This window comes from Oncorhynchus clarkii, chromosome 10 (genome assembly GCF_045791955.1).
Source record: "Oncorhynchus clarkii lewisi isolate Uvic-CL-2024 chromosome 10, UVic_Ocla_1.0, whole genome shotgun sequence".
Taxonomy (NCBI): Eukaryota; Metazoa; Chordata; class Actinopteri; order Salmoniformes; family Salmonidae; genus Oncorhynchus; species Oncorhynchus clarkii.
Genome location: NC_092156.1, coordinates 22,901,435 through 23,189,792, shown reverse-complemented (window position 1 = coordinate 23,189,792; position 288,358 = coordinate 22,901,435). Strand labels below are relative to the sequence as shown.

The 288,358-nt window shown below is 42.0% G+C and overlaps 1 protein-coding gene across 1 annotated transcript; it reads right to left on the bottom strand.

Annotated features, from left to right (window-relative positions):
• Positions 1 to 86,352: 86,352 nt before the first annotated feature.
• Positions 86,353 to 261,739, bottom strand: LOC139418156 (protein turtle homolog B-like). Its single transcript, XM_071167387.1, has 21 exons — positions 261,446 to 261,739; positions 221,572 to 221,763; positions 209,111 to 209,257; positions 178,149 to 178,300; positions 160,875 to 160,992; positions 154,635 to 154,776; positions 139,771 to 139,916; positions 135,563 to 135,705; positions 134,307 to 134,447; positions 134,038 to 134,157; positions 132,987 to 133,137; positions 127,748 to 127,871; positions 123,148 to 123,323; positions 122,525 to 122,751; positions 119,699 to 119,783; positions 116,431 to 116,595; positions 116,246 to 116,291; positions 104,574 to 104,660; positions 93,969 to 95,648; positions 88,347 to 88,477; positions 86,353 to 87,272 (listed from the first exon to the last, which is right to left on the bottom strand). Exons 1-21 carry the CDS (start codon positions 261,507 to 261,509, stop codon positions 87,058 to 87,060), a joined length of 4,452 nt encoding a protein of 1,483 aa, XP_071023488.1. The 5' UTR covers positions 261,510 to 261,739; the 3' UTR covers positions 86,353 to 87,057.
• Between the last annotated feature and the right edge of the window lie 26,619 nt (positions 261,740 to 288,358).

Sequence of the window (288,358 nt, the reverse complement as noted above, 5' to 3'; positions counted from 1 at the left end):
CAATCTCGACAAACCATTTCTATACGGACCTTGCTTTGTGCATGGGGGCATGCTGAAACAGGAAAGAGCCTTCCCCAAACTGTTGCCACAAAGTTGGAATGCACAGAATAATCTAGAACGTCATTGTGTGCTGTAGTGTTGGAACCAAGGGGCCCAGTCCCAGACCATTATTCCTCCTTCACCAAACTTTATAGTTGGCACTATGCATTCGGGCAGGTAGCGTTCTCCTGGCAATCCGCCACACCTAGATTCAGCCGTTTGACTGCCGGATGGTGAAGCGTGATTCATCACTCCATAGAACCTGTTTACACTGCTCCAAAGTCCAATAGCGGAGAGCTTTACACCACTCCAGCCAACGCTTAGCATTGCACATGGTGATCTTTGGCTTGTGTGCGGCTGCTTGGCCATGGAAAGCCATTTCATGAATCTCCAGACTAACAGTTTTTGTGCTTAAGTTGCTTCCAGAGGCAGTTTAGAACTCGGTAGTGAGTGTTGCAACCGAGGACAGATAAGTTATACAAGCTACGTACATCAGCACATCAGGTCCCCTTCTGTGAGCTTGTGTGGCCTACAACTTTGTGGCTAAGCCGTTGTTGCGCCTAGATGTTTTCACTTCACAATAACAGCACTTACAGTTGACTGGGGAAGCTCTAGCGGGGCAGAAATTTGTTGAACTGACTTGTTGGAAAGATGGCATCCTATGACGGTGCCACAATGAAAGTCACTGAGCTCTTCATTAAGGCCCTTCTACTGCCAGTGTTTGTCTTTGGAGATTGCTTGGCTGTGTGCTCGATTTTACACACCTGTCAGCAACGGGTGTGGCTGAAATTTTAGAATCCACTAATAATTTGATGGGGTGTACACATACTTTTGTATACATAGTGTAAGTGTGCTTGTAGTAGTGTAGGCTAAATGGTAAGCATTCTCAATTATGCTTTTCTTTTATTGACAAGATAATAAAATAACAAGAATTAACTTTAAGTATTCTGCAACTGACAATACATGATGCATTTAGGTTGGACATGGTTTTTCAATGGCCCTTTGATTGGTCTATAACCTCCCCACAGATGTAACATGGGACCTAATTGAACACAGCCATCTCTGACAACAAATCCTCAATTAAATCCTTCCATCTCCGCTCATATTGTCATGCAGCAGGTAGCTAGCATTATCACTGGGTTCACTCTGGGGAGTGACCAGGGTTGCATATTTTGGGGAATATTCAGAGATGGAAACTTTCTGTGGGAATTAACAGAAACATATGGGAATTAAAGGAAATATATGCAAATTAATATTAACACCATTTAAATGTAATGTTATTTTGCATTGGATATATTTACCATAGCATATGGAGACCGAAACATAAACATTTTACCTTATCATAAGTAGACATAGTTGCAAATGATTAAATCCTTCCAATAGAAGTTTTTAAAAACTATTTAGCTACGAATCTGACTTTAAATGTTGACTTCACATGGGATGATTTCACTGAACAAAAGGGAATATTGAATGATTCCCAATGATCTAATCGCATCTCCCAAAAACATTTAACATATATCTGTGAAATGGTAGTCTAGAAACTAAAGCTTTGGTTGTCTTCCTCTCAGGCTTCCAGTTCCTCTCCCTGGACCACCTCTTGAACATCAGACTCTGGGGCCTCATCGTCACGGTCACTTTCCAACCTTGTTGAGGATGGCTCATTTTCAGGCTCAAAAAGCCACAAATTCACCCGGATGGCCACCAATTTTTCAACCTTTGTATTGGTCAGCCTGTTGCATGCTTTGGTGTGTGTGTTCCCAAACAAGGTCCAGTTGGGCTGAGGCAGCTGATGTTGGTGAGATATGGAGGATGGAGGAGGCAACAGGGGAAAGAGCCTCAGATCCACAAAGTCCCTTCCACCAGGTGGCTGTGAGATATGTTGGCATGACTGCCATATTGCATCTCCATCCCAAAGCCCTCTGCAAACAGAGTCTGAACATCAGACAGGATGGCATTGTCTCCCTCAATCTGTGCAATGGCTACTGCTATAGGTTTCAGCAGTTTCAGGCTGCTTACCACACTCTCCCAAAATACATCATCCAGGAGGATCCTCTTGATGGGGCTATCTATATCGGCAGACTGTGATATGGCCATTTCTTGGAGACTCCTTCCCCTCCAGGAGACTGTCAAACATGACGACAACACCACCCCAACGGGTGTTGCTAGGAAGCTTCAATGTGGTGCTCTAATTCTTCTCACTTTGCATGGTGAGGTAGATTGCTGCTATATGACCCTTCACATATATAATCATTTCCTTGGCTCTCTTGTAGAGTGTATCCATTGTTTTCAGTGCCATGATGTCCTTGAGGAGCAGATTCAATGCATGAGCAGCACAGCCAATAGGTGTGATGTGAGGGTAGGACTCCTCCACTTCAGACCAAGCAGTCTTCATGTTTGCAGCATTGTCTGTCACCAGTGCAAATATCTTCTGTGGTCCAAGGGCATTGATGACTGCCTTCAGCTCATCTGCAATGTAGAGACCGGCGTGTCTGTTATCCATTGTGTCTGTCCTCTTATAGAATACTGGTTGAGGGGTGGAGATGTAGTTAATTATTCCTTGCCCACGAACATTGGACCACCCATCAGGGATGATTACAATACAGCCGGCTTTCTCTATGATTTGCTTGACCTTCACATCCAGCATATTAGTAGATAAAGCATGTCTGGTTGGAGGGGTGTATGCTGGGCAAAGAACATTCAGAAATCTCTTCCAATACACATTGCCTGTGAGCATCAGAGGTGATCCAGTTGCATACACAGCTCAAGCAAGACATTCATCAGCATTTCTCTGACTACGTTCATCCATTGAGTCAAAGACACTTCTCATTCCAGGAGGACTATGAGCTGTTGCTATCGATAAGATGTCTGATTCAACATTTTCACCTCGAATAGAAGTAGAGGGACTTTTGTCAGAGGTTGCTTGTGAGCACTGAGGGAACTTTATGTACTTGGCCAGATGATTCTGCATCTTTGTTGCATTCTTCACATATGATTTGGCACAGTATTTGCAAATGTACACAGCTTTTCCTTTTACAATAGCTGCAGTGAAAAATGTGTAAAAAAAACAAAAACAATTCCTTGTACAGATAAATACCTAGATTAAACTCTTTTGTAAGATAAATGTTTTAAAATGAAATATGTACGGAAACAGGTGAATTAACACTCAGTTAGCAGGCTCAAGCAACCGAAAACCCACATGGTAGCAAAAGCTAACTAGCAGAAATTGTTAACAAGTTAGAAATGATTTAAACACACTTTGCTGTTGCCTACTATTTACTAGTTAACAAAACATGTGTCGTATAAAATATATTCACCCCACCCAGTATTGTAATCAAACCTTACCAGAAAGCACGTAGGCCTTGGCTCAGACAGTGTAGTAGTGTGGGCTCAATAGCATCTCATTAGCGTGCAAGATCTTGAGAATCAGCTGCACATGTGATGGAAGAATGCACTGTGCATGCAGAAGGTTGCAATTCCAATGAATTTGGGATGGTTTAACAAAAATATGCCACAAGACCTAGAATTGCCTTGTGTATGCCACAAAAAAGGTTTGCTGTTAGATAACTTTTTTTGTGAATTTAAGCAAAAATCCCCAAATTCCAGCGCTTTACGTCCCATGGAAAAATTCCGTAAATTTACAGTTAAGTTTCCAACCCTAGGAGTGACTGCAATTTTATCAGGAAAGGTGTGTAGGCCAGGTTCACCTGTGTCCAATCACTGCCAACCTTCTCTTTTGTGTGCTAATGCAACCTTGTGAGATCGGCGGAAAAGTGACAATTCACTTGTTGGATTTTGGTCCCTTCTCGACTATAGCACAGTCAATGCAAGTTTCACATCAATATTACAAGGTTAGGACGTAGGAAAGTGACCCAAAGCCTGTCAGAGACCCTAGATGTGTTGTCATGAGAAGCAAAACTGGGTAATAGGCCTACTGTATACCCAACCTGTTTATGGAGAATACCACTGTAGCTATAAATCATGGTTGTGTTACTTTGCTTGCATTTCAAACTGCTTTTCTGGGGTGTTTGATCAACCGATTATGGTTGGGATATGGAAGTTGATTGATGAGAAGCTGGACATCCCCATATTTTCCGTATAGGTCTGCTGTCTCTCCCACAGGTACGGCCATTAAAATACGGATTATAGTTTATCAGCCAGCAAAACAAAGCTTCAATATGCAATGATTGATAACGTTGATTATCCACCTACTCCCTTTATGAATTCAGAGCTCTCCAGACAGGTTCAGACTTGCCTGGATATGTGTTGCTGCAGACACTCCAGCACCAAAACATTGGAAATAAATTGTCTGGTTTATACAGTCTGATGTGAGGAGGGGTAGGACCTACGCTGACAAATAGATCTGGGACTACTGGCTGACGGGAAGCCGGCTGCCCCAGAAATAACTCAATAAATAAATGAATGAATGGATGACAGAGGGAGCGAGTGGAGAGTCTCCCAGGCTTGCACAAAGACCTGCAAGCTTAGTGGATTAACAAAGAGGACCTTCCACTCAAAAAAAAAAGTTTGGCTCCTGGGGCTCCAGTGGTGATTGGGCACTAAAAGGAAGTGTCGTAGAGGTCACACCGTGTGAGCAGCACGGAATCTACCGACCCCCCCATGGCACCTACTATAGTACAGGAGGAGTGTGTTTCAGTTTTAGTCACAGAATGTCAGCCAACATGTAATTGCAGCGAAAGCTTGCCCACACCTTGCAATTATCTCCAGTACACTCCTCTGGGAGCTTCGACTCGGTCACAGAACGGATACACAGGGAGGGGATGAGGTGATGACTAAACGAAAACCGAGTTTACAACATTTTCATTTTATGAATGCTAAACCCATGCAAGCAATTCATTTGGTTAATAGACAATTAAAATGTGATTGAGTTGATGAAGCCCATCGGGTGGAAACAGACACATCACAGTCTAGTACAGATTTTAATTATTCAGATTACCTTATTGTCCCAAGTTCTCCCTGTTTCGTCATTGGATAAATTGTGAACTATTATTTCAATTGGAACGTCAGCCACCTTACAACCACTCAAGGGTCAAAAAACACAATAAAAAAAACAACAAAGGTTCGTAAATACCTTCGGTTGAGGCCAGTGAGTGAAATTCATCTTCTTTATGTCCTCTGCAGTGCATCTGTGCAATGGCTCAGCGACTTTGCCTAGAATGACTCATTGCCCCGAGGAGTGTTGTGCAGGGGCCTGTTGCCACTGTGCAGTGGGAATGAGAGGATTTTAGCTGAACTCCGAGTCAGGTCACCACTGTAGGTGACCTGCAAACAGACAAGTACAAATCAATAAGCGATTACTCAATGAGGCCTCGCATAAGTTTCCTGGTGCGCCTTGCTGATGTTGTTTGCCAGATAAGCTACATTTGATGCTTGCCTACCACTGTGATATCTCTCACCTGTTTTGATAAAGTATATAACTGGAGATGGGCTACCACCCTCCCCTATGGTCACTGATTGGATATTCCCCTGCATGTTTCATCCTCATTACCTTCACTATCATTTTGATTAATGAGGCAGAGCTAGCATGCCAATGCTGATCCTGTTAGTTGCGGGCTAACACTACGCTAGCTCAACAAGCTGGATAAGGATACCTATTTGTAGACAAGCCAGAGACGGCGAGGAGATGCCTGTAGGCATGCCTCCTCTATGAGACTTGGGCGCTGCCATCTTCTTTAAATGAGTCACAGCATACAAGATAGGGAGGGGGAAAAGCAGGACAGCTGCCGTGAAACTACATGTAAAGAAAAGGCATCATTATTCATGAGTGTTTTTGAAGTGTGTATTTTGATACTCGACATCCCTGGGTTATACATTGTGCATCATGCTTAGGTGTGGGGTCTTTGGTGTGAGTTAATAGCGAGTGCACAGTCAAGGTCTGATTCATCCAAAACAAGAGTTGTGTGGGGATGTTCTGGCACCAGTCACTCGCAGAGGCAACAGCTGAGACAGCACAGCATTCCATTGCCCCCATGCTATCTGAGGGAGCGCCTTGAAGCTAAATCACTAGGTCACCCAAATTCTTGATCACATTAGTCTGGGTGTATATTAGAGGTCGACCGATTATGATTTTTCAACGCCGATACCGATTATTGGAGGACCAAAAAAGCCGATACCGATTAATCGAACGATTTAAATAAATAAAAATTGTAATAATGACAATTACAACAATACTGAAATAACACTTATTTTAACTTAATATAATACATCAATAAAATCAATTTAGCCTCAAGTAAATAATGAAACATGTTCAATTTGGTTTAAATAATGCAAAAACAAAGTGTTGGAGAAGAAAGTAAAAGCGCAATATGTGCTATGTAAGAAAGCTAACGTTTCAGTTCCTTGCTCAGAATGAAAGATGGTGGTTCCTTTTAACATGAGTATTAAGTATTCCCTAGTTAAGAAGTTTTAGGTTGTAGTTATTATAGGAATTATAGGACTATTTCCCTCTATACCATTTGTATTTCATTAACCTTTGACTATTGGATGTTCTTATAGGCACTTCAGTATTGCCAGTGTAACAGCATAGCTTCTGTCCCTCTCCTCGCTCCTCCCTGGGCTCGAACCAGCAACACAACAACAACAGCCACCATCGAAGCAGCGTTACCAATGCAGAGCAAGGGAAACAACCACCCCGAGGCTCAGAGCGAGTGACGGTTGAAACGCTACTAGCGCGCGCTAACTAGCTAGCCATTTCACTTCGGTTACACCAGCCTCATCTCGGGAGTTGATAGGCTTGAAGTCATAAACAGCGCAATGCTTGACGCAAAAAGAGCTGCTGGCAAAACGCACGAAAGTGCTGTTTGAATGCATGTTCACATGCCTGCTTCTGCCTACCACCACCCAGTCAGATACTTAGATACTTGTACGCTTGTATGCTCAGATTATATGCAACACAGGACACGCTAGATAATATCTAGTAATATCATCAACCATGTGTAGTGGTTATGATTGATAGTTTTTTATAAGACAAGTTTAATGCTAGCTAGCAACTTATCTTGGCTTACTGCAGTCGCGTAACAGGCAGTCTCCTTGTGGAGTGCAACGAGAGAGGCAGGACGTTATTGCGTTGAACTAGTTAACTGTACGGTTGCAAGATTGGATCCCCCGAGCTGACAAGGTGAAAATTTGTCGTTCTGCCCCTGAACAAGGCAGTTAACCCACCATTCCTAGGCCGTAATTGAAAATAAGAATGTGTTCTTAACTGACTTGCCTAGTTAAAGAAAGGGATAAAAAATATATATTTTAAAAAACTCTGCAAATCGGCGCCCAAAAATACCGATTTCCGATTGTTATGAAAACTTGAAATCGGCCCTGATTAATCGGCCATTTCGATTAATTGGTCGACCTCTAGTTTATATCATGCCAACATAGCGACTCATTATGGCTCATTCCTAGTGTACATCATAAGGACACCCCAGAAGTGTGACCAACAGTGTAGCATTGTGTAAATCTGGTTGGGATTTGGGAACCAGGGATATGCAGATGATATCTGTGGCGTAGATAGTTTGAGCTGTGACTGCAAACATTCTAAAATATGGGAGATGAAATGGGAGGATGAGACATACAAGGACTGTGCAAATCTCCAGGGCCCTGCCGTTCGGCTCCCACACTGACAACCACAAATCCTTGTGGGCTTCCAGTGCTGTTCAAAAGGTACTGGAAGCTTATATCCCCAACAGCCCTAATATGACAGGACAGATGGAGAAAATACACTATCTGGGTCCTTATCAACCAACTGTTGGCAGTAGCTAGCAAGGCAAAAGAACAGAGAGCAGTTTTAATTTTGATAACATTTCAGTTGGTTATGCCGGTTCCCTGAATTCAAATTAGGGGACATATATTCAACATTAGGGATGGGCATTTGGATTTATTTCAGCATTTGATTACTAAGATATTCTTTGGGTTATCGGGATGGTCGAAATACATGTTTTAAAGAAAATATATTTTTAAACTTCAATGGAGACTTGCTCGTGCGACTTGAGAGCACCAGTCCGCTGCGCTCTGACAATCTGTGTGTGGCACAGAGGAAGAAAGTAGCCAAACAGACTCGGGCTAGTTAGAGAAACGTGTTGCTGCCATAGGTTACAAATCATACCATCTGGTAGTACCTTTCTTGACTGCGTCAAATCGTAAAGAAGCTAGCTAGCTACTAGCCAGCTAACGAAAGTAGCAAGGCTAATTGGGGGCTATTTTGCTGCGCTCCCTGTCCAATGTCTACAACAACTCCATTAATTTGAAACAGCCTACCTGTTGGATGATCATTGTAGCCTTCTAATTTAGCCAATTTAATTACGTAATTTGAATTATATTTTGCATTGATTAGAAATCTCCCACTTCACCTGCTACACATGGAGTGTCTGACTGTAGCCCTGCTTTGATTGACCACAATAACAACAAGCTACACATGTGAAACATGTCTAGGCCACTGGTGCGTCTTTTTTAATATATTTTTTTTAAATGGGGCGGACACATAAAAACTTTTGTTTTCTTAATGTCAAATGTAATGGTTTATCCTTGTATGCTATGAAGCAATGTAACATAGATCATTTTATAACATTTTAGATAAATATAAAAGGCCTGTTTTTTTTTTTTAAATGAATACTCTCCCAAGTAATGAATACCAACATCCATTCAGATATTTGTATAACCGTGCCCATCCTGAATTCAAATGACACTGTTGGCACTCATGGATAAGTCCCACTTACCTAACTTCTTACGGGAGGTTAGCCTGTAGCCTATAGGCCTGGGTGGCCACACATCCGTATCATCCCTTGTTTACAAAATTAACCTCTAACGACAAACAAGAGGGAGGAAGTGAGCCTGTAAGCAGTGCGTTCAGCAATATTCAAAGAAAGGAGAGCCTAACCAGGTTAGCATTAGCCGTAATAATGCAAATGAGAATGATAACTGTTCATTTTCAATGAGCGGCGCAGTGCATTCTGGTTCAAGGACCACATTCCTACCAGGAGTGAATGGGATTCAATTGGGCGCTAGCTCAACAACCCATCATTAGCATGAATTACGTGAACAAGATGCACAAAATTACAGATCTTTTCAGGGATGTGAGATTAACTTGTTCTTCGTAATATCATATAGCTTTGAAATCGTGACAATGTACTTTACAGGAGAATAAGTTGTTTCGACTCATTCCTTAACTTTTTAGGAAATACCTGACGAATGGTTTAGAACCATGTGATGCAGCATGACAACATGAACATGATTGGTCAACAATCTCCATGCTCCGAGCATTAAGCATTTCTACATTAATCTTTACTGTTGTTTAGGGTCTAAGAGGGTCTCCATTGTGAATAGTCAGTGAAACACTGTTGGTGCACTAGGGATTAAATACGTAATGGATGCAAGTCACCTACAAGTACAGAATAATGTAGTCTGGTATTTAGAGTCTGGCCCGTAAATGTACCGGATTACGGTCCACCCACAGTTTACCCCTTTGAAATTAATTAATAAAGACAGAAAAATAACATTTCTGAAGAAACTCTTCCCATGCGTATAAGCATGTGAATAAGCAAGGAAATCAAGAGATGGGTTGAAGAATAAAAGGAGGGGGTTGTGCGCTACCGCCGGCCTACTCTAGATTTAATTCAAAAGAAAAGCACACAGAGGCTCGGGGTGAAACTACAGGAACAGCTCCTTAATTAAGGCCCATGTGAAACAGGATGGCACACAGAGAGCGAGGCTGCAAAATTTGCTCCAGTACCAGTAGAAATCTTGAGAGAGGATCTGATAAAGGCAATGCTGCTCTAGTGTGTTGATAAGGCCAGAATGGTTTCTCTTTTTCCATTGCTGGATCACCAAATCTGATCATTAAAATGATTGAAAGCAAACACGTAAAACATAGGCGTAGTTGGAAAAGACCGACAGTGTTTTAATGCACAAACACACACGTCAATGCCTCCAGATCATTGAATGATATATGTTTGCAAGGGGTTAGGGGGTGAATGGTCCTTTAGGCTAAAATATGTCAACATCAAAGGCTATGCCGATATGTTGGAGCAGTCAAATGAAAAACAGGAGACACATGAGGGAACAACCCCTCTGCACCATTGTATTTCCCCCTATCTCAATAGTGATCTCTCTCCAATTAAACATGGCAACTCAGCCAATCCCCCCCAAAAAGAAAAGAGAAACTGAAAATTGAAGGCACGCAAAGGTAAGGCTAAATCAATCCGAGAGTTTACAGTCCTGGATTCAATCCCAGTTTACGGGCCTGGATTTTGCGCCATGTGGGGAGAGAAAGATGGCAGATCCAGCTTGGATTTTGTCCCTTCATAAAGAGAAAATCAAAAGCGCTTTCTCTAGCCATCCTGAGGGATTACAGATCCGGATTGCTCTTGTACAATGCAGGGATTTTCTGCGCCTGTCTCGCACGGTCATCAGCCAGACCTGTTTGATCTCTCCCTGACTGAAAGGTACGGACCCTAATCCAGCGGGTAGTGCTTATTCAAGGGGTAATTTGGAACCAAGCGGGAAATAGGTCGCCACCCCAAGGACTGCAGCGTTTCTGTGAGAGGATAGGTAAGAGTAGAGAAGACAGCTGACAATGTGGGATAGACAATTGAGAGGAGTACAGAAGGAAAGAGGCAAGCGCAGCAGAAGGAGAAAGGGGGTAAAGAAAAGAGAGAAAGGAAGATGGGCAGAAGAGCCTTTTAAGAGATATTTACTTGTTGCAAAGGGCTAGACCTGAGTATGGATCCCACTCAGGACACAATGAATCCCTCTGGCTTAGTCAAGCAGCGAAATGCAGGTGGTGATCACTCAGGAATTGCATTATTACCAGCAGTAGTTATTTTGATCCAACATTATTGCAGTTACTTTTCATTCAATAAACAATACTTCCCTCACAGTAGCCGCTTATGAAAATCTAGAGTAGCTAGCATTGGTGAACAGTGACTAAGACCTAGTACTTCAGAGGGATCAAAAATCATCCAATACGTTGTATCAAACTAAATAATCAAGAACAGAAAATATAGTATCACTTAATGCACCTGACATACCTTCCGCAGTTGGAACATTCTAGTGAAGGAGGAACTAACAATGCTTTTTGATGACATTCTAAATGAATCAAACAATTTATGGTGCTGAAAGGACAGCGACAATAATACCTGTGCACTCAATTGCGCTGAAGTTGAGCAAGTTCTGGTTAAACAAAGACATGGCAGACAGACAGGCGATAGCAGTCACATAGAGCATAAAATAATGTTAAAGAATAAGCATCCCATTCACTCCAGTAGGCTCCATGAAATCATAACAATACAAAGCACAACCATTTCATTTCCAAAATGAAATTAACAAACCAGCAATTACATCCCATTGCAAATATATTTTATTGCGCATCACACTAACCGGGGATTTAAAGTTTAAATGCAACAATGTTTCAGTCATTATATTTAAATAGATAGTTAACAGCAAGCGAGATGCAAAAAAAAGTGCCCCTCACCATATGATGATCATTTGTAAACGAAGTCTGAACACATTTTGAAAGTTAATCTTGAAAAGGGTGATGCTAACAAGTTTGCAACAACATCAACCTTGAAGTTGATAACCGCTTTGTTCGCTATTGTCACACTACTAGAACACAAGCTAGCTAACATTGTCACACTACTAGAACACAAGCTACTAACGTTAGCAGGGGAAAACTACTGGTTGCACCACTGATTATTTCATGCTCTCAGCAGTGGTGTCTCTTCTTTTTTTTTTACATTGCAAGTTAACTTCTTGGTGACATAGGGGCAGTATTGAGTAGCTTGGATGAATAAGGTGCCAAAAGTAAACTGCCTGCTATTCTGTCCCAGATGCTAATATATGCATATTATTAGTAGCATTGGTTAGAAAACACTGACGTTTCTTAAACTGTTTGAATGATGTCTGATGTCTAACAGAACTCATATGGCAGGCGAAAACCTGAGAAAAATCCAACCAGGAAGTGGGAAATCTGAGGCTTGTATTATTATTATTTTTTACTCTGCCCTGTTAATGATTAGTTATTGGAGAAACAAGACCAAGATGAGACTCTGGACAAGGCGGATACGGTATATTAGAGGCCGTTTATTCAAGCATAATAATATCTGGCAAACGTGGATTAATAATCCTATCGAATAGGCTCCTATTCGTCCAACCCTTAGGGAGCTTTCGGAAAAAGAGGGCTACAACATATTTGGGCAGTTCATTTATACATTGAAATGACGTAGGTAGATTCTGGTAGTCCTGGCTCCTGGTTGGTTGTTCGTAGGTGATAGACAGTCCTCTCCAGCCTGGTGTCAGTATCCCATTGGTTCTCGACAGAATTCTTTGTCTTTGGAGCCCATCCCAAAGGGTTTTGAGCAGTGTATATTTATGGGTTGTCAGTGTGTTTTATCTTATTCCGCCACCCTGGTGGGGGTTTCCCGTGCAGTTATTATATTGAGAAACAGAGAGAGAGGGAGGGTATAACACAGAGTACAAGCCAAAATTGTATGGTTAAGCCCAGGCAGACAAGTCAGTGAATGCGTCATTACATGTTTTAATATGTTATTACAACAGCCCCTATTGTAGATACAGTGGGATATTGGTTATGTTGCACTTCCTAAGGCTTCCACTAGATGTCAACCGTCTTTAGGAACTGGTTTGAGGATTCTACTATAAAGGACCCCTCATGAGAGCTGTTTGAGTAAGTGGTCTGGCAGAGTGCCTTGGGCTTTGACGTGTGGTCACGAGAGTTAGCTCTCGCTCCATTGCTTTCTACAGACATAGGAATTCTCCGGTTGGAACATTATTGAACATTTATGTTAAAAACATCCTAAAGATTGATTCTATACTTATTTTGACAAGTTTCTACGGGCTGTAACGAAACTTTTTGAACTTTTCGTCCGATGTTTGGCGCGACCTGAACGCACTTTTGAAATTTGTTTACCAAATGCCCTAACAAAAGAAGATATTTGGGCATAACTGATGGACATTATCGAACAAATCAAACATTTATGGCTGAACTGGGATTTCTGGGAGTGCATTCTGATGTAGATCATCAAAGGTAAGTGAATATTTATAACTCTATTTCTGACTAATGTTCACTACCCAATATGGCAGATATCTTTGTTGTCTGAACGCTGTACTCAGATTATTGCATGGTTTGCTTTTTCCGTAAAGTTTTTTTTTTAAAAATCTGACACAGCGGTTGCATTAAGGAGAAGTATATCTCTAATTCCATGTGTAATACTTGTATTCTCATCAACATTTATGAGTATTTCTGTAACTTTGTGGCTCTCTGCAAAATCAATACATGTTTTAGAACTACTGAACGTAACACGCCAATGTAAAATGAGATTTTTTGATATAAATATGCACTTTAGCGAACAAAACATACATGTATTGTGCAACATGAAGTCCTATGAGTGTCATCTGATGAAGATCAAAGGTTAGTGATTCATTTTATCTCTTTGTGCTTTTTGTGACTCCTCTCTTTGGCTAGAAAAATTGCTGGATTTTTCTGAGACTTGGTGGTGACCTAACAATCGTTTGTGGTGCTTTCGCTGTAAAGCATTTTTGAAATCAGACACTGTGGCTGGATTAACGAGAATTGTATCTTTAACCTGTCTAGGACTGGGGTGGGGTTCCACTAGCGCAGGGCGCCAAATTCAAAACAACAATCTCATAATTACAATTCCTCAAGCATACAAGTATTTTACACCATTTTAAAGATACAATTCTCGTTAATCCAGTCACAGTGTCTGATGTCAAAAAGGATTTACAGCGAATGCACCACAAACGATTATGTTAGGTCACCACCAAGTCACAAAAAAACCCAGCCATTTTTTCCAGCCAAAGAGCGGAGTCACAAAAAGCAGAAAGAGATAAAATTAATCACTAACCTTTGTCATCTGATGAAGATCATCACTCATAGGACTTCATGTTACACAATACATGTTTTGTTTTGATAAAGTTCATATTTATATTTAAAAAAATCTGAGTTTACATTGGCGCGTTACGTTCAGTAGTTCTAAAACATGCAGTGATATTCCAGAGAGCTACATCAATTTACAGAAATACTCATAAACATTGATAAAGATACGACTATTATACATGGAACTTTCGATAAACTTCTCCTTAATGCAACCGCTGTGTCAGATTTCAAAAGAACTTTAAGGAGAAAGCAAACCATGCAATAATCTGAGGCCCATTATCAGCAACCACCACTCATGTGCTCCAATGCCACGTTGTCTTAGTTAATCCAAGTTGATTGTTTTAAAAGGCCAATTGATGGTTAAAAAAACCCTTTTGCAATTATGTTAGCACAGCTGAAAACGGTTGTCCTGAATAAAGAAGCAATACAACTGGCCTTCTTTAGACTAGATGAGTATCTGGGGCATCAAAATGTGTGGGTTCGATTACAGGCTCAAAATGTCCATAAACAAAGGACTTTCTTCTGAAACTCGTCAGTCTATTCTTGTTCTGAGAAATGAAGGCTATTCCATGCAAGAAACTGACAAGAAACTTAAGATCTCGTACAACGCTGTGTACTACTCCCTTCACAGAACAGCACAAACTGTCTCTAACCACAACAGAAATAGGAGTGGGAGGCCCCGGTGCACAAATGAGCAACAGGACAAGTACATTAGTGTCTCTAGTTTGAGAAACCGACACCTCACAAGTCCTCAACTGGCAGCTTCATTAAATAGTACCCGTAAAACACCAGTCTCAACGTCAACAGTGAAGCGGCGACTCTGGGATGCTGGCCTTCCTAGGCAGAGTTACAAAGAAAAATACATATCTGAGACTGGCCAATAAAAATATTAAAACGGGCAAAAGAACACAGACACTGGACAGAGGAAGATTCGAAAAAAAAGTGTTATGGACAGACAAACCTAAGTTTGACGTGTTCAGATCACAAAGAAGAACATTCGTGAGACGTAGAAAAAATGCTGGAGGAGTGCTTGACGCCATCGGTCAAGCATGGTGGAAGCAATATGATGGTCTGGGGGTGCTTTGGTGGTGGTAAAGTGGGAGATTTGTACAATGTAAAAGGGATCTTGAAGGCTATCACTCCATTTTGCAATGCCATGCCCTGTCGATGGCACTTAATTGGAGCCAATTTCCTCCTACAACAGGACAATGACCCAAAGCACAGCTCCAAACTATGCAAGAACTATCTAGGGAAGAAGCAGTCAGCTGGTATTCTGTCTATAATGGAGTGGCCAGCACAGTCACCGGACCTCAACCCTATTGAGCTGTTGTGGGAGCAGCTTGACCGTAAAAAGTGCCCATCAAGCCAATCCAAATTGTGGGAGGTGCTTCAGGAAGCATGGGGTCAAATCTCTTCAGATTGGAATTCTAGTTGTCAATTTGTTGAGGCAAAGGTCTGCAAGGCTGTAATTGCTGCAAATGGAGAATACTTTGACCAAAGCAAAGTTTGAAGGACACAATTAGTATTTAAATTAAAAACAATTATTTATAACCTTGTCAATGTCTTGACTATATTTCTTATTCATTTTGCAACTCATTTCATGTATATTTTAATGGAAAACAAGGACATTTGTAAGTGACCCAAAACTTTTGAAAGGTAGTGTATATTCTGAACGCCTGTGTGCAACAGACATGATTCATGGTGCATGACAGACACCGGGACGGAAAGAAAGATAAGTTGCATTTAGATGGGAACACATTTTAATGCAATCTGTCACAATGCTCTTAAACAGTGTATCTCTGACTGATGTAAACTTGTCTCTCTCTATTGTTAACATGAAATCAATACTGGAGTGTGCTGTAGTGTGACAGCCAAATATAATATTTTATCATTTCACACAGCCCTCCACAAGCTGTCGGCCTGATATCAAGTGCAATTTCAGTGTGAAGTTTATTGACTCCTAACCTGATATAGGGCTGTGAAGAAGCCATACATTTGTACATACCTTTTTTCAATATTAATTTGCTGTAGAAGGTGAGTCAAGAGTAGAAGATGGGCGAGAGTGCAGGAGGCGTGCTGACTGTGGTGAAGATGGCTCTCCTGGGAGTGCTACACCGACACATCGTGCTGCTCAGCCAATGTGTTTTGAGAATGACAAGTATGAGATACATACAAAGCCGATTTCACTTACATTTTAATTTTAATTGTTAAGTACACTCTTACTTTGGCTGTCAGTTAAGTTTTTCAAAATATTGCCTGAACATTGCAAGGGATGTAGGAACTGCAAGAGGGAGAGAGAAATGCATATTGAGAGTGAGCAAGAGAGACAAATAGAAAGAACTAAAGGGAAGAAATAAAGATGTAAAGCACTAGAGTGAAAAAAAAAGCTTGAGACCAAGAAAGAGAATGAGTGAGATAGCGGGAGGATTCGCCCAGCCGGGCAGCACATCAATGGACTTTAGTGGAGCAAATGTGGAGAACCGTGCAGTATACCAGGGGGCACTCAGATGGTTTTCACTCGACCAGCCGGTCGGCATGGGCCCGGGGCACAGCGTGCCAGTTAAGTGTTACAGCCTCTGATCAGAGGAACACAGGGAGCCACGCCAAACACTCAAGAATGAGAAGAGTAAAGAGAGGCACAGCGACGCTCTTAGCGCACGCTGTAAAGAGGGGGTTGCTCTAGGCATGAAGACTTGGTGTGAAGTTTCTCTGTAAATGGCTTTCAAGCAAAGAGGAGCAGACGTGAGGACTGTGTATTTTACGATGGACTTCCTACTAAATGAAGTCACAGATCCAAAAGATGATGCAATCTCAATTGCATGTCACACTGCCCTCTCCCACCTGGACAAGAGGGGAAATAACTATGTGAGAATGCTGTTCATAAACTATAGCTCAGTGTTTAACACCATCGCCCCCTCCAAGCTCATCACCAAGCTGGGGACCCACCACTCTCTGTAACTGGATCCTGGACTTTCTGACGGGGAGGCCCCAGATGGTGAGGGTAAGCAACAAGACCTCCGCTACGCTGACCCTCAACACGGGGCCTCTCAAAGGAGTGTGCTTCATTCCATCCTGTACTCCCTGTTCACCCACGACTGCGTGGCCACACGACTCCAACGCTATCAAGTTTCGTGGACTACAGGAGAAAGAGAGGAGAGCATGCGCCCATCCAAATCAAGGGGGCTGTGAAGCACTTCAATTTCCTTGGTATCCACATCACTAAGGACTTAACACGCGCAGTCATGAAGAGGGCACGAAAGCACCTCTTCCCCCTCAGGAGGCTGAAGAGATATGGCATGGGCCCTCAGATCCTCAAAGCGTTCTACAGCTGCACCATCGAGAGCATCTAGACTGGCAGCATCACCACTTATGGCAAATGCACCACCCTCGAACGCAAAGGGCAACAGGGGGTGGCACAGACAGCCCAGTACATTGCTGGGGCTCCCTGCCATCTAGGACCTCTATATCAGGCGGTGTCAAAAAAGGCCTGAAAAATTGCCAAAGACTCCAGCCACCCAAGCCATAGACTATATACTCTGTTACAGTCCGGCAAACGGTACCGGAGAGTCGGCTCTCAGATCAAAAGGCTCCGAGACAGCAGCCTATGGCTTGGGGTAGAAGCTAAATAGTCAACTGCACTAACTCTATGCACACTCACAATACTACACACCGAGTGCACAAAACATTAGGAACACTTTCCTAATATTGAATTGCACCCCGTTTTGCACTCAGAACAGCATAAATTTGTCAGGACATGGACTACAAGGTGTCAAAAACAATCCCCAGGGATAATGGCCCATGTTGAACCCAATGCTTCCCACAGTTGTATCAAGTTGGCTGGATGTCATTTGGGTGGTGGACCATTCATGACACACATGCGAAACTGTTGAGCGTGCAAAACCCAGCTGTATTGCAGTTCTTGACACCAACTGCTGCACCTGGCACCTACTTACATACCCCGTTCAAAGGCATTTTAATATTTTGTCTTGCCCATTCACACTCTGAATGGCACACATACACAATCATTGACTCAAGGCTTAAAAACCTTCTTTAACCCATCTCCTCCCCTTAAATCCACTTTAATCAGTGTAGATTAACAGTTGACATCAATACAGGTTTGAAGCTTTCACCTGGTCAGTCTGTCATGGAAAGAGCATGCCATGTTTTGTACACTCAGTGTACACACTATAAACACACATACACACACACATTCACTGCATACCCACTCATACCGACACACACACACACACACACTTTTAGACTCACCATATGCTGCTGCTACGCCATGCTTTATTTTGTTATTATTATCACCACCATCATCTATTAGAGGTCGACCGACTATGATTTTTCATCACCGATATCGATTATTGGATGACCAAAAAAAGCCGATACTGATCAAATCGGACGATTTTTATACAGTGGGGCAAAAACAGTATTTAGTCAGCCACCAATTGTGCAAGTTCTCCCACTTAAAAATATGAGGCCTGTAATTTATCATAAGTACACTTCAACTATGACATACAAAATCAGAAAAAAAATCCAGAAAATCACATTGTAGGATTTTTAATGAATTTATTTTCAAATTATGGTGGAAAATAAGTATTTGGTCACCTACAAACAAGCTAGATTTATGGCTCTCACAGACCTGTAACTTCTTCTTTAAGAGGCTCCTCTGTCCTCCACTCGTTACCTGTATTAATGGCACCTGTTTGAACTTGTTATCAGTATAAAAGACACCTGTCCACAACCTCAAACAGTCACACTTCAAACTCCACTATGGCCAAGACCAAAGAGCTGTCAAGGGACACCAGAAACATAATTGTAGACCTGCACCAGGCTGGGAAGACTGAATCTGCAATAGGTAAGCAGCTTGGTTTGAAAAAAATCAACTGTGGGAGCAATTATTAGGAAATGGAAGACATACAAGACCACTGATAATCTCTCTCGATCTGGGGCTCCACGCAAGATCTCAACCCGTGGGATCAAAATGATCACAAGAACGGTGAGCAAAAATCCCAGAACCACACGGGGGGACCTAGTGAATGACCTGCAGAGAGCTGGGACCAAAGTAACAAAGCCTACCATCAGTAACACACTACGCCGCCAGGGACTCAAATCCTGCAGTGTTTAAGCCCGTACATGTCCAGGCCCATCTGAAGTTTGCTAAAGAGCATTTGGATGATCCAGAAGAAGATTGGGAGAATGTCATATGGTCAGATGAAACCAAAATATAACTTTTTGGTAAAAACTCAACTCCTTGTGTTTGGAGGACAAAGAATGCTGAGTTGCGTCCAAAGAACACCATACCTACTGTGAAGCATGGTGGTGGAAACATCATGCTTTGGGGCTGTTTTTCTGCAAAGGGACCAGGACGACTGATCCGTGTAAAGGAAAGAATGAATGGGGCCATGTATCGTGGGATTTTGAGTGAAAACCTCCTTCCATCAGCAAGGGCATTGAAGATGAAACGTGGCTTGGTCTTTCAGTGTGACAATGATCCCAAACACACCGCCCGGGCAACGAAGGAGTGGCCTTGTAAGAAGCATTTCAAGGTCCTGGAGTGGCCTAACCAGTCTCCAGATCTCAACCCCATAGAAAATCTTTGGAGGGAGTTGAAAGTCCGTGTTGCCCAGCAACAGCCCCAAAACATCACTGCTCTAGAGGAGATCTTGCATGGAGGAATGGGACAAAATACCAGCAACAGTGTGTGAAAACCTTGTGAAGACTTACAGAAAACGTTTGACCTCTGTCATTGCCAACAAAGGGTATAACAAAGTATTGAGATAAACTTTTGTTATTGACCAAATACTTATTTTCCACCATAATTTGCAAATAAATTCATTAAAAAATCCTACAATGTGATTTTCTGAATTTTTTTTCTGATTTTGTCTGTCATAGTTGAAGTGTACCAAAAATGAAAATTACAGGCCTCTCATCTTTTTAAGTGGGAGAACTTGCACAATTGGTGGCTGACTAAATACTTTTTTGCCCCACTGTATATATTTGTGATAATGACAATTACAACACTGAATGAACAATTAACCCTTTTATTTAACTTAATATAATACATAAATCAAATCTATTTAGTCTCAAATAAATAATGGAAACATGTTTAAATAATGCAAAAACAGTGTTGGAGAAAAAAGCAAAAGTGCAATATGTGCCATGTAAAAAGCGAACGTTAGAGTTCCTTGCTCAGAACATGAGAACATATGAAGGCTGGTGGATCAATATTCCCCAGTTCTTCAATATTCCCAGTTCTTCAATATTCCCAGTTATGTTTTTAGGTTGTAGTTATTATAGGAATTTTGACGCGTCGACTATGCCTCTATACCATTTGTATTTCATATACCTTTGACTATTGGATGTTCTTATAGGCACTATAGTATTGCCAGCCTAATGTCGGGAGTTGATAGGCTTGAAGTTAAACAGTGCTGTGCTTCAAGCATTGCTAAGAGCTGCTTGCAAAACGCAGGAAAGTGCTGTTTGAAAGAATTCTTACGAGCCTGATGCTGCCTACCACCGCTCAGTCAGACTGCACTATCAAATCATAGACTTAATAAAATAAAACAAAGAAATACGAGCCTTAGGTCATTAATATGGTCAAATCCAGAAAATATCATTTTGAAAACAAAACGTATTTTCTTTCTGTGAAATACTGAACCGTTCTGTATTTTATTAACAGGTGGCAACCCTAAGTCGAAATATTGCTGTTATATTGTACAACCTTCAATGTTACGTCATAATAATGTAAAAATTCTGGCAAAGTAGTTCACAGATCGCAACGAGCCAGGCGGCTCGTGGTTGCACTGAACGAAAGCGAAGAAGTGATAATTCCCCTCGTTAATATTGCCTGCTAACATGAATCTTTTAACTAAATATGCAGGTTTAAAAAAGATATACCTCTGTGTATTGATTTTAAGAAAGACATTGATGTTAATAGTTAGGTACATTTGTGCAAAGATTGTGCTTTTTTTCCCCAGCAATGCGCTTTTGTGAAATCACCCATTTGGCAAAATTGAAGTAGGCTGTGATTCAATGATATTTAATTTGGTGCCTGTTAATTTATATGCAACGCAGGACAAGCTAGCTTACCTACTAATATCAACCATGTGCAGTTAACTAGTGATTAAGTGAAGATTGATTGTTTTTTATAAGATAAGTTTAATGCTAGCTAGCAACTTACCTTGGCTCCTTGCAGCCACAAGGTCCTTTTGACGCTGCACTCAACAGGTGGTCAAGCCTGCCACACAGTTTCCTCGTGGATTGCAATGTAAATCGTCCATAATCAGCATCCAAAAAGGCCAATTACCGATTTGTTATGAAAACTTGATATCGGTCAACCTCTACCATCTATCCTGATGCCTAGTCACTTCACCCTGCAGTGCCATGTACACTACCATTTAAACGTTTGGGGTCACTTAAGAAATGTCCTTGTTTTTGAAAGAAAAGCGCATATTGGCCATTAAAATATCGAATTGATCAGAATTACAGTGTAGACATTCTTAATGTTGTAAATTAATATTGTAGCTAGAAACAGCTGATTTTTTATGGAATATCTACATAGGCGTACAGAGGCCCATTATCAGCAACCATTACTAATGTGTTCCAATGGCATGTTGTGTTCGCTAATCCAAGTTTATCATTTTAAAAGGCTAATTGATCATTAGAAAACCCTTTGGCAATGTTAGCACAGCTGAAAACGGTTGTGCTGATTAAAGCAGCAATAAAACTGTCCTTTAAACTAGTTGAGTATCTGGAGCATCAGCATTTGTGGGTTCGATTACAGGCTCAAAATGGCCAGAAACAAAGGACTTTCTTCTGAAACTCAGTCTATTCTTGTTCTGAGAAATGAAGGATATTCCATGCGAGAAATTGCCAAGAAACTGAAGAGCTCATACAACGCTGTGTACTACTCCTTTCACAGAACAGCGCAAACTGTTTCTAAAATGGGAAGAGGTATGTCAATGATAGGGTGTTGCTCTGCCTTCTTGACATCTCAGTTGACCAGACAGGTCCTACAGGCCATAGTTGTCGCACCTGGACTACTGCCCAGCTGTGTAGTCATGTGAGGCAAAGGGGACATAGGTAAATTGCAGTTGGTCCAGAACAAAGCAGCATGTATCGCACTTAGATTTACACGGAGGGAAAGTGACAGTAACACGCATGTCAGTCTCTCTTGGTTCAAAAATGAGTAGAGATTAGGTTTCCCGACAAAACTCTAACACGTTCTAAAGCGAAACCTGGAAAGAATATTCCTAACAAAAATAGTTTTCTATAGCTCACCACTAACCAATGTCATATTGGTTTTTATTTAGTAATGTCATTTAAAGTGTTATAAAGGAAACACTAACTTGAAAAGTATATACACCACATGTACGAAATCTCCATCCTTAATGTTGTATATGAAACAGGAACAATTATTCATGTATTTCTGTTAAGATATGAATGTGATTTTAGGAGTCATAAGAGAATTTATCTCCAATAAACTTTGCACAGTATGTAGCCACGCCCAGTGTGAGGTCAGAGAGCATTTCAGCCTGTTCCTTTCGAAGAGAGTGCATAAAAGGATTGGTAAAGAAATTTACATTTAGACCAGAACGTCGCCAGGCTGCAGCTGCGTGTGTAAAGTGGCTTGAACTCCCCTCTCAGACAATCACTGGTACAGCTGAATAAAATAAAGGATATTTTCTCCAAACGATTTGAGGGAGTGCGCACATGCGGCTATTCTGTGTTGAGCGGTTAACAAAGAAACAGGTACTCCTATATGCTTAATTTAGAGTTATTTATGTAACTTAAGTTGTGATACAAACGTTGGGCTATACAGTGCATACAAAAAGTATTCAGACCCCTTGACTTACAGCCTTATTCTAAAATGTTTATTTTTTTATTTTTTTACATTTCTCAATCTACACACAATACCCCATAATGACAAAGTGTAAACTGGTTAAGACATTTTTGCAAATGTATTATAAATAAAAAATAGAAATAACTGATTTACATAAGTACACAGACCCTTAGCTATGAGACTCGAAATAGAGCTCAGGTGCATCCTGTTTCTACAACTTGGGAGTCCACCTGTGGTAAATTTAATTGATTGGACATTATTTGGAAAGGTACACAACTGTCTATATGTGACTCACCACCTGGATTTGGTCTTATGCAGCAACATTTGAAATTGTGTTTTGTACATGGGATAAAAGTAGAGACTCAGAGCTACAAAATGGTATATCATACACTGCATTTTTGAGGAACAATGGGAAAGTAATTTTGATTTGAAAGTTGATAAACTCAATTTTGAGAAAATGGCCTTTGCATGTTTTGGTATTTAGTAAAGAGCTCTTCTTTGTCTACACCCATTCAGCATCATTCACACACTCTTAAGCTTTAGCCTCAACCATTTCGTGTTTCTCTCTCGGAGCGTTCAGAGCTCACACTTGACTCTCTGGCCGGTTATTTGTTTAACTCTGGATAACATGAACACAGGCTAACCTGCTCTGCTGGCAACAATTTCATTACGTTTTTTCCTCCCAATGTTTATTTACACTGGCCATATTCAACGTGTGTTGTACACTTTAGCTTAAGACATATAGCTAGCTAGGTAAACAATGAACCTAGCTAGATAAACAACGTGTAAGATCACACAGGTTGCGTAATGTTAGCTAGTTAAACAACAATGAACGTAGTGCCAAATCATGTCGTTACTGCCCTGCATGAATCTGCTGGGAACTAACCAACCAGGGCTCTAACTAGCAAAGCAAACGGTTCTGGGATACGACTAATAACGTCATACACGTAACATTAGCTAGGGAGCCAGGCAGCTAACGTTAGCTAGCTAGGTAAAAGTAGACTTTAGCTTGAAATGAAACCACTGTCAAAATTAGAAACGTGTAATATCTGAAAATGTAACTAGCTAGACTATCTTACCCGTATAAATCATCATGCATGATGGGCACGTCTCCCTGTCACAGATGCCATGCCACGGTTGCCCTTAGCTTGAAGATGTAATCCGGAGACAGGTTTCTCCATCTCTTTAGCTATCATACTCTAATTCCACTGATTTCAAAACTCAACCCTCCAGAACAGTAGAGAGAAACACTTATGCAGCTCTAATAAACAATACATTAAAAAAGCCGCGTTCGACAGGATTACCAACACATACTGACCAGCTCAAATAGACAGCCTTCTATATGGCAAACCAATCCTAACTACTATCTCGGCATGTCGAGCCCACTCATTATCTCAGCCAATCATGGCTAGTGGGAACGTTGCTGGCTTTTTCTGTGGCTTAAGCAACAAGGCTCGTAATTTAACAATTTTATTCATATTTACAGATTGCGTACAAGTTTGTTATTAAAACATCTTAGGGATCAGGCCCCTTTTTCTCTATTTCCGCCTGAATGACGTGCCCAAAGCAAACTGCCTGTAGCTCAGGCCCTGAAGCCAGGATATGCATATCATTTGTACCATTGGAAAGAAAACACTTTGAAGTTTGTAGAAATGTTAAAACAATGTAGGAGAATATAGCAATCGATATTTTTATTTTTATTTTTATTTTTTTATTTCACCTTTATTTAACCAGGTAGGCTAGTTGAGAACAAGTTCTCATTTGCAACTGCGACCTGGCCAAGATAAGGCATAGCAGTGTGAACAGACAACACAGAGTTACACATGGAGTAAACAATTAACAAGTCAATAACACAGTAGAAAAAAGGGGAGTCTATATATACATTGTGTGCAAAAGGCATGAGAAGGTAGGCAAATAATTACAATTATGCAGATTAACACTGGAGTGATAAATGATCAGATGGTTATGTAAAGGTAGAGATATTGGCGTGCAAAAGAGCAGAAAAATAAATAAATAAAAACAGTATGGGGATGAGGTAGGTGAAAATGGGTGGGCTATTTACCAATAGACTATGTACAGCTGCAGCGATCGGTTAGCTGCTCAGATAGCAGATGTTTGAAGTTGGTGAGGGAGATAAAAGTCTCCAACTTCAGTGATTTTTGCAATTCGTTCCAATCACAGGCAGCAGAGAACTGGAACGAAAGGCGGCCAAATGAGGTGTTGGCTTTAGGGATGATCAGTGAGATACACCTGCTGGAGCGCGTGCTACGGATGGGTGTTGCCATCGTAACCAGTGAACTGAGATAAGGCGGAGCTTTACCTAGCATGGACTTGTAGATGAGCTGGAGCCAGTGGGTCTGGCGACGAATATGTAGCGAGGGCCAGCCGATTAGAGCATACAAGTCGCAGTGGTGGGTGGTATAAGGTGCTTTAGTGACAAAACGGATGGCACTGTGATAAACTGCGTCCAGTTTGCTGAGTAGAGTGTTGGAAGCAATTTTGTAGATGACATCGCCGAAGTCGAGGATCGGTAGGATAGTCAGTTTTACTAGGGTAAGTTTGGCGGCGTGAGTGAAGGAGGCTTTGTTGCGGAATAGAAAGCCGACTCTTGATTTGATTTTCGATTGGAGATGTTTGATATGGGTCTGGAAGGAGAGTTTAGAGTCTAGCCAGACACCTAGGTACTTATAGATGTCCACATATTCAAGGTCGGAACCATCCAGGGTGGTGATGCTGGTCAGGCGTGCGGGTGCAGGCAGCGAACGGTTGAAAAGCATGCATTTGGTTTTACTAGCGTTTAAGAGCAGTTGGAGGCCACGGAAGGAGTGCTGTATGGCATTGAAGCTCGTTTGGAGGTTAGATAGCACAGTGTCCAAGGACGGGCCGGAAGTATATAGAATGGTGTCGTCTGCGTAGAGGTGGATCAGGGAATCGCCCGCAGCATGAGAAACATCATTGATATATACAGAGAAAAGAGTCGGCCCGAGAATTGAACCCTGTGGCACCCCCATAGAGACTGCCAGAGGACCGGACAGCATGCCCTCCGATTTGACACACTGAACTCTGTCTGCAAAGTAATTGGTGAACCAGGCAAGGCAGTCATCCGAAAAACCGAGGCTACTGAGTCTGCCAATAAGAATACGGTGATTGACAGAGTCGAAAGCCTTGGCAAGGTCTATGAAGACGGCTGCACAGTACTGTCTTTTATCGATGGCGGTTATGATATCGTTTAGCACCTTGAGCGTGGCTGAGGTACACCCGTGACCAGCTCGGAAACCAGATTGCACAGCGGAGAAGGTACGGTGGGATTCAAGATGGTCAGTGATCTGTTTGTTGACTTGGCTTTCGAAGACCTTAGATAGGCAGGACAGGATGGATATTGGTCTGTAACAGTTTGGGTCCAGGGTGTCGCCCCCTTTGAAGAGGGGGATGACTGCGGCAGCTTTCCAATCCTTGGGGATCTCAGACGATATGAAAGAGAGGTTGAACAGGCTGGTAATAGGGGTTGCGACAATGGCGGCGGATAGTTTCAGGAATAGAGGGTCCAGATTGTCAAGCCCAGCTGATTTGTACGGGTCCAGGTTTTGCAGCTCTTTCAGAACATCTGCTATCTGGATTTGGGTAAAGGAGAACCTGGAGAGGCTTGGGCGAGTAGCTGCGGGGGGGGGGGAGCTGTTGGACGAGGTTGGAGTAGCCAGGCGGAAGGCATGGCCAGCCGTTGAGAAATGCTTGTTGAAGTTTTCGATAATCATGGATTTATCGGTGGTGACCGTGTTACCTAGCCTCAGTGCAGTGGGCAGCTGGGAGGAGGTGCTCTTGTTCTCCATGGACTTCACAGTGTCCCAGAACTTTTTGGAGTTGGAGCTACAGGATGCAAACTTCTGCCTGAAGAAGTTGGCTTTAGCTTTCCTGACTGACTGTGTGTATTGGTTCCTGACTTCCCTGAACAGTTGCATATCGCGGGGACTGTTCGATGTTAGTGCAGTCCGCCACAGGATGTTTTTGTGCTGGTCGAGGGCAGTCAGGTCTGGAGTGAACCAGGGGCTATATCTGTTCTTAGTTCTGCATTTTTTGAACGGAGCATGCTTATCTAAAATGGTGAGGAAGTTACTTTTAAAGAAAGACCAGGCATCCTCAACTGACGGGATGAGGTCAATGTCCTTCCAGGATACCCGGGCCAGGTCGATTAGAAAGGCCTGCTCACAGAAGTGTTTTAGGGAGCGTTTGACAGTGATGAGGGGTGGTCGTTTGACTGCGGCTCCGTAGCGGATACAGGCAATGAGGCAGTGATCGCTGAGATCCTGGTTGAAGACAGCGGAGGTGTATTTGGAGGGCCAGTTGGTCAGGATGACGTCAATGAGGGTGCCCTTGTTTACAGAGTTAGGGTTGTACCTGGTGGGTTCCTTGATGATTTGAGTGAGATTGAGGGCATCTAGCTTAGATTGTAGGACTGCCGGGGTGTTAAGCATATCCCAGTTTAGGTCACCAAACAGAACAAACTCTGAAGCTAGATGGGGGGCGATCAATTCACAAATGGTGTCCAGGGCACAGCTGGGAGCTGAGGGGGGTCGGTAGCAGGCGGCAACAGTGAGAGACTTATTTCTGGAGAGAGTAATTTTCAAAATTAGTAGTTCGAACTGTTTGGGTATGGACCTGGAAAGTATGACATTACTTTGCAGGCTCTCTCTGCAGTAGACTGCAACTCCTCCTCCTTTGGCAGTTCTATCTTGACGGAAGATGTTATAGTTGGGTATGGAAATCTCAGAATTTTTGGTGGCCTTCCTGAGCCAGGATTCAGACACGGCAAGGACATCAGGGTTAGCAGAGTGTGCTAGAGCAGTGAGTAAGACAAACTTAGGGAGGAGGCTTCTGATGTTGACATGCATGAAACCAAGGCTTTTTCGATCACAGAAGTCAACAAATGAGGGTGCCTGGGGACATGCAGGGCCTGGGTTTACCTCCACATCACCCGCGGAACAGAGAAGGAGTAGTATGAGGGTGCGGCTGAAGGCTATCAAAACTGGTCGCCTAGGGCGTTGGGGACAGAGAATAAGAGGAGCAGGTTTCTGGGCATGGTAGAATATATTCAGGGCATAATGCGCAAACAGGGGTATGGTGGGGTGCGGGTACAGCGGAGGTAAGCCCAGGCACTGGGTGATGATGAGAGAGGTTGTATCTCTGGACATGCTGGTTGTAATGGGTGAGGTCACCGCATGTGTGGGGGGTGGGACAAAGGAGGTAACAGGGGTATAAAGAGTGGAACTAGGGGCTCCATTGTAAACTAAAACAATGATAACTAACCTGCACAACAGTATACAAGGCATATTGACATATGAGAGAGACATACAGCGAGGCATACAGTAATCACAGGTGTTGAATTGGGAGAGCTAGCTAAAACAGTAGGTGAGACAACAGCTAATCAGCTAGCACAACAACAGCAGGTAGAATGGCGATTGATTAGGCAGAGAGGGTCGGATTAACTACACACAGAGCCTAAGTGCGGCTGGGGCCGACAGATAAAACATAAACAAGCAGAATGGATTACCGTGATTAATGGACAGTCCAGCATGCATCAGCTATGTAGCCAAGTGATCAGTTTCCAAGGGGCACCTGTGGATGGGGCAGGGAAGCTGGACTGGCGAGTGTTATCCAGGTTAGAAAACTAACAATGACCAAATAGCTTGTAGCCAGTTAGCTGGTTAGCTTCTGGAGGTTCTTGAGTGTGTTCTAAAAATGTAAAGATAATAGCGGTTCCGTATCACATTGGGTGAGGCAGGTTACCGGAAGGTATAAACAAATTAAAAATCGAAAAGGGATAGAAAGTAAATATGGGTTCAGTGAGTGTTTGGGACGCGGCGATTCAGACGGTTAGCAGGCCTGTGCTAACAAGCTAACAGTTAGTAGACGGTGCTAAACACGGTAGCAGTTAGCGGACCGGGCTAAACAAGCTAGCAGTTAGCAGGCCGAATTTGCAAGCAAGGAGATAGCAAGGGCTAGAGAGTTAGCCTTTGGGGACGTCGCGATGGGGGTATCTGTTTATTCCTCTTCATGCAGTGACATCGATGGACCGGTCGTGGGTCTGGATATTGTAGCCCAGGAGCTCAAAATGTTCCGTTTGCGATGGGAATCCGGGGATGAAAAATAAAATAAAATAATAAATAGGTCCGTTATGCTCTGGTTAGAGTCGCGTTGTTCGAACTGGCGAGAGCTTTCCGAGCTAAAGGTTAGCTGATGACCGGTTAGCTGAAGACCGCTAGCAATGTTTTGCTGAAGCTGGTAGTTCGTTGGCTAGCTTCAGTTGAGGGGTTCCAGGTCCGAAGTAAATATAAATACTTTAGGAAAAAATAGCTACGTTGGGTGAGGCGGGTTGCAGGAGAGTATTTAGAAGAAGTTGAGGTTCAGCAAAAAGTTTTAAAGATATGTGAAGATATGTGAAGAAAAAAACGAAAACAAACGATATATACAAGGGACACTACACGACAATACGTCCTACTGCTACGCCATCTTGGATCTATCTAGCTATGGTAGGAGAAAATCCAAAGAAAAAACAACCTGATTTATTTTTTTGAGAGACCATCTTCTTAGAAATGCAAGAAAGCTCCGATTGTAAAATAGCTCCCTGGATGCAATGGCTTCCACAGGGTGTCAGCAGTCTATGTTCAAAGTTTCAGGCTTGTAACTTCAAAAACAAATAAGAAAAAATTGTTTTTGTATGAGGACACAGTCTTGAAAATCCATAAGCATCTTCTAAAATCGATTTCCTATTGAACATACTTCTTTCAGAAATAAATATTATAGTTTGATTACATTTTAGGGTGTCTGAGGAGTAAATACAAACACATTTTGACTTGTTGAAACAAAGTCACTCTTTTCAATGGGTTTTCATTGGGAATCCATGTTTCTAAGGGACCTTCTTGCAGTTCCTTCCGCTTCCACTGGATGTCACCAGTCTTTAGAAATAGGTTGAGGTTTTTCCTTTGTGTAATGAAGAAGTACGGCCATCTTGAACGAGGGTAACTTAAAGTGTACTGTTAGATAGAGGCGCATGACCAGAAAGCATGCTACAGTTTGTATTCCTCCTGTATTGGACACAGATCATCCAGTCTTCAATTTTAATCGATTATTTACGTTAAAAAAATACCTAAAGTTGTATTACAAAAGTAGTTTGAAATGTTTTGGTAAAGTTTACAGGTAACTTGGAACCGTTGTTTTTCTGGATCAAACGCGCCAAATAAAATTGACATTTTGGATATATATCAACGGAATTAATCGAACAAAAAAGACCATTTGTGATGTTTATGGGACATATTGGAGTGCCAACAAAAGAAGCTTGTCAAAGGTAAGGCATGAATTATATTTTTATTTCTGTGTTTTGTGTCGCGCCTGCAGTGTTGAAATATGCTTTTCTCTCTTTGTTTACCATGGTGCTATCCTCAGATAATAGCATTGTTTGCTTTCGCCGAAAAGCCTTCTTTAAATCTGACATGGCTGGATTCACAACAAGTGTAGCTTTAATTTGCTATCTTGCATGTGTGATTTAATGAAAGTTTGATTTTTATAGTAATGTATTTGAATTTGGAGCTCTGCATTTTAATTAGTTAATCATACAATGTGATTTTCTGGATTTTTGTTTTAGATTCCGTCTCTCACAGTTGAAGTGTACCTATGATAAAAATTACAGACCTCTACATGCTTTGTAAGTAGGAAAACCTGCAAAATCGGCAGTGTGTCATACTTGTTCTCCCCACTCTATATGGAATACAAATGGTAGAGCGAGAAATAGTCCTATCAATATTAACTACAACCTAAAACCTCTTACACTACCAGCTTTCATATGTTCTCATGTTCTGAGCAAGGAACTTAACCTGTTGGATCTCTAGGGGCGCTATTTCATTTTTGGATAAAAAACGTTCCCATTTTAAGCGCAATATTTTGTCACAAAAAGATGCTCGACTATGCATATTATTGACCGTTTTGGAAAGAAAACACTCTGAAGTTTCAGAATCTGCAAAGATATTGTCTGTAAGTGCCCCAGAACTCATTCTACAGGCGAAACCAAGATGATGCGTCAACCAGGAAATGAGCAGAATCTCTGAAGCTCTGTTTTCCATTGTCTCCTTATATGGCTGTGATTGCGCAAGGAATGAGCCTACACTTTCTCTCGTTTCCCCAAGGTTTTTTATAGCATTGTGACATATTTGTAGGCATATCATTGGAAGATTGACCATAAGAGACTACATTTTCCAAGTGTCCGCCTGGTGTCCTGCGTGGAAATCGGTGCGCAAAGCCAGGTGCTGGTATTTTTCCATTTGATTGAGGGGAGAAACCATGCTTCCACGAACGATATATCATTGAAGAGAAATGTGAAAAACACCTTGAGGATTGATTCTAAACAACGTTTGCCATGTTTTCAGCCGATATTATGGAGTTAATTGGGAAAAAAGTTCGCGTTTTGAGGACTGAATTTGCGTTTTTTTTTTTGGTAGCCAAATGGAATGTACAAAACGGAGCTATTTCTAATACACATGAATCTTTTTTGGAAAAACTGAGCATCTGCTATCTAACTGAGAGTCTCCTCATTGAAAACATCCGAAGTTCTTCAAAGGTAAATGATTTTATTTGAAGGCTTTTATGTTTTTGTTGAAATCTTGCGTGCTGGATGCTAACGCTAATGCTAACGCTAAATGCTACGCTAGCTAGCTACTTTTACACAAATAATTGTTTTCCTATGGTTGAGAAGCATATTTTGAAAATCTGAGATGACAGTGTTGTTTACAAAAGGCTAAGCTTGAGAGATGGCATATTTATTTCATTTCATTTGCGATTTTCATGAATAGTTAACGTTGCGTTATGGTAATGAGCTTGAGTCTGTATTCCTGATACCGGATCCGGGATGGGGAGATCAGAGAGGTTAAAGGTTAGCTTTTATACATGGCACATATTGCACTTTTACTTTCTTCTCCAACACTGTTTTTGCATTATTTAAACCAAATTGAACATGTTTCATTATTTATTTGAGGCTAAATTGATTTTTATTGATGTATTATATTAAGTTAAAATAAGTGTTCATTCAGTATTGTTGTAATTGTCATTATTACAAATAAAAATATTATTATTATAATTTTTTTTTATCGTCCAATTTAAATCGGTATTGGCTTTTTTGGTCCTCCAATAAATCGGTATCGGTATCGAAAAATCATAATCGGTCGACCTCTACTTGTGACATACGCCTAGTTGCCTGAAACGGGTCACATATAAGGTCCCACAGTTGACCGTCCATGTCAGAGCAAAAACCAAGCCATGAGCTCCGAGACAGGATTGTGTTGTGGCACAGATCTGGGGAAGGGTACCAAAACATTTCTGCAGCATTAAAAAGGTCCCCAAGAACACACTCGATCATTCATAAATGGAAGAAGTTAGCCACTTGGCCAAAATTGAGCAATCGGGGGAGAAGAGCCTTGGTCAGGGAGGTGACCAAGGGCCTTGGTCAGGGAGGTGACCAAGAACACAAAGGTCACTCTGACAGAGCTCCAGAGTTCCTCTGTGGAGATGGTTGTCCTTCTGGAAGGTTCTCCCATCTCTGCAGCACTCCACCAATCAGGCCTTTACAGCAAAGTGGCCAGACGGAAGCCACTCCTCAGTAAAAGGCACATGACAGCCCACTTGGAATTTGCAAAAAGGCACCTAAGGACTCTCAGAGTATGAGAAACAAGATTCTCTGGTCTGATGAAACCAAGACTGAATTATTTGGCCTGAATGCCAAGTGTCACATATGGAGGAAACCTGACCCCATCCCTATGGTGAAGCATGGTGGCAGCATCATGCAGTGGGGATGTTTACAGCCGCAGGGACTGGGAGACTAGTCAGTATCGAGGGAAAGATGAACGTAGCAACGTACAGAGAGATCCTCGATGAAAACCTGCTCCAGAGCGCTCAGGACCTCATACTGGGGTGACGGTTCAGGTTCCAACAGGACAACGACCCTAAGCACACAGCCAAGACAACGCAGGACTGGCTTCAGGACAAGTCTCTGAATGTCCTTCAGTGGGCCAGCCAGAGCCCGAACTTGAACACGATCAAACATCTCTGGAGAGACCTGAAAATAGCTGTGCAGCAACGCTTCATCCAACCTGACAGAAGAACGGGAGAAGTTCCCCAAATACATGTGTGCCAAGCTTGTAGCGTCATACCCAAGAAGACTCGAGGCTGTAATTGTTCCCAAAAGGTGCTTCAACAAAGTACTGAGTAAAGGGTCCGAAAACGTATGTAAACGCAATAGCAGTTTTTTATTTTTTAATACATTTGCAAAATAATTCTAAAAACCTGTTTTTGCTTCGTCTTTATGGGGTATTGTGCGTAGATTGAGGGGGAAAAAACAATTTAATCAATTTTAGAATAAGGCTGTAACCTAATATTTGGAAAAAGTCCAGTGGTCTGAATACTTCCTGAATGCACTGTTTGTTTAGATTTTTAAGGCTGCATGATGTGATTAATAATGATTTTTAAAAAGTTGCATTAAAAAGGCATGAGCTCTGCATTGTGTTTTTGTGCAGGCTATACACACTTCATCAGTCCCTCATAAATTGACAAGAATTTCCCGGCGGAATGCCCTTCCTGTGGCTGTAATACCCCTGAAAAAAATCCATGTCTTTTGCGGACAGTGGCCGTTTTGCCCTTGGGCTGAATATAATAATTGTATTTCCCTTCTCCCTGCGTGCTGCGAAACATGGCTCTCTGTCACGTGATCGAGTCTTTATCACAGGCTACTAGTTAAGACAGACACATTGGGGACGCAACTGTGCGCATCCTTATCCAATTCCGAGGTGCATGTTGAAGATATTGGATGAACTGTCCACATTTACTTTTCGTCAGCCAACAAGATGAGTATGCCTAACAAACAGCAAAAGCATTATTCTATGTCAATCTACTATCCCCATAGTACAAAAGTTGACCCATTTTATTCTGTGCAATAAATAAATATTCCAAACATAGTATGGAACAGTTGTTGGATGCGATAGATCCCAAATTAATACAACCCCTAGCATTTAAAAAAAAAACATTACGTATTGAGGCTGATCCAACAGATAAGAACGATTGGCTTAAAAATGTTGATAAACTGTTAGGCTATTTCTTCACATGATAAGCGCAGCAATGCACACACCGCAGTATAAGCGTGAATGTTCCATTAGCGGGAAACCACCGTTATCGGAAGTGACCGCAAATGTAATTATGCATGTAATGGCCATTTTAGTTGTGAAACAAACCTTATCAAAAACATATGCCTATGATTTGAAAAAGTCTGAAAAAAAGGTGTGCATTGTTTCTGGCCTTACGCTGGTCACCATTCACAAGTGATAATATATCATTCACAAGTAATATGCTAATATTGTCACCCATCAGACTATTCTGGATCTAATCATGTCTTTACTAAATAATATATGTGTGAAATTTGTTTTGATTTATAATGGCATTATCATGCACCGGTCTCAAAACAAGGGCAGGGGGGGGAAAATACATGTAATCTACTCACTTAAATAGTGAATGGAGGACGCTTTTCCCGTGGTTAATTTTCATGCCAGCCAGGTAGGTAGGCTATACTCCTGTTGTAAAGACAAGCAATGTGCATAATATTAGGAAAGTTGAGAAATAAATATAGTAGGCCTAGCCTATAGAAAGCTGATGGGATCCTCCTCGTTTTAATAGAGACCATCACTCTCTCCATCTCCTCATGCAATTGCATAGCCTATAGAAATGTTGTGTAACGTGAGCTCATGGGCTCTAATGAAGTGTTTGATTGGATTTTCAATTAGATTGCATTGATGTCAGAGTGATTAGAGGGACAATAGAGTGCTGAGTACCAGACAGCAAGTTTGGTAGGCTACTAATGACCATCAGCAGCATCAGAGCTTGGAGAAGCCTAGTTACCATGACTAAACGGTCACGTGGAATTTTATTAACTTCATGACTCGTGACCGCTGGTGTGGCGGTAATACAGTCACCATAACAGCCCTATGCGTGACATTTTATGTAGTTCAGTCCTTGACTAGTAATGTTCTGTTCTATGTATTATGTCATGTTTCATGTGGACCCCAGGAAGAGTATCTGATGCCTTTTGCAGCAGCTAATGAAGATCCTAATAAATACCAATACCATAAACCCCATACCCCTGCACAATGATCTGGTACTCCCTGTATACATCTCCATTCTTGTGTATTTTATTCCTTGTGTTACTATTTAAAATGTTTTACACCGCATCGTTGGAAAGGGCTCGTAGGCTGCAAGCATTTCACGGTTTAGTCTACACCTGTTGTATTCCGCGCATGTGACAAATATAATTTGATTTTCAATTAACCAAGCAGACTAAACCCAGCATCTCTTTGAGTCATTGTGTTCAAGTGATGATATTCTATTTGTTGGAAATGTTGGTGCTTTAGATCTTACAAAAGAGTCAGGGGAACAGGACAGGAGTTCTTTCAGAATAATGGAATTTCCTCAAATTTGTCTCAATATGGCCATCTGACAAATTAAGACCAAAAGACCAAAGCCAGAAACGCAAACAGAGTGAGTAAAATGAGCGGTCGCTTTGACTGCCTCAGTCAATGATGAATAATTAAATAACTATATCCTAATTACTTTGAGCCACAAATCCATATTAGATAAAGGTGAAATTAGCACTGGTCTCTTCCCTCAGGCAAGGCATTGTAGGCGTACAAATGACAATTGCTCCAGGAATCCAATCACTTCACATTATGATAAACCAAAGTCAACAACAGCCATGTAAAAATCACTTCAAAATTGATCAGGTGCCATACAGTAAGTATAATGGATTAAATTGTTAAATGCAAAGCAAAAGACCATGAAAATCAACCAGTACATTTGAGAATCAAATGCTGGCTGGGTTGCAGGCCTATTCACGTCGGCTTGAACTCTGTTTCTTTAGCACAGCTTGTGCAGTGAACAAACACACCCAAACCAGGCCAACTACAGCAAAAAAATATGTATGGAGTGAATATGGAATTCATTAACACCTAAAAAATAAAATGGGCTAAAAGCAGTCAATAGTGCTGAGCAATTAACCAAAATGTTGGTTATATTTTGTTTTTCAAACAACTAATGTCTTCAATGAGTGTGTACATACACACTAATAATTCAATATTAAACTGATTATAGCAGAAGGCAGAGCATGGCATTCGTCATGTAAACACCTAACTCTGCTTTTCTTAAATCGGCGTAAGGTCATAATCAAAGCATATGCCGATTAAAACATCTGGTTTTCTGAGCAATCTTTTCTAAATATAGGGACATGTAAACAACTTAAATAGGAGTTCCCTCTTATGCGAGTGAAGTTTGGAAAAACAAGTCTATGCAAAAATAACCTGGTCACTGTGGTAGAAGTTTATTTTGATTCCCGATTTTCAGCATTTATCAAAAGTCCCATCAGTAGCCTGATTTAAGATGTGTCCGTGTATACAGGATTATTAGGGAAATCGTTCTTGCAAAGCATGTAAACTTTTTAAAATTATATTAAGCTGAATATCCACAATAATAGCAATTATTTGAATCCATTTAGGGTTTTTTTCTCTTTGAACTCAATGCTCAGTTTCTCTAGAGATAAATCAGATCAAGCCCGAACTGTGCGATGGAGTAGGGAGTTGTAGTTTCCAACAGGCCAATATTCTACATAGTTTAGCACAGATAGTGGTAATTAACTACAATGACCATAATCTATTGCGTGACTACGGTCTGTGTGTTTCTTTTACGCCTGCTACGTTAGGTTAGTGTGGTGCAGACACGGAAAGAAAAGAGAAGAATACAATATCGAGAGGGATAGAGAACCATCTCTAGCTGAAAATAGATGATCTGATTGATAGTTGGTATTCAGTTGTCATAAAAGTATACCGTATTAACTTTGAACTACTAAAATAGTGATTTTTGTCAGCAGCATCTCTATAGAGAACAGATGACTTGTAACAAATGTAATATACACAATGGAAATATTTCATTAAAGTACAGTAATGTGAATAAATTATTGTTAAAGTCAAGGGACTTTTATGAATAGTTGTATTCTGTATTGTTATCGAAACCGAAAAGTGATTATTTTTTAATAATTGAATCAAAATTACCTCAAAAAGCACTAATTACTCAGCACTAATGCAGCTTTGCACAGTCAGACATTTCCTTTCCCATGATGGCGATGAGATAAGACTGGGCCCATCAGTTTTGCGATCTCTCAATCGAAAGAAACTTTTGGAGCATTGACTGGAAAAGAGTGATTGATCACTCTCAAAAAGGTTAGCAAAGGCCCTTTGGCATCAAAGGAAAAAAACTTGACGTTAATGTGAAAAATATTACAGATGACTCAAAGAATGTGATATCCATGCTGGGAGGGGCTTGGGTTGAAGATTTTACACTACACTGCTATCCATCTCTGCTTCCCTCTCGTACCCTGCTAGTGATGTCCCGATTCTGTCAGGCGTGGTTTCTCTCAGAATTTAGTACGTGCTTAAATTCTCCCTGTATCATAGGAAGCCGGCTCCAGCATGTTTCTCCAGATGAGAGTATGATGGTTAAGTGGTGGGTTGGCACAGGTCACAGACTGCAAATGACTGTTAGCGCAGCACAAAAATCAGCTTAATGTCTGATAGGTGTACACACATTGGTACATTTTGACCCACATTAACCGGTTAAATTCATTCAAGATAGTACATTTTTTGTACTTTTTTTAATTTAACCTTTATTTAACTAGGCTAGTCAGTTAATTAAGAAGATATTCTTATTTACAATGACGGCCTACCCCGGCCAAACCCGGACGACGCTGTCCCAATTGTGAGCCGCCCTATGGGACCCCCAATCACGGCCGGATGTGATGCAGCCTGGATTCGAATCAGGGACTGCAGTGACACCTCTTGCACTGAGATGCAGTGCATTAGACCTCTGCACCACTCAGGAGCCTAATGACATGACCAAAAGACAATACAAATGTATGCATACAAGGAACGGATATTTTTCATTAAGACCTTAATTGAAACAGGCAACATTAAGAAGCCTATCGGATTATACAGCCAAGAGGATTATTAAAGATGCAACTACTATAAAACAGCCAATGTAGAATATAATTTTCAATAACAGTAGTAGCCTAGGTTTTCCCATCTAACCTATTGGTAAATTGTACAAAATAGGCTTGTCCAACAATTGGAAAAGTATTGTAGCATAAAACAAAGCTGTTTGAATACACGTGAAAATGTAATTCTACAACATTATGCAAATTAACATATAACCCGTTTAATTTCTTCCGACTATCGGTTAACATACCTAGAGCCTGCACAGTCACAAGTGCATTGAGTTACCGAGTGGCACAAGTTGCGTGACATATTGCTCATCACTTTGCCAAGTTGTTTTGTGCTTACCTGCACGTCTCCTCTTTAATTTCCACTGAACATAACTGGCACAAATAAAGTGAAAGGCATATTACAAGAGAGGCCTTGGGAGGACTACAACACTTGCTATAATGCATGAGAGAGCTGTCCTGGGTAGAATTCATACCACATTAAAGTAGAAGAGTCATGAGTGGACACAAAAATAAAAACTGATGAATTACTGTATATTCTCAGCTGCCACTCGGTGCCATACACCAGGGAAATCGCTGTTACAAGCAAGCACTGTAGCCTATATTATGCTACAAATAAAAAGGTTTGCCAACAATATGTTGCAGTAACTACACAGTAAGACCTCAGGCCTACACATAGTCATGGCTTTAGAGAAATACAGTGCAGTGAAAAAGTATTTGCCCCTTTCTGATTCTCTATTTTTGCATATTTATTTATACTGAATGTTAGCAGATCTTCAACAAAACCTAATATTAGATAAAGGGAAACAGAGTTTACGGGAAAAAAAAGGATAATTATTTTATTTAACAAAGGCATGCAACACCCAATTACCCTGTGTGAAAAAGTATTTGCTCCCTTACACTCACTAACTGGTTGTGCCACCTTTAGTGACTGAAAACAAACGCTTCCTGTAGTTGATCAGTCTCTCACATCACTGTGAAGGAATTATGGCCCACTCTTCCATGCAGAACTGTTTTAATTCAGCAACATGTGGGTTTTCAAGCATGAACTACTCATTTCAAGTCCTGCCACAACATCTCAATTGGGATTAGGTCTGGACTTTGAATAGGCAATTACAAAACTTCAAATTTGTTTATTTTTAGCCCTGTTCATGTAGACCTGATTGTGTGTTAAGGATCATTGTCTTGCTGCATGACGCAGCTGCGCTTCAGCTCACAGACGGGTGGCCTGACATTCTCCTGTAGAATTCTCTGACAAAGAGCATAATTCCAGGTTCTGAGGCAGCAAAGCATCCCTAAACCGTCACACTACCACCACCACAATGCTTGACCATTGGTATGAAGTTCTTACTGTGTGCAGTGTTTGGTTTTGCATTGCGTGGTTTTTGCCAGACATAATGGGACCAATCTCATTCAAAAGGTTTGACACAGGTTTGCCAAAAAGCACCTGGATGATCATCAAGACTCTTGAAAGAATGTTCTATGGACAGTTGTATTTTATTTATTTCACATTTATTTAAACAGGTAGGCTAGTTGAGAACAAGTTCTCATTTGCAACTGCGACCTGGCCAAGATAAAGCATAGCAATTCGACACATACAATAGTTACACATGGAATAAACAAAACATAATCAATAATACAGTAGTAAAGAAAACAAAAAGTATATATATATATACACACAGTGAGTGCAAATGAGGTAAGTTAAGGCAATAAATAGGCCATGGTGGCGAAGTAATTACAATATAGGAATTAAACACTGGAATGGTAGATGTGCAGAAGATGAATGTGCAAGTAGATACTGGGGTGCAAAGGAGCAAGATAAATAAATAAATAAATAAATACAGTATGGGGATGAGGTAGGTAGATAGATGGGCTGTTTACAGATGGGTTATGTACAGGTGCAGTGATTTGTGAGATGCTCTGACAGCTGGTGCTTAAAGCTAGTGAGGGAGATATGAGTCTCCAGCTTCAGAGATTTTTGCAGTTCGTTCCTGTCATTGGCAGCAGAGAACTGGAAGGAAAGACAACCAAAGGAGGAATTGGCTTTGGGGGTGACCAGTGAGATGTACCTGCTGGAGAGGGTGTGCTACGAGTGGGTGCTGCTATGGGTGATCAGTGAGCTGAGATAAGGCGGAGACTTGTAGATGACCTGGAGCCAGTGGGTTTGGCGACGAATATGAACCGCGGGCCAGCCAACGAGAGCATACAGGTCACAGTGGTGGGTAGTACATGGGGCTTTGGTGACAAAACGGATGGCACTGTGATAGACTGCATCCAGTTTGTTGAGTAGAGTGTTGGAGGCTATTTTATTGATGACATCACCGAAGTCGAGGATCGGTAGGATGGTCAGTTTTACGAGGGTATGTTTGACAGCATGAGTGAAGGGTGCTTTGTTGCAATATAGGAAGCCAATTCTAGATTTAATTTTGGATTGGAGATGCTTAATGTGAGTCTGGAAGGAGAGTTCACAGTCTAACCAGACACCTAGGTATTTGTAGTTGTCCACATATTCTAAGTCAGAGCTGTCCAGAGTAGTGATGCTGGACAGGCGAGCAGGTGCGGGCAGTGATCGGTTGAATAGCATGCATTTAGTTTAGCAGTTGGAGGCCACGGAAGGAGAGTTGTGCTTGTCTGGAGGTTAGTTAACACAGTGTCCAAAGAGGGGCCAGAAGTATACAGAATGGTGTCATCTGCGTAGAGGTGTACCAGAGAATCAACAGCAGCAAGAGCAACATCATTGATGTATACAGAGAAGAGAGTCGGCCCGAGAATTGAACCCTGTGGCACCCCCATAGAGACTGCCAGAGGTCCGGACAACAGGCCCTCCGATTTGACACACTGAACTCTGTCTGAGAAGTAGTTGGTAAACCAGACGAGGCAATCATTTGAGAAACCAAGGCTGTCGAGTCTGCCAATAAGAATGTGGTGATTGACAGAGTCGAAAGCCTTGGCCAGGTTGATGAATACGGCTGCAGAGTAATGTCTCTTATCGATGGCGGTTATGATGTTGGTTAGGACCTTGAGCGTGGCTGAGGTGCACCCATGACCAGCTTTGAAACCAGATTGCATAGCGGAGAAGGCATGGTGTGATTCAAAATGGTCGGTAATCTGTTTAACAACTTGGCTTTCGAAGACCTTAGAAAGACAGAGTAGGAAAGATATAGGTCTGTAGCAGTTTGGGTCTAGAGTGTCCCCCCCCTTTGAAGAGAGGGATGACTGCGGCAGTTTTCCAATCTTTGGGAATCTCAGACGAGATGAGTCAAAAGTTAAAATTTTTGGACGACATGGGTCCCATTATGCCTGTCAAAAACCAAACACTCTCCTTCGCTCGTTCTGCCGTGACTGTGCATCTTGCCATTTACACACACCCGCCTACCAAGCTCCTCCTCCTGCTTCACAATAAAGATGAGCTCATCTCTCTGACAAGCGGTTTCAACTTGGTCATATGGACACCGAAAGGCATTGAGACATTTTACTGTAATAAATAAGATACCCTTTTCATCTCCATTCCTCAAAATGCATGCAGAGCAGACACTACTAAAACAGTAGAATAAATTAACTCACGGGGTGGTCGCGAGAGTGCTCAGGTAGGTGTTTAGGGTTTTCCGTTGGTGCTACTACGGTGGAAAGTCCAGACCAGGTCTCCACCGTGCGCATTCCCCCCGAATATGCCGATTTGGCACTCGCCTTCCGTAAAAAGAAGGCAACAATTACCACCCCATCGACGGGGGGGGGGGGGGGGGGTTGTGCAATAGATCTCCTGGTAGACGCTGCATATCCCAGGAGTCACGTGTATCCCCTGTCGCATGCTTAGTTTGTCACGCCACGTACAGCTAGCTGTACTGCTAGCAGCATTTTAACCAGACTGTTATACTAGCTTTCTAGGCTGAGTTTAATAAATGTGCAATAACCATAAAAACACAATTGTAAACTCGGTCTTATTCTGAGAAACAAGGAAGGCCACTTGGTTTCAACATCTAAACAATGTGGACAGGCTAGCATGCTGTTCAAACAGTTGGAGACGAACCGAAGGGGTGTGTTCATAACAATTCAACTGTTCTACCTTGTTAGCTAGCAAATAGATCCAAGTTGGATAAATTGGAAATATAAATATTATCTGGCTACTCACTAGCAAGTGAGCTTGTGCTTGAGAGATGGTTTGTGTTAATTTTCTATAATGCCTGCTAAAAGTTAGTCATTATGGTTAAATTTGTAACAAGCCAGCCATTTTCATAGACTTGAAAGCCAGATCATTCATTATTGAAAAAAGTAGGTTCAACTATTTAAATTAAATAAATAAATTAGTGGTTCTTATGGTTGTGGAAGGCTTATATTTAGTTTAGGTATAATTTCACGAGCCCTGAATTCATTAGATTATTGCTAACTGTTTGAAATGCAGTGTATTTGAACTCAAATTGTACAACAAAGGCTATTTAGAGAAAAACATCAAATCGAGACATCGTGAATCGCCCATAAAATTAAAACAAATAAAAATTCAAAATAATATTGAGATATGATTTTTAGGCCATATCATCCGGCTCTAAAATCGGTCAGATTACGTCATTTGTGGAATGCACCTCTCCTATCCTTTCAGAAAATTCCCTGTGTAACACAGTGCTAATTGTGCATTTTCCCAGGAATGGGAAATGCAGAAATCAATAGACATATCCTTAGTTTCGTATGAATGTCTCTCTCAGTTCTGATCATTCAACTTCACGTCAAGCCAGAGAGACTGAAGAGATCAGGGCTAGCCTCTAAAGAGCATTCTCATGTGGCTCCATGCTTGAGTGAACATCTTGGTCAGACAAAGTGTTCATCTATCAGCACCACTGTAAATAAATCTGATCCCTTTGCCAGACTAAGCCCTAAACCAGTGGTCTGCCCCTGGGGTATGACCTGTGACCCCATTTTTAACATTTCAGCACTAGCTTTCATACGTACTCAGAAGATTAAAAAAATTATATGATAAGCATAGCCTGACGGCAATGGATTTTTTTTTTTTTAAGTATGAGAACTATGGCTTATTTTCCCTCAACTAAGAATAGCCTAATTATGAATTCAAGTTTGATAGGGTACTTCAGGTGCACAAAAATACTTAGTCATTCATCAAATAAGCAATGGATTAAACTTTTCATTTTGTTCAGCATTTCCCGTGTCGTCATTTATTTTGGTATAATCAAGAGTAGCTATGGCTGATTTGCATAGCTAAATTGGTCAGTCAATGGTTAGGTTAGTTGTTCTCAAAGTGAATAGAGATCTAATTACTAATCCTGCTATTCAACGCACTCTAGGTTGTGTTATACAAATGGCATGCAACTAGACTCCACATCAGTAAATGCAGGATGAGGGCTGGTGGACCACTTGGATTTTTGTTCAAACACTAAAATCAAAACTGTAAGATATATCTTGAAACCAGTGTTGTAATGACACATATTTAGAGTCACTATTGAGTTTTAATACACAAAAGTCCAAGCCGAAGTCCGAGGCGTCAGCCCTTAAGTACACATGAAGTAGATAGTGATAGTCGGGTGTCAATATGGATCATTTCCAATAGTTAGTTACAGTATGTAGGCTATGTATGATACAAATAGCCTAATGCATTTTTCAATCACTTCTTTGTTTTCATACTGCTCATGAGTTTGAGTCCAGCAATCTAGCATCCCTGACCTTATCCGACCCATCAGTCTACAGAATCCAAACCAATTCGCTACATGTGTCTGGGATTAGCGGGCTCACTGAAATCCAGCCACATCCAGACAGCTGCCTCATCTAAACAGCACCCGCAGTGGCAGATAACAGGATGGCGACTGACTGAGTGAATGAGAGTGAGAGAGAGGGTGTTTGGCAACTGCAAGGGGCTATGATGACAAACATATTGAATTGCAGTAAAAGCAGGTAGTTTGATATTTTCCATTACAGGGCCATTTGGTTGATCATTTCCAACAGACATAATGTCTAAATTGCAGACAGATTACGGAGGTTGTTTTTAGCCTACAGACACCGAGTACAGAATATCAGATAGCTTGAAACTACCATCCAGCAACCCTGTTTGAGATTGAGGAAGCTTCTAGTTATTACCAGTTCTTCCAAGAACGATGCACACTCCATCCATACCAAATTTAGGTTTTCCAATGGGCTATATATGTTAAAAAGTGAGTGCCATAACTCTGAATTTCTTCCAGGGGTAGAGGGGGAAATATCCTCATACAATCCAATAAGACTGCCACTGGCTTGATGGCTTCTGGCCCTGGAGATGCATTTTAAAACAGCCTATGGGGACGTAGCGCCTCTGTAAATTGCACCAAGGCCAACATCCACCTCGCAGCTTCCTTAAGCCTCTTAGTCACGGCACATCCGTTCCCGCGCACAACAAAACACGGCACCATTTGCATTTCAGTCAAATTAGGAGCAGTAGGAAGAATAATAAGCCCTGGTTGTCAGGCTTGGGACTCTTCTCCACTGATGACTCATCGCTCAAATTGCCTCTTCTCCCCACAGCTGAAGGATCAGGCACGGTGTAGCTTGCTTTGAATAGCGGTGCCGTTGGAAACCCACTCTGGAAATTACAAAGGAACAGATCCGCTCAGATAAAGCCTTCTATTTGAGTGGAGGGAGGGACTGGGGGAGGAGTTGAAAGAGACCATCACAGGCTCATTCTCAACTTGAGAAGCGCTTCAGGTGGGAGCAGAGCTGAGACACTTGTCTTTCACTTCAGGAGGGGGGGGGGGCAGCCAGTTCCTCTTCATTATTATGAGTACCTTATTTCAACGGTGCTACCATAAGGAAATTATGATTAACCTACTTCTGTAGGCAGTGTTGAGTGCAATCCTATCAAAAGCTACAGTTAGAAACCAGGTAATGGCATCGCCACTCAAAAGAAAGACCACCGTCCTATGACATACTGACAAGTATCTCTGCTGGAGTCTCTGCTGAAAGCTGAGAATACAAAACACACGGAATACTCGTTCTGTATACGTGTTTTGAATACACACCAAAAAGTGATAGACGGTAAGGTAGGCTAATAGATGGAGAGTACACTGGGTCAAGCTGGTATGATAGTTCTAAAAGGAGACATAGCAAGTGAGTGAGGAAAGAGAGATGATTGTCTTATGGAAATGGAGTGGATGAAACTATTTTCCAATGAAGTTCACAAGAGACTTGACTTTCTAAACTCATGACAGAATTTAGGACTAATTTCTCAGCATCATCCTATCCACATTCAAATCTAAGTGTGTGAGTGAGGATGCCATTGCCCAGAGGTGTTGCTGTCCCACAGTTGACCTTTTAGAAGGGAGTGGAATGGATTCCAAACCAGAGAAGGAAAGCCTTCAGACAGAGGGATTACTAATATCCTGGCCGATATTAACAAAGCAAAAGATAAATAAATATTTATGACTAATTCCATCATTAACTAACCCAAGTACGCAAATGATTCAGGATACGGGCAGCCTACGAAAGAAGTCCCCGAATTTATTAGCAGAAATCTCAAAAACAAAAGGAGACTTAAGCCGACTGACTGGGACATTTGATAATCCATTCCTTAAAAAATATCCTCCCATGTTAGGAAACATGAACTTCTTGTTTTCAAACGGTCACCTAATTCAAATCCTCTAGGGCAGCCCTATTTTCATTGTTTTCACCGACAGCAACATCAGTACTAGGCCTATGTGACAGTCATAACTGGACCGACGAGGAGAGTTGCCAAAGCATGTAAGCTTATGACAGTCACTTCAGTAGACCTGCCAAAGACAAAATGAAAGTAGCATGTGTTTGCCTAAAATACATTGGAGAGTGATTAATATGGCTGCAATGTGCAGTTGCAGCACGTGACAACCCCCCCCCCCCCCCCCCCCCCCCAATTGTAACCTACTTCCTGAATCTGACCCCCACTGCACCCAGGGTATGCGAAACCCATCAAAATGAATCACTCGCTACCGGTTCCCAGGGTATGCAGTAAGACAGTCTGCATACTATAGCTTATATATATAGTTAAAAATGTAACTATTACATAGGCCTCAGTCAGGGTTCTATGACAACACAAAAATAATTAACAAGGGGTCTGTGTCAGACAAGATGGAGCAAAAAAAAAAGGGGGGGAAAGCATGTAGGCCTGAGGAGTGAAGCAAAAAATAAAACAAGCGCAATAGCAGGTAGGCTAAACTTTGGATGTGAGACGAGTAATGGCAAGTAGGTATTTACTTTAGTAAAGGAAAGGAACCATGCAAATAGTCATTCTTTCATCTAACTCTGGTTTACAAGATTGATGGCAAATACAGTTCGCTGAGGCAGCAGGTGAAGCCTACATAGCGAAACAAAGATGCCTGCATGCAATAAAAAAACATAACTAAGCCTACTTTATTTTAACAGAAACATTCAATATTGCCGTTGTATATCTTTAATGACCTGTTCTATGCTGATAACCTGATATAGGACTGGCTGTTTGTTTGATGAAAAAAAAGCTTTATATAAATCTGATGTTCTTGCTCCATTTATCCTTAAGCTAAAACAGATAGAGATTAGAGAAACAATGTGTGTGTGGGTGTGTGGTAGGGTTGTAACTTGGTCTGACACCATGCCCAAACCGGATGCATCGCGTCCGCGAGCGTTGCAAAATAAATTTACACATACATTTTATTCAATCATTGCACCCACACTGCTTGCGAGCGCCAATGAGCATCTGCGTTGCCAGGCGCTAAAATAGAAGTTGATTCTATTGGTGACACAGAATGCGCTGCAAGTCCCACCTCTCCCTTCGGTTTTTAGAAGAATATAACCACGTGCCATCATCAGGAACATTTACCCAAGTGGGTGATTGAAAGATGAACTGAGGTTGGTTGTGGTAATGCACCTTATTATGAAAGTTAGTTGTCAATCGCCATATAAAGTCCAAAGAAGAAAAATAAGCCTTGAAGGAGGAGAGAACTAGACACGAGTCGGTTGACCGTTTGTGTGTGGATTAATTGTCGGAGTAGAGGACCTTGTGCATTTCAGGTCAAATAAACAACTCAATGTTTATATCCAAGGACAAATTAGCTAGCTAGCTAAATAGGACATATTAGCTAGCAACTGCAAGCTAGCTAGCTAAATTTCTGTTAATGTTTAATGCTATTCGACCTGTCCCCAACTTAAAATAATTGGTTCAGAGTTTGTTTTGATATTTCAACCTGTGTGTCGTGATCGCGTTTGGTGTGGGGGGACAAAATCTATTTGCGCATGGTGTGAGGGAACAATGTAGGGTTGGGCATTTCAATGTATGTCTCTCCCTCGTTGCTGGAGATTCTTAATGAGTATTTTCCAACTGCTCTTCTCTCCCAGTTCCAATTTGTTTTTGGGGTGGGGGATTCAGAATGATGCGCCACTGTCACAATCATCGCAGGAGAAATGCTCACAACTACTTATGACTAGAGGTTGACCAATTAATCGGAATGGATGATTAATTAGGGCAGATTTCAAGTTTTCATAACAATTGGTAAATCGGCATTGTTGGACACCGATTATGGCCGATTACATTGCACTCCACATGGAGACTGCGTGGCAGGCTGACTACTTGTTACGCGAGTGCAGCAAGGAGCCAAGGTAAGTTGCTAGCTAGCTAGCATTAAACTTATCTTATAAAAAACAATCAATCTTCCAATAATCACTAATTAACTACACATGGTTGATGATATTAGCAGTTTATCTAGCTTGTCCTGCGGTGCATATAATCGATGCGGTGCCTGTTAATTTATCATCGAATCACAGCTTACTTCGCCAAACGGGTGATTTAACAAGCGCATTCACAAAAAAAGTTGCACCAATGTGTTCCTAACCATAAACATCAATGCCTTTCTTAAAATCAATACACAGAAGTATATATTTTAAACCTGCATATTTAGTTAATATTGGAACGGTTCCGTATTTCACTGAATTAATAAACGTTTTGTTTGACCATATTAATGACTTAAGGCTCATATTTCTGTGTGTTATTATATTATAATTAAGTCTATGATTCGATATAGCAGTCTGACTGAGGGGGTAGTAGGCATCAGCAGGCCCGTAAGCATTCATTCAAACAGCACTTTCCTGCATTTGCCAGCAGCTCTTCGCTGTGCTTCAAGCATTGCACTGTTTATGACTTCAAGCCTATCAACAACTCCCGAGATTAGGCTGGCAATACTATAGTGCCTATAAGAACATCCAATAGTCAAAGGTATATTAAATACAAATGGTATAGAGAGAAATAGTCCTATAATTCCTATAATAACTACAACCTAAAACTTCTTACCTAGGAATATTGAAGACTCATGTTAAAAGGAACCAGCAGCTTTCATATGTTCTCATGTTCTGAGCAAGAAACTTAAACGTTAGCTTTTTTACATGGCAAATATTGCACTTTTACTTTCTTCTCCGACACTTTGTTTTTGCATTATTTAAACCAAATATGTTTCATTATTTACTTGAGACTAAATTGATTTTATTGATGTATTATATTAAGTTAAAATAAGTGTTCATTCAGTATTGTTGTAATTGTCATTAATACAAATAGATATAAAAAAAATATTTCGGGTGATTAATCGGTATCGGCTTTTTTTGGTCCTCCAATAAATCGGTATTGAAAAATCATAATCGGTCGACCTCTACATTCAGACCACACACTTCAGTTTCACTCAGAGAACCTATTTACAGTACCTTCAGAAAGTATTCACACCCCTTGACATGTCCCACATTTTGTTGTGTTACAGCATGACACACAATACCCCATAATGTCAGTGGAATTATGTTCCTAGAACTTTTTACAAATTAAAAACAAAAAGCTGAAATGTCTTCAGTCAGTAAGTACACAACACATTTGTTAAGGCAAGACTAAATAAGTTCACATAATAAGTTGCATTGACTCACTCTGTGCAATAATAGTGTTTAACATGATCTTTTTAATGACGACCTCATCTCTGTACCCCACACATACAGGTAATTGTAAAGTCCCTCAGTCAAGCAGTGAATTTCAAACACAGATTAAACCAAAGAACAGAGGTTTTCCAATGCTTCACATAGAAGGGCACCTATTGATAGATGGGTAAAATAAAAATAAAAAAGTAGAGCCACCTGAGTGGCACAGCGTTCTAATACACTGCATCGCAGTGCTAGAGGCGTTACTAAAGACCCAGGTTTATTCCCGGGCTGTGCCACAACCGGCCGTGGCCGGGAGTCCCATAGGACGGCACATAATTGTCCCAGCGTCATCCGAGTTAGGGGAAGGTTTGGCCGGTGGGGCTTTACTTCGCTCAAATAAAATACAAAAAGCTGACATTGAATATCGCTGAGCCTGGTGAAGTTATTAATTACACTTTGGATGGTGTATCCATATTCCCAGTCACTACAAAGATAGTCGTCCTTCCTAACTCAGTTGCCGGAAAGGAGGGAAACCGCTCAGGGATTCCACCATGGGGCTAATGGTGGCTTTAAAACAGTTCCATAGTTAAATAGAGGATTCATCAACAACATTGTAGTTACTCCACAATACTAAGCTAAATGACAGAGTATTCCAAAAGACACATCCTGTTTGAATAATGCAATTAAAGTAAAACTGAAATAAATATGGAAAATAAAGTTAATTTATGTCCTGAACACAAAGCATTATTTTTGGAACAAATCCAACAACACATCACTGAATACCACTCTACATATTTTCAAGCATGGTGGTGTCTGCATCATGTTAGGAGTATGCTTGTCATCGGTAAAGACTTAAGTGCCCTCTAAGCTGCGCGTGTGCCGAAGAAAAATCAGCCTGTGCAGTGAAGCACGACATTGAAATTCACTTAACTAAGTTGGAAAACTCTAGTAACTTAACACTACCAACATTCCCCTTTAGTGAGGGAATTGTGATCAAAAAACACAATATTAGCCACTGTCAATGCATCATACCAAAACAAAACAAACTAGTATTCAAAACTATGCAAGAGATTTTGAACTGGACTGTTTACACAGCATGAGACTCTTCCTAGAGCTGGCTGCCCAACCAAACTGACCAATCGGGGGAGAAGGAACTTTGTCAGGGAGGTGACCAAGAACTCGATGGTCACTGACAGAGTTCCTCTGAGGAGATGGGATAACCTTCCAGAAGGACATCTCTGCAGCACTCCACCAATCAGGCCTTCATAGTTGAGTGGCCAGACAAAAGCCACTCCTCAGTAAAAGGCATGACAGCCTTTTTTTTTTTAAATGTAAATGTTCCAAAGGCACGCATCAGAGGCTTGTATGCTGCTTGTATGACTGGAGCCTGGAGATGCTCAACATGTTTATAACAACTAATGGTCAATTACAGTGAGACCGCCATCTTTTGCATGACAATAAATCAGCTGACAAAATTAAATTACTACCACAGCAATAATCTCACCCAATTTCACTGATCTCCTCACTTAGTAACTAAACAACTCTCCCAAACGTAGAGCCGGTGTACTTTTTCCCACTCGTGTTAAGTACTTTGACTTTTCAGTGTATTTATTCTATAACTGAGTAAAACCTGCAACCCTAAACACATAGCTAAACACGTAGCTAGGGGGGCACAAATGCATGCCGATGGGACTCCTCACTGAAAACATTAGCATGATAACCTAAGGAAAAACATATAGTGAAGACATGGAACATAGACGACCAATCCTCAATTACTCTAGCTTCTAGATCTTTATATTTAAAAAAAAGAGCAAAAGCATAACTATGAGGGGAGTGTGAATGTTTCTCAAGCCTTGCTAAAAAAAGCAAGCTGAAATTCCTGCCAACAGCATGACTAGATGCCTCCCCTGCACAGGGAGCACAATGTCTGGGATTGTGAGTGTTGGTGGAAGATCCTGCTCAGGTATCGGCTCTGTGGCTCTCTAAGCACTGCCACACAGTTTCACACCATGTTGCTAATCCAGGCCCTGAATGAGAATTCCCTTAGTCAACGCTGCCGCCTCATTATCCCCGCCTCTCCATTGTAGGAATACCCTGGCAGCTTTCCAACCTCCCCTCTCAATGCAGGAATTGTTTACGGGGGAATGGAATCCCGTTAGGGAAATCCATGGCATCTTCAAAAGTCGGTGTATGTACGGCCAGGGAGGCTGCAGGGAGAGCGAGTTAGCAGTTCCGTTAATGTGTGGGGTCGGGGCCAGGGACACTGGGCTATGCCAGTTATGTAATTAATGAACATGCAGAGGGGAGCCACAATGGGCGCTGCAGCCCACACAATGCTCCTCCAGCATCCGGGGCATCCAGCATTGAGAGGCCGAAGACAAACAAGGAGCCCTTTGAGACTGTATGCACAGTCACAGACATAACAAGTGTACAAAGGAGTGTGGTTGGTTGTGTAATATGAATGCAGGGCTGTTTAGAGCCACTCCATTTTGAATATCTAGAACATCTGATTAAACTCAAGCTTATGTCCACTAGTTTATGCTTGTTTGTTAACACCTTCATTCCTTAATTTGCCTTGGTGGTTGCCAAGCTACCTAGCCAGGTGATGGAAACATTGAGATTATTATTTTTTAAATACAAGTTAGCTATTAGAGGGATAAAAAGGCCGTTATTTACAGAATTGTCTGCTGGCGTCAGCTAGCAAAAAGCAAGTCAATTGAAAAGGGTTGTGTTTAAGTCAGACAGGGTGTTGTTAGCTAATAGCACCTCTTTTCAGGGCCAGGAAAACATATCAAACGGAAGCCTTTGGACAGAGAGCAGCACCAGAATAGAACAGAAGTGCCCCACAATTCCGAGTGGAGAGCTGACGTAGTCTTTGAAAAAGTGCCATGTCAGGTCTGTTTAGAATGCTGTGCGTGCCAAAGAGTTTCCAAAAGCATAGCACTTCGGTCATTACCACACCAGACAAAACCTAGCGTAATTGCGGACGCCACAAAACGCTGAAACTAAGCAGAGGAAGTCCCTCAAGTGATTTGGCTGCCACACAGTTAGGTGAGCTCCTATTGTTGAGGCGCATGTATATCGCCTTGTTGTTCTTTCGCGATCTCTCACTCTCGTTCCCATAAGACTCCTCTCACTCTCCCTGCTCATCTGCCAAGTATCTCAGGTCAGGCTGCAATGCGACAGGCCAAGGTCAAGAATCCGTCGATAAATCCTTGTGTCTCGGTGGCTACGCACAATATACCCCCATCCCTCCTATGGCCTACAGGAACCCTGGAGTGCCAGCTAACGAGGCTCTGGTGGCTCCTCTGCACACCTTACTCTCAGCTAACTGATGAGTAACATTCAGTCACCTGTCTATCTAACCACGACACAGACACCACTATGAATGTCCTATAAAAGATTATGCGAGCATCCTGATATTTACCTAAACCTGAAATCACATTTGTTTCACATTTATTAGGGACTGTTACTTAGAGTTCAGTTAACGGGAAGGCTAGATGAGCTGAATGGCCTGTTCTCATAACACAAATGCTTTTAGCTTATGTTTTTACGACAGCAGCCCTTTTAAAATGAGGAACAATCATCTGCTACACAAACATGGCATCTATAATAAATGTAATGGCAAATGTGTTGTTGAGAGGATTAGTACCGCTTCTTTCAGTCTACAGGACTGCAGCAGTCAAAACATGATGCTACGAAAAGTAGAGCAATGAGGCTGTTGTGTAAAATCACCCACTTGTCTGTCTTTTCTCACAAACGTGACAAGCTTAGACGAGACTGTGCAATGCTCCAAATTGCAACATCCATTTCACAGAAATAATAATTATAATTTTGACAAAGAGTAGTTTGAGTAATGCTTGTTTGAGAGAAACCTGAACTCACACTGAAGGGGTGGGAAGGAGTTGAAAGTAAGATTTGTCACCATCTAGCCTAATCCTTAACCTAGCTCATTCCCTGTACATTTTCATTATGTTCTACATAATCTTGAATAATTTATTATGTTTACATTTGTATTTCTATGGACTAGGCATAGATAAGATAAGATTTGTTAGATAATCACACCATGATTCTTGAACCAAATATATTGAGATCCGCTAGCGGGATGCAAGACCGATATTAAAAGGAAGCTTGACATTTAGTAGCCTATTAAAATTTTTAAAAAGGAAAGAAGGAAAGAAAGAAAGACAAGTGTAGTATATAGGCCAAGTGTTCGCTGTTTCTACATAACGCTACAATTAGGGGGCTTTTCCCAGATAAATAAGAAAATGCAAACAAATGCCAAAATGCTTCAAGCTTACTGAAAAAGTCAGACATCTGCTACAATGGCAATGTCTAACCACAAAATACTGATACCTGGAAACAAGTAACCATGCATGGTCATAACACAAATATTAAGAATAAAAACCTTCTTTAAACCCTTGTTTACTTACAGAACCTACAGAATAAACTGGCTTTACAATACCAGCTAAAATCTAGTGACGAGAAGAAAAAAATAGATAGTTACACAGTTGAAGTCGGAAGTTTACATACAGCTTAAACTCAGTTTCACAATTCCTGACATTTAATCCTAAAAAAAAAAAAAATCACTGTCTTAGGTCAGTTAGGATCACCACTATTTTAAGAATGTGAAATGTCAGAATAATAGTAGAGAGAATTATTCATTTCAGCTTTTATTTCTTTCATCACATTAAAAGTGGGTCAGAAGTTTACATACACTCAATTAGTATTTGGTAGCATTGCCTTTAAATTGTTTAACTTGGGTCAAATGTTTTGGGTAGCCTTCCACAAGCTTCCCACAATAAGTTAGGTGAATTTTGGCCCATTCCTCCTGCCAGAGCAGGTGTAACCGAGTCAGGTTTGTAGGCCTCCTTGCTCGCACATGCTTTTTCAGTTCTGCCCACAAATTTTATATGAGATTTGGGATGGCCACTCCAATACCTTGACTTTGTTTTCCTTAAGCCATTTTGCCACAAGTTTGGAAGTATGCTTGGGGTCATTGTCCATTTGGAAGACCCATTTGTGACCAAGCATGAACTGATGTCTTGAGATGTTGCTTCAATATATCCACATAATTTTCATGATGCCATCTATTTTGTGAAGCGCACCAGTCCCTCCTGCAGCAAAGCATCCCCACAACATGATGCTGCCACCACCGTGCTTCACAGTTGGGATGGTGTTCTTCGGATTGCAAGCCTCCCCCTTTTCCTCTAAACATAACCATGGTCATTATGGCCAAACAGTTCTATTTTTGTTTCATCAGACCAGAGGACATTCTCCATAAAGTATGTCTCTGCCTGGCCGGTTCCCCTCTCTCCACTGGGATTCTCTGCCTTTTACCCTATTACAGGGGCTGAGTCACTGGCTCACTGGTGCTCTTTCATGCCGTCCCTAGGAGGGGTGCGTCACTTGAGTCACTGACGTGATCTTCCTGTCTGGGGTGGAACCCCCCATTGGGTTGTGCCGTGGCGGAGATCTTTGTGGGCTGTACTCGGCCTTGTCTCAGGATGGTAAGTTGGTGGTTGAAGATACAGTGCCTTGCGAAAGTATTCGGCCCCCTTGAACTTTGCGACCTTTTGCCACATTTCAGGTTTCAAACATAAAGATATAAAACTGTATTTTTTTGTGAAGAATCAACAACAAGTGGGACACAATCATGAAGTGGAACGACATTTATTGGATATTTCAAACTTTTTTAACAAATCAAAAACTGAAAAATTGGGCGTGCAAAATTATTCAGCCCCTTTACTTTCAGTGCAGCAAACTATCTCCAGAAGTTCAGTGAGGATCTCTGAATGATCCAATGTTGACCTAAATGACTAATGATGATAAATACAATCCACCTGTGTGTAATCAAGTCTCTGTATAAATGCACCTGCACTGTGATAATCTCAGAGGTCCGTTAAAAGCGCAGAGAGCATCATGAAGAACAAGGAACACACCAGGCAGGTCCGAGATACTGTTGTGAAGAAGTTTAAATACGGATTTGGATACAAAAAGATTTCCCAAGCTTTAAACATCCCAAGGAGCACTGTGCAAGCGATAATATTGAAATGGAAGGAGTATCAGACCACTGCAAATCACTGTCAAACATGGTGGAAGAGTGGCAAGAAGAAAGCATCATAAAAAGTGTCGTTTAAAGTTTGCCACAAGCCACCTGGGAGACACACCAAACATGTGGAAGAAGGTGCTCTGGTCAGATGAAACCAAAATTGAACTTTTTGGCAACAATGCAAGACGTTATGTTTGGCGTAAAAGCAACACAGCTCATGGAACACACCATCCCCACTGTCAAACATGGTGGTGGCAGCATCATGGTTTGGGCATGTTCAGCAGGGACAGGGAAGATGGTTAAAATTGATGGGAAGATGGATGGAGCCAAATACAGGACCATTCTGGAAGAAGACCTGATGGAGTCTGCAAAAGACCTGAGACTGGGACGGAGATTTGTCTTCCAACAAGACAACGATCCAAAACATAAAGCAAAATCTACAATGGAATGGTTCAATAATAAACATATCCAGGTGTTAGAATGGCCAAGTCAAAGTCCAGACCTGAATCCAATCGAGAATCTGTGGAAAGAACTGAAAACTGCTGTTCACAAATGCTCTCCATCCAACCTCACTGAGCTCGAGCTGTTTTGCAAGGAGGAATGGGAAAAAATGTCAGTCTCTCGATGTGCAAAACTGATAGAGACATACCCCAAGCGACTTACAGCTGTAATCGCAGCAAAAGGTGGCGCTACAAAGTATTAACTTAAGGGGGCTGAATAATTTTGCACGCCCAATTTTTCAGTTTTTGATTTGTTAAAAAAGTTTGAAATATCCAATAAATGTCGTTCCACTTCATGATTGTGTCCCACTTGTTGTTGATTCTTCACAAAAAAATACAGTTTTATATCTTTATGTTTGAAGCCTGAAATGTGGCAAAAGGTCGCAAAGTTCAAGGGGGCCGAATACTTTCGCAAGGCACTGTATCCCTCTAGTGGTGTGGGGGCTGTGCTTTGGCAAAGTGGTGGGGTTATATCCTTCCTGTTTGGCCCTGTCCGGGGGCATCATCGGATGGGGCCACAGTGTCTCCTGACCCCTCCTGTCTCAGCCTCCAGTATTTATGTTGCAGTAGTTTGTGTCGGGGGGGGGGGGGGGGGGGGCTAGGGTCAGTTTGTTATATCTGGAGTACTTCTCCTGTCTTATCCGGTGTCCTGTGTGAATTTAAGTATGCTCTCTCTAATTCTCTCTACCTGGCATGATGACTCCTTGCTGTCCCCAGTCCACCTGGCCGTGCTGCTGCTCCAGCTTCAACTGTTCTGCCTGCGGCTATGGAATCCTGACCTGTTCACCGGACGTGCTACCTGTCCCAGACCTGCTGTTTCCAACTCTCTAGAGACAGCAGGAGTGGTAGAGCTACTCTTAATGATCGGCTATGAAAGGCCAACTGACAATTACTCCTGAGGTGCTGACTTGCTGCACCCTCGACAACTACTGTGATCATTATTATTTGAACATGCTGGTCATTTATGAACATTTGAACATCTTGGCCATGTTCTGTTATAATCTCCACCCGGCACAGCCAGAAGGGGACTGGCCACCCCTCATAGCCTGGTTCCTCTCTAGGTTTCTTCCTAGGTTTTGGCATTTCTAGGGAGTTTGTCCTAGCCACCGTGCTTCTACACCTGCATTGCTTGCTGTTTGGGGTTTTAGGCTGGGTTTCTATAGAGCACTTTGAGATATCAGCTGATGTACGAAGAAGGGCTATATAAATAAATGTGATTTGTAAACTTCTGACCCACTGGGAATGTGATGAAAGAAATCAACTGAAATAAATCACTCTACTATTATTCTGACATTTCACATTCTTAAAATAAAGTGGTGAACCTAACTGACCTAAGACAGGGAATTGTTTACTAGGATTAAATGTCAGGAATTGTGAAAAACTGAGTTTAAATGTATTTGGCTAAGCTGTATGTAAACTTCCGACTTCAATTGTACTTCAGCTATCCATCTATGGGGGAGGTCAAATTGAGCACTTTGCATAATGGAAATGAGGCCACGATAACACAGGCCTTGGAGACATATTCTGGTAATGGGAATTGTAGGGCCTTAATAAAATCTGCAATACGGAGAAATCGGATGGAATCAATGAATCCAGAAAAAACAGAATTCAACAACATTCACAAATGTATTGAACTTATTAGTAAGCAATTAACTAAATGTATTGAACAATTATTACGTTTATATCAAGAGAAATGAATAAAATGCATCAGTGCATGCCCTGCAACTTTCTGAAGAGGCAATGTGAATTCCCCATCTGTGTATGTGCGGTGTGCACAGCTTTCACTTTGTGTAGCCGTTAGCGATGAAGCTAACGAAAATAAATATTCTGGTAGATGGGAAGGCTTTCCCAAAAACCTTCAATTAAAATGTTAACTATAAAGTAGCCTATGCTTACCTGGCAGAATGATATCATGATTATTTGCATCAATCCAGTGGGTATTTGTTTTGCAAACAACCATCACACTACAAAAACACAGCACACTGCAAAAAAAAAAAAAAGTCAGACCTCAAATGTGGTCCCCTCATGTGGTTTAAGCATTGGTTTTAGACTTAAAGCTAATCAATTTAGTTGTTTTAACAAATAAAAAAACCTGAGAAAAAAACAAGGGGCAATGTAAACCTGGAAAAACAAAAACGGAATTTATAGGGCTTTAGAATAAGACAGGTTCGGTGTGCCTCTCCTGATACAAAAGGGGAGGTGATACCTCCACTCAGTATCCAATGCTACTTTAAGAAGACAGGTGGTTAACCATTGAGATCCCTAGTTGTTGGCCAATAATAATGATAAGTGTGTGCTGCACTTGCCACTGGTTCCATTGACCAGTTAATGCAGGCAATTAACTTTTATTTTCTCAATTTTACAAGCCTACGTTGTTAAATGGAAGCACTGAAAATCTTGAAGACACGACTTGAAAAAAGTTGAGGAAAGATGCCCCTGATCAAAAAAGGTGATATAGGGGAGAGCTCAACATCTTCCACAGAAAGTCTTGTTCCAAACAACTGACAAATAAGAACAGGCCACTGAGTCCATTACATTGGATTTAGAAGGGGTAAACTCGTGATTGGTGTAACCACATATCTCAAATGTTGCAAATTTGAGCTGACATGACAAGATTATTTTAGATTCTTCAATGTCATAGAATAATTGAATGTTAAGAGGGACATGTAGTAGAACAGGCAGTGTGTCCTTTTATTTTAATAAAGCTGAAGTTACTGACAGGGAGAATTTGACAGTCATGTTCCGTGGATTAAACATATTTTTCAAGCTTAGGAAAACTTCATAAAAATCTAAATTCAAGCCAACTAAGTCTAAAATCTTTTCATTCAATTTACACCACTTCATCTGAGCAGTAGTCTACTCCCAGTGCTTGGACAGTTGGGCTAACAGCTCACTGAGGCGATGACGTTGCATCTTATTTTTCTTAGTATTAAATCAACCATGGCAGAAGGCATACTGAATAGAGAGGGGAATTGAGTGGCTGGTACCCTACAGGCCTGACGTTCTTTAGCTCATTGAATAGGGGGGCTGCATTAGCCTGGCCTGTTTTAAATAACCTGCCGGGATAGCACACTTATAAATGAAGAGCAAAGGCAGATAGATGCAGAGCCATTTATATCCACACTAGTGAGCTCTGCCTGCCATCATGAAGACGTGGTTCGAATCCAGGCTGCATCACATCCGGCCGTGATTGGGTCCCATTTGGCGGCGCACAGTTGGCCCAGTGTCGTCCGGGTTTGGACGTCATTGTAAATAAGAATTTGTTCTTAACTGACTTGCCTAGTTAAATAAAAGTTCAATTAAAAAATATGAAAAATTAAACAAAACACCCCGATGACCTAAAATACACTGCTCAAAAAAAAATAAAGGGAACACTAAAATAACACATCCTAGATCTGAATGAATGAAATATTCTTATTAAATACTATTTTCTTTACATAGTTGAATGTGCTGACAACAGAAATCATCAATGGAAATCAAATTTATCAACCCATGGAGGTCTGGATTTGGAGTCACACTCAAAATTAACCTGTTAAGGTATAGGGGGCAGCATTTTAACTTTTGGATAAATAGCGTGCCCAATTTCAACTTCCTGCTACTCATGCCAGGAATATGATATGCATATGATTAGTAGGTGTGGATAGAAAACACTCTGAAGTTTCTAAAACTGTTTCAATCATGTCTGTGACTATAACAGAATTTATGTAGCAGGCAAAACCCTGAGGACTAATTGTTCAGATCTTTTTTTCTTTTTTGCCTCTGACCGTTCCCTATGTTGTCTTTGCCAAGGGATATTTGATAGGGACAGTTCCTACGACTTTCACTGGATGTCACCAGTCTTTGGAATTTGGTTGAGGTTAATCATCTGTGCAACGAAGAAGAAGCACATCCTGGAACAAGGTTACACTGTTGAGAGTTGCGCAAGACAGATTGCCCCGTCTACAATTTGATCGATTAAAAACGTTTAAAAATACCTAAAGTTGTATTACAAAAGTAGTTTGAAATATTTTGGCAACTTTTGAAATGTTTTGTAGTGACGTTGTGTTTTGGTAAGCTGCTTTTTTCTGAATCAAACATGCTTTATAAATGGACATTTTGGGTATACATGGACGGAATTAATCGAAAAAAAAGGACCAATTGTGATGTTTATGGGACATAATGGAGTGCCAACAAAAGAAGCTTGTCAAAGGTAATGCATATTTTATATTTTATTTCAGCGTTTTGTGTAGCGCCTGCTACGCTAGTTATTTTGTTTACTACTGGTTCAGATGGGTGCATGCTATCAGATAATAGCTTCTTATGCTTTCGCCGAAAAGCATTTTTTAAATCTGACATGTTGGCTGGATTCACAACGAGTGTAGCTTTAATTGAGTATCTTACATGTGTGATTTAATGAAAGTTTGAATTTTATAGCAATTTATTTGAATCTGGCGCTAGCGTCTCCCTATCCTCAAGAGGTTTTAAAGTGGAAAACCACACTACAGGCTGATCCAACTTTGATGTAATGTCCTTAAAACAAGTCAAAATGAGGCTCAGTAGTGTGTGTGGCCTCCACGTGCCTGTATGACCTCCCTACAACGCCTGGGCATGCTCCTGATGAGGTGAGATAAGTAACTAATTACTCCTGGACATGTCCCAGATGTGCTCAATTGGATTCAGGTCTGGGGAACGGGCGGGCCAGTCCATAGCATCAATGCCTTCCTCTTGCAGGAACTGCTGACACACTCCAGCCACATGAGGTCTAGAATTGTCTTGCATTAGGAGGAACCATAGGGCCAACCGCACCAGCATATGGTCTCACAAGGGGTCTGAGGATCTCATCTCGGTACCTAATGGCAGTCAGGCTGCCTCTGGCGAGCACATGGAGGGCTGTGCGGCCCCCCAAAGAAATGCCACCCCACACCATGACTGACCCACCGCCAAACCGGTCATGCTGGAGGATGTTGCAGGCAGCAGAACGTTCTCCATGGCGTCTCCAGACTCTGTCACATGTGCTCCGTGTGTACCTGCTTTCATCCATTGAAGAGCACAGGGCGCCAGTGGCGAATTTGCCAATCTTGGTGTTCTCTGGCAAATGCCAAACGTCCTGCACGGTGTTGGGCTGTAAGCACAACCCCCACCTGTGGACGTCGGGCCCTCATACCACCCTCATGGAGTCTGTTTCTGACCGTTTGAGCAGACACATGCACATTTGTGGCCTGCTGGAGGTCATTTTGAAGGGCTCTGGCAGTGCTCCTCCTGCTCCTCCTTGCCTACCCACACACTACTACACTGACATTCCAACACACACAAACGCATGTTGACGCCACACACATACGCTGCTGCTACTCTGTTTACTATAAACTCAGTAAAAAAAAAATAATTAAGGGCAATTAAGGTCCCAGCTATGAAAACTGAGGACACTAAGGAAGCCTTTCTACTGACTCTGAAAAACACCAAAAGAAAGATGCCCAGGTTCCCTGCTCATCTGCGTGAATGTGCCTTAGGCATGCTGCAAGGAGGCATGAGGACTGCAGATCCAGGGCAATAAATTGCAATGTCCGTTGCTGTGAGCGCTACAGGAAGACAGGATGGACAGCTGATAGTCCTCGCAGTGGAAGACCACGTGTAACACCTACACAGGATTGGTACATCTAAACACACCTTCGGGACAGGTACAGGATGGCAACGACAACTGCCCGAGTTACACCAGGAACGCACAATCCCCCCATCAGTGCTCAGACTGTCCGCAATAGGCTGGACTGGGGGCTTGTAGGCCTGTTGTAAGGCAGGTCCTCACCAGACATCACCGGCAATGTCACATATGGGCACAAACCCAATGTCGCTGGACCAGACAGGATTGGCAAAAAGTGCTCTTTACTGACGAGTTACGATTTTGTCTCACATGGGGTGATGGTCGGATTCACTTTTATCATTGAAGGAACACAGAAACCTGTACTCTGGAGCGGGATCGATTTGGAGGTGGAGGGTCCGTCATGGTCGGGGGCGGTGTGTCACAGCATCATCGGACTAAGCTTGTTGTCATTGCAGGCAATCTCAACGCTGTGCGTTACAGGGAAGACATTCTCCTTCCTCATGCGGTACCCTTCCTGCAGGCTCATCCTGACATGACGCTCCAGCATGACATTGCCACCAGCCATACTGCTCGTTCTGTGCGTGATTTCCTGCAAGACAGGAATGTCAGTGTTCTGCCACGGCCAGCAAAGAGCCCAGATCTCAATCCCATTGAGCATGTCTGGGACCTGCTGGATAGGAGGGTGAGGGCTAAGGCCATTCCCCCCAGAAATGTCTGGGAACATGCAGGTGCCTTGGTGGAAGAGTGGGGTAACATCTCACAGCAAGAACTGGCAAATCTAGTGCAGTCCATGAGGAGACACACTGCAGTACTTAATGCAGATACTGACTGTTACTTTTGATTTTGCACTGTCCCACAGTTGACAGTACATGTCAGAGCTCCGAGGATTGTGTCGTGGCACAGATATGGGGAAGGGTACCAAAACATTTCTGCAGCATTGAAGGTTTGTTCAGGGACACATTTCATTTCTGTTAGTCACATGTCTGTGGAACTTGTTCAGTTGTGTCTCAGTTGTTGAATCTTGTTATGTTCATACAAATATTTACACATGTTAAGTTTGCTGAAAATAAACGCAGTTGATAGTGAGAGGACGTTTCTTTTTAGTTTATATCCTGATTGCCAAGTCACTTTCACCCCTACCCACATGTACAGTGCATTTGGAAAGTACTCAGACCCTTTGACTTTACCCCCAAAAAATGTATGTTACATCCTTATTCTAAAATGGATCCAATTGTTTTTTCCCCTCAATCTACACACAATAACGGCAAATCGGAAATAGGTTTAGACATTTTTGCTAATTTATCAAATTTAAAACATACATAGCTTATTTACATAAGTATTCAGAAGTCTCTGAATATCATTGAGTGGCCTAGCCAGAGTCCGGACTTGAACCCGATCTAATATCTCTGGAGAGACCTGAAAATAGCTTTGCAGCGATGCTCCCCATCCAACCTGACAGAGCTTGAGAGGATCTGAAGAAAAGAATGGGAAAAACTCAAGCTTGTAGCTTCATACCCAAGAAGACTAGAGGCTGTAATAGCTGCCAAAGGTTCTTCAAAGTACTGAGTAAAGGGTCTGAAAACTTTGTAAATGTGATAAGGCTACTACATATTCATTAACTTGCTTAAGCAGAGATGTGTTTTGGATGATTAAAGGAGAAGTTAGCTTTTTTTACAACCAAATGGCAAGTGTTTGCTAGCACATGTGTAGGCTTGTTTTCTTCTTATTAGCTTTGATGCATGCTTATGGTATTGATCAGACTTCCCTTACCGAACCAACACGGTTATATTTACACAATAATATGATAATTGTGGATAGTCAGATTATTATGTTTAAAACATTTACATGCTTTGCAAGATGAACAATTTCCCCAATAATCCTGTTTACATGGACACATCTGAAATGAAGCTACTGATGGGACTTTCGTTGTCTAAACATCGGACCATTCGCACGGTTACTCCATGGATATCAGTCAATGTCATCGCTAAAAAAATACAATAGTCTTTACAAAGCAGAATGTTTAATAAAATTATATTTACACTTACTTTACCGGTTGTACATGCTGTTTGTCCTTTTTGGAGTAGGAGGCGGCGATAGGGTATAAAGAGGAAAGTGTGATTTACCCAACTTTTTGCAGCACAGGGAGGTTCTGTATCTTGTATTTTCAATCTATTGACGCATAGAGTACCACAGTATTAGTCATAATACCCATAAAACCTAGCGGTAAAACAAGGAAATTATTCCAATCGTTTTTTCACCATGCATTTACCCATAGAGGATTTTAGAAACGCTTAAAATAAGAGCTGTGTATGGTGTAGGCTTCCCCTGGCGTGACATGTTGATAACTGTGTAAATCACTTTAGGACAAAGTGACTCATCAATATATTTGCCTGCACTTACCCCCCAAAAATGAAATGACATTTAGCTGCTAAGGTGGCTATCACAAAGAACTACAAATGCTATGATGTGGACGAGACTTACGAATCAAGAAAAAAAGGTTATCTCTGGATTAACTATATAATGTTGGCTAAATGTAGTAATGAATAAATTGGGAAAATTTCATTAAAATTGAAAATTCTGTGAACTGTCTTGTGCAAGTTTTAAATTGACACAATACCTGTTAGCATTCAGGAGCTTGCAGGGATTTGTAGTCTTGCATGGTCTACTTTTATGCTAATTAACATTTGAGCATAAATCTGAGAGTAAATATTTAATTTCACCTTTATTTAACCAGGTAGACCAGTCGAGAACAAGTTCTCATTTACAACTGCGACCTGGCCAAGATAAAGCAAAGCTGTGTGACAAAAACAACAGAGTTACACATGGGATAAACAAATGTACAGTCAATAACACAATAGAAAAAGTCTGTACAGTGTGTGCAAATGTAGTAAGATTATGGAGGTAAGGCAATAAATAGGCCATAGAGGCTAAATAATTACAATTTAGCATTAACACTGGAGTGATAGATGTGCAGATGATTATGTGCAAGTAAAGATATTTGGGTGCAAAAGAGCAACAACAAAATCAATAACAATATGGGGATGAGGTATTTACAGATGGTCTGTGTACAGGTACAGTGATCAGTAAGCTGCTCTCACAGCTGATGCTTAAGTTAAAGAGGGAGATAAGACTCCAGCTTCAGTGATTTTTGCAATTCGTTCCAGTCATTGGAATGAAAGGCGGCCAAATGAGGTGTTGGCTTTGGGGATGACCAGTGAAATATACCTACTGGAGCGTGTGCTACGGGTGAGTGTTGCTATGGTGACCAGTTAGCTGAGATAAGACGGAGCTAAGCAAAGACTTATAGATGACCTGGAGCCAGTGGGTTTGGCGACGAATATGTAGCAAGTGCCAGTCGACGAGAGCATACAGGTCGCAGTGGTGGGTAGTATATGGGGCTTTGGTGATAAAACAGATGGCACGGTGATAGACTACATCCAATTTGCTGAGTAGAGTGTTGGAGGCTATTATGTAAATGACGTCGCCGAAGTCAAGGATCGGTAGGATAGTCAGGTTTACGAGTGTATGTTGGCAGCATGAGTGAAAGAGGCTTTGTTGCGAAATAGGAAGCCGATTCTAGATTTAATTTTGGATCGGAGATGCTTAATGTGAGTCTGGAAGGAGAGTTTACAGTCTAACCAGACACCTAGCTATTTGTCCACAAGTCAGAACCGGCCAGAGTACTGACGCTAGTCGGGCGGGTGCGAGCAGCAATCGGTTGAATAACATGCATTTAGTTTTGCTAGCATTTAAGAGCAGTTGGAGGCCACGGAAGGAGAGTTGTATGACATTGAAACTCGTTTGGAGGTTTGATAACAGTGTCCAAAGAAGGGTCTGATGTATACAGAATGGTGTCGTCTGCGTAGAGGTGGATCAGAGAATCACCAGCAGCAAGAGCGACATCATTGATATATACAGAGAAAAGAGTCGGCCCGAGAATTGAACCCTGTGGCACCCCCATAGAGACTGCCAGAGGTCCGGACAACAGGAACTCCGATTTGACACACTGAACTTTATCTGAGAAGTAGTTGGTGAACCAGGCGAGGCAGTCATTTGAGCAACCGAGGCTGTTGAGTCTGCCGATAAGAATGTGGTGATTGACAGAGTCGAAAGCCTTGGGCAGGTTGATGAAGACGGCTGCACAGTACCGTCTTTTATCGATGGCGGATATGATATCGTTAAGGACCTTGAGCTTGGCTGAGGTGCACCCATGACCAGCTCGGAAACCAGATATCATAGTGGAGAAGGTACGGTGGGATTCGAAATGGTTGGTGATCTGTTTGTTAACTTCGCTTTCGAAGATTTTAGAAAGGCAGGGCAGGATGGATATAGGTCTATAACAGTTTGGGTCTAGAGTGTCTCACCCTTTGACGAGGGGGATGACCGTGGCAGCTTTCAAATCTTTGGTGATCTCAGACGATGCGAAAGAGGTTGGAACAGGCTAGTAATAGGGGTTGCAACAATTTCTGTGGGTAATTTTAGAAAGAGAGGGTCCAGATTGTCTAGCCCAACTGATTTGTAGGGATCCAGATTTTGCAGCTCTTTCAGAACATCAGCTGTCTGGATTTGGGTGAAAGAGAAGCGGGGGGGGCTTGGCAAGTTTCTGCGGGGGGTGTAGAGCTGTTGGTAGGGGTAGCCAGGTGGAAAGCATGGCCAGTCGTAGAAAAATGCGTATTGAAATTCAATTATCGTAGATTTATCGATTGTGACAGTGTTTCCAAGCGTCAGTCCAGTGGGCAGCTGGGAGGTGCTCTTATTCTCCATGGACTTTATAGTGTCCCAAAACTTTTTGGAATTCGTGCTGCAGGATGCAAATTTCTGTTTGAAAAAGCTAGCCATAGCTTTCCTTAACTGCCTGTGTATATTGGTTCCTAACTTCCCTGAAAAGTTGCATATCGTAGGGGCTATTCGGTGCCAATGCAGTACGCCACAGGATGTTTTTGTGCTGGTCAAGGGCAGTCAGGTCTGGAGTGAACCAAGCGCTATATCTGTTCTTAGTTCTACATTTTTTGAATGGGGCATGCTTATTTAAGATGGTGAGGAAAGCACTTTTAAAGAGCAACCAGGCATCCTCTACAGACGGGATGAGGCCAATATCCTTCCAGGATACTCGGGCCAGGTCGATTAGAAAGGCCTGCTTGCTGAGGGGTTTAAGGGAGCGTTTAAAAGCAATGAGGGGTGGTCATTTGACCCATTACGGACAAAGGCAATGAGGCAGTGATCGCTGAGATCCTGGTTGAAGACAGCAGAGGTGTATTTAGAGGGCAAGTTGGTCGGGGTGATATCTATTTGGGTGCCCATGGTTATGGATTTAGGGTTGTACCAGGTAGGTTCCTTGATAATTTGTGAGATTGAGGGCCTCTAGTTTAGGTCACCTAACAGTACGAACTCTTAAGATAGATGGGTGGGCAATCAATTCACATATGGTGTTCAGGGCACAGCTGGGGGCTGAGGGGGGTCTATAACAAATAGAGCCACATATATTGATTAAAGGCACCTTGTCCAGGAGAGATTTACATGGTTATCAAAACATCACACCAAAACAACATTAACAGCCCTTATTTTAAGTGTTTATAAAATTCCCTATTGATAAAAATAATGGTGTAAAAACAATTGGAACCATTTACCATTTGACCTCTAGGTTTTTGGGTATTATTACACCTCCACTGTGGGGCTCTATTACACAATATGTAAACCATATGGGAATGTAGTCGACCTAAGCATGTTACCTCACCTGGCAGTTTGATTGGTCACAGTGCGAATTGCATCAGTATTGAAAATAAAAACGATATTGACCAACATACTCTAGGTCAGGTTGCTACACTACTCTGTGGATATTTTGTCTCACATTCCTACCTGTAAAACGACCAACCACACGGACAACCGGTGAAGTAATATTTTATTCACTCTTTTGCCTTGTATTGGTCGTGAGAGTTAACTTTCCTGTTCCAAACGGTAATTTATGCCTACATAGAATTCTTTGCAATTCAACATTGGGTTTTCAGGCTAGCACTTTAGATAAATGCAGAAAATCGCCAATCCAAATAAACGTTATACCACAGTAACCATGGTATTTTTGCTAAACGTTTTTTATTCAGATTTCGGACATAACGTTAAAGTTGTATGTGAAAACAATTTCTAAAGATCCATACTTTGTTTTTCCAAAACTCACCTCACTCGTGCATGAAAGAGAAGCTTGCGCTACTGGTTTTGGAACACGCACAGATCAAATACACCGTTGGAACGCCGATTACACTGTTTACATGTCCTAATAATTAAAAAGATTATTCCGAAAACCAGGTTTTTTAATTGGCGTATGTTTGCGTTGATTTTGACATTAATCCGTTTAAGATAGTCATGTAAACACATTACTCTATTTCCATACTCGGACTACTGCCTTAATCAGTTTAATATGGAATTATTGGTATTCATGTAAACGTTTGATAACGTTAACTGAAGTGACAGAAATGTCTGTTTACCGGTGTGTTTGATGAGATGTTTTTCGGGTTATCACTCTCGCTTTCACCACAGTTTCCTCCTCCTGGTGTCTTCCACGCCAGCTGCAGAAACACAGCTTGATCCCTCGGAACCAAAACACCGCATTATAAAACAAACCAAAGACGCTAGATATTTTATATAGCTAACGTTAAGCTAGTTAGGTAAATGTTTCCTGAACAACAACGTTACGTCCCATTAAAAAAATATCGCCTCAATCTCGCTGTCCGTGTGTTCAAAAACTCCCGCTGGAGATGGCTCGTTGGCAATGTTCAAACAGCTGTTATCGTGTTTAAGTAAAGCTAAACTGCCTCAAAAAATGTGATGGTACTTCACAATGAGAAAACATTGACTGAAATTCCTTTTGCAGCCAGTTGAAGGACTGTTTTATAGGTAAACTTTACTATCAAACTGGAGGCTCGCACTAAAACATTCGAACCACCACTTCCAGGAGAGAATCCGAGGACATCGTGAACGCGCAGAGGCGTACCGTTCGTGACTGTGCGCACTTTCGTGGAATGAGCACACGTGGATTAGATTTAACATGCTCGGTCTCTCAGGACATTGCTCATCAATCAGATTGCAATTTTGGAAAACACTAAGTATGTTTGAAACCCAGCTCTGAAACTCTAATCTTTGTAGTGTATTTTTACTCTACTACTCTGCCATCCTCTGGTGCTTGTCTGTAATGGTATCCTCTAAAGGTTACCATAATTTACACTGTTGTGACAGTACACCACACCAGTGACTGGCCACTACACCAAATTGCCTCAGGAAAAGCTTAGTCTGGGGATCCAAAAGCAGGTGTCCGGGGGCAAATAAGAGGCATGCTACATACAGTACAAATGATAGGGAAAAAACAAATTGATTTGTTATGTTTTATTATATCAAAATACAAAACATATCTGAAGCAGAGTAAAGGTTACATGAGACTTTAGCATCTGACAATGTCAACTCAATAAGTTCTGCAGAGTCAGCATGGAATGGGTGAGAGGGAAAGGGGCCTTTAATTGCTACTATTATCCAATACAACACTACCTTGGGAAGCATGGTACACATCTCAGTAGACATGAATTACTACTTCCCATGAGCCTCTGGCTAATCAATAGCTAAGAAACGCTCAACTTAATTCTCTTATATCCAGGCGGAGTTGAGTTTTGATAACTGGTCACAGGATTTGATAGCAACAATATTGAGTCACCATCAGTCGATTCTTGTAAAAATGTAAATTCTGAAAACGCTTACCTGGACCTATGTTTGTCCTGTACAACTGCGGTCCTTCCGCAGGGTGCTAAAATTCATACGTTTAATAAAAACGTGTATCGAATACAACCACTGACATGTTCCTCATTTGCATTTCTCATACTACTTACTATGTCAATTGAGATTCAATTGGCACATGCACATAGAGTACCACAGTATGAGTCATAATACCTAGCTGTCAAACAGGGAAATGGTTCCAATCGTTTTTCGACCATTCATTTTCCCATAGGGGATTTTAGAAAAACTTAAAATAAGGGCTGTGTTTCATGTAGGCTTACCCTGGCATGACGTTTTGATAACTGTGTAAAACTTTTATCAATATATTTGGCTCTATTTATTCTCAGAAACGAAAATGCCAATTAGCATTAAAGTAGACATCATGCAAGAATACAAATCCCTGTAAGCTCTTGCACATCCTCTCTTTGACGCCTTTGCTAAAAGGTAATGTGTCAATTTAAAACCCAATACCTGTTAGCAAAGGCGTCAAAGAGAGGATGTCCATTCTGGAGAAATTAGGGTTAATTGTCTTGCTGAAGGGCAGATCGACAGTCGGCGTGACTCGAACTAGCAACCTTTCGCTAACTGGCCCCAACGATCTGACCGCTAGGCTCCCTGCCACAATGTACAGCTGTGTCTGTCGCTATATCGCCTTGAGGGGCCCCCTGGCCTGGGACTGGTGGCTATGCTTCTGGTTGACTGCTGGTGGTGTTGGTTGAGGGACCAGGGTCTTCAAAATGATTATATATTTATTTATTTTTAGTAAGTTATTTAATACGTTTAATAGTTTAAATTTAGTTAACACACTGCCAGAACTTGAGGTAGGCCTATACAAGAAACAGCCAATGACGCCTTTTGTCTACATTTTAAACAGTCTAATAAATCAATTTAATATATACCATCACATAAATAATATATTGTTTGTAGGAAATTAACAGTAGGAAATTAAACACTTAGTTTTGAAAGGCCTCTGAAAGCAAAAGTTGGATATTTTATATCAGATGACAAGGTTGAACTATAGCCTAACAGGCACATGGGAATCAGTTCCTTGTGCTTGACTACAAGCATATAGAATGGTGCTGGATTAGATAGCTGCCGTATTACGGGCTCCTGATCAATTCTGCCATTTTGTGTGTGTTTTTTGAGCTGATCTTAACTTATTTTGTACATAATGTTTGCACCGTCACTAACCTCGATTTGGATGAAGATTTTTACTTCAATGAGTTGTCATCGCAGGACATACTGCTTACCCCGTACCAGACCCTAATCCCTGAGATGCATAGAAGAAAGAAGTGACGTAAGCGAGGCCGACGTGCGGGCACTTAGACGAAACTATGTCGCCTCTACCCTCCATTTTATTGGCAAACATACAATCACTGGAGAAGAAACAGGACGAGCTTGGTTCTAGATGATCCCATCAACAGGACCTGAAAAACTGTAATATCCTTTGTTTCTCTGATTCGTAGCTGAACAAAGACATGGATAATATACATCTATCTGTTTTTTCTATGTATTGGCAGGACAGAACTTCAGCTTCGGGTAAGGTAAAGGGGAGGTGTGTGTCTCTTTGTTAACAACAGCTGGTGCACAATCTCTAATATTAAGGAAGTCTCAAGGTTCTGCTCGCCTAGAATACCTCATGATAAGCTGTAGACCATACTATTTATCTATATTTTTCGTAGATGTTTATTTACCACCACAAACCAATGCTGGCACTAAGACTGCACTCAACAAGCTGTATAGGGACATAAACAAACAAGAAAATGTTCATCCAGAAGCGAAGCACCTAGTGGCCGGTGATTTTAATGCAGGGGAACTGAAATCAGTCTAACTGCATTTCCACCAACATGTCACCTGTGCACCTTTACTCCACACACAGAAATGCATACAAAGCTCATCCTCGCCCTCCATTTGGCAAATCTGACCATAACTGAATCCTTCTGATTCCTGCTTACAAGCAAAAACTCAAACAGGAAGCACCAGTGATGCACCTAATACAGAAGTGGTCCGATGTAGCGGATGCTAAACTACAGGACTGTTTTGCTAGCATAGACTGGAATATGTTCCAGGATTCATCCGATGGCATTTTAGAGTTTACCACATAAGTCACCATCTTCATAAGTGCATTGCATCCCAACAGTGACATACATATCCCAACCAGAAGCCATGGATTACAGGAAGCATCTGCACTGAGCTATAGGCTAGAGCTGTCACTTTCAAGGAGTGGGATACTAATCCGGACGCTTATAAGAAATCCTGTTACGACCTCCGACGAGCCATCAAACAGGCAAAGCGTCAATACAAGATTGAATCCTACTAAGCCAAATGCCTTCTATGCAGGCTTCGAGGCAAGCAACACTGAGCCATGCACGAGAGAACCACTTGTTCCGGACGACTGTAGTGAATGTGAGTAAGACCTTTAAACAGATTAACATTCACAAAGTTTTAGGGCCAGATGGATTACCAGGATGTGTATTCAGAGCATGCGCTGATCAGCTGGTAAGTGTCTTCACTGACATGTTTATGGCTAACATGACTCACATTAACACCATCATCCCAGACACTCTGGAACCATTCAATTCGTATACCGCCGCAACAGATCCACAGATGACGCAATCTCTATTGCGTGCCACACTGTCTTCTCCGACCTGGACAAAAGGACACCTATGTGCGAATGCTGTTCATTGACTACAGCTCAGCTTTCAACATCATAGTGCCCTCCAAGCTCATCACTAAGCTAAGGACCCTGGGACTGAACACCTCCCTCTGCAACTGGATCCTGGACTTCCTGATGGGTCGCACTCAGGTGGTGAGGGTAGGCAACAACACATCCGCCATGCTGACTCTCAACACGGGGGCCCCTCAGGGGTGCCTGCTTATTCCCCTCCCGTATTCACTGTTCACCCACGACTGCGTGGCTGCACACAATTTCAACACCATCAGTAAGTTAGCTGATGACACGACGGTGGTAGACCTGATCACCGGCGATGTTGAGACAACCTTAAGGGAAGAGGTCAGAGACATGGGAGTGTGGTGCCAGGACAACAACCTCTCCCTCAACGTCGCCAAAGACAAAGGAGGATTGTGCACTAAAGGAAATTGAGGGCCGAGCACGTCCCCATTCACATTGATGAGGCTGTAGAGGAGCGGGTTCAGAGCTTCAAGTTCCTTGTGTCCACATCACTAAGGATCTATCATGGTCCTTACTCAACAACACAGTCGTGAAGAGGGCACAACAATGCCTCTTTTCTAATCCAGGAGCCTGAAAATATGTGGCTTGGGCCCTCAGATCCTCAAGTTCTACAGCTGCACCATTGAGAGCATTTTGACTGGCTACATCACCGCTTGGTATGGTAATTGCTTGGCATTCGATTGCAAGGCACTACTGCAGTTAGTGCGTAAATCCCAATACATCACTGAGGCTGAGCTCCCTGCCATCCATGACCTCTATACCAGGCGGTGTCAGAGGAAGGCCCTAAACATTGTCAAAGACTCCAGCCACCCATGTCATAGACTGTTCTGTCTGCTACCTCACGGCAAGTCTAGAACCAACAGGACCCTGAACAGCTTCTACCCCCAGGCCATAAGACTGCTAAATAGTTAGTCCAGGTAGCTATTTGGTTAACTATTTAACTAACTGCACTGACCCTTTTAGCACTAACTTTTTTGACTCATCACTTACGCTGCTGCTACTGTTTATTATCTATCCTGTTGCCTAGTCACTTTATTCCTAGTTATATGTACATATCTAACTCAATTACCTCGTACTCCTGCACATCGTTTCTGTACTGGTACCCCATGTACAGTGGGGCAAAAAAATATTTAGTCAGCCACCAATTGTGCAAGTTCTCCCACTTAAAAAGATGAGAGAGGCCTGTAATTTTCATCATAGGTACACTTCAACTATGACAAACAAAATTAGAAAAAAAATCCAGAAAATCACATTGTATGATTTTTTATGAATTTATTTGCAAATTATGGTGGAAAATAAGTATTTGGTCACCTACAAACAAGCAAGATTTCTGGCTCTCACAGACCTGTAACTTCTTCTTTAAGAGGCTCCTCTGTCCTCCACTCGTTACCTGTATTAATGGCACCTGTTTGAACTTGTTATCAGTATAAAAGACACCTGTCCACAACCTCAAACTGTCACACTCCAAACTCCACAATGGCCAAGACCAAAGAGCTGTCAAAGGACAGCAGAAACAAAATTGTAGACCTGCACCAGGTTGGGAAGACTGAATCTGCAATAGGTAAGCAGCTTGGTTTGAAGAAATCAACCGTGGGAGCAATTATTAGGAAATGGAAGACATACAAGACCACTGATAATCTCCCTCGATCTGGGGCTCCATGCAAGATCTCACCCCGTGGGGTCAAAATGATGACAAGAACGGTGAGCAAAAATCCCAGAACCACACGGGGGGACCTAGTGAATGACCTGCAGAGAGCTGGGACCAAAGTAACAAAGCCTACCATCAGTAACACACTACGCCGCCAGGGACTCAAATCCTGCAGTGCCAGACGTGTCCCCCTGCTTAAGCCAGTACATGTCCAGGCCCGTCTGAAGTTTGCTAGAGAGCATTTGGATGATCCAGAAGAAGATTGGGAGAATGTCATATGGTCAGATGAAACCAAAATATAACTTTTTTGGTAAAAACTCAACTCATCGTGTTTGGAGGACAAAGAATGCTGAGTTGCATCCAAAGAACACCATACCTACTGTGAAGCATGGGGGTGGAAACATCATGCTTTGGGGCTGTTTTTCTGCAAAGGGACCAGGACGACTGATTCCAGGCATCTCTCATCTTTTTAAGTGGGAGAACTTGCACAATTGGTGGCTGACTAAATACTTTTTTGCCCCACTGTATATAGCCATGTTTTCATTACTCATTGTGTACTTATTATCACTTTTGTTAAGTGTTAATACTTTTCTATTATTTCTATATTTTCTTTCTCTCTGCATTGTTGTGAAGGGCCCGTAAATAAACATTTCACTGTTAGTCTCTACACCTGTTGTTTACGAAGCATGTGACACATAAACTGTGATTTGATAAAGCAATATCGAATTGATGTGGATGGTTCTGCTGCTTATGTTGTGAAGACAGCTGTCTACCTGATCTTACATGATTGATGTGATTTTGTTGCTGTCCGACTATTCTAAAGAACAAGGTATAGCCTAGCTTGGCCTAATTATTTCTTCATAATTTTGACTTTAGCTGCTCGTTGCACATTGCCTTTTATCAATCTACGCACTCCATAATCTGGGTACAGGTATAGTGTACTAAATGATGACTGACGACCATTCAAACATTAATGCATTGATGATACTAGCTACTTTTGAAGTTATTAGCCCTAATTGTAAAAAATAAAAAATAAATAGGGGGCCCCTCAAATGTTTTCATCCCCCCTGTGGCGAAACCCAAGCTCTGCGCCTGGTTGAACCTATCCAATCCTTTGATATCCAAGTGCCTGTTGGGGCCATCCTGCTCCACTATCAATCACAGTCAACAAGAAACATGTTTGTACATAACAAGTATCCCCCGTAAAGTTGCATGGGCTGTCACACATTCTTGATGTCTTTGTCTCGTTCCTCCGTGACTGAATCATAATTTCAAAAACCCAAAACATACATACAGTGGCAGCTAAGAATGACTTCTGTCACTCTGTGCATTTCTGAACACAATTATCCAACTGATTGATTAATTACAATTCATGTTACAGTCAGTGAAGCAGGATGACAAGTTTTCGTTTGTGATGGCATGTGTAAGTAGTATGCACTTTCTAAAGCTTTCCATACATTCCTGGGGGAAGCATTGGTCTGCCCAGAGAGGACAGGAGAAAGGGTGGTAAAAACAGAAAAACAGTATGACGCAAGGCTTTTGTTCAGCACAGTACATGTTTGTTTTTCTCTTTCACATAAAAGGAAATGTATCAGGGACATTCATATAACAATAATACCAGAAGATGAGGTGCAATTAACCCTCTGGGTGCCTCTTGTATTTGTGAATTATTTATGTAGATATGCTAATAAATAAGTTGTGTCAGTAAACAAAAATATGAAATATATGGAATTGAAATGGTTTGCTTTCAAAGTCACTTTGAAGGGAAATATAAAAAATGGTCTATAAAATATGTTTTGAATGGACAGGTACATGAAATGCCATTGATCCATTTGCTTAGAAGTCACTCAAAAATGATTTTATATAACACAAAGCAATACTCTAACTAAAAAGTGATGTAATATACATCAGTAAACCTACTGCAAATTTCAACACCAAACATACCAGTACACTAGAAATAAAATGTGTCTGTTTATGGAACGTTTTAGAATGTCTGGGGTGACCAGAAGTGAGGAAGTAGATGGCAATACATTCTAGTTATTGTGTCTGTGCTGGCAAATTTAAATGCTAGTATACCCTGCTCTCAAGTGTCCTGATGGCCGGATGATAGTAACATCTCTATGCGAAGATATCTACAATGAGGCATTCTGAGGTACTGAGTTGTCTCCGGCTTCAACCCTACTGTGCTGTAGACTTAATTGAGTATTGTTTTGTGTTACCCAAAAATTCAGAGCGGGAGGCCAAATAAGGATGGGACAATATTTAGCAAAATACATCTGAACAGTCCTTTGTACACTTGTATTGCATTTAGTGAGGCATAATGATGTGAAAAGATGGATGGCATGGAATTAAATCATACACAGAGGCTACATCAAAAGGGTTAACACTACTGCAGTTGAGTGCTTGTAAACTGAATTGTCAAGCAGTGTTGTGCAAACCTGTAAAAAACGTGTGAAACTGTATAATGACCACCAATACTTGGACATACAGGACGGAGCAATCAATGTCTCAATTTATCCAGCATCAACACCCATGTACTCTGTACCAAGAACGACATGGGAGTCATAATAATGAAATGTCTTTCCAATCTATGGCAACTTGGATTCTCATAAAATGGACACTGAGGATGTAAGTCCATCTCATCTGATTATTCCCTGAAGCTGCAACACAACTCTGACACAGCAATATCCATTACATACAGTGCCTTGCGAAAGTATTCGGCCCCCTTGAACTTTGCGACCTTTTGCCACATTTCAGGCTTCAAACATAAAGATATAAAACTGTATTTTTCAGTTTTTGATTTGTTAAAAAAGTTTGAAATATCCAATAAATGTCGTTCCACTTCATGATTGTGTCCCACTTGTTGTTGATTCTTCACAAAAAAATACAGTTTTATATCTTTATGTTTGAAGCCTGAAATGTGGCAAAAGGTCGCAAAGTTCAAGGGGGCCGAATACTTTCGCAAGGCACTGCACAGTAAACCCACACACAAAAAACAATGAATCTATGCCAAATAATAAGTACTTTTTCTTGTTTTCTTATATCAGCAACGTATCTCTACTCTGTACTGTACCTATACTAACTAACAATGGGCCTACGTCTAAAGGTTTACCTCATTTCATATCCTACTAAACTGTCAATGAATTTGCTATCTTTGTATGTCAAATGCCATAACAAATACAAAATCAGTACAACACCAAGAAGGGTTTGTTCATTGCCAAAATGTCTAACCACAATGTACAGTTTCAGGACGGTTCTACAGTAGACTACAACATTGTTTGTTGGTAAAAAAAAACATGGTATTCACAAGGTGTGTGAAGCAAGGAGTTAAAAACCTCTTAAGGATCTGCCCCTTTTTATCAATTTTCGCCTAAAATGACATACCCAAATCTAACTGCCTGTAGCTCAGGACCTGAAGCAAGGATATGCATATTCTTGATACCATTTGAAAGCAAACACTTTGAAGTTTGTGGAAATGTGAAATGAATGTAGGAGAATATAACACATTAGATCTGTTAAAAGATAATACAAAGAAAAAAACATGCGTTTTTTTGTATATTTTTTTTTACCATCATCTTTGAAATGCAAGAGAAAGGCCATAATGAATTTTTCAGCCCAGGCACAATCTATATTTTGGCCACTAGATGGGGGCAGTGTACGTGCAAAGTTTTAGACTGATCCAATGAACCATTGTATTGCTGTTAAACATTTTGTAACAAGACTTCCCAAATGTGCCTAATTGGTTTATTTATACATTTTCAAGTTCATAACTGTACACTTTCCTCAAACAATAGCATGGTATTGGACAGTGCAGTTAGATTATCAAGAATTTAAGCTTTCTGCCATTATCAGATATGTCTATGTCCTGGGAAATGTTCTTGTTACTTACAATCTCATGCTAATCGCATTTATCTATGTTAGCTCAACCATCCCACGGGGGATCCACCGATCCTGTAGAGGTGGTAACTCACCACCTAAAGCACCACAAAATGGATTGATAATAGCACCAGTTGTTGTCAGAATGTGTGCAATGGAATTACAAAGTCAATATGCCCCACTTATGGGTCTCTAGAAAATGTTACTGTCATCTTTATAGTATGCTGCAACTCTACTAATCAAATCTTTGCACCTATTGAGAGCTAGAGGCAGAACATATACATTACACCATAAACAATGTGGCTAAATTGGAAACACACTTACTTTGCTGTCATAAAAACATTAGGAACCCCTAAAATTGTTTTTCAAAGCAGCATTGAATATCTGTTACGTACACATACACTGTAAAATATCTCTGATTACACAATCTGTTGACGATAGGAATATAGATTACACATACAGTATATTGTAATCTGCTGCTATACAGAAAGCAAATGAACACCTGCATGAAAACGTTCCCTCTTTCCTAAAGCCAATTGAGTCTAAGACAAGATACATGGTTCTTGAGCGGGCCAGCAGTAACATTTGGAGTTGAGGATCTGTGGCAGTCTTGGGAACAGACTGGAATAATGATGGACCTATTGTAGTGCCACATAGTTATTCATTATTCCCATTGGCCAAGCTAGCCATGTTAGCATATCCCAAGATCAACTTGTCAGGAATGATTCATTGCAGGTAAAATTAAGTAAAGAATTAATTCCAGTGCTTTCCAGTTATGCTTAACAATTTGTAAAACCCTGTATCTTTATCTTAGTATGTAATAAACCAATGACACTTGCACCCTTTTTCTGTTATTTATTTTGTTTTGTACAGAACTGAAATGGTTTGCCTCAAAGGCATTTCTGTGTCAGTGGAATATAAATATTCTTTATTTGTATGATTCTGTTTATCTAAAAATGCAACAAGTGGATATAAAAATAAAAACAACATTAAATAATACACCATGAAAACCATTGACACCAAATGTATTCTATATCTGTTTGATTTATAATACTGAATAATTCAAACTAATTTGTAGTATTTAGAATAATTCAGTCACTCACATAGAAATCTAGTGGTCTGCTACTTGTCACAATGTACCACTGAAACAGACTGTACACTACTCAGTTCCCAGTCACTCTGCAATGTACTCTGTGTATCATATTCTCATGTACAAAAAATATATATGACAAGGTATGCTTTTTTTTAAACATTATTTACACTGCATTTGCTGTAGTCTTTGAGTCTAGCACATTTTTATTTATTTAACTAGGCAAGTCAATTAAGAACAAATTCTTATTTACAATGACAGCCTAGGAACAGTGGGTTAACTGCCTTGTTCAGGGGCAGAGAAACAGATTTTTACCCAGTCAGCTCAGGGATTTGATCTAGCAACCTTGCAGGTCTTGGCTCAATGCGCTAACCACCACGCTACCTGCCACCCCAAGTAACTAGTAAACCCACAAGGTTGATTGTATTTCATACTGTACATAATGCTTGGCCTCGACTTGACTGTGTACAGTACAGTACTGTGCAGTGTTTTCAAATGTCATTTTCTTGGGGTGGCATGATGCTTTGGTATTTTGTTATACAGCTATGTTTTGGTTTTTACATAATTTTGTGTGAAACTCAGATTAACGTATGGGAGATTACCAGTGTTCTATTCAAAATAACAACATATAATAAGTGTGCTCTACCAGAGGAAGTACAATTCTGAAAATAATTATTCAAATAAAACACTGTCCTTGAAAATGTGTGTTTTAGCACCAGAGGTTCTTACTCTACAGACCATTTAATGAATTAGGCATAGAACAACCATCAAAGACCAAAATACATAGGGGCTTTAAAATGCCCTGTAATGCTCTATGCTCTGCTATGAAGTAGTATCATTACTCATTGGGGAAAGCAAACCACAACCGCACTCATATCTTAGTTAAAACCAAATAAGAAATAAGGACCAAACATCTCCTCTTCCATAGAGCAGACAACTATGATGACAGTTCCTCTTACAAGGTGTTACTTTGCCAACCCCTAAGTTGCAAACAAATGATCGATATTAGATGACCTCTGAGTATGGTCCAGATACACCAGAAAAAAAGCTATTGCTATACTTCACAGACAGTATCATGTCATTGTTAACTGTAAAATGTACAGCTGTACAGTTTAGATGTGGGCCACTACATCATGTAACTGCTTGTATATCTCCTGAAGTCATTTACACAAATGCCCCAAATATCTGTGAAAACATAAAGGGAAATCCCAGTTACACATGATTGAGTAGGTGAAGTAATGCACTGTATAATCAGTTTAGCTATGGTCTTTTGTAGCTCAGTTGGTAGAGCATGGTGATTGCAAATGCCAGGACAGCGGGTTCAATTCCTGGGACCACCAAAATGTAAAATAAAATGATGCACACATGACTGTAAGTTGCTTTGGATAAAAGCGTTTGCTAAATGGCAGATATTATGTAATTATTATGATACAGTCAAATCAGAATGTATTCACACAGAACACACAAACGCTTGCTTATTACATGTCATACTAATATTCAGAGTCATGAAATGTCAAAAAAATATATCTATACATATTATTATTATTAAAACATTTAGACTTGACTTGAACTTAAAGAACGCATTTCAGCATTATAAATGGTACATTGATTAGTCCGTGGCATGATTAGGCAGCAACTTTTTTTGTCTTATTCGCTGAACTTAGGCTAGCATCATATTTTCGCCAAAGTTAACCAATCGTTGGTCCACAACCCCTTGAATGGGATGTGATTCTATCCAGGCGATGCCATTTAAATCATTCCAATTCTCTCCAGAGCCACAGATTTTCAACTTCTGCCCATTGTGATATAGAATAATAGTACTCTCTGCTTCAAATCCCAACCATGGGAGAGGTGGATCAATGTATGTGCTTTGATCGCATCTTAATGTTGGCAAAACGCTATTATTGTATTCAAAGGTTCAGGTTAGTCGGTTTTGTGATTTCTAAATCCTTCTCATGTGACACCACTCTGCACTCAATATCAACACTCCACTGACTCAGTATACTGGCAATATATGTATAATATTCCCAAAAATATTGATGATTATAATGACCTCTAAATTAGTGTTCTTGTTTTTTACTTATCCTCTCTTCTCATATATATTAAATATTGTATATGCATTCCCTCTTTTCACAGCAACATTCAGAAACTTTAACATGCAATGATCCCTCTGCTATACACTATGTACATTTTATCCATATCCATTGCACATTAAATGGTAAATATATTTATATTTTTAAGAGGGACATTCTACTGCTCCCCTTCCCTCATGCTTTACAGTATTTTCTTCATGTTTAACTCTTTAAATTTTTTTACCTGTATGCACATCTCAAAAAGTATATTTTTTCAGATGTCTCATGTCTTAGGCCTTGGGAAAGCCATTCATTTTTAAATAACTGTACATTCTGAAAAATAGCAAAGGGCTTATTCCCTCTATCTGGAGATTTATGGTCAATATTTAAACTTTTTGAATGCTGGTGATTATTATTGTGGTTGCTGAAAGCAAGAGCACTACTGTTATTCTACATACTTATTTAGTTATGAGCTACTTATCAACTTTGGAGAGGTGTTTATCATCCTCTCTACATTCAGCTTACATAACAGACACATGTACAGAAACAACAGAATATGACGCACAGAGCCCTTGCCAGCCTTGGGGATATTCTACAAATATCTACAAAGGGTCCGTCTGAGTGGAGAAGGCAAAAGGCCAGTTTGCAATATTCAAATTTCTGCATTATTCTGCTGATACTTTAATGGCCACAATATATCGTAAATGTAAATGTGTAAATATAAATACATTTGAAGTCGGAAGTTTACATACACCTTAACCAAATACATTTAAACTCAGTTTTTCACAATTCCTGACATTTAATCCAGGTAAAAATTCTGTGTCTTAGGTCACTTCTTTATTTTAAGAATGTGAAATGTCAGAATAATAGTAGAGAGAATTATTTATTTCAGCTTTTATTTATTTCATCACATTCCCAGTGGGTCAGAAGTTTACATACACTCAATTAGTATTTGGTAGCATTGCCTTTACATTTTTTAACTTGGGTCAAATGTTTTGGGTAGCCTTGCACAAGCTTCCCACAATAAGTTGGGTGAATTTTGGCCCACAGAGCTGGTGTAACCGAGTCAGGTTTGTAGGCCTCCTTGCTATCACACACTTTTTCTATAGGATTGAGGTCAGGGCTTTGTGATGGCCACTCCAATACCTTGACTTTGTTGTCCTTAAGCCATTTTGCCACAACTTTGAAAGTATGCTTGGGGTCATTGTCCATTTGGAAGACCCATTTGCGACCAAGCTTTATCTTCCTGACTGATGTCTTGAGATTTTGCTTCAATATATCCACATAATTGTCCTCCCTTGTTATGCCATTGATTTTTTGAAATGCATTAGTCCCTCCTGCAGCAAAGCACCCCGCAACATGATGCTGCCACCCCCGTGTTTCACGGTTGGGATGGTGTTCTTCGGCTTGCAAGCCTCCCCCTTTTTCCTCTAAACATAATGGTGGTCATTATGGCCAAACAGTTCTATTTTTGTTTCCTCAGACCAGTGGACATTTCTCCAAAAAGTACCATCTTTGTCCCCATGTGCAGTTGCAAACCCTATTCTGGCTTTAATATGGCGGTTTTGGAGCAGTGGCTTCTTCCTTGCTGAGCGGCCTTTCAGGTTATGCCGATATAGGACTTATTTTACTGTGGATATCGATACTTTTGTACCTGTTTCCTACAGCATCTTCACAAGGTCCTTTGCTGTTGTTCTGGGACTGATTTGCACTTTTCGCACCAAAGTACCTTCATCTCAAGGAGACAGAACGCGTCTCCTTCCTGAGCGGTATGACAGCTGCATGGTCCCATGGTGTCTACAATTGTTTTTCTGAGGTCTTGGCTGATTTCTTTTGATTTTCCCATGATGTCAAGCAAAAACGCACTGAGTTTGAAAGTAGGACTTGAAATACATCCACAGTTACACCTCCAATTGACTCAAATGATGTCAATTAGCCTATCAGAAGCTTCTCAAGCCATGACATAATTTTCTGGAATTTTCCAAGCTGTTTAAAGGCACAGTCAACTTAGTGTATGTAAACTTCTGACCCACTGGAATTGTGATACAGTGGATTATAAGTGAAATGAACTGTCTGTAAACTATTGTTGGAAAAATGACTTGTGTCATGCACAAAGTAGATGTCCTAACCGACTTGCCAAAACTATAGTTTGTTCACAAGACATTTGTGGAGTGGTTGAAAAACTAGTTTTAATGACTCCAACCTATGTAAACTTCCGACTTCAACTGTATGTACTGTGTACTGACCATGATCATTCAATCGGTTTCTTTTTGTTGACTGGGATTTTTGACTGGGATGATGGTTCAATTCAGTGAAAGAATTGTGCCATTGTAAATCAGAACTGATTTCTCTCATAAACAAACAAAGCTAAGTGTCAATAATATATTACTTGAAGAAGTTCCTATAACTTATGTTTACTTAAAAAGTAAAATGGGGATCTGAAAGAGCCTCAGGTTTTCAAAGATGAACTTACCCTATGATGCTTTTGGTAAACCAGGCCCAGGATAATAGTTGAGATTTGATACTCTTTGAGTTACCTCGACAATGATATTAATGCCCTATGGCAGTATTGTTCCTTACCTGAGCCACTACCAATTGCTTTTGTGCAAGTAGTCACCCGTGTGGAAAAAGTACTCTACATAAATATAATTTTCATATATGAAATCCAAAATATCAGAAAATATATATACACATATATGTAATTGCATGCATATATTGTCCAATTTATTTAAAATATATACTTTTTCATAATACATTGTGCAATATATGCTATAATTGAATGTAGAATATATTTTTATATATTTAATATATGTTCTATAATAGAATATGTTCCTTGAATTTTGGATTGTCATATTTATATAATTCTTCCGAGGGAGGGTTTGAAAATAAATGCCAACAATTTGCATTCCTAAATAATCAGCAGATACATATTTTTTGTAAAAAATAGAGAAACCATAACATATTTCTGAATGTTATTGCCTTGATTTTGATTTAACGTGTACATTTTTTAAATTGAAGCTTACAGTGTCGATAAATCCCGTTGGATCAGCACAAATGAAGGAATATTTCTAAATCATCAGTCTAGGAAGGGAATAGTATGCTAATTATTTAAAGTATCAGCCTATACTGTATGTTAACATGCACAGTAATAATTTGATATTAAACTGATTATGGCAGTAGGAAGATTATTCCATAGTCATGTAAACACCTTATTCTGTTTATCTTAATCGGCATACGGTCAAAATCGAAGTAAGCATACGTCGATTAAAACAATTGTTTTCTGGGAATCTTTCAAATTATTAGGACACCTTAATCAGTGTTCCAGCAGTGTATTTGATCTGCGCATGCGCTAGCACCATCCGAGTGAGCCTCCCTCTTTAGAGCGAGTGAAGTGAGTTCAGAATAAATGTTTTTTGTTAAGAACAAATTCTTATTTCCAATGATGGCCTAGGAACAGTGGGTTATTTGTATCTTGTCAGCTTGGGGATTTGAACTTGCAACCTTCTGGTTGCTAGTCCACTGCTCTAACCACTGGGCTACCCTGCCATCCGAAATGTATGTATGCGTCTTAGAAGTAGTTTTCACATAGAAACTTTATATGTCCGAACTCAGAATCAAATATGCTTCCCAAAAATAACATGGTCGCGTTTATTTTGATTGCCGATTTTCTGCATTTATTATCAGAGTGCCATCAGGGAGCCTGATTTCAGATGTGTCCATGTAAACAGAATTATTAGGGAAATCGTTCCTCTTGAAAATATGTAATTTTTTAAATCAAACTATTATATTAATCTGACTATCCACAATAATCATATTATTGTGTGCATGTAACTGTACTCAATGTCATGTGTTTACAAGTGCAACGTGGGGGATTTACTGATAAATATAACATCTTGATCCTGCCGACTACGCAATATGTAACACTCAGGTTCAGTTTAGCCACAAATTTATAATAAACCATCCAAAAAGTCCTGTACTGTCAAACAAAAGTCAAGAAATTGTGGCCATTTGACACACTTGTTCCTCAGTTGAGGTTTCTCACTGGAAGTCCAACTGAACAGACTGTAACCTGGCTCCATAAAACGTATAATAAATCGTAGAATAACTTTGAGAGTTTCTTCTTTAGACATTTTGCTCGTCTTTCTTTCGACTCTTTAAGGTAAAATGACTAGACACGCCAAAAGGTAAACATAATATGAGCATTGGTTTCCATGATTCAGACTCTCTTGGACTCAATGTACACATCCAGCTTAAGAAGCACCAAGATGGATGTTGAAAGGCGTATGGTTGTATTGCACCAACCTTAAAACATCAAGTATGATCAATTACAGTATAATTTCATATATGTGGTAGCTGTCGTTCCTCTGAAATTACTAATCTCTCTGCAAGTAGAAATACCACTTTCAGATTGGTGAGTTTGTTAGCACCTGAAGTTGCAACTCTTAAAGGAAAACCCCAAACAAAAACTATATTTTGATATTTGTTTCATTAGTCCATTGTTGACAAAGTCCCAAAATGAAGTAATGAAACAGATACCAAAACATCGGTTTTTGTTTTTGGGGGGAGGGGGGAGGTTTGCCTTTAAGTGCCTTTATTGTACAGTATCAATAATATACCCAATGAGGGAAATGTGTTAATATACCCAAATCAAAGTGCCTGCTTTACATAATTCAGAGAAATGTCAAACCAACAGTGAACCAAACAGTTGAACCAAAACATATGAGCAATTGGTCTCCAGTGCACAGCAGCACCTGTGTTCCTACATGTATGGGTGAAACCATTCCAAACACCCCTCTCATTTTCTGACTATCACCAGATCACCCCCCATTGCCATGACACACACAGTTCAGCCTTGACGAGCCTAGATATGTCTATATCGACATGATAATACATGCCAATTTATAAAAAAGCACCCTTCAATGACAGGAAAACACATTTTTAAAAATAAAAACTTTAGCAGCTCTGCGTAGCCGTTATTCCATAAGAAGCTCCTCCATTGATCTTTCCGAAGGAGAATCAACAAGTGTCGAGACATTCTTCTCATCACAGCCATGTGGAATTCCAAGCACACGAAGACAAAAAGATGCCAAGGCTACAAATAAAGCAAATGGCCATCAAAGACAGTTACTTTCATATACAACTGAGAACAAAATTACAAAAAAAGACCCCCAAAAAATAAACAAAACTGAAGGGGGCAACCAGAAGAAGCCCTATAAAGGCCATCATAAGCCCCTTGTTCATCGACTCAGGCCCATATGAATGAAAAAATACTATAGTATACTATGGCACAAAATCCTATCCTCCTCTCATTACAGTACATGTGATGTTTTTATTGATTAAGGAAGTTGTAGTATTTTTGGCATTACTATAGTACTTTTTAAATAGGATATGGAGCCCTCGGAACTATTCACAACGCTACAGTAAGTATAATAGTACAAGTGAAGATGGCATCAAATAAAGAGAAAAACAAACATTATTTAGCAAAATGGCAAAAGACAAACTTTTGCTCCAGTGCAAACTCCTTTCCCAGACGATGACACAACCAAAGTCCAACCTGAATAGTAACTGTGTTGTGTAGAGTGTGTGAGGTTGTATGCCTTGAGAGATGTACAGTAGCCTGGAGTGTAGTACCTGTTCTGTTCAAATGGAGCATAATCCCAATGTAATCCCTTCCCCTCGCCCTATTCAAAATAGATCTGTGAGCTTTTGTGCTTACTTTATGACAGATCTTCCCCATAAGGGGATATACTCACCATTCCTTTATGGGGTTAAGGGAGAATACAATTGAATGAATGTTTATAAAGAATAACTAAACTGTACAATTACCTTCTAAATGATTCATACTTGATGATGGATACTGTACGTCCACAACATATCAAATATGTGAAGCATAACATGCTCCATTTCCCTAATAGCCATTATGAACACTTCAGTTATGGTGTGTCAAAAAACCAGAGCCCAGGGATAGATTTTTGATCTGCATGATATCATTATACAACTTATAGTAGACCTACATCGACCTAATAAAATGTTGGTATATATTGTTACTGTCACGTTCTGACCTTTATTTCCTTTGTTTTGTCATTATTTAGTATGGTCAGGGCGTGAGTTGGGGTGGGCAGTCTATGTTTGTTTTTCTATGATTTGGGGATTTCTATGTTTCAGCCTAGTATGGTTCTCAATCAGAGGCAGGTGTCATTAGTTGTCTCTGATTGAGAATCATACTTAGGTAGCCTGGGTTTCACTGTTTGTTTGTGGGTGATTGTCTATGTTAGTGGCTTGTGTCAGCACAGTTCTCGTTATAGCGTCACGGTCGTTTATTGTTTTGTATTCAGTGTTCAGTGCTTTCTTTAATTAAAAAATCATCATGAACACATACCACGCTGCATTTTGGTCCGCTCCTTACGATGATCGTGACAGTTACCAATTGGATTTTCACACTTGGAGTTATTAAAATTGTGTCAAATTTCAACCAAACCCTGCTTAAATAAGTTATAAGATCATAAAAAACATACACGCCAATACAGTTGTGTTCAGCTAGCTGAGCCTCGTTGTGGTGCCATGTCCTGTGTTCTGAGGTATATTTTGTAGGATCTGAGTGAGAACCCTGTGTGGATGGGAGAGTCTCTGGGAGGTGATAGAGGGCTAGCAGAGTGAGGCAGGTGAGGATACTCGGGTGAGCAAGGTGCTGTAAACTGAGACCTAACTAGGCTTCATGGGCCGTTTTTACAATGGGCTACGCCTGTACTGAAGTATAAAGATGAGATAGAAAGTGAAAACCTCAAACGGGTCCTTTTCCAAATGGTTAGAACATTTGTTTCAAAGTAATCTATGTTGTAGCACACAGTATTGCTACCCTCAAATTAAATGTTTTGCACTGGAGTAAAACTTTGGAAACATTGGATAGCCACTGTTTTACTTTCAACTTATTTTAAAAAAGGAACTTAAATCCATTGATTGATGCTGGGGAATGAGCAACGCTTTAGACTGAGAGGTCATTTTCCAGGTGGGGTTTTGTGGCATTTTGGGGGAAGAGTGTAACCTGACTCCCCCACAGTGTCAGAGGAGAGTGGCATGGTCTGGGTCCATGTTATCCATGCTGGCCAAAATGGCCTTCCGGTCCTCCCGGGGCGGGCGGCGGTACAGGAGAGCGGAGAAGCGGGCATAAGGGTCCTGTCTGACTGGCCGTTTCTTCTTCTTGCGGAGGTAGAGAGCTTCTTCGGGCTGGAGTACCTGAGAGGTGTAGTCCTGCTGGGTCTGAAAGGTGGAGACACCTGGAGGAGGGGGATAGCGACATACAGGTCAGAGGTGAGCGAGCCCTAGGTCAGGATAAGAGGGCAGAGGTGGAGAGTAAGGGTCCTGGGTGCTATCAGACAGACATTGGGTCGGAAGGTGAGGCATGCAAAACACACAGGAAACCATGGGTCAGAAAAAAGGGTGGTTGAATTAGAGAATGAGCTCAGTTCCAATCCAAGGTAAATAATTTACACTGTACCACTCACCACACCATACCACCACAATATGGTTATTTGCGCACAATACTCTAGGAGAGTAGATACTTCCCAATCAGCAAAATGTAAACGTTACTCGGGTTACATGATCATAACGTCCCCATCCTCAATAATAATTAATTAACACATTTGGATAGCTACAGTAGGCTTTAGGTTTAGCAAATGCTAGCTAGCCAACAGTCCATAAAATGCATTTCAATGCCAGATGAATGACACTATTGGTTTGAATGTTTCAAATCCATTAAAGGGCTTCTACAATGTGGCACCTACATGTTTGGGACCAAAATAAGGTAGTTATGATCTTACAACGGTTCAAATAAGTTAATGAGTTAGAAATGCAACATGAATAAGTGAGACGTTGAATTGTATGATTCAAAAGATAAATTGTATTAACTGATCATCTACAGTCATTTGATACCTGTGTAAGTATTATTAGAAATTATGTCATGACTATGGAGAAAGTTGGCGTCGAAGTTAGGTTTCTGGAGAACTGCAGAACTCATTGAGGGAACTACCTTGGTGTTACCACCACTACGGCTGGGTATCAGAGATGGGGAAAATATCACACCATGGTACCTTAATCACACCATAGTGGCGTGCCGCTGAGTAGATAGCATCGTATGATGCATATATGTAATTTGATTGGCGCCTGTAAAAGAGAAAGTCCTTGTTAATCCTGCTGTGGTGCAGTCTCGAAAAATATATATGGCTACTGAAAACAAATCTGAGTCTGCCAGACACAATTTCTGTCATAAGAGCGGTATGCCACAAAATGTGCATGTTATTCAATCATTGTCTTACGTCAGGACCATACAACCACAACGCCAGAGGACTCACCTGTTTTTCTTCTGGACTTGGAGTTGTTGTTGTTGACCACCATCATCTTCTTGGCCTTTTTAATACGTTGGTACCTCAATGCATCACACCTCTCAGACCCCGCAGGGGCACTCGGCTCACCTCGACAATTTCTGAACAAAAAAGGAGGGAGAAGACACGTAACCCTGAGGAACATCTGTCTACTGGACCTCTCTGTCTGCATGAGAGGCCCTCAAAGTCCAAGGATCAAACCTTATGAGTTCTGCTTCACATTACCTAACGTTTGGAGCAATGTGACACACCTGAGGTTTCTGACTGAACAAAGCCAATAGTTCGGCCAAACGAAATCAAGAGGTATGTTTGTGTGACTTGAATCTAGGGTGTTCCTGTATTTTACACTATCTGTTCTATGATTTGTTAAAAAATATAATCATCCTTGTAACAAAGTTGTGATGCGTCAATTTATCCCAAGGTGAGGTATACAAGATTATTACAGTGCTTAAACATTTAGAAAAAAGATTTGCACATGTTATTTTCAGAGGGGAGTGAAAATATATATATAATAAAAAATAAACCATACAAATGGAATTTGATTTCAAGCTTAAGTGTAAAGAGCAACACTTTCTTATGGTTTATTTTACCATTTTTATTCTGAAAAGAACAGTTGCAAATCTGAAACAATATTGTCATTTGTAGAACATGAACGAGTATCCCTATCCAGATACCGAGGCACCTTAAAACGGCAGCCCACAAATTCTGTCACCAACACACCAGTTCCTCAAAAGACACGAAAACAAATAGCATTACAAAGGGTCTGTCCTCCAGCTGTGGCTGCAGAGAGAAATTGAAGGCTTTTAGAAGAGGGGGAAATCACAGCTGAGCGACAAAGCATCATCAATATGTATTCATAGACATGGATACTGTCTACAATGGGCTTCACCATGCTGACAGGGAGAGATGGCGGGAGGGGAAAATGGCTACTTGGGAACAGTCACATTACGAAAAATAAGCCAAAGCCAAAACCAAAACGAAGCACTCGGACAACAAATGTAACAAGAGTTTATTCAGATATTTGTTTTTTGGGGGGGAACTGAATATAAATATTTAGCGATGGCATGCATGGCAGTTTGCACATGGAACAGGACTTTAAAGGGGAATACTCTGAAAAGTGGTCATATATGGCTCAGTTGGTAGAGCATGGCGCTTGCAACGCCAGGATTGCGGGGCTGATTCCTGGGGCCACCCATACTTAAAATGTATGCACATATGACTGCAATTCGCTTTGGATAAAAGCGTCTGCTAAACGGTATATATTATATTATTATATAAAAGCACTTCATAGGACTGTGGACCTAAAACCAGGGGTGCTTGGTCCCCCTCACACCCTGGGCTAATGCTACTTTCCCCACAATATCAAGAAAGTGTGTCAACAGTTGTGGAAGGACACTTGCTTCACATGGTAGTGAGAACTGTTCTGCAGTCCAAACTTACGAGTGTAATTAGGTTATTTGCGTGTTTTGTTTCATACTGACTGAAGTTAAGGGAGTTTCGACTGCCAATCATATAAAATATTTCCCAAGAGCATGGGTCCAAAATATTTAATTGGTGTATTTACAAAAGCACCTTAAGTAAGAAAGGATAGTATGTCTACTGCTTGAGAGGAATGCTAAGAATGTAAGAAGTCAAAGAGGACATAACAAAGTGCCCATTGCCACAACCCACAAGACTAGACGAGAGAGACAAGCTACTACAGTCTGGACAATCTATAATATAACATTGGGTAGGCTTAGAAAAAGGCTATTACAATTGTAATTGTCTTTGTCAGATACATATATATTTCCTCTGATATCTACTGCTTATTCTTAATTAAGACACAAAAGAAAGCACAAAAAAGTAAGGATAAGTGCAGCTAAGCTGCCAAAGTAACACCATTATACATAATAATGCTTCTGTGGTCAACAGAACAGATAACATTTTTGTCAGGGCCTTGCTTGTGCAAGGACTTTCTTTCAGCTTTTTATATGTACCTGTCAGCTGTCATGGTAATTAACCAAAACATTCTTCATCGAAAAAGAATGTTGTAATAGTGTTGTTAGCATTCATCTCAAGCATGCAGTTGTGTCAGTGATACAGTGCCTTCAGAAAGTATTCACACCCCTTGACTTTTTCCACAGTTTTTTGTGTTACAGCCTGAATTTTAAATGGATTAAATTTAGATTTTTTTTGTCACTGGTCTACCTACACACAATAGTCCATAATGTGAAAGTGGAATATTTTTTCTGAATTTTTACAAATCATTTAAAAATGAAAAGCTGAAATGTCTTGAGTCAATAAGTATTCAATCCCTTTGTTAAGGGAAAGGGGGATACCTAGTGAGTTGTACAACTGAATGCTCTCAACTGAAATGTGTCTTCCGCATTTAACCCAACCCCTCTGAATCAGAGAGGTGTGGGGGGCTATCTTAATCAACATCCACAGTGCACAGGGAACAGTGGGATAACTGCCTTGTTCAGGGGCAGAATTACAGATTTTTACCTTGGGGATTTGATCCAGCACCCTTTTGGTTACTGGCCCAACGCTCTTACCAACAGGCTACCTATGGCAAGCCTACATAAGTTTAGGAGTAAAAATGTGCTTGACAAGTCAAATAATGAGTTGCATGGACTCACTCTGTGTGCAATAAAAGTGTTTACGTTACTTTTGAATGACTACCTCATCTTTGTACCCCACACATGGAATTATCGGTAAGGTCCCTCAGTCAAGCAGTGAATTTCAAACACAGAGTCAACCACAAAAACCAGGGAGGTTTTCCAATGGCTCACAAAGAAGGGCACCTGTTGGTAGATGGGTAAAAAAAAATAAAAGCAGACATTGAATATCCGTTTGAGCATGGTGAAGATATTAATTACACCTTGGATGGTGTGTCAATACACCCAGTCACTACAAAGATACAGGTGTCCTTACTAACTTATTTTCCGGGAAGAAAGGAAACCGCTCAGGGATTTCACCATATTTTCAAGCATAGTGGTGGCTGCATTATGTTGTGGGTATGCTTGTAATCGTTAAGGACTGTGGAGTTTTTCTTCTGGATGAAAAAAAGGAATGGAGCTAAGCAAACAGGCAAAATGCAAGAGGAAAACATGGTTCAGTCTGCTTTCCACCAGACACAGGGAGATGAATTATCCTTTCAGCACAAGGCCAAATCTATACTGGAGTTGCTTACCAAGAAGACAGTGAATGTTCCTGAGGGGAAAGTTACAGATTTGACTTAAATCTACTTGAAAATATATGGCAAGACCTGAAAATGGTTGTCAAGCAATGAGAGCTTGAAGAATTTTGAAAATAATAATGGGCAAATGTTGCACAATCAGGTGTGAAAAGCTCTTAGAGACCTACCCAGAAAGACTCACAGCTGTAATCGCTGCCAAAGGTGTTTGTACAAAGTATTGACTCAGGAGTGTGAATACTTACGTAAATAAGATATTTCTGTATTTTATTTTCAATAAATTTGCAAACATACAGTACTAGTCAAAAGTTTGGACACACCTACTCACTTCAAGGTCTTTCTTTATTTTGTACTATTTTCTACATTGTAGAATAATAGTGAAGACATCAAAACTATGAAATAACACATATGGAATCATGTAGTAACCACAAAAGTGTTAAACAAATCTAAATATATTTTATATTTGAGGTTCTTCAATGTAGCCATCCTTTGCCTTGATGACAGCTTTGCACACTCTTGGCATTTTCTCAAAAACTGCACATCAAAAAGCCTGTGTGTGTGTGTTCTGTTATACATCCTGTGTGATGTGATCAATCCGTGAATTCCAGTTAAGATTGAAATTATTTATTGTACTTTAACAGTTCCAACCTAGACAGGTATGTAGGAGTATGTAGTAGTGTTTTTAATGGGGAAAAATAATCATGAAAATATATTTATGGGTATTTCATTGTTATTTGTTTTTGTCTATATTGCATTTTTTTGGGGCAGAAGGGCTAAGAAATGTACCGATATTTACGTATAGTTGCATATTTTACTAAGCTTGGGTCCCAGGAAAACACAGAATTTTTCATTTGGTTTCCAGGCGGAAAAAGTTTAAGAACCCCTGGTGTAGATGGTTGAGGAAAAACATCCATTTTGTTTTCAGGCTGTAACACAATCAAATGTGGAATAAGTCAAGGGGTATGAATACTTTCTGAAGGCTTTGTATGAGTCTAACCTCCAAATCAATTATCATAAAGGGTGACATATGCATGTTTATGTCAGAATGCATACATTATTGCAGACTGTAGGACTCAAAATGCATAGTACTTTGAAAAAAGGAAAAAAAGGAAATGCAAGTTGATTGGAGTAACAAACTAAACAAAGCAAGACCGAAAGACTCGTATTCCCCTTTAAAGGACGAGGTGATTCAAAGCCCCACCTGCTGCCCCCCCCCCCCCTTTCAGACATGGATCCAACCCTTACCTATTGTGGTGTAGAGGACCTGGTCACAACAACGCTGCCCAGATAGCTGAGATCAATCAAAAACAAAGCAGGTAAGACTCCAGGAGCCATCAAGAACCACCAACTGCCCCTAATCAATAATGATGGAGACATTGCAACACATGAAAGCGGACAGATCCCTGCAACACGCTTCGCCCAACAAGCCTCCCTGGCAGTCAGACCAGGGATGTCCTGGGAGCAATGGAGGGGTGGGTGAGGGATGGGGTTGGGGTGGAAGGTTCAGGGAAGAGGCAGTTCATGCAGTCAGGTTACTAAGGACGAGGATGGACCCCCCTGTGCCTGCTGAGATGGACTCTCATAAAAGTACCCTCTGCATGATAAATACCGAGTCCTAAAAGGCCTAAGAGTTAGACACAGCAATGGTGTTTGTTTTGTCTGAAAGTCAATTCGGATGCACATATGGGATTCCTCCTGTTGGGTGAAAGCAGGGTAAAGCATGACACACATGGAAAACCAGGGATCCTGTGGTGATGTCCCTCTGATTCCAGGCTTTTAGGGGCTTGTATCAAACAAACTGCACAATGCATTTGAAATGGTTTAGATAATAATGGCAATTTCTCCAAAGACTTACTGTAGCCCCGAAAGGTCTGTAAGGTAATCTGTGAAGCAAATCATTTCTCTTGTTAGGTCACAAAGGAGTTGATCCACCAAGTCCGAATTTAGAGGAAAATTAACAATCGGGGTTTGTCAAAAGACAAGTTTGGTACAGTGCTTCACAGATTCAATGGATGGATGTTTGAAAGTTGATGTCTTACATGAAAAGCAGCATTGATCGAGTTGAAAACGTCAGAACTCCCAAGCCCATAAAATAAATCTATACAGCAAAATTACATTGCAATGACTAATGTAAGAGTCCCTAGTCAATTTATCATCATAAATTCTATTCTTTGATTAAGTCATTTGTCAATAAAAAAATTTAAAAAAAATATATTGATATTTCACTCTAAAAACTGACATTTGTATGTAGTCCAACCCAAATTTTCCTGACAAGTGTATTTAGCTTTTAAAAGTAGAACCAAAATTGTCTTCAATGTAACTGCGTTCAGAACTCAAGGTGCAACCTAACAAGTTAAAGCAATTGGTAATGGGGCAGATAACAAGTAAATCCCTCTCTGAAGGCCTAGTGCACCTACCCTGAAGCTGAAAACTGGGGTGGAGAGGGCTCGGACGGAAGGACTTCCTCCTCAGTTCTCTTCTGGGATGGTATCTGCCCAATGGGATCACTTGGGATCTGCCCAAACATGTTGCTGCTTTCCATGGGGGGTGACGGGGACTGGGACGGGTAGCTTGTGGCGGAGGTGGCAAAGGCCATGTGGGAGCGGAAGCTGGGACTTGCCCTCTTGCTAACCTGACCATGGGCGGGAGAGGAAGAGGGAGACGACCTCCGAGAGAAGCTGGCTGAAGAGGGGGGAAGCAGGGTGATCTCAGACATCTCTGGAGGTATGGAGGGCTGGACGAAGCTAGGACGGGGACGCGGTCGCACTAGAATCTCTGGGGAGCCCTCGTGGGAACTAAGTGGACTCTGGGTGAGGGGCGAGAGGCGGGAAGGTTGGAGGACCATCATGCTAGGCTCCATTCTACGAGCCTGCCTGGGGCTGAGCCGGGGGGTAGGCTCAAACCACCGGGTGTCCAGGCTACTGAATGTGCTAGAGCTGCCCATGAGGGCTGTTGGGTCGGGGTAAGGCAAAACCGGCACACCCATACCGTAGCTTATGTGTCTTAGCTTCCCTAGACTCTGAGCCTCTTGCATAGCTAAACGCTTGACTGGAAGACCCTGAGGCTTGACCTTGCTGGGAGACTTGCCTGGACAGCTCTTTGGGACCTCCAGCTGCAGAACACCGGGATAGGAGGGCACCTGGAGAGAGGATGGCTGGAGAGCACCAGGGGGAAGAACATGGGGAGGAGGAAAGAAAGGTTCCCGGTGGAGATGCAAAGGTTGGTGGGGTGGGAAAATGAAGTGGGGCCTTTCCAGATTTGCAAAGGGGAAATCGGGTCTGTGCCAGATCTCCGGGGAGTGAGAGGAAGAGGTAAGCGTCAGGGGAAGGGGGAAGCTTGAGACGGCATAGTGATGAATATCTCCTTCCCCCATCTCCTCAGGGATGCGGTGGTGACCAAAGGGCCCTTCGGGGTGGTAAGGTGGCGATGACATGACAGAGCTCAGAGGGCTGGTGTCTACCATGTAGAAAGGGGGTGGAGGGTCGGGTTCCCCAGGGCTGCCAAGGTACCCGTAGAAGTGATCGTGGCTCTGGGGGAAGGCTCTGTGGTGCAGGGAGCCTTGGATCTGCCCCGTGGCCCCAAGCCGACTGCTCTCCATGATGGTCATACCTTCCATGGGTCTCTGAAAGCGGGGGCTGTAGGCTGGTGGCTGCAGGTAAGACTCCTGGCTGGAGATGGGGGAGATTTGGTGAGGTCGAAGGGTTGCCATGACGGGGGGCATGGGCCCGGGATCATCGTTCTCCTCATCCGACTGGCGGAATTCGGGATAGCGGTCTGACTCTTCGACGAAGGGGAAGCCCTCAATTCGCCGGGGCTTGATGGAAATCATCTCCATGTCGCTGGGGTCCATGACGAAGCGTCCGTCAGGGCCTCGGCTGATCAACTCAATGGGCGTGGTTGCCTCCATTTCATACTTGGAGACGCTGTACTTTTTGCTCGTTATTGCTCGCTTGGTTTTCTTGTACAGAGAGAGTTCTTCCTTCTTCGCAGAACTTGGGGGGATCTTCTTCATGCTCATGCTATGCCCGTCCTCAGAACACTCTGATGGTTGTCCCATGGAACGTATACTCTCCGGACTCACCTTACCAGAGGAGGACCTGAGAAACAATGGAAAGACAGAAGGCCAGTCAATGCCTGCTCACCTACCTCCTTTAACATGACTCAGCAAACAACCAAACTAAGCACCTCTGTCAATGCCTTTACTGCCAGGCAACATTTTAACTGGAAATTACGATGGAATAAATAAAATAAAGTCTCCAATCAGAGATGACACATGTATCCATAAAAAATGATTTTTTTAAAGAGCCAAGCTCTGACTATAAGTGTTTCTTATTTTAGGTAACAAAATAAATATTGTCATAATTGTTTATCTGAATAAGTTTAGTTTGAGCCTGAAGTTTAAATGGGGATTTCAGACACTGCTACGATGCGCAAATGATTTGATCTGACAAGGCAGTGATTGAATGTTGATTATGTTGATTATGAATAGAGGATGGAGATGGAGGGACCATGTGCAGCAGTAACTTTAGAGTTTTGGACTGCTCTCCTACGCAACATTCTAAATAAATTGTTGAGTCATAGGTGCATGATCTTGGTATGGAGTCAGATGACCCACTGAGTAAAGTATATTTTATGTGCAGGGTTAACAGTCTATGTTTTCTATTAACTTTCCATTTGCTCAACCGCATCACTTGAACAGCTCAACAGGAGACTGTGCCGATTATAAATCATGTCTGCCTGTTAGTTTCTGATTGAGTAATATTTTCATTGTTCAGTCATGGTAGTGTAATTGATGTGAAGTCAGTCACATGAATTAAGTGTCTCGCAGTGGAATAACAATGCTTAATGTGTGTGTTGTATCACCTGACCTTTCCATTTACTTAGATTTGAATAAACCTCTGATAGTCATTGCCTCTGGTTGGTTCTTACATGCTCCCCCATCACACCCACACATTCCCATTGCCCAGACATGGCCATCTTGATGACTCAGGTGACCATCTTTAGCAGAGTGGGCATCTCTCCCTTTTCCCCTCCTTTTTTCTCGATAAGTCTTGTCATTACTCAAACTTCCCTGGACCACATACTCTCGAGCCTTGTTCTCACTATATTTATATGTGGTGTTGACATGCATGTTATTTGTATTTCAAATTGTGATTTGAATTTAAGAATATCCACTTAGAATACAGTACATTCTAAGGTTCTCATTGTAGAAATTGGACTACGTGTTTGTTATTAGTTGTATGGGTTTTATTCATTAGGAAGAAATTTGAAAGCCCATTTAGTCAAAGAGAGTATTTATGTTATACCAAGAAATGAGGAACAACAAGCATTTTCCAGAAAAGAAAAGAGAAAAATCTAGACGATATGATAATACTTTATTCAGAGTACCAAAATACAATGTAAGGCTAAGGCTTTTCAGTCTCTCTATTTTGCTGAATCACTAAGGCCTAGCTGTGCTTGTGATGTCTGCGGTGGCAATGGAGGGGCTGAGTTTCGAGGACCCGCATTGAAAAGCAATGACGTTCTCATTCTCTGCTACGTATGAGGCACGTACGTTCTCTCTCCGCAGAAGGCACTGTCTGTCGTGGTGCAGGGTCTTCAAGTAGAGTGCGTGACACAGGCAAACACATCTGACTCCACTGGACGCAGAGCACAACCCACATTCAAGATTCTTCCAGCAAGCTATTCAATATCTACTACTCATGTGGTTCATAATATCTAAAACTATATCAACAAGTTGAATACATAGAAATAGCTATTACAAGCAATGCTATACACATACTTCAGTCTAGATAGAACTGTAATATGTAATATGCTGGCTTGTTTGTTTCTATAAAAATCACTTTTAAATATAGTATGACATTTACTGAATGTGCCATTTTTCATGTTAAGATTGTCATCGCTCATATTATTATGAGACAAAGATGTATTAACACTGGTTATAGAATGACTTTTAGCAGTACAGCAGATGAGGACAATACACGTATGTAAAAGTGAGAACCTCATAAGGGTTCTCCTGGTCATATAGATTCACTGGTTTGATTACAACGCTGTAAAATTACAGGTGGTCACATATACAACATTATACTTCTAGTATGTTACTGTATGTACTGTATATAATGTGCCATGTGCTTTTATACAGTAACATGAGCACCATTTGGCACCAACACTGTATGCTTACCATTACACATACTCACTCTACTAAACTTAACACTAAATACTGTTGACTTTTCAAGGAATCCAACAGAATAGCTGAGAGGAAAACAGCAAAGCATAGAACAGAGTAACTGCCGGAGAAAATAACATTGTGTTGAATTAACTACGTATCACATGAAATCAATTCACAAAGAAAATAAGAAAGGGTTTCATGGTTGGGCAGGGTTAAGTCAAGCTCGGGTGTGCAGGGGCAGGTTCATCACAAAGAGATTCAGGGGCTGCTCAGCTGCAAACAATCTGGAAGGACACAAGGTATATTCAGCTAAGACTTTTTGTGACATACCAACATGAGGGAGATTTCTACAGTATGCTGTTCATTCTAGCAAAAAAAAAGGTGCTATTGTTATTGACAACAAAGTAACAGTGAAAAAACTTGCTTGTCTAAAGATAGGACAAACTCATGAGAAACCACAGTGAAATTTGATGAGATTAAATATTTATGTTGAAACTGACATAGAACAACTATGTATTGTGTGAGTACGTCCTGCAGACAGCCACATTAACATTTCCAAAAGTCTAAAATTAATTCTGTAAAAATTAATTTGACTTTGGAAAGCCTTTGATGAAAGCCTGCATGCTTGATATAATTGTATTTATTTTTTATTTCACCTTTATTTAACCAGGTAGGCAAGTTGAGAACAAGTTCTCATTTACAATTGCGACCTGGCCAAGATAAAGCAAAGAAGTTCGACACATACAATTACACAGAGATACACATGGAGTAAAACAAACATACAGCCAATAATACAGTAGAAAAATAAGTCTATATACAAAGTGAGCAAATGAGGTGAGATAAGGGAGGTAAAGGCAAAAAAAAAGGCCATGGTGGCGAAGTAAATACAATATAGCAAGTAAAACACTGGAATGGTCGATTTGCAGTGGAAGAATGTGCAAGGTAGAGATATAAATAATGGGGTGCAAAGAAACGAAATAAATACAGTAGGGGGAGAGGTAGTTGTTTGGGCTAAATTATAGATGGGCTATGTACAGGTGCAGCAATCTGGGAACTGCTCTGACAGCTGGTGCTTAAAGCTTGTGAGGGAGATAAGTGTTTCCAGTTTCAGAGATTTTTGTAGTTCGTTCCAGTCATTGGCAGCAGAGAACTGGAAGGAGAGGCGGAAGAAGAAGGAAGAATTGGTTTTGGTTTTGAGGGTGACCAGAGAGATATACCTGCTGGAGCGCGTGCTACAGGTGGGTGCTGCTATGGTGACCAGCGAGCTGAGATAAGGGGGGACTTTACCTAGCAGGGTCTTGTAGATGACCTGGAGCCAGTGGGTTTGGCGACGAGTATGAAGCGAGGGCCAGCCAACGAGAGCGTACAGGTCACAGTGGTGGGTAGTATATGGGGCTTTGGTTGACAAAACGGATGGCACTGTGATAGACTGCATCCAATTCATTGAGTAGGGTATTGGAGGCTATTTTGTAAATGACATCGCCGAAGTTGAGGATCGGTAGGATGGTCAGTTTTACAAGGGTATGTTTGGCAGCATGAGTGAAGGATGCTTTGTTGCGAAATAGGAAGCCAATTCTAGATTTAACTTTGGATTGGAGATGTTTGATGTGAGTCTGGAAGGAGAGTTTACAGTCTAACCAGACACCTAGTTATTTGTAGTTGTCCACATATTCTAAGACAGAACCATCAGAGTAGTGATGTTGGACGGGCGGGCAGGTGCAGGCAGCGATCGGTTGAAGAGCATGCATTTAGTTTAACTTGTATTTAAGAGCAATTGGAGGCCACGGAAGGAGAGATGTATGGCATTGAAGCTCAGCTGGAGGGTTGTTAACACAGTGTCCAAAGAAGGGCCAAAAGTATACAGAATGGTGTCGTCTGCGTAGAGGTGGATCAGAGACTCACCAGCAGCAAGAGCGACATCATTGATGTATACAGAGAAGAGAGTCGGTCCATACAGAGAAGAGAGTCGGCACCCCCATAGAGACTGCCAGAGGCCCGGACAACAGGCGTTCCGATTTGACACACTGAACTCTATCAGAGAAGTAGTTGGGGAACCAGGCGAGGCAATCGTTTGAGAAACCAAGGCTATCGAGTCTGCTGATGAGGATGTGGTGATTGACAGAGTCGAAAGCCTTGCCCAGGTCAATGAGCACGGCTGCACAGTATTGTTTCTTATCGATGGCGGTTAAGATATCGTTTAGGACCTTGAGTGCGTGGCTGAGGTGCACCCATGACCAGCTCTGAAACCAGATTGCATAGCGAGAAGGTATGGTGGGATTTGAAATGATTGGTAATCTGTTTGTTGACTTGGCTTTCGAAGACCTTAGAAAGGCAGTGTAGGATAGATATAGGTCTGTAGCAGTTTGGGTCAAGAGTGTCCCACCCCTTTGAAGAGGGGGATGACCGCAGCTGCTTTCCAATCTTTGGGAATCTCAGACGACACGAAAGAGAGGTTGAACAGGCTAGTAATAGGGGTTGCAACAATTTCGGCAGATCATTTTAGAAAGATAAGTTCCAGATTGTCTAGCCCGGCAGATTTGTAGGGGTCCATATTTTGCAGCTCTTTCAGAACATCAGCTGACTGGATTTGGGAGAAGGAGAAATGGGGAAGGCTTGGGCGAGTTCCTGTGGGGGGTGCAGTGCTGTTGACCGGGGTAGGGTTAGCCAGGTGGAAAGCATGGCCAGCCGTAGAAAAATGCTTATTGAAATTCTCAATTATAGTGTATTTATCGGTGGTGACAGTGTTTCCTATCCTCAGTGCAGTGGGCAGCTGGGAGGAGGTGTTCTTATTCTCCATGGACTTTACAGTGTCCCAGAACTTTTTTGAGTTTGTGTTGCAGGAAGCAAATTTCTGCTTGAAAAATCTAGACTTGGCTTTTCTAACTGCCTGTGTATATTGGTTTCTAGCTTCCCTGAAAAGTTGCATATCACGGGGGCTGTTCGATGCTAATGCAGAACGTCATAGGATGTTTTTGTGTTTGTTAAGGGCAGTCAGGTCTGGAGAGAACCAAGGGCTATATCTGTTCCTGGTTCTAAATTTCTTGAATGGGGCATGCTTATTTAAGATGGTGAGGAAGGCATTAAAAAAAAAACGGCATCCTCTACGGACGGGATGAGATGAATATCCTTCCAGGATATTCAGGAAAACAGCAGGTGTATTTAGAGGGCAAGTTGGTTAGGATAATATCAGAGGTGTATTTAGAGGGCAAGTTGGTTAGGATGATATCTATGAGGGTGCCCGTGTTTATGGCTTTGGGGTGGTACCTGGTAGGTTCATTGATCATTTGTGTGAGATCATGTATGAACCTTTATTTCTTATAATACGCTTATAATATGTCCATCTATGTAGGAAATGTAGGAAATTTTCTTAAAAGTGACTCAAAATGGCTTATTTAGTAAGGATGATTATGAGAGTAATTCTAAGATAATAATAAGGGGGCCATACATTCTTATGACAAGTATTATGATGCATTCTAACAGCATAATGGATTACACCTGCACACTTCAAGTAAATTGTTACCGGAACTTTCAACCCACAGTTAAATTAAGAACTGAATGATGTTGACATTTTTATGGCAACGTATTTGCTATGTTTAAACCACAATCTGTAACTTTCATTCCCAGTCAAAAGTGCTGCCCATGCATGTACAGTCCCAGTCAAAAGTTAGGACACAACTACTCATTCAAGGGTTTTTCTATATTTTTACTATTTTATACATTGTAGAATAATAGTGAACACATCAAGACTATAAAATAACACATATGGAATCATGTAGTAACCTAAAAAGTTGTATATTTATATTTGATATTCTTCAAAGTAGCCACCCTTGCCTTGCCCAGATGAGGTAGTCATGAGGTAGTCACCCAGAATGCATTTCAATTAACAGGTGTGCCTTGTTTAAAGTTCAATTATGGAATTTCTTTCCTTCTTAATGCGTTTGAGTCAATCAGTTGTGTTGTGACAAGATAGGGGTGGTATACAGAAAAGAGCAAAGAGAAACGACAGTACATCATTATTTTAAGACATGAAGGTCAGTCAATACGGAAAATTTCAACAACTTTGAAAGATTCTTCAAAAATCATCAAGCGCTATGATGAAACTGGTTCTCATGAGGACCACCATGCAGAGTTGTCTCTGCTGCAGAGGATAAGTTCATTAGAGTTACCAGCCTCAAAAATTGCAGCCCAAATAAATGCTTCACAGAGTTCAAGTAACAGACACATCTCAACATCAACTGTTCAGAGGAGACTGCGTGAATCAGGCATTCATGGTCACATTTCTGCAAATAAACTACTACTGAAGGACACCAATAATAAGAAGAGACTTGCTTGGGCCAAGAAACACGAACAATGGTCATTAGACTGGTGGAAATCTGTACCTTAGTCTGACAAGTCCAAATTTGAGATTTTTGGTTCCAACCGGCATGTCTTTGTGAGAAGCAGAGCAGGTGAACGGATGATCTCTGCATGTGTGGTTCCCACCGTGAAGCATGAAGGAGGAGGTGTGATGGTGCTTTGCTGGTGACACTGTCTGTGATTTATTTAGAATTCAAGGCACACTTAACCAGCATGGCTACCACCGCATTCTGCAGTGATACGCCATCCCATCTGGTTTGTGCTTAGTGGGACTGTCATTTGTTTTTCAACAGGACAATTTGACCAAGAAGGAGAGTGATGGAGAGCTGCATCAGATGACATGGCCTCCACAATCACCCGACCTCAACCCAATTGAGATGGTTTGGGATGAGTTGGACCGCAGTGAAGGAAAAGCAGTCAAAATGTGCTCAACTCCTCCAAGACTGTTGGAAAAGCATTCCAGGTGAAGCTGGTTGAGAGAATGCCAAGGCACACCTGTTCATTGAAATGCATTCCAGGTGACTTACCTCATGAAGCTGGTTGAGAGAATGCTAAGAGTGTGGAAAGCTATCATCAAGACAAAGGGTGGCTATTTGAAGAATCTCAAATATACCATTTTGATTTGTTTAACACTTTTTTGGTTACTACATGATACTACATAGTTTTGATGTCTTCGCTATTATTCTACAATGTAGAAAATAGTCAAAATAAAGAAAAACCCTTACCTGAGTAGGTGTGTCCAACATTTTGACTGGTACTGTATATGTAAACTGTGTGGGTGGGTCTTGACATATGTCACTGCCACAGAGTTATTTGAATTATGTGGTAACCTAACCTTCCCCCAAACTAAAGACTTCTAGGGGTCTTTTTGGAGTTGGATAGCCCAGACTTCAAATAACTGTGGGAGTAATTTGCACTTTTGATAGGGAAAGAAAGTTACATTTGCCCAAACTCTCCACACATTGTACACATTGTGTCAGGGACAACAGGTTTGACTAGAAATTAAAGTAACAGATAATGGGGGCAGTAAAAGCAAATTGTCATAATTACTGAATAACTGTCAGCTTCTGTTGAATATCAATCTCATTTGAAGTAGAACAAAAGAGACTCCATTTTCCAATGGTCTCCCTGATGTAATCAATTAACCAAACCCATTGCTTTCCAGTTGTTGTACACCAGACCTGTTCCCTTTATATAGCCATCCCAAACTTAAAATGCCATTGGTCTACCTGTGCTAGGTTTTAAACAGGTCAGACCAGAGCATGGGATGCTATGCCCATGAGCTTCATGACAAGTGGCAATATGTTCCTCTAATGTTGCTGTTATATTCTCAGTGTATGGCACAGGAGGGAAGTTAGGGGGTGGGACGTGAGGAGAAGCAGCAGCAGCAGCAGCCGACCAATGAAACCCACGAGATGGGAAGAGAGAATACTGGGTGTGTAGGCCCAGTGGAAATCCTCAATGGGACAGAGTCGTCTGTCGATTCAAAGAAGAGTAAACAACCACACTGGAGTGGTTTCATCTTACATGTCCAGCATGGTGGTCAGCATCGGGGGCAATTGGTACCATTTCGGGAAAACTGAATACAATGGCCTCCTGTGCAATGTTGAATCAGGCACTTGTGTTATTCATATACAGTGTGTGTACAAATCATTAAGAACACCTTCCTAATATTGAGTTGCACCCCCTTTAGCCCTCAGAACAGCCTCAATTCTTCGGGGAATGAACTTAACAAGGTATCGAAAGTGTTTCACATGGATGCTGGCCCGTGTTGACTCCAATGCTTCCCACAGTTGTTTTAAGTGGACCGGATGTCCTTTGGGTGGTGGACCATTCTTGACACACGGGAAACTGTTGCGCGTGAAAAACACAGCAGCATTCAAAAGCACATCAATATGTTTTTAAAGAGCAGGTGTTCTTAATGTTTTGTACACTCAGTGTAATTCACTGTAGTTACACCACTTACCATGGCTTATATGTCAATTTGAATTTGGAGCAGTCTGACCGCTTAAAATCCTTCTCGGTTCGCGGTGCTATCACGCTATGTTTGCACGCACCTCGGGGAGACCATTAATAGTACTGGTCTGAATTGCTAGTTGGCCCAATTTGGGAAAATTTCTGAGATATCGGGATCTAGGGCTTTCGTCTTGATTCGGATGTATTTAAATTCAGCTCAACAGCTTTCTCAAAGGGCACTACCCAACAATGCTGTACGCACGTCACCCTCTGCTGGACATCTAAGACTATGACTATCTCCGTGGACCATAAAACAAGTATGACTCCAGGTAGGTTGCTTAGTGTGTATCTTTTTACAGCTGTATCTATTCAATAATTCTGCATCTCCTGTGAGTGAACCGTGAGGGAGCTTAGGGCCCCAATTGCTTGAACCAGCATGTGACCGTGCGACTGTGCCCAGCACACGAAGCATGCGGCCAAGCCAGCCAGCAGCACACTGACTGAGGGGCGGGCTGAACAAGGTGCAGGTAGCCACACTCACTGAGGGCTGGAGGGCGGGGGCTGGTAGCTGCTGGCGTCTGGCCCCTCACAGTAGGGCTCTATGCCGGGCAATGGGCTAAGAGGAGTCCTGCGGTGGGAAATACAACAGAGACGGAGAGGAGGAAGAAAAAGAGGGGAGAAGAGGGAGGAGGAGGAATGCTGTCAATGAGTCTCCAGAGCTTCCACATGTCCAAACAGAGAAAGAGAGAGAGAAAGAGAGTGAGGGATGATAGAGGAGAGACAGAGAGGAGGGAGGGAGAGAGAAAGAGATGGTCAGAGAAACAGAGTGAGTGACAGAGGGTGTGTGGGTAGGGATAAAAAGATGGAGAGACAGTGAGACAGAGAGGGGGGGAGAAAGAGATACAGTCAGAGAAACGGGAAGAGAAACCTGGGGATAACCTGAGTCAGAGAAACAAGCAGAAAGCAAAAGGGAGGCAAGACAGAGAGAAAAGGGAGGAGAGGAGATAGAAGCAAGAGCTAGAAACAGAGAGGAATAAAGAATACAGGGAGGAGCGAAAGACACAAGAAGATATTTGTACAATGCACGTCTGACAAGCTCTCCATTTATTAGGCACAATGAGTCATTCAGCATACCATTAGACACCCACACATGCTAGGACTACATACTGAGTACTGTGGAAGTAATGCATTTCAGAGAGAACGGGGGTATCCCTCTGTCTGGCTTTGGTAGCAGCACCACACACACCCTTGTTCCTATGTCTTTTGGGAGACATTTCCAAACCTCCTTCTTACTTTCAACCCTAAACCTATTAGCAGTGACCACAGACCATTTCTCAGTTCCTATGCTTCCTGGCTGATGTTTTGGTCACTTTTGAATGCTGGCGGTGCTTTCACTCTAGTGGTAGCATGAGACGGAGTCTACAACCCACACAAGTGGCTCAGGTAGTGCAGCTAATCCAGGATGGCACATCAATGCGAGCTGTGGCAAGAAGGTTTGCTGTGTCTGTCAGCGTAATGTCCAGAGCATGGAGGCGCTACCAGGAGACAGGCCAGTACATCAGGAGACGTGGAGGAGGCCGTAGGAGGTCAACAACCCAGCAGAAGGACCGCTACCTCCGCCTTTGTGCAAGGAGGAGCAGGAGGAGCACTGCCAGAGCCCTGCAAATTGACCTCCAGCAGGGCACAAATGTGCATGTGTCTGCTCAAATGGTCAGAAACAGACTCCATGAGGGTGGCATGAGGGCCCAACGTCCACAGGTGGGGGTTGTGCTTACAGCCCAACACCGTGCAGGACGTTTGGCATTTTCCAGAGAACACCAAGATTGGCAAATTCGCCACTGGCGCCCTGTGCTCTTCACAGATGAAAGCAGGTTCACACTGAGCACATGTGACAGACGTGAAAGAGTCTGGAGACGCTGTGGAGAACGTTCTGCTGCCTGCATCATCCTCCAGCATGACCGGTTTGGCGGTGGGATGGCATGGTGTGGGGTGGCATTTCTTTGGGGGGCCGCACAGCCCTGTGCTCGCCAGAGGTAGCCTGACTGCCATTAGGTACCGAGATGAGATCCTCAGACCCCTTGTGAGACCATATGCTGGTGTGGTTGGCCCTGGGTTCCTCCTAATGCAAGACAATTCTAGATCTCATGTGGCTGGAGTCTGTCAGCAGTTCCTGCAAGAGGAAGGCATTGATGCTATGGACTGGCCCGCCCGTTCCCCAGACCTGAATCCAATTGAGCACATCTGGGAAATCATGTCTCGCTCCATCCACCAACGCCACGTTGCACCACAGACTGTCCAGGAGTTGGCGGATGCTTTAGTCCAGGTCTGGGAGGAGATCCCTCAGGAGACCATCCGCCACCTCATCAAAGTTGGATCAGCCTGTAGTGTGGTTTTCCACTTTAATTTTGAGTGTGACTCCAAATCCAGACCGCCATGGGTTGATAAATTTGATTTCCATTGATCATTTTTGTGTGATTTTGTTGTCCGCTCATTCAACTATGTAAAGAAAAAAGTATTTAATAAGAATATTTCATTCATTCAGATCTAGGATGTGTTATTTTAGTGTTCCCTTTATTTTTTTGAGCAGTGTATATATATACACACAGTTGAAGTCGGAAGTTTACATACACCTTAGCCAAATACATTTAAACTCAGTTTTTCACAATTCCTGACATTTAATCCTAGTAAAAAATTCCTTCTTAGGTCAGTTAGTCTCACCACTTTATTTTAAGAATGTGAAATGTAAGAATAATAGTAGAGAGAATGATTTATTTCAGCTTTTATTTCTTTCATCACATTCCCAGTGGGTCAGAAGTTTACATACACTCAATTAGTATTTGGTAGCATAGCCTTTAAATTGTTGACTTGGGTCAAGCTTCTCACCTTAAGTTGGGTGAATTTTGGTCCATTCCTCCTGACAGAGCTGGTGTAACTGAGTCAGGTTTGTAGGCCTCCTTGCTTGCACACGCTTTTTCAGTTCTGCCCACACATTTTCTATGGGATTGAGGTCAGGGCTTTGTGATGGCCACTCCAATACCTTGACTTTGTTGTCCTTAAGCCATTTTGCCACAACTTTGGAAGTATGCTTGGGGTCATTGTCCATTTGGAAGACCCATTTGCGACCAAGCTTTAACTTCCTGACTGATTACTTGAGATGTTGCTTCAATATATCCCCATAATTTTCTTCCCTCATGATGCCATCTATTTTGTGAAGTGCACCAGTCCCTCCTGCAGCAAAGCACCCCCACAACATGATGCTGCCACCCCCGTGCTTCATGTTGGGATGTTGTTCTTCAGCTTGCAAGCCTCTCCCTTTTTCCTCCAAACATAAAAATTGTCATTATGGCCAAACAGTTCTAAGGCTATTCCAGGCGAGAAATTTTCCACTCCTCTTTCTATTCTGGTTAGGGCCAGTTTGCGCTGTTCTGTGAAGGGAGTAGTACACTGCGTTGTACGAGATATTTAATTTCTTGGCAATTTCTCACATGGAATAGCCTTCATTTCTCAGAACAAGAATGGACTGACCAGTTTCAGAAGAAAGTTCTTTGGTTCTGGCCATTTTGAGCCTGGAAATCGAACCCACAAATGCTGATGCTCCAGATACTCATCTAGTCTAAAGAATCCAGTTTTATTGCTTCTTTAATCAGTACAGCAGTTTTCAGCTGTGCTAAACTTAATTGCAAAAGGGTTTCTAATGATCAATTAGCCTTTTAAAATTATAAACTTGGATTAGCTAACACAACGTTCCATTGGAACACAGGAGTGATGGTTGCTGATAGGCCTCTGTACGCCTATGTAGATATTCCTCAAAAAATCTGCCGTTTGCAGCTACAATAGTTATTTACAACATTAACAATGTATACACTGTATTTCTGATAAATTTGATGTTATTTTAATGGACAAAAAATTGCTTAGTGTGGTAGTGTATATATATACACAGTACCAGTCAAAAGTTTGGACACACCTAGATATTCAAGGGCTTCTATATTTGTACTATTTTCTACATTGTGGAATAATAGTGAACACATCAAAACTATGAAATAACACATATGGAATTGTCATGACGTTGGCCTCTTTGGGTATAGCAAGCCCCATCCCTCTCTCCTTGCCTCCCCCTTGCCTCCTTCAACTAGGCTGCTATGGTCAGAGAGACGTCGTAAATTCCTGAGGATCTCCTCATGGACACGCAGTATAGAGAGAGTAGATTTTCATGGAGAACAAAGGAAATCCTTCCACCTCACAGAACTTGAGGTACGAACAAATTTCATGTTCCAGAGAAAGTATAAAAGATTGGTGAAGAATCCAGCTACGAACTGGTCTGTTTGTCACAACTTGGGGAAGCTCATGGGAGACAGTGGGGCCACATTACCATAACGCTGTTTATATAATAGCCTCAGATATGAGGTTTACATCTAAGTGTTGTATAAGATGAATGAATGAGTATGATACTGTTTACACAATTTTACAACATGATTTTGGACTGTTTAATGAAGGAAAACTCAAAAAGGGGATTGTAGTTAACTAAATCAGAGGACCGCCTCTGAGCCCAGTTACGGTCAGGCGTCCTGGGACAGCCCCTTTCTGCCTTTAGAAAAATAAAACACTCAAGTTTTTGATCAGCAGACCGAGCTTACCTCAATTACGAGATGGCTAAAGGTTGCAGACCATGTTTTTCTCCATTAGGGGAGGACAAAGGTTGTGGACCATTGCTGATTCTTTTAACCATACCACGTGGTTAAACTCTTAGACTATTGATACCGACAGAATAAGAACAAGTCTTTGATATTAATTACTAGTCCGCAGCTAGGATTTCAGTATCATTGAACGCGAAGAACGACAACCGCCAAAACATCCACTCTATAACGAAACGAATGAATGTCACTCTGAACTATCCACTATAACCACGACGGAGAGAGAGAGGGAGAGAGACGGACAATTCTACAAAAGAAACAAACTTTTCACCAGCGATCAAGACGACACACTGAGCGTAAATATATGTATTGATTGCAATTGTTCCCGAATGAGTGAGCGTTCATGTGCAAAGGATTAGCATTTCAATTGTTGTAATTATCACTCTGTAGTGACTTCTTAGTCGACCACCACTTCCCCTTTTGTCTAACAAGCCGGCATGCCGGTTTAGCCCACTAGGGCACATTCTCATATCATTTCTTGTAACCATATTTACAGTTTTTTTTATGCATTTCTGTGATTTACTTAGTTAGTAATAAATAAATGATTTAAGAGAATTGATGTATGGATGACTCATAGTGAAGACTGGGTTCGTGCAGATAACCAACAATTTACGACGTTTAGAATGAGACTAACGTGAGAAAGTAAATAATTCATTAATTCGAAGACTAATTGATCTGAAAAGTAATTTTTAGGAAATGATAACTTTGTAATCTGAATATTTTTCCTTGGTGCCCTGACTTCCTAGTTAATTACATTTACAACTGATTAATCATGATCACGTAATACTAATTACAGAGAATCTTTGATAAAATAAGTAACTAAAAATGTGTTAAACAAATCAAAATATATTTTTGATTTTATATTCCTCAAAGTAGCCACCCTTGCCTTTTTGACAGCTTTGCACACTCTTGGCATTCTTTCAACCAGCTTCACCTGGAATGATTTTCCAACAGTCTTGAAGGAGTTCCCACATATGCTAGCACTTGTTGGCTGCTTTTCGTTCACTCTGCTGTCCGACTCATCCCAAACCATCTCAATTGGGTTGAGCTCAGGTGATTGTGGAGGCCAGGTCATCTGATGCAGCTCTCCATCACTCTCCTTCTTGGTCCACACCTCTGGTCCTTACACAGACAGGAAGTGTTTTGGATCATTATCCTGTAGGAAGACAAATGATAGTCCCCCTAAGCGCAAACCAGATGGGATGGCGTATCGCTGAAGAATGCTGTGGTAGCCATGCTGGTTAAGTGTGCCTTGAATTCTAAATAAATCACTGACAGTGTCACCAGAAAAGCTCCCTCACACCATCACACCTCCTCCTCCATGCTTCACTGTGGGAACCACACATGCGGAGATCATCTGTTCATCTAGTCTGCGTCTCACAAAGACATGGCAGTTCGAACCAAAGATCTTAAATTTGGACTCATCAGACCAACGGACAGATTTCCACCAGTCTAATGTCCATTGCTTGTGTTTCTTGGCCTAAGCAAGTCTCTTCTTATCATTGGTGTACTTTAGTAGTGGTTTCTTTGCAGCAATTTGAGAATGAAGGCCTAATTCACACAGTCTCCTCTGAACAGTTAATATTGACATGTGTCTGTTACTTGAACTCTGAAGCAATTAGTTGGGATGCAATTTCTGAGGCTGGTAACTCTAATTAACATATCCTCTGCAGCAGAGGTAACTCTCGGTCTTCCTTTCCTGTGGTGGTCCTCATGAGAGCCAGTTTCGTCATACCGCTTGAAGGAAAATTCTGTATTGACTGACCTTGAATGTCTCAAAGGAATGATGGATTGTCGTTTCACTTTGCTTATTTGAGCTGTTCTTGCCATAATATGGACTTGGTCTTTTACCAAATAGGGCTTATGTATACCACCCCTACCTTGTCACAACACAATTGATTGGCTCAAACGCATTAAGACAAGAAATTCCACAAATTAACTTTTAACAACGCACAGCTGTTAATTTAAATGCATTCCTGGTGACTACCTCATGAAGCTGGTTGAGAGAATGCCAAGAGTGTGCAAAGCTGTCATCAAGGCAAAATACATTAAAATATAAAATATATTTTGATTTTTTCAACACTTTTTTGGTTACTACATGATTCCATGTGTGTTATTTAATAGTTATGTCTTCTTAATATGTCTTCTTCACTACTATTCTACAATGTAGAAAATAGTAAAAATAAAGAAAAACCCATGAATGAGTAGGTGTGTTCAAACTTTGTAACTGATTCAGGTTTGTAGGCCTCCTTGCTCGCACATGCTTTTTTGTTGTTGTTGTCCTGCCCCTGACTTTGTAGTCCTTAAGCCATTTTGCCCCAACTTTGGAAGTATGCTTGGGGTCATTGTTCATTTGGAAGACCAATTTGCGACCAAGCTTTAATTTCCTGCCTGACTGATGTCTTGAGACGTTGCTTCAATATATCCATATAATTTTCTTCCCTCATTATGCCATCTATTTTGTGAAGTGCACCAGTCCCTCCTGCAGCAAAGCACCCCCACAACATGATGCTGCCACCCCTGTGCTTCACGGTTGGGATGGTGTTCTTTGGCTTGCAAGCCTCCCCCTTTCCCTCCAAACATAACGATGGTCATTATGGCCAAACAGTTACATTTTTGTTTCATCAGACCAGAGAATATTTCTCCAAAAAGTACAATCTTTGTCCCCATGTGTAGTTGCAAATCGTAGTCTGGCATTTCTATGGCGGTTTTGGAGCAGTGGCTTCTTCCTTGCTGAGCGGCCTTTCAGGTTATGTCGATATAGGACTCGTTTTACTGAGGATATAGATACTTTTGTAACTGTTTCCTCCAGCATCTTCACAAGGTCCTTTGCTGTTGTTCTGGGATTGATTTGCACTTTTCGCAATAAAGTACGTTCATCTCTAGGAGACAGAACGCGTCTCCTTCCTGTATGACGGCTGCGTGGTACCATGGTGTTTATACTTGTGTACTATTGTTTGTACAGATGAACGTGGTTCCTTCAGGCGTTTGGAAATTGCTCCCAAGGATGAACCAGACTTGTGGAGGTCTACAATTTATTTTCTGAGGTCTTGGCTGATTTCTTTTGATTTCCCCATGATGTCAAGCAAAGAGGCACTGAGTTTGAGAGTAGGCCTTGAAATACATGCACAAGTACACATCCAATTATGTGAATTAGCCTATCAGAAGCTTCTGAACCATGACATAATTTTCTGAAATTTTATAAGCTGTTTAAAGGCACAGTCAACTTAGTGTATGTAAACTTCTGACCAATTGAAATTGTGATACAGTGAATTATACATGAAATAATCTGTCTGTAAACAATTGTTGGAAAAATTACTTGTGTCATGCACAAAGTAGATGTCCTAACCGACTTGCCAAAACTATAGTTTGTTATCAAGAAATTTGTGAAGTGGTTGAAAAACAAATTTTAATGGCTCCAACCTAAGTGTATGTAAACTTCTGACTTCAACTGTATATATGCAGTGCATTCGGAAAATATTCAGACCCCTTGACTTTTTAAACATTTTGTTATGCTACAGCCTTATTCTAAAATGGATTAAATATTTTTAAATCCTCATCAATCTACACAGATACCCCACAATGACAAACCAAAAACAGGTTTTTAGAAATGTTTGCTAATTCATAAAGAAAAACAGAAATACCTTATTTACATAAGTATTCAGACCCTTTGCTATGAGACTCGAAATTGAGCTCAGGTGCATCCTCTTTCCATTGATCATCCTTGAGATGTTTCTACATCTTGATTGGAGGCCACCTGTGGTAAATTCAATTGATTGGACATGATTCGCAAAGGCACACACCTGTTTATATAAGGTTCCACAGTTGACAGTGCATGTCAGCGCAAAAACCAAGCCATGAGGTTGAAGGAATTGTCTGCCAAACTGAGCAATCGGGGGAAAAGGACATTGGTCAGGGAGGTGACCAAGAACCTGATGGTCACTCCGACAGACATGGAAAAACGTTCCAGAATGACAACCATCTCTGCAGCACTCCACCAATCAGGCCTTTATGGTAGAGTGGCCAGACAGAAGCCACCCCTCAATAAAAGGCACACCTTAAGGACTCTCAGACCATGAGAAACAAGATTCTAAGGTCTGATGAAACCAAGATTGAACTATTTGGCCTAATGCCAAGAGTCACATCTGGAAGAAAGCTGTAACCATCCCTACGGTGAAGCATGGTGGTGGCAGCATCATGCTGTGGGGATGTTTTTCAGCGACAGGGATTGAGAGACTAGTCAGGATCAAGGTAATGATGAATGGAGCGAAGAACAGAGAGATCCTTGATGAAAACCTGCTCCAGAGCGCTCAGGGCCACAGACTGGGGCAAAGGTTTACCTTCCAACAGGACAACAACCCTAAACACACAGCCAAGGCAACGCAGGAGTGGCTTCGGAACAAGTCTCTGAAGGTCCTTGTGTGGCCCAGCCAGAGCCCGGACTTGAACCCAATCGAACATTGCTGGAAAGACCTGAAAATAGCTGTGCAGCGACACTCCCCATGCAACCTGACAGAGCTTAGAGGATCTGCAGAGAAGAATGGGAGAAACTCCCCAAATCGAGTTGTGCCTAGCTTGTAGCATGATACCCTTAGAAGACTTGAGTCTGTAATCGCTGCCAAAGGTGTTTCAACAAAGTACTGAGTAAAGGGTCTAAATACTTATGTAAATGTTATATTTCCTTTTTTTGTTATATACATTTGCAAAACTTTCTAAAAACATGTTTTTGCTTTTTTATTATGGGGTATTGTGTGTAGATTGAGTGGGGGAAAAAATGTATGTAACAAAATGTGGAAAAAGTAAAAGGGTCTGAATACTTTCCGAATGCACTGTGTATATATATATCTTTCATTGTTCTATTGCTCAAAAGTGACTTAGTGAACTGGAGTGTAATTGGCTTGTGCCAACATTTACAGAAGCCAATAATGACAGCTTGCCCTCCAAGAAAAATGGATTGTCCATAAATACCCCATTGACAACAATACATTAAACTTTGTTTTACATTTCTGTTCTCTTCCTTCTGTGACTATGTTCAAGCCTTATAATATGTACAGTTATTAGAGAGATTTGGAAGATAACGTTCAATTGCATAACCATAGCCAAGGCAAACTCCTTCACTTTTTCTTCAATGACAAGTGGATGGAAAGTATGCAACGTTGATGATGAGTACTGCATATTACACAAATAATAGGATCATATGTACAACGCAAGAGATTTCTCCTTGGCATGGTGTGTAAACCATTAAGCCATATCCAAAAGTCATCAAAGGTGGCAGTTATTAGAACTGGGGGGAGAAGACACACAAAAGAGTGGTTCATTAAATTAATGAATTGAAGAACAAGAGAATTTATCTCATTAGGCTCAGTGAGCAGTTTCGTCAGTTGTTCTTTTCAAGTGTGATTTCAGAGTTTGGAAAATGTGTCAACTTTCCATGACAACATTGATAAAGTGTTTTAGTGTACCATGGTAAACTGTTGAGCAGAGTAAAGCTAGTGCCTGTGGCCCAGGGTGCCACGTCCCCCACCCCCAATTTTTTTTAAGCCCTCTGGTATAATTTGCCTTACATAAAATACCCTTATACCCTTACATAAAATACTGACCTTGAATGCAAACACCGTAACAAGACGTTTAGAATTGATTTATGATTTACCAAACCTACACTACGGGTCAAAAGTTTTAGAACACCTGCTCATTCAAGGGTTTTTCTTTATTTGTACTATTTTCTACACTGTAGAATAATAGTGAAGACATCAAAACTATGAAATAACAAATATGGAATCATGTAGTAACCAAAAAAGTGTTAAACAAATCAAAATATATTTATATTTGAAATTCTTCAAATAGCCACCTTGATGACAGCTTTGCACACTCTTGGCATTCTCTCAACCAGCTTCACCTGGAATGTTTTTCCAACAGTCTTGAAGGAGTTCCCACATGTGCTGAGCACTTGTTGGCTGCTTTTCCTTCACTCTGTGGTCCAACTCATCCCAAACAATCTCCATTTGGTTGAGGTCGGGGGATTGTGGAGGCCAGGTCATCTGGACTATATAACCCTTTTCACATTACTACTGAGCCGGGCCATGACAAGCCGAGCCGTACTTGGCTGGCCTGGTTACATACCCACCATAGTTGCTGGAAGTTTGCAGGATAGGACAATGTGGAAGGAAAACATCCGAACTAGCACAGTAGGGTTCGGGTCGGCACTTTAGTGTTAAAAGGGTCAAATGGAGTCCCAAGACGAGGGCTAAAGACAGGAATCACAATCAAGTGGCAGCTTTTGGAAAAATAACAGGCTACAGTGATGAATTGGATACTTACCTGTTACTTTGTTGTTTTTTATACCTCTTACATGACATTTAAAACACCACAACTTTACAGAAATAACACATTATCTTCCCCTAAAATGTTGGTTGTACGTCCTGTTGCAATGTTAGTACCACTACACCAGGAGTTCAACAAAACATGCTCTGTAAGTGAGTGGATCAAAATATATTATACTTCCATGGAATGCAGCTCAACGATATATGCTTGTTCAGTTCTCAAAGCTCACAGAAGGAATGAGTTTGAGAAAGAGAGAATCTATGTGGCAATTAAGATGCTATTTCAATGAGGCCACAGTAGCCAAATGAGGCCCTTGGAAAGATCTGAGGGAGAACCATTTGTCCAATCCAACAGTCTGTCAAACCTCTGAAGCACCGCCCTCAAATAATTATCAAACGTTCTGCCTTTAATGTCAGGGATTTTTGATTGATGTCTCTATGTAGGATTGTTTTCTTTTGATACTAAAAGACTTGGGCTGCGTCTCAAATTACACCCCATTCCCTTTATAGTGCACAACTTTTTTTTTTACCAGCACCCCATATGGCTCTGGTCAAACGTAGTGCCCTATATAAGGGAACACACACAAAGACTTGGTTGCTAGATTAGACACCAATGTTTGTGAACACGGCCATGACAACCTCTCCGTGACCAAGAGATATTGATCGTTCAGTCCCACTGTTATTAGGAAAACAAGGTCAACAACGATGAATTGAACTTCCTGGGCCGTGACAAAGACAAGCTTGTGTACAAGCTCAGCTCTACTAGTCCATTAAAATTACATGAATGAAAACAGGTAGCTGAAAGTGTTTTCTCTAGGCCGCATTTTGTTGGGAATTATCGACAACATGATTTGAATTTGGTAAATGTTTATAAAATATGAGTTGTATTTTGTCAATATCATATTGAGCATTTACTGTACGCAACAAGTATCGTTCCAAATATGATCGTTAAAAAGCAAGTATGGGCTTTGCTGAGATGAACTACAGGTAATAGCTAGCTACACAGTGACCGCCCCCTGTCCGTCAATATCTGGCCAATCGCTGGCCAGTGATTGGTGGTCCTGCCAATAAGCTTTCTCTATTTGATGGGCGTGTCTGCTAGAAGCCTTGAGTTGTGATGCAGTTCACCCTGCCCTTGATTTGCATAATTTGCAACGAAGTAAGAAAAAGAGAAAAGCGTTGTTTGGCTTAGGGTTACTTACGGAGTTTCCACACTTTTTCTGCAGTGTGTTATCGAGAGTGGGGGGTCTGAAAAAGAGGTGGGGGGGATTAATTCAATGTTTAATTTGATGTCAATTCAAAGAAATGTCAAGAGAGCTCTATATTGCTTTATCAGCCGTCAAATCATGTGTATGTGTGTCTGTCTGTAAATCCTTGTATGTCTCACCTCTCCTCCTCTTGAGCGTTCGTCGGCGCTGCTTGTTGACGAAGCAGGCTGCCAGTGTGCTGAAGAGGACAGCAGCTGCCAGGAAACAGATGGTAGCCACGATGCCAGCCACCACCGGCCGCGCCAGCCCCCCCTCATCCACCAATTCCGGGGGTGGGAAGAAGTCTGGGGGAGATGAGGGTGGGTGTGAAAGAAAGAGAGAGAGGAGCGTGAGGGGAGAAAGAGTGTTTGGGGGAGTGTAGGATAGGAAGAGGGGGAGGGGAGAGAGGGAGGAAGAGAGAGGGAAAGAGAGTGAGAGTGAGACATGACATGACTTGTCTGCCAGGAGGCTATAGGCTTGGAGAGGTCTTTGACCCAAAACAATACTGTGACCAATATCCACCCACAATAATAAGTATATTCGCTTTATATTGGTATAGTAAACTAAATATTAGTAAACTAAATATTTCCAGTCTAGCCATTAAACATGCAATCTTGTGAGCAAGAAAAGTGTATTACATTGTGTAAATGACTTGAGTAACTCTACATAGCCTTTTGTACTAGGCTTGGACTTTAAGGAGAATGTTACTGATTACTATGTATGGGAGGGCCTGACATCTGACATCTGCAGGCCTCTATCAGTCACCACACCAACTGTGTGTGTGTCCGTGTGTGTGTGTGTGTGTCTAGCTGGCTCCTGCCAATCACCACACCAACTGGCCGTCCAATTCAACTGATTCAGCGACTCATCATTTATTGTCCTGAATCGATAGACACTTAATGGAAATGGATTAGGAAACTCCTTTCCTCATCTACTATCTTTTCATGACCTCAGACTGTCTAGATGACTGGATAGTGAATATGTTCCCGCCCTCCTCATTTTATCTTGGGGAGAATTTGAAATATCAACATTCAGCAAGACTGTGATCAAATACTGTTAAAATATTGTAGTACAAGTATTTAATCAGGAGGGGGCAGCAAAGTACTTCCAAGTTTAGGAAGTAAACTTGTGAATTATGGTGGAAATTACAAGATTATGTTATAATGCTGTAATTGCATCAAATGGTTGTTTTATGCAACAGAATAAGGGGTTATTAGAATGCTCATTTGTATGTGTTCTACTGAGGATGGGCCTCTGGAAGATTTACGATGTCTTTGGGTGATACCGCATTCCAGAGCATGAGTTAATGTTTCTGTTCTACAAGGTACCATGGAGAGATGGCTCCAGTATGGAGTTGGGGGGCCAGACACTGGTCTCTACACAAAGAGTTCTCATGTTTTTAGAGCAAATACTGTCTGCTGTGAATTATAAGTATCTTTCAGACAAACCTTAACCTTGTGTGACCCATTCCATACAGTACATCTGTTGTGTGTCATGTAGACTGAAGGAGGATGGACTTTGCTATAAAATGCTGTGGCTCAAACCAGCTTGTTGAGTTCTCAGTGATCACCTCCAGGGGTTATTACCGACCAGCTCCATTACTGCAGTAATTAAATAGTAAAGTTTGATTATTTTGAAGAAATCTTAAGTCTCTCCTTTTGATTACAATAATTCCAACACAGAATTTTTTGCAGCTCTGGCGATGCTTTCACAGTTGCTCACAGTCACAATTTCTGTGACGATATATTCCCTGTGACCTCCACACCAGAACAACATCACAGGGTAGAGAGTATTTCAACCTGACAGCACTGAAGATGGACATCTTATGTGGAATGTCCATAGGAGGAATAAGAACGAGGGTTTTGTGATGTCATACTTTTCAGGCTGTTCCAGGAAGTATTCGTGCCTGGTCCCAGATGTGTTAGTGCTGTCTTGCTAACTCCTATGGTCATTGTCACGTTTGACACTTAAGAATTGGCAATCCCTCTGGATCTCTTACAATATACACTACCAGCCAAAAGTTTTAGAACACCCAACTCATTCAAGGGTTTTTCTTTATTTGTACTATTTTCTACATTGTAGAATAATAGTGAAGACATACAAACTATGAAATAACAAATATGGAATCATGTAGTAACCAAAGAAGTGTTAAACAAATCAAAATATATTTTATATTTGAGATTCTTGCCAAAACTATAGTTTTGCCACCCTTTGCGTTGATGACAGCTTTGCACACGCTTGGCATTCTCTCAAGCAGCTTAGGTAGTCACCTGGAATGCATGTAAAATAACAGGTGTGCCTTCTTAAAAGTTCATTTGTGGAAATTATTTCCTTCTTAATGCGTTTGAGCCAATCAGTTGTGTTGTGACAAGGTAAGGGACTGTGTGAATCAGGCCTTCATGGTCAAATTGCTGCAAAGAAACCTACTAAAGGACACCAATAATAAGAAGAGACTTGCTTGGGCTAAGAAACACGAGCAATGGATATTAGACTGGTGGAAATTTGTCCTTAGGTCTATAGTCCAAATTTAAGATTTTTGGTTCCAACAGCCGTGTATTTGTGACACGTGGTGTGGATGAACGGATGATCTCCGCATGTGTATTTCCCACGGTGCTTTGCTGGTGACACTATCTATGATTTATTTAGAATTCAAGGCACACAACCAGCATGGCTACAACAGCATTCTGCAGCGATACGCCATCCCATCTGGTTTGTTTTTCAAACAAAACGATGAGCCAACTCACCTCCAGGCTGTGTAAGTGCTATTTGACCAAGAAGAACAGTGATGGAGTGCTGCATCAGATGACCTGGCCTCCACAATCCGCAGAGTGAAAGAAAAGCAGCCAACAAGTGCTCAGCATATGTGGGAACTCCTTCAAGACTGTTGGAAAAGCATTCCAGGTAAAGCTGGTTGAGAGAATGCCAAGAGTGTGCAAAGCTGTCATCAAGGCAAAGGGTGGCTATTTGAAGAATCTCAAATAAAATATATTTTAATTTGTTTAACACTTTCTTGTTTACTACATGATTCCATATGTGTTCTTTCATAGTTTTGATGTCTACAATGTAGAAAAAAGTAAAAATAAAGAAAAACACTTGAATGAGTAGGTGTTCAAAAACCTTTGACCGGTAATGTATATTTTGTATGATCATTTTATACAGTTTTGTGGGATTTAAATGGGTCATTAAATTACCACTCCACCAAATTACATTACAGTTTTTTTTAACAGGATGAATCCCTACAATTATTTCCCCATTTGCTTTGTTTTGTCATGTTTTCAGTTAATGTCTGTCATATCTCAATTTTAGTCTGCCACTTGCCACATGCCTCTGTCTCTCAAATCCTAGACATGTTTTGTGTGATGAAGGGGTGTCCATAGACATTTATGCAGAGGTGTGTTGTTTACTCACCTGTACTGGACACTCCTACTGTGTTACTGGGCTCGCTGACCAGTTCCTCCATGACTGCTATGACCCGGAACTCATACCATGCCTCCTAAGTCACACACACCAGGGAGATGAGAGTAAGACAGGTGCAGAGGAAACACTGTATTTGTGTGTGTTAGTGAAACATCTGTTTAATGTTGAACTCTGTCATTCATGTTGTAGTCTGTCCAATTCTTCTTAGAGTCAATAAAAACGATTGTTTACAAAAAAGAAACCAGTTTGTTCGTTTTAGGAGGAAATCCACAAGGAAATCTACCTGTCAAAGTGGGCATGAAAATGTTTTGCATCACTAACTGTATTTTAGCAAAGAAGTAAAAAGGCAGAGCAACAAATAGACAGTCCCTCGTGGTCCAATTACCTCAATAGCTTGAGTAAAAAGCGAGCTGCAGGAATGTGCTACAGTATAGGTGTAATGAGTGATAGAGAAGTGTGAGTGGGTGTTGGGAGTCATGCTAGAATAAAGTACCTGCATAGAATGTGTCCGCGTTCCAAATGGCACCCTATTCCATTTATAGTGCTAATATGGTATTTAGTATCCTACTTGAGCCATGTTCAAAATTAGTGCACTATAAAATAAATAGGTTTCCATTTGGGATGCGTCCTGTGACTGATGGCTGAATGAGACAAAAAAACACACTAAACATTTCACGCCAGGAGCGCAATCCGACATACAACAAAGGAATATAGATTTTTTTCAACGTTGGTGGAAAAATACATTTCTATACTTTAACACATCACTCTCCCCAGATGGTGTACTTATGTGAGACTAAGCATGCATTCCAAATTGCACCCTAAACCCTATACAGAGCACTTATTTTAACAAGAGCCCTATGGGGGAATAGGGAATTTGGTACTATTTGAAAAGCATCCTAAAATGTTTTATGACTTCTTTGAAATATCAGATAGGCTTGGGCTGACAAGGAAGATAAAAAAGTAATTTTCATATACACTGAGCATTCAAAACATTAGGAACACCTTCCTAATATTGAGTTGCACCCCATTTTGCCCTCAGAACAGGCTACATTTTTCGGGGCATGGACTCTACAAGGGGTCGAAAGCGTTCCACAGGGATGCTGGCCCATGTTGACTCCAATGCTTCCTACAGTTGTGTCAAGTTGGCTGGATGTCTGGGTGGTGGACCATTCATGACACACACGGGAAACTGTTGAGCATGAAAACCAAGCAGCATGGCATCTACTAACATACCCTGTTCAAAAGGCACTTAATTATTTTGCCTTGCCCATTCACCTTCTGAATGGTACACATACACAATCCATGTCTCAATTGTCTCGAGGCTTAAACATCCTTCTTTAACCTGTCTCCTCCCCTTTATCTACACTGATTGAAGTGGATTTAACAGGTGACCTCAATAAGGGATCATAGCTTCACCTGGTCAGTCTATGTCATGGAAAGAGCAGATGTTCCTAATGTTTTGTACACTCAGTTTAACATTATATAGTTGGTCCTTTGAAGAACACATTTTTTAAAAACACAACTGACTCCCATCCCCAATCATCATACACTATATTTACAAAAGTATGTGGACACCCCATCAAATGAGTGGATTCGGCTATTTCAGCCACATCCGTTGCTGACAGGGGTATAAAATCAAACACACCGCCATGCAATCTCCATAGACAAACATTGGGAGTAGAATGGCCTTACTGGAGCTCAGTGACTTTCAACATGGCACCGTCATAAGATGCCACCTTTCCGTTTGTCACATTTCTGCCCTGCTGGAGCTGCTCCGGTCAACTGCAAGTGCTGTTATTGTGAAGTGGAAACGTCTAGGAGCAACAACAGCTCAGTTTCAAAGTGGTAGGCCACACAAGCTCACAGAACAGGCCCGGCGAGTGCTGAAATGCGTAGCCTGTAAGAATCGACTGTCTTCGGTTGCAATACTCACTACTGCATTCCAAACTGCTTCTGGAAGCAATGTCAGCACAATAACTGTTTGTCGGGAGCTTCATGAAATGGGTTTCTATGGCCGAGCAGCCGCACACAATCCTAAGATCACCATGCACAATGCCAAGCGTCGGGAGGAGTGGTGTAAAGCTCACCACCATTGGAGTCTGGAGCAGTGGAAACATGTTCTCTGGAGTGATGAATCAAGCTTCACCATCTGGCAGTCCGATAGACAAATCTGTGTTCGGCGGATGCCAGAAGAACCCTACCTGCCCGAATGCATAGTGCCAACATAGTGCCAACCTCGCAGTGAAGGGAAATCCTAACGCTACAGCATACAATGACATTGTAGATGATTCTGTGCTTCCAACTTTGTGGCAACAGTTTGGTGAAGACCCTTTGCTGTTTCAGCATGACAATGCCCCTGTGCACAAAGCGAGGTCCCATACAGAAATGGTTTGTCGGAATTGGTGTGGAAGGACTTGACTGGCCTGCACAGAGCCCTGACCTTAACCCCATTGAACATCTTTGGGATGAATTGGAACGCCGACTGCGAGCCAGGCCTAATTGCCCAAAATCAGTGCCTGACCTCACTAATGCTCTTGTGGCTGAATGGAAGCAAGTCCCTGCAGAAATGTTCCAACATCTAGTGGAAAGCATTCCCAGAAGAGGGGACCAACTCCATATTAATGCCCATGATTTTGGAATGAGGTGTTCGACGAACATTTGTCCACATACTTTTGGTCATGTCGTGTAGTCATAACCATAGTGTTGGATGAATGTGTTAATGAGCTTGGCTGGAATTAAAGCATGCGCCCACACCAGCCATGCGGATAACTGGCCACCCGTCATTCTGTATGAAACAGTGTTTATACAGTAAGCTACCTGAATGAGGTCTCTGGCTAGCAGGTCTGTCTCTCCAGCGGGGATGGCATCGTCCAGGACATCCCACCTCTCCCCTAGGCGGAACTCCATGACGTAGCGCTCGATCGGAGCTGTGTGGTTGGCCGGCGGGATCCACATGAGCAAGACGCCCTGCTGCGTCCGATTGGCTATGAGGCATCGTGGTGGGGTAAGCAGCACCAGGGGTTCAGGTATACTTATAGGAAAAACTGGACGGAGAGAAAAAGGGAGAGAGAGAGAGAGATAGAGGGGGAGAGATGGAGAGTTGGAAAGAGAAAGAGAGACTGAGAGAGGTTAGAGAGCTGTATTTCAAATGCAGTAGCAGTGTAACTGCAATTGTTGGTACAAGTTCTTTAGAAAGTCGATGAGCAACTTTTAAACCACAACACATTGCTACTACAGCTGCTGCCACAACACCACTGTCTACATCACTATTAACAACAAAACCACACATCATTCAATTAATTACCATCACAACTTTTCCCTTGCTGCAATCTTGTACTTACAACACACAGTTCTGTTGGGTTCCCGCCAGGTAAGGTCACTCTTGCCTCACTCTCTTAGGTCATATACTGTAGGTCAGAGGTGAATACCGTAATACCCACCTAGTGTGTTCACAGTGATGACCTCGCTGAAGGGGCCCGTGCCCAGCTTGTTATGTGCAAGGACACTGAACTGGTAGGCAGTCTGGGGCTCCAGGCCGGGCACTACCAGCCATGTCTGGCCAGAAGGCACGGCTATAGACAGCCAATCATGTGGGCCCAGCTGCTCCCTCTTCACCCTGCAAGGTGGAGGGGGACGATAGGAGAACAGGCATGGGAGAGGGGGATGAGGGAAATACACATAGGAGTGGATATGGAGAGGGCCGAGACTTAGTCAATGCACTCTGTCATTTCAGTAACGGTCAATTCTATCCTGTCAGTTCTGTAAAAATATTTTGTCCTGTCAGTTCAGTAACAGGATTTCTGGAATGACATTTCAGTGACACTTCATTGCAGTTGCAGTCAGTGGTGTCATTGTGTCTGTATCATTTCAGTAAGATAATTTGTTAGAACATTTCATTTACAGAATGTCATTTCACAGTATTTCAGTCAAATAATTTCACACAGTAATACAGTTGATGGTGGTAAGCCCATGCTGCGCTCAGCCGTGCAAATTCCCATTGAAGCTAAAGATGGACCATGCCTTAGATTCAACACCACTTTTCTGACTTTCACTGCAACAGATCTCCCTGAAAAAGTCATATGGGTAAATGAGTTCTTCTACTTTCCAGTGAGTATGCATGGCATTAGTCTCCATTAGTATTGTAACATAGTGTAGTCCTAAATAGATAGCAATGTATGAGACCACTGTGGGACCGTGGGTTTATCTCACTATAAACAGGGTTCAGAAAGATAACACTATACACCAACATGTATATCAACCTGAGGGGGGAGTCATGATCCTCGTATACGATGTCATTGTGTCATGTAATATGTAGGCATAACTCTCCCTAACAGACATGCATGTATAAGCTGCATGATGGTGTACATGATAGAGGCTGGGGGTTAGGGACTGTGATAAATCACAATGTGCTTACTTTTTGCTGAAGGTCAAAACGTCTCTCTGTGATTTACAGCAAATGCCACGCGCAGACGGTGTTCCCAACTTTCCCAATCCCGGGAAATCATTACGCCATCCTAGGGGGCATCTAGTGACTCTCAGGTCTTGGCCATTGTGCGTATGTTAAGTGACATGATAGCTGTCGTGTGTATATTATGATGCATTCACTATGAGGGTGTGTATATTATGATGCATTCACTATGAGGGTGTGTATATTATGATGCATTCACTATGAGGGTGTGTATATTATGATGCATTCACTATGAGGGTGTGTATATTATGATGCATTCACTATGAGGGTGTGTATATTATGATGCATTCACTATGAGGGTGTGTATATTATGATGCATTCACTATGAGGGTGTGTATATTATGATGCATTCACTATTAGGGTGTGTATATTATGATGAACACACTATGAGGGTGTGTATATTATGATGCATTCACTATGATGGTGTGTATATTATGATGCATTCACTATGAGGGTGTGTATATTATGATGCATTCACTATGAGGGTGTGTATATTATGATGCATTCACTATGAGGGTGTGTATATGATGATGCATTCACTATGAGGGTGTGTATATGATGATGCATTCACTATGAGGGTGTGTATATTATGATGCATTCACTATGAGGGTGTGTATATTATGATGCATTCACTATGAGGGTGTGTATATTATGATGCATTCACTGTGAGGGTGTGTATATTATGATGCATTCACTATGAGTGCGTGTATATTATGATGCATTCACTATGAGGGTGTGTATATTATGATGCATTCACTATGAGTGCGTGTATATTATGATGCATTCACTATGAGGGTGTGTATATTATGATGCGTTCACTATAAGGGTGTGTATATTATGATGCATTCACTATGAGGGTGTGTATATTATGATGCATTCACTATGAGGGTGTGTATATTATGATGCATTCACTATGAGTGCGTGTATATTATGATGCGTTCACTATAAGGGTGTGTATATTATGATGCATTCACTATGAGGGTGTGTATATTATGATGCATTCACTATGAGGGTGTGTATATTATGATGCATTCACTATGAGTGCGTGTATATTATGATGCATTCACTATGAGGGTGTGTATATTATGATGCATTCACTGTGAGGGTGTGTATATTATGATGCATTCACTATGAGGGTGTGTATATTATGATGCATTCACTGTGAGGGTGTGTATATTATGATGCATTCACTATGAGGGTGTGTATATTATGATGCATTCACTATGAGTGCGTGTATATTATGATGCATTCACTATGAGGGTGTGTATATTATGATGCATTCACTGTGAGGGTGTGTATATTATGATGCATTCACTATGAGGGTGTGTGTTATGGTTGTGTACATTATGCTTGTTGTCAGTGAGTATATTACCGTATGAAATGAATATTTTCATTGTCAGTTTGTATATCACGGTGCACTGCCTGTCAGTGTGTCCATAATGTATTGGCTGTCAGTGAGTAAATCATATGGTGGCAGTCATTGTAATAGGATATGGTGGCTAGCCTGTCAGTGTGTCCATAATGTACTGGCTGTCAGTGAGTAAATCATATGGTGGCAGTCATAGTAATGGGATATGGTGTCAGTCATTGTAATAGGATATGGTGTCAGTCATTGTAATAGGATATGGTGTCAGTCATTGTAATAGGATATGGTGGCTAGCCTGTCGGTGTGTTTGTAATGTGGTCGCGGGGGGCTGTTTGGGGGCGGTCCCATTTTTGCTTAGCACATGAGAAAATACAGCATTTCTAAAGGAATCAGTCATCTCACGAGTTCCCTTTCAGGCAGAAAATAAACATTCAAATAGTTTGATGAATTGATTGCAAAATATTTCCACTAAATGTGATGCATCTCAGTACTAGCACAATGGATATGTGATATTGTAAAAACCTTGTTTAATGTGAAGCACAGGCATATTAATGAACTTAAGTTACTAACCACTTCTATTAATAAAAACTACTTGACATGGTAAGTGTCCTCAGAAGTCGACGGGGGAGGGCGCGACGGAGCCTCCGACTTACACTACTGATTACTGATAGCACACACCATTGTATATTGTACTTAGTTTACTTTTTTCATAAATATATATTTTGTTACTCCTTATCTCCACATTGTCTCCCTTTTGTTAGGGCTTTGAGCTGGTTTGTGACAATAGCACATGAATATATCATAACTTTTTTAGAGGATCACAGTACTTAAAGCACGCGCTAATTGCCCAGTACGCTTCTCGCTAATTGTTCTCCTCGTTTCTTAATATGATACTTCATATTCACTTTTAATAACAACTCCCCCATCTAGGGATCGTAACAGTCTGACAGTTCTTCTCGCTGGTTTTTATCTGTGGTTGTTAAGTAAGGGGCAAGCCCATTTGCTGTGTGTCTGTTTGGGAGTAGGAGAACGAGCTGATGACAGTGCAGAATGTCCTGGGGCAGGTCTGGTTTGGACTGGGTTGGTCTGGACTGGTCAGGTCTGGTTTGGACTGGTTTGGTCAGGTCTGGTTTGGACTGGTCTGGATTGGATTGGTCTATGCTGGTCTGGTTTGGACTGGTCTGGTCTGCTGTGGACTGTGAGTGAAGTGGTGGTGATCTATAAGGAGCTCAGTGGATGCTGCTTCAGGGTCAGTATTCACAAAGCATCTCAGAGTGCTGATCTAGGATCAGGTCCCCGCTGTCCATGTAAGCTTATTTATTATAATCTTAAAGGCAAAACGGATCCTAGATCTGCACTTCTACTCTGAGACGCTTTATCAATACAGGCCCAGTAGTACTAAGTGAGCTGCTTGGTGATAATGTATACTTTTGTAGTGACGCTAGGAATTGAGCATGTAGATGTTATAAGCATGATTATCTGGTGAATACCATTTGAGGAATCAATGGGTGAAAAGGATTGGTGATAAAGTCAAACTATTGTTGATACGGTTTCCCGTACTATATTTGCCCCGTTCTGAACATCGTGTGTAGCTACAGCACATTTCCATGACAGTCAACTGAAAATATTAGTCATTTGGTGTCTTAAATAGCTTGAATTAGGCATTTTGTGCTTGTCTCAATCCAAACTTATTGGAGTTGACTTGGGATGACTTGAACGGCATGTTACGCTAAGTCGTCCCCTCTCTCTCGTATTATCCCCACTCCTTCCCATCCGCTCTGGGTAACAGTTGACCTTTTTTAAGGCACAGGTCTAGGAACAGCCTACCCCTCCCCAAACCTGAAACTTAAAACGTGAGACTGAACTTGACTGAACTTGATAGTGTCAAGGGGCAACTTCCCCCCCACTACCCCATCCAGCCCCCCTCTTCCCCAGCCAAGGTGAAGCAGCCTCCCCTAGGCAGAAGAGCAGCAGAAGGGGGCAGAGAGGAGCTTGGTTTCCCAAAAAACTGTTGGGCTACATCCCGATTTTCCACCCTTTTCAAGACCTGTGCACTTCTCCTCTCCCTGTCATCTACTTCAAAGCACTGTATTGGTGTGGAAGCATTGCCTGGAGTGAGAAGGGTAGAGAATCGGGACGTAGCCTTAGAGGGAAAAAAGTTTGAAGAAAGAAGAAGCAGGAAGCAAAGCATGCTGGGATGACTCACACATGGCCATACCAGACTGATAATGTCTGCTCAAAGCCGCCGTCGTAGCCAGCCTCCCATGACACGTTGGCCCAGGTGGTGGAGACCGCCGCATGGACGTTGGCCGGGGCGTGGGGGCTTGTGCCTGGGGAGAGGAGGAGTCAAGTAGAGAGTGGCAGTAGTGAGGAGGGTGGGAGAGAAAGAGAGTGAAACATGAATCATAAACCACACACACACATACTTAAATCACACACACACACACACACACACACACACACACACACACACACACACACACACACACACACACACACACACACACACACACACACACACACACACACACACACACACACACACACACACACTTGAGTTGGCCTGGAAGGAAGTCAGCTCTTTCTGATATGTGTAGACTTTATGTGATTGTGTAAAGACTACAGTCAGGTGGTAGGCCTCTGAGTGGTTGTGTAAAGACTACCTTCAGGTGGTAGGCCTCTGAGTGGTTGTGTAAAGACTACAGTCATGTGGATGGCCTCTGAGTGGTTGTGTAGAGACTACAGTCAGGTGGTCGGCCTCTGAGTGGTTGTGTAAAGACTACAGTCATGTGGATGGCCTCTGAGTGGTTGTGTAAAGACTACAGTCAGGTGGTAGGCCTCTGAGTGGTTGTGTAAAGACTACAGTCAGGTGGTAGGCCTCTGAGTGGTTGTGTAAAGACTACAGTCATGTGGATGGCCTCTGAGTGGTTGTGTAAAGACTACAGTCATGTGGATGGCCTCTGAGTGGTTGTGTAAAGACTACAGTCAGGTGGTCGGCCTCTGAGTGGTTGTGTAAAGACTACAGTCAGGTGATAGGACTCTGAGTGGTTGTGTAAGTAGGCCTCTGAGTGGTTATGCAAAGAACAAGCTTAGGCCTGTGAGCCAGCTGGACCTGATCAGAGCCATACTGAGTGTGTAAGTGCGTGTATGTGTGTGTGTGTGTGTTTGTGTGTGTGTGTACGTGTGTGCTGCCAACTTCTCTACACTTCCATACAGGTGACTCTTGGCAGAACTTGGGAGATTATATAATTTCATAGTGAGACAATAATATACTGTAGCCATGTACTGTAACTACAGTCATTCCTATGTAGTCTCTTCTGACTGACAAGCTAGCTAGCTGGATTGGTTATGGCTCACTAGATTATCCCTACATGACAAGTTGGCTCGGGTTTGCCCCATTCCAAGTCCAGATATACTTTAATAACATCTTAAAATGGTCACCAGTGAGGTCAGACTTGAAAAATAATTAAAACCTTCTTCCCTTTCATCCTTCAATCACACATCAGCATCTGTCATAACAGGTGTGACCTCGTATGGTCATGTCACTTCGTAATGACACCAGATGTTAGCGCCAAAACGTTTCAGCAGACAAAAGGATGTAGGGGTTGGAAGGCAGACAAATTACCCAGGAAGCAGTGGAGGCTGCTGAGGGGAGAACAGCTCATAATAATGGCTGGTTTCCATGTGTTTGATATACAGTGCCTTGCGAAAGTATTCGGCCCCCTTGAACTTTGCGACCTTTTGCCACATTTCAGGCTTCAAACATAAAGATATAAATCTATTTTTTGTGAAGAATCAACAACAAGTGGGACACAATCATGAAGTGGAACGACATTTATTGGATATTTCAAACTTTTTTAACGAATCAAAAACTGAAAAATTGGGCGTGCAAAATTATTCAGCCCCCTTAAGTTAATACTTTGTAGTGCCACCTTTTGCTGCGATTACAGCTGTAAGTCGCTTGGGGTATGTCTCTATCAGTTTTGCACATCGAGAGACTGACATTTTTTCCTATTCCTCCTTGCAAAACAGCTCGAGCTCAGTGAGGTTGGATGGAGAGCATTTGTGAACAGCAGTTTTCAGTTCTTTCCACAGATTCTCGATTGGATTCAGGTCTGGACTTTGACTTGGCCATTCTAACACCTGGATATGTTTATTTTTGAACCATTCCATTGTCGATTTTGCTTTATGTTTTGGATCATTGTCTTGTTGGAAGACAAATCTCCGTCCCAGTCTCAGGTCTTTTGCAGACTCCATCAGGTTTTCTTCCAGAATGGTCCTGTATTTGGCTCCATCCATCTTCCCATCAATTTTAACCATCTTCCCTGTCCCTGCTGAAGAAAAGCAGGCCCAAACCATGATGCTGCCACCACCATGTTTGACAGTGGGGATGGTGTGTTCAGCTGTGTTGCTTTTACGCCAAACATAACGTTTTGCATTGTTGCCAAAAAGTTCAATTTTGGTTTCATCTGACCAGAGCACCTTCTTCCACATGTTTGGTGTGTCTCCCAGGTGGCTTGTGGCAAACTTTAAACAACACTTTTTATGGATATCTTTAAGAAATGGCTTTCTTCTTGCCACTCTTCCATAAAGGCCAGATTTGTGCAATATACAACTGATTGTTGTCCTATGGACAGAGTCTCCCACCTCAGCTGTAGATCTCCGCAGTTCATCCAGAGTGATCATGGGCCTCTTGGCTGCATCTCTGATCAGTCTTCTCCTTGTATGAGTTGAAAGTTTAGAGGGACGGCCAGGTCTTGGTAGATTTGCAGTGGTCTGATACTCCTTCCATTTCAATATTATCGCTTGCACAGTGCTCCTTGGGATGTTTAAAGCTTGGGAAATCTTTTTGTATCCAAATCCGGCTTTAAACTTCTTCACAACAGTATCTCGGACCTGCCTGGTGTGTTCCTTGTTCTTCATGATGCTCTCTGCGCTTTTAACGGACCTCTGAGACTATCACAGTGCAGGTGCATTTATACGGAGACTTGATTACACACAGGTGGATTGTATTTAACATCATTAGTCATTTAGGTCAACATTGGATCATTCAGAGATCCTCACTGAACTTCTGGAGAGAGTTTGCTGCACTGAAAGTAAAGGGGCTGAATAATTTTGCACGCCCAATTTTTCAGTTTTTGATTTGTTAAAAAAGTTAAAAATATCCAATAAATGTCATTCCACTTCATGACTGTGTCCCACTTGTTGTTGATTCTTCACAAAAAAATACAGTTTTATATCTTTATGTTTGAAGCCTGAAATGTGGCAAAAGGTCGCAAAGTTCAAGGGGGGCGAATACTTGCAAGGCACTGTATTTGATACCATTCCATTAATTCCGCTCCAGTCATTACCATGAGCCTTTCCTCCCCAATTAAGGTACCACCAACCTCCTGTGCCAGGAAGCCTTTCTGCTGTCCAAGAAAATGGAGGAGAATGAATCTTAATTGGTTGACCTTGTAACCGTAGAACGTCAGAATTTCTTATAGCAGTCCTGCTATGTTGTGTATGCAGTAGACGATTTCAGAAATCTCTAGCCATGTTCGAACAAAAGTACAAAATATTCCCTACTAATTATACACGAAAATGTGCTGAAAGGTAAAGGAGAAGAATGATTAGGCCATAATCTAATCACCCACCAAATACATGAAAACATATTTCATTGGCCTATTGAACATCTTCGAATTGTGCTATTTACTGTTGCTTGACCATTGAATGCAAGAATGCTAAAGAAACAGTGGCCTGATTACCCCATCTGTAACTCTAGCACCTATGCACAACAACCTCCACACAGGCAATATCAGTGGCCAGCTAACTGAAGACTGAGTGGTCTTTCTACATAGCCAGCTGCAGCTAGGAACACTAAGACTGTTCCAAAAAGGCATCATTAGTAATTGGATGGCCTAGACACAACAAGTGACAGTTAATCTATCGGTTGTCTTTATTTAGCAGACAAACTAGAGTTTTCAGCAGTGGAAACAATCTCTGTGTCTACTTCCTTAATGCGGCGAGCTCAATTTGCTCATTTGTGATTTGCGGATATTGGCGCGCCACGTCGTTGACCTTGCAAATTGCTCTTTGCACATGTCCCCCAGGTGCTTTGGCTGACACGTCGAGCTTTGGAAAATTGTCAGTGGTTGACTCTTGGATGCCGCCATCACTGCCGCTCTGCAAAGCCCTGCCTCTCTTCACTACCCTTTCAGAGCACACAAGGGTCGTAATCATTAAGGCATGCAACGGTTTTGCAACAGATAATGAAAAATTGTATTTCAGATTGGTTACCTTTGGACGTGATGTTCTAGTATTGGACTACTTCTACTAGACTAGTTATATTGTAGATTCAAATTTAACTGGATTGACTCGCCATCGTGTTAAAAGGCCCATTGCAGCCGTTTTTATCTCAATATCAAATAATTTATCAATAAAGTACCTTACTGTAATAGTTTTCCATAAAAATAAGCCCAAAACTATTTCTCAAGCAATAGTTTTGCTAGGACTGTCTGGGAGTAGTCTGAGTGAGGGGCCTAATTGGAGGACCATAATGCGAGGAATATGTTACCTGAAAACTAGCTGTTATTGGCAGAGAGGTTTGGAACTCTCTTATTAGTCTATTTAAGTGATAATGCCTGAGAAACCAGTGTTTGGATGATATATTGGCATGGGTGTTGCCAGTCCCGAGACAAAGTGGAGGGCCGGCAAACCGTGCCAATATATCCTCTAAACATCACTTTTATACAACGGGTTACAAACATATTCAAATAATAATTGACATATTTTCATACTATTTCATCCTTCCACAAGATATAGCCCTGACCCAAATCTAGGGTTGTTACCCAAGCTGGCTGGTCGTTCATCCTATTGATTTGGTTGCCCTTGCTTTCACCTGTCCAATCGTGTTAGAGCAGGGATAACTTTGAGTTCTTGACATTTTCAAACAGGGCCCACGTGAATGGTGATAAGGCTTGCAATTTATAAATGTCAAACTGAACTCTCTGTGTGTGTCTCAGACCTGTGTTAAAATACTACTGGGTTCAAAGACATTTGGATATTAAGTATTTGGATATTTTTTATTTGAAAAACCAAGCAGTTGAATATTGGAATGATTTTGTAAATACACTTGAAAAATATTTGAAAATACTCAAATACACAGTATACTGTATATAAAATATTTAAATACTCTCATGCATTTGAACCAGGTATGTTTGGTATTTGAAATCATGTATTTTGAAATAAGTATTTGAAAATACTTTCAAATAATAGGCTATTTATAGGAAAGTATTTGAAAATACTTAAATACTTCCAATATAAGTAGTTGATTCAGAACACAAGATTTTAAAATAAATATTTTAATAACAAATAATCAAATCTGCACGTATTTGAACCCAGATCTGATGTGTTTGTATGCGTGTGCCTATGCCTGTTCCTGTGTGCGGCAGAGAGGCTCGTACCAATAACTAGGAGGTGTGTGCTGGCAGTGATGCTCGTGGCGACGTTGGTGGCCACACACTCCCACTCCCCATGGTCCTCCTTGCTTAGGGACTTGAACTGTAAGGTACCTGAGGGGAGGACATTGTGCTTGCTTTTGCTGGGCTTCCATACCTAAAAAGGGAGAGGAGAAGAAGGTTGAGTCACACATCTCACAGAACACCACATACTGTACTGGTCCTGGCAAGAAAGGACATTATCGTCCACCCACATAGCTTCCAGACAGACAGTAGATTAGTAGACAGACACATAGAAAGACAGACTGACAGAGAACAGAAGACGGATAGAAAAAAAGGAAGACAGACAAAAAGGAAGACAGACAAACAGTGACACACACAAACAGACAGGTAGATTAGTAGACAGACAGACAGGCAAAACAGAAAGACTAACACCTTTAAAAAATTCTCCTTCCTCAGTCACTGTCACTGTTGTAAGAGACTCATCCTTCCTCAGCTATTCATATAACTAAAATGTTCGGCATCGGCATCACAACGGTAAGGGGAGACAAACAACTGCAAATCACATTGTTTTCAACAGGAGAGATTAAGAAGCTCCGTAATCAAAAGACAATTTAAGGTTAATGCTAATGAGTTTGTTTCAACTGATAATGCCACCATTAAAATGCAATTAAAACATTGGGATTTCTAGGAGCCAGTTTGATTGCAATCTCATCTCATTCTTTTGGCAAAGATGGAAAAGAAGATGACTCCAATATCAACAATCGTTAGGAAGTAAACACAATGGGGGGGGGGGCTTATGGTAGTAATAATCCCCCCTCATCATTACTCAATAATGGTCACCTAACATCACTTGGGGAATTAGTGACACCGAGTAGCTTTGTTACCATTAACTCTCAATGCCAAATATATTGTGTGAGTGTACAGCAACGTGCTACCCAATACCCAGAACTTTAGAGTGAAAGGATAGAGAAGAGGAGCTGTAGCTCTGTTCTATTATAAAGTAATAGACCAGGCCACAACATGAGTGCTTTGGGTGGTGGTGGGGGTCGTTTACCTTCCTCCATGTGATGTTGGGATAGGGAAATTCTCCCTCAGCCGCACAGGGGATGACCAGTTCTCTCCCAGCCTCCTGCCTGTACTCCCCTCCGGGAACAATCGAGAACTTGGGGGGATCCTGCCCAGAGAAAGTGTGAGATTAGGCCTGAGCCTGGGTGTAGTCGCTAGGCTAACTTGCAGCATGCTAGTCTTCTTATAGAAAATGCATAATCACTGCTATGCTAACTAGTATGCTACACTAATTAGCATTAGCATCAGCCTGCATACCTTTAGCACCAGGGGAGTGGGATCGGACCAACCCTCAGAGCCCAGGGCGTTGTAAGGCATGCAGGTGTAGGTGCCCAGAGAGTCATCCGTCACCTCAGTCACGCGGATGCTCCCATCCTCCATTTGGCTCCAACCAGGGTACTGAGGGAACAAAGAGGGGCTAACACTATAACATCGCAATGTTTGTATGGCTGAGCTCACCAGTGGCACATCACTATCCCATCATCCTGCAAAGAGGAGCTGAGAAGACTGTGGCTGCCCGATGGAATAGGAAGTGAGAGGTACGCTCATTCCCCCCATTGTTCTCAATAGTTAAAAGTTCTGAATCAAAGGGGACTGAAGGCAATGTCAAGAAGTAGTGAAAGGAAACAGCAAAGTAACAGCTAGATTTTGTCTAGGATATATACAACAATTTATCCACCTTTAGAAGCCTGAAACTAGGAAACTTAGTCACTAGTTTAATGCACATGTGAAGTGTAGAAATTACCCACTAAAGTAGCCCTGCAGTTAGCTCAGTTCATCACCTTTGTTGCAGTTCAAAGCTTGAGGGGATTTCCCAGTCTGCCATCCCCAAGCCGGGTAGATGTTGCCCTTCTAGGCACTGTCAGCTTACCCCTTAGCCCTAAACTTAACCATTAGGGGAAAACACAAAACTGACTTTAGATCAGTGTCTTCACCCTAATTAACTGGGCTGTATTCAGTTATCTCAGAAACCCAGAACTAAAATATTCTGTAATTGCGTCAGATGCTCGATGAAGTTCTGGGGGAGTTCGATGTATGAGAAAAGATACTAATGAGACTAGCAAATTCTCCACCCCTCTAAATAGAGGTTTTGGGAACGTCTACGGCCCAAATGTCCCCTCTTCCGAAATTCGAAATCGTAATTTGTCCAAATTGTTAGTGACGAAGAATATGCGCATTGGAACAACGTTCCTCATTAGTCGTCGCATCCCACAGTCTGTTGACAGACGCTACGATAACATACCATCCTATGCGTCGGTCCACAAGTGATTATGTATTCAGTGATGTCAAATATTCTGAACATTACAGATAGAAATAGAACTGACACCATCCCTTATCCTCCCTAACAGATAATCATATTGGTTCTACACAATACATTTGTCTCTGAACGTTTTGGCTCATATTCATTAGGAACTAAACGCAAGCAAAGCTACTGAAACAGAGAGGTACTTTTTTTTACCCATTGCAAAACATTTTGCTCCGGTGTGCTCTAATGAATACGACCCTCGACTCACCTTCTCTATCCGGAGAGGGTTGCCATCTTTGGTCCACTTGACCAGCGTGGCGGGCGGGTTGGCGTCCACCGGGCAGCGGATGAAGCCTGGCAGGCCGATGGCCACATAAATGGCAGGTGGCATGTCTTTGACACGGGCAGGGTCTGGGAAGAGAAATGTTTTTATTGGACATAGGAGAGATGGTGGGAAAAGTAGAGAGTTTGTCACAAAGGCAGTGGGCTGGATTGGAACCCACGATGACACCGTCAAACATACAATGGTGTAGGCAGTGGCAGTAACCTCTAGCTAGACCATCCAGGTCACAAGATAAATATCATACTAAAACATTATCTTGGTAGTGATTATGGGACCAGTACTTCAGCAGGAGCCAGGAGAAATAACACGGGCTGTCGTAACATGATAAACTGTGTGCTTCTGTAGCAGCTGGTCTGAGAGCAGTAGCTGTTCATGTGGAGGTTGTGTGTGTGTTTAGAGTAGATGGGTAAACACTGAGTAGTGAACAGGGAAATACGTTTTTAGTATGTCAATTCATTTCACAAGGAAGGAGAATCTGTGACAGTCACATATGTAGAATGGAATCAATGTGTGGATAAAAATTAGTTTAGAGAAGGCTGTCCTCTTTAGTATTCAGACAGAGGCTTCCATGGCTGAGGCAGTCTGTCTGGAGTCACGGCTAATTTAACTTTATACGGCAACAAGGATAGACGACAGGAAAGAGGAGTTGGAACTGAAAGTCAATACACCAGCTTTTAACTTTGAACAACCCCGGAAGCAGGAGAATAGTAGGGGTGCTTAGCAAAATTATGTCAAAGTGGGCCGTTTCAAAGAACCATATACCCTATATTTTTACACTTTGGTGGCTGTGTAAGCAGGTCAGCTCAGTCCAACTTGGTTTGGCTTGGCCCAGTTCAGCTCAGGTGTGTGAAAAGCCCTATATAGTGACAGATTCGCCACTACACCCCTTACATTACAAAACGGCACAAACCAGATTTCCACTAGACAACACAGCCACAAAGTCTAAATTGCTTGATCGTAAGAATGTATTAAAACTAAAATGAGCTTTTTGGTCTTCATTTAAGGTTAGGCATAAGGTTAGCAGTGTGGTTAAGGTTAGGGTTTGGTTTAAAATCAAGTTTTAAGAAGATACATTGTAGAAATGGCCTGGGTTTATGACTTTGTGGCTGTGGTAACTAGTGACAACCCCACAAACCCAAAAACTTGTCTGCACTTCCCATTCTTTCCCTCTGTGTTATCTAACCTTTTACCGGACAAGTCTCAGGCTGTGTCGGTTCTGATGGATAATATCTGTGGCCTAATGGCAGATTCAGACATTGTCATCTGCTCAAAGCACTGTACATATGGCCACAAAGCCACGCTCCACAAAGAGCTAATGGATATCCGTCCGACGGCCGGTGCAGCTCAGAAAGGAACGGTTTAGAAAAAAAAACATAATGCTTGGCGAGGTGCCACAGTCTATTTATAGGAAAGATGAGGGGGGCAGTGCCACTCTCGATACAGCTAGCATACACACACACTCACATCCACACATGTATTTGTCTCTCTTTGTCTCTCTCTCTCTCTCTCTCTCTCTCTCACACACACACACACACAGCCTGTAATCTTGTCGTAGTGCTGCAGTGCCATCAGTGGTCTATTGGGGCCGCTATCGCCCACGCTGCCTGTCTGCCTGCTTCCCTGCCTGCCTGGCGTCTGGAGCTGACGTCACTGCAGAGGAGAGGGTTTCCACAGAGGATGATGTCACCTCTCCCCCCCTCCTTCTCTCTTTCACTCTCCCTTTCCCTCGCTTTCTCTGGTTCTGTCATACGCACGCAGCACCGAAACAGCAGGTCATGGTGGACAAATTTGGTCTGTGTGTGTGTGTGTGTGTGGCGTGTGTTGTGGCATGTGTGAGTGTGAGCATTAGAGTGTGTGTGTTTGTATGTGAGTGTGTGTGGCTGCTTCCATGGTACTGCTCTCCTGGGGCAGAAAGGAAGGCAAGGAGGGAGAAGAGAGAGAATAGGAGTGATAGAAGGAGAGAGCGAGAAAGATTAGGTTGACAATGTGGATTCAGAGAGGTAGGAGATGATGAGAGGAGAAACAGAAAGAGAGATGGAGAGAATATTTGTATTTTTATTCCCAGCCCCTGTCCCCGCAGGAAGCTGCAGATGCCTCTTGCTAGGCCATCATTGTAAATAAGAATTTGTTCTTAATTGACTTGCCTAGTTAAATAAAGGTTAAATAAATCAAAATAGACAGCGAGAGAGAGATTAAGAGATGGAGAGAGAAAGCATATCCTGGTAGTTCAGTCTATCTACATCCTACCACCCTAAAAACCCTGGAGAACCAGTAGTTATCACACTATACCACTACTACTCAGCTCCAACTCTCAACAAAAACCTCAGTGGCAGCCGAGCAGACAAGAATATCATCCAAAGTCTAAAAATAGAACAGCGCTAGATAGCTAGCAATCTCTCGCTCTCTGCATCCTGGCTCTAGCAGTGACTTGCTTTGGGAAAAGTAGTGGTCACTACTTGAGAGAAAAAAGCTCCCTCTATCTCTGTGTCAAAAAAGTGTCTGGTCTGAAAGCAATGGTGTAATGCTTCCTCCCTCCCTCATGATTGGTAATGTTTTCTCTTGCTTGGGCCCTGAGAAGAAAAAAAATCTAATTTAGAGCTGTGTAGGAGGAGATAGAGCGGGGGAATGCAAAATGTCTGTTGCCTTGGCTACCCAGACGAGTCACTACCCACCGACACGGGGCCACATCTCTGTGGTGGATGGGTATTACCGGTGCGCAACATTCATCCTCGCCTCCATTCATTTAGATTACAATACATCTGATTTACCTCGGGGGAATGACAGGGCTGGAGTTTTTGAATGTCACAACTCATGAGTGAAAGGCGGGTTGCGTGTAATATTTATTAATTCTGATCAAACACAAAGCCTGTGTGACTGAAAACGAAATAAAGAGAGCATTTAATGCGAGGAGAACATTGGTGAAAGTGACTCAAATGACTTTGAAGAAGAGTGACTTCAAGGTCACTGTTTCAATTCTAACCAGCAGGGCTCCCGGGAATGATGTGTGTGTTTGGGTATAGAGACACAGTGTGTGTAGTGGTTGAATGGGATCACGGTTAGGGCTAATATGCCCACTTGGCATATGGGGTGGGGGGTCTGAAATTGTCTCGGAGACCACACACCAGTGTAACCTCCAATTAATCTCAATTACACAGTGCAGTGGATAGAGAGAGAGAGAGAGAGGGGTTCTATTTAACTAAGTCTATACCAGGGTTCCCCAACTGGTGACATGATTTTATATAAATAAATCAATTGTTTGAGTGATTTTTATTTTGGAAATCTGTTCCAAAGTATTCCCATGCATAGTAGAGAGATATATGTGATCATATATAAATGAAAGCTAGGTTTGAAATTATTATGTTCTTGTCAAATATTCTCTGTTTGGACTTCTTGTGGTCAATTTGCAGTCTAGATTTATTTGTAATTATGTTCCAGCCCCCTGACCATCCGCTCAAGAAAAACAATCAGCCCGCGGCTGAATCTAGTTGATGATCCCTGGTGCATACCATGGCCAGATATCGTGCCATATTTCCTGTAAAGCTTTATCGTCCATTAAATGTATATACAGTAATATGGAAACAGGAAACATATGTGTGACTTGTGATTCATAGGGTGGTTAGGTAGTATAACACTCATTAAGTAGAGAACAGCATCAGCAGGACTAAATGTACACAGTTGCAGTGGGACTGCTCAATAGCACAGCTGCAGGTTCAAGTTGCTCTTATAAGCACAGATCTAGGATCAGTCAATCAATGTCCTAAATTCGGCTGATGAGTAGAATTAGAATTGTTAGAGTAGGATGGATCTTGCTGTAGTGTACACCCAGTAGCTCTGTGTGCTCTGATGAACACAACCCACATCTTGACAAGCGCAGGGTGGCAGGTAGCCTCGAGGTTAGAGTGTGCCATAACCGAAAGGTCGCTGGTTCGAATACCGTAACCGACAAGGTGAACAATCAGTCGCCGTGCCCTTGAGCAAGGGCTGCTCTACAATGGTGACCCTGGCCGTGACCCCACTCCCTGCAGGTGTCTCAGAGGGATATGCAAGAAAAACATGTGTAACAGGACAAATTATTATTATGATAAGGGGTAGGGGGTATGGGTTGACTGTAGAGGATAGGGCGAGACACTCACATTGCACTGTGAGCTGGGCCGAGGCGGATGGGGGCCGGCCCAGGCTGTTGCTGGGGCTGCAGGTGAATCTCCCAGCATCCTCTGGCTTCACACTGCCAATGATGAGCGAGCCGTCCACCAGAATACTGACCCTGTCCCTCAGGCCACTGCAGAGGAGTGATGGCGCGAGAGGGAGGGAGGAAGATAGGGAGGGAAGAGCATCAAAGTAGCGTCTATAACCACATCATTGACTCAATGGGTCAAATCTTAACTTCCACAACACGCATTTTTACCTATTTGTGCATTAATGTCAATGGGAAACTTAAAGTTCAAATTCAACTTAAGTGGACGTTAGGATTTGCTCCAATGACACAGACATATGTGTGACTTTGAAAAATAATAATAATAAATAATAATAATAAAGCATGTGCAGCTGGCTGGAGTGTTTACGGCTATATTCAATCTCTCCATATTCTGGTCTGTTGTCCCAAATTTTTTCAAGATGTCCACACTTGTTCCTGTACCAAAGAAAGTGAAGGTTACTGAACTAAATTACTATTGACCCGTAGCACTCACTTCTGTCATCCTGAAGTGCTCTGAGTTAACGACCATATCACGTCCACCTTACTTGACAACCTAGACCCACTACAATTCGCAAACCCGCCCCAACAGATCCAAGGATGATGCAATCGCCATTGCACTGCACACAACCCTATCCCACCTGGACAAGAGAAATACCTATGTAAGAATGCTGTTCATAGAGTACAGCTCAGCCTTGAACACCATAGTGCCCTCCAAGCTCATCACTAACCTCGGGGCCCTGGGTCTGGACCCCGTTCTGTGAAACTGGGTCCTGGACTCCCTGATGGGCCGACCTCAGGTGGTGAAGATAGGCAACAACACCTCCGCCACACTGACCCTCAACACTGGGGCCCCACAGGGGTGCGTGCTCAGCCCCTCTGTACTCACTGTTCACCCATGACTGCGTGGCCACCCACGTCTCCAACTTATTTGCTTGGTTGACCCCTAAGACCCTCACAAACTTCTACAGACGCACCACTGAGAGCATCCTGACGAGCTGTATCACCGCCTGGTACGGCAATTGCACTGTCCGCAACCGCAGTGGCACACTACCTGTCCTCCAGGACATCTACAGCACCCGGTGTCACAAGAAGGCCAAGAATATCATTGAGGACCTCAGCCACCTGAGCAAGGGCCTGATCACCCCACTACCATCTAGAAGGAGGAGATAGTACACGTAGGTGAATCAAAGTTGGGACAGAGAGACTAATAAACAGCTTCTATCTACAGGCCATCAGACTGTTAAACATTCACCACTAGCTGGCCTTCGCCCAATACCCTGCCCTGAACCATAATCACTGTTACTAGCTGGTTACCACCCACCATTAAAGTGAACACTGGCCACTTTAATAATGTTTACATACGGTTTTATTCGCTTTATATGTATATACTGTATTCTAGTCATGGCTCATCCTATACAAGTACTACACCTTTTCAATGCCATACTGTCTATACAAACCATTATATACAGTGCATTCGGAAAGTATTCAGACCCCTTCACTTTTACCAAATTTTGTTACGTTACAGCCTTATTCTAAAATTGATTAAATTGTTTTTTTCCTCATCAATCAACACACAAATACCCCATAATTATAAAGCAAAAACAGGTTTTTGGAAATTGTTGTAAATTTATTATAAATAAAAAACTGAAATATCACATTTACATAAGCATTCAGATCCTTTACTCAGTACTTTGTTGAAGCACCTTTGGCAGCCTCAAATCTTCTTGTGTTTGACGCTACAAGCTTGGCAAACCTGTGTTCTGAGTTTCTCCCATTCTTCTTTGCAGATCCTTTCAAGCGCTGTCAGGTTGAAATGGGTAGCGTTGCTGCGCAGCTATTTTCAGGTCTCTCCAGAGATGTTCGATCGGGTTCATGTCCGGGGTCTGGCTGGGCCACTCAAGGACATTCAGAGACTTGTCCCGAAGCTACTCCTGCGTTATCTTGGCTGTGTGTTTAGGGTTGTTGTCCTGTTGGAAGGTAAACCTTCACCCTAGTCTGAGGCCCAGACTTTCATCAGAGAGTCTTGTTTCTCATTCTCTGAGAGTCTCTAGGTGCCTTTTGGCAAAATCCAAGCGGGCAGCCTTTTACTGAGGAGTGCTACCATCCCTGCTACCATAAAGCAGGGATGCAAACTGGTGAGGGCCTATTTATTTTATTTTTTTGCACTGAAACATGCAAAACAATCCCTGCTAGTAGGAAATGCAGGTTTTAACTAATTAAACAAAGAACATGATCTACATTGTATCTTTATTTAACTAGGCAAGTCAGTTAAGAAACAATTCTTTTTTTCAATGACGGCCTAGGAACAGCGGGTTAACTGCCTGTTCAGGGGTAGAACGACAGATTGGTACCTTGTCAGCTCAGGGATATGAACTTGCAACCTTTCGGTTTCGCTCTAACCACTAGGCTACCCTGCCGCCCCACATGAGACATGATCAGTCTGTGTCTAAAATAAAAAGTGGTTAATGTGAACCTAACTCACAGCTAAAAAATGTAAGGAAAGCATTCCAATGTTTTTTGTTGCCTATATTTTACTGCAAATGATACTCAAGTCTTGAGAAAAAACAATACACTAATATTGCAGTTAGCAATGACAGCCTTTATAATAGAATGTTTGTGACCACACACACACACATCTAAATATTGCACTTGGGAAAAAAACATTTTAAGTAGAAATAGAATGAAACAAACAGGCATTCTATTTTTGCTCTATTATAGTGGCCACCGATCAAGTGCACAAGGCTACATGTGTTCAAAAATAACGTTGACCGAGTAAAAAATGTAATAATTCCCCCTCACTCACATACAAGTGTTATTGTCAAGTTCAACACAACAAAAGCAATATCTTTGGGCTACACTTTCTGCCTGTGGACATCTGTTCTACAATGTGCCAGCAGAGCATGATACCCTTTGTTGGCATAATTTATCTCTTTCAGGCAGAGAGTACACCTGGCATACCACTTTTTATCCACTGTATTGAAAAAGTGAGAAAGAGGGAAAGTGTGTGGTGTTCCTTTCATCTCTATAGTGGGATCCTGCTTAAACCAGGCCCATCTCCAGCTACACTTAACTGTTTAACAAGTGTTGGATTCGGGGTAAACTTTGAACATTGTTATACGCAAAAGCATAGTATATAAAGGAGTGGAAGAGACCGTTTTTTATGTCAGAGGTTAATGGTTCTCTGTAGAAAGACAGATGGCTTTGGAATGTGTTGGGTGGACGGGAGGAGGTCACAGGATTGCTATGGTGGAAGAGGATGGACATCTGTGGATTAGGCGAAGGAGGGGTTGAGGTCAGGTCAGATCCCCTGAAGGGTGAAATTATGGTTTATTATCCTATTACCCTCTTCCCGTCGAACCTTAAAATGTAAGGATTGGAGAGAAGGAGGAGTGCCTGAAGTGGAGTATATATACTTGTAGTGGTGGAAACAGCTTCTCTAGGGTCCATGAGTTATTTACTGAAAAATTAGAACCTAACACAAACAACGCCTCATTCTCACCGAATTCTCTCATTCTGAATATTAACCACATAACGTACTGTACTGTAGAGGGAAAACATTAGTTCACAGATAGTAGTGAGTTCGTTAGCTAGTTAACTAGTTAGGGAAACTAGTTAGCTAGTTAACATTTCACACAGATTGCCAGGGTCCAGTAAGCAACTAATGCGTTATAACTTGAAGAACGGCAAGGAGTCATATAACGTTACCAGTTAATACTATAGTGAATTGGTTAGGTTACTAACGTTAGCTCATCTCATGTTGTAACGTTAGCTAGCTGACTTTATTAGCCAGCTAATTTTCACACCATAAACTCAATTATTTGATCAGTTCAGTTGGATAATGTTGCTCAACATTTCTCTGGCAAACTATAACGGATAATTCGAACTAGCTAGCAAGATACTTAACAATGCTAACAATACTTGCTCCACCACACTTTCTCCCTCACCTCAATTTTTTCAAATTACAGTTTTCGGTTACAGCTCATGATGTAAGCTTCATCAACTTCTCACCCCTGTTTCGTGGTCAGGCTTCTCACCTACCTCTTCGTTATCGTTCAGGGGACGCGTTGCTGTAAATTAACTGGCAAACTGCCTTTCCAAGCCTCTTTCAAGAGTGCACGCTGATGCTGCATCTAGAAAATTGTTTTTCTTTTCTCTCTTCAGTCGCATGCCGTTTTCTGTTGTTATGTGAATAATTAGCTGAGCATTGGATACAGCCAGTATTGCTCCAAACGCGCATCACTCGTTCGCTTACAAGCAAATGTGCATCACTCGTTCACATACAGCCAGTAGTCATTCCGACAGTGCAGTAATATCTAACAAGTAATCTAACAAATTCACGACGACTGCCTTATAAACACAAATCTAAAGGGATGAATAAGAATATGTACATATAAATATATGGATGAGTGATGGCCATGCGGCATAGGCAAGATGCAGTAGATGGTATAGAATACAGTATTGATAAGATAATTTTGTCCTCTCATTCAATTAACCGATAATTCTCACCTAACAAGTATATAGAGTTGAAGTCAGAAGTCTACATACACCTTAGCCAAATACATTTAAACTCAGTTTTTTACAATTCCTGACATTTAATCCTAGTAAAAATTCCCTGTTTTAGGTCAGTTAGTTTATTTTAAGAATGTGAATTGTCAGAATAATAGTAGAGAAAATGATATATTTCTGCATTTATTTATTTCATCACAATCCCAGTGGGTCAGAAGTTTACATATACTCAAATAGTATTTGGTAGCATTGCCTTTAAATTGTTAAACTTGGGTCAAACGTTTCTGGTAGCATTCCACAAGCTTCCCACGATAAGTTGGGTGAATTTTGGCCCATTCCTCTTGACAGAGCTGGTGTAACTGAGTCAGGTTTATAGGCCTCCTTGCTCGCACACACTTTTTCAGTCCTGACACACATTTTCTATGGGATTGAGTTCAGGGCTTTGTGATGGCCACTCCAATACCTTGACTTTGTTGTCCTTAAGCCATTTTGCCACAACTTTGGAAGTATTCTTGGGGTCATTGTCCATTTGGAAGACCCATTTTCGACCAAGCTTTAACTTCCTGATTGATGTCTTGAGATGTTGCTTCAATATATCCCCATAATTTTCTTCCCTCATGATGCCATCTATTTTGTGAAGTGCACCAGTCCCTCTTGCAGCAAAGCACCCCCACAACATGATGCTGCCACCCCCGTGTTTCACGGTTGGGATGGGGTTCTTCGGATTGCAAGCCTCCCCCTTTCTCTTCCAAACATAACGATGGTCATTATGGCCAAACAGTTACATTTTTGTTTCATCAGAACAGAGGACATTTATCCAAAAAGTACGATCTTTGTCGATCTTTGCAGTTGCAAACCGTAGTCTGTCTTTTTTATGCGGTTTTGGAGCAGTGGCTTCTTCCTTGCTGAGCGGCTTTTCAGGTTATGTCGATATAGGACTCGTTTAACTGTGGATATATATACTTTTGTACCTGTTTCCTCCAGCATCTTCACTTCACTTCAGTTGCTGTTGTTCTGGGATTGATTTGCACTTATCGCACCAAAGTACATTCATCTCTTGGAGACAGGTACGCGTCTCCTTCCTGAGCGGTATGACGGCTGCGTGGTCCCGTGGTGTTTATACTTGCGTACTATTGTTAGTACAGATGAAACTGGTACCTTCAGGCGTTTGGAAATTGTTCCCAAGGATGAACCAGACTTGTGGAGGTCTACAATTTTTTGTGGAGGTCTTGGCTGATTTCTTTAGATTTTTCCATGATGTCAAGCAAAGAGGCACTGAGTTTGAAGGTAGGCCTTGAAATACATCCACAGGTACACCTCCAATTGACTCAAATTATGTAAATTAGCCTATCAGAAGCTTATAAAGCCATGACATCATTTTCTGGAATTTTCCAAGCTGTTTAAAGGCGCAGTTAACTTAGTGTATGTAAACTTCAGACCCACCGGAATTGTGATACAGTGAATTATAAGTGAAATAATCTGTCTGTAAATAATTGTTGGAAAAATTACTTGTGTCATGCACAAAGTAGATGTCCTAACCGACTTGCCAAAACTTTAGTTTGTTAACAAGAAATTTGTGGAGTGGTTGAAAAAAATATTTTAATGACTCCAACCTAAGTGTATCTAAACTTCTGACTTCAACTGTATATGTCTATATATGTATGTGGAGGTCTACAATTTGAGTGTACAAAACATTAAGAACATCTGCTCTTTCTTGTTAAATCCACTTCAATCAGTGTAGATGAACATGACAAAATAATTGTGTTTTATTTATTTTTTATCTTTATTTAACTAGGCAAGTCAATTAAGAACAAATTCTTATTTACAATGATGGCCTACCAATAGGAAAAAGGCCTCCTGGGGGGACAGGGGCTGGGATTAAAAATCAAAAATCAAATGAAAATATAGGACATTACACACATCACGATAAGAGACACCACAACACTACATAAAGAGAGACCTAAGACAACAACATAGCATGACAGCAACACATGAAAACACAGCATGGTAGCAACACAACATGACCACAACATGGCAGCAGCCCAACATGGTAGCAGAACAAAACACGGTACAAACATTATTAGGCACAGACAACAGACTAAAGGGCAAGAAGGTACAACTGTCAGTAAGCGTGTCCATGATTGAGTCTTTGAATGAAGAAATACAGATAAAATGGTCCAGTTTGAGTGTTTGTTGCAGCTCGTTCCTGTCGCTAGCTGCAGCGAACTGAAAAGAGGAGCTACCCAAGGATGTGTGTGCTTTGGGGACCTTTAACAGAATGTGACTGGCACATAGGGGGTTGTATGTGGAGGATGAGGGCTGCAGTAGGTATCTCAGATAGGGGGGAGTGAGGCCTAAGACGGTTTTTATAAAAAAGCATCAACCAGTGGGTCTTGTGACGGGAATTTGTTCTTAACTGACTTCCCTAGCTAAATAAAGGTTAAAAAAAACAACTGAAAAAAACTTTACTCTGTGAAGCCTTTGGGCTGCAATCTGAGATGCAGTTAACTCTAATGAACTTATCCTCTGCAGCAGAGGTGACTCTGGGTCTTCCTTTCCTGTGGCGGTCCTCATGAGAGCCAGTTTCATCATAGTGCTTGATGGTTTTTGCAACTGCACATGAAGAAACTTTCAAAGTTCTTGAAGTTTTACGGATTGACTGAGTAATGATGGACTGTCGTTCCTCTTTGCTTATTTGAGCTGTTCTCGGCATAATATGGACTTGGTCTTTTACCAAATAAGGCCATCTTCTGTATACCATCCCTACCTTGTCACAACATAACTGATTAGCTGAAATGCATTAATGGAGGAATGATATTCCACAAATTAACTTTGAATTGAAATGTATTCCAGGTGACTACCTCATGAAGCTGGTTGAGAGAATGCCAAGTGTGCAAATTTCTTATGTCACGTTCTGACCTTTATTTCCGTTGTTTTGTATTTATTTAGTATGGTCAGGGCGTGAGTTGGGTGGGCAGTCTATGTTTGTTTGTCTATGTTGATGGCTTGTTTCAGCACAGTCCATATGATTAGCGTCACGGTTGTTATTTTGTTTACTGGTTTTGTATAGTGTTCAGTGTTCGCTACTTTCTTTATTAAAGATTGACCATGGACACTTACCACGCCGCGTATTGGTCCTCAGATCCATCTCGCCTCTCCTCTTCAGATGAAGAGGAGGACGGCCGTGACAGAATCACCCACCAACCAAGGACCAAGCGGCGTGGTAGAAAACAGCGACGACAGCAGCAGCAGCAGCAGCAGCAACAACAGCGGCCGGTATCACAGGACTCCTGGACATGGGAGGAGATACTGAACGGAGAGGGACCCTGGGCACAGGCTGGGGAATATCGCCGCCCCAAAGCAGAGCTGGAGGCAGCGAAAGCTGAGCGGCGGCGATATGAGGAGGCAGCACGGCAGTGCGACAGGTACGAGAGACAGCCCCAAAAATTGTTTTTGGGGGAGCACACGACGGGTGGAGCTAAGCCAGGTAGCAGACCTGCGCTCACTCCTTGTGCTTATTATAAGCAGCGCGATACTGGGCAGGCACCGTGTTATGCGGTTAAGCGCACGGTGTCGCGAGTACGTGTCCATAGCCCGGTGCGCTATAGGACAGCCCCCCGAGAGTGTCATGCGAGTGCGGGCATCGAGCCAGGGCGTATGGTGCCTGCTCAGCGGGTCTGGTCGCCGGTACGCAGTTTTGGTCCAGGGTATCCTGCGCCGGCTCTGCGTGCTGTGTCTCCGGGGCGCTGGGAGGGTGCAGTGCGTCCTCTGCCTGCGCTCCGCTCGTGCCGGGCGAATGTGGGAATGGAGCCTAAGGGAGAGGTGCGTGTAGTAAGCACCAGAGCTCCAGTGCTCCCCCACAGCCCGGTCCTTCAGGTGCCTCCACCTAACCCCAAGCCTCCTGAAGGTCTCCCCAGCCTGGTGGTTCCTGTGGCAGCCCCACGCACCAGGCTGTCTCTCTGTCTCCTCCCTGCAGGTGGTCCTGTCTGTCCGGCGCTGCTGCCGGAGTCTCCCGCCTGTCCGGCGCCGCTGCCGGAGTCTCCCGCCTGTCCGGCGCCGCTGCCGGAGTCTCCCGCCTGTCCGGCGCCGCTGCCGGAGTCTCCCGCCTGTCCGGCGCCGCTGCCGGAGTCTCCCGCCTGTCTGGCGCCGCTGCCGGAGTCTCCCGCCTGTCCGGCGCCGCTGCCGGAGTCTCCCGCCTGTCCGGCGCCTCTGCCGGAGTCTCCCGCCTGTCCGGCGCCTCTGCCGGAGTCTCCCGCCTGTCCGGCGCCTCTGCCGGAGTCTCCCGCCTGTCCGGCGCCTCTGCCGGAGTCTCCCGCCTGTCCGGCGCCTCTGCCGGAGCCTCCCGCCTGTCCGGCGCCTCTGCCGGAGCCTCCGCCTGTCCGGCGCCTCTGCCGGAGCCTCCCGCCTGTCCGGCGCCGCTGCCGGAGCCTCCCGCCTGTCCGGCGCCGCTGCCGGAGCCTCCCGCCTGTCCGGCGCCGCTGCCGGAGCCCCTCTGCCCAGGGCCGCTGCCGCACCTCTGTCCCGAGCAGCTGTCCCTCTGTCCCGAGCAGCTGCCCCACCTCTGTCCCGAGCTGTCCCTCTGTCCCGAGCAGCTGCCCCACCTCTGTCCCGAGGTGCCCCTCAGTCCCAAGCAGCCCATCTGTCCAGTGGGGTCATTGAGTAGGGTGGCCATGGTGAGGAAGCCACGGAGGCGGACAATAAAGCGGACTAAGACAATGATGAAGTGGAGTCCGCGTCCCGCGCCAGAGCCGCCACCGCGGACAGACGCCCATCCAGACCCTCCCCTATAGGTCAAGGTTTTGCGGCCGGAGTCCGCACCTTTAGGGGGGGGGTACTGTCACGTTCTGACCTTTATTTCCGTTGTTTTGTATTTATTTAGTATGGTCAGGGCGTGAGTTGGGTGGGCAGTCTATGTTTGTTTGTCTATGTTGATGGCTTGTTTCAGCACAGTCCATATGATTAGCGTCACGGTTGTTATTTTGTTTACTGGTTTTGTATAGTGTTCAGTGTTCGCTACTTTCTTTATTAAAGATTGACCATGGACACTTACCACGCCGCATATTGGTCCTCAGATCCATCTCGCCTCTCCTCTTCAGATGAAGAGGAGGACGGCCGTGACATCTTATGTGTTATTTTATAGTTTTTATGTCTTCACAATTATTCTACAATGTAGAAAATAGTAAAAATAAAGAAAAACCCTGGAATGAGTAGGTGTGTCCAAACTTTTGACTGGTACTGTATATATACATTGAACAAAAATATAAACTCAACATGCAACAATTTAAAACATTTCACTGAGTTAGAGTTCATATAAGGGTTGAGTTAGAGTTCATATTCATATCAGTCAATTGAAATAAATTCATTAGGCCCAAATCTATGGATTTCACATGACTGGGAATACAGTTGTCGGTCACAGATACCTTAAAAGTAAAGGTATGGGCATGGATCAGAAAACCAGTCAATAGCTGGTGTGAACATTTGCTTCATGCAGAGCGACACATCTCCTTCGCATAGAGTTGATCAGGCTGTTGATTGTGGCCAGTGGAATGTTGTTCCACTCCCTTTCAATGGCTGTGCGAAGTTAATGGATATTGGCGGGAACTGGAACACGCTGTCGAACACATTGATCCAGAGCATCCCAGACATGCTCAATGGGTGACATGTCTGGTGAGTATGCGGGACATTTTCAGTACAGTTGAAACCAAGATTCATCCGTGAAGAGCACACTTTTCCAGCATGCCAGATGCCTTCGAAGGTTACGACGCTAAACTGCACTCAGGTCAAGACCCTGGTGAGGACGATGAGCACGCAGATGAGCTTCCCTGAGACGGTTTCTGACAGTTTGTGAAGAAATCCTTCGGTTGTGCAAACCCACAGTTTCAGCAGCTGTCCGGGTGTCTGGTCTCAGACTATCCCGCAGGTGAAGAAGCCAAATGTGGAGGTCCTGGGTTTGCGTGGTTACACGAGGTCTGCGGTTGTGAGGACGGTTGGACATATTGCCAGATTCTCTAAAATGATATTGGAGGCGTCTTATGGTAGAGAAATTAACATTCAATTCTCTGTCAACAGCTCTGGTGGACATTCCTGCAGTCAGCATGCCAATTGCACACCCCTAAAAAGTTGAGAATTGTGTGGCATTGTGTTGTGTGTCAAAACTTCACATTTTAGAGTGGACTTCTATTGTCCCCAGCACAAGGTGCACCTGTGTAAGGATCATGCTGTTTAATCAGCTTCTTGATATGCCACACCTGTCAGGTCGATGGATTATCTTGGCAAAGGAGAAATGCTCACTAACAGGAATGTAAACAAAATTGTGCAAAACATTTCAGAGAATTAAGCTTTTTGTGCATATGGAAGATTTCTGGGATCTTTTATTTCAGCTCATGAAACGGAAACAATACTTTACATGTTGCGTTTATATTTTTGTTATATACTGTATATATATATATATATATATATATATATATATATATATATTTATAAATATATATATATCTATTCTGGACTCTGACATTGCTTGTTCTAATATTTATTAATTTATTTCTTTTTAGTTTTGGATTATGTGTGCATTGGTTTTGAGCTAGAAACACAAGCATTTTGCTGCACCTGCGATAAAATATGCAAATGAACTTTGATTAGAAATGTGGATTTACATACAAATGTTTATTAGGTGCAATGTCCAGGTGGCATAGTGTCACGAATTCCCCCGCAACTGCTGCTCATTCCGTGCACCAGTTCCAGATGTATACCCCATCGGCCTCTAAGCGTCGCTGAACCTTCTCATTATGCACACCTGATTCCAATTCTCCTGATTAGTAATTGTATATATGTGCCATCTGTTCACCATTGTTCCCATGTCCGTTCCTCTGTGAGTACCTGTGCTTTGCTATTTCGGCTCGCTTGCTGCGTGTATTGTACACTTGTTATTACGGGTCTCGTCCCGTGTATTGTTGTGCATTTGTTACTATGGGTCTCGCCCCGTGTAGTGTATTGCGGGACTCGTCCCATGTATTTATTAGAGGTTTAACCTCGCTCTTTTGTTTGGGTTACATCCCTCTGTTTTTGTATACGTGTTTGTTTTGGGCTTCGTCCCCTTGCCTTTCATGGCATGTGATATTAACCCCCTATTACGTATTCCTGCGTCTGTCTCCAATCATTTATTCAACGTGACATATAGCTTGTTAAATACTGTACATTTTCTAATATCATTGTGTATTAATACCATTGTCTCAACTTCCCTGAGCTCCAATAACAAACTGCCTCATATTGAAACAAGGGCTCTTCCCTTGTCTCCCTCCCCATCTCCCTCCACTTAAACATTTCATTCTCTGGGAGTGTGGAGGTTGAAAAAGTGTACAGGCCACGCATGAGTGGATGTGGGATTGCTGGGGGCTAGGTGGAAGTCCCGTAATCATAGCTAGTGGAGCGTGGAACGGCACAAGCACTGTGTCACTAGATATTCCTGTCACTAGATGTTCCTGTCACTGGGGACAAGGAGGGGTGGTGAAGAAGAGGTGGTGTTGGTGAGGGGGTCCTCTATCTATTGCCTTCTACCTTTTTCCATCACTATCTTTCTTTGCTTACTGTCTTTCTGTCTCCATTGTGGTGACACTGTACATACCGTTCTCACTTTCTTCCTTCCACATTCCTTGACTTTGACTCACTAATTTTCTCTATCTTCATTCTCTTATGTACCTCCTTCCCGACCTCCCTCTGCTTCAGTCCAACTCTTTTCCATCTGACTGTCTATATTCATTCCTACTTTGCTTAGAGGTACATGTTACACTGTGCATGTACCTCTTTACCTTCCTCTTTCAATCTTATTCAATACTCTCTTCCCCCTCTCTCTACCCTCCCCCCTCCCTATTTATATATCAATTCCCGTTGTACTTGATCAAATATTTTCAGTCAGTTATGAATACTAGGCCTGGTTTCACAGATTTCAGTGTTCTATTGTTTCCAGTACTTGTCTTATATTATCTCCAATGTATCGTCCATGTCAAAAACCTGTGAAATCTGACCTTCTTGTTGAGTATCTGTATATTTTTATAGGAGTGGTTAAAACATGCTAATAACGGTCCTCTGAGTACATCAAAACAATGTATATCCCTCAACTGGTATGCATGCAATCCAGCCCTTCGAGTTTTCCCTGACTTAAAGGCTTTAATTGCATCAATGAGCTCCTCCTCTGTAAATTGGCCTTCACATGGGTCTTTCTGTACAGCTGTTAATTCTACATTATTAATAGAAATGGAGGAGACTGAAACGAAAACATATGCTTAAAGTACTTTGCTTCCTCTTTCAAAATATTGGTGACTGTCGTTTGTAACAAGTTTCAGTTCATTATTTTTGGTAGCATTTCTATGTTGAAGATTAAAAAATTATTTGGTGCATTTTTCCCCATCTTCCATCCAGTTTGCTTTATTTTTTAGAATATATTACACTCGGTTTTTCTTCAAAACATTCCTCCAGTTCTTTTTGTTTTTCCTCTAATTTATTCTCTACCTCTCTAGTACAGTTTATGTTGCTGTCTATCTGTACTGTTAGTCCATCTACTTCCTTTGTTAATATGAACTCTTTTGACCTATATTGCTTTTGTTTTAAAGATGAGTATTGCATGGCCCTTAAAAGGACATTTAAAAGTGTCACATAACATAGGTACAGCAGATCCCTTTATTGTATGCCAGAAAAGGTCTGTCTTGGTTAAAAACAAGTAGTCTTACAATAGGCTTTGATTACATTGCCAATATCCTCGCCCACTTGAATTCTGAAAGAGCAATAATTATGCAAATTAATTGATGGTCTGACCGCATTCTGTCCCCTATCAAAACCTTTTACTTTTGGGGGAAGTGAGAATGACATAAGAAAGTAGTGAAGATTACTATCTTGATTTAGCCTATATACAGTACCAGTCAAAAGTTTATATTTTTACTTTCTTCTATATTGTAGAATAATAGTGAATACCTCAACTATGAAATAACACATATAGAATCATGTAGTAACCAAAAAAGTGTTTAACAAATCAAAAATATATTTGACATTCTTCAAAGTAGCCACGCTTTCCCTTGATGCTCACCAATCCGGGGGCTCTGGCTTTGTTTGACCAACCCTGTCAGGCAGGCTCAGACTCGAGAGGGCAACGCTGCTTTAGTGGGTCTCTGACCGCGTTTATTTTCTGTTTTGGCTGAGTATAGACACTACTTGCAGTAAGCCTATAAAACAGATAGAGATAACAGATCCTTAGTGTGTTGGTCACTCAGGTGGGTGTCTAGGATATAGGGTTGGCGACGGTTCCATCGTGATAGGACAATAAATAAATAAACTATATTGTAATTTATTTTAAAATGCATATCCCATATCTGCATAAAATTGAAAACTCTGTCACAACTCCTGCTCGCAGACACACATGGGCTCTGGCTTTTGCAACCAAATTCACTTTTTCACTCAACACACTTTTTCAATCACACAAACACACACCCCATCTTCCACCACATGTACATACCCACATACTGTGCCTTCGATGTCCTCTTGTTTGCGGTGTTTTTATTTCTATCGTGTGATTCCTGCCTAATTTCAGGCTTTTGAGTACGTTTGTGTTCCAGTTCCTTATTTGAAGATGTATTTAATGAATTGTACTTTATTTTAATGCTATCTTATTTATTTATAAATACTATAAATAGAAAGTTAACTACAAATTATTTGACTACATTCCCTATCTTGAATGTTATAGTGCATTTGAATTGTATTTCTTTATCAGTTGTATTTTCCTTTTTATTTGTATTACAATCCCTACCATGGATAGTGTTCGGTGTTCGGTATTATCAAGTATTGATGGCAAACCTCCCTTGCACTCAAGTTTTTTTCTGTCACCATGGTGGGTTACTGCAGCTTGTTTGACACTATTTCAGGCACTGCTGTTATGCTATCACAGGGCATCTTAATTCCATGTGAGGAGAAAGAAGTGCACAATAATGCAGGCAACACAATAACTAATACTCTCTCTGTGCAAGGGTCTAAAATGAGATTACATGATCAGGTTGAGAGTTCCAAATTCATTGTGTATGTGCGTCAGGGCGGAATTTTATTTGAGTTCTTCTTTCTCTCAAATGTTACTGCGTGCTGTGACTGCACAAGGACAATGAACAAACAGTTCTGTAAGTGGTGGTTGGTATACACAATTCACACTAAACAAAGCATCACAAAACTCATATTTAATGTGTCCCCAGTTGTACGGCATGTGTTTAGGGTGGTGGGGGATAGGGGATGAAACAGTAATGAACCCGATCATAACTTTACTTCTTGAAGAAGACGTTGTCATCCTCCCAGAACCAGGTGTAGGTGAGGTTGCCAGGGTAGGCCTCGGCCAGGCAGTCCAGCTTGGCGGCCTGGGATATGTTCACCGTCAGATTCTGGGGAGGGGAAACGATGAACGGTGGCCCTGGAGGGACACAAAGCATAAAACAACGGCAATTAGTTACATTCACTTTTTTATTATTATTATATTTTTTTTAACATGTACTCAAACACATTCAAAAGGACAAGATATGAGAAAAAAAATACAGTCCAATCATCCGCCGAACCAGACCCCCTTGCTTTAGCTCACATAGCATTTCGTTCCCTTACAATTTTAGTAAGTTCCTCAGTAAACCAAGGGTTCTCTCTGCCCTTAATCCTGCATTTTTTTAAAAAGGGGCATGCATGCCTATTGCATACATCCTGGAATTGTCACGGATCCCCCTGGTACTGCTGCTCATTCCATTCACCAGCTACGGAAGTCTACGTCACCAGCTTTCTAGGCTTCACTGAACTGGATCATTACCACCAACCCCGGACTGTCTTCGTCTCATTACACACACCTGGTTCCCATTCCCCCTGATTAGTATGTTATATATATATATATAAAAAAAGAAATGTCCTCTCACTGTCAATCACATTTATTTTCAGCAAACTTAACATGTGTAAATATTTGTATCAACATAACAAGATTCAACAACTGAGACATAAACTGAACAAGTTCCACAGACATGTGACGAACATAAATGGAAGAATGTGTCCCTGAACAAAGGGGGGGTCAAAATCAAAAGTAACAGTCAGTATCTGGTGTGGCCACCAGCTGCATTAAGTACTGCAGTGCAACTCCTCCTCATGGACTGCACCAGATTTGCCAGTTCTTGCTGTGACATGTCACCCCACTCTTCCACAAAGGAACCTGCAAGTTCCTGGACATTTCTGGGGGGAATGGCCTAAGCCCTCACCCTCCTATCCAACAGGTCCCAGAAATTCTCAATGGGATTGAGATCCGGGCTCTTCGCTGGCCAAGGCAGGACTGACATTCCTGTCTTGCAGGAAATCATACACAGAACGAGCAGTATGGCTGGTGGCATTGTCATGCTGGAGGGTCATGTCAGGATGAGCCTGCAGGAAGGGTACCACATGAGGGAGGAGGATGTCTTCCCTGTAATGCACAGCGTTGAGATTTCCTGCAATGACAACAAGCTCAGTCCGATGATGCTGTGACACACTGCCCCAGACCATGATGGACCCTCCACCTCCAAATCGATCCCGCTCCAGAGTACAGGCCTTGGTGTAACGCTCATTCACTCATTTTTGCCAGTCTTGTCTGGTCCAGTGACATTGGGTTTGTGCCCATAGGCAACGTTTTTGCCGGTGATGTCTGGTGAGGACCTGCCTTGCAACAGGCCTACAAGCCCTCAGTCCAGCCTCTCTCAGCCTATTGCGACAATGAGCACTGATGGAGGGATTGTGCGTTCCGGGTGTAACTCGGGCAATTGTTGTTGCCATCCTGTACTTGTCCCGCAGGTGTGATGTTCGGATGTACCGATCCTGTGCAGGTGTTGTTACACGTGGTCTGCCACTGCGAGGACGATCAGCTGTCCATCCTCTCTCCCTGTAGCGCTGTCTTAGGGGTCTCATAGTACGGACATTGCAATTTATTGCCCTGGCCACATCTGCAGTCCTCATGCCCCCTTGCAGCATACCTAAGGCACGTTCACGCAGATGAGCATCTTTCTTTTGGTGTTTTTCAGAGTCAGTAGGAAGGCCTCTTTAGTGTCCTAAGTTTTCATAACTGTGACCTTAATTGCCTACCATCTATAAGCTGTTAGTGTCTTAACGACCGTTCCACAGGTGCATGTTCATTAATTGTTTATGGTTCATTGAACAAGCATGGGAAACAGTGTTTAAACCCTTTACAATGAAGATCTGTGAAGTTATTTGGAATTTACAAATTAACTTTGAAAGACAGGGTCCTGAAAAAGGGACATTTAGTTTTTTTGCTGAGTTTATGTGCCCTCTGTTCCCCATTGTCCTTGTCGGTTTTTGTTCCCATATCCGTTGGTCTCGTGAGTACCTCTGCTTTGTTGTTTCGGCTTTCGTGCTACGTGTATTGTGCACTTGTAATTTTGGATCTTGTCCCGTGTAATGTTATGACAGGTCTCGTCCCGTGTAATTATTAGAGGTTAAACGTTGCTCTTTTGTTTGGGTTACATCCCTGTGCATTTTATATACACTACCGTTTAAAGGTTTGAGTTCACTTAGATATTTCCTTGTTTTTGAAAGAAAATAAAAATTTTGTCCATTAAAATAACATCAAATTGATCAGAAATACAGTGTAGACATAGTTCATGTTGTAAATGACTATTGGAGCTGGCAACAGCTGATTTTTAATGGAAAATCTACATAGGCGTAAAGAGGCCCATTATCAGCAACCATCAATCCTGTGTTCCAATGGAACTTTGTGTTAACTAATCCTAGTTTATCATTTTAAAAGGCTAATTGATCATTAGAAAACCCTTTTGCAATTATGTTAGCACAGCTGAAAACTGTTGTCCTGATTAAAGAAGCAATAAAACTGAACCTTCTTGGTCAAATAGCCTGGATATGTGTTGGGTTATTGTCCTGTTGAAAAACAAATGATAGGCCTCCTGGGTGGCGCAGTGGTTAAGGGCGCCAGCTGTGCCATCAGAGTCCCTGGGTTCGCGCCCAGGCTCTGTCGTAACCGGCCGCGACCGGGAGGTCCTTGCTTTTTTCCCTCTATTCCATACCCATAACATGATGAAGAGTGGTACTCAGTGATGTGTTGTGTTGGATTTGCCCCCAAAATAATGCTTTGCGTTCAAGTGGTGAAGTTAATTTCTTTGCCACATTGTTTGCAGTTTTACTTTAGTGCCTTATGGGGATGCATGTTTTGAAATATTCTGTACAGGATACTTCTTTTCACTCTGTCATGGAGTAACTACAATGTTGTAGATCCATCCACCGTTTTCTCCTATCACAGCTATTAAACTCTGTAACTGTTTTAAAATCACCATTGGCCTCAGTGAAATCCCTGAGCAGTTTTTTCCTCTCGGGCAACTGAGTTAGGAATGACGCCTGCATCTTTGTAGTGACTGGGTGTAGCGATACACCATCCAAAGTGTAATGAACAAAAATATAAATGCAACATGTAAAGTGTTGGTTTCATGTTTCATGAGCTGAAATAAAAGTTCCCAGAAATGTTCTAAATGCACAAAAAGCTTTTCTCATAAATGTTGTGCACAAATTTGTTTACATCCCTGTTAGTGAGCATTTCTTTGCCAAGATAATCCATCAACCAGACAGGTGGGGCATATCAAGAAGCTGATTACACAGCATGATCATTTTACAGGTCCACCTTGTACTGGGGACAATACAAGGCCACTCTAAAATGTGCAGCTTGGTCACTGACATGCTGGAGAAGTGTGCTCTTAACGGATGAATCCCGGTTTCAACTGTAGCAGGCCAATGGCAGACAGCGTGCATGGCGTCATCTGGGCGAGCGGTTTGCTGATGTCAACTTTATGAACAGAGTACCCCATGGTGGCAGTGGAGTTATGGTATGGGCAGGCATAAGCTACGGACAACAAACACAATTGCATTTTATCAATGGCAATTTAAGTGCACAGAGATACCGCGAGGAGATCCTGAGGCCCATTGTCGTGCCATTCATCTGCCTCCATCACCTCATGTTTCAGCATGATAATTATTTATTTATTTATTTATTTATTTCACCTTTATTTAACCAGGTAGGCTAGTTGAGAACAAGTTCTCATTTGCAACTGCGACCTGGCCAAGATAAAGCATAGCAGTGTGAACAGACAACAACACAGAGTTACACATGGAGTAAACAATTAACAAGTCAATAACACAGTAGAAAAAAAAGAGAGTCTATATACATTGTGTGCAAAAGGCATGAGGCGAATAATTACAATTTTGCAGATTAACACTGGAGTGATAAATGATCAGATGGTCATGTACAGTTAGAGATATTGGTGTGCAGAAGAGCAGAAAAGTAAATAAATATAAACAGTATGGGGATGAGGTAGGTAAAATTGGGTGGGCTATTTACCGATAGACTATGTACAGCTGCAGCGATCGGTTAGCTGCTCAGATAGCAGATGTTTGAAGTTGGTGAGGGAGATAAGTCTCCAACTTCAGCGATTTTTGCAATTCTTTCCAGTCACAGGCAGCAGAGAACTGGAACGAAAGGCGGCCAAATGAGGTGTTGGCTTTAGGGATGATCAGTGAGATGCACCGGCTGGAGCGCGTGCTACAGGTGGGTGTTGCCATCGTGACCAGTGAACTGAGATAAGGCGGAGCTTTATAATGCACAGCCACATGTCGAAAGATCTGTACACAATTACTGGAAGCAGAAAATGTCCCAGTTCTTCCATGGCCTGCATACTCACCAGACATGCCACCCATTGAGCATGTTTGGGATGCTCGGATTGACGTGTACGACAGCGTGTTCCAGTTCCCGCCAATATCCAGCAACTTTGCACCGCCTTTGTAGAGGAGTGGGACAACATTCAGCAGGCCACAATCAACAGCCTGATCAACTGCATGAGGCAAATGGTGGTCACACCAGATACTGACTGGTTTTCTGATCCACGCTCCTACCTTTTTTTTTATGTATCTGCGACCCACAGATGCGTATCTGTATTCCTAGTCATGTGAAATCCATAGATTACGGTCTAATACGTTTATTTCAATTGACTGATTTCCTTATATGAACTGTAACTCGGTAAAATCTTAATTGTTGCATGTTGCGTTTTTAGTTTTGTTAAGTGTAATAACCTTACCATGCTCAAAGGGATATTCAATGTCTGATGTTTTTATTTTTTATTACCCATCTAACAATAGGTGCCTTCTTTGCGAGGCATTCGAAAACCTCTGTAAAGAATCAGTGTGTAGCGGGTCGGACAAAGTCAGGCGCAGGACACAGAACTGAGTAAAAACTTAACTTTACTCGAAATAAACCAACAATAAAATTCCCCACTGGGAAACACACCAGCTCACAGAAGTACTGACCACTTCACAACGAATAAACACGCACAACAACCATGGGGAAAACAGAGGTTAAATAATGAACATGTAATTGGGGATTTGAAACCAGTGTGTGTAAAACAAAGACAAAACAAAAGGAAAATGAAAACTGGATCGGCAATGGCTAGAAGACCGGTGACGTCGACCGGCCGAACGCTGCCCGAATAAGGAGAGGGACCGACCTCGGCGGAAGTCGTGACAACCTCCCTGGTCTTTGTGGTTGAATCTGTTTGAAATTCACTGCTTGACTGAGGGACCTTAGTAATTGTACGTGTGTGGTAGAGAGATGAGGTAGTCATTCAAAAATCATGTTAAACACTATTATTGCACACAGAGTGAGTCCATGCAACTTATTATGTGTCTTGTTTAGCACATTTTTACTCCTGAACTTATTTAGGCTTCCCATAACAAAAGGCATTGAATACTTATTGACTCAAGACATTTCAGCTTTACATTTTTTATTAATTTGCAAACATTTCTAAAAACATAATTCCCCTTTGACATTATGGGTTATTGTGTGTAGGCCAGTGACACAAAGTCCATCCTCCTCCTTAAGCCAGCTTGGTGATTTTGGCTGGCAGCCTAATATGGTAGTTCTGATCCAGAGCCCAGGGCCTGAGCCTCTAACAGGGGAAGGATTCTTATCTGCAAACCCACTGTGTGTGGGTGTGTATGGGTGTGTGGGTGTGTATGGGCGTGTGTGTGTGTATGGGTGTGTATAGCAGGGGCACAACTGGAAACGCTGCCTGCTGCAGATTTGCTTAGTTGATCTGGTGGCGATCGGATTCAGTGGCTTTCCAACAGGGACACCAAATTACCATAATCCCTATCCCCAGAGTCATTTGCCAATAAAAATCCACCACCTTTAAAACATGCATCATCAGACAGACAGACAGACAGACAGACACAGACAGACAGACAGCTTGTTAAAGCCTTGATCCTCAGACATGCTCCATATGGCAGCCAATTAGCTCCTGTAGTGGTAGACCACACACACTTACACGTCTTCCTGCACATGCACATATACCCAGCAGAGAACGAACACAAAGACACACATACTGTACATGTCGACTGATATACACACCTGCCCACTGCTGCACGTAGGTATACATGCACTTACTTACATCCACACACAGACACAAACACACAGACGTTGAGTTGTGGTGAGGCTACCTTGGACAAGCAGGCGTGTGGTGTGGACAACCTCCCCCTGGATGCTGTAGGCTCGGCAGGTGTATGCCCCTCTGTCCTCGCGGCTGACCAACAGCACCGTCAGACTCCCATCAGACACCTGGGGAGGGAGAGGACACCATAAAATAATAATTATTGATTGAATACTGTACTTTCTGATTTTACTTCCTGGCATAGGGTACCACCAATATGGCCACCGGTCCACTAATCAGGGAACATTGACTTAAATAGGGATTGACATTCTAGAAGAGATTCTATGACTGACATTGGACACTCACATTCCCTTCCATATTTTGGATCACTATCTGTACAACAATAAAGAACTGCAATTGGCACTAAATAACACCCATGTTACAAAATACAAAAGCCCATGTTCTGTTGTAGGCTAGCCTGTGTTGGGTTGGTGTGGGCTTGGTGTGGCCTAGCCTGTGTGGGCTTGGTGTGGTCTAGCCTGTGTGGGCTTGGTGTGGTCTAGCCTGTGTTGGGTTGGTGTGGGCTTGGTGTGGTCTAGCTTGTGTGGGCTTGGTGTGGTCTAGCCTGTGTTGGGTTGGTGTGGTCTAGCCTGTGTTGGGTTGGTGTGGGCTTGGTGTGGTCTAGCTTGTGTGGGCTTGGTGTGGTCTAGCCTGTGTTGGGTTGGTGTGGGCTTGGTGTGGTCTAGCCTGTGTTTGGCTGGTGTGGGCTTGGTGTGGTCTAGCCTGTGTTGGGCTGGTGTGGACTTGGTGTGGGCTAGCCTGTTTTGGGCTGGTGTAGGCTAGCCCCTGCTGGGCTGATTTTTGAATTGTTTATTTCACCTTTATTTAACCAGGTAGGCAAGTTGAGAACAAGTTCTCATTTACAACTGCGACCTGGCCAAGATAAAGCAAAGCAGTTTCGACACATAACACAGAGTTACACATGGAGTAAAACAAACATACAGTCAATAATACAGTAGAAAAATAAGTCTATATACAATGTGAGCAAATGAGGTGAGATAAGGGAGGTAAAGGCAATAAATAGGCCATGGTGGCGAAGTAAATACAATATAGCAATTAAAACACTGGAATGGTAGATTTAACAGTAGATTAGTGTGCAAATTGGTGTGGGATTGGTGGGGGCTAGCCTGTGTTGGGCTGATGTGGGATTGGCGGGGGCTAGCCTGTGTTGGGCTGGTGTGGGATTGGCGGGGGCTAGCCTGTGTTGGGCTGATGTGGGATTGGCGGGGGCTAGCCCGTGTTGGGCTGGTGTGGGCTAGCCTGTGTTGGGCTGGTGTGGGCTAGCCCGTGCCCACCGAATACTCAAATTGGGCCAATGGGGTCATGTTTTCTGGGAATAACCACTGGACCAGGCATTTAACCAGTTGTATCATTACATCATATAATACATAATTTCTTATGAGTGTAACTATTAGTGTTATCGTTTTATATGTATACATGTATGTTCATGCATGTACCAATTAGCACTACTCACCTAGCCCCTTGTGGGATAAATAGAGCAGAACTGACACTTACAGCATATAACATAAAGACTGTAAATTACACACTACTCAAGCAATACATAAACCATGGCTGCCACATAGTGCTGTCACTGTGAGAAATTAATAATCTCTCTCTCATTTTCAAGAGTACAGGATGGGACAGGACTTGTTGTCCGACAAGAAACAACATTTAGGAGATCAAGTCACACTACACTACTTCCATAGTGGTGCAACACACATCCTGAGCAGAAAGCTAACTTTGTCAATCTCACTGTAGCCATTCATTAATTACTTTTGACAAATTCCTAAATCATTCCACAGTTATTTATGTTGTAGTTGTAAATGAGAACTTGTTCTCAACTAGCCTACCTGGTTAGTTACCTGGTTAGTTAGTAATGTTATGTACAGACAGTGGTTTTTACAAAGCCATTTACTCAATAGAGCCAGAGTCATTGATTCTCACATTCTCCCCCTCAAATCTAACGGACCAATTAAAGGGCAAGTACAGTGGTCTTGATATCCATATGAAATCATTTCTAGATAACATTAATAGATCACCCAGATAATAGGAAAAGTTTACCCACATGTGTTACTGTACATGTGGTAGACGTGTTACTGTACATGTGGTAGACGTGTTACTGTACATGTGGTAGACGTGTTACTGTACATGTGGCACATGTGTTACTGTACATGTGGTAGACGTGTTACTGTACATGTGGTATATGTGTTACTGTACATGTGTTACTGTACATGTGTAACATGTGATTAGAGGTCGACCGATTATGATTTTTCAACGGCGATACCAATACGGATTATTGGAGGACCCAAAAAGCCGATACCGATTAATCAGCCGATTTTTAAAATTAATTTCTTTGTAATATTGACAATTACAACAATACTGAATGAACACTTATTTTAATATAATACATCAATAAAATCAATTCAGCCTCAAGTAAATAATGAAACATGTTCAATTTGGTTTAAATAATGCAAAAACAAAGTGTTGGAGAAGAAAGTAAAAGTGCAATATGTGCTATGTAAGAAAGCTAACGTTTCAGAACATGAGAACATATGAAAGCTGGTGGTTCCTTTTAACATGAGTCTTCAATATTCCCAGGTAAGAAGTTTTAGGTTGTAGTTATTATAGGAATTATAGGACTATTTCACTCTTGTGAAATAGTCCTGTGTATTTCATTAACCTTTTACTATTGGATGTTCTTATGGGCACTTTAGTATTGCCAGTGTAACAGTATAGCTTCCGTCTCTCTCCTCGCTCCTCCCTGGGCTCGAACCAGCAACACAATGATAATTAGCGCGCGCTAATTAGCTGGCCATTTCACTTTGGTTACACCAGCCTCATCTCAGGAGTTGATAGGCTTGAAGTCATAAACAGCGCAATGCTTGACGCACAGCGAAGAGCTGCTGGCAAAATGCACAAAAGTGCTGTTTGAATTAATGTTTACGCGCCTGCTTCTGCCTACCACCGCTCAGTCAGATACTTAGATACTTGTATGCTTGTATGCTCAGTCAGATTATATGCAACGCAGGACACGCTAGATAATATCTAGTAATATCATCAACCATGTGTAGTTAACTAGTGATTATGATTGATTGTTTTTTATAAGATAAGTTTAATGCTAGCTAGCAACTTACCTTGGCTTACTGCATTTGCGTAACAGGCAGTCTCCTTCTGGAGTGCAACGAGAGAGAGGCAGGTCGTTATTGCGTTGAACTAGTTAACTGTAAGGTTGCAAGATTGGATCCCCCGAGCCGACAAGGTGAAAATATGTTGTTCTGCCCCTGAACAAGGCAGTTAACCCACCGTTCCTAGGCCGTCATTGAAAATAAGAATGTGTTCTTAACTGACTTGCCTAGTTAAATAAAGGTATAATTTATTTTTTTAAATAAATAAAAATCGGCAAATCGGCGCCCAAAAATACAGATTTCCGATTGTTATGAAAACTTGAAATCGGCCCTAATTAATCGGCCATTCCGATTAATCGGTCAACCTCTACATGTGATACTGTACATGTGGCACATGTGGTACTGTACACGTGGCACATGTGTTACTGTACATGTGGTACATGTGTTACTGTACATGTGATACATGTGTTACTGTACATGTGATACATGTGTTACTGTACATGTGATACATGTGGTATAGCGAGACCAGGTCGACAGACGTAGTAGTAAGTGAGATGTGGTGTGTGTGTGTGTGTGTGTATGTCTGCATGTGTATGTGTGCTTGAGTGAGAGTGTGTTCTTCCCACGCAACAGTCACCTTTAGTTCCACCAAAGACTAACAGTACTTTCAACAACCAATCAACCACCTGTTACCCAAAGAAAAAGCGGGCCATTTGACATCACCATCTTACATTACTAAAAGAAATACAGAAATAATGAATATATTTATATGGAGAGAACACACTCCACTACCACCCTTCTTCAATGCATAATGTGGCAGAGGTGTACCATAAGCTTAGCCAGAAAATCCTCTGAGAACGCGCACAGACTGACGGGGACTGTGGACTCAGCAAACATTCAGTCAGACTAAAAGCCGTACAGTATAATAGCCGTAATTTAACGGAGGGTTTAAAAAAAGACAACACATCAACAACAAAAAGAATGTTAAACACGCCAAATGCCTCGTGGGAAAATGAGGACAGACAACAAACAGATTTAAGTTAACTTTTTTTCTTCTGGTAAAAAGGGTGAAATTAACTCATGAGATTTGTTTTTGTTTTTCTGGTTTAAACGGATAAACAAATTGATAGGATTAGAATTTTTCCAGTAAAATGGGGGAGAATAGTCAAGACCCCTTAATTCGATATTTTCTTAAACAGCCTGTCAACTGTTTATAAATACTGTTCTGTCCATAAATGTCCGCTGCACTATTCAACAGAACAGCTACGTATCTCCTTAAGCACTACAGTGCCTTGCAATGTCTTCACATTTTATTGTATTACAGTGGGATTCAAATGGATTTAATTGTAATTTTGTCAACAATCTACATAAAATACTCTGTTTATGTCAAAGTGTAAGAAATATTCTGTTTAAGATAAATATAAAAATGCATAATTAATATAGTCATTGCATAAGTATTCAGCCCCTTTATTTAGGCAAGCCTCAATGAGTTAGGAGTAAAATGTGGTTGAACAAATCACATAATAACTTAGATTGGCTCACTCTGTGTCAAAATCGTTATAAGGAGTAGACCAAGATGCAGCATGGTATGTTTCCATCCTTTATTTTGGAATAGAAAACTTCAAAGAACAAAAACAACAAAACTAACAAACGAAACGTGAAGCTAGAATAATGCTCACAGGCAACTATACATAGGCAAGATCCCACAAAGCACAATGGGCAAATGGCTACCTAAATTTGATCCCCAATCAGAGACAATGATAAACAGCTGCCTCTGATTGGGAACCATACTAGGCCAACATAGAAATATAATTCACCTAGATAACCCACCCGTAAATCACAGAGTGTGACACTCTGTGAAATAATAGGCATTGGGATGATTTTTTATGACAAACCCTTCCTCTTTCCCCCATAGATACATACAGTAGGGGCAATACCAAAATAATGTCAGTGATCTAATGATTCTGTCTCTTCGTAGCAAAGTCTGCAGAGGTGAGATGGTTGTATGCCCCATATAAGTTGCACTCGGAAAGTATTCCGACCCCTTCACTTTTTCCATATTTTGTTACATTATAGCCTAATTCTAAAATGGATTAACTAGTATTTTTCCCTCATCAATCTACACACAATACCCCATAATGACACAGCAAAGACATGTTTTGGGGGGAATTTTTCTAGATTTCTTAAGCAGAACAGAAACAAACAGAAATATAACATTTACATAAATATTCAGACCCTTTAAACAGTACTTTGTTGAAGGACCTTTGGCAGAGATTACAGCCTCGAGTCTTCTTGGATATGACGCTACATGCTTGGCACACCTGTATTTGGGGAGTTCCTCCCATTCTTTTCTGCAGATCCTCTCAAGCTCTGTCAGGTTGGATCTCCAGAGATTTTCAAATCAGGTTCAAGTCCGGGCTCTGGCTGGGCCAATCGAAGGACATTCAGAGACTTGTCCCGAAGCCACTCCTGCTTTGTCTTGGCTGTGTGCTTAGGGTAGTTGTCCTGTTGAAAGGTGAACCTTTGCCCCAGTCTGAGGTCCTGAGCACTCTGGAGCACGTTTTCATCAAGGATCTCTTTGTACTTTGCTCCGTTCATATTTCCCTCGATCCTGACTCGTCTCCCAGTCCCTGTCGCCGAAAAACATCCCATCAGCATGATGCTGCCACCACCATGCCTCAGAACTTTGAACGTTTCTTCAGGTGCAGTTGCAAAAACCATCAAGCACTGTGATGGAACTGGCTCTCATGAGGACCGCCACAGAAAGGTTAAGTTCATTAGAGTTAACTGCACCTCAGATTGCAGCCCAAATGTTTTTTGTTTTACCTTTATTTAACTAGGGAAGTCAGTTAAGAACAAATTCTTATTTTCAACAACAGCCTAGGAACAGTGGGTTAACTGCCTTGTTCAGGGGCAGAATGACAGATATTTACCTTGTCAGCTCAGGGCCTCGATCTTGCAACCTTTCGGCAAAGGAACCACTACTAAAGGACACCAATAATAAGAAGAGACTTGCTTGGGCCAAGAAACACAAGCAATGGACACCGGTGGAGTCCAAATTTGAGATTTCTGGTTCCAACCTCTGTGTCTTTGTAAGATGCAGAGTAGGTGAATGGATGATCTCTACATGTGTAGGTCCACCGTGAAGCATGAAGGAGGAGGTGTTATGGTGTGGGGGCAATTTTCTGGTGACATTGTCAGTGATTCATTTAGAATTCAAGGCTCACTTAACCAGCATGGCTACCAGAGCATTCTGCAGTGATACACCATCCCATCTGGTTTGCGCTGAGTGGGACTATCATTTGTTTTCAACAGGACAATGACCCAACACACCTCCAGGTTGGGTAAAGGCTATTTGACCAAGAAGGAGACTGGTGGAGTGCTGCATCAGATGATGCCTCCACAATCATCCGACCTCAACCCATTTGAGATGGTTTGGGATGAGTTGGGCCGCAGAGTGAAGGAAAAGAAGCTAACAAGTGCTCAGAATATTTGGGAAGTCCTTCAAGACTGTTGGAATAGCATTCCAGGTGAAGCTGGTTTAGAGAATGCTAAGTTTGTGCAAAGCTGTCATCAAGGCAATGGGTGGCTACTTTGAAGAATTGAAAATATATTTAGACGTTTTTAAGACTTTTTTGGTTACTACATGATTCCATATGTGTTATTTCACATTTTTTAACAATGTAGAAAATAGTACAAATAAAGAAAAACCCTTGAATGAGTAGGTGTGTCCAAACTTCTGACTGTAAAGTATTCAGACCCCTTGACTTTTTCCATATTTTGTTATGTTACAGCCTTATTCTAAAATGTATTAAATTGTTTTTTCCCCTCATCAATCTACACACAATACCCCATAACGAAAAAAAACAAATCAGATTTTTTGAAAATTTGGTTAATTTATTCAACAACAAAAAAACTGAAATATCACATTTACATAAGTATTCAGACCCTTTACTCAGTAATTTGTTGAAGCATCTTTGGTAGCGATTAAAGCATCAAGTCTTCTTGGGTATGGCACAACAAGCTTGGCACATCTGTATTTGGGGAGTTGGCATTCAGGCCAAAGAGTTCCATCGTGGTTTCATCAGACCAGAGAATCTTGTTTCTCATGGTCTGAGAGTCTTTAGGTGCCTTTTAGCAAACTCCAAGTGGGCTGTCATGTGCCTTTTACTGAGGAGTGGCTTCCGTCTGGCTACTCTATCATAAAGGCCTGATTGGTGGAGTGATGCAGAGATGGTTGTCCTTCTGGAAGGTTCTCCCATCTCCACAGAGGAACTCCAAAGCTCTGTCAAAGTGACCGATCAGGTTCTTGGTCACTTCCCTGACTAAGGCCCTTCACCAATTTCTCAGTTTGGCCAGCTCTAGGAAGAGTCTTGGTGGTTCCAAACTTCTTCCATTTAAGAAAGGGAAAGGGGGGTACCTAGTCAGTTGTACAACTGAATGTCTTCAACTGAAATGTGTCCTCCTCATTTAACCCAAGCCCCCTGAATGATAGCGGTACGGGGGGCTGCCTTAATCAACATCCAAGTCTTTCGACGCCCGGGGAACAGTGGGTTAATTGCCTTGCTCAGGGGCAGAATGACAGATTTGTACCTTGTCAGCTTGGGGATTCAATCCAGAAACCTTCCGAATGATGGAGGCCACTGTGTTCTTGGGGACCTTCAATGATGCAGACATTTTTGGTACCCTTCCCCAGATTTGTGCCTCGACACAATCCGGTCTTGGAGCTGTACGGACAATTCCTTCGACCTCATGGCTTGGTTTTTGCTCTAACTTGCACTGTCAACTGTGGGACCTTATATAGACAGGTGCCTTTTCACATGATGTCTAACCAATTGAATTTACCACAAGTGGACTCCAATCAAGTTGTAGAAACATCTCAAGGATGATCAATAGACACAGGATGCACCTGATCTCAATTTTGAGTCTCAAAGCAAAGGGTCTGAATACTTATGTAAATAAGGTATTTATGTTCTTTATTTTTAATACAAAAATACAAAAACCTGTCTTCGCTTTGTCATTATGGAGTATTGTGTGTAGATTGATGAGGAAACTAAATATTCTTTAAAATGACTAAAACAAAATCAAAACTGTATAGAAATGATAATAGACCTACATTTATACAAGTTTATTGACTGGGTCCAGCTCACTAATAATCACCTAAATGTAAACAGTCAGGGATTATTGGAAATTCCAAAAATGATGTTTAAAGGACTATCTTTTGCAAATTTTGACGGCAAGGAAATATAACCAATTATCAGAGCGGGCCCCCCGGATCTCGTTGAAGACCAAATGTGGCCCCCCGGGCAAAATTAGTTTGACACCCTTGATGTACAGCAATATTTCAACCTTTTCTGTGATTTTCAAGCAGATTTTCCTTCACTTTGAAAATGTGAAGTAGGTTGTGGGTCGGTAGGAAAATGTTTCAGTTTAATTCCTTTTTAGATGTAGTGTAGTTTTAAGGCAGCAAAATGTCACAACTTTGCAAGGGGTGTGTATATAGACTTTGGCTGGCGACTTGTATGTAGGATCTATAGGATTATCCAATCAGGTGTGAGCGTTTCATGTGTAGCTGGTTCAGCTTCAACCCCCACCTGGCTCACTAGTCTTTGACTTATAATCTTTTAATACAATGTTTCCCCATTCCAAAATGACCCCATGGCATGCTCCCTACCCCTATGAACTTCGTGGTATGGTAAATCTGACAGGATTGGATGGGTGGTGGATGTAAGTAATATGGCACAAAAGGGTGGATGAAATGTAAAAAGAGGATGAACGAGTGGAAAGGGAAGATGGCTATGTAGCCCTAGAGGGGAGGAGGAGGACAAAAGAGGTAGTGAGTTGTCTCTTCCTGTTTGTAACAGGTCACAGGAGATGAGAGTGGAGGCTGCAGCCATGCAGTCCTCAATCAGAGGGCCCACATAGGTAAAGAGATGGACGACTAAGTCTACCTTGAGGGGGTCTTACAACTGGGAAGAGGGAAGGAAAGCAGGAAGTGTGTGTAAATAGTCTAAAGCCTTAAAGAACTGAAAACTGCTGTTCACAAATGCTCTCCATCCAACCTCACTGCGCTCGAGCTGTTTTGCAAGGAGGAATGGGAAAAAATTTCAGTCTCTCGATGTGCAAAACTGATAGAGACATACCCCAAGCGACTTACAGCTGTAATCGCAGCAAAAGGTGGCACTACAAAGTATTAACTTAAGGGGGCTGAATAATTTTGCACGCCCAATTTTTCAGTTTTTGATTTGTTAAAAAAGTTTGAAATATCCAATAAATGTCGTTCCACTTCATGATTGTGTCCCACTTGTTGTTGATTCTTCACAAAAAAAATACAGTTATATATCTTTATGTTTGAAGCCTGAAATGTGGCAAAAGGTCGCAAAGTTCAAGGGGGCCGAATACTTTCGCAAGGCACTGTATATAGCAGCTGAAAAGAACACACAAACAAACAAACACAAACACACCCACACGAGAGCACTCCTCCACTCATATCCCTCAAAAGTCAATGGAACAAACACGGTTGTAAGCTCTGTCAAAACCAGTGTTCATTCATTCAGCTCTCCACCACGACATATATCTGATGCAGCGTCAAGGAGGGCAAAGTCCATTTTCTTATCATTTACACTTCAAACTACGTTAACATTCAGCGATGCTTGCTAGTGTCATGTAATTACAGTCCCCCCAGGATTCCTCAATTGGTACATTTTTTGCTAAATCAACAATTCCCCACATAGTATGCGAGGGCTTGCACATTTGACCAATCACTGCACTATTTATGCATAAAACAGTCCAATCATCTAAATTCTATTGCATAAAATTACCCATCACAGCAGTACAAAGAGGGCTCACTATTTCAACCAATCACTGTACATTTACCACATAATAAAGTTCAATCAAATCACACGTCAACAAAAGTTTTCCCTCATCAGAGCATTTTCGCGACAAATTTGACAAAATCACTGCATATTGCACCTAACCTCTGTTGCTATTCAGAAGCAAAAGGAGGTGAATAGGGAAATCGCTCAAAAGCTAAGGACCTGTAGGATCATAGACATGACTTTCTCGAGCAAAGGCCACATTTGGACTCACATTTGGAGTAGCAGATAACGCGTGGAGATCCCCAACACGTTTAGCGAAGGCCACATTTGGATGCAACATCACCTTAAAGTCGCCTGGTTAGAACTGAGTAGCGGATAACGCGTGGAGATCCCCAACACGTTTAGCAAAGGCCACATTTGGATGCAACATCACCTTAAAGTCGCCTGGTTAGAACTGAGTAGCGGATAATGCGTGGAGATCCCCAACACGTTTAGCGAAGGCCAAAGCGAATGATCTCCGTGAACCAAGGCTGCCTGGGCCAATGGGGAGCTACTGGTGCACCAGAGCGTTGATGCATGCCACTACTGACATATTGACATCCTTCCTGTTTGGCCCTGTCCGGGGGTGTCCTCGGATGGGGCCACAGTGTCTCCTGACCCCTCATGTCTCAGCCTCCAGTATTTATGCTGCAGTAGTTTATGTGTCGGGGGGCTAGGGTCAGTCTGTTATATCTGGAGTACTCCTGTCCTATTCGGTGTCCTGTGTGAATTTAAGTGTGCTCTCTCTAATTCTTTCTTTCTCTCTTTCTTTCTCTCTCTCGGAGGACCTGAGCCCTAGGACCATGCCTCAGGACTACCTGACATGATGACTCCTTGCTGTCCCCAGTCCACCTGGCCGTGCTGCTGCTCCAGTTTCAACTGTTCTGCCTTATTATTATTGGACCATGCTGGTCATTTATGAACATTTGAACATCTTGGCCATGTTCTGTTATAATCTCTACCCGGCACAGCCAGAAGAGGACTGGCCACCCCACATAGCCTGGTTCCTCTCTAGGTTTCTTCCTAGGTTTTGGCCTTTGTAGGGAGTTTTTCCTAGCCACCGTGCTTCTACACCTGCATTGCTTGCTGTTTGGGGTTTTAGGCTGGGTTTCTGTACAGCACTTTGAGATATCAGCTGATGTACGAAGGGTTATATAAATACATTTGATTTGATTTGATGATATTGTTGGTTCTGACCACTACTGACCACTACTGGGCCGTGTCCAGTAGGCTGCGAGATGCATCCAGGGCCTCATCAAAAATAGCCCCATTGGAATGGTAGGCATTGGCACTGGCACTGGCAAAAACACACTGTGTCCCATACTTTTTCAGAACCAGGAAATACCAGCTGTACCATCAGTCCTGGATCTTCGACATAGGAACCACTCGGATTGCCTGCTTCTGGAGACGGGAGGATATATCCTCCCTCAAAATGGGCGCTTAGGCCTCGGGAACAGTCAACGTGAGGATGCCACCGAAGTGTGGGCTACGCACAACAAATTGTAGCCTGTACCCTGACGTCACTGTTCACATGATCCAGGGCGACACTGCGCATGTGCGCGATTGGTCGGAGCACACAGTGAGCCTCCAGTGAAGTGCCAACTGAAGGGGCGGGACGCCAACTCATGGACTGGGAGAGCTTGGTTATTTTTCCATTTCTACTACTTTTGACAACCATGTGTCTGAACGTGGAGAAGGGACACTTTTCATTGAAATCTGGTTATTTTTCCATTTCTACTACTTTTGACAACCATGTGTCTGAACGTGGAGAAGGGACACTTTTCATTGAAATCACCTGCAGGGGACAACATTTTTGACACCCGTGAACACTGATGAACTTAGGGGTTTATGTGCCAAGGTTTGCCTAAAGCCTGGCCCACACTGGGTACAAGGACTCCGGCGATCAGTGACATAACGAGCCTCACTCGGTTTAGGTGGTAAGATGCGTTCTGGTAACCGGCTGGCACCCAGCACTTGGCCTCATGCATTTAAAAATAGACACTGGGAAAATAACTTTATCATGGAGGTTACCCAACCGACCAGTCATAGGCACTTGTAACAAAGTGCCTTGTAGCATGGATCGGAATGGGACAGACAGCTCTGAAAAACGGACCCCTTTGGTGGTAACAGGCAGGGACAATTCGTAATTCAATGGAATTCCCAGGAATCACCTACAGGGCCCATAATCTATATCAATAGACACCTCATAGGGACTAGTGAGCTACAGGGAGGAATCGGCAATGGGTCACCTATGGGGGAGGGGTGCCCCCTTGTGGACAGAGATTGATATACGCCTTGGACCCCGTGAATACCGTGGAGCGCAGGGTACCAGAGGGGCATTAAACATGGACAAGCTTCCAGCACACGTTGTGCTTCCGTGAGACTGTATTGCCTGCATGAAGCCCGGCCCCTTTATGGGCACAGAGGGCTCTGGCATTGGCTAACGTAGTAACCTGTTTGCTGTAACAAAATGTGTGGGCACTGTCGTCATGGCAATGTTTTTGTAGATCGGCACAGCTGCTCTGGGCCTACTTCCTCATCAGAGGAGCACGGAAGCCCCTCTATCTCTACTCCCTCCAACTCAAGGAATTGAAAATAGGAATGGGGTTGCCATATGCCGGGGGAACACTAGTAAGCTTCATTCACCGGAAGTTATGATGATAGCCGACATTAGCCAGGAGGCTCATTAGTCTAAGCTAGGCTAGTTAGCCTCTTTGACCAAAGCACGGTCCATTTAGAATAACCAAGCGACTTCAGGCTACGTATAGTAAACAAGACAGCTACACAAGCAACTCCACCATGGGGAGGCAGGAATAGCTAATAATATCTAGCTCGCCTCGGCAAGTTATCCAATCTGGCTAGAATGCTATGCAGTGCTCACACCAAACCCCCGAAAGAATGCTCCACAATTGACAAACGAACAAGCGCCACCGACTAGTAGAGGAACAATGCCAGCCGTCCCCTAGTCTCACACACAAACTGATTCAAGCGAGGGCAGCTTGAGCATGCACCGTGCCGAGACAAACAAGACACCCAATGTGAGTATATTTTGATTTTGATTCCTTTTGATTCCTTGGGGCATCGGTGCGAACCCAACCCGGCTTGTTAGCCTTCGTCGTTTAGGATGCATTAGTCATCTTACTTATTGCTATAGCCAGGACAAGCAATTAGAATAATAACTAATTGTTAGTGATCAGGAAACATATGAGATCCTTATGATATCTCAATCTCTTCATTCAAAGACGCAATCATGGACACTCTTACTGACAGTTTTGGCTGCTTTGCGTGATGTATTGTTGTCTCTACCTGCTTGCCCTTTGTGCTGTTCTCTGTGCCCAATAATGTTTGTACCATGTTTTGTGCTGATACCATGTTGTGTTTTTATTTTATTTCACCTTTATTTAACCAGGTAGGGCAGTTGAGAACAAGTTCTCATTTACAACTGTGACCTGGCCAAGGTAAAGCAAAGCAGTGCGACAAAAACAAAACCACAGAGTTACACATAAAGAAACGCACAGTCAATAACACAAAAGAAAATCTATGTACAGTGTGTGCATATGTAGAACACGTGCTGTGGGTGGGTGTTGCTATGGTGACCAGTGAGCTGAGAAAAGACGGGGCTTTACCTAGCAAAGACTTATAGATGACCTGGAGCCAGTGGGTTTGGCGACGGATATGTAGTGATGGCCAGCCAACGAGAGCATACAGGTCACAGTGGTGGGTAGTATATGGGGCTTTGGTGACAAAACGGATAGCACTGACATAGACTACATCCAGTTTGCTGAGTAGAGTGTTGGGGGCAATTTTGTAAATGACATCGCCGAAGTCAAGGATCGGTAGGATAGTTTTACGAGGGTATGTCTGGCAGCATGAGCGAAGGAGGCTTGGGTGTGTCCCAGGATAAATTCACCTCTTCCCCATTCATTGAGGAGACTCTCCATGCAGACACAGATTTTGGTTGTGGCATTTTTGTGGCTGTTTTTGGTTGTTTGCGTTGGCACCTTTCAACACCCCTCATTATCACATTTATGCACACAACCACTCACTTACACTACTGATTACTGATTACACACACCATTGTTAATTATATTTAGTTGACTTTTGTTATTCCTTATCTCCACGTTGTCTCCTTTTTTGATACGCACTTTGAGCCGGTTCATGACACTATGCTGTCTTGTCATGTGTTGCTGCCTTGCTATGTTGTTGTCTTAGGTCTCACTTTATGTAGTGTTCTGTTGTCTCTCTTGTCGCAGGAGGTCTTTTGCCTTTTGGTAGGCCGTCATTGTAAATATTTGTTTTGAACTGACTTGCCTAGTTCAATAAAGGTTCAATAAAATAAATAAAGATCCATAAAAACTTCAGCATGCTCGACCACTAAAGGACAGTTTACAGTAGTTGGCGCAACATAAGACAGTCTCGTGTTCCAATTGTTTGTTTTAATAGCGTGAACCGTTCCTGTTCACACTGAGGTGAAGAGCGGAAATTTGTAAGGAATGTATCTGAGCCTCACACTTATCACCTGTGGAAGGCGGGTCTTCCAGCCAAGCGCGGATTTCATTGGCCTTGTCATGCGTGATTGTATATCCGAAGTCATGAGAGTGCGACTCCCCCATAGTATGTTGTACCGAAGTTGGCTGACTGAAAGGTAACTGAAATCCGTTTAATCTCATTTTCACCAGCATGTCACTTGTGCAATTAGATGCGACAAAACTCTTAATCACCTTTACTCCACACACAGAAACGCATACAAGGCTCTCCCTTGCCCTCCCTTTGGCAAATCTGACCGTAACTCTTTCCTCCTTATTTGTGCTTACAAGCAAGCACTCAAATAGGAAGTACCAGTGACGCACTCAATACAGATGTGGTCCGATGAAGCAGATGCTAAGTTACAGGACTGTTTCACTAGCACAGATTCATCCGATAACATTGAGGAGCTTACCACATCAGTCACCGGCTTCATTAATTAATAAGTATTTTGACGACGTCGTCCCCACAGTGACTGTACGTACATATCCCAACCAGAAGCCATGGATTACAGTCAACATCCGCACTGAGCTAAAAGCTAGAGCTACCGCTTTTTAAGGAGCGGGACACTAATCTGGACGCTTATAATGAATCCCGCCATGACCTCCGACGAGCCATCAAACAGGCAAAGCGCCAATACAGGACTAAGACCGAATCCTACTACGCCCACTCTGATGCTCATTTGATTTGGCACGGCGTGCAAACTATCACATCTTACAAAGGGAAACCCAGCCGCAAGCTGCCCAGTGACACGAGCCTACCAGACGAGATAAATGTATTCTATGCTCGCTTTGAGGCAAGAAACAGTGAACCATGCATGAGAGCACCAGCTCTTCCGGACGACCGTGTGATCTTGCTCTCCATTGCCGATGTGAGTAAGACCTTTAAACAGCTTTACATTCACAAGGCTGCAGAGCCAGACGGATTACCAGGATGCGTACTCAGAGGACGTGTACCAATCATTTAGTTTGCTGTCGACAAGACAGTGGTAGGCCTGATCACTGATGACAATGAAACAGCCTATAGAGAGGCAGTGTGGTGCCAGGACAAAAAACTTTCCTTCAACATCAGCTAGACAAAGGAGCTGATTGTGGACTACAGGAAACGGAGGGCCGAGCACACCCCTATTCACATCGATGGGGCTGTAGTGTAGCGGGTCAAGAGCTTCGAGTTCCTCGGTGTCCACATCACTTAGGAATTAACATTGTCCGCACATACCAACACAGCTGCATCACCGCTTGGTATGGCAACTGCTTGGCATCCGACCGCAAGGCGGTACAGAGGGTAGTGCGTACGGCCCAGTACATCAAGGACCTCTATAAAAGGCGAGAAATGCACGTCTAGCGGTACCGATACACCAAGTCTGGAACCAACAGGGCCCTGAAGAGCTTCTACCCCCAAGCTAAAGAGTTAACCAAATAGATACCCGGACTATCTGCATTAACACTCTTTTGCACTAACTCTTTTGACTCATCACATAAGCTGCTGCTACTGCTTATTATCTATCCTGTTGCCTTGTCACTCTCCCGCTTTCTATACAGTACATACAGTATCTACCTCAATTACCTCATACCCCTGCACATCAACTTGTTACTGGTATCCCATGTACAGTATATAGCCAAGTTATGTTGTGTTATAGCCAAGTTGTGTTTTATTCCTTGTGTTATTGTTTTTCAATTATTTGTCTATTTTTCTCTCTGCATTGTTGGAAAGGCCCTGTAAGTAAGCATTTATCTGTTAGTCTACACCTGTTGTTTATGAAACGTGACAAATCAAATTGGATTTGATACAGTCAAGGACCTCCCATGGCTATTCGGCGCTAAACTCCCTAATGCTCGAAAAAGCCAGATACCATTTCTATCTGGAATTAACGCATGGCCAGTTGTAAATGGAATCGGATAGAAATTCTCCATATAACTAGCAGACTATGCAATCCAATTAATAGAGCAATAGAGTAGACAACAGATGGAGCAGGTCAAATGTATTGTTTACCAGGAATCTGTCTTCTAACATTATTCACACATATATAACGCTCCTGCACTTGCTCAACAGTTTGCATTATATAGACAATGTTGTCCTTTCTAGCTTAGTAGAACTACTTATAGACTTCTTTGGGTCATCATCACATGAATACCTAAGAGGTAGCCAGGGGCAAATTACCTGCCCTCCAGGACACCTACAGCACCTTCACAGGAAGGCCAAAAAGGTCAGGACAACAACCACCTGAGCCACTGCCTGTTCACCCCGCTATCATCCAGAAGGCGATGTCAGTACAGGTGCATCAAAGCTGGGACCGAGAGACTGAAAAACAGCTTCTATCTCAAGGCCATTAGACTGTTAAATAGTCATCACTTGGCGGCTTCCACCCGGTTACGTAACCATGAACCTTAGAGACTGCTGCACCATATACATTGACTTGAAATTACTAGCCACTTTAATAATGGAACTCTAGTCACTCTAATAATGTTTACATATTTTTGCTTTACTCATCTCATATGTATATACTGTATTATATTCTACTGTATTTTAGTCTATGCCACTTCGACATTGCTCATCCTAATGTTTACATATTCCTTAATTCCATTATTTTACTTTTAGGTTGTGTGTTTTGCATGCATTGTTGTGAATTGTTAGATATTACTGCCCTGTTGGAGCTAGAAACACATGCATTTCACTACACCCCCAATAACATCTGCTAAACATGTGTATGTGACAAATAAAATTTGATTTGATTTTAGGTGGGGCAAACCACATGAAGTGGTGAAGTGGGGGTCCTACCTTGTACTTGATGCTGTCCTCCAGGGGCTCGCCCTCCCGGAGCCAGTTGATGGAGGGCTTGGGGTTGCCGGAAGCAACGCAGCTCAGGGTGATGCTGCCGCCTTCCTTGGCCTCAACGTACAGTGGCGGCGTGTCCGTGAAACTGGGGGGAGCTGTGAAGAGGACAATATAAAATAAACGGTGAGAAAAATGTTATTGGCAAATATCAGACTGGAAAATCTCTAATGTTCCAATGTTGTATGTGTTTTCGTGTGATATTTGTGTTTATATGTCTGTCTATGTCAATGTGTGAAGCCATAATGTGGAAAATAAAGTTGACGTATTCTGTTTCAAATGTATTAATCCAATGATCCACTACGAGAAGCTCTAGCTAGCAAACCTTAGATGTGTTGCTGGTAGAGGCGCAAAATCAAGTGAATATTTACAGACTTCGCTTGGACAATGTAATCATTACCACATACAAGTAATGAATACAATGCAGTAGTGTTTTATGATCTTTTTACTGTATATGTGTATGTACTGTACTATGTGAGTAAGCTTCAACGAACATTTCCAATGTATATATTACTGTTAATACCTGCAAATGGCAAATAAACTACTTGAAATTGAAGTTTGGACCAAAATATGACCTGTGTTTAACCGAATAGCCCAAACCCTGGTAAAGTTTTATATTAACGTTCAGTAATAAACCATTTATAAAGGCATATACAAACAGTTTGTGCACCATTTATTAATCATTACTCCCACAAGGATCCCAATTTCAAACTCTTATAAAAAATATGTGATCTTATACAGTTTCTTGCCATAGCCTTCTGTGACTTTAAATAATATTTCTCTCAAAGCTGTGTTTCCAGAAAAATGTGTCCAGAGATTTGGTCAACTCCATCAGATTAGTCTAAAATCCTAAATTAATCAGGAATAACCATGGTCAGCTATACCATAAGGATCCCTTATTCATGTCTTAACTACATGTAATAGTAGTAGACCCTTCCTGCAGTCAAATGACATATGGAATCGCCCTCCAGTGGCCTCGGGTGGAATGTAGTTAATAATTCATAAATATAGTTTTTTTTAGACCTGTGTTTATATGCCAAACAGTTTTGTTATATGTCAGTCTGCTGTGAGCTACAGTACCAATCAAAAGTTTGGACACACCTACTCCTTCTAGGGTTTTTCTTTATTTTGATTATTTTCTACATTATAGAATAATAGTGAAGACATCAAAACTATGAAATAACACATATGGAATCATGTAATAACCAAAAAAGTGTTAAACATTTTAGTTTTGAGATTCTTAAAAGCACCCACCCTTTGCCTTGATGACAGCTTTGCACACATGTTTTGTTGTTGTCAGAAAATAGAATGTGACATTTGAAAGATACAGTTTTTGTCTTTTTGGAAATTGAACTCAAATCTTACTGCTGGTAATGTCATAAGAACCCCCCCCCCCCCCCCCCCCAAATCATGTGCGGTGGTCATATTCATAGAGTATGCAATGTAGGTCAAGGAAAGTGTACACATTATTTGTATGCATCCTCCACATGCGCCTTTGATCTAGCTCATCGTTTACAATAGGAAAAGTGAATGGGAAAAGAAGTTTGAAGATTCCTCACCTGTCTGAGTCCTTTTGGAACAGTAATTAGTGACATTTTATATCAGTAATTGGTGACATTTTATTTCAGATATTCAAATCTCATATTCCCCAACATGGGGACAATTTGGAGACAATTTTGGGAAAAGTTGAGATAGTCCCGTTTTTCAAGAATCCCTGATTTATAGGAAAATGTTAGATATATTTCCATAAACATTCTGTGTTGTGTGCTTATTCTTTTATCATTGATATGATCTAGGTCATTTTCAGAGCTAAGAAGTATCAGGTACTGCTGGAATGTCTACGAATGTCATGCTCATCTTATGAGAAATTACACTAGTTACTCAAAACCTTTATAAAGTATTTCTAAAGTATAAACAGCACTCACTGTTTATATTAGGGACAGCAAAAAACACTGATGATTTGAAAATGCTTTATAAATGTAGGAGTAATGATTAATAAATGACCATCACACTACTTAAGTCGGAAGTTTACATACACCTTAGCCAAATACATTTAAACTCAGTTTTTCAAAACTCCTGACATTTAATCCTTGTACAAATTCCCTGTCTTATGTCAGTTAGGATCATCACTTTATTTGAAGAATGTGAAATGTCCGAATAATAGTAGAGATCATGATTTATTTCAGCTTTTATTTCTTTCATCACATTCCCAGTGGGTCAGAAGTTGACATACACTCAATTAGTATTTGGTAGCACTGCCTTTTATTTGTTAAACTTGGGTCAAACGTTTTGGGTAGCCTTCGTCAAGCTTCCCACAATAAGTTGGGTGAATTTTGGCCCATTCCTCCTGACAGAGCTGGTGTAACTGAGTCAGGTTTGTAGGCCTCCTTGCTCGCACACGCTTTTTCAGTTCTGCCCACACATTTTCTATGGGATTGAGGTCAGGGCTTTGATGGCCACTCCAATACCTTGACTTTGTTATCCTTAAGCCATTTTGCCACAACTTTGGAAGTATGCTTGGGGTCATTGTCCATTTGGAAGACCCATTTGCTACCAAGTTTTAACTTGGACTCAAGACTGATGTCTTGAGATGTTTCTTCAATATATCCACATACTTTTCTTCCCTCATGATGCCATCTGTTTTGTGAAGTGCACCAGTCCCTCCTGCAAAGCACGCCCACAACATGATGCTGCCACCCCTGTGCTTCACGGTTGGGATGGTGTTCTTCAGATTGCAAGCCTCCCCCTTTTTCCTCCAAACATAACAATGGTCATCATGGCCAAACAGTTACATTTTTGTTTCACCAGACCAGAGGACATTTCTCCATGTGCAGTTGCAAACCGTAGTCTGGCTTTTTTATGGCTGTTTTGGACAAGTGGCTTCTTCCTTGCTGAGTGGCCTTTAAGGTTATGTCGATATCGGACTTGTTTTACTGTGGATATAGATACTTTTGTACCTGTTTTCTCCAGCATCTTCATAAGGTCCTTTGTTGTTGTTCTGGGATTGATTTGCACTTTTCGCACCATCTCTAGGAGACAGAACGCTTCTCCTTCCTGAGCTGTATGACGGCTGCGTGGTCCCATGGTGTTTATACTTGCATACTATTGTTTGTACAGATGAACGTGGTACCTTCAGGCGTTTGGAAATTGCTCCCAAGGATGAACCAGACTTGTGGAGGTCTACATTTTTTTCTGAAGTCTTAGCTGATTTCTTTTGATTTTCACATGATGTCAAGCAAAGAGGCACTGAGTTTAAAGGTAGGCCTTGAAATACATCCACAGGTACACATCCAATTAAACTTCTGACCCACTGGAATTGTGGTACATACATAAGTGAAATAATCTGTCTGTAAACAATTGTTGGAAAAATTACTTGTGTCATGCACAAAGTAGATGTCCTAACCGACTTGCCAAAACTATAGTTTGTTAACAAGACATTTGCGGAGTGGTTGAAAAACTAGTTTTAATGACTTCAATCTAAGTGTATGTCAACTTCCGACTTCAACTGTATCTAAATGCCTTATAAATGGTTTATTACTGAAATGTAATATAAAGTGTTATCCACAACCCTTTTGTTCATAGCCAGATTAAACAAAAATTAGCTCTGCTAGCTAATCCTGCCAAATTCATGATTGTGTTAATTCTTCACGTACATACAAAAGGAGGCCTTGAAAATTCCAAAACACAATCTATGCAAGTTGTGCTCATCTACCTGGTGCAAAAGAGCCACTTACTCAATCAGCAATGAATCCTCTGTGAACACCATCTCCAGGCATTTATAGCCTCTAAGTGTACTGTGTATGAGCCACTACCACTAGCCACTTCCACTCACTTTCCCCATCCTCTACTCCTCTGGGATCTTTTAAGTGTGAATACTTTCTCTCCCTCTTTCCTCTCTCCTCCTCTTTCCATCTTTCCAGGGCCCATTCATTACTTGCTTCTGATTTAGGACCAAAACTATGGCCTAGACGTAACCCAAATCTCTCGAAGTCCCAATTTTGCTTTCTTAACTGACTTGCCTAGTTAAATAAATGTAAAAAAATATGAGAAGTCAGTTAGGCCCTAGTTATAACATTAATATATATGGTCACTATGGAGGTGGGTTATGCTGTCTTTGTCACTACTATGGTACACTTATATAACCCTTTCTCAAAGGTTTTCATTCATTTTCTGCATTAGCCGCACCCCCCCGCCTTAACTCTTGAAATGTTGTGAACATGCTGCCTTAATTTTCTGAAAGAGGGAGAGAGAGCGAGAGAGAGGGAGAGAGAGAAAGAGAGAGAAAGAGATGGAACTAAATTACAGCACATAGGGCAAGAGAATAAAAACACATTCATCTGTGAGTTTTGTTCAATGTATTCAATAATTCAGTAACGCCATAGTGCATAATAACCTTCCGCTCATCTTTTTTCAACAATATTCCATTTACATCATACCATGGGACATTTTGCTTTACAGAAGCTTCAAACATAAATTGTTAATTTGACTAACTACAGAATTGCACGTTAATGGACACACGGTTTCTGTAATACCCAATTACAGGCGAAATGCGGATGAAAATCTCAATTTAAATTACACCAAGGCAATGACTGGACTGAACATCTTTACTGTGCATTTTAGCAGTCAACACAATTCTTTTCAAAATATTTATTGGATTTCATGGTTGAAATTAGAAAATAATTTCCAGGTCACACAACATTTTGGGAAGAATACTTCATCCACTAACATTTCGGAAATACCCAACTTTGTTGTGTGTTTGAAAAATGTATAGCGCACATATTTAAAAGTTAAGTTTGAGAGACCCCTGTCTTCCTGATGTTGGAAAGTAACAAATATCAAAAAACACAGTCTTGGAAAACGGGACAGGAGAAGAAAATATCTGGGGCCTCAAACATAGTTAAATATTTACAGAAAAGAAGTCACAAAGTGCACTGCACTCTCCTACAGAAAGACTGCAGTGATCACGAGACAAGATACTACCTCTATGGAATCGGATGTAGTGTACTTCAGGGCCTCACACTAGTCAACTCCTTAGTTCAATAATGCATGTGCTGAAACCTTCACCTGGCCTTGACTCTACTGCTGGGGAACACCTGTGTGACAGTTTGCCCCAGTGACCACACTTTTAGATTAATCATGGGGTAACAGTCAGGCATGATGGTATCAGAGCCAAAACATATGCCATGAGGCCTTAACAAAAGGACATAAAGGCATGGAAAGATGGACTCTAGGTAATTACTGCCCATTTTACCTCAATACTGTGTGGGAATCATAACATTCTGCCACTGTCAACACAGCGTTACACATCTGTGAATGACTAACTTATTCTTTAGGCAGTTCCCAACCCAGGTAGCTGTAGTATCACAGATACTAACTATAGTATTATCCAGACAGATCTCAATTCCATGACATCCTTTGGATCCCACTGTCCCCGTGGGACTCGTGCCTCATGTTCTAATGCAACCAACAGCACCTGGCCAGGAGCTAATAAAGCAGGGAATTAAGAGCGCACAGCATCTGTCCATCCACTGGCTCTCTGTATCTCCACTAGCCTGCTGCATTCAAAGGTTTTTTTTAACAATACCTTGGCTTTACCCCTTAGCTACAACTGGTGTTATACTGCAGAGGTTGGCAGTGGACTATGGTGCGTGCTGGTTTTTGTTTCAGTCCAGCACTACCTCACCTATTCAAGTCTAAAATGAATGAGCAGTTGATTAGTTGGATCAGGTGTGTAGTGCAGGTCAGTATTCACATCTCGGGTACCGAAGTAGTGGTGCACTAGTATGGCCAAACCTGAAGCTATTACAATTCTTATCTTTCTTTCTCCCTTTCCTCCTTTTCTGTGTCACATCAGGTCAGCAACCACAGCACAGCCACGCATCATGATGCTGCTCATAGCCTCTCCTCTTCTCTCTGTCACTCCTTCAATGGTTCTTGTGACAATATTGCATTAGTGGCGTCAGGTGGATGATTGGGAGGGAGAAAAGTGAGCAAGACATCAGAGAGAGAGAGAGAGGAAAGAGAGAGGGAGCGAGAGAGGAGAGATTGAGGGGAGAAAGAGAGAGGAAGAGAGGAAGAGCAGGAGAGAGAGAGAGGGAGAGAGGGATAGAAAGAGAGAGAGAGATGTGCTCGATTAGACATAAACATGTACAGTGCATCCATATGCAGTAGCTAGGGCTTCAACTAGGACCTTAAAAATAAACTGGAGGCCACTGGAGGTGGCCAATGTGGGAATTAAACGCTTTCGCTAATGGACGTGGCAGTGTTTCCAAGTGCACCTTTTAAATAGTCTGATGCCTTTTGCAATAATACACCTCCACATGAAAAAGTGTTATTAATAGTAAACAAATAGTTGTATAGTAGTAGTAGTAGTAGTAGTAGTAGTAGTAGTAGTAGTAGCAGTAGTAGGACTGTAGTAGTATTATACCATGGAGCAATATCTGAAAGTGGATCCTGATGCTTTAAAATCTTGCCAGTTTAAAATGAATCAATTAAAAACATAATCATTGCAACAGACACTACATCTGGCCAAACAACATAACTAATACTCAGAATCCTCCAAATGGTTTGAAATGGGACAATAAAGGATAGCTTTATTGTCTGGCCTAGCAGGATAATGGCTAGTTTCATAGTCTGGCCCATAGCAGGCCTTGCCATCTGTATCGGCCCACTCTCTCTCTTAGTGTTCAGACTCGGAACACCTGGCATTCTTCTAGTTATTCTCTAAAGCTACATCTGAATGCTGGGGAGAGACAAAGCAATCTTTCCAGGCTTCATACACATTTTGAGAGATGGAATTTCCTGGCTTTCCCTGAATTCTCCATGAATTTAAACCAAATGACTATGACCAACCGTTAGTGGAGTCTCTATGTACGTATAAAAAAAAGTATGCACAATGTGGTATTGACACTGGGAGGCTGCTCTCTGATCCCATGTACCATCTCCTGTCATTAAGCAAGGCACTTAATCCCCCACAAAGTAGAATACCTGTTAGGCAACTGTATGTAACACGTGGTCAACCCTCAGTCTGGAGAGCTACTGGGTTTTGATCAAGCTCACCTCACACACATCAGAGCCTGTTAATCAAGGTTTCTAAAATGTGGTTTGTTAGAGGACTGGAATAAAAGCCTGCACACCCATTAGCTCTTTTGGAGGATGGTCGATCACCCTAAATGTATAACATTGCAACAACATCCAAATACGTTTTATGCCTTTTGAAAGAATTCACTCATTTAATATATCAAAGATCAAATGGCTATGGTAGGCTACAAATCGTATTATTCAGCTGAAGCAAGCCTACACATTTTATTCAGTAAATTTACCTAATCTTGTTTTTCTTGGCCTGAGAGTCCTTTAGGAGCCTTTTAGGGGCAAACTCCAAGCGGGCTGTCATGTGCCTTTTACTGAGGAGTGGCTTCCGTCTGGTCACTCTACCATAAAGGCCTGATTGGTGGAGTGCTGCAGAGATGGTTGTCCTTTTGGAAAGTTAACCATTTCCACAGAGGAACTCTGGAGCTCTGTCGGAATGACCATCGGGTTCTTGGTCACCTCCCTGACCAAATCATGTCCAATCAATTGAATTTACCACAGGTGGACTCCAATCAAGTTGTAGAAACATCTCAAGGATGATCGATGGAAACAGGATGTACCTGAGCTCAATTTCGAGTCTCACAGCAAATGGTCGGAAAACTTACGTAAACCAGGTAGGCCAGTTGAGAACAAGTTCTCATTTACAATTGCGACCTGGCCAAGATAAAGCAAAGCAGTGCAACAAAAAACAACAACAAGGGGTTACACATGGGATAAACAAAAGTACAGTCAATTACACAATAGAAAAATCTATATACAGTGTGTGCAAATGGAGTAAGGAAGTAAGACAATAAATAGGCCATAGCGAAGTAATTACAATTCAGCAAATTAACACTGGAGTGATAGATGTGCAGATGATGATGTGCAAGTATAAATCCTGGTGTGCAAAAAAGTAAATAAAAACAATATGGGGATGAGGTAGGTAGTTGGATGGGCTATTTACAAATGGGCTATGTACAGCTGCAGCGATCGGTAAGGAAAGGCGGCTGGAAAGAAAGGCGGCCAAAGGAGGTGCTGGCTTTGGGGATGACCAGTGAGATATACCTGCTGGAGTGTGTCATGACTGTCCTGACCAGGTCATGTTACAGGATACCACAACCCTACAGATTATCTCTCAACCCCAACAGAGGAGAGATCTGGGGGTCTGAAGATGTGGGGGGTTTTATGACCCCTCACGCCCCTGGTAAATCTCAGGCCACAGACAAATTCCTTTGTCCTGTTACTATGGAGAACCAGCCTCAGAACATTAAACATGAAATAAAGGGACTTTGGAACAATGGTTTCCGTCAGCCACAATGGTGGTCATGACGATAGATGGAATATGAAAATGTATGTCATTTTAGTCATTAAAGGTTAATAGATGACGTTATTACGAAAACATTGTAATGTGAAGAGTTTTCCTAGTATATGTTTGATGTTTATACATTGCACGTTGTATGGAAAGTATCCAAATCAAAGAGAATGTTATGGGGAAGATGAAATGTTAAGTTAGTTGTCTAAAATTGGATTTGAATCAAATCTAGACCTTGCCTCATTAACTTGGTACGCCCAGAGAATTGCCCTAAAGGCGGTTACGCCCACTTCTGACCCAAGGGTATAAAACCTGTGAGTATAGAATTTACGACAAGACTACGTGACCCAAGCTGCAGCAAGGTCTAAAAAGTCAACGAACCCAGAACGCAACGCAAGTTTGAAGACAAAGAAATCATTTTCTACCCAAGCTACGGATGAGTAGCTGTGTCTAAGCAGGTGAATTCAAGTCAAACCACCTATCCATCTCCCATCGAATCGTGGTATCTAAAGGGTTTCATTCCTATATTGTGAGCTCTGAGCTACAGAGCTGTCTGTCCTCAGAAGACCCCTTCCAAAGCAAAGGGTGAGAGAACAGACTCCTAAGCCAAAAAGGACACTGACATCGGGAGGACGCTCAGAGAGGTGTGCCGGAGTAGTGCCTCATCGAACAGCTGAAGGCCTACGCAGAGAATCCTCGGAGATCATCCCCACGTAATTACAACATTATATTCTGACCCATAAGAGCGGCAGTTTGGGGCAAGGCTAGGGTTGGAATAGCATAGCTGACAAGTTCACCCAAATGTATATTTTTCTTGTGTACTTTCTTTTTTCTCTCTCTTTTGAAATCCCCGTTGTGGGTAACACTCGCCATAGTGTGTTGGCCCGTTATACTAAGTTCTAATCAATAGCCTATAATTTGTTTTGTCTATGTGTATCATTTTAGCTTTTTAGTAAATAAATACTCAACTAAGATTGGTGTGGTATGAACTCATTGGTGAGACCCGGGTCCGTGCAGATTCACGGGCTATACGACGTTCAGAACGAGATTGGTAGAGGCAACTGGTTAATTAGCGGCTGTTGTAAAATCGATATTCTGATATTCTTTTAGTTAATTTGGGAAATAGAAACTCAATAAAAACTAGTTTTCCCATGGTGCACCAGGTTAATGAGTTAATAATTGTTTGATTCAGTTAATCATGCAATTAGAAACTTTAATCATTTGATGAACAACAGTCTAATACAACGTCACGACAAGTGCGTGCTACGGGTGGGTGTTGTTATGGTGACCAGTGAGCTGAGATAAGGCGGAGCTTTACCTAGCAAAGACGTATAGATGACCTGGGGCCAATGGGTCTGGCGCCGAATATGTATCGAGGGCCAGCCGACGAGAGCATACAGGTCGCAGTGGTGTGTGGTATATGGGGCTTTGGTGACAAAACGGATGGCACTGTGATAGACTGCATCCAGTTTGCTGAGTAGAGTGTTGGAGGCTATTTTGTAAATGACATCACCGAAGTTGAGGATCGCTAGGATAGTCAGTTTTACGAGGTTATGTTTGGCAGCGTGAGTGAAGGAGGCTTTGTTGTGAAATAGGAAGCCGATTCTAGATTTAATTTTGGATTGGAGATGCTTAATATGAGTCTGGAAAGAGAGTTTACAATCTGGCCAGACACCTAGGTATTTGTAGTTGTCCACATATTCTAAGTCAGAACCGTTCAGAGTAGTGATGCTAGTCGGGCGGGAGGGTGCAGGCAGCGATTATGACCATACACCGATTAAGATAAGCGGACTAAGGTGTTTACATTACTAATACCATAATCAGTTTAATATCAGATTGTTATGCTGCATGTATATATAAGCTTGGTTGTGTCTCTCTGTCCAGGAGGGACAGCGGGGGTCCGTTTTGTCGGGAGACGCGCCAATTGTCTCAGATGTTCTGTTCCGATCCCAATCTTCAAGCCCTGGGGCAAAACGGATTTTATTTCTGAGATAAAATTGGGATTTGCATTTGTTTTGTGAGTAAAGCGCCCCAAAGCGATCTTTCTCGCTTTTTTTGTTTTTGCGTAATTAGCTGCGGTGGTGTATCAGCACATTGGCTTGTTTACTGTAAATTTGTTTCTCCATCTCTCATTTCGGTATCCCTGCTTCCCAAAGCTTTTGGTAGACAAAGGCTCAAACTTGCATGGTCTCTTTATATCGTTGAAGTCATAATGCCGGCTGTCTATTAACGTTGTAACATATCCCCCCGATAGGTTGAACAGTGGGTATTGTCCCACACTGTTAGTGTGCATTTCAGACAGATCTGTATTCTGTACTATCTGCAGGGTCAAATGTGTGAAAGCAGTTCAATACTAATACTGTATGATGCAGCACTGGAGCAGTACAAAAACAGCTGTTAGCTTTTCAGACATACTGTACCTACAGTGCAATGTCACCGTTTCACTAGTTCAACTTCCAGCAACTAGTAACCACAGGAGCAAAACTACTCTTTCTAGCGACCAGTAGGTAGATTTGGGACTTTATTAGCAGTAGACTGTCAGTGACAAGTTTCGTCAGATTCTCTATATCATGTTATGATGAGTGCATATTGAATATCTGCATTGATCCTGCTGTGCACATACACACACATCTACACTTCAGCATATGCACTCTGTCTTGACATGGCATCTCTGTGTGAGGATGGACGTGTCAAGGTCAAGTCAAAGTTGTTTCGACACAGAGATTCGTATTCTGACAATGGCACACACATGTACATGCATGCCTTTATACATTATTTGCAATGAAGCATTGTCACGTGAAATAATGCACACACACACACACACACACACACACACAAACTCTGAGTTCCACTTCACAAATAAAAGCTTATTGTATTACACTGCTCTCTCTTTTGTTACACTCACCATGGTTTCACAATGTTGAATGGCACTACGGTAATGGGTAACAATACTGTATGGTCCATGCAATCATTCCGCTGTCTCTCTGTTTATGAGCTAAATCCCATACATTGAGCTCGGGGTCTGGGATCATAGATTACACCTTATATTCAGATAGAGAGAGCTAAACCCAGTTCATCAGGGACATAAGACCAGCTAACCAATCCTTGTCTGGCACAAGCCTGAATTTGGGTTTATGGGTCAACAATGTCATCATCACCCATCTAATGTTTTTTTGTGCCTTGAATGTGACTTCAAACTTTATAATTTTCCCTTGTTAAGATTGTGAATGGCCAAGGGTATGTTACTTAGCATGAAACATTAGCCTATGCACTATGCACTGAAACAAAACCTCCCTATTGAACAGGATTTAATGGCTTTAATGGCTAAAGTTGTTACACCCAGCTAGATGTATTTAGCTCCATTGAAATCCCCTAGATTCGCTGAAATCTCCCTAACTATCCCTAAACAGTACCTCCTCCATAAATGCCTTATATGATATGACGCTGTACTTATTATGAAGTCAGTCACTTCTGGTCATTCATAACACATGCATAAAGGCTTAATGATGCAAACACAAATGTATTAACACTTAGGGAATTATCAATAACAGCTAAATAATTTAAATATGAAAGACATTTTTAAACTATACATTTCCTGTTCTACAAAGTTCCAAAAAGTCCAGCAATGCAATTACCTTACCTATTAATAGTGTAGCTTGTCTCTGAGCTGGCAGGGACAAGCTACACTACTGGAGGTCCTGCATGTTGGTTCTAACCTTAAAAGTAACAACAAAGAAAGTTAGCAGGTCTGTTAGGAAATCACTTTGTCACACCATCTGGATAAGGGCATTTCTGTGCTGTGCCAGAAATACTCTAAATGGGGAGATGGGAAACTCCATTCGATCTGTATTATTATATTCCTCTTTCATTTACAAATCTCATGACGTGACTATGAGACTTGGCTGTATCTAGGGGGATTTTTATTTAGCTGAGCCTGCCAGCTAGCTAAATTTTGTTAGCTAGCTAGCTAGCAATTATTGTGAAGTCACCAAAATTATTTGAAAGAACGTGTGAGGTAGCTATGTAATCTAACGCAACACTTAACTACTATATACAAATTACAATAAATAACGTTGACTAACACCGTTCTGTACACATTTTGCGTAACAGCGGCATTCTAACTAGACTGCAATGAAAACTAATGGGACTGTAGCGACTGTGTTGGCATCAAAATCCGGGGTGTAAACTAAGTTTCTGTTCAAGCGTTGATTGACATGGAAATGTACCAATAGTATTGAAGAAAAGTTGAAAAAAACTGACCGCTCTGACGCTGTACATTATGCCTCTTTCCACCAGGGGTAGCGCTTCTCTCGCAGATTAAAAACAAGAAATTATCAATGTTGAGCGTAATGGTGAGTGTAAAGTTAATTAATTGAGTTCACCAATACTTAATTCAAACAATTGGGCTCCCGAGTAGCGCAGCGATCTATGGCACTGCATATCAGTGCTTGAGGCGTCATTACAGACACCCTGGTTCGAATCCAGGCTGTATCACAACTGGCCGTGAATGGGTGGTGCACAATTGGCCCAGCATCGTCCGGGTTTGGCCGGTGTAGGCCATCATTGTAGATAAGAATTTGTCATAACTGACTTTCCTAGTTAAATGTAATTATTAAAAAATATATATGTTAATTTTTGACGTCATCACTGTGAGACATCATGACTCTCAAAAAACGTGACAGCCGCAGATTACTTGTGAAGATAAATTTAGTGCATGAAGGTCTCGTCATTGATTTTGCTGGAAAGGGGATAAATTGTGCTTTACAATGGTATTCATATTGCAGTTGACCTGGAAGTATTACATTTTTGGGGCGCTAAAATAAGGTCAAGTGTACGAAACACTGCGATGTACAAAAGGTTAACTTACTAGTTTTTCGCTGTCCAGTGGCACCAAAAGTGGGTATTTGATTTACAAACAGCACAAGAAACTCCGCTAACCAAACAACAGTTGAGAATTAAAGGGCAACTACACTCAAATATCAACGTTTCATAGATTTTTCACAGACATCAAAAGTCGTCCCCTGATGTGGTTTAAGCATTTTTGTGAACACAGAAAATCAAATGTAGTTGTTTTTCTATTCAAAAATTATGCAAAAACTGGGGATATCCAAAGCCTGGGAAAACAAAACCAAGCAAATATCACTTTTAAGAAAAAAGGTCAGATCCAATATTGGCTATACACCCAATAGGGAAAGAGGTTGAGCCATCCTAAGACATGTTTTAGATTAATATAATATAATATATACAATTTAGCAAATGCTTTTATCCAAAGAAACTTACAGTCTTGTGTGCATACATTTTTACGTGTGGGTGGTCCCAGGAATCAAATCCACTATCCTGGCGTTGAAATGCTCTACCAAGATGCATGACAAGGTTATAAATGCTTTGTGAAGCCTCAATTTAATATGATTAATAAAGCCTTTATTAAGCGGTGCTTATTGATAAAGTACAGGTTTATGTCATATTTGAGTTTGACATACTGGGTTGTGTCACATTTTACAATGGTGGTTATTTCACACAGTTATGCCACATTTATGAACACTTTATAGATCATGACATACGGTCATAGATGATTTGTGACACATGTATGTAGTGTTTATAAAGGGTTTATGAAGCCTTTATAAGCTGCACATCATTTTAAAGCAGGACCCAAACGGTCATATGTCTGAACTCAGAATGAAATAGATTTCCCAAAAATAACATGGTGGTAGAACGTTTATTTTGATTGGCAATTTTCTGCATTTATCAGAGTCACCTTCAACTAGCCTGTTTTCAGAAGTGTCAATGTAAACAGGATTATTAGGGATATCGATCTTGTAAATCATGTAAACATTTTCATCTACCTATTATATTAATTTGAGTATTCACAATAATCGTATTATTGTGAGCACATAAATGTACCCAATGACTCATACAACTTTCACTCATGTTTAATTCCTCTTTTTTCATATTCTACGTATCTATAGTCATCTTTTAATGGATCTGATCTGCTTACATGTGTAATCCAGAAGCTTTTTTCCGGTCATTTGGCTACCATCAGCACCATTTGAGTTTGAGTTTGAGTTTGAGTTTGAGTTTATTTTTACAGGGACAGTGCACATTAATCAACGTTTCAGTAAAAGTGCCGGTTTTAGCCAGCCGGCTAATTTTCAACCGCAGTCCCTGGGCAGGTTATTAAAAACAATTACAATATAGACAATAGCAGCATAGAACAAGCAAGACATAGCAACATAGGACAAGCAAGACATAGCATACAGAGCAACATAGGACAAGCAAGACGTAGCATACAGACAGAGCAACATAAAACAAAAAGCAGCAAGACAAAATTCATAAAAGCAACAAAGTGTTTACACCTCACAAGCTACAGACAACAGACAACATGGAAAGCGGCAACACACAGCTAGGGACCATGTTCACAAATCTGATTGACCTTTAGCCATGTCTTCAAGCATTTTGTGAAAGTGTGATATGTGGTGCAGTTATGTGTGTCTGATGGCAGTGTATTCCAGACATGGGAAGCTCTCACAGAGAATGCAGATTTACTAAAGGTGCTTTTCCTTAGGGGAACTATACAGTCACCTCTCATGGCAGACCTTGTGGATCTGCTGCCATATGTCTGGGTTTTCTGTTTAACAAAAATATTGAGTGGAGGGGGAGCCAGGCCATTAAGGATCTTGAATACAAGACATGCGTCGGTGTATTGCACAAGATTTTCCCAACTCAAGAGCTCATGCTTTCTATGAATGTGACAATGATGATGGCCATTGGGCTTCCTATCAAGCACTTTGAGAGCCTGTTTGTAGACAGACTGAATAGGTTTTAATGTTGTACAGCAAGCTTGGGCCCAACTAGTCAAGCAGTATGTTAAGTGGGGGAGTATCATAGTTTCGAAGTACAGTTTTGCTACCTCTGTAGTCAAACAATTTCGTATAAATCGGAAATTAGCTAGGTTGAATTTGGTTATTTGAATGACTTTTTTCACATGCTTTTTAAAAGAGAGGTTGGAATCAAGTATGATGCCAAGGTACTTAAAATCGGATACCACCTGGAGCTTCTCCCCTGACACATAGACATCTGGCTCAGTAGCATCTGTTGCCCTCTTTGTGAAGAACATGCAAACAGTTTTTTTCACATTGAGATGCAAACACGAGTCACTGAGCCACTTTGTAACCTGGACCATTACAGTAGTGAGTGCTTGTGCAGCTTGTTGTTTGCTCTTTGCATGCACATATATCACTGTATCATCTGCATACATTTGAACTTCAGACCCAGTACAGACAGAAGGCAGATCATTAATGTACAGGCTGAACAGGAGGGGCCCCAGTATTGACCCTTGGGGCACGCCCACATCATAGCTACGAGTGGGCGACAGCTCATTGCTCACTCTGACACACTGAGTTCTGCCTTCAAGGTATGATTTCATCCATCTCAAGGCATCAGGGGAAAAGTTGAACTTGGACAATTTTGTGATGAGAATCTCATGGTTAACAGTATCAAAAGCCTTCCTTAGGTCCAGAAACACAGCCCCCACAACACCCCCTTTGTCCATCTTGGACTTCACATTTTCCAGAAGAAAGCAGTTGGCCGTTTCTGTGGAGTGTTTCGCTCTGAAGCCAAACTGCATGGAGTGTAATGTGAAGGGGCTGTTGTTGAGGTGGGCAATCAGTTGTTCTGCTACACACTTTTCAACAACCTTTGACACCACAGGTAGTATACTAATGGGCCTGTAGTTACTCACGTCAGCAGGGTCGCCTGATTTAAAGATGGCCGTTATTATGGCCGACTTCCATACCCTTGGAAACACACCGAGACCAATAGATGTGTTGGTGACCTTAGTAATGGGGCCAATGAGTGACTCTTTGTAGTTTTTAAGAAAGGTAGAGTCCATCCCAAACACATCTTTGGCTTTAGAGTTCTTTAGTGAGCTAATCACCTTGTTCACCTTTGACTCAGAAACCTCCCTTATGATGAAGACAGGTTGAGTGTCATTCACTAGCACTGGGCCCAGGAAACAAGTGGAGGGGTTCTGTGTCAGTGCCCTGACAGAGTCAATAAAGTAGGAATTGAAGGCTATTGCTATTTCAACTGCATCCTGTGTTAGATTGTTATTCACCATGATTTCTAGTCTTTTTGCAGTGTTACTATGGTCTTTCCCTGTTAACTTTTTTAGATTCTCCCATATCAATTTAGAATTTCCCTTTGCTTCACCAATTATGTTAATAAAGAAGTTTGCCTTGGCCTGTCTAATTTCTTTCATCACCTTATTTCTCAACATGGTAAACCTACGTCTGTCATGCTCTAATTTAGATTTTAGGGCTATTTTTAGAGCATAATCTCGTTCTTTCATCAATTTCCAGATTTCTCCATTTAGCCAAGGAAGAGTGCTCTTTTGGCCAGGTTTGGATTTGATTTTCTTTAGGAAGCCATTTATTGTAGTCTGGATTGTGGATAGAAAAACCTGACTATCAGCTTCCACGTCTGTATAGGACAAGAGATCATTCCAGTTTATTCCCTTAATTGCTTTTTCAAAATAGTTTAATTCACTCTTAGGTATTCTGAGTTGATCCGGCTTTCTAACAGTAGAGAGGTTAAACCTGCTCTTAGACAGCTTTCTGGCTATAAGTGTCAGATTATGATCAGATAGCCCAGTAACCATATTGAATGATTTAGTCACTCTCTCTGGTTTATTACTGAACACCAAATCAATCTGTGTTTTAGAGCAACAAGTCACCCTGGTTGGCCCTTTAACTAGCTGTGTAAGGTCAAAGGTATTAGTGATTCGTTTGAGGGTTTTCCTACAACACTTGTCTTCATAATTAATGTTAAAATCTCCCATTAAGATGACCTCTTTCCCAAAATCACATTCCCTAAGCATGGTATTAAACTGATCAAAAAACACACTTTTGGTGGAAGGTGGCCTATACATTCCAATGAGGGTAAAAGACATTTGGGGAGACAGTGTAACGTTCAGGCCGATACATTCTAGTTCATTATCACATGACCACTCAATTTGTTTACATCGGATATGTTCTTTAATGTAAATCATCACACCCCCTCCTCTTCCTTCAATCCTGTCTCTCCTGAAAACATTGTAGCCAGGCACAATCAAAGCAGCATATGGAGAGTGTTTATGGAGCCATGTCTCTGAGAGGCAGAGAAAGTCAAGGTTGGAGTCTGTGAGTAGATGTTGAATTTGATCACTTTTTGGAATGACACTACGAATGTTCAAGTGCCCCCCTAATAGTCCCTTGGGCTTAGCTCGTGGGTCCCAGATGACTCGAGAGTGATTGACACATTGAAAAAAGTTAAATTTTCTGTGTTTTCTGACGGCTGGGTTTAGGCCGTTTTGTTTCGTTTTGATTAGGGGCAGTTCGGTAGCGCAATTAACAATCCCTCCCGCCTGCACTGGATGCGGGGAACTAATTAAAATAGCTTGCGTACCAGAAACAGAGTCAGAGATCGCATATAACGACTCTGGTATGTTTGAAGAGTCAAAATCTATCTTGGAGCCGGGTGAGTCAAGAGAAACCATAGGACCATAGCACTCACCCACCTCCACAGCGGCGACGACCAGTGGACGAGGCCATCCACCGCTCTCCACTCCGGTGCGTATCACTGGCTCGGTGATATTGGGCCCAGGATTGAGTTGTACATCCCCGGAGAGCAGGAGGGTAGTGAACAGGTAGTTTAACAGTTTCCGATAAATGTTGGACTTGTGTTTGTTACGCCTAAGCGGTTCAGTAGAATAAGGAGCGAGGTAGACTTGGCCATTATTCAGAACATTATGGTATGCTGTGTACTGTCCGCTCCCGTGGAACGGTGAACCAATGTGTTTGGTGTTGATCTTCTCCGGTAGTAGACTGATTGTGTCATCCCAGCAAGGACGCACTGAGATTATCAGTAGAGCAGCTACATAACTGACAATCATGGCAGAGTACTGGAGATAAAACACATAATTGCGCTTTAACTCTTCGCATGAGTTACTTAGCTGGGATCGGCGTACACCTGATGGTTTAGATAAAATTACAGCATTCGAATGAGAAGCGGCACCTGCCGCACCACCCTGTCTTCCGTCCGCCATTTAGCTAAAGTGTGGTGTAAAGTGGGACAACATGGAGTACTTGGCTATTTGGCTACCATCAGCACCATTTGGCTACCATCAGCACCAGGGGCTAATTTCACACACTCACTATGGGTCAACATGGTTGACATGGGCTACCCAAGGAGGAGGTGAATGAATTCAAAACTATGCATTTGTAGTGTGTGGCAGAAATATTATTTGTTTACAGTTGAACCAATTTTCCAAAGGTAGTAAAAATGTATTGATTAAAAGGAATACTAAATGTTTTTGTTGTAGGCCCTACATTGCAGAAAGATGCTGAGTACTGTATTGCAGTGTAAACCCACTCTTTAGACTGAACCACAGACAGAGAGGGACAGAACAACAGATTGACCCCATCATCAACTGCTCCTGTCTGCTCCATGTGTTGTATAGCAAGGTGGATGTTGTGGCTGGATTTGCTTTGTTATCACAGGTTTCTGAGCAAATCTGTCAGGAGATTGCAAGGCATAGATTCTCTACACACAAATTAGAAGCATTATCAGTTGTGTGTTGTTACTCCATATAGTCAATGCCCTGAATGGGCCAATAAACATCTGCACAGAAAGAAAGGACCATCACAAACATCAATAATGTCACGACTCCTACCGAAGGTGGCTCCTCTTCATGTTTGGGTGGCGATCGGCGGTCGTCGTCACCGGCCTACTAGCTGCCACCGATCCCTTTTCCCTTTTCTGTTGTTTTTGTCTGATTAGTAACACCTGTTTCTTGTTTAGGTTTAGATGAGCTATTTAAGCTGGTAGGTCCGCCTGCTCTTTGTGCTGGCTTATTTCATTTCCCACTGTGTTATTGTGTGGTAGTGTGTGTTGTTTTGGGGTTTTCCCTCCGGACTGGTTAGGTCCTGGTTTTGGGCATTTGTGTATGTGTGCCCAGTATCTTGGCGAGTACTATTTTTTCAGTGCGTAATAAAGCGCTATTCTGTACCTTCTGCCTCCTGTGCCTGACTCCGCATCCACTACGCCCAGTGCATTACAAATAAACAAAGCTCTACTACAATATGGTAGGCTATACTGTACCTTCTCAGCAGTGAGGCAATCGGGAAAGAAGACTAGAATAGAGTAGAATAAAACAGGGTTTTGTTAGACTAGAATTCCACTGTTGGTTCTCAACATTTGTTAGAAGCATCAAAGAACTACTAGAGGAGCTAAATATGAAGGATGTCCTCCCGAAGAGAACAGCCAGTTCCTTATTTCTTAGTATGGAGCGGGTTTAAGTGCAACCAAAGAAATGGGGAAGAAGCTTTGACATGTTAGCTCTTTGACATCAAACGCAGTGGAGGATAAAAGAGTTTCCATTCATCCTACAACACAGACAGTGCATGACTGCACTTCCAGTCTGATTCATAGGCACAGAGCTCCAAAAAAAGCAACAAAAAAGTGTACGCTCTCAGATCTATTCTCAGATCTCTCAATTAAAAGGATAGTTCACCAAATCTGACAACTTTGATTTTGGGTGACTACACCTTTAAGAGGCTATCACTATGCTCTTAACTCTTTGAGTGTGGTACAGTCTCAAAGTGTGCTGCTATAACGTTTTCATAACAACTAAGCTGCAGACGAGGAAGGAAGGAAGGAAGGAATCATTTGTTTGAATGAGAGGGGTGGTTTAACTGGTTTGTTGAGTCTGCCTGCATGTGCAGTGAGTATTGGTCCCTTCCACTTTGTAGCGTGACGGTGCAGAGAAACCTCCCACTCGGTGTGAGGCGTCATGTTCTGATGATGTGGCAGCACTGCTCCAAAGACACTCCAACACCATTACTTTTCATTCCATTTCTTTCTTTCCATCCTTCCTTTCAAGTTGTTCTACATGTTTTAACTGAATGTTGTTTTATGCAGTTGGTCTATTTTAATATTAAAAGCTCCTCATGTGTCGCCTTGTCTCCTCTATTATAAGACGCAAATAAAGTTGGCTATTATCATCATTGTGAATTCCTCAGTCTTTATACTTTTTTCTCCTTTTACATCATAGTTGCAAGGAGCATAATGTAGAGTTTTGGGCCTTTTCTCCTCCAGTCTGGGCTGTTTCTTTAATCCTAAACAGTGGCTAGGGGTCATGGGTTAATCTGTTCAGAGGCGTAAGAGGAGACAGAAAAATATGTTTTTTTTTTCAGAGAGCTATGAGAGAGAGAACTAGAGATTAAATGAATGCAGCAGACAGAGAGAGAGAAATAGAATGAGATAGAGACAGAGAGCGAAAGAGTGGGAGAGCGGAAAGATATAGAGAAGCTGTGCAGCTTATATGCAGACCTCTGCTGCAAAGGAGGGATGGAGGATGAGAGGGGGGAGCTGGAGGAGCTATTTGAGGGGGTCAATGGACCAAGCCTTGGAGATTTGAACCCCCCCATCCCATTCAAATCAAAAGCTTGGGAGGAAAAAATCCCCAACTCTACACAGAGAAGCATCATTCCCACCAACCCCTCTCCCCTTCCAACACTTAGCTCACACCTTGGTTGACAGTGTGCGTGAGGGTGTGAGGGCGAGAAATATCACAGGAACTTGAACAGCAGTATCTACATCAGCATCACAATAGCCCAACCGATTGCCACTCAATGCTATGGACGCTAACCTGGCTCTAACCTACTCAGTTACTCAGCGCTACTGAAGCTAACTGCTAATTAGCAACTTCCCCAAATAGCCTCCTGACAACAGAGACCACCAGCGCACAACAGGCAGCGGCTGCCGCATTATCAGTATGTGCCGGCTCCAAACCCCAAGAGAGTTCTGGCAGCACAAGGCACCATAAATATATTCATGACATTTCCTGTGTCATTTGAAGGCATAAGGAAGGCAGTCACAATGTTGGAAGGGATGGTAATGAGCTCTTTGAGTGGTATCTCCTCAAATATTCAAAAACACAGAGCTGTCGGCCCGGTGCCGGTTCAAGGGCTTGGAGTTGATTCCATTTAATTACTTGAAGATTGAAGTCTCCATCCAGTCCCGATGATTGCAGTACCAAACATGGGACTCGATAAAGCTGCTCGATAGTGTGTGCGTAGATTACATAACTCCTTTTGGGTTGGTTAGTCTCTCGTACTGTATCTTGAGATATTTTGAGATATTTTGCACTTCAAGAAACAGGAAATGCAGGGTAGCATGGTAGCAAAATAGTTGAACCAACCACCAAATTTCACGTGATCTTCACCAATGTCATGGAGCCACTCTTAACTATCCGCATCTTGAGAAAACCTTGGGAGCTTGGATATCCATACATCCCAAAAGATTTCCAAACCCCACAATGGGTATTTATGACTTTGCCACTGCTACAGTGGGTTGGTGTTGTAAGAGGCGGCTCCACGTACACAAATAGGCCCGCAGGCACTGCAAACACACACAGGAGCGTGCGTACACACATTCACAGACAGACACAAACATGAGCACATGCGCATAAGCACACACTAGCAAGAACACATGTGCAGGCACACACACACACACACAAACACTGGCTGGCTACAGTGAGTTCCGGTTAGGGCAGTGTCCACATTTCATCCATTGATCTGATCTTGAAACTAATCTTACTGATCAGGGTCATGAGGAGTTGATGCTGAGGTAAGCTTTTCTTTAGACAAACACAGAATTCAAGGACAGCAACATAATAATCAAGGGCCCTGTTTTGTCTAAACTGGTTACCTAGATCAGTTAAAAATACTTCCAGCACACTGAGGCGGCATGATTGAACTCTGGCAGTTTATTTTTTGTTTCACACAGTGGGACACTTTATTGAGCACACGAATCATCGAAATGCAATCGGGCAGTGACAACAAGGTTTTTACATGGTAGCTGGGTTGCTGAAATACAGTGCCTTCAGAAAGTATTCACACCCCTTGACTTTTCACACATTTTGTTGAGACAGCCTGAATTAAAATTTGATAAAATTATTTTTTTGTCACTGGCCTACACACAATTATGTTTTTAGAAAATAATAAAAAATTAAAAGCTGAAGTGTCTTGAATCAGTAAGTATTCAACCCATTTGTTATGGCAAGCCTAAATAAGTTCAGGAGTAAACATCTGCTTAACAAGTCACATAATAAGTTGCATGGACTCACTCAGTGTGCAATAATAGTGTTAAACATGATTTTTTAATGACTACCTCATCTCTCTACCCCACACATACAATTATCTGTAGGGTCCCTCTGTACAGCAATGAATGTAAAACACAAATTCAACCACAAAGACCAGGGAGGTTTTCAAATGCCTTGCAATGAAAGGCACCTATTGGTAGATGGATAAACCATTTTAAAAAGCAGACATTGAATATCCCTTTGAACATGGCGAAGTTATTCATTACACTTTGAATACTGTATCAGTACACCCGTCACTAAAACTCAGTTGCCGGAGGGGAAGGAAACCGCTCAGGGATAGCACCATGAGGCCAATGGGGACTTTGAAACAGTTACAGATAGTAAAAAACTGAGGATGGATCAACAACATTGTAGTTACTCCACAATACTTAGGAAGCCTGTACAGAAAAAAAAATATTCCAAAACACGCAAAAAATGTGGCAAAGAAATGCACTTTAAGTACATTATGCTTTGAATCTATTCTTCCGTGTCCAGAAACCAGCTGCTTTTACTCTCTGTTCCGAAAGCACTAGACGACCAGATCTTTTAACCTTTAGCCGTACTCTTATCCTACTCCTCCTTTCTTCATCTGGTGATGTAGACATTAACCCAGGCCCTGCAGCCTCCAGCATCACTCCCATTCCCCAGGCTCTCTCATTTGTTGACTTCTGTAACCGTAAAAGCATTGGTTTCATGCACGTTAACGTTAGAAGCCTCCCCCTAAGTTTGTTTTATTCACTGCTTTAGCACACTCCGCCACCCCGGATGTCCGAGTCGTGTCTGAATCCTGGCTTAGGTAGGCCACCAAAAATCCTGCAATTTCCATCCCTAACTATAACATTTTCCGACAAGATAGAACTGCCAAAGGGGGCGGAGTTGCAATCTACTGCAGAGATAGCCTGCAGAGCTCCGTCATACTATCCAGGTCTGTGCCCAAACAAATCAAGCTTCTACTTTTAAAAATCCACCTTTCCAGAAACAAGTCTCTCACCTTTGCTGCTTGTTATAGACGCCCCCTCAGCCCCCAGCTGTGCCCTGGACACCATATGTGAATTGATTGCCCCCCATCTGTCTTCAGAGTTCGTACTGTTAGGTGACCTAAACTGGGACATGCTTAACACCCCGGCCATCCTACAAGTGAAGCTAGATGCCCTCAATCTCACACAAATCATCAAGCAACCTACCAGGTACAACATGAAATCCGTGACTATGGGCACCGTCTTAGATATCATCCTGACCAACCTGCCCTCTAAATACACCTGTACTGTCTTTAACCAGGATCTCAGCTATCACTGCCTCATTGCCTGCGTGCGTACCGGGTGAGCTGTCAAACGACCACCCCTCATCACTATCAAACGCTCCCTAAAATACTTCAGAGAGCAGGCCTTTCTAATTGACCTGGCCCGGGTATCCTGGAAGGATACTGACCTCATCCCGTCAGTAGAGGATGCCTGGTTGCTCTTCAAAAGTGCTTTCCTCGCCATCTTAAATAAGCATGCCCCATTAAAAAAATGTAGAATTAAGAACAGATATAGTCCGTGGTTCACCCCAGACTTGACTGCCCTTGACCAGCACAAAAACATCTTGTGGTGTTCTGCATTAGCATCAATTAGCCCCCGCGATATGCAACTTTTCAGGGAAGTCAGGAACCAATATATTCAGTCAGTTATGAAAGCTAAGGCTAGATTTAGACATTTTTATCCTGTGGCACTAAATTCTAAAAGTTTTGAGACACTAAAGTCCATGGAGAATAAGAGCACCTCCTCCTAGCTACCCACTGGATAGGAAACACTGTCACCACCGATAAATCTACGATAATTGATCATTTCAATTAGCATTTTTCCACGGCTGGCCATGCTTTCCACCTGGCTACCCCTATCCTGGCCAACATCTCAGCACCACCTGCAGCATCTTGCCCCCCCCCCCCCCCCTTCTCCTTCGCTCTAGCTGCTAGTGATTCTCTGATCCACCTCTACGCAGACGACACCATTGTGTATACATCTGGCCCTTCTTCGGACACTGTGCTAACAAACCTCTAAACAAGCTTCAACACCATACAACAGTCCTTCAGTGGCCTCCAACTGCTTTTAAATGCTAGTAAAACTAAGTGCAGGCTCTTCAACAGATTTCTGCCAGCACCCTCCCGCCGGTCTTGCATCACTACTCTGGACAGTTCTGACCTAGAATATGTGGACAACTACAAATACCTAGGTGTCTGGTTAGACTGTAAACTCTCCTTCCAGACTCACATTAAGCATCTCCAATCCAAAATGACATCTAGAATCGGCTTCCTATTTCACAACAAAGCCTCCTTCACTCATGCCGTCAAACATAACCTCGTAAAACTGACTATCCTACCGATCCTTGACTTCGGCGATGTCATTTACAAATAAGCCTCCAACACTCTACTCAGCAAACTGGATGTAGTCTATCACAGTGCCATCCGTTTTATCACCAAAGCCCCATATACTACCCACCACTGCGACCTGTATGTTCTCGTTGGCTGGCCCTCACTACATATCCATCGCTAAACCCACTGGCTCCAGGTCATCATCTAGGTAAAGCCTCACCTTATCTCAGCTCACTGGTCACCATAGCAACACCCAACCGTTGCATGCGCTCCAGCAGGTATATTGCACTGGTCATCCCTAAAGCCAACACTTCCTTTGGCTGCCTTTCCTTCCAGTTCTCTGCTGCCAATGACTGGAACGAATTGCAAAAATCACTGAAGATGGATTCTTATATCTCCCTCTCTAACGTTAAGTATCAGCTGCCTAAGCAGCTTACCGATCACTGTACCTGTACACAGCCAATAGCCCACCCAACTACTTCATTCCCATACTTTTACTTCCCTCTTGCTCTTTTGCATCCCAGTAACTCTACTTGCACATCATTATGTGCACATCTATCACTCCAGTATTAATGCTAAATTGTAATTATTTTCGCCTCTAGGGCCTATTTATTGCCTACCTCCCTACTCTTCTACATTTGCACACACTGTACATATATTTTCTATTTTTCTTTTCTATTGTGTTATTGACTGTTATTGACTGTACGTTTGTTTATGTGTAACTCTGTGTTGTTGTGTTTGTCGCACTGCTTTGCTTTATCTTTGCCAGGCCACAGTTGTAAATGAGAACTTGTTCTCAACTGGCCTACCTGGTTAAATAAAGTTGAAATAAAAAAATATCTCACATCTCAAAATAGGGCTACTTAATGTTAGATCCCTCACTTCCAAGGCAGTTATAGTCAATTATCTAATCACTGATCATAATCTTGATGTGATTGGCCTGACTGAAACATGGCTTAAGTCTGATGAATTTACTGTGTTAATTGAGGCCTCTTCTCCTGGTTACACTACTGACCATATCCATCGCACAAAGGTTGGAGGTGTTGCTAACATTTACTAAGGCAAATTTCAATTGACAATAAAAAAAGACTGTGTTTTCGTCGTCTGAGCTTCTAGTCATGAAACCTATGCAGCCTACTCAATCACTTTTTATAGCAACTGTTTACAGGCCTCCTGGGCCGTATATAGCGTTCCTCACGGAGTTCCCTGAATTCCTAACGGACCTTGTAGTCATGGCAGATAATATAAAACTTTTTGGTGACTTTAATATTCACATGGAAAAGTCCACAGACCCACTCCAAAAGGTTTTCAGAGCCATCATCGACTTAGTGGGTTTTGTCCAACATGTCTCCGGACCTACTCACTGCCACAGTCATACGCTGGACCTAGTTTTGTACTGTGGAATAAATATTGTGGATCTTAATGTTTTTCTTCATAATCCTGGACTATCGGACCACAATTTTATTACGTTTGCAATCGCAACAAATAATCTGCTCAGACCCCAAACAACGATCATCAAAAGCCGTGCTATAAATTCTCTGACAACCCTAAGATTCCTAGATGCCCATCCAGAGTCCATCCACCTACCTAAGGATGTCAGAGTACAAAAATCGGTTAACCACCTAACTGAGGAACTCAATTTAACCTTGCGTAATACCCTAGATGCAGTCACACCCCTAATAACAAAAAACATTAGTCATACTAAACTAGCTCCCTGGTATACAGAAAATACCCGAGCCCTGAAGCAAGCTTCCAGAAAATTGGAACGGAAATGGCGCTACACCAAACTGGAAGTCTTCCGATTAGCTTGGGAAGACAGTACCATGCAGTATCGAAGAGCCCTCACTGCTGCTCGATCATCCTATTTTTCCAACTTAACTGAGGAGAAAAAGAACAATCCAAAATGTATTTTTCATACTGTCGCAAAGCTAACTAAAAAGCAGCATTCCCCAAGAGAGGATGGCTTTCACTTCAGCAGTGATAAGTTCATGAACTTCTTTGATGAAAAGATCATGATCATTAGAAAGCAAATGATGGACTCCTCTTTAAATCTGCATATTTCTCCAAAGCTCAGTTGTCCTGAGTCTGCACAACACTGCCAGGACCTAGAATCAAGGGAGACACTCAAGTTTTTTAATACTATATCTCTTGACACATTGATGAAAAATAGTAATGTCCTCTAAACCTTCAAGCTGCATACTTTCAAGCTGCATACATATTCAAGATAAATACATATTCCAACTAAACTACTGAAAGAGCTGCTTCCTGTGCTTGGCTCCTATGTTGAACATTAATATCCACCGGATGTGTACCAAACTCACTAAAAGTGGCAGTAATAAAGCCTGAAAAAGCCAAACCTTGACCCAGAAAATATAAAAAATGATCGGCCTATATCGAATCTCCCATTCCTTTAAAAAAGCTGTTGCCCAGCAACTCACTGCCTTCCTGAAGACAAACGATGTATATGAAATGCTTCAGTCTGGTTTTAGACCCCATCATAGCACTGAGACTGCACTTGTGAAGGTGGTAAATTACCTTTTAATGGCGTCAGACCGAGTCTCTGTATCTGTCCTCGTGCTCCTAGACCTTAGTGCTGCTTTCGATACCATCGATCACCACATTCTTTTGGAGAGATTGGAAACCCAAATTGCTCTACACAGACAAGTTCTGGCCTGGTTTAGATCTTATCTGTCAGAAAGATATCAGTTTGTCTCTGTGGATGGTTTGTCCTCTGACAAAGCAACTGTACATTTCGGTGTTCCTCAAGGTTCCGTTTTAGGACCACTATTGTTTTCACGACATATTTTACCTCTTGGTGATGTCATTCGGAAACATAATGTTAACTTTCACTGCTATGCGGACGATACACAGCTGTACATTTTGATGAAACATGGTGAAGTCTAAAAATTGCATGTTTTTCAGACATAAGGAAGTGGATGGCAGAAAATGTGTTACTTTTAAACTTGGACAAAACAGAGATGCTAGTTCTATGTCCCAAGAAAAAAAGAGATCTGTTGATCTGACAATTAATCTTGATGGTTGTATAGTCGACTCAAATAAAACTGTAAAAGACCTCAGCATTACTCTGGACCCTGATCTCTCTTTTGACGAACATATCAAGACTGTTTCAAGGACAGCTTATTTCCATCTACATTGAAACATTGAAAAAATCTGAAGCTTTCTGTCCAAACTGATGCAGAAAAATGTATCCATGCTTTTGTCACTTCTAGATTAGACTACTGCAATGCTCTACTTCCCGGACTACCCAGATAAAGCACTAAATAAACTTCAGTTAGTGCTTAACACGGCTGCTAGAATCTTGACTAGAACCAAAACATTTTATCATATTACTCCAGTGCTAGCCTCTCTACACAGGCTTCCTGTTGAAGCTAGGGCTGATTTCAAGGTTTTACTGCTAACCTTCAAAGCATTACATGGGCTTGCTCCTACCTATCTTTCAGATTTGGTCCTGCCGTACATACCTACACGTACGCTACGGTCACAAGACGCAGGCCTCCTTACTGTCCCTAGAATTTCTAAGCAAACAGCTGGAGGCAGGGCTTTCTCCTATAGAGCTCTATTTTTATCCATGTGAGAGACGCAGACTCGGTCTCAACTTTTAAGTCTTTATTGAAGACTCATCTCTTCAGTAGGTTGGTCCTTTGATTGAGTGTAGTCTGGCCCAGGGGTGTGAAGGTGAATGGAAATGCACTGGAGCGACGAACCGCCCTTGCTGTCCCTGGCCGGTTTGCTTTCTCTCCACTGAGATTCTCTGCCTCTAACCCTATTACGGGGGCTGAGTCACTGGCTTACTGGTGCTCTTCCATTGTGTCCCTAGGAGAGGTGCGTCACTTGAGTCGGTTGAGTCACTGACGTGATCTTCCTGTCTGGGTTGGTGCCCCCCTCAGGTTCATGCCCTGGGGGAGATCTTTGTGGGCTATACTTGCCTCAGGGTAGTAAGTTGGTGGTTTGAAGATATCCCTCTAGTGGTGTGGGGGCTGTGCCTTGGCAAAGTGGCTGGGGTTATATCCTGCCTGGTTGGCCCTGTCTGGGTGTATCATCGGACGGGGCCACAGTGTCTCCCGACCCCTCCTGTCTCAGCCTCCAGTATCTATGCTGCAATAGTTTATGTGTCAGGGGGCTAGGGTCAGTCTGTTATATTCTCCTCTTATCTAGTGTCCTGTGTGAATTTAAGTATGCTCCCTCTAATTCTATTTTTCTCTCCTCTCTCGTTGGACCTGAGCCTTAGGACCATGTCTCAGGACTACCTGGCCTGATGACTCCTTGCTGTCCCCAGTCCACCTGGTCATGCTGCTGCTCCAGTTTTAACTGTTCTGCCTGCGGCTATGGAACCCTGATCTGTTCACATGGGACATGCTACCTTGTCCCGGACCTGCTGTTTTCGACTCTCTCTCTCTCTACCGCACCTGCTGTCTCAAACTCTGAATCATCGTCTATGAAAAGTCAACTGATATTTACTCCTGAGGTGCGGACCTGTTGCACCCTCTACAACCACTGTAATTATTATTATTTTACCCGGCTGGTCATCTATGAATGTTTGAACATCTTGGCCATGTACTGTTATAATCTCTACCCGGCACAGCCAGAAGAGGACTGGATTCTCTCTAGGTTTTTCCTAGCCACCGTGCTTGCTGTTTGGGGTTTTAGGCTGGGTTTCTGTATAGCACTTTGTGACATCGGCTGATGTAAAAAGGACTTTATAAATACATTTGATTGATTGATTGATTGAATTGATTAATATTCACCTTTCAGCAGGACAATAACCTTAAACACAAGGCCAAATATACACTAGAGTTGCTTACCAAGACGACATTGAATGTTCCTGAGTAGCCTAGTTACAGTTTGGAGTTAAATTGGCAAAACTATCTATGGCAAAACTTGAAAATGTCTGTCTAGCAATGATCAACAACCAACTTGACAGAGTTGTTGTAATTTTAAATAGAATAATGAGCAAATATTGTACATTCCAGGTGTGCAAAGCTCTTAGAGACTTACCCAGATAGACTCACAGCTGTAATCGCTGCCAAAGGTGATGCTAACATGTATTGACTCAGGGGTGTGAATACTTACATAAATTATATATTTCTGTATTTCTAAAAACATGTTTCCACTTTGTCATTTTGGGGTATTGTGTGTAGATGGGTGAGAAAAAATGATATTGAATCCATTTTGAATTCAGGCTATAACTCAACAAAATGTGGAATAAGTCGAGGGATATGAATACTTTCTGAAGGCACCGTATCTCAGCAACCCAGCTACCATGTATGACTTAGTAGAACTCTAAATCTAGCCCATGTCAGACGTATTCCCAAGTCAAATATGTATTTCTAATATTTCACATACTTGAGGTGGACTTGAAGCAATGGAGTCCAAAAAGTGCAAACTCTTAATGTCAGGCAAGTTTCTCAAACAGTATTTGGAATAAGTATACAACCCAGGCCTGTCCTACACAAAACATCCACCACAAGAGAGTAAATCTACTCTGTAGACAAAACAGAATCAATTGTACCAAATCAAACCACCCACCTCAAAACACAGAATCGCCTTCATCAAAGACGCATTGACGAAGCCAAACTGACTTGGAATGTTGATAACTAAGGTCTCATTATAGGACATTCAACCCATCCACAGCAGTAAGGGCTGGGGTGTCCAGTCAGCAGACGGCTGCTGCAATGAATCCATTTCAGTTAGTCTAGCAGAGGCGTGACAGTTGGACAGTGGTAGAGCGGAGGGACCTGGGGCCTAAATGACTGGCTCCTCTCCAGAGCTCTGGGTAAGTCATACAGCGCTGATGACACTGAGCTAATGAGCTGTGACCAGGGACCGGGGGAGGCTGCGTGTCTGTCTGAGGTGTCTGCTAACACAGCGACAGGTGTCTGTGTGTGTATGGAGGGGTGGGCGTGCAATTGTGTGTATGAGAGAGTGATGGACTGGGTGCGTGTGTGTGCGTGTGTGCTTGTGACGTCCACCTAACTCACCGTTTACTGTGAGGTGCACCCAGCTGCCGTTGTGAAAGGTGTTGTACTGCTGCTCCAACATCAGGACCTTACACTCATACCAGCCCTGGTCGTCTGAACGCACCTTCTCAATCCGCAGAGAAGATTTTCCGTACAAACTGGCTCGGCCTGGGGGGGGGGGGGGGGGGGTGATAGGAAGGAAGGGGAGAGAGATTAATAACAGTGGTCAAACCAGGAAACATAGTATTCAGTACGCTATAATCCATAGTACACTCTTAGAAAAAAAGGTGTTATCTCAAACCTAAAATGATTCTGAGGCTGTCCCCATAGGATAACCCTTTGAAGAGTCCGTTTGGGTTCCATGCAGAACCCTTTCCTCAGACGGTTCTACATGACACCCAAAAGGGTTTTTACCTGGAACCAAAAGGGGTTCTCCTATGAAGAACACTTTTGGAACCCTTTTTTCTAAGGGTGTATATAATCCTCCCTCTACTGTATCATATAGACCAGGTTTTCCGAACCACCGGGCCCCGGACCTGTACCTTTATCTTCTTCATTCTAGGGCACGGGATGGGTATTCCATTAACTACATTAACTTCCATTAGTCTGTGAGACAGTCTGAGAGCCAGTAGCTCATATCTTACTCCCTGAAGCATTTTTGTGAAAAAAGTAATTACCCACGCATCAAGTCTCAAACATTATTACGGTAGCCACATTACACTATACTTACAGGAGCAAGCTTACATGGACATGATATGCAATAATACTATCCATTTTAGCACATTGACTAACCCCGATTTACATGAGAAGTTTGAACAGAAGTGAGGTAAGTAAATAGCCTATGGTCAAATAACTACAGTAGGCTAATAACAAATGCCCCTTGTTTCTTTAGCCAACTAAAATCAGGGATAGCTCCCAGGGATCCAAGAATGGTGAGTTGAAATGGTTTTAGTAGTCTCCCAAGTGACATTTGCTTGCTAAATAGCAATTCAATTTGCATGCCAAATGAAAAGAAGGGACCCTGTATATACTGTTGTGCTCTACAAAATCTGAAGAAATACCGGTAAGTAGATGTGCTTGTTTTATTTTGGGTGGAGTGCCATTCCTAACTCTTCCAAACACCCCACCAGACGCATAGAAATGGAGCACAGAAACACAAGAGCCTGCCAAATCTGAATCCATCATAAAACTAGGACTACAGGGGTTGTGTAGCAGCCCAGTGTCACAGCAGCTTTCACTCTTTACAAGTCAAACAGTGAAAGGGGGGGGGTATTTATGATTTTGCTCTTGGCAATCTGGCAACCCCTCATAACAGATGGCGGCTGACGGTATGGGCTAAACAAAGGGCTTTGAAGGCACAATGGCCCACAACATCAACATTATCAAAGTCCTCCACGGCTCATTACGCACTCCCCAGAGTCAATGTTTTTGAGTGACTTCCGTTACGTAACACATGTTATATCACATTAAGTAAGGGCAAATAGAAAATAACTATTAATAGGACAACTGTGACTTTATTCCTAGCCTGTGTGCAAATGTGCAGGTCTGTTTCTATCCATCTGCTTTTGTCATCATAACACCACGTTTCCATCTGTACTCATCTCTGTCTATCAGTGTATGTACAGTGCCTTTAACTTTTTCCACATTTTGTTACGTTACAGCCTTATTCTAAAATGGATTAAATAAATAAAGATCCTCAGCACTCAAAATTGAGCTCAGGTGCACCCTGTTTCCATTGATCATCCTTGAGATGTTTCTACAACTTGATTGGAGACCACCTGTGGTAAATTCAATTGATTGGACATGATTTGGAAAGGCTAGTTAGTTAGATCTAAGTATGGTGATTTGTGTTTAAGGTCAGAGAGAACTCCCATTTGTTTCTGTAAAATAGAACATGACTGTTTCTCCTAGAACTGGATTGTCCTCCATTAATTGTAAGTCAACTGTAACTTGTTTGAGTCTATATAAGGTCAACAGTTGACAGTGCATGTCATAGCAAAAACCAAGCCATGAGGTCGAAGGAATTGTCCATAGAGCTGCGAGACAGGATTGTGTCGAGTCACAGATCTGGGGAAGGGTATCAAAACATTTCTGCAGCATTGAAGGTCCCCAAGAACACAGTGGCCTCCATCATTCTTAAATGGAAGAAGTTTGGAACCACCAAGACTCTTCCTAGAGCTGGCCGCACGGCCAAACAGAGAAATCGAGGGAGAAGCGCCTTGGTCAGTGAGGTGACCAAGAACCCGATGGTCACTCTAGAGTTCCTCTGTGGAGATGGGCGAACATTCCAGAAGGACAACCATCTCTGCAGCACTCCACCAATCAGGCCTTTATGGTAGAGTGGCCAGACGGAAGCCACTCCTTAGTAAAAGGCACATGACAGCCCGCTTGGAGTTTGCGCCTAAAAGGCTCCTAAAGGATTCTCAGGCCAAGTGAAACAAGATTAGGTAAATTTACTGAATAAAATGTGTAGGCTTGCTTCAGCTGAATAATAAGATTTGTAGCCTACCATAGCCATTTGATCTTTGATATATTAAATGAGTGAATTCTTTCAAAAGGCATAAAGCCAAGATTGAACTCTTTGGCCTGAATGACAAGTGGCACGTCTGGAGGAAACCTGGCACCATCCCTACGGTGAAGCATGGTGGTGGCAGCATTATGCTGTGGATATGTTTTTCAGGGGCAGGGACTGGGAGACTAGTCAGGATTGAGGGAAAGATGAACGGAGCAAAGTACTGAGAGATCCTTGATGAAAACCTGCTCCAGAGCACTCAGGACCTCAGACTAGGGTGAAATTTCACCTTCCAACAGGACAACGACACAAAGCACAGAGCCAAGACAACGCAGGAGTGGCTTCGGGACAAGTCTCTGAATGTCCTTGAGTGGCCTAGCCAGAGCCCAGACTTGAACCAGATCAAACATCTCTGAAGAGACCTGAAAATAGCTGTGCAGCGAAATTCCCATTCCAACCTTAAAGAGCTTGAGAGGGTCTACAGAGAAGAATGGTAAAAACTCTTCAAATACAGGTGTGCCAAGCGTCATACCCCATAATACTCAAGGCTGTAATCGCTGCCAAAGGTGCTTCAACAAAGTACTGAGTAAAGGGTCTGAATACTTATGTAAATGTGATATTTCAGTTTTGCTTTGTCATTACGGGGTATTGTGTGTAGATTGAGGGAAAAAAAACTATTTAAACAATTTTAGAACAAGGTTGTAACCTAACAAAATGTGGAAAAAGTAAAGGGGTCTGAATACTTTCCGAAGGCACTGTACATGCATATGTGTTTATATCTGTATATACTGTTTGCCTGAATGTCTATATCGGTGTTTCTTTATTTTCCTGTGTGTACCAATGCTTTATATATATATACTCGATGACTGTGTTGAATCCATCGTGCCTCCATCTTGGCACTCCCCCACCCTTGTAAAAAAAATATTTTGGACGGTGTAGAAATGCATTTATACATGTCTACATTCGTTGTTTTTTTTACACATTTATTATATTACAGACACCTTAATGCATACTTTGAAATTATATTATGTGAGCTAAACATAAAAATGATACGTAAAAAATATATAAGAAATTGTTAAATACATACATATGGAGGACTGATCATACAACCAGTGGCTTCAAAGCCTCTCAATGGCCAATACATAGCACCAGTAATCCAGGTTTTATATACATAATTGGTGTGTACAGGTAGGGCAGCAGCATGAAGCCTCAGGTCTAGAGTACCACTCAGTCAGACCTCTTCTCTGAGCTAATGATGACACAGCTGTTACACTTGTCCCTCCTTTCCCTCTTCTCTCCTCTCATTCCTGAAATGACCTCATACCTGTCAGTGCATGTCAGACTGCCACACCTAGTGATTGTCATATCAAATCAAATGGGATGATATTGTGAGAGGAGCCATCTACAATTCACACTAGCTCCAACGCAAACCTGAGAGGATTCCTAATACGTTCTGCTAAACTTTGACATAAAGGCAATGTGGATGTTGTCGCTTTGAGGAACTTATGCAAGTCTAGTCTTTTTTGGGGCCTTACTTGGAGATCCTCATTGATATTGGAGAGTGGCTGTGGTTGGTTGGCTCTCACACTGTAGCGAATATTGGAGATCAGTGTTGGAGATCTATACTTCAGAAGGATAACAGCCTGCCTGGCCAATAGAAAGGAAGGATTGCTTTAAAAGTCAGCTATATTTTTTAAGTGGGGATGGGAGAGAGGGAGGAAACTAAGAGGTTGAAGATAGTACCAAAGTTGTGGGACATGCTGGAAGTGTAGGTACAGGTAAAGAGAGTCCTCTACTCAGTGGAGTGGCCAGTATCTGTGCCACAGTTAATGTAACCGTTACTGTGGCTCTTTTTCTTTGAAACAAGTGTACCACAATCTTTTGGTTTCAGAGAAAATGCCTGATCCAACGCTGAGTGCTTGTTTCTATAGAAACACAGGGCATAGGGAGAGAAATCCGGGTGGCGCAGTGGTCTAGGGCACTGCATCGCAGCGCCAGCTGTGCCACCAGAGACTCTGGGTTCGCGTCCAGGCTCTGTCGCAGCCGGCCGCGACCGGGAGGTCCGTGGGGCGACACACAATTGGCCTAGCGTCATCCGGGTTAGGGAGGGCTTGGCCGGTAGGGATATCCTTGTCTCATCGCGCACCAGCGACTCCTGTGGCGGGCAGGGCGCAGTGCACGCTAACCAAGGTCGCCAGGTGCACGGTGTTTCCTCCGACACATTGGTGCTTCCGGGTTGGATGCGCGCTGTGTTAAGAAGCAGTGCAGCTTGGTTGGGTTGTGTTTCGGAGAACGCATGGCTTTCGACCTTTGTCTCTCCCGAGCCCGTACGGGAGTTGTAGCGATGAGACAAGGTAGTAATTACTAACAATTGTATACCACGAAATTGGGGAGAAAAGGGGCTTTTTTTTTTTATTTTTTTTTAAAAGTTTTAAACAGAATACTAAGCCTAAACGACCCGTAGCAATCACGTCTGTAACCATGAAGTGCTTTGAAAGGCTGGTCATGGCTCACATCAACCAGAAACCCTATACCCACTCCAGCTTGCATACCGCACCAACAGATCCACAGACTTTGCACTCAAAACTCCCCTTTCCCACATGGACAAAATAAAGACTTATGTGAGAATGCTATTCATTTACTACAACACCATAGAGCCCTCAAAGCTCATCACTAAGCTAAGGACCCTGGGACTAAACACCCCCCGCCACACTGATCCCCAACACGGGGACACCTCAGGGGTGCGTGCTCAGTCCCCTCCTGCACTCCCTGTTCACTCATGACTGCATGGCCAGGCACGACTCCAACACCATCATCAAGTTTGCCGATGACACAACAGTGATAGGCCTGATCACCAACAATGATGAGACAGCCTATAGGGAGGAGATCAAAGACCTGGCCGTGTGGTGCCAGGACAACAACCTCTCCCTCAACATGATCAAGACAAAGGAGATGATTGTGGACTACAGCAGAAGGAGGACAGAGCACGCCCCCATTCTCATTGACGGGGCTGCAGTGGAGCTGGTTGAGAACTTGAAGTTCCTTGGTGTCCACATAACCAACAACCTATCATGGTCCAAACACACTAAGACAGTCGTGAAGAGGGCATGACAAAGCCTATTCCCCCTCAGGAGACTGAAAATATTTGGCAAGAGTCCTCAGATCCTCAAAAGGTTCTACAGCTGCACCATCGAGAGCATCCTGAATGGTTGCAACTGCTCGGCCTCCGACCGCAACGCACTACAGAGGGTAGTGCGTCCGACCCAGTACATCACTGGGGCCAAGCTTCCCACCATCCAGGATCTCTATAGCAGGTGGTATCAGAGGAAGGCCCTAAAAATTGTCAAAGACCCCAGCCACCCTAGTCATAGATTGTTCTCTCTGCTACCGCACGGCAAGCAGTACCGGAGCGCCAAGTCTAGGTCCAAAAGGTTTCTTGGTCCAAAACAGCTTCTACCCCCAAGCCATACGACTCCTGAACAGCTAATCAAACGGCTACCCAGACCCTTCTTTTACGCTACTGCTACTCTCGGTTTATTATCTATGCACGGTCACTTTAACTCTACCTACATGTACATATTACCTGAATGACCTCGACTAACCGGTGCCCCCGCACATTGACTCTGTACCGGTACCCCTGTATATAGCCTACCTATTGTTATTTTACTGCTGCTATTAATTATTTGTTACTCTTATTTTCTATTTATTTTAATTTTTTTGCTACTTATCTATTTTTTACTTAACACATTTTTCTTCTTAACTTCTTAAAGCATTGTTGGCTAAGGGCTTGTAAAAGTAAGCATTTCACTGTAAGGTCTACTACACCTGTTGTATTCGGCGCATGTGTCAAATACAATTTGATTTGATTTGATTTGATTTATCATATTCTCTATGAAGACAGTCAAATGCAGACCCAAGTCAATGGTGTTTGAACTGAGGTCTCATTTAGGCCCAGAATGTGGTGTATGACAGACTCTTTGTAGCTCCTAATGGAACAAGCCAAACACCATAGATAAATGTTCCTCTCTCATACAAAGTGGAAATGCCTTCCTGCCAATACACAAAGCCTTTTCATTGGCTTGGGGTGGCTAGACGGCACGACACCGAAACAAAGATGCACCTTGTTGGCACGACAGACGGAGGGCCGCCCTTCGCCCAGAGGAAGCAGTGCCCCCTCAGTGCCCTCCATGGTGAAAAAAGCAGCAGTCCAATCTACAATGGGCACAACTCAGACCTCTGTGTGAATAAGAAGTGCTATTGATTCCTAGCCTTGACGCTGACCCTCATTCTGTTCCGGCGCTGTTCCACTCACAGTAGAGGGAGGCAGAAGTCAGTTAGCGGCGACTAGAGCTTCGGATCCAGCAGTAGCATTAATTGAAAAGGGCCCCTGTTCAGTAGCTACTGCAGCGCAGCAGGGAAAAATTGGCTGAAGTTTAAAGCACGGGTTGTCAATCTCTGTGAGGGTTGTCAAATGTAATTTGTGCCGGGGTGCGAGGAGCTGTCTAAAAACAGCAACAGGGAAGATTGTAGAGGAGAAGCATAAATCCTTTGAAAGGTATTCCAACAATAAAAAAACGCCTATGATCTAGAGCTGGCTGGAAGCTATTTTAGAAGATTGAAAATGTTCTATCACCTTCAATTATTTGTCTCTTGATGCACTAAAACACTGTCCATATGATTTAAGTCTTTGATCCAGTAAAATGTTATTAATCACAATCAATTGGTCAATGTATCACTTCGATGCCATTTAGCCATATAATAATTCTGTTGACTAATGTTCTCTAAATGATTATTTACACTGAACAAAATGATAAAAACAACATGCAAAGTCTTGGTCCCATGTTTCATGAGCTGAAATAAAATATTAAAGAAACTGTCCGGATCTACGTGTACGACAGCATGTTCCAGTACCCGCCAATATCCAGCAACTTTGCACAGACATTGAAAAGGAGTGGGACAACATTCCACAGGACACAATTAACAGACTGACTAACTCTATGCAAAGGAGATGTGTCACGCTCCACGAGACAAATGGTGGTCACACCAGATACTGACCAGTTTTCTGATCCACGTCATTACTTTTTTTTAAAGGTATCTGTCACCAACAGATGCATATCTGTATTCCCAGTCTTGAGAAATCCATAGATTAGGGCCTAATGAATTTACTTCAATTGAATGATTTCCTTGTATGACCTGTAACTAAATAAAATCTTTGAAATTGTTGCATGTTGCGTTAATATATTTTTTTCTGTATAGTTTGCAGCTTCAACCTAATCAAGTAGTCAGCAATACATAAAGAGGCATACTTTGTCCCCAGTGTCCCTGATGTAACCAAACTGACAGAACTGCTCAGACTTTGGCCTGATGTAGAAATCCTCAACCGCTCTCATTAACATTTACTGTGAGTACAACCATTAAAATAGCATATACTGCCCCTGGCGACGTCTGATAAACTATCAGGTTTCATTTGAGCTTTTCTAAAACGGACATGCTCAGTAAATTACCACACGCCTTTTCTGTGGTTGCTCCGTATCGATGCTGTAATTTTCCAATAGCCCAGATGAAGAAGACAAAAACACACGGTCCGACACACTTTTGACCCATCACTTCAACCGTTACGCACTTCTGGTCTGGAGGCCTTTCAACTTCTGCTCCTGTTTGAAGTGCAATGGCATACCATCTGGGTGGGTATTCTCCCCCAACCGATTGTCCACAGGTTATTGAAGTCAGCAGAGCTATTCTGAGAGGTTGTCTGTCCTTTTCCCAAAGGGCAGTGATTGTCTAAAAGCCATTGCTGAGCTTAATACAAATATATTAAAATATAAATAGGATATTTCTCCAATTTACATGTTTCAGATGAATAAAATCACCTTTGAGGGAACACATCTTTCTCATGATTATGGATTCCTTTCCTTTGCTCTTATTTCCTGTTATTATAAAGAGTCTTGATTCCCAGAGACTGACATGGAGGCCAGAGTCCTATAGACTCTCTATCTATACTGAACAAAAATATAAACTCAACATGCAACAATTTAAAAGATTTTACTGAGTTGCAGTTCTTATAAGGAAATCAGTCTATTTAAATAATGTCATTATGCCCTAATGTCACGCCCTGGCCTTAAAGAGCCTTTTTATTTCTCTATTTTTGGTTAGGTCAGGGTGTGATTAGGGTGGGCATTCTAGGTTTTCTGTTTCTATGTTGGTGTGTTTTTTTCCCCAATCGGAGGCAGCTGTCTATCGTTGTCTCTGATTGGGAATCAGATATAAGTTGTCAGTTTCCTTTTGGGTTTTGTGGGACCTTGTCTTTGTTTGTTGCTTTATTGCACGACTAGCTTTATGGTCGGTTTGTGTTCATTGGTTTTTCCCCTGTGTTACGGTTTCAAATAAAGAGAGAATGTACGCCTACCACGCTGCACCTTGGTCCGGTCATTTATCATCCGACGACGAGCATAACACTTAATCTATGGATTTCACATGATTGGGCAAGGGCACAATCCATCCACTGGGGAGCCAGGCCCAGCCAATAAACATGAGTTTTTCCCCATAAAAAGGCTTTCTTAGAAACAGAAAGACTCCTCAGCACCCTCTCAGACGATCCCGCAGGTGAAGAAGCCGGATGTGTAGGTCCTGGGCTGGTGTGGTTAAACGTGGTCTGTGGTTGTGAGGCCGGTTGGACGTACTGCCAAATTCTCTAAAACGACGTTGGAGGCAGCTTATTCTCTGGCAACAGCTCTGGTGGACATTCCTGCAGTAAACATGCCAATTGCACGCTCCTTCAAAACTTCAGACATCTATGGCATAGTTTTGTGTGACAAAACTACACACTATAGAGTACCATTTTATTGTCCCCAGCACAAGGTGCACCTGTGTAATGATCATGCTGTTTAATCAGCTTCTTGATATGCCACACCTGTCAGGTGGATGGATTATCTTGACGAAGGAGAAATGCTCACTAACAGGGATGAAACAAATATGTGCTCAGAATATGAGAGAAATACGTTTTTTATGCGTATGGAACATTTCTGGGATCTTTTATTTCAGCTCATGAAACATGGAACCAACACTTTACATGTTGCGTTTATATTTTTGTTCAGTATATAATACAGTATGTCTCTGTTGGAACCATGTGACATCAAACACGCAAGTGACTTGCTACTTGGCTGCTCAGTCAGCTATCTGGCTACAGTATTAACTATTCTGCTTCATGGCTGGATTATCGGTCATAATCAGTCGTTTATAATACATTATAAAGAAGGCATTCATAGCAACTGCCTCCGACTCCAAATCCTAGAGATTTTGCTGTGGGAGCCTGGCTCTGCATTGTAAAGGCACTTTAACAGAAACCTTCACTTTGTCTGATGCAGACTGCAGATAATCTTTTGACTGGCTCCCAACCAAAGGGATTATAGTGTGCTAATCATATATGTCATATTAACAGTATAATGCATCTAATGGGAGTGATGTTATTTAAGGGATCAAAGGGAAGCAGATTGTTTTCCACTGTGAACATTCTAGGATACCTTTAATAGCGAAATATATGACCTAGGAACAAATTCACCTGTAAAATCAATGGAGTTGTTTATTATCCATTTCAAAGGAAGACATCTTTGTATCTTCACCCTCATTATACATTGATATATTCTATCAATAAGAATTTAAGCACATTTTAAACCCATTAATTATATCTAATAACACCTGTCAAAGAACAACAATATTATGGTCTCACAGCTAAAGCAGAGATCAGCCATATGTCATGTTTCACAAGCCGTATCACACTTCTCGCACCTGAGAAGGGGATATTTCTTACAGAGCATTTGATTCCCACTGTGGGTGTAAGGGGAGGGTTGTGAGAGTGTGGGAGTTGATGTTATGTGCTATACAGAGACAACCTCCCCTAGACTGCAGTGAAAATCCCAAACGTGCTCCGTTCCTTACACACACTCGATCTTGTGAATCTGAAAACACTTTAGCCTCTCTGATCATTTGAAAGTGTTTTTTTTATTGAGACAGACAAATGATATGGGAGGGGGAGATTCAGAGTAGCGGTGGTGCCGAGATTTATATACAGTGGGGCAAAAAAGTATTTAGTCAGCCACCAATTGTGCAAGTTCTCCCACTTAAAAAGATGAGAGAGGCCTGTAATTTTCATCATAGGTACACTTCAACGATGACAGACAAAAATCCAGAAAATCACATTGTAGGATTTTTTATGAATTTATTTGCAAATTAAGAGGCTCCTCTGTCCTCCACTCGTTATCTGTATTAATGGCACCTGTTTGAACTTGTTATCAGTATAAAAGACACCTGTCCACAACCTCAAACAGTCACACTCCAAACTCCACTATGGCCAAGACCAAAGAGCTGTCAAAGGACACCAGAAACAAAATTGTAGACCTGCACCAGGCTGTGAAGACTGAATCTGCAATAGGTAAGCAACTTGGTTTGAATAAATCAACTGTGGGAGCAATTATTAGGAAATGGAAGACATACAAGACCACTGATAATCTCCCTCGATCTGGGGCTCCACGCAAGATCTCACCCCGTGGGGTCAAAATGATCACAAGAACGGTGAGCAAAAATCCCAGAACCACACGGGGGGACCTAGTGAATGACCTGCAGAGAGCTGGGACCAAAGTAACAAAGCCTACCATCAGTAACATACTACGCCGCCAGGGACTCAAATCCTGCAGTGCCAGACGTGTCCATATGAAGTGTACCTCATCTTTTTAAGTGGGAGAACTTTCACAATTGGTGGCTGACTAAATACTTTTTTGCCCCACTGTATATGCTGAGGTGTAACGATGTGGGCTGAGAGTCGGGAAGCAAGTTCAGCGAGTGTGTGTTTTAATAAATAAACACAACATAATACAAAAATAAGAAACACGAACAATGCAGACATGACACAGAAACAAAGGGAGTGACATTGTAACGGCTGTCCTCTTCGTCTGAGGAGGAAGGATCGGAACAATATGAAGCGTGGTAAGTGTCCATGTTCATATTTATTAAACTCAGAACACTAAGACCAAAATAACAAAAATAGACCAACACGAAACAGTTCTGTCTGGTGCAGACACAGAGACAGAAAACAACTACCCACAACTCAAGGGCGAAACCAGGCTGCCTAAGTATGGTTCTCAATCAGAGACAACGATTGACAGCTGCCGCTGATTGGGAACCATACCAGGCAAAACACATAGAAATACAAACATAGAACAAAACATAGAATGCCCACCCCAACTCATGCCCTGACCAACTTAAAATAGAGACATAAAAAAAGGAACTAAAATCAGGACGTGACAGACATATAAAGGGCAGGTAATCAAGGAGGTGATGGAGTCCAGGTGAACGTCATAATGCATGTAACGATGGTGACAGTTGTGTGCCATAACGAGCAGCCTGGTGCTCGGAGAGAGAGCACACGTGACATGAGGGGTGACGTTTATGTGCTGCATGTTGCAGCGTTACTTGCTAGACCAGCCTCGGGCACGATTTCAGAGTAAATTTAATTACTAAAGTAATTGCCTAAACAGCTTTACTTTGAATTCATGCCCAAGGCTGGTCTATCAGGTAACATATAACATAAAGAAACTACATTGAGTGTACCAAACATTAAGAACACCTGCTCTTTCCATGACATAGACCGACCAGGTGAATCCAAGTGAAAGCTATGATCCCTTATTGATGTCAATTGTTTGTGTAAAAAACTGCAACGCTGCTGGGGTTTTTATACTCAACAGTTTCCCATGTGTATCAAGAATGGTCCACCACCCAAAGGACATCCAGCCAACTGGATACAACTGTGGGAAGCATTGGAGTCAACATGGGCCAGCATCCCTGTGGAACGCCTTCAACACCTTGTAGAAGATGGGCTGAATAGGTGTACAAAATGACATTGACAAAACTGACCAACGGCAACAAACTGTGACACCCGTGGTTTGGGGCTAATGAAGAGGGAGAGTTGTTCTCTTACCGGCGTACTCCGGGTCCACATGAGGCGGGTGGAAGCGGAAGTTGATGAAGAAGGGGATGGGCACTCCGAACTTGAACCACTCCACCACATAGGGCTGGCCGTTCAGGGGGTGGGCCACGTCGCATCCCAGGATGATGTTCTCTCCAGCGCGCGCCGTCACAAACTGGGGCTCCTCTCGCACGCCGTGGGCACCTGGGAAACGGAGAGGGGGCGGGCATTGTGAGTATCCTTGTAACAGCTAGGGACAATACTTAATTGTGGTGAAATAACCAACCGAAAGCAACCTTGAAGCAAAAGGGTAACATTTTATTAGCATACAATCCACATTGTGTCTTAGAGTTCCAACATCAACCACAAACATTTTGTTTGTTTTTTCACATGTAAGATAAGAAAGCCTCCTTGAAAATGTTCATGAAGTACAATATTCACAAAACGTGATATACAGTGGTACATCCTCAAACAACATAAACAGAAGACCTAACCTAAATTACACTGATTGGGCCACAGAACCTTATTCAAACATAAGGTCTTCTTATTTGTTAGAACATCTGCCTTTTAAGTAGCCTCCTCCACTTCCACCATCCTGGTTTACTTTTTCTCTCACGTAGAGAGCACCCTGTTTGTGATGACAGAGAACTACGGGGGTCATAACTCAAGGTGGCGACAACAAATGCCATCCTGAGTTAAGACCAATAGTTTTAGGAATGGAATATAAAGGACATAGCTCTGTGTGTGGGAAAAAAAAACTGTGCACTTTGTTTTGATACCATCACCTGTTGCTGCCGTGCCATGAGGCTTTCTTCGAGTCTGAGACACTCACTTGAGAAAGATAAGGCACACGCTCACAAAAACACACACAGACACACACACACTGTACATTTACTGGACTTTCATTACATGCTGTAAACTTTGATGGAACATTTCTTAACTTCCTTATTTACTTTTTACAAGACATACACTATATGATCAAAGTATGTGGACGCCTGCTCGTCGAACATCTCATTCCAAAATCATGGGAATTAATATGGTGTTTGTCCCCCCTTTGCTGCTATCACAGCATTCACTCTTCTGGAAATGTTTCCACTAGATGTTGGAACATTGTTGCGGGGAATTGCTTCCATAGAGCAACAAGAGCGTTAGTGAAGTCGGGCACTGATGTTGGGCGATTAGGCCTGATTCACAGTCGGCATCCCAATTCATCCCAAAGTTGTTCGATGGGGTTGAGGTCAGGGCTCTGTGCAGGCCAGTCAAGTTCTTCCACATCGATCTCGACAAACCATTTCTGTATGGACCTTGCTTTGTGCAGGGGGCATTGTCATGCTGAAACAGGAAATTACCTTCCCCAAACTGTTACCACAAAGTTCGATGCACAGAATTGTCTAGAATGTCATTGCATGCTGTCGTGTGAAGATTTCCCTTCCCTGGAACTAAGGGTCCAACCAAACAATGAAAAACAGCCCAAGACCATTATTCCTCCCCCACCAAATTTTACAGTTGGCACCATGCATTCCGGCAGGTAGCCTTCTCCTGGCATCCGCCAAACCCAGATTAGTCCGTCGGACTGCTAGTTGGTGAAGCGTGATTCATCACTCCGGAGAACACGTTTCCACTGCTCAAGAGTCCAATGGCGGCGAACTTTACACCACTCCAACCGACGCTTGGCATTGCGCATGGTATTGCGCATCCTAGACGTTTCCACTTCACAATAACAGTACTTACAGTTGACTGGGGCAGCTCTAGCAGGGCAGAAATTTGACAAACTGACTTGTTTGAAAGGTGACATCCTATGACAGTGCCACGTTGAATGTCACTGAGCTCTTCAGTGAGGTCATTCTACTGCCATTGTTATATATGGAGATTGCATGGCTGTGTGCTCGATTTTAACACCTCTCAGCAACTGGTGTGGCTGAAATAGCCGAAAACACTAATTTGAAGGGGTGTCCACATAATTTTGTATGATTAGTGTAATTCTGCAGACACTGACAGGGAACTTGACATTGTTGGTTTATAAAGATGTCCACAGGGCTATCTGTTCTACCTGAGTTCTACCAGAGCATTGATCCTCTACTAATTTATGTAGTGCTTGGCTTTACAACCGGAAGTGAAGTGTTCTTTCATTTTACCAGTCAATACGGCTAATCAGATGGTGGTCTGCTCACCTCTGTGGCCCATAGGGATGCTTGGGATTATTGGGTTTGTCTTTGAGGATGACCCAGTGCCAGTGGGTTGTTATAGGAATGCTCTACATCCATGTTGCTCTCCAGCTGGTGTCTGCTGGTTTTCGTTTCTCCCTGGTACTTAATTATTGATCTGTTACTGTAACATAATAACCAATGTCTCACCAACTCCTAATTCCCGCTGCTGGGAGGGGGACATATTTCCTGGCTAGAATAGGAGTAGGCCTATAGTCAGGGGCCTCGGTGAATGCAACAAATCAAGGAGCAGCAGAGACAGTGACGCTTGTAAACCTTCAAGTTTCCACATCACATTCTGCACTACTGTATACAAACAATAGGGTGAAAGGAAGCCAGCAGCCAGGAAAACTATGTGAAGTACACTTTGTTGAGGAGAGACTCAAGGATATTATTGTATGTTACAAATTACTTAACTCATGTTTACAGCAAGAGGCAGGGAAAACGTTTACAGCAAGAGGTTTGAAGCAGGGAAAAACGGCATGAGCTTTTCAAGTGTATATTAAGCCCATATTCAGAGTAGAGGTCGACCGATCAATCGGAATGGCCGATTAATTATGGCCGATTTCAAGTTTTCATAACAATCGGAAATCTGTATTTTTGGGCGCCGATTTCCGATTATTAAAAAAAATATATAGATATATATATTTTTTTATACCTTTTATTTAACTAGGCAAGTCAGTTAAGAACAAATTCTTATTTTCAATGACTGCCTAGGAACTGTGGGTTAACTGCCTTGTTCAGGGGCAGAACGACAGATTTTCACCTTGTCAGCTCAGGGGTTCCAATCTTGCAACTGCACAGTTAACTAGTCCAACGCCCTAACCATTGCACTCCACGAGTAGCCTGCCTGTTACGTGAATGCAGTAGAAGCCAAGGTAAATTGCTAGCTAGCATTAAACTTATCTTATAAAAAACAATCAATTATAATCACTAGTTATAACTACTAATCCAGTTTAGCAGGCAATATTAACCAGGTGAAATTGTGTAATTTCTCTTGCGTTCATTGCACGCAGAGTCAGGGTATATGCAACAGTTTGGGCTGCCTGGCTCATTGCGAACTAATTTGCCAGAATTTGACGTAATTATGACATACATTGAAGGCTGTGCAATGTAACAAGAATATTTAGACTTAGGGATGCTACCCATTAGATAAAATACCGAACGGTTCCGTATTTCACTGAAATAATAAACGTTTTGTTTTCGAAATGATAGTTTCCGGATTCGATCATATTAATGACCAAAGGCTTGTATATCTGTGTGTTATTATGTTATTATTAGTCTGATTTGATAGAGCAGTCTGACTGGACAGCAGCAGGCCCGTAATCATTAATTCAAACAGCACTTTCGTGCGTTTTGCCAGCAGCTCTTCGCAAGCACAGCGCTGTTTATGACTTCAAGCCTATCAGCCTAATGGCTGGTGTAACCAATGTGAAATGGCTAGCTAGTTAGCTGGGTGTGCGCTAATACTGTTTCAAACGTCACTCGCTTTTAGATTTGGAGTAGTTATTCCCCTTGCGCTGCAAGGGTCGCAGCTTTTGTGGATCGATGGGTAACGATTCTTCGAGTGTGGCTGTCGATGTGTTCCTGGTTCGAGCCCAGGTAGGGGCGAGCTATACTGTTACACTGGCAATACTATAGTGCCTATAAGAACATCCAATAGTCAAAGGTATATGAAATACAAATGGTATAGAGAGAAATAGTCCTATAAATACTATATTAACTACAACCTAAAACCTCTTAGCTTGGAATATTGAAGTCTCATGTTAAAAGGAACCACCAACTTTCATATGTTCTCATGTTCTGAGCAAGGAACTTAAACGTTATCTTTTTTACATGGCACACATTTTTACATGGCACATATTACTTTCTTCTCCAACACTTTGTTTTTGCATTATTTCAACCAAATTGAACATGTTTCATTATTTATTTGAGGCTAAATTGATTTTATTGATGTTTTATATTAAGTGAAAATAATTGTTAATTCAGTATTGTTGTAATTGTCATTATTACAACATTTTTTAAATCTTTAAATCGGCCTATTAATAGGTATCGGCTTTTTTGGTCCTCCAATAATCGGTATCGGCGTTGAAAAATCATAATCGGTCGAACTCTAATTCAGAGGCATGAAAAGCTTCAACAGTCACCTTGGCTGGAGGTCAACACAAAATAATAGTTTAATTACCTCACTTTACACTAAACAGAGGATGATTATCAAATAATTCCGTTGTATTTGGCTACATGTCTGATGAACCCAAAACAGCTTCATTCTGGGCAGTCGGAGGCTGCTCAAAATGCTTCTTCCGTACAGAGAAACCCTCTCATTCTGTCTTTTTAAGGTATGGAAGTCAGGCACTTACATTGAACGGCATAACTATAACAGGAATATTTACGGTTGCTGAAACATTGATGTAATGTTGGATGATGGTTTACTATGTGGATCTGTGTGTGTTCTTCTTGTGCTTGGAATGGGCAGATAAATAACAGAGGCTGAGGGAGAGCGCGTATACCCAAGACTCCCCCTGCCTCCCCTACATAGCCCAGCGCTACGGGTTGATTGGATGCCGGTGACATCACCAGCGAGCGAAAACAGGCCTCTGGAAGGTATGACTTCACTGTTTATATTGATGAGAGAGAGGGAGGAGAAACAAGCGTTAATAAGCTCCTCTTCTCTTCCATTAGGATTTTGCCCGGAGTGGGACGGTCAAACGCTTTAATCTCCGAGCTGCAAGAGGGAAGAGTAGAGCATATCCTTCCAGAGAGGTTCACAGACAGCCTATAGAGTGGGCTCTGTTTGAGCATGGCTGTCTGTGTTCAAGAAGATGAGATGTCCTATCACTCTCGGCTGTAAGGTCGACATTTGGACAGCTGTCACTCAATGGTGTCTCTGTCCGAATTTAATGAGCCCAATCCAAATGTTCTTTATCAGTCCAACCATTTTAAGAGTACAGTATTTAATTATGATTATATTAATAGCTACATTTATCAAACAAACCATTCACTTCTGAACTGTTCGTGAACTGTGCCTGAAGTTTGAAGCACCCTCAATCACGCTCCTCGAGAGATTAGAAGTATACATTAAATATGCAAGACTTTCCAAACTCATTGAGAGAGACCATTGTTGAATACTAAAGTCCATATGCTAGCTTGCACTGAATACAAAGAATTCTCAAGTTCAGGAAGATGAAATAGTGGTAGATGGCGGAGAAGTTGAACTGAAATGTAAACTCTACAGTCTAAACTGTAAATGTCCTTACCTCTAGAAAATACTTATGTTGGGAGTTAAAAAAAATAAAGAAAATTACTTTTTTGAAAATTAACTTAATTGCTCAAAATTAAGTGGGTATTAACCTAAAAGTTAAGTGGATATTAGCCTACAAGTTAAGTGGGTATTAACCCAAAAGGTGTAAAATAATTTGATGATATAGCATATTCAAAATCTATTAATTTAGAGAAACACATAATAGGGTAGTAAAACTACACTGAACAAAAATATAAACGCAACATACAACAATTTCAAATATTTTACAGAGTTACAGTTCATAAAAGGAAATCAGTCAACTGAAATATATTAATTAGGCCCTAATCTATGGATTTCTATGGATGTCTGGTGAGTATGTAGGCCATTGAAGAACTGGGACATTTTCAGCTTCCAGGGATTGGATACCGGTTCTTGTGACATGGGGCTGTGCATTATCATGCTGAAAGATGAGGTGATAGTGGCAGATGAATGGCACGACGATGGGCCTCAGGATCTTGTCACAGTATTTCTGTAAATTTAAATTGCCATAGATAAAAATGCAGTTGTGTTCGTTGTCTGTAGCTTATGCCTGCCCCTACCATAAACCCACCACCACCATGGGGCACTCTGTTCACAATATTGACATCAGCATACCGCTCGCCCATACAACACCATACACGTGGTCTGCGGTTGTGAGGCCGGTTGGACGTACTACCAAATTCTCTAAAACGACGTTGGAGGTTGCTCATGGTAGAGAAATTAACATTCAATTCTCTGGAAAAAGCTCTGGTGGACATTCCTGCAGTCAGCATGCCAATTGCACACTCCCTCAAAACTTGAGACATCTGTGGCATTGAGTTGTGTGACAAAACTGCACATTTTAGAGTGGCCTTTTATTGTCCCCAGCACAAGGTGCACCTGTGTAATGATCATGCTGTTGAATCAGCTTCTTGATACGCTACACCTGTTATGTGGATGGATTATCTTGGCAAAGGAGAAATGCTCACTACCAGGGATGTAAACACATTTGTTCACAACATTTGAGAGAAATAAGCTTTTCATGCATATGGAACATTTGGGATCTTTTTTTCAGCTCATGAAACATGGGACCAACACTTTACATGTTTGGCATTGTTATTACCTAACCAAAAAGTGCCAGAGAAGTAGTGGCAGCCAATAGGCTGAGCACTCAAAGATCAAAGGCAGCACGACTCAGTTTTAGATCAATAAAGGGAAAATTTGCAAAACCATAGAAACTGGATTCATTGTGCCTGACTGTGCAATTATCACACGCAGGGAAGAGAAATCCAGCGGGACACACGCCGTGAAAGAGAATGAAATGTGAAATAGTCCGTTAGCGGTGTTTAACTTATGCAGTAGAAGAAGAAATGGGAAATTTAATATGGAACTGCTTCACCTCCTCGGCCAGACTAATTGCGCTGCTCATTTGTGTATGTCGACTGTCAAAAACCCAAATATCATGGTGGCTTGAGAAACTAATGAAGCACAGAGGGAAGGGCAGGATTTGACCTACTTGGCTCACATGCCCTCCAACGAGTATCACTCACTCATTTTCAATTCAAAGGAGACTCTTTCGGGGTGCACAGAGAGCATCTAATTATTCCTGCATCACTGCTAGAGTGTAGTCATGGCCTTATTATCATGCCATGAATTCATGTCTATTCAAGTCTACGTATCTAAAGGTAACGGTTACATTGCTGCTTGTAACATCAAAGTGAGTTCTGATACATGTGAGTTTTTTATTCACAGGACCAAGTGAGAGATTGTTATTTGGGTTCAGGTATGATAGTACCATTTGAAGGAAACCTTCATTGAGTCTGTCTAGTGTGCACTGCTCTCTAACAGTTTACCTCTCTGCAAGCTAACTCCCTGGTACACCGTCTCTGCCCTGTTGCCCTACACCTATCTCTCCCCCAGAACGGACTCACATGCCAGTTTATTAGGTACAGCCATCTAGTACCGGGTCGGACCCCCCTTTGCCTCCAGAACAGTCTGAATTCTTCGGGGTATTCTACAAGGTGACAGAAACGTTCCAAAGGGATGTTGGTCCATGCTGACACGATGGCATCATGCAGTTGCTGCAGATTGGACGAAGGTACATTCATACTGTGAACAGCCCATTTCATACGTTGTTTTTAGCTGATAGGATTGGAGCTGGGTGTGGTTGCAATAGCCCATCTGTGACAAGGATGGCCGAGTTGTGTGCAATGGTGTAAAGTACTTAAGTAAAAATACTTTACAGTACTACTTAAGTCTTTTTTGGGGATATTTGTACTATTTATAGTGTTGACTACTTTAACTTTTACTTCACTACATACCTAAAGAAAATGATGTACTTTTTACTCCATATTGGACCATTTTCCCCGACACCCAAAAGTACTTGCTACATTCTGAATGCTTAGCTGACAGGAAAATGGTCCAATTCATGCACTTATCAAGAGAACATCCCTAGTCATTCCTACTGCTTCTGATCTGGCGGACTCACTAAACACACATGCTTCGTTTGTTGTGTTCGTACATTTAAAATCAAGAAAATGGTGCCATCTGACATGCTTAATATAAGGAATTTGAAATTTGTGCTTTGGGTGGTACCCTTATGCTGGCTGGGTTTGCAAAAGGGGAGTTAGTATATACATTTGTATAGTGTTTAGTAGTGTCAAACTTGACCACTCAATTGCCAATCTTTAAGCCCAACAAGAGTTTAGACCAATTCCTGATCAAGGGCTAATAGTGTCTGGAGATTTTGCTTAGTTATTAAGTAACTAAAGTCAATGATTGGCCAAACTTTTAAATTGAATTTGGTTCTCTTCATATTGGACATCTCATAGATTGTTGTACATTGAAGATTTGTGACGTACACAACATTTCGACTGATATCATGTCATGCAACCATGCATTCTTCAAGTCATTCCACTACAAGTGTCACGCCCTGACCTTAGAGAGCATTTTTATGTCTCTATTTGGTTTGGTCAGGGTGTGATTCTGTTTTGTTTTCTATGATTTTGTGTTTCTATGTTTTGGCCAGGTATGGTTCTCAATCAGGGACAGTTGTCTATCATTGTCTCTGACTGGGAACCATACTTAGGTAGCCCTTTTTCCCTCCTTTCGTTGTGGGTAGTTAACTTTGTTTGTGGCACTAATGCCCTGTAAGCTTCACGGTTGTTTTTTCGTTTGTTGTTTTGTTGGCAACATTTTGAAATAAAAAATTAAATGTACGCTCACCACGCTGCACCTTGGTCTTCTTCCAGCAACAGCCGTGACAACAAGGTACGTGTTCCCTAAAATCCTTGTCAAAGGTGATTCGGACCTATACCTCCAACAGTAACCACTGAGTGAAGAACCTTATGAGGCCAAACGTTGTGGCGCTGTCAATAAAAGGCACACACTGCATTAGTGTCCATTCATCGTGCCTCTCCACTGCCTGCTTTCATTGATGGTATTGATGCTCATCATATGTGCCCTAACGACTTTCTTAATACAAATCCACACCCTTTCAGTGCTCCTCTGCTCTCAGAGTGCAGACAAATCCTATCTCACATAAGCTCCAATAAATAACCATAGAGTAGCATGTTAGCATTGATGGACCTCTAATTACGAAAGAGGGGCGAAGGCAGTGCATAACTCAACCACGCAGCGTCGATTAGCATTTTAGAACCTGATGAGAGGCTGCTCCTTTGTGCAGGTTGATTACTTCACCTTAACCTGTTCACCGCTTCTGCAGCAGCATCCTTTATGATGGATATTGCTTCTGACAGCTCTGTTAATGCCATCTCCTTGCCCCCTTCCCTCTACTCTGCCCTGTGGTCCCCCCTGATATCTCATTTCCCTATAATGCTCTTATATGGTGTGCATGACTTCACTTTGTAGTTGCCCTGTTGATTCATGGTGCCTACAATCCTTGGAGGACCTTGGTGACTCTGTTGATAATTAGTCATTGAACTAAGGTCAGACAGAGGGGTTTTCATATTCCGGGAACTTCTGTTATCTGGTTTCTAAGCTTTACAGCAAAGTCAGCAGGTCATAAAACATTGCAAAAATTTATATTAGGAGATTTGTCTTGAAAGAATCAGTATGGTGAAAAAATTTGACAGTAAAATAGAAATCTTACTCCCCACTCTAATTTGCATATAGTGCAATTTATCACAATCAAGCCTAGGGAATTGTGAGACAGTGAACAGTATGCCATCACCTGCTGATGAATGTAAAGGCATGGGACTGCCGAGACAGTATGCACAAAACCGGAGCATGCAATTATCAGGCGCAATTAAAAAGACTGCAAATGAACTGTATAGCTCTTAAACAGAGTTTGTACTTATTAGGAGTCAAATGTATTCAGGAGGCAACAGGGAACCTTCATGCAGAAATTTCAGAGGAAGTGGAATTTGAACCTTTTGCCTGCTTCCACTTAAGATCTAAGAGGACAAAGTAACTGGGTATGATTTTGAGACTCTTACCCCCTAGTGTCTGGCTGGAATTAAGGCCAATAGAGATGCACTGACAGTCCCGATTCTCCACCTTTTCCTGAAGTGTGCACTCACAGACTATCGTGCATGGATGCATACACCAATCTTATGCTTTTAAATCCATGACAGGAGTGTGCAAGTGCACACTTCTGGAAAAGGGTGGAGAATTGGGACAGTCAGTGCAACTCTATTACCATACAGAAACGATATAGATGCTCTCTGCAGAGACATCACAGCAAAGGGTTTAGGGTGAGTACAGCTAATCCAGATAGTTTGTTGGTATTTGAGGTTTAATCAAAAAAAAAAATCAGCAAAAATATGAAAATAGGTGATGAGGAATCTATTGCTTCACTGAAGATAGTAATAATCTACTAAATTCATTTCTCGAAATATGGTTTGTCTTTGGGAGTACTAGGCTTGTGAGGGTTATTGTTAGGCTTCTGTAACTACTTTCACATGGACCTGTGATTTTGAGACTGGTGGCCTGGTGGGCACAGTTAGCGTCTGTGTCTACCACTTAAAGACACTTTTCTGACTGAAAGAGAACAGATAAAACAACATTTTAGCCTAATCAGGACCGAAATCTGTGAGTACAAAATTTAAATCCAACTGTAACTGACAACAAGGAGATTTCTCAAAATATAATGAACAGATATACTCACTGAAATATTAGACTTGGAACACATAACAAAGCATGAGTGACAAATAATTGTTGACCTAACTGCTTACTGTTCTACAACATTAAAGGAGACAATTACTCTAAGAGCGCAATTACCAAGCGCTCTATGATTAATGGTTGTACCGTATCACCTTGGCATGTCTAGGCCTGACATCCTGGGTTAAATTTGCTCGGCTCTTTCAAAGGTAAAATGCTTGCTTTTCTTCATCATTAAATGCTATTATTTTTCACAAATTTGTTTACATCCCTCTTAGTAAGCATTTTTCCTTTGCCAAGATCATCCATCTGCCGGACAGGTGTGGCGTATCAAGAAGCTGATTAAACAGTATGATCATTACACAGATGCACCTTGTGCTGGGGACAATAAAGTTACCCTACAATGTGCAGTTTTGTCACACAACATAATGCCACAGATTTCTCAAGTTTTGAGGGAGCGTGCAATTGGTATGCTGACTGCAGAAATGTCCACCAAAGCTGTTGCCAAAGTCGCCTACTATGTCGTTTTAGAGAATTTGGCAGCCCAGAACTTCCACATCCAACTTCTTCACCTGCAAGATGGCCTGAGACGATCCACCCGGACAGCTGATAAAACTGCACAAACTGTCAGAAGCTGTCTTAGGGAAGCTCATCTGCATGCTCATAATTCTCACCTGGGTCTGGACCTGATTGCAGTTTGGTGTTGTAACCAACTTCAGTGGGCAAATGCTCACCTTCTATGGCCACTGGCACGCTGGAGTAGTGTGCTCTTCATGGATGAATCTTGGTTTCAACTGTACTGGGCAGGTGGCAGACAGCACGTACGGCATCGTGTGGTCAAGCGGTTTGCTTTCCCAGTACTTCCATGACCTGCATACTCACCAGACATGTCACCCATTGAGCACATTTGGGATACTCTGGAACAACGTGTACGACAGTGTGTTCCAGTTCATGCTAATATCCAGAAACTTTGCACAGCCATTGAAGAAGAGTGGGACAACATTACACAGGCCACAATCAACAGCCTGATCAACATTATGCGAAGGAGATGTGTTACACTGCATGAGCAAATCCATATATTAGGGCCTAATGAACTTATTTCAATTGACTGATTTCCTTATATGAAAGGTAACTGAACACATCTGGACACCACATACTGTCAATTGTGGTTGCTGTGCCAATACATTACCCTCATAAAGCGTAATTTAACATCAATGCCCTTACAACAAGCCATTTGAGCAATTTAGTCAGTTAGCCTCAGTGCAACCACTCAACATATTTTCCACTTCGCTGGCTGAGCATTTCTAAAATACAAAATATCAATCTGTATGGTAACCCAAGTGTAACCCTTATCTCTTCAGAAATTACTAGTGTTTGGTCAGCCCGAATCTATAGATAGTATATCAAGATGTGGCGTTGCATGAGAGGGCAGCAAGGAGGTAATTTCAATTACGCTGCCCGTGCTCCAACAGGGGCACAGCCGGCCAGCGGTCTCCGTAATGGTAGCGAAAGGGGTCTCCCAATCAAGGATGTGACTTTGCTTGGCTGGTCACAGCCGTTGATTGGGTCATAATGGAGTGCCTGTCACGCCTCTGTGAAGGTCACGTCAGTTGGGGGAACGGGACGGGGGAAGAGAGGCAGTCCAGAAACCGTGGGAGCCTAAATGGAGAGCCAGGTTATAGCGGGACTTCATTCCCTTTCTCTCTCTGTTCATCTCAGACTATTTTTCGCTCAGCCGTTACACACACACCATGTCACAGGCCATCCCTTTGGCTCAAACCTCTATCACAGCCATAAACGGCTAAAAGTGTACCTCATCAGCATGCACGCTCTGCCAGCGTCCAGGGAGGGGGAATTGCAAATCCCACAATGGTAGAGATAAACACACTCTCCTAAATGAGATTATAAAACATGATTATATCTATGGCAGACGAAGGGCACAAATCCCATATTGTTGGCAAAATGTTGACCGTGTCTTATCCTCAGTCTGCAACTTTTTTTTGGAGGAAGAGGAGCTCATTCTTAATCCTCCCCATGGGGCCCATGGAAACAACTTTACTAACTTTAGCCCGGTGCCAGAAGCAGTATCCCTTAGGGTTGGATGGTACCCAAAATACGGTATTACCAGAAGTGCACACAAGGGGTGCTATTTAAAACAATATATATATAATTTTTTGGGGTCGCACCAAACATTTTAGGCAACAGAGATCTTGATCCAGGAGGGGATTGAATGTCTCTGCTGTAAGTTAGCAAACCATAGGTGGAGCCCTGAGCTGGATATGTTTTATTTGACATATCTTAGATTTCTTATAGATATAAATTATTGTTATGCCCCCACCCCCCCCAAAAAACTGTATTGAAAATCGTATTTGTATTCCAAAATACCCCGGTATACGTAGCCCTGAAGACATGGACCACCCAATCAGCACAGCATAGCACACCGGATCCTGAGGTCAGACAGAAACAAGGAGAGGAGTGAGGAGGGTCCTGGAGAGAAAAGAACATCATGATTCTGGTGTGTTACTTGTAGTCTGGAATAAAAGTAGTAGAACCCTATCATAAGTATTCTTACGCCCTGCTCCTTTTCTCTGCCGAACTCTTCTCTATATTTGTTATTTGAATCTTGTACTGACGGTGTGCAAATCTATGCTGTAATATAGCAGGACTACAGCAACATGGTAGATACAAAATATGTAATTTCAGGTACTAGCAACTTTTGAAGAACAGAATATTTACTCCAGTAATATACCGTTTGGGTTTGTAAACTAGAGCTCTGCTGTATAATACAAAATAGCTGTGATTCAAAAAACCCAGCTCTCAGTACAGTACAGTTACTGCTGTTGCCTGATGTATTACCGCCATGCCGACAGTCATGAGTCAATTCCACGTGACCGTTGAGTCATGGTAATCTCCTCTTATGCACTCTGGACATTCGTTGGTAGTACCCAACTCGCTAACGATCATAAGGTCGCTAATTGCCTGACACTCAGAGCTCTATTGTCCCTCTTCACCACACTGAAATCATCACAAATCTCATCAAAACAGTATCTTGCTTTTAAAACTCTCCTTACTGAAATTGATCAACTTGAAGAAAGACGTTCAACAACAGGTTGAAACTGAGTGGAAAACATGGAGGTTGTTTCAAAGCCTAACACAGCGTAATGGACAGCACTTTCTAAGGTGATGATTAGCCTAATTCAAAACACTCATTAGCATGTTAGAGGTTACACATACAGTCCCATTCAAAAAGTATTCAGACCCCTTGACTTTTTCCACATTTTGTTACGTTACAGCCTTATTCTAAAATGTTTTAAATTGTTTTTTTCCCCTCATCAATCCATACACAAAACCCCATAATGACAAAGCAAAAACAAGTTAAGACATTTTTGCCAATTTATTAAAAATAAAAAACAGAACATTTGCATTTACATAAATATTCAGACCCTTTATTCAGAACTTTGTTGAAGCACCTTTGGAGGCAATTATAGCCTTGAGTCTTCTTGGGTAGGACGCTACCAGCGTCGCACATCTGTATTTGGGGAGTTTTCCCCAATCTTCTCTGTAGATCCTCTCAAGCTCTGGTTGGATGGGGAGTGTTGCTGCACAGCCGGACAAATCCGGGCTCTGGCTGGGCCACTCAAGGACATTCAAAGACTTGTCCCAAAGCAACTCCTGCGTTGTCTTGACTGTGTGTTTAGGGTCATTAGTCCTGTTGGAAGGTAAACTTTTGCCCCAGTCTGCTGTCCTGAGCGCTCTGGAGCAGGTTTTCATCAAGGATCTCTCTGTACTTTGCTCTGTTCATCTTTGCCTCGATCCTGACTAGTGACGTGATGCTGGGCATTCCAGACGTGACGCTTGGCATTCAGGCCAAAGAGTTTAATCTTGCTTTCATCAAACCAGAGAATCTTGTTTCCCATTGCTTGAGAGTCTTTAGATGCCTTTTGGTCAACTCCAAGCGGGCTGTCATGTGCCTTTTACTGAGGAGTGGCTTCCGTCTGGCCACACTCTATCATAAAGGCCTGATTGGTGGAGTGCTGCAGAGATGGTTGTCCTTCTGGAAGGTTCTCCCATCTCCACAGAGGAACTCTAGAGCTTTGTCAGAGTGACCATCAGGTTCTCGGTCACCTCCCAGGCCAAGGCACTTCTCCCCTGATTGCTCAGTTTGGCCGAGAGGCAAGCTCTAGGAAGAGTCTTGGTCGTTCCAAACTTCTCCATTTAAGAATGATGGAGGCCACTGTGTTCTTGGAGACCTTCAATGCTGCAGAACCCACACAATCCTGTCTAAGAGCTCTACGGACAATTCCTTTGACCTCATGGCTTGGTGCTCTGACATGCACTGACAACTGTGGGACCTTATATAGACAGGTGCGTGCCTTTCCAAATCATGTCCAATCAATTGAATTTACCACAGGTGGACTCCAATCAAGTTGTAGAAACATCTCAAGGATGATCAATGGAGACAGGATACACCTGAGCTCAATTTAGAGTCTCATCGCAAAAGGTCTGAATAGTTATGTAAATAACGTATTTCTGTTTTTATTTTTAATACATTTGCAAAAACTTCTAAAAACCTGTTTTCGCTTTGTCATTATGGGGTATTGCGTGTAGATAGCTTTGGATTTTTTATTTAGTCCGTTTTAGAATAAGGCTGTAACGTAACAAAATGTGGAAAAGAGGTCTGAATACTTTCCGAAGGCACTGTATGGCGTTAAACAATGCATAGCTTACTGCATATTATATGCATGGCAAAACAAATAATTATTAACTGATTTAAGATGTCTTTGGTACATAATTGGTCTAGCCTATACTCCGAGATTAAACAAATTCTAGTCATCACTTTTGAGTGTGGACTGTACTATTATGCAGACTGGATGGACTAGTTGACTTGTGCTATGCTCCAAACTTTCTACCCATGAGTCTTAGAGAGAATGTATAGGCCCAGGCTATGCTGTTGATTCACTGATTGTGCAGGGCAGCTTAAAGAGTTAACTACAATTATAGCGAACATGTAAACTCAGCAAACAACGTCCTCTCACTGTCAACTGCGTTTATTTTCAGCAAACTTAGCATGTGTAAATATTTGTATGAATATAACAAGATTCAACAACTGAGACAAACTGAACAATTTCCACAGATATGTGACTAACAGAAATTGAATAATGTGTCCCTAAACAAGGGGGGTCAAAATCAAAAGTAACAGTCAATATCTGGTATGGCCACCAGCTGCATTAAGTACTGCAGTACATCTCCTCCTCATGGACTGCACCAGATGTGCCAGTTCTTGCTGTGAGATGTCACCCCACTCTTCCACCAAGGCACCTGCAAGTTCCCAGACATTTCTGGGGGGAATGGCCCTAGCCCTCACCTTCCGATCCAACAGGTCCCAGACGTGCTCAATGGGATTGAGATCCGGGCTCTTCGCTGGCCATGGCAGAACATTGACATTCCTGTCTTGCAGGAAATCACACACAGAGCAGTATGGCTGGTGGCATAATCATGCTGGAGGGTCATGTCAGGATGAGCCTGCAGGAAGGGTAGCACATGAGGGAGGAGGATGTCTTCCCTGTAACGCACAGCGTTGAGACGGACCCTCCACCTCCAAATCGATCCCGCTCCAGAGTATAGGCCTCGGTGTAACGCTCATTCCTTTGACGATAAACGCAAATCCGAACATCACCCCCGGTGAGACAAAACCGGGACTCGTCAGTGAAGAGCACTTTTTGCCAGTCCTATCTGGTCCAGCGACCGGGGGGTTTGTGCCTTTAGGCGATGTCGTTGCCGATGATGTCTGGTGAGGACCTGCCTTACAACAGGCCTACAAGCCCTCAGTCCAGCCTCTCTCAGCCTATTACAGACAGTCTGAGCACTGATGGAGGGATTGTGCGTTCCTGGTGTAACTCGGGCAGTTGTTGTTGCCATCCTGTACCTGTCCCGCAGGTGTGATGTTCGGATGTACCGATCCTGTGCAGGTGTTGTTACACATAGTCTGCCACTGCGATGATGATCAGCTGTCCGTCCTGTCTCCCTGTAGTGCTGTCTTAGGCGTCTCACAATACGGACATGGCAATTTATTTCCCTGGCCACATCTGTAGTCCTCATGCCTCCTTGCAGCATGCCTAAGGCACGTTCATGCAGATGAGTAGGGACCCTGGTAATCTTTCTTTTGGTATTTTTCAGAATCAGTAGAAAGGCCTCTTTAGTGTCCTAAATGTTCATAACTGTGACCTTATTTGCCTACCGTCTGTAAGCTGCTAGTGTCTTAGTGACCGTTCCACAGGTGCATGTTCATTAATTGTTTATGGTTCATTGAACAAGCATGGGAAACAGTGTTTAAACCCTTTACAATGGAGATCAGTGAAGTTATTTGGATTTTTACAAATTATCTTTGAAAGACAGGGTCCTGAAAAAGGGATGTTTCTTTTTTTGATGAGTTTATTTGATTTTGAATACCCTAGAAATCTAGGCTGACACATTACCTTGAGCTACATTATATCTCACCACCGTGCATTTCCATATCCTCCTCTCTCTCCTTCATTCCTTTCTCGAGCGTGCAGAGAGAGCGTCTGTCAACAGTTTAATTAAGTACGTTTTGTTGTGAAAACATGTTACTATCAATGTTCCAGAACAGATTACACTTGGTTTCCCAAATTAAGCACTGGGAAGCAGCAGGAACAGAGATTGGGTGGAATATCACCTGTCGCGCAGGGAGAGAATACATGCTCCTCAAAATTTGGTTGATAAGTCACTCTGGATAAAAGTTTCTGCTAAATGACTACATTCAAAAAAAATATATTCTTCTGGCCACCACTGGGTTTACCTTCTACTGCTAGGGGGAGAGATGTCTCTGAGTAGGTGTGGAACAATGGCTCAATCCCAAATAGACTCCTAGACCCCAGGATCTATGTGCTTGTGGAGATCTAAGAGGATTTAACATGTGCAATCAATATCGTAATAGCTCCACCTTGCTCTAAAAGGCTAGGTGGAAGTTTCACCATACTGCTTCTACCAATCATAACCTTTCAGATCTCCACAAGTACATAGGACGTAGGGTCTAGGGGTCAACTTGGATTTGGGCTAATCAATATACACCCATTTGGTGTTTGGTGTTACCCACATGTATATATTTTCTCAATTACCTGGACTAACCGGTGCCCCCGCACATTGACTCTGTACCGGTACCCCCTATATATAGCCTCGCTATTGTTATTTTACTGCTGCTCTTTAATTATTTTTACTTTTTTGGGGGTATTTTTATTAAAACTGCATTGTTACTTAAGGGCTTGTAAGTAAGCATTTCACTGTAAGGTGAAATGTTGTATTCCTGTTGTATTCGGCGCATGTGACAAAAACAAAATTATTTGATTTGATACTGACTACCTCAAATAGACAGAAGCGTGCTATATGGCAGACCAATCAAACTCATCTATCGGCATGTCCAACCCATTCATTATCTTAACCAATCATGGCTAGTGGGAAGGTTGCTGTCATTTAGGCTTGTAATTTAACAATTGTATTTATATTTACAGATGGTATACACGTTTGTTATTAAGGCACATGAAAGTTCACATGTTCAAGAAGCCATTTTTGCCAAAAAAGTTAACGTTCAAACAGCTCTCCTGTGAAGAAGTGACCCACGACATATGCCTAATTTCCTGAAACTGGTCACATAAGGTCTCAGAGTTGACAGTGCATGTTATAACAAAAACCAAGGCATGAGGTTTAAGGAATTGTCCGTAAAACTCCGAGACAGGATTGTGTCGAGGCACAAATCTGGGGAAGGGTACCAAAACATTTCTGCAACATTGATGGTCCCAAAGAACACAGTGGCCTCCATCATTATTTAATGGAAGAAGTTTGGAACCACCAAGACTAATTCCAGACCTAGCCAAATTGAGCAATCGGCGGAGAAGGGCCTTGGTCAGGGAGGTGACCAAGAACCCGTTGATCACTCTGACAGAGCTCCAGAGTTCCTCTGTGGAGATGGGAGAACCTTCCAGAAGGACAACCATCTCTGCAGCACTCCAATAAACAGGCCGTTATAGTAAAGTGGCCAGACGGAAGCCAAAAGGAACATGACAGCCCACTTGGAGTTTGCCATTTTGGTCAGGTAGTGTGTCAACCATGGTTTGCCAGTGCTGTGATAAGATATTGTGTAAAAATAAGGAAAAACCCTTGAATGAGTAGTGCTGTGATAAGATATTGTGTAAAAATAAGGAAAAACCCTTGAATGAGTAGGTGTGTCAAACTTTTGACTGGAACTGTAAGTATTCAGACCCTTCACCTTTGGAAGCAATTACAGCCTTGAGTCTTCTTGGGTATGACGCTACAAGCTTGGCACAACTGTATTTGGGGAGTTTCTCTCATTTTTCTCTGCAGATCCTCATAAGCTCTGTCGGGTTAGATGGGGAGTGTCACTGCACAGCTATTTTCAGGTCTCTCCAGAGATGTTCGATCTGGTTCAAGTCCGGGCCCACCAAAGTGTCCGATTTCAAATAGGCTTTTCAGCGAAAGCACTACAAACGATTATGTTAGGTCTCCACCAAACCACAATAAACACAGCCATTTTCCAGCGAAATATAGCATTCACAAAAAACAGAAATAAAGATAAAATGCATCACTAACCTTGAACTATCTTCATCAGATGACACTCATAGGACTTCATGTTACACAATACATGCATGTTTTGTTTGATAAAGTTCATATTTATATTTTTAAAAAATGAGTTTACATTGGCTATTTAGATTCACTAGTTCCAAAAACATCAAGTGATTTTGCATAGCCACATCGTTTCAACAGAAATACTCATCATAAATGTAGATGATAATACAAGTTATACACATAGAATTATAGATAAACCTCTCCTTAATGCAACCGCTGTGTCAGATTTCAAAAAAAGTTTACGGAAAAAGCAACACATGCAATAATCTGAGATGGCGCTCAGTACAGAAGCCAAATTAGCCGCCATGTTGGAGTCAACAGAAACCAGAAAATACATGATAAATGTTTCCTTACCTTTGATGAACTTCATCAGAATGCAGTCTTAGGAATCCCAGGTCCACAATAAATGCTTGAGTTGTTCGAAAATGTCCGTTATTTATGTCCAATTAGCTACTTTGGTTAGCGCGTTTGGTAAACAATTCCAAAGTCACAAAGCGCGTCCACTATAACGTGACGAAATGTCCAAAAGTTCCATAACAGTCAGTAGAAACATGTCAAACGATGTACTGAATTAATCTTTAGAATGTTGTTTACATACATCTTGAATAACGTTCCAACTGGAGAATTAGAATGACTTCAAATGAGCGGTGGAACGCAGGTGCTTCCCCTGTGAATGCGCATAGTGAATGCATGGTCAACTTGTGGCTGTGGTGACTATTTCCTGTGTCATTCGACCCCCCTTCACATTAGAGTCATCAGACAAAGTTCTATTGACTGTTGACATCTAGTGGAAGGCGTAGGAAGTGAAAACTCATCCATATCTCGCTGTAATTTGAGAGCTTGGTTGAAGATCTGCCACCCCCAGAAAAAAAACAGGAAGTGGAATTTCTCAGGTTTTTGCCTGCTATATGAGTTCTGTATTACTCACAGACATAATTTAAACAGTTTTAGAAATTTCAGAGTGTTTTCAATCCAATACTAATAATAATATGCATATATTAGCAACTGAGACTGAGGAGCTGGCCGTTTCATCCAAGCTACTCAATACTGCCCCTGTAGCCATAAAAAGTTAAGTACCACCGCATATGTTCAATTGGTCGGATTACCAGAATATAGTTAATTTCCCCCCACCTTCTGATGTTCCCAGAATCTCTATGTTAACCAAGGGGTTTTCAAATTTCACATCAGTAGGGTAGAGAAAGGAAAAAGGGGGGAAGAGGTATTTATGACTGTCATAAACCTACCCCCAGGCCAACGTCATGACACCAGCATCCAAAATTCCATGAACATCTCAGCCCTAACAAAAGGTACCAATTGTATAGCTTACGGTATAGCTTACTCTTACTCCATTACACTAACCCCCATCTAACCTCGCCCCACAGCGACCCTAGCAGTCGAGCTTAGCCCAACTCTGGAGCACCAGTGTGCTAGCTTGGCATATATACACTGCCTCCCTGAACTCGCCTCTGACTGGGCTTGGACCAGGCTCCTCTACCTCGCTAACACATGTGGCTGCCAGTTTGACAACGTACAAACCATTTGAGCCACACAAAGTTACCAATTGGATAGCTCCATCTGTGACACTTCAAGCTAGCAGTGGAGTGAGGTTACGGTGGATTTTGAGTAAGTAAAGTGACATAAAACAATAACTGACCACTACCAATGGCACACACATAATCAAGGCCAACACACACATACTCCTTTAACTCTGGCTCTGACCCTGGCTGTGAGCCTGTTGAGGTTCCGTGTAAACAGAATAAGAGTGATGTAGAGGTCGGCTCCTGTTGGTGCTCTGGGACTTCTCAGTGTGATAGAGTAGCTCATGTATCCAAAAGCCAACCCACACTACCACAGGTGTGTGTGTGTGTGTGTGTGTGTGTGTGTGTGTGCGTGTGTGTGCGTGTGTCCAAAATATGTGGCGTGTGCAGGATAAGTGTGTGTGTACAGTTATGTCCAGTTAAACACTGTGCCAAAGAGGTTAGGAACCTGAGAAGAGAGGCAGACAGACATACAGACACACTTGTACACATTCCGCGTGCCACAGTCACAAACCCAGAACTTTCAATACAGAGAGTAGGGATGGTGAAGCCAAGAGAGGAGATTGAGCTGACCAAAGAAAGCAAAAAAAGACAATGGAGAGAGAAGATAAGAATAGGGATAGGCAGGATGCGAGGGGCTGATCCATCAGCCGTGGCCTTCTGGGAGTGACAGGGAGCGTCCGGAGTGCGTCACGGCTGGTGACAGGGGCCTGGGCTGGGAACAACTGATGATGTTATTGTGTACTCTCACTCTCATTTCGCACATGGACCAGAGGAGGCCCTGCATTCAACTACTGGGCCCATCTACAGCACAGAAGAGAGATCAAGATGGATAGGTGGAGGGTGAGGTGGGGGGATGGATGGATGGATGAAAGTTGCCGACATACTGTAGCATAGATCAGTTTCTAGAGAATGACAGGAAGATGTGCATCGCTTACTGCACACATCAATTCAGACTAATATATATGCATCATGCACTGCAAGGTGCATCTGTTCAAGAGATATTCTACTACTGCTTCTATACTGTAGTATCTCATACGCCAATGGAGAACCAGTCTTATTCTACGATGTCCGGTCAAATACACCATAGTGTCCCTTTCTGGAATACAGAACCGTGTCTTATTCAATCCAGACTATCTATGGGTGAATTGGAGGGCTCCGGGTCTTTGCCGAGGGTAGGAGGCGAGCTCATTTCTCGGGCTGAGTGCAGTGCAGCGGGACTGGGCCATGGTATCTCATGGCCTGGGTCCCATGAATGTTTAATGGGGCTGGAGTAGCCGGCATGGAGGAAGCTGACTGCGCTGCATCAGTGGCCAGCTGTAAGATGAGATGGGGAAGGAAGCGGCCCAGGCAGGGGGTTTGGGGGACTGAGGAAGAGGCACAGCACTGTGCACGCAAACGTTCTGCATATGGGAAGACATGGTGCCAAAATGCCCTGTGCAAGCTACACACCACACCACACCGCACCACACAAACACACAGATATACACACTGGCAGAGATACTGTACAATGCAACATGCACATACAGTTGAAGTTGGAAGTTTACATACACCTTAGCTAAATACATTTAAACTCAGTTTTTCACAATTCCTGACATTTAATCCTAGTAAAAATTCCCTGTCTTAGGTCAGTTAGTATCACCACTTTATTTTAAGAATGTGAAATGTCAGAATAATAGTAGAGAGAATGATTTATTTCAGCTTTCAGCTTTCTTTCATCACTTTCCCAGTGGGTCAGAAGTTTACATACACTCAATTAGTATTTGGTAGAATTGCCTTTAAATTGTTAAACTTGGGTCAAACGTTACCGGTAGCCTTCCACAAGCTTCCCACAATACGTTGGGTGAATTTTGGCCCATTCCTCCTGACAGAGCTGGTGTAACTGATTCAGGTTTGTAGGCCTCCTTGCTTGCACACGCTTTTTCAGTTCTGCCCATACATTATTTACAGGGTTGAGGTCAGGGCTTTGTGATGGCCACTCCAATACCTTGACGTTGTTGTAAATAAGCCATTTTGCTACAACTTTGGAAGTATGCTTGGGATCATTGTCCATTTGGAAGACCCATTTGTGACCAAGCTTAACTTCCTGACTGATGTCTTGAGATGTTGCTTCAATATATGCACATAATTTTCCTCCCTCATGATGCAATCTATTTTGTGAACTGCACCAGTCCCTCCTGCAGCAAAGCACACCCACAACATGATGCTGCCACCCCCGTGCTTCACGGTTGGGATGGTGTTCTTCGGCTTGCAAGCCTCCCCCTTTTCCCTCCAAAATAACGATGGTCATTATGGCAAAACAGTTGTGTCCCCAGTCAGGTCTGTTCTGCTCCTCGCACTCGCCCTGAGGTGCGTGTCACCAGCCCGGTACCACCAGTGCCGGTACCACACATCAGGCCTCCAGTGCGCCTCCACAATCCAGAGCTTCCGGTGACAGTTCCCAGTCCAGAGCTTGCGGCGATGTTTCACAGTCCGGAACCTCCTGAGACGGTCGGCAGTCCGGAACCCCCTGAGACGGTCGGCGGTCCGGAACCCCCTGAGACGGTCGGCGGTCCGGAACCCCCTGAGACGGTCGGCGGTCCGGAACCCCCTGAGACGGTCGGCGGTCCGGAGCCTCCAGCGACGGTCTGCAGTTCAGAGCCTTCCGCAGGGGTTCTCAGTCCAGAGCCTCCTGCAACGATACATGGTCCGGTTCCTCTGGCGACGATCCGGAGCCTCCGGTGACGATCTAAGGTCCGGTGCCTCCGGTGACGACACATGGTCCGGTTCCTCCTGCGACGATCCCTGCACCAGAGCCGCTATGGAGGAAGACGTCGTGTCTGCAAGCGGAGTGGGTACTTCGCCCCGCACCGGAGCCGCCCACCAGACGGTAGATGCCCACTGTCCTGCCCTGACCATAGAGAGCTGTTTATTATCTGTTGGTTGGGGCGTGATAGTGACTAGCGTGGGTCATCTAGGTAATTAATGGTTTATGTTGGCCTGGTATGGTCCCCAATCAGAGACAGCTGTTTATCGTTGTCTCTGATTGGGGATTATATTTAGGCAGCCATTTCCTCATTGTGCTTTGTGGGATCTTGTCTACAGATAGTTGCCTGTGTGCACACCAGTAGCTTCACGTTTCATTTGTGCTTGTTTGTTTTGTTTGGTGAGTTTCTATTAATTAAAATATGTACGCACGCTGTGTCTTGGTCCATTAATTTTGACGAGCATGACACCAAACTGTTTAAAGGCACAGTCAACTTGGTGTATGTAAACTTCTGACCCACTGGAATTGTGATACATTGAATTATAAGTGAAATAATCTGTCTGTAAACAATTGTTGGAAAAATTACTTGTCATGCGCAAAGATGTCCTAACCAACTTGCCAAAACTCTAGTTTGTTAACAAATGTGTGGAGTGGTTTAAAAACGAGTTTTAATGACTCCAACCTAAGTGTATGTAAACTTACGACTTCAACTGTACACTCCCACTCAGGGCTCACTCATGCACGTGTGCATATACACACACACACACACACACACACACACACACACACACACACACACACACACACACACACACACACACACACACCAAAGAGCATTGCTCTGCCTAGCAAATGGAGAAAAGCATTGATCGAAGTGAGTGCATGCAGTTCAAAAGCTCTTCCAACTGCCTTGCCTGCCTGCCCACCTTTCTGTCTGTGTGAGTGACGGAGAGTGGCTGGGCTCACAGATCGATGACAGAGCCAGCAGTGTTGCAGTGGTCTCTCCTTGTGTTTGTTTCTGTGCGTGTTTCTCTGTGTGAGCCTGCCCAGGACTCTGATGGGAAAAATAACACTGACAACCCGGGATTCCTCTGAGAGAGAAAAAGGGCTTGAGACAGGCAGATGCCTCCAGCTTCTGTCAACCTCTGAAAGAAGGACACAGTGTATCCCACTGACAATGACAGCATTGAGGTGATTCGCACTTCCGAGTCATAGTCTGGAGTGTTGAATGACGAACGTCTAAAATAATGACAATGTTCTGCCTGCGGTTGGATGAGGCTTATGTGATCCCCAACCTGTGTGGGATCAAATCCTGGGCTCCACCGATATTTACACTGTGTTCCCTCTATTTGTCTCCCAGATCCTTGTCTCCCAGCTCCTTCTGTCTCCCAGCTCCTTCTGTCTCCCAGCTCCTTCTGTCTTCCAGCTCCTTCTGTCTCCCAGCTCCTTCTGTCTACCAGCTCCTTCTGTCTCCCAGCTCCTTGTCTTCCAGCTCCTTCTGTCTTCCAGCTCCTTCTGTCTCCCAGCTCCTTCTGTCTTCCAGCTCCTTCTGTCTTCCAGCTCCTTCTGTCTTCCAGCTCCTTCTGTCTCCCAGCTCCTTCTGTCTCCCAGCTCCTTCTGTCTCCCAGCTCATTTCTGTCTAGGCTATCAATAAAACTAAAAAAAATATAAACAAAATATATATATATACAGTACCGGTCAAAAGTTTGGACACACCTACTCATTCAAGACTATGAAATCACATATGGAATCATGTAGTAACCAAAAAAGTGATAACAAGCATGGCTACCACAGCATTCTGCAGCGATACGCCAACCCATCTGGTTTGCGCTTAGTGGGACTATCATTTGTTTTTCAACAGGACAATTACCCAACACACCTCCAGGCTGTGTAAAGGCTATTTGACCAAGAAGGAGAGTGATGGAGTGCTGCATCAGATGACCTGGCCTCCACAATCACCTGACATCAAGCCAATTGAGATGGCTTGGGATGAGTTGGCCCGCAGAGTGAAGGAGAAGCAGCCAACAAGTGCTCAGCATATGTGGGAACTCCTTCAAGACTGTTAGAAAAGCATTCCAGGTGAAGCTGGTTGAGAGAATGCCAAGAGAGTGCAAAGCTGTCATCAGGGCAAAGGGTGGCTACTTTGAAGAATCTAACATTTTAAATATATTTTGATTTGCTGAACACTTTTTTTGTTTACTACATGATTCCATGTGTTCCTTCATAGGTTTGATGTCTTCACTATTATTCTACAATGTAGAAAATAGTACAAATAAACAAAAACCCTTGAATGAGTAGGTGTGTCCAAACTTTGACTGGTACTCTATATATATTTATTTTAAATTATTATTGTTTCTAAACCACCTTTGTCCATAGACCAGTACCATCGTTTTCTGTGGGGTGTTTCAGACTGGTCTATCAGATAGTTCTAGTACATCAATAATCAGTTCTCAAGTATTAGTTTACAGTGCCTTGCGAAAGTATTCGGCCCCCTTGAACTTTGCGACCTTTTGCCACATTTCAGGCTTCAAACATAAAGATATAAAACTGTATTTTTTTTGTGAAGAATCAACAACAAGTGGGACACAATCATGAAGTGGAACGACATTTATTGGATATTTCAAACTTTTTTAACAAATCAAAAACTGAAGAATTGGGCGTGCAAAATTATTCAGCCCCCTTAAGTTAATACTTTGTAGCGCCACCTTTTGCAGCGATTACAGCTGTAAGTCGCTTGGGGTATGTCTCTATCAGTTTTGCACATCGAGAGACTGAAATTTTTTCCCATTCCTCCTTGCAAAACAGCTCGAGCTCAGTGAGGTTGGATGGAGAGCATTTGTGAACAGCAGTTTTCAGTTCTTTCCACAGATTCTCGATTGAATTCAGGTCTGGACTTTAACTTGGCCATTCTAACACCTGGATATGTTTATTTTTGAACCATTCCATTGTAGATTTTGCTTTATGTTTTGGATCATTGTCTTGTTGGAAGACAAATCTCCGTCCCAGTCTCAGGTCTTTTGCAGACTCCATCAGGTTTTCTTCCAGAATGGTCCTGTATTTGGCTCCATCCATCTTCCCATCAATTTTAACCATCTTCCCTGTCCCTGCTGAAGAAAAGCAGGCCCAAACCATGATGCTGCCACCATCATGTTTGACAGTGGGGATGGTGTGTTCAGCTGTGTTGCTTTTACGCCAAACATAACGTTTTGTATTGTTGCCAAAAAGTTCAATTTTGGTTTCATCTGACCAGAGCACCTTCTTCCACATGTTTGGTGTGTCTCCCAGGTGGCTTGTGGCAAACTTTAAACAACACTTTTTATGGATATCTTTAAGAAATGGCTTTCTTCTTGCCACTCTTTCATAAAGGCCAGATTTGTGCAATATACGACTGATTGTTGTCCTATGGACAGAGTCTCCCACCTCAGCTGTAGATCTCTGCAGTTAATCCAGAGTGATCATGGGCCTCTTGGCTGCATCTCTGATCAGTCTTCTCCTTGTATGAGCTGAAAGTTTAGAGGGACGGCCAGGTCTTGGTAGATTTGCAGTGGTCTGATACTCCTTCCATTTCAATATTATCGCTTGCACAGTGCTCCTTGGGATGTTTAAAGCTTGTGAAATCTTTTTGTATCCAAATCCGGCTTTAAACTTCTTCACAACAGTATCTCGGACCTGCCTGGTGTGTTCCTTGTTCTTCATGATGCTCTCTGCGCTTTTGACGGACCTCTGAGACTATCACAGTGCAGGTGCATTTATACGGAGACTTGATTACACAGGTGGATTGTATTTATCATCATTAGTCATTTAGGTCAACATTGGATCATTCAGAGATCCTCACTGAACTTCTGGAGAGAGTTTGCTGCACTGAAAGTAAAGGGGCTGAATAATTTTGCACGCCCAATTTTTCAGTTTTTGATTTGTTAAAAAAGTTTGAAATATCCAATAAATGTCGTTCCACTTCATGATTGTGTCCCACTTGTTGTTGATTCTTCACAAAAAGTTTTATATCAGTTTTATATATTTATGTTTGAAGCCTGAAATGTGGCAAAAGGTCGCAAAGTTCAAGGGGGCCGAATACTTTCGCAAGGCACTGTAAATTCAAAAGGTCACCAATGGCAGAACACCAAAGCCCACTAGCGCCTGATATCATTTTTGGGGGGAGAGACACTGGCCTAAGATCAACAGGTGTCTAATTGTAATGTGAAACAAAGCTCCCTCCAACATCAATATATTAGCACAAGTTTGTGCACAGACAGGACATCGCAAGATGTTTCTAAAATAGGATTGCCATGGAATGCAGTTTTGTTCTACCGCACTTCACAATTTTGTTACCACCACAACCAAAGCCCGGAGCAAACGAAGCACACAGGCCAATTAGGTAGTGAACACTAGCGTGGAATTCTAATCAAGGGCCCTCAAACTGCGGGCATGGAGGATAAGATGTCTTAATCTTCTTATTCTGCATGTGGACAGCTGCCGCAGAGTAGGCCCAAGCTGCCAGATAACCCCGGACTAGGGGTAGTGGTGGTGCTTGGCTGCACATACTCCCAAAAACAGGTAGTATAGTGTGTGGGACTCAGTGTACAGTATGATGGCGAGTAGTACATGCTCCTGGATATAGGCGTGGCCGCTGCCAAAGAGGTGTAGATTACAGTCAATTAGTGGGCCGCCATGCTTGGGGAACTGTTTTTCTGCATTTGCCGCAAATGCCAGCCTCTGCAAAATTCAAATGGAGGCTTGGAGTTGTGAGGCTTTTCATTGCATTGATGCATATGAACCCTCACTCATAAGCTCTAATACACACACACTTCACAAACGTGCATGCACGCCAGAAAAACAAATCTACAACAGTCACCCCTCAGCACACTGACCTATGTACCCACTTCCGCACATACCGACACATATGCACACTCGTACACATCTTTCTATGCACGCATGTCATATGCACACACCAACAGAAACAAATTGGGTGCACACACTGAACCGTCACATTCACACAATCCCGGGAGCGTATGCTCCTCATCCAATACGGCAGATCATTGACAAAGAACTTGGCTGAGGGACAGACAATCAGACTACAGAGAACTAGGCTTTCAACTTCTGGACAAACATTTCAGCTATATTTACATTTTAGTCATTTAGCAGATGCTCTTATCCAGAGTGACTTACAGGAACAATTAGGGTCAAGTAACTTGCTCAAGGGCACATCAAGAGATTTTTCAACTATTCTGCTCAGGGATTTGAACCAGCAGCCTTTCGGTTACTGGCCCAACGCTCTTAATCATTAGGTCGTTGCTATATGATGTACAGCTCCATTACCTCCAATACTTTTGCCTTAATCAGCAAATGGGTGTAATTCATCCCAGCTGTTCCTGCCAGGTAATATTAATAATTTTCACCAGCCATTTTACTGGGGATCTAGCACTGATCAATGGCATATTGAAATTAATGTAACATATTGGAATGAATGGAAAATTAAAACGCATATAAACTGTAATGTATGCCATAAAACATTGCAATACAGAAGACTGTGATGAAACTGATTTGATCTCTGATGGAGAACATCACAACATTTTAATCCAGGCACTTCTCTGACACTCAATTACTGGGTACTGGGTAGGCAAAGGATTGTCACTTGGGTCCATGGCACCAACAGAGGATGAATCAATGTTCACCTATGTGAAATCGACAACAGCGCTCTAAAATCCACGGACCCTGGCAGGGCCTGGCTGTTATATTATATTTTGTCCTCCTAATACATAGTCCCCACTGTAGAATCCCTCTCTGCTGGTGTGATCTCAAACAAACCCATCATAGAGGAGCGTTACCTTACCAACCTGGCCCTCCATGCGGACCCTGGGGGCCTGGGTAGTGACCTCATAGTTTAAATGAGTTCAAAGGCATCACTGCAGCAGAGGCAAGATGGCCAACCACCAGTGCATGGCGTTTCGCAACCCACATCAAGCTTGTCTCCATCAAGGCAGTTCAGCAGCTGTGAGGAGAGTACTCACGTCATCAACAACCAAGCAGTCAATGAACTGAAAAGCCATGAAAGACGCTTAGTTGAAACAGGGTGTGGGACTTCTCACCCTTGAAAAAGCCAAAGCCTTTGCCACAACAATTAATATTCTGGACAATATGCCTGATCTGTATTCTCCCTTTGCAGCCTTTGGCCCAAGTGATTACAAGCTTAAATGTGACTGAACTGCGACAAGAGGAGATGTTTCGCAAACATATGAGAGTGCAAATGCTCCTATAAACAAACACACTTTCAGTCGACTGCGAGTCAGGTAATAGGCCTGTGCTGTAGCAACTGCGGCTCCAAGTCCAATCCCACCACAGGTTTTTGTGGGCCGTGGAGTGGGCCTGTCGATGCATATTAGGACAAGTATAGCATTAACATGCCGATCAATGGCTCCCAGCTATCAGCTCCTGTCTCCATCCTTCATGAGATCAGTACACGGGGCCAAGAGACTACCCGCCCGTCTCCCTCCACACAAAAACAACAGCGCACCGAAACTCCTCTACTCCACCTTCCCTCCTGGCTGATACATAATTTAAGGCATGCAGGAAGTTACAAGGTGAGGAAGTCCTTTTCCCTGTACAGACTTGAGCTTTTCCCAAAAGACTTAAGCGGTGGGGCGTCAAACACTTGAGCACATGCACGCATGCATGAAGCCACTAATCTGCCAGACTAAAAACGAAATGTGGATTCCTGTCTTCTTTTGCTGTGGAAAGCCATTGTTTGAAGTGCAATATATTTTTAAGAAATTGAATGCCACAGCTTTGTCCTTTGAGACACAAGACACTTGCTTAACCTTGAGGTAGTTTGACAAGTTGCCCTAGCTCCCCTGTCTGCATAAGACATCTTCCAACAAGGCAATAGCTAATCATATAAATCATACTAACAACATGAAACACTGAGACAGGGCTACATGTGCTACCTTATCGGTCAATTAGCAATTTTCTACTCCAAATGGTTAGACGTCCAGCAGACATGGAGAGGGGAAACAGACAGGTGTTATCCACCACTGCAACATGAATAAAACAGCAATATACTTTGTTGCAAATGTGAACTGGGTGGTTTTCAGTGTTGACAAGACTGAAATAATAACACACTGACCTTACTACTACACTAAAGCTCTGTGGAGTAGAATCATGCATAATTGAAGATGTTCCACAAGGCTCCCACCCATCTTCATCTGGAGCATCTTTCACCAGTACTTTAGCATCAGTTGGTCCAGAAGGCACCTCAACCATAGAAACTGGTTTCTCTCAGTGACCCAAAATGGAGTCTGGATCCCAGAGGGCTTAGGACCTGAGGCAATCTTTCATATTCCAAATATCAGCTGATTGATGTCTGAAGGTTGGTGACTTTTATGGAGCACGGCATTTGCCCTGGGCGAGAGGGGAGGCTGCAACTGTACTTCCCACCAAGCTCAAACAGGGTGAAGGACTTCCTTTAGCGGGACATGGACTCTATCGAAAGCATATTATCATGCTAACAAGCATAAACAACCATGAACTAGAGGAAAGATGAAAATTAGCTTTATGTGTTACTGCTCTATGCTCTTAATGCTCTACCAAATTCCTTAAGCATCTTTTTAAGATCTAGTTCAAGAAAATCTTTATAAGCAGTGACCCACATCTCTCCATAATGGACTTATTTCTCATACTGGTTAACTACTCACCAGAAAATACATCCCATTAGATGCATAGTAGCATAATAAAGAACCATGTGCAAAAATATCTCTACAAAAATGTATTGAAGAACCTATGAACTTATGCAGGTTCAAATACTGGCCAAGGCCTCACTCTTCGAGAGCCAGAGCACCGGTTTCCCAAAAACATTTTCTACACTTTTGATATTTTTTTCAAAAGTCCACTGTTGATACAGTCCTAAAATATTTTGGATGTCAGCAGTCAAGTTTTCAAGATATTGGACTTTAAAGAAACAAAGTGTCACCGGCCACATAATAATACTAATAAGTTGAGCATCAGGTACCAGAGTAGGTGAAGGTACCACGTTCATCTGCACAAACAATAGTATGCAAGTATAAACACCATGGGACCACGCAGCCATCATACCACTCAGGAAGGAGACACGTTCTGTCTCCTAGAGATGAACGTACTTTGGTGCGAAAAGTGCAAATCAATCCCAGAACAACAGCAAAGGACTTTGTGAAGATATAACATTTTGAACAGAAACTAAATGGTTCATTGGATCAGTCTAAAACTTTGCACATACACTGCTGCCATCTAGTGGCCAAAATATAAATTTCACCTGGGCTGGAATAATACATTATGGCCTGTCTCTTGCATTTCAAAGATGAAAGTACAAAGAAAATACAAAAGAACGGTTGTTTTTTTTCTTTGTATTATCTTTTACCAGATCTATTGTGTTATATTCTCCTACATTTCTTTCACATTTCCACGAACTTCACAGTGTTTCCTTTCAAATGGTAACAAATGGTATCAAATGGCCTGATCTACAGGCAGTTAGATTTGGGTATGTCATTTTAGGCTAAATAAAAATTTAAAAAAGGGGCGATCCTTAAGATTAAGTGCCAACCACTGGTACCATTAATGCTAGTTAGTGATAGTTTGACCACCAGAGGGCATCTTTGAGAAGCATTAGTGGCTGTACTAGAGAATTTAAAACCTATTTTTGTAAGAGCATACTATATGGGACTGATTTTAAGAAATGTTGCTTAATTAATTAGATTAATATTATGGTGTTTATATTCCAAGAAAAACAAAAACCCTCTGGGTCTCCAATAGGATGGAATGGAAAATATGGCGCTGTTCAACATGACGGTTGTAGACTACAGTGCTGTGATTTTTAGCTAAAGAATCCCCATGTCGTGTAGGCACGCGGAAGACCAGGATTTAATTCCCCGACGGGTAGGAAGGAGTAGCCTGTCCTTGTAAATTATAATTTGTTCTTAACTATTTCCATATGTGTTATTTCATAGTTGTGATGTCTTCACTATTATTCTACAATGTAGAAAATAGTACAAATAAAGAAAAACCTTGGAATGAGTAGATGTGTCCAAACTTTTGAGGCCATCAAGATGTTTTGGCTCGAGAAATTGCCGATACAACAATGCAACAAATACATTGATCATCTCAACAAGGTTTTAGCCGTGGTCGTGGAGCTGGGTGGAAGTGCAACAAAAATTTAGTTTAAATGATATATCTGAGAATATCCAAGGGGCTTTTATATAATTCTAAATTCTAAACCTCACATCTCAAAATAGGGCTACTTAATGTTAGATCCCTTACTTCAAAGGCAATTATAGTCAATGAACTAATCACTGATCATAATCTTGATGTGATTGGCCTGACTGAAACATGGCTTAAGCCTGATGAATTTACTGTGTTAAATGAGGCCTCACCTCCTGGCTACACTAGTGAACATATCCCCCGTGCATCCCGCAAAGGCGGAGGTGTTGCTAACATTTACGATAGCAAATTTCAATTTACAAAAAAAAAATGACGTTTTCGTCTTTTGAGCTTCTAGTCATGAAATCTATGCAGCCTATTCAATCACTTTTTATAGCTACTGTTTTACAGGCCTCCTGGGCCATATACAGCGTTCCTCACTGAGTTCCCTGAATTCCTATCGGACCTTGTAGTCATAGCAGATAATATTCTAATCTTTGGTGACTTTAATATTCACATGGAAAAGTCCACAGACCCACTCCAAAAGGCTTTCGGAGCCATCATCGACTCAGTGGGTTTTGTCCAACATGTCTCTGGACCCACTCACTGTCACAGTCATACGCTGGACCTAGTTTTGTCCCATGGAATAAATGTTGTGGATCTTAATGTTTTTCCTCATAATCCTGGACTATCGGACCACCATTTTATTACGTTTGCAATTGCGACAAATAATCTGCTCAGACCCCAACCAAGGAACATCAAAAGTCGTGCTATAAATTCACAGACAACACAAAGATTCCTTGATGTCCTTCCAGATTCCCTCAGTCTACCCAAGGACGCCAGAGGACAAAAATCAGTTAACCACCTAACTGAGGAACTCAATTTAACCTTGCGCAATACCCTAGATGCAGTTGCACCCCTAAAAACTAAAAACATTTCTCATAAGAAACTAGCTCCCTGGTACACAGAAAATACCCGAGCTCTGCAGCAAGCTTCCAGAAAACTGGAACGGAAATGGCGCCACACCAAACTGGAAGTCTTCCGACTAGCTTGGAAAGACAGTACCGTGCAGTACCGAAGAGCCCTTACTGCTGCTCAATCATCCTATTTTTCTAACTTAATTGAAGAAAATAAGAACAATCCGAAATTCCTTTTTGATACTGTCGCAAAGCTAACTAAAAAGCAGCATTCCCCAAGAGAGGATGACTTTCACTTTAGCAGTGATACATTCATGAACTTCTTTGAGGAAAAGATTATGATTATTAGAAAGCAAATTACGGACTCCTCTTTAAATCTGCGTATTCCTTCAAAGCTCAGTTGTCCTGAGTCTGCACAACTGCCAGGACCTAGGATCAAGAGAGACGCTCAAGTGTTTTAGTACTATATCTCTTGACACAATGATGAAAATAATCATGGCCTCTAAACCTTCAAGCTGCATACTGGACCCTATTCCAACTAAACTACTGAAAGAGCTGCTTCCTGTGCTTGGCCCTCCTATGTTGAACATAATAAATGGTTCTCTATCCACCGGATGTGTACCAAACTCACTAAAAGTGGCAGTAATAAAGCCTCTCTTGAAAAAGCCAAACCTTGACCCAGAAAATATAAAAAACTATCGGCCTATATCGAATCTTCCATTCCTCTCAAAAATTTTTAGAAAAGGCTGTTGCGCAGCAACTTACTGCCTTCCTGAAGACAAACAATGTATACGAAATGCTTCAGTCTGGTTTTAGACCCCATCATAGCACTGAGACGGCACTTGTGAAGGTGGTAAATTACATTTTAATGGCATCGGACCGAGGCTCTGCATCTGTCCTCGTGCTCCTAGACCTTAGTGCTGCTTTTGATAACATCGATCACCACATTCTTTTGGAGAGATTGGAAACCCAAATTGGTCTACACGGACAAGTTCTGGCCTGGTTTAGATCTTATCTGTCGGAAAGATATCAGTTTGTCTCTGTGAATGGTTTGTCCTCTGACAAATCAACTGTACATTTCGGTGTTCCTCAAGGTTCCGTTTTGGGACCACTATTGTTTTCACTATATATTTTACCTCTTGGGGATGTCATTCGAAAACATAATGTTAACTTTCACTGCTATGCGGATGACACACAGCTGTACATTTCAATGAAACATGGTGAAGCCCCAAAATTGCCCTTGCTAGAAGCATGTGTTTCAGACATAAGGAAGTGGATGGCTGCAAACTTTCTACTTTTAAATTTGGACAAAACAGAGATGCTTGTTCTAGGTCCCAAGAAACAAAGAGATCTTCTGTTGAATCTGACAATTAATCTTAATGGTTGTACAGTCGTCTCAAATAAAACTGTGAAGGACCTCGGCGTTACTCTGGACCCTGATCTCTCTTTTGAAGAACATATCAAGATCATTTCAAGGACAGCTTTTTTCCATCTACGTAACATTACAAAAATCAGAAACTTTCTGTCCAAAAATGATGCAGAAAAATTAATCCATGCTTTTGTCACTTCTAGGTTAGACTACTGCAATGCTCTACTTTCCAGCTACCCAGATAAAGCACTAAATAAACTTCAGTTAGTGCTAAATACGGCTGCTAGAATCCTGACTAGAACCAAAAAACGTTATCATATTACTCCAGTGCTAGCCTCTCTACACTGGCTTCCTGTCAAAGCAAGGGCTGATTTCAAGGTTTTACTGCTAACCTACAAAGCATTACATGGGCTTGCTCCTACCTATCTCTCTGATTTGGTCCTGCCGTACATACCTACACGTACGCTACGGTCACAAGACGCAGGCCTCCTAATTGTCCCTAGAATTTCTAAGCAAACAGCTGGAGGCAGGGCTTTCTCCTATATACCTCAATTTTTATGGAACGGTCTGCCTACCCATGTCAGAGACGCAAACTCGGTCTCAACCTTTAAGTCTTTACTGAAGACTCATCTCTTCAGTGGGTCATATGATTGAGTGTAGTCTGGCTCAGGAGTGGGAAGGTGAACGGAAAGGCTCTGGAGCAACGACCCGCCCTTGCTGTCTCTGCCTGGCCGGTTCCCCTCTTTCCACTGGGATTCTCTGCCTCTAGCGCTATTATAGGGGCTGAGTCACTGGCTTACTGGGGCTCTCTCATGCCGTCCCTGGAAGGGGTGCGTCACCTGAGTGGGTTGATTCACTGATGTGGTCGTCCTGTCTGGGTTGGCGCCCCTCCCTTGGGTTGTGCCATGGCGGAGATCTTTGTGGGCTATACTCAGCCTTGTCTCAGGATGGTAAGTTGGTGGTTGAAGATATCTCTCTAGTGGTGTGGAGGCTGTGCTTTGGCAAAGTGGGTAGGGTTATATCCTTCCTGTTTGGCCCTGTCCGGGGGTATCCTCGGATGGGGCCACAGTGTCTCCTGACCCCTCCTGTCTCAGCCTCCAGTATTTATGCTGCAGTAGTTTGTGTGTCAGGGGGCTAGGGTCAGTTTGTTATATCTGGAGTACTTCTCCTGTCCTATTCGGTGTCCTGTGTGAATCTAAGTGTGTGTTCTCTAATTCTCTCCTTCTCTCTTTCTTTCTCTCTCTCGGAGGACCTGAGCCCTAGGACCATGCCCCAGGACTACCTGACATGATGACTCCTTGCTGTCCCCAGTCCACCTGGCCGTGCTGCTGCTCCAGTTTCAACTGTTCTGCCTTATTATTATTCGACCATGCTGGTAATTTATGAACATTTGAACATCTTGGCCATGTTCTGTTATTATCTCCATCCGGCACAGCCAGAAGAGGACTGGCCACCCCACATAGCCTGGTTCCTCTCTAGGTTTCTTCCTAGGTTTTGGCCTTTCTAGGGAGTTTTTCCTAGCCACTGTGCTTCTACACCTGCATTGCTTGCTGTTTGGGGTTTTAGGCTGGGTTTCTGTACAGCACTTTGAGATATCAGCTGATGTACGAAGGGCTATATAAATAAATTTGATTTGATTTAAATGAATAATAATGATAATAGCTTATTTCGATTATTTCGTTTTAAAATAACATAAAATGAGCGAGAACATGGAAATTGATGTAAAAATGTATCACTAGCACTTTAAACAATGTCACTTAATATAATATAATGTTTACATACCCTACATTACTCATCTCATATGTATACAGTGCCTTGCGAAAGTATTCGGCCCCCTTGAACTTTGCGACCTTTTGCCACATTTCAGGCTTCAAACATAAAGATATAAAACTGTATTTTTTTGTGAAGAATCAACAACAAGTGGGACACAATCATGAAGTGGAACGACATTTATTGGATATTTCAAACTTTTTTAACAAATCAAAAACTGAAAAATTGGGCGTGCAAAATTATTCAGCCCTTTACTTTCAGTGCAGCAAACTCTCTCCAGAAGTTCAGTGAGGATCTCTGAACGATCCAATGTTGACCTAAATGACTAATGATGATAAATACAATCCACCTGTGTGTAATCAAGTCTCCGTATAAATGCACCTGCACTGTGATAGTCTCAGAGGTAAATCTGTCATAATTTAATGTATATATTACCTGTTTCCATTATGTGTAACTACTGTCCGAAATGTAATTACTGTCCAATAAACTGCATGCTTTTCCGAGTCATAGTGGGAGGACCACACACTGTGACTATTATCATATGACACCTAGTTTACTTCGATATGATGGTTATATAAATATTTGCACATAAAGGCATTTCCACCACCATTTCTTGCATAATGAATTTTTCCGACACCATGTCGAACGAACCATATTATCTGTCTGCATTTATAAAGTTGTACCAATCTCACGCGCTCACTCACACAGACACATACACACCTAATACCGAACCTTCACAATGAAATTGATTGCTTTAAATTGGCTGTCTCAGCATTCCTATTTTTGGTTAATTAGTAACTAGTCTTAAGGTTTCTGTGAGGTCATCAACAGTCGCCCACTCTCTCCAATCTCCTCTTTTGTAATGTGTATACATACCACTGAAGTATTTTTTTTTTGCAATGGCCCTGTGAGGCAGTAAAAGTATTAGGAACTGAAATCTCTAACATTATGCCTTTAACTAAATCTCTTCCTGTGTGTTTCCACTCCTTACTCTCCCCGGTCTGCACACACGCAAGACATATAGCCCACTCATGCAAGCACAAATACATGCACAGACACACACACACACACACACACACACAGACCTGAGAAACGATCCTGGGGGGCAAGTGATGTTCCAACCCGCCCCTTGACCCAACACAACCTGGCCACTCTGCACCATGTGCATTATGGTGGAGCACCAGAGTGGCATTTAACTCACAGCTTAATCATAATCAGTTTTACGGGGGGAGAGCGCCATCCTGTTAGTGGACATATGCTCATATCATGGTTAAAGACTCACTATTCCCTCAGGGGGGCTATGTGGGGAATGTAACAAGTGGAGTGTGGATACTAGCAGCCGATTGCCATGCACCCCTCCAGGCCTCCATTAACAACGCTCTCCATGCTCCCACGCCCCCCCACTCTGTCATCCCATATTGCTTAGAGCCAGCCAACTTAAATGGTGGTGGGGGGTGTTGAGTTTGTGTGGAGAGTTAGGGAAATAGGTGGCAGGAGAGACAGACAGACAGAGGAAGCGAGTGAGGCAGAGAGGAAGATAATTTAGAGAAAGCACCTGACCAAAGAACAGGGGGAGATGGAGGGTGTGTGTGTGGGGGGGGGGGGCGGGGGGTGCACAGACAGAGAGAGGAGCAGACAGAAAGACAGTAGATGAGACTTAAGACGGGGAGAGAGTAACAGATTAACGGGGGGGCAGAAAGAGAGAACTTGTGTCCAGGGTTATCGCTGGCCAGAGTCGAGGGTGGCGTTTGCCAGCTGACAGCTTGAGATAGAGCGTTCGGGCAGAAGAACGTAGTACAGCCAGCTTCTGCTGGTGTGTATGTGTGTATGTGAGTGTGTACAGCTCTAGAGCTCAGTGACTGTCTGTCTGTAACGCCGAGACGGGGAACATATGCAGAGGAGCGCAGGAGCGGCAGAGCAAGGTGACAGACAGTCAGTCCTCAGTCGCCCAGAGGCATATAACACCAGCAGCACAGCGTCACTCACTGTACTGTCCTCGTCTTCTTGGCAATGACAACCATCTGCTGCCTGCCTGGCTGATACTGCATTGAATGGGACTACATGTGAAAGGAAGATATACTACTATTGTAATGAATGCTGTAGGCTACGTGTAACTGTTATCTACACAGCAGGAAAGGCTAACTGTCAAAGTAAACTCGACCTCTTGATTATTAAACCAAAAATGAACTGTCAACTGTCAATGGATATATGCAGTATAAACTTACTTGCGCATGTTTCACCATACTTCAATATACTGTACAATGTACCATGTTGCAGCAATTTGATAATATCAAAGATCCCTCCACCCAGTGGACAAATATGGAAGTACTGGGCAAATTGAGTCCATATAAGAGACCGGTATATTGGGATGAAAATGTGTCCATTTACCACTTTACCTGTTTTGGCAAGACATTATGTATTACCATAGCTGGTAGCACAAACATACAAGTAGGCCTGCATTTTGCGATGAAGGAAGTCAAAAGAAAACTCTACAGGACGGGTGTTTTAGAATCTATAACACACTGAACTAACCATGCGTTTTTAAACATACAAAAAGCTATAGACCAGTCAATATGCTTACTGTAGCTTACAACACTATTGAGAATCAGGATGGTGCTTTGCATGCGCCTCTGCAGCTACCTAAAGAGGGTTAATCAAATTTATAGCAGCATGACAATCCATGCCCAAACCATATTATTAGATATATTAGTGATATATATCATGATTAGAGCTGTTAATTTCTTATTATCCACCCCCATTATCCTAATTTAGATACTGGACATAGAGTGGCTATTCATAATTAAAATCATTTGTATTACTTTTCCTCCTAATTTGTGCTCGTCTCATCATTCAACCAAACGTAACATATCATACTTAATGGAGTGTCTTGGATTTACGTACAGAATAATAGTAAATACTCTAAGACCATTTTGCAACATGACACTTCGAAACAGGTGCAAGCACTTCAAACACATTGAATGTCCAATTTAATCATCTCAAATTTCGTACTTCTGTTAATTACTTGTGGACAACATTTACGACAGGCAAACAACCAATCATTCTGAAAGCCATTTACCCTTTTAAACATATCCACAATAAAACTTAATCAGCAAGCAGTATAAAATATTGCACTTCAACTCACCTTGAGCTGCCGTTCCTCGGGTGCTGAATACACTTGCTATCAAAGTGACCACATACCAAATCATAGTACTATTGCCAACCAGAAAGAAACCTCATCATATCTCAAAGTGTCCCTTGCAAGAAACCTTTCATTGCGGAGCCCCCAGGTCAATAAACGCGCTATCTGCTGCTGTTGATATCATTTTTATCATGCCCTGCACCATACTGCTGACTTTTTCACCGGCGCTTTCCTTCTCTCTATCCCTCCCCTGCACTCCTTTCGCATCCTCTCTCGCTTAGACAGAGCACCTGCAACACTGAGAGGAGATCAGACGGGTCTAGATGGCAAATCTAACATGAAAACAAGCATGACAATTTAGCTATTAGATCCGCCTCCGCATTATTTTTATTGGTGAGTTTGGGAGGGTTTGGGGCGTGGATTGGTTTCCCCACTGTCGCTCTGGAGGCACTACCAGAATACCAGACGAGCCCTGTTTCAAGGTGAGTTGGAGCGTGAAGTTGTACGTGAAGAGCGTGAAGAGCCGCAGAATCATGCGCAATAACAGTGATAGAGAGAGTGATAGGTTCTGGATCGAATAGGCAAGTTCCTCTATCTAAAACATAATTGCACTCACTAACACGAGCGGAGAGTTAGGATTCCAAATATGTCTTCCATCTTCATGGGACTTGATGCAAAAACAATGAGGCGACTTGCAGGTGCAACCTGCGCGCCCTCCTACACTCTTGACGGTGAACGGTCCACCGTGCTACTTTATCATACACTAATCGTTTATTGACACAGACTTTAATTAAAATATTTTCTACTGATTCATGGCGTTCAGGAATATTGGATTACTTCCTACATGGAACTATAATTCAATATTGCCATCAACCGAAGCGCAACATGCGTCATTCTGATATAGCCCTGAGTAGAGCTACGCCAACGTCTAACGATACTGCCCATAAATCCGTGAAGAACACATCTCGATAGTTTATCGTGTTTTCTGAGGATAGTTCCCCTTTCCATAGGTCAAATTGTAATTGCTTGCGCACAACTATCTCCACCGCAGAGAATAGCTATTCTAATAGTTAGCCCACCAGTCGTAGGCTATTACACTTTTGTAATAAGTTATTAACTATTTGTGTAATTACAACATTATTTGATGAGCTTTTGATTGTGTTGTGTGTACTATACCATATGATTGGTTAATGTCCTATGTAGGCTGTTCTAAAGGCTTTAAGAATGCATATCTAGCCGAATGTGTTACCAGTGTGGACAGAAGATTTCAGAGGTACATTATATTAGTGTAGCCTACATGCAGAACACACTTTGAAACGTAAACACGTGCCAATTAATCTGGAGTAATTAGGTTTTTTTTTTTACTCGTGAGGGTTTAAATACCATCATAAGAGCTTTAAATAATATATGTTTAGTTCAGTGGATTTGATTTTAAACCACATAATACACCATTTCTAAACTATTGGGAGAAGATATTAGTATTAAAAGTGTTAAAACAATAAGTAAGGAAGTAATTTGTGTATGATTTGCAAAGTAGCACTATGCAAACAACAGTAAATCCTTCAGTCGTAATTATGGACACTTTCTTCCGTAGCTAGTAGGCCTCGTACAGTGGGAATGGTTTGCTATTTCAGACGTTTTTAATGGAAGCATTGGTGGACTGCCAATGCTTTCTGACCCTCAATTATGCCAGCCTCTATATGACATTTTACAGCTGGGCAGCACTCAGGTTGACACTTAACCAAGATGCACTGTATCTCTCATCTTCAATGTTTATTTCTACGTGCTGGGCCCTATAATTCTTTGGCATCAAAATACACTTGGACAGGGGATCGTGGACAAATAAAGTTTAATGCATGATAATATATTATGTTCTATTGCCCTACAAAGCTACAGCCCTTTCAACTAAGTGACAAAACTAAATATTTTACCTAATCAATGTAAACGTGTCATTATGTAAGATTTACTCTTGCACACTGTTAGCATAACGTGATTGATTGATTGTACAGTATAAATCCATTTAACAAGCTCTGAACTTTTAAAGGAATGATTAATATTCTGCTGGTTGCCTAATGATACAACCCACTATCACAAATTATCATGCAATAGACAAATTACTTTTGAAAATTAGTGACAGACACATTTTTTTGTGTCCACCACACAAATGTGTATACAGATTAACCTAACGTAGGATGTGAAAAAGAAACGGCTGAAACTAGATTCCCAACATATGTTGTTGATGGCAACAACAAAAAAGCTGTCGGGAAGGTTCTCTTCTGCACTGTTCAACCAATCCAATAAATGTGGAGGAGGATTTAGGATGGATTGTCGTCTTGTTAATGTCTAAAAGCGGAAGTCGCGTCACAGGCTCTCTTTACATTTCCCCAGAAGACCGGAACATCCAGTTGTTGGCGACTGAGCAGTGGTTAATCACAGATAAAGGTAGTAGGTTACTTAAGACAAAAATGATAGAATCAAGGTTGGTCAGGGAGGATGGGTGGATGTGTAATGCGAAGGTCTAGCAACCCAAACATTGCATGTTTGAATCACATGATGGACCACTTGAGCATTTGAGCTAATTAGCAACTTTGCAACTTCTTATTACTTTTGAACTACTTTGCTAACATGTAAGCGTAACGGGTATGAAATGGCAAGCTCGTTAGCGGTGCACGCTATTAATGTTTCAATCGGTGATGTCACTCGCTCTGAGACCTTGAAGTAGTTGTTTCCCTTGACCTGCAAGGGCTGCAGCTTTTGTGTAGCAATAGGTGAGAGGCAGTTGTTCATGTGTTCAGAGGATCCCTGGTTGGGGCAAGGAGAGGGAAGGAAGCAGTACTGTTACATAAGTTAGCCCTAACCTTAACCCTTTAAGTACTTAGCTAGCATGTTACCTAAATGTAACCCCTAACCTTACCCCCTAGCCTAGCTAATGTTAGCCACCAAGCCAAGCTAGCTAGCTAACATTAGCCAAACCAAATTGGAATCGTTATGAAGAAAATTGCATCCTGGACACGAATGAGTTATGAAGAAGAAAATAATGTGGTGGACACGAAAAAATGTACTTTTTCCTTTGCCTCTCACAAATGTTGAATAAGTAATGTGTCTTTTTCATGATAATCTGTGACAGTGTAGTAATCTACAGTGGCCAGAGTTATGGGCGGGCCTTAGGGGGCCTGGCCCGCCCTACTGTACTTCCTTGCCTGTCCAAATAAAATATTGAAATATTGATCATTTATTTGATGTTATTTGATGCTGTTTTAAAGCTAGCTTGCTGCAATTCTACACATTTTGCCATGGAGCAGAGAAGATTTAGTAATTTTATAATTTCATTTTTATAATCCCCCCCCCCCCCCCCCCCCCAAAAAAAAAACTATTTGCCCATCCCTGGGGAAGACAATGTACAAAAAGAGACTAAAAGAGTATGGTATGTCGTACTATTTCTGTCCACACAGCATCAGATACATGGGCTACATATAGTAAGACAGAGGGGCGCCGTTCTGCTTGCTCTGGTGCTTTCTCCATTGAGATTAAGAAGAGAGGAAGAGGCGAAGCGAGAGGGCTCACTCTCACCAAAATCTGTCCAGAATAAGTCCAATGCGTTTCTTTGGGACAACAACTCCCACTGTTCGGATGCTGGCGCGTCTCTCTCGCCAATTCTTGCACATTCATTGTTTCATTGTGTGAATTGTTTGCCCTTTGTTTATTTTGATCAATTTCCCATTACATGTAGGCTTAGTAAATATATCTGTAATCCCCGGAATTTGGTTCCATTCTTTTATGTTAATGCATGTGTCACGTTCTGACCCTAGTTATTGTGTTAATTGTTTGTTTTAGTTGGTCAGGACGTGAGTTGGGTGGGCATTCTATGTTTTGTGTTTCTAGGTTGTTTTTCTGTGTTCGGCCTAGTATGGTTCTCAATCAGAGGTAGGTGTCGTTAGTTGTCTCTGATTGAGAATCATACTTAGGGAGCCTGGGTTTCACTGTTTGTTTGTGGCTGATTGTTTCCGTGTCTGTGTTTTACACCACACGGTACTGTTTTCGGTTTTCGTTATTCACGGTACGTTTATTGTTTTGTATGGAGTGTTCAGTTTATGTGTTTAAATAAAGACCATGGACACTTACCACGCCGCATATTGGTCCTCCGATCCTTCTCGCCTCTCCTCTTCAGACGAAGAGGAGGAAAACCATTACAGCATGTGTCAAAAACAGAGTTCTATAATCCTACAGCAAACACAATCACAGAGACAAGCCAAAGTACAATCGAAGGTTCTTTATTATAAATTCAGCTTTTACAACAATGACAATACACAGTATCACAATGTATAAAGGAGCTAGGATTTAGGGCTATAGGCTAACAATGACCAACGAGGAAACTAACACAGCAGTTGATTTCACTTTTGGCATATGTTTGTTTGTTCGGCTCTACCCAGGCAGGTTTTGTTTGTTTGGCTCTACCCAAACAGGGTTCGGCTCTTCCTCCCAAGCATGGGTCGTTAATCGATAGCTAGTCCGGTAGTCAATGACTGGTTCAGTCATCAATAGCAGATTTGGTGGCTACTTGCAGGGTTATCTCTCACTCTATGCTGGGCCTACTGGGTTTTAGCGCTGGGTGTAGCCTCTCACAGCTGCGTCAGGCATGACCCCTGTGTCTGTAGTTGTAGGGGACACAAAACATACAATTAGAGCATGTACTGGCCAACAATTGGTGTCACACTCGCATGTTCTAAACATGTACTTTCCTTTAGAAGGGCTATAGAGAGCGTTGTGATGTCTTTTTCCCACAGCAGGCGAACAGCAGCACCAAGGTGGATGTCAAGGGGTCCCCGGTCCGAATGGTGCCTGAAGGTAAGTTCCTTTTAACTCTCGTTCTAGGGTGTGTTTAGCAATATAGTTCTTGGAGTGAGAAGGTTATAAGGAATTGGCAACAGATGTCTCAAGTCAATATAGTCCAGGAATGGGCAACTTTGATGGGAGTGGGGGCCACAAAAAATCTGAACTCTTCATGAAGGGCCGCAGTTGCTACCCATTTTGCCATGGGGTGTAGAGCAAATGTTGTTTTAAAGCTAGTTTGCTGCAATTCTACACATTTTACCATGGTGCAAAGAGAAGATTTAGCCATTTTAAAACTCATTTCATGCTAGTTTTTTAATTTAGAGTTAATTTAGTGCAATTCTACTCATTTTGCCATGTGGTGGAGAGGAACATGAGCAGTTTTACAGCTTTATGTCCTGCAATTCCACACATCCAGACTTACATTAACCATCTCCAATCCAAAGTTAAATCTAGAATCGGCTTCCTATTTCGCAACAAAGCCTCCTTCACTCATGCTGCCAAACATACCCTCGTAAAACTGACTATCCTACCGATCCTTGACTTTGGCGATGTCATTTACAAAATAGCCTCCAGCACTCTACTCAACAAACTATCACAGTGCCATCCGTTTTGCCACCAAAGCCCCATATACTACCCACCACTGCGACCTGTATGCTCTCGTTGGCTGGTCCTCGCTACATATTCGTCGCCAAACCCACTGGCTCCAGGTCATCTATAAGTCTTTGCTAGGTAAAGCTCCGCCTTATCTCAGCTCACTGGTCACCATCACAACACCCACCCGTAGCACGCGCTCCTGCAGGTATATTTCACTGGTCATCCCCAAAGCCAACACCTCATTTGGCCGCCTTTCCTTCCAGTTCTCTACTGCCAATGACTGGAATGAATTGCAAAAGTCACTGAAACTGGAGACTTATATCTCCCTCACTAACTTTAAGCATCACTTGTTTATTTTATTTATTTATTTTTCCGTTATTTTACCAGGTAAGTTGACTGAGAACACGTTCTCATTTACAGCAACAACCTGGGGAATAGTTACAGGGGAGAGGAGGGGGGTGAATGAGCCAATTGTAAACTGGGGATTATTAGGTGACTGTGATGGTTTGAGGGCCAGATTGGGAATTTAGTCAGGACACTGGGGTTAACACCCCTACTCTTACAATAAGTGCCATGGGATCTTTAATGACCTCAGAGAGTCAGGACACCCGTTTAACATCCCATCCGAAAGACGGCACCCTACACAGGGCAGTGCCCCCAATCACTGCCCTGGGGCATTGGGATATATTTTTAGACCAGAGGAAAGAGTCCCTCCTACAGGCCCTCCAACACCACTTCCAACAGCATCTGGTCTCCCATCCAGGAATTGACCAGGACCAACCCTGCTTAGCTTCAGAAGCAAGCCAGCAGTGATATGTAGGGTGGTATGCTGCTGACTTGTCATAGCAGCTTACCAATCACTGCAGCTGTACACAGCCCATCTGTAAATAGCCCATCCAACCAACTACCTACCTCATCCCCATATTTATTTTTGTTTTTCTGCTCTTGTGCACACCAGTATTTCTACTTGCACAACCTCATCTGCACATCTATCACTCCAGTGTAAATTGCTAAATTGTAATTACTTTGCCACTATTGGCCTAATGTCAGAATGTCAGAATTTAAGTAAAAGGCAATCGTTGTAAATAACACACAGCACGTGATTAAAATGCACTCATTAATAGGCATGATGTAAAATAATAAGACCTGCTGATTAGTAATATACAAATAATGGCAGTACCTAGTTTGATAAGAGTCAGTGTCAGTTGTTGAAAGTATTAATTACAGTAATTTACCTACTTCTCTCATTATTGGAGTGGAAACGTTGTTTGCAGAGTTCACAACCTGCCACACTTGCGAGAAACAAGTTTGGATTTATTTCATAACCATGATTTACAAGTTAAAAAAAAGAAAAAATCATTGTCTTTTGTTTTGAGTGCTCCATGTAAGCAATGAGCATGTTCCTGGTTTCTCGTTAAGGGGGCATACGGCTGAGAACACATAGAAGTAGGCCTACCTGGCCTGCTGCATGTAAATGTAGGAAAGTGCCCATTTAGGGATATCTCATTTCTGATCGTCTTAACTCACCATGTCCACCACTAATAAGCTGAGCTTCTCTGTCATTTTTTTTTTTCACCTCACTGAAAAAGTCAGCAAAGTCCATTTCTTACCTCCATTGCAATTAATAATAGTTCCTCACAGTATTTGAACATTCTTTCCAACACTCTCCCGGCCTCAATAATCACCAAGCCTCTGTGTGAAAGAGCAAAATATCATGATCTGATTATCCCATATATCCAATGGAAATGTCATTAAAAAAACAGCTGTCTGTCCTGAGCCCACTGGCAGAGAAACTCTGAGGAACCGGAATAGGCCAGTTGATACAATGTTGCAAGTTCTCTAGGGACAGCTTCAGGCCAGACCCATGCTGATTGATTTTATACAATATTGCACTTCACTAGTGATAGCTCAAGTCAAGACAAATAGAAAGGGAGGCAGACAGACAAAGTAGAGAGAGAAATGCGATTGAAAGAACCTGAATTTTCATCAGTATGTTTTCTACTGTTTTTATTTGTTGGCTTTAGGCCTACAGTGCTTTTTCAGAAAGTATTCACACCCCTTGACTTTTTCCACATTTTGCAGTGTTACAGCCAGAATAAAACATGTATACAATTTAGAGTTTTTGCCACTGGTCTACACAGAATACCCCATAATGTCAAAGTTAATTAAAAATGAAAAGCTAAAATGTGTTGCGTCAATAAGTATTCAACCTCTTTGTTATGGCAAGTTCAGGAATAAAAATGTGCATAGCAATGATCATCAACCAACTTGACAGAGCTTGAAGAATTCTGAAAAGAATAATGGGCAAATGTTGCACAATCCAGGTGTGGAAAGCTGTTAGAGATTTACCCAGAAAGACTCACAGCTGTAATCGTTTCCAAAGGTGCTTCTACAAAGTATTACCTCAGGGGTGTGAATACTTCAGTAAATTAGATATTTCTGTATTTCATTTTAAATAAATTAGCAACATTTTCGAAAAACAAGTTTTCACTTTGTCATTATGGGGTATTGTGTGTAGATGGGTGAGAAAATAAATAAATTGGATAAATGTTCAATTCAGACTGCTGTAACACAACATTTGAAATATTTTGGCAGAGGCTGGTGCTCTCGCATTAGTTGAATTGTAACTTTATTCAGATTTTGATGATTTGCCCCGTGACAATGATTGAGAAACGTAAACGTTATTATTTAAATGAAACTTTTCCACGAAAATGTGCATATAAAATAATCATAACTGGCACGCAGATTAGTGATCTGACATGCTGTATTGTTCACGCCACGCTGCTCGTTCACTCCACACTGTTCGTTGGTAAGAGAATGCCCCTTCTACCTCTCAACTTGTTGACAGGTGTTTGGCTCACTGCCCCGCAATTTACTACTAGCTTCTACAGCACCACCTTGCGAGATGGTCATCTCCCGCTCATATAGTGTATGAGAAAGTCCTCTGTTTTCTCTCTGTTTGTCGTATTGGTGTGTGACTACAGGCTAGCTAGGCTAATTGGGCTTCTGTGTCTCTATTAACAGGAATTTACAAAACATTTGCTATAAACCACAGTGAGTTCGCAAATACAGCCCGCACTGCGCCTCCTAAAACAAGCCCATGAATTGGCAAACACACAAGCAGCACACACTTGAGTCATCACACATCCATATTCAGATGGGACAGTTATATCACGATATGACCCCCTCCACATTTTCTTTAATATAATCTATGGACATAGATAGTGGAACCCCAGAATTAGATAGTGGAACCTCAGCTTAGCCGAAGTTCCAGGGAAATGACTTGTGATTTTCTTCCCCATGAGAGTTGTTTTTCTCCAGAATCTTCCCTTGCTGAACATAGTCAGCACAAAATAATAACAGCATACCATTACCAATGAACCGGGCTAATGTGACTTCCCCTCTCTCTTTCTTAACAGCATTGGTTAATCGAATAGGGTGTAGATGAGACCCTGTGGTCACATCAAACATGATTACGACTTTCCACTCCGACACCTCATTACTTTTGTTTTTCACTACCTTCACCCTCTTCACTGTCTCAACAGAACTGCCACTGCTGTCTCCAGCGCTTATAGCAGGGCCTTTCACTACCTTCACCCTCTTCACGGTCTCAACACTAGAACTGCCACTGCTGCCAGCAGCGCTTATAGCAGGGCCTTTCACTACCTTCACGGTCTCAACACTAGAACTGCCACTGCTGTCTCCAGCGCTTATAGCAGGGCCTTTCACTACCTTCACCCTCTTCACGGTCTCAACCCAAGAACTGCCAATGCTGCCAGCAGCGCTTATAGCAGGGTCTTTCACTACCTTCACGGTCTCAACACTAGAACTGCCACTGCTGTCTGCAGCGCTTATAGTAGGGCTTTTCACTACCTTCACCCTCTTCACGGTCTCAACACAAGAACTGCCAATGCTGCCAGCAGTGCTTATAGCAGGGCCATTCTTTTTTCTTTTACTTTTCACCACAGACCATCCAGGTCCATGACTTTCATCATCCCCACCCGTACCATCAGAACTATCATCCATGTCGACCACAGTCCAGCATCCTACCACAATATAGAACGATGGATTCTATTTCGCTTCCTTGTTTGAAGTCGAACCTCGCCTCTGCCTCCTGTCCTATTTCTCAATTGCCTAAATAGCTGCCAATCAGCTAACAAGCCAGTTTGTCTAGCCTCGGCCCAGGCTTAATTTCTTATCAAGAGGTCTGAGAGTACAGGAGAGTAGCATGGGTTAGTTCGGGTTTTTGCATCTGAGGCACTTGAAAGTGGCATGTTTATCATCCAGAGAGGTAAAACTGGATGATAAAAATTCAAGTGTCAAACAGTATGCAGCTAGTAGAAAAAAGCTCTGAATAATATAGATCATGAAGGAACGCCTGGGGGAGAATGGAAAAAAACCCATCTTCACAATTATACGAGGGTTAGAGTTTTTCAATTTGGTATCTCTAATCCAAGCAATAGGGCAGTGGTCGCTGATATCATTTGCAAAAACACCACTAGCCAAATACTTATGAGGATGGTTAGTCAGGATGAGGTCAATCAATGAGGAGTTTTCTAGGTTTTTCACAATAATCAGAGTGGATTTCTTTATCAGCTGAGTCAAGTTGTACTCAAGATGGACATGCTTCAACTGATCTGAGGCATGTGTAATCCATTCAAGATTTAGATCTCCTAACACAACAAGTTCAGATACCAGAAATGTTTTAAATAATCAGAAATAATCTCACCAACCTCCGCCAAAGCAGCTGGGGTAGACCGCAGCAATAAATATGTGCATATTTTGGCTTATGGACACTTTTATGGACACAGCTGACATATTTTGGGGACAGAGATGCTAAGAGAGCATGATGCCACAAGAGAAGATCTTACATAAATAGCAATCACATCTGAAAATGTTGTAGTCCACAATGGTAACGTACTTACCATAATCAAATTATTCAGCCAAGTCTCTGAGATAACCAGAACATCTGTACTTGTGTCATGCACCCAGACATCCAGAAAGTCCAGTTTAGACATCAGGCTTCGTACACACATTTATATGTAAAAGTTCAAGCCCTCTGCGAGATTTGCAAACAGCAGGAGCATTAATGGCGACACAAGAGTCAATATAACTGGATAAGCTAGCCACAACAGGCTTCCTGATTGGATACAAAGTTGCAGAGCTAATAGTAGAATTCAGATAAATGTACACATGATTGCTGTTGACAATACCCCTATGCTTATAAACACATGCAGCAAAATGATAGCTTGATATAAAGCTATAAATAGCATAGGTGGAGATAACAAAATTGGGTTCCTTACAGGAGCTAACAGAGCTATGAATGAAAATTAAATTAACAAGCACAGAATTACTATTTACAATACACCTATTGGAAGCTGTGGCGGAATGAAATTGCTGCGATTTAATGGAAGTAAATACCTTTGAGGAGCTTGATTTGATCAGTCATTGCCTCAGCGCTGCCTTGTATTTTTTGAACAGGATCCAGGCACCCAAATGATTAGGGTGGATACCATCCTCCTTATAGAGCATCCTCTGCTTCCAAAAGGTGTCAAAGTTGTCTACAAAAGCTAAACCTAAGGAGCTGCAGTAGTCACGTAGCCAGTTGTGAAGTGCTAATAGCTTGCTAAAACGTTCACTACCTTGACCAGGCGAGGGCACAGGGCCAGAAATGGTAGAACGTTTTTTGGTATCCAGCAGAGACTCAATAAATTCTTCCAAATCCCGTTTCAGACATTCTGAGCTAACATTCCTAAAGTCATTAAATTCCACATGGACTACAAATCAAATCAAATTTCACTGGTCACATATACGTGTTCAGCAGATGTTATTGCGGGTGTAGCGAAATGCTTGTGTTTCAAGCGCCGTGCAGTAATATCTAACAAGTAATATCTAACAGTTTCACAACATGTACCCAAAAGACATGTTAATCTACGTAAGGAATGGATTCAGAATATATACATATATGTCAGAGCGGCATTGGACTAAGATACAGTGGCATAGTGTAGATACAGTATATACATATGATGGGTGATGCAATATTTACAAACAATTAAAGTGACTAAGATACTGTAGATTAGTATACAGTACAGTTTACACATATGAGATGAGTAATGCAAGATATGGAGACATTATTAAAGTGGCTAATGTTTCATTTCCTTAAAGTGGCCAGTGATTCCTAATCTATGTCTATTGGCAGCAGCCTCTGATGTGCTGGAGATGGCAGTTTAGCAGTCTGATGGCTTTGAAGTTGAAGCTGTTTTTCAGTCTCTCGGTCCCAGCTTTGATGTACCTGTACTGACCTCGCATGTTGGATGATAGCGGGGTGAACAGGCAGTGGCTTAGGTGGTTGATGGCCTTGATGATCTTTTTGGCCTTCCTATGGCATTGGGTGCTGTAGGTGTCCAGGAGGGCGGGAAGTTTGTCCCCGGTAATGTGTTGGGCAGACTGCACCACCCTCTGGAGAGCTTTGCGGTTGTGGGCGGTGTAGTTGCCGTACCAGGCGGTGATACAGGATGCTCTCAATTCTGTAAAATGATGCTCTCAATTCTGTAAAAGTTTGTGAGGGCTTAAGGTGTTAAGCCACATTTCTTTAGCCTCCTGAGGTTGAAGAGGTGCTGTTGCGCCTTCTTCACCACACTGTCTGTGTGGGTGGACCATTTCAGTTTGTCAGTGATATGTACGCCGAGGAACTTGAAGCTTTCCACCTTCTCCACTGTGGTCCCATCGATGTGGATAGGGGGGTGCTCCCTCTGCTGTTTCCTGAAGTCCACGATCATCTCCTTAGTTTTGTTGAGAGGTTATTTTCCTGGCATCACACTCCCAGAGCCCTCACTTCCTCCCTGTAGGCTGACTCATCGTTGTTGGTAATCAAGCCTACTACTGTTGTGTCGTCTGCAAACTTGATGATTGAGTTGGAGGTGTGCTTGGCAACACAGTAATGGGTGAACAGGGAGTACAGGAGTAAAGGAGGGGGCACAACTGCATCAATCTCCGTGTGCTGACATAGAACGGTGGGGAGCAGGCTAGAAATATCCTGTACTCGAATCCCGGGGTAGCACAGGGATTTTGCTCCAGAAACCGAGATGTTACCATAGAGCTGCCTAAGACAACAGTTGGCGAGATATCTGCCCATTCCCATGCCTCGAATGTTTCAGGTGAACCGTCGAGGACCTGTAAGAGGTGGAATCTTGCATGCCTGCAACTCTAGGCAGCCGGTTCGAGATTCCCATAACCAACAAAGTGGAAAGCTACAGTGCAGTTAGTAATATTAAGTTACACAGTTTTATTTTTTCAAGTTATTATTATTATTTATTTTTTATTATTGAATATTCAAAACATACAATACACTTGCAGTGAAGCCGCTCAACAACTACATCATACCAGTCATCGAACAGACTCCCATTCAGAGCGACACACAGAAACGTCCAGGGTCAATGCCCTGCTCAAGGGCAAGTTGACAGATCTCCCACCAGGCCAAAAAACATGAACTCCAAGATCCCCCCCACAGTTCCCCAATAGCTGTCCCTCCCACAGTCCCCCCCCCCCCCCAAGAAGAAAAATAAAAAATACAATTAATTCCATTCCCCACCCCCAAGAACCCCCCAATGCACCAACAACCAAGATAATGAACTAAAGAGAAAAAAGGAAAATACAGAAAAAACAGCAAACAACAATGCAAACAAATAAATAATAGTAATGCATTTAAAACAAAGGACATCAGGGACAACTTAAATCATAACAGCAATGCCAACTGTAAATGTTTGTGTGCATGTCTGGCAATATTACATGCATGTGTGTATTCTTGTATGCGTTTATTTGAATGAGAGTGTGTGTATATGCATGTGTACAAACACCTGCACGGCATCAGCCTCAGGCAAACCGGCATTAGTTGTAAAAACACTGCCCCTCAGTGTCTTCCGGTCTCACCAGATCTCATAACAGTACTATTTCTAGGGTCAATTTTATATCAATGCTATGCATTTTCATACATTCCTGAACCTTAAACCAGAAACAGGCTACCTGCGAGCAATACCAAAATAAATGGTCCATTGATTTTGTATCCTCACAACAAAATCTGCAGAATTTCGATGATTTTATGCCCCAAATATTCAACATTTTGTTGGTGACAAAAATTCTATATAATAATTTTAGCTGGAAAGCACAAAGTCTTTAATCTTGCATTGTTTTATGTATCAACTCATACACCCTGTACCATGGAATCGGTACATCAAAAATCTCTTCCCAACTATTTTGCAATCTGTATGGCACAGTTGTCAACACCCTGGTCCTCAAATGAAACTGGTATACTTTCCTATTTATGCTATTTTTATTCCTCTGCCAGTTTTGATCCTTTATATTGGGCAGACAGACAGTTCCCTACCTCCTCCTGCTGCCACCTGCCTCCTCCATTTTTGGGGTAATGCTGTAATCAATTGGTTGTACTCTTGGATTAAGCAGACCTTCGCGTACAATTCTGATAACGCCATGAAGGACATAACTCTACCCTTACAATTTACAATATCATTTAAGAACAAAATACCCTTTTCAAACATCTTTCCCATAAATACAGGTATTTTATCAACCAGCACATTTGAGTTAAGCCGTATTATTTGTTGTAATATTTGTTCTATCTTTTCTGGGGATGAAATTGAAATTGTAGCCAATGCTTGTTTGAAAAAGAGATACTTTGAAAAAAGTATAATTTTCAATTAATCGAAAATTAGATATGGCAATCTGCACAAAGGCAAAAAGGCAATTTGTTCTTATTAATATACTTGAGAACCATTTGGGGTTCAAGTAGAACTTTCGAATAGGTGAAGCTTTTAGAGAGGTTTAGTGCTTTTATATTTAATAATCTCAACCCACCCTATTCATTATATGCAGTGGGGCAAAAAAGTATTTAGTCAGCCACCAATTGTGCAAGTTCTCCCACTTAAAAAGATGAGAGGCCAGAAATCTTGCTTGTTTGTAGGTGACCAAATACTTATTTCCCACCATAATTTGCAAATAAATTCAAATAAAAATCCTAAAATGTGATTTTCTGGATTTCTTTCTCAATTTTGTCTGTCATAGTTGAAGTGTACCCATGATGAAAATTACAGTCCTCTCTCATCTTTTTAAGTGGGAAAACTTGCACAATTGGTGGCTGACTAAATACTTTTTTGCCCCACTGTAAAAATACATGTTTTATTTTGTCTGATTTAGCGTCCCAGATAAAGAGAAATATTTTTTGCTCATTTGAGTTGAAAAACGAATCATCAGGAGTAGGCAGTGCCATAAGAAAGTGAGTAAACTGAGATATATCTAATAAATAGACAGGTATTTACCTCTCCATGGTTGCACGATCTTATCTATTTGACGAGTTTTCTATTCATTGTGGAGAGCATATTTATATATTTTGTGATATGAATACCGAGTATGTCTACTTCACCATCAGCCCATTTTATAGGTAAGCTGCAAGGTAATGTAAAAGTTGTACTTTTTAAGGATCCAATACGTAATATTGTACACTTATCATAATTAGGTTTTAGTCCAGAGAGTACAGAAAAGTTAACTAGATCTTCAGTGAGACATTGCAGGGATCAGCTTGCGGACTTAATATAAAACTTGAGTCATCGGCATACATGGACACCTTTGTTTTTAAGCCTTGGATTTCTAATCCTCTAATGTTGTTATTGGATCTGATTTTAATAGCTAGCATTTCGATGGCCATAACGAATAGATATGGTGACAGCGGACACCCTTGTTTAACTCCTCTTGACAATTCAAAACTCTCTGAGAAGTAGTCGTTATTTACTATTTTACACCTGGGGTTGCTATACATTATTTTTACCCATTTTATTAGAGAATTACCGAAATTGAAAAAAATCCAGTCTTACTTTATCAAATGCCTTTTCAAAATCCGCTATAAATACCAGGCTTGGCTTCTTAAATGTTTCATGATGTTCTATTATTTCTAGTAGTAGTTGTATATTATCTCCAATGTATTGTCCATGTAAAAACATGTCTGATCAGGATGAACAATACCTGGTAAAAGCCTTTCATCACAACATTGAAGTGTAAGGGGCCTCCAGTTTTTTTTAGATAGACTGGGTCTTTATATATGCCATCTTGGTCTTGTTTTAACAATAGAGAAATCAGACCTTCCTGCTGAGTAATAATTATACAACATTTTAAATGGACACTTCCAAAATCAGATTAGGATATAGGCCAAGGACTAGATAAAATGTATTTTTACCTGGAGTTTTTCCTTATCGTGGGGTACTACTTTCACCACTTTTAGTCTTGAAGTCTTTGGTTATTTACTACACTACTTTACTCACTCTGTTTAGCACACGTGAATCCTTAAAGAGATGGATGGGACTACGGCTTAAGAGTGTGTGAACGATGCTTAGAAGGTGTAGACAAAGAAGAGCTCTCCAGTTATCAAGTACCAAGGTAAGACCCAAGTGCAGACTGTGTGAAGTAACAATGTTTATTGTAACAACAGCGGCAGGCAAACGACAGGTCAAGGCAGGCAGGGGTCGATAATACAGAGTAGAGGCCAAGGTACATGACGGCAGGCAGGCTCATAGTCAGGCAGAGTAATCAGGCGGGCGGGTACAGGGTCACTTTCTAAAAAGTGGGGTTACAAGCTTATGAACTTTCAAAGCAGAATTACTTTCCCATTGTTCCTCAACTGCAGTGTATGATATACCATTTTGTAGCTCTGAGTCTCTACTTTTATCCAATGTGTTAGAGATGTGAGAATACAACAATCTAAGCCTTGTGTCATTACAAAGAGGAAATGTAAAAACTTCAGTGAAGTCTTTTTGACACATTCTTTATTTTAGTGACCTTGATTATATTTCAGCTATCCCTGAACCTGATCTAGCTTTGATCCTCGTTTGCAGATGGTCTTCAATAGTATTGTGGATAATCGTGCTTCCTTCAAAGAATTAAGAGTTAAATATAGATTGAATTCCTGGTACTGGTAGAATTATCAGAAGTCATTCATAAAAGAGATGATGTCAAGGTCAGGAACACAGGCTTAGGCCCAGACTGGGAAGCTTTTAAGCAATTGAGGAATCATTGTGCAAAAAAAATCATCAGAAAAGCTAAATCTGATTATTATGTAACCGCTCTTTCAGATTGTAATGGGAACCCGGCTATATTCTGTAAAACTGTCAAATCCCTGAAGGGTTCTCACTACCGAATCACCATTTTATTTCAGCGGGCTCTCTCTTTGAAAGAACTTCTAAGCCTATTCACAATGATATCGGGCTGGATGCTGATAGGGTAAACTTGTTAAATCATTAAAGAAATTATAGTTAAAGCTTTTCTTTAATGCTATTTACAGAAAATAACTCATGGATGCTTTGCTAGCAATGGACAACAAGAAATCTACAGAAGCTGACTAATTGGATCCTGGTCTGCTTAAGTGTGCAGCGCCCATCATTGTTGGCTCAATAACTCACATTTTACATTGTTATCAGAAAATATACCAAGAGCATGGAAATCAGCTCGTGCTGCTGCCACTCCATAAGGGCGGGATAGTAGGGATCTTAATTATTATTACCCCATTTCAAGGCTTCCTTGTCGAGCTAAGATTCTCGAATCCTTGGTAAATATAAAACTTTGGCCTTTTTTTAAATCTGAGAAATGTATTTTGAATGTAAACCAATCAGGGTTTAGGCCTGGGCATAACATTAACCACTTTAGTTGTTAAATAATCTTGTCAATGCTTTCGACACTAAAATGAAATGTGCTGCTTTGTTTGTGGATCTGTCAAAGCTTTTGATACGGTTAATCATTCTGTTTTATTGACTAAGTTGTCCTCGATAGGCCTGAGTTGAACACCTGTTCATCGTTTCAGATCTCAGGCCATTGTGAGTAATGAGGTTAAGTAAAATTTCTTGATGTGCATAAAGATGTACCACAGGTGTCGATTTTGGGACCTATTCTCTTCACTATTTATATAAACACCACCCAGACTTTTGATCTGGCTGTGTCAAAACTACAGTCAGATTTGACAGCTATGCAGGAATCTCTTGCTGATTCAAAACTTGTGCTTAATACAGACAAAACAAAATTCATGTTGCTTTTAAACTCTTGTAAAAATGTATTAGATGTTCACTTATTAGATTGTTCTCCAATTGAACGTGTTCCCCCATATAAATACTTAAGGATTTGGATTGATATAGATTTGAAGTTTAAAAACATATACAGTACCTGTCGAAAGTTTGGACACACCTACTCATTCCTGGGTTTTTCTTTATTTTTACTATTTTCTACATTGTATAATAATAGTGAAGACATGAAAATTATGAAACAACACATATGGAATCATGTAGTAAGCAAAAAAGTGTTAAGCAAATAAAAATGTATTTTATATTTGAGATTCTTCAAAGGAGCTACCCTTTGCCTTGATGATAGCTTTGCACTCTCTTTGCATTCTCTCAACCAGCTTCCTAGTCCCATACTCATCTTTTTTGGTTACAACATGATTCCATATGTGTTATTTCATAGTTTCCAGACTCACATTAAGCATCTCCAATCCAAAATAATTAAATCGAGAATCGGCTTCCTATTTCGCAACAAAGCCTCCTTCACTCATTCTGCCAAACATACCCTCTTAAAACTGACTATCCTACCGATCCTTGACTTCGGCGATGTCATTTACAAAATAGCTTCCAACACTCTACTCAGCAAACTGGATGTAGTCTATCACAGTGCCATCCGTTTTGTCACCAAAGCCCCATATACTACCCACCACTGCGACCTGTATGCTCTCGTTGGCTGGCCCTCACTACACATTCATCTTCCAAACCCACTGGCTCCAGGTCATCTATAAGTCTTTGCTAGGTAAAGCCCCGCCCACTGGTCACCATACATTCGTATCACACGCTCCAGCAGGCATATTTCACTGGTCATCCCCAAAGCTAACACTTACTTTTGCTGCCTTTCCTTCCAGTTCTCTGCTGCCAATGACTGGAACAAATTGCAAAAATCACTGAAGCTGGAGTCTTATCTCCCTCTCTAACTTTAAGCATCAGCTGTCAGAGCAGCTTACCGATCACTGTACCTGTACACAGCCAATCTGTAAATAGCACACCCAACTACCTAATAACCATATGGTTACTTATCCTCTTGCTCTTTTGCACCCCAGTATCTCTACTTCCACATTCATCTTCTGCACATCTATCATCATAATTATTTTGACCTCTATGGCCTATTTATTGCCTTTACCTCCCTACTCTTCTACATTTTCACACACTGTACATAGATGTTTCTATTGTGTTATTGACTGTAAGTTTGTTTGTAACTCTGTGTTGTTTTTGTCGCACTGCTTTGCTTTATCTTGGCCAGGTCACAGTTGTAAATGAGAACTTGTTCTCAACTGGCCTACCTGGTTAAATAAAGGTGTTCTCAACTGGCCTACCTGGTTAAATAAAGGTGAAATAAAATAAAAAATAAAAAGGAAGTAGTTTTAGACGCCTGCATCATTACTGAAAAAGTTCAGATTTGGACACATCTTTGCTTAAGTATGCAGCGCACATCATTGCTGGCAAGATAATACACATTTCTTATTTAACTTGATAATTATCCACCCATTTCCAGGCTCCCTTATCTTGCAAAATTACTAGAATCATTGATCAACAAACAGCTACATTATTTTCTATATGTAAATGGTATTCTTAATGTTAATCAATTTGGATTCAGACCTAAACATAGCACTACTACGGCTACCGTGCTTGTGGTAATTTATATTGCAAATGCCTTAGTTGATAAAAAAAAAAATTCTGCCATGTTTGCAGACTTGTCAAAAGCTTTTGTTACTGTAGACCATGTTATTTTGTTGTATAAGCTGTCCTCGATATGGTTGTGTACTGATGCTTGCCAATGGTTTCATAATTATCTCAATGACAGAACTCAAGCCATCAAGGTAGATGGGTTCAAATCTGAGTTCCTTGAGTTATGTAAAGGGGTGCCTCAAGGTTCGGCCTACTACTGTTTACAGTCTATATATACAGGGCATTCGAAAGTATTCAGACCCCTTGACTTTTTACACATTTTGTTACTTTACAGCCTTATTCTAAAATGGATTAAATAGTTTTTTCCACTCATCAATCTACACAATCTACATACCCCATAATGACAATGCAAAAACAGTTTTTTAGACATAAAATATGATAAAATAAAAAATATCACATTTATATAAATATTCAGACCCTTTACTCGGTACTTTGTTGAAGCACCATAGGCAGCGATTACATCCTTTTGTCTTCTTGGTTATGACACTACAAGCTTGACACCCCTGTATTTGGAGAGTTTCTCCCATTATTCTCTGAAGATTCTCTCAAGCTCTGTCAGGTTGGATGGGGAGCATCGCTGCACAGCTATTGTGAGGTCTCTCCAGAGATGTTCGACCGGGTTCAAGTCCGGGCTCTGGCTGGCCCACTGAAGGACATTCAGAGACTTGTCCCGAAGCCGCTCCTGCGTTGTCTTGGCTGTGTGCTTAGGGACTTTGTCCTGTTGGAAGGTAAACCTTCGCTCGAGTCTGAGGTCCTGAGCGCTCTGGAGCAGGTTTTCATTAAGTATCTCTCTCTGTACTTTGCTCCGTTCAGCTTTCCCTAGATCCTGACTAGTCTCCCAGTCCCTGCAGCTGAAAAACATCCCCACAGCACCACTATGCTTCACTGTAGGGATGGTGCCAGGATTAGGGATGATGCCAGGATTCTTCCAGACATGACGCTTAGTTTTCAGGCCAAATAGTTGGTTTCATCAGACCTTCATTTTGAGTCTCATAGCAAAGGGTCGGAATACTTTATGTAAATTTGCAAAAAATTCTAAACTTGTTTTCACTTTGTCATTATCGGGTATTGTGTGTCGGTTGATGAGGATTCATTTTAATTTGATCCATTTTAGTATAAAACTGCAACGTAACAATGTGGAAAAAGTCAAGGGGTCTGAATACTTTCCGAATGCACTGTATTTTTTTATTTAACTAGGCAAGTCAGTTGTGAACAAATTCTTATTTACAATGACAGCCTAGGAAGAGTGGGTTAACTGCCTCGTTCAGGGGCAGAACGACAGATTTTTACCTTGTCAGCTCGCGATTTGATCTAGCAACCTTTCTAACCACTAGGCTATCTGCCTCCCCACTGTAGGGGGTCCCGTGGGAAAACACGTGCCAGCCTATGGAAATCAAATGCCCGTCCAACTGATTCGTTGTGAAATATTCATGAGTTTAGCTTCAACTGTTCCCTTGATGTTTTTGGATCTCGCCTCTTAACGGTCCTACTCATTATTTATCACCGTATGCTTTAAAAATAGATGACAAAAGATAATATATACACTACCATTCAAAAGTTTGGGGTCGCTTAGAAATGTCCTTGTTTTCCTTGAAAACATACATGAGATTAGTTGCAAAATGAATAGGAAATAGTCAACACATTGACAAGATTATAAATAATGATTTTAATTAAAATTATAATTGTGCTTTCGTCAAATAATCCTCCATTTGCAGCAATTACAGCCTTGCAGACCTTTGGCATTCTAGTTGTCAATTTGTTGAGGTAATCTGAAGAGATTTCACCCCATGCTTCCTGAAGCACCTCCCACAAGTTGGATTGGCTTGATGGGCACTTCTTACATACTATACGGTCACGCTGCTCCCACAACAGCTCAATAGGGTTGAGATCCGGTGACTGTGCTGGCCACTCCATTATAGACAGAATACAAGCTGACTGTTTCTTCCCTAAATAGTTCTGGCATAGTTTAGAGCTGTGCTTTGGGTCATTGTCCTGTTGTAGGAGGAAATTGGCTCCAATTAAGTGCCGCATAGCGTTGCAAAATGGAGTGATAGACCTTGATAGCCTTCCGTCTTCAAGATCCCCTTTACCCTGTAAGAATCTCCCACTTTACCACCACCAAAGCACCCCCGGACCATCACATTGCCTCCACCATGCTTGACAGATGGTTGTCAAGCACTCCTCCAGCATATTTTCATTTTTTCTGCATCTCACGAATGTTCTTCTTTGTGATCCGAACACCTTAAACTTAGATTCGTCTGTCCATAACACTTTTTTCAAATCTTCCTCTGTCCAGTGTCTGTGTTCTTTTGCCCATCTTAATCTTTTCTTTTTATTGGCCAGTCTAAGATATGGCTTTTTCTTTGCAACTCTGCCTAGAAGGCCAGCATCCCGGAGTCGCCTCTTCACTGTTCACGTTGAGACTGGTGTTTTACGGGTACTATTTAATGAAGCTGCCAGTCGAGGACTTATAAGGTGTCTGTTTCTCAAACTAGACACGCTAATGTACTTGTCCTCTTGCTCAGTTGTGCACCGGGGCCTCCCAGTCCACTTTCTGTTGTGCTTAGATCCAGTTTGCGCCTGTTCTGTGAAGGGAGTAGTACACAGCATTGTACGAGATCTTCAGTTTATTTGCAATTTCTCACATGGAATAGCCTTAATTTATCAGAACAAGAATAGACTGACGAGTTTCAGAAGACAGTTCTTTGTTTCTGGACATTTTGAGCCTGTAATCGAACGCACAAATGCTGATGCTCCAGATACTCAACTAGTCTAAAGAAGGCCAGTTGTATTGCTTCTTTAAACAGGACAACAGTTTTCAGCTGTGCTAACATAATTGCAAAAAAGTTTTTCTAATGATCAGTTAGCCTTTTAAAATAATAAACTTGGATTAGCTAACACAACGTGCCATTGGAACTTCCACAGGAGTGATGGTTGCTGATAATGCGCCTCTGTACGCCTATGTAGATATTCCATAAAAAATCAGCCGTTTCCATCTACAATAGCTATTTACAACATTAACAATGTCTACACTGTATTTCTGATGAATTTGATGTTATTTTAATGAACAAAAAATGTGCTTTTCTTTCAAAAACAAGGACATTTCTGAGTGACCCAGAACTTTTGAACAGTAGTGAAAATATGAATAGGCATACCAAATATGCCCAGTAAGTACATTTGCCAAAGTGAGAGATGGTAAATTCCATAAGTCCATTATGGGTATCACAATAGCCAAGGGAAAAAAACATTATTTTGGGGGTGGGTTTACATAGTTGAAAATTACAGAACTTAATGATGTGCCATAAGTCTCTGTACTTTATCCACATACAGTTGGTGGGAGAATATTTACCAAAAGCTTTTCCTTTCCCGAGTGGCACTCTAAAAGCTTGCTCCCCTAACAGCCCTGTAAGTAAGAGCAGTAATATTACAGCCCTTATTGCCTGCCTTAATGCATCCCCTTATGCCCAAACCCCTAGTACATTATGGTTTACAAGAACCCTAGACACAGAGCCTGAAGCATTGTCACGATTCATCAAGACAACACGACTCACATCCCCACATCCCAAGGGCCAGACAAATAAGTCCTAAAAAACAGTAGGAGCACTTCACATCCAAGTCCCTACAGCCATAGTTGAGCGAGTTGAAAATAGAAATCCAAAAAGACTCCAAAATATATGAGCCACTTCCACAGACTCTAGATCAGCACTCATACTTTGGAGTTTGTGTTCTTTACAAAGTGCTTGGCTGTAAGCTGAGCCATTGTCCTCAATAGGACTGCTACAGCCTCACTGCTTTGCCTTGTGTGAAAATGTAAGAGACAGACCATGGGAAACAACAAATATAATACCAGTCAAAAGTTTGGACACACCTACACACCTGGGGTTTTTCTTTAACTTTTTTTTTACATTGTAGAATAATAGTAAAGACATCTGTCCTGGATATTGTATGTGTCTGTCTGTGTGTGAAGTCGGGCTGCTTGTCAGTCTTTGTGCTCTCACCATGGTGGGCCATTTTGCCAGCTGGACCCTCTGCTCTCCTGGGTTTTGGGAAAAGGTTGGTCAGGGGGAGAGAGCCAGCAGACGACATAAATTGCTACCCTCAACGCCAATCCGGAGTGTCACACACAAGGGAGGCCCATAAGAAAGAGATGTATAATGCCTATTTGAGAGGGGATGCATTTTCAAGGTCAACTTATACAAAGGTTTGTTTCTTTAAAGAAATGACTATACATAATGGGATTTCAGGGTATTGTTTGTTCGTTAAACATTCTCATACTGCTTTGTCATTTATCTTAAGTCCCATGTCAGTAAAATGAGACCTCCAAATATAAACCTGAAGAACAAAGTTGATACCTTCATGTTACCATGACAATATAATTAGTAGAGGCTTTAATATGTGCAGTACATGCATTAAAAAATACAGATCTGCGAAGCCCCCCACGGGCATTTTAGAACTGAAGAACTTTTGTCTCTTCGTGTACCTGCAGAAGACAATAGATAGGTCTGTGTTTTTCCGCACCATTAAAGGATTTGCATATTTCGAAAGGACAGCGAAAGAGTCGCTTGCGCGACTGTCACTTATCCACACTCAGGGATCCATTTGGGTTGTCCTGCGCTTTGTAAAATGTTAACTGCAGTTGACTCAACAAATGCAACTGAGTTGGGCCCAGGCTCTGTGGTTATTGGTTATTGTAAGACATAAAGGGAGGGCCGATAAACAGCTTTCCAGCTGGCTGGCTGAAGCTAAGCCCAGTGCCCCCATGCTTGCAAGGGAATCTGTTACAACAGGAATGGAGCCTTGACGGCTCTGTGCTCCTCTTATTGAGCTAGTTGGTGTTCCCAGAATTCCTGCAGTTTGGGCTCTGACACAATGGATTTTGTTCACAGACTATACAGTAATGGTCTTCAGTCTTTTACTCCCAGCCCTGTTTGTTCTCTTTTTCTATGTCTGTTAACATTCTAGTTTTAGTTACTCCTCAAACATCCTAGCACCGTTCAGAGAAATAAATGACAAATTAATCTAACCCAGCCCATGTGGTCGATGGCCTTGATCTATGATCAAGAAAGGTAATATAATTCTCATTCTGGCATTTATTTATTTTTTTAAAACTCTGTTTATTAAGTTTTGAACATACACAGACAAGACAAAGCAATATAAATAATATACTCAACTAGAAAAAAAATACAAAGAAAAATACAAAGAAAAAAATAGCTTTAAAGATACCATACTTTAGACAAGTTAAACACACCAGGCAGAAGGCTACAGAGGTTAAAGGGCAATCTATAGTACAGGGACAGGGCAAACATCTCACCATTGTTCCTGTAAACAGTCAAGGGATAAGGGTGGAGAAATGCAACCACTCACAGAGAGTCATGGCCACAGACCGATCATCCACTGGACAAAAAAAAAGTTTACAATGCTTTAAAATAAATTTAAAAAAATGATTATTCATGTAGGCGTGAACAAAATGTATAAATAACTGGGAAAAACAAGCTCACACTTCAGTCTCTGCCTGGGCAAGATGAACAAGGCATCTGCGGATCACAATCTATAAGCACATGGATCTTAATCCCCCCCCCAGCAAAAACACAGAGAGAAACTCCCCCAACCCTTAAGTCACAGACTTATTTTAGTATTAATTGGAATGCCATCAGAGGATGGACTGTTTAAAGTAAGACCGGAATGGAGACCAAGCCTCATCAAACAGTTTGGGGTTCCCACGTGAATTGAATTTAATTTTTTCTAGTTTCAGAGAGCACAACACATCCCTCACCCAATATTTATAAGATGGGGGAGCTGCCATCTTCCAGTTCTGTAGTATTAGCCGTCTAGCTAAAAGAGTTGTATAAGCAACAGTGTCCGACTGGATTCTTGATAGGGGGGTACCCATGGGCAGTACTCCAAAAAGGGCTGTAAGGGGAGACGGATCTCTTACAGTGTCATATATATCAGAGAAACATTTAAATATTAATTCCCAGAAACCTGACAGTTTATGACAGCCCCAAAACATATGCAACAGTGTGGCTGGTTCCACCTTACATATGACACAGGTAGGATCAAAATCAGAGAATATTCTTCCAAGTTTGAACCACCTTGAATTGAATGAGGCTGTGTCTAGTGCTAAAAGAGGACGAGTGCACCCTGTGCAGCACAGATTCCCAGGCGTCTTCCCCAAGTTCCTCCCCCAAATCCTTTTCCCATCGAGTCTTTAAAGGCACCAAAGAAGGGTTCTGTAAGTCATGAATGATTGCATATACATCTGAAATTGCGCCCCTAGGAAGCTTGTTCAGCTCCAAGATGCTCTCTATAGCTGTATTCGCAGGCCTATTGGGAAATCCAGGTGTATTAGCCCTGACAAAGTTTCTAGTCTGGAGATAGCGGAAAAAGTGGGATTGGGGGAGATTGAACTTTTCCTGCAGCTGAGAAAAAGAGGCAAATGTACCATCAAAGAATAATTGGGCTAGCGAGGAAAGGCCTAGTGAGTGCCAAATGCCAAAAGCCCCATCATTCAAAGATGGAGGAAATAAAATGTTCTGATTGATTGGGCCCGATAGAGAAAAGCCTCGGAGGCTAAAGGCTAAACGGAACTGATTCCAAATTTTAAGAGACTGCTTTACAATTGGGTTGGCACACCTTTTGCCTAGGGACACTGGGAGAGACGAGCACAGCACAGAGGAAAGTGCTGCAGGTTTACACGATTCAGACTCCATCTGGACCCAGAGTGGTCTAGGGCCAGTAGGATCAGTCTGCAGCCAGTACAGAACGGCTCTAAAATTTGCAGCCCAGTAGTATGTCTGAAAATTTGGTAGAGCTAAACCCCCCAATGACCTAGGCTTCTGTAGATGTTTTCTACCAATCCGTGGTACCTTGCCATCCCAAATAAAATGCATGAATGTTTGATCCAGTGAAATAAAAAAAGATTTTGGAATAAAAATGGGTAAACATTGAAATAAATATAGAAATTTGGGCAACACATTCATTTTAATGACATTAACCCTTCCGATAAGAGAAAGGGGTAGCGAATTCCAAAAAGTAAAAGATTGTTTCAATCTGTCTGCTAGAGCAACAAAGTTTTCCTGAAACAAATTTGAATATTTCCTTGTCACTTTTACTCCCAAGTAAGTGAATTGATCCCGGACAATCCTAAACTGAGAACTTGTGAAAGAGCACTTTAAAGCATCCTTGTTTACCGGAAAAAGCTCACTCTTGCCTAGATTCAGCTTGTACCCTGAGATTGATCCAAACTTTTTAAGAACAGATAGGGCACGTGGCAATGAGGTATCGGGATTGGAGATAAACAAAAGGAGGTCGTCAGCATATAGCGAGACTTTCTGCTCCCAGCCCGCCCTGATTATGCCTTGAATGGCATCATTAGAGCGTGGTGCAATGGCGAGAGGCTCGATTGCCAAAGCAAACAACAAGGGGGAGAGTGGGCAACCCTGTCTGGATCCGCGGTGCAAGGGAAAATAGTCAGAGGACAAGTTATTAGTCCGTACCGAAGCCATGGGGGAAAAATAAAGAATCTTTATCCACGCAATGAATTTGGGGCCAAAGCCAAATCTATAAAGGGCAGCTGTTAGGTAATCCCACTCAACGCGGTCAAACGCTTTTTCGGCATCAAGTGAGACCACCACCTCCGGGTCCCTCGACGCTGGGGAGTACAGTATATTCATAAGGCGCCTAATATTGAAAA

Excerpts from the sequence above, each read along its gene's own strand:
- LOC139418156 (XM_071167387.1), bottom strand. The coding sequence starts at position 261,509 with ATGATTTGGTATGTGGTCACTTTGATAGCAAGTGTATTCAGCACCCGA. Across the intron at positions 104,661-116,245 it reads AGAAAAAGTGTGGAAACTCC|GACTCCTCTTAGCCCATTGC; the intron begins GTAAGTAACCCT and ends TTCCCACCGCAG. Across the intron at positions 88,478-93,968 it reads CCCCAGTTTTCAGCTTCAGG|AAATTGTCGAGGTGAGCCGA; the intron begins GTAGGTGCACTA and ends TTTTTTGTTCAG.